We start from the raw sequence: 288358 nt of genomic DNA, 5'->3' as shown, positions 1-288358 counted from the left end.
ACATGGACAGCCTTTCAGCTTAACAAGAAGTCCGAATAAACTGAAGAGATTAAATAATACATTGGAATATTTAAGCCCATTTATCACCTACTATTACCAACTTACTTCCTTAAGCACCCCTCTTCCGGAATAAAGGTTGTTTCTATTTGACTTTCCAGTTCTAAATCACATTCCGGTGTAGTCCCTCTCTCCCTGAGAGGAACAGTGGGGAGTGAAGGCTATCACTTGTTCCCTTCTATGGCAAACCTGGGCTAAACTGGAGTAATGGGAATATTTTTATCACACATCTCTGCTTTGTGTAGTTCAAGAGAGATTATACCAAAACATGTATTTTTCACACCTGACTCAGGCATTTACACTCACTTCATGTTCAGAAACAACTAGGTTAAACAAATCATTATGTAAACATACCTAGTTCTCCACCTGAGTGGTTAACTCAGGCACAAATGTCTACCTTTTAGACTCCTAATTGGTTCAGATGAATGTCAGCAAAATATTTAAGAAAGCATTCTGAGGGATCCTGAAGATGTCCCACACTTCCCGAGGCCTGAGCATAGAACTGCAGAAGAACACGGCTGCCACGAGCAAGGGAAAGCAGCAGCAATGGCTCCGTACAGTGGACACTGTCCAGATTTTCTCAGCTCCTACATTTGAGATTCAGCCCATGCAACTCTTTTGTCCGTTAAGAAAGATGAAATCAGCTAAGTGAACTAATTGCAGAAAGGAATTGCTGTGTTAATGTCTAAAGTAACCTTTCCTCCCTTTCCCAGTTAGACATAGTAAAAATACTTCACATTTCCAAGGAATTAACACAATTTGTTTCCAAACTGTTTACAGAATGTTATTATTCTCAAGAGGTTATATTTAATGAGCAAGGCTATGTCGAAAAGGAAAGGGAATACAGATAAAGGAAAGCAAGCTCTTCTCTAGATTCTGAAGGTACTTGACAGTGCAGCTCTCTAGCAATCAAGCATATGAAAAGCTTTAATAGCCATGAAAAGCTGGAGGTCAGTGAATACCAGAGAAGGCATTTTTCTTCAGTGAAATCATAACAGCGCAGCATAAGAGTAACTTGATTGGGATTCATGTAGCTTATTTAGTAATTTTTACCACACAAATGCTTTATTTGCTCAGGAGATTACCAAATTAGGTACTTCAACTCTAAAGGAGTCTAACGTTCATCCAGTAACTCAGGTGATTCAATTTTGAAACCTCCTCCAGAGCTACTACAACTAATTGTTAACTGCAACACCATGTCAAGAACAACATTTTAAGGAACAGGAGTTAGAGGCTTTGTCTAGCTACTCTGAAATGGTCTACTTTTATTCTTGTCTTTTCTGTGTCATACTAATTGTACTATGCTGAGGCTGTTGCATACTGTCACTGTTTGTTTAACTACTGGATAACTGCCAGTAAAAAGAAAAATGGGAAATTGTTTTAATGAAGTGGCATTCTGAACAATCTTGGAGGAAAATTCTCTTTCCATATGACTCTTGAGCAGCACCTCTATCTAACACTTCATCTCTATACTTCTGCAGTCTCTTAGATCTAAGAATCTTAGAGGTTTTTGCCAGTGTTTATTATACTTCATCGTGGTAATCTTGTAAGGAAAGAAAAACAACCGTATCGCTCTATGTTAGACAAACAATGCAAATGATGGAAAATAAGACACCATTACCACAAATTTTAAAATACTCCAGTAAAGGAAAAAAAAAAAAAATCTAGGTTGGGTGCTGTTAAGGTTTTCCTTTTCCCCCCATATATTTTAGCCAAATACGCCAGGACCAGAGACAGAGATTTTCAGTGATACAGAACATAGTTAACTCTTAAGTACAATGAACCACAAGTTCTATTTTAGCTTACTGCAACAGCAAAACAAAGCAATAAGAGGACCACTAGGACATGTACTTGAAAAAGATTTTGTGAGCAAAAATGCCATAGTAATAGTCTGATCTGTTGTATAATGCATGTTACAAACAATCATCTGTAACTCTTGCATGAGATCTAATAACTTGTGACAACACTAAAATACAGCTTTTATGAAATAGGCCATCTTGGTTAAAGCCATTCTAAGAGCAAATAACCCTCATCTTTGGAAAATATTTTTTACTGTATTTTTACGGCCAGGTGTATTTGCTAGACCATGAAATACTTCCACAATGAGCTCTGTGCCTGTTGTGCAAATAGCAGAGAAATGGCAAACCATCAGCCTTTTCATTTCTTTTGCCTTTGGATACATGTGAAAGAACTAAACAAACCAGACACATGATTTTCTAATAAAATTAACATTCATTATTTCATGATAGATAAATTAATTTGGAGACTTCTTACATGGGTATATGTTACAGAAGTAGCACATCATCCAGTACACACCTTTCATGTTATCACAGAAAAACATATCACCTCCACAGCAAGTGCTCCTGCCTACAAGTTACTCCAAAACAAATGTCCCAGCTCTCGTACTCATTTAAGGTCTTGGAAAACCATGGTGCAATTACATCTATCTCCTTCTAATAGCCATTATATACTTTCATTTCTGAACAACCTCCCTAATTCTTTATGTTTAACTTCTGAAATTATTCAGGCCACAAACACAATGTTAATACTTCAAAATTAATCATAATGTTCAAAAGCAACGACCAAGAGACAACCAAAGAACGTGAGCAAAATGTGCAGTACTTACATCACTCATGTCATAGAAAGTAAAGCATTAACTAACCCACTATCAGTAAATATTTAGACAAGCCATAATTTCAACAAGTACCTATGTGAAAAATTAATTGAAAGGCAATATAATCAGTCAAAATTGGAGAGACACCTGCCAGCTGATCAATGAACATTTATATATGCAAGGAGTTTTAAAATTTTGGAATACACAGGGGAATCATTTTAAAATAAGTTTAAAAACCAAAAGTAACATGTTACACAGAAGTTAAGACTTCTATTCACTTTTTTTTTCCCCCCCTTACCCAAGCATTATTTATATAAGAATAAGCTTCTAGACAGTTGCAGGTCTTCAGCAATAATTATGGCTATTATTTCTGTGGGAAATTTTACTAGCATGTACTAAAATTAATTACTATGTTGAAACAAATACCAATACACTTGATCTTCTGCTTCTTGGTAATTTTTCCATTGCTGTGCATAATACCAATCTGAACAGCCATTCATTATGAGAAAAAATAAAACTGTTAAGATGCAGAACATTTCTAATTTGGGTGAGACAGGATTATTCAGTTATGAGCAGCAGGAATCAATCCCACTAACAAGAAAAAATTACTCACCTGTGCACCATCTGGGTGGTACTACTATCAAGATTAGCACACTGCTCTAGAGGCTAATCCGTCTATAACTAAAATAGAGAGCAACTTCCAAACCAGAATGTCTCACTGTTTCTACTGACGTTAGTTAACAGTCTGCTATCCGGTCATTAGATAGCCACGCGGAAATCTAGCCATCTGCACTAGGTGGAGCTATTTCACACTTGTCGTAAAAGTCCCTTCAGATCAAGTGCAACCATTAACCTAGCACTGCCAAGTCCACCAATAAACCATGTTCCTAAGCATCATATCAACATGTCACTTAAATACCTCTAGGGATGGTGGCTCAACCACTACCCCGGGAATCCTGTTCAAATGCTTGATAAACCCTTTCACTTCAGACATTTTTCCTAATATCCTGTCTAAACCTCCCCTAGCACATCTTGAGGCCATTTGCTTTTGTCCTATTGCTTTTAACTTAGGAAAAGAGACTAACACCAGCCCATTACAACCCCCTTTCAGGTACCTGTAGTGAGCAATAAGGTCTCCCTCCTTTCCAATTTGCAAAACTCTACAGGTTACTCTGCTTTCATGTCTGTATCTTTTGTAAAAAACAGATTTGAGTTCAAGTTACACTGCAAAAGGCATTTTTACAAACAGAGAAAAATCTGTCTTTTTAAATCACATTTTATTACTTTTGAGAAAATAATTCACATTGCCCCTGTATTTCCTTGGGCTTAACCTTCAACACCTAGTAATTAACCAAGAAAATGTCAGATAAATTCTGTGACATTTGATTAACATCACATGAATACACACTCACACACTTCCTTAACAGTGCCCATTAAATGATTTAACTTTCATAATAACATTATGATTACTTCTATTTAAGTAATAATTACATTTCAACACACAACACATTGCATTACTTCTCCAGTCATGGAAATCCTAAGGCTTTTTCATTTAATAGATTTAAAGAGTATTAAATACCACTAATCGATTCTCTTTAGTTGAAGGAATAGAACCACATTTCAAGAGGCTTAGAAAAACCTTAAATTGTATTAAATCAACACAATCATTAGTCATGTTCACCTACCTATCTCTTACTCCTTTTTTTTTGTGTGTCTCATATGATGTAATTTCTGACTGACTATTCACTTCCAAAAGAAACACAAATTACACTTTTGTGGGCACATTAAGTGATTAAAATATTTACTTTGTACATGCCGCTTTATTAGTAAGCACTCAGCTGTACGCTTATATGGAGCCAAAATTAAATCATTTTTGCAGCTGTCAATGTGTCACACAATTCTATAGTACCAGACAAATTCATAATCACGTTGCTGATTGTCAGCAAAACTACAATGAACAGTATTATCACTGCTGGCAAACAAATGTTAAAGTCCTCCAAGAGTCATGCTGTGCCATGACCGCTGCATGCAACACACTGGCAAATTATATTTCTAGAAGGGTTAACTACTGCTCCCATGCCTGTCATTCCATAAAGTATCCTCCTAAAGACTGAAGGCCACATTAAAAAAATGAGATAATTGGCAATTAAAGTCTTGGGAGATTCAGTCATTACTGGGCTTGATCTGAGCCTGAAAGAAATCACTTAAAGACTCCTCATGATGATGCAAGCTGTAAATAAAGCTCTTAAAATAAATCTTATACAAGTATAGGCCTGAAGGTGTGTTCTATATTTTACACAATTACAACTACTAAGAATGGTGAATTGCTACCACGTCTCAGTTTTATTTTTAGCACATATCCCTTTGTAACACTGAATTAGGTAATCTGATGTTCCACTTGACTATGACATTTAGCTCTGCAGAGACACAAATGGGTACGCAAATTAAACTGACTGCAAGACTAAAGTATTTTATGACACTTCTTCTCAATTCAAAAGACACAATAAATATCAACCAGTACACAGTATAACCAAACACTGAGACTGCAACAATAAACCAGGGCATTTAATACAATTGGTGATAAAATTAATGGGAACCAATCCACCAAAAATGTCCATCACTCCTGTCTGTGTTGTTTCTTATCCTCTTTGTCTTTTCCATCCTTTTTTATCTCTTCTTCCACTATCTCTTGCGAGCAAATAGCTTACTTGATGGGTCATCAGGGATTCTCCATGAACACACCTGGTGTTTTACATATTTTAAATGCTAGGGCATTCATTTACAATAAATTACACTCTGGAACAACTTCTCTGGACAATGCAGTATTTTCTTCTTTAGTAGCAGTTCCATTAGGCCTTACTGAGTAGTCTTTGTTCAAACATAAGCTTCAAGGTCACCACTTTAGAAAATCTATTTACCCTAAGAAAGTGGAAAAGTTAGAGTGACCTATTTTACAATACTTGCATGCTGACACTGCTTTCAAATGAACACCTAATTCTTAAGATTAATGACATGCCTGAATAGTTTAATAGGATATGGGAATTATTTACCCTGAACTGAATGGGAAGGAAAAAAAAACAAACCAACCAACCCATCCTACACTCTATAAATAGACAAAAGAGATGCGTTTTACTGAGTAAGGGAAGTGAGGCATACTTGAACTAATGACAAAGCCTGGAACTCTGTTATTCCAAAATGTTAATTTCTAACTGTATTTTTTCTTAGACTGCAGATTAAAGGACTTACCTCCTCCTTACTATCAGTGTATGCCACCAGGATCCCTATGTGGCCCTGTCCAGGTTACTATAACTCTGACCATGAACTGAAGATGAAGACAAAACAAAATCAATCTTGTTTTGGCAGAAAGACACCCTTTTGTAACAAACCAATGCTTTGATTTTTTTGCTACCACTTCTAAACTACTTATGTGATTTATGCAAAATTAACATTGTGGCATATTTACACTACATAGGTGCAGTGTGTTTTAAGGAGTTAGGCTGTTAAATCAGGATGTTTGTCTCAACATGGTCCCATGAAGATAGCAACCAAAGCAACTGAACACAATATAGAATCATAGAATGGTCCAGGCAAGAAGGCACCTCCTAAGATCATCTAGTCTGGCCTCCCTGCAGTCAGCAGGGACATCCTCAACTAGATCAGGCTGCTCAGGGCCTCATTGAGCCTTACACCTTGAGTATCTCCAGGGAAGGGGCCTCAACTACCTCCGTGGACAACTTGCTCCAGCTTTCCACGACCATCATAGTAAAGAACTTCTTCCTGATACCCAATCTAAATCTGCCCTTCTCTAATTTGAAGCCATTACCCCTCATCCTGTCACTGCAGGCCTTTGCAAACAGTCTCCCCCCCATCCTTCCTGTAGGCCCCCTTCAGGTACTGGATGGCTGCTATTAGATTTCCCCGGAGCCTCCTCTTCTCCAGCCTGAATAATCCCAGCTCCCTCAGCCTGTCCTTGTAGCAGAGGTGGTCCAACCCCTGTGATCATTTTCGTGGCCCTCCTCTGGACCCACTCCATCAGGTCCATGTCTTGTCCTAAACAGCTCTGCGACTGCAGCAACTGATAACCAGACAAAACCCCAAGTTAGCACTGCTATGCAAGCTGGAACTCACAAACCACAAGTTCTGTGTCCAAGAGTTGTGATGCAGGCTGGAGCTTACTGTGCAAACGCACCCAATGGTCAGAGAATGGGTCAACAGTTTTGAGAGTCTTCAGAGAGAGAGCCCCCCACAGATGACTGACATGTGGGCAGTCTGAAGACAAACAGCATGCAACTACTATGGGATGGTGCTAACACAAGTGAAACATGCTATAACTATGGCAACTGAATGAGGAACTGAGATCACATACGAGGCTGAACAGGGTATAAAATCTCAAAGGTAACAGGAAAGTTTGAAGCTTCCCCCCTGACTGAGGACATGGTGGTGACTATCTTTGCTTTTGCTATCTCTTGCTTTTCCTGCTTTTCTATATTCCTAACTTTTCCCCTTGCACACATAAACAAAATAAAATTCAAGTGCTCTTCTTAACCAACTCTCAGTTCCTTCTCAGTCACATTTGGGGGGTCCATAAAAGAACCTTCTCTTCTGCAGAAACAGATCGACAGAAGTGTTGACAGTAACATCAGTGTGGCAACATAGGAGAAACTCTTGGTTAATCGCTCAAGAATTTGCCCAGAAGCCTAGGCACACTTTGCAGCTATTGTTGAGCCCCATTCTCCTAGACTGCCTTCTTAGCAATTAACCCAATTAAGTTTAAAGTTAGCTCATGCATGTTAACAAATGCTAATAATGTTTCTGATGGTGGAATTATGCACTTATATTGTATCAAGTTTCTGTGGGATTTATTTTACTTTTCATTTTTCCCTCCCAAAACCAGGGTGACAACTTCCTAAATCAACAAGATCACCACTTGTCGCTCTCTATAAGCTATACATTTCCAAAACAGTAAGCCCCAAGCAACAAATGACCAACTTTGAAATGAATTATCAACTTGAAGAACCAGGTGGTGGAAAAAACAAACACACACACACACACACACAAATACCCGCAAGAAGCTGAAGTAGAATTAAACGACCAAACACAATCCCATGTCATCCACAAACGTATGCATAAATCTTATGATCAGCAAGTGAGCTATGCTGTTTTGGCTGGAGAATATCAAGGATGCTAGATGCAGGCTAGGACTGTGCTGAGAAGAGAGAAGCGCTCCATTACAGATTAGGAGGCAGACATTCCTTTTTTCCTTATAGATTGGGATGTGCCATTTTGCCTTCATTACAAACATGAGGCTTATGTTTGGCCATCAATCTCACTGAATCTAAACACTAAAACTAATGTGATCAGTATAGTTTTATCTACTTACATATATTATGCTCCTCTGCCTTTGAATACAGTCTCTTAAATCAACTACCACTTCACTGTGTCATGTAAATCAGTTTGACAATGTCGCTGAGTAATTAAAAACATGGTCAGGTCAGAAGCACAGGTACAACTCAAAGACTTCTTCCTCTTGAATCAGAAACTGAGTGCTGCTATTCAGAGGAGGATTTGCTTTGGGAAAAATGAAGTGCTGGCCTAGAGTCAATCTACAGCAAGCCACTACAACTCTCTTCAGCTTCAGGATGAAGTTCCAAACAGAAACATGATTAGCTGGTTGTTGGCACAGATGAATTTGCACTCACCTGGGCTCAGCATTTTGTCTGGAGTCAGATAAAAGTAATGCTCTGCACCAACCCATAACTTGGAGCAGTCACAGTTTTGCAAGACAATGAACCCAAATGAATGCCTTCTGTAAAATAATGCAGAATTCAACTACTGTTTTTGTCTCCGGACACACTTTTCTTGATGCACCCAGGATACCATTGGCTTTCTTGGCCACAAGGGCAAATTGTTGTCCCATGGAGAACTTGCTGTCCACTTGGGACTCCGAGGTCTTTCTCTTGGAAGCTGCTTTCCAGCAGGGCAGCCGCTAACCTGTACTGGTGCCTGCTGTTATTCCTCCCCAGACATAGGACCCTGAACTTGTCCTTATTAAACTTCATGAGGTTTGCCTGCACCCAGCTCTCCAGCCTGTCCAGGTCATGTTGGATGGCGGCACAGCCTGATGGGCTATCAGCCAATCCCCCCAGCAATCCCCCCAGTTTTGTATCACCAGTGAACTTGCTGAAGGTACTCTCAATGCCCTCATCCAGGCCATTGATAAAGATATTGAACAAAACCAGACCCAATACCAATCCCTGGGGAATACCACCAGCCACAGCCCTCCAAGTTGACCTCCAATTAGTGAAAATTAGGGGCTTTTTTCCATTTAAAAACATCTTTCTTTGGTTACTCAGATCTTTGTTTAATCTCATTGACAATATTTGAATACTACTCTTGCTGTTTTCAGAAGAAGGGTACATAAATTTTCAGATTCACAACAAGTGGAACTACACATAAGGGCTGGCAAGTCCAGTGAAGAAAATGCAATCTTCAATGTAAATCCAGAAAGCATTTTTGTTTTTGTTCAGCTATAAAACAAAACCTACATATGGCAAAAAAGTAAATTTGTGGGTTTACATAATTTTTAATTTTATTGTAAATTTACTTTGCTATTGAACAAAGTGAAAAAGTGTGCATCAGATGACATCAGAACCTTGTTCTACACAGAATTTAATCAAAGTATCTTTAGAAGGTGACATTGCATGTTAGTTAATCCACAGAAACATGGAAAATCATTGAAAAGATGGTATTATGTTGCTAATGCCATGAAGTTACTTCATATTAAATCTTTTTAAAATAAAAATAATAGTAAAATATATGCTTTTATGGATAAACCAGTTGACAGTCAGTAATTTAACAGGGCATTTTTCCATAAATGTTTAATTCTCTCCTGGGGAGGAATATGACATTCCAACACTGCACTGTGACTCATATTCCCGACCAGAATGCACCAGAACAGTTTGCTTCCATTTATAACAAGAAGAATATTGATGCAATTACAATCAATTTAGCTGTCTTACAGGTCTTCTGGAATATTATTGAGCAGTCATTTTTACTAGAAATGCCACAGGGGCAATGAGAGCGGAAAATAGTAGTAATATTCCCTCAATATTTGTCCACATTTGAAGCACTGAATGCATGAAATTAAACTACAAAGTGCATCTTATACAATAACAGAGAAACAAAAAAAAAATCTTGGAACAGCCAGAAGACCTTTATGAAACTGAACATTTAACTATAGAACTATTTTTCTACATTACAATTTGGCCAAAATCTTAGCTATAATGGAGCTGAAAGCACTAATGGCCCAATGGTTACAGAATCAATGTTCCTCCTAAATGATAACACAGAGAAGTTTGCAGAACATTTACAGGCAACTGAGATATTAATCTATATAACCACTCAGTTCTCTATTTCCATGAAAACCATTAAAGAAGAGTTTCCACCCTGACAGAATTTTTCTTTCAGAATATTGCTGAAAAGCTGCCACTGGAACAGCACTGGTTATTTCTTGCCCAGAGCACAGGAAATTTGACCAGAGGTATAACAACACTCTAACCTCAAGACGGTCCAAGCCCACAAGGACCAGAGGGTTAAGGATTTTAGTCATAAAAAGGGTTGTCAAGCGCTGGAACAGGCAGCCCAGGGAAGTGGTAGAGTCACCATCCATGGAGGTATTTAAAACACTTGTAGATGTGGTGCTTAGGGACATGGCTACCTGGTATTCTGGGTTAACTGTTGGACTTGATAGTCTTAAAGGTCTATTCCAAACAAAACAACTGTATGTTCATCTACAAACTTAGTACGTGAAAGTATATTTGCCAAATACTCTTCTGCTCATCCTTTTCCTTACACCTTTGTCTTACCACATGAACGTGAAATACCAAATTATCACTGTGACTAAGATTTAAATTACTAATTTTTTCAGTCAACTAATTTTTCTGAATGTTTTATTTGATAATTTCGAGGTGTTTCTTCCTAAATCCCACAGGAACCCACAAACAATGTATGTAAACAGAATTTCATTTCTCAGCACTAGGTAGGACACAAATAAATTTCTAAGCCACTGAAATAACATTAAAGCTATTGCCTTTCCTCTTATTAAAAAAATAAGATTTGAATATATTTCAAAATCTTCCACATAAATACTTAAAAGGAATGTAAAATTTTAAGTAAAATATTTTAATAGCACTGTTATGCATCCATTTGGATTCAATGGGAGGCTTTCATGCCCCACAACTCATAGACTCTTGGTTGTTCAAATGGCTGATTGAAACATATTTGTAGCAACTATAGTAATTCAAGCATTCTGAGAAGGGCTTTTTGTTATAAGAGATATCTATCTGGAAAGAAAAAGGATGCTTTTGATTAAAAGATGTAATAAGTGACAGGTTTCTTATTCCTAATGCTTTCTTCCTAAAATTTGCCAAGCCACTAAAAAGGAGATCTCTTTAAAAAAAAAAAAAAACATTCTTCAGAGGCAAATAAACAAAAATCAATTCCACATTACAAAGAACTAAAAATCAATGGCAAACCCCACTTCTGTTGGACCAGAATCATATACAAATTCAAGATGAAACATCATTACCGCTTTTCCTGTGAAATCCCCTCATGCAAATATTTAATCATGGACCTGTCAAAATCTACCTCATGACAGTATCAGCACCAGCAAATGATGCCCTGAGGTTTCAATATGTATTGACTTTTCTTTTACTCCATTTTGTTATAAACTCGAACACAGAACATAAACCATGACCTACTTCTTCCATCTTACCGTTTTCGTTTACTGCCTCTAGTGATAACCACACCAGTCCCCTGGGCCCACATCAGAATCTGAATCAGAGCGGGAAAATGAACATAATCCCCAACTCCCAACAGTCAAAGCTGAAATTCAGTCCCTGAGAAAAGAACATCCTTGCACATACTGTACAGGACCACCATCTTTCCAAATATGTTGATAGAGAATGCTCTTGTTTGAACAGCCACCAAAATCCCAAAAGAGAGCACAAAACTTATTCAAAATTAAACACAGTCAGTAATTTAAAACCATTCAACCTAAACAAGCAAACAAACAAAAACCCAACCATATTCATTTAAAATTGAGGAGATCTTGTCATCAAGCAATGAAATTCAGTAGTTATTCCTCCTTCTAATCTATGATAATTATTCAAACTTTGTTCTCTTTTGTTTTTTTTTTTTACTGTGCTTGCACCTTTCAATAGCTCTAAGTACTGGGGAACAAAAAGGAAAAAAAGTAGGACTAACATACAGCACATCAACAAAAACAGCATGCTCACAATCCTTCATTCAAACATCTAAGGGAGTTACTTGGTGTATCATTCATGCAAGGACCAGAAACCCGTATCGAATGGGTTCACAAGAGAGGAAACACTGTGCCCAGGAAGATAACAAATACAAGCACTATCTTTTGGGGATTATCTGGTCAGGCTCTATGCATATCTGTGAGCTAAACTAAGCTGCAGAGGCAGCTCAAAGGAGATAAGTGACACTGGCAAATAGTTTTAAAGAAGTTGCTTTTGAAGGACGACTGAGACTTGCACTCTTCGGGGCAGTAGTTGTAGAGTCAGTGTGTTCTTCCAAATTCTGGTCTATTCCACTCTGAAATACGATTTCCCTGGATGTGTGGATTTTCAGTCCTTTAGAGAAGCGTGGATGCAGTAGGAAGAGGCCAGGACTGACCACACGGAAGAATCAGGAGACTGGCTGCAACTGTTGGTCCTCTCGAGCAGGCAAGACAGAGGAAAGAGCACAAATGGCATCAGCGCCCTCCTTTTTATAGGCTTGCTGGACAGGAAGGGTGAGTGGAATAGACCACCTTTGACCTGGGGGAACCCCCTCCTGGGAGGGGGAAACCAAGTTCCTCTCTGTTCACCTGCAACAGGTTTCTTTTGTCCCCTGGGGGAAGCAGGGCTCTTGCAACCCTCCCCTCAGGATGGGTGTAACCCAGCACAGCAACCAATTCCTGTGTCTCTCCACCCTCATAGTAAAGAACTTAATATCTGATCTAAATCTAGCCTGCTCTAGCTTCTAACCATTGCCCCTTGTCCTGTCACCACAGGCCCTTACAAATAGTCCCTCTCCAGCTTTCCTGTAGGGCCCTTTCAGGTACTGGAAGGTTGTTTGCTATAAGGTCTCTGCAGCGCCTTCTCTTCTCCAAGCTGAACAGACCCAACTCCCTCAGCCTGTCTTCATATGAGAGATGCTCCAGCCCTCTTACCATCCTTGTGACCCTCCTCTGGAACCTCTCCAAAGATCCATGTCTTTCTTGTGTTGGGGCCTCCAGAGCTGTACACAGTACTCCAGGTGAGGTGTCACAAAAGCAGAGCAGAAGGGCAGAACCACCTCCCTTGGCTATCTATCTTTTGATGCAGCCCAAGATATGGTTGGCTTTTGGGACTGGTGGCACATGTCAAGGGCCTCATCAACCAACACCTCCAAGTCCTCTGCAGGGCTGCTCTCAATCCACTTGTCACCCAGCCTGTACTTGTGCTTGAGATTGCTTCTCCTTATGTGCAGGACCTTGCACTTCACCTTGTTGAACATCTTGAGTTTGGCATGGGCCCACCTCTCCAGCCTATCAAGATGCCTCTGGATGGCATCCCTTTCCTCTGATATGTTGACCCACAGCACAGCTTGGTATCGACATCACTACATTGTTTTATAAAATCATATTCATCATTTGTGACAGCAAAAAATCAGAACAAAAATTTCAAGATTAATAACTCATATGTAAGGAGTTGGAAGAAATGAGAATGACTACAGTAAAGAATTACATTATCAGCAACTGAAGCTTAAAAATAACACAAAACTGCACAAAAATTAAATGTTGCAAAAAAACCCTCTCTTCTATCTCCACACCCAAATATTCACCACTATGTTTACACATCAGTCAGTAAAGTTTTGAGGAACACAACATACTCTCTCACAACTGACAGTCAAAGTTTTTCTCTTTGAGTCATTAAACAGTAATTATATAAAATAGTTGAAATATTTAAAGCTTGGATTTTATTTTAAAAATCAATCTTAATATTAACTACTTGGTGATCCAAAAATGGTCACATACAAAGTAGATGTCAAAATATAACAGCCTTTTTTATTACTATTACATTAATGTTAAGCACAGGTGGCCTATAAAATAGTAAGTTTGAACTTCTACTTAGCATAAGCTGAAGTATTCAAACATTTATATATCAATGTTAGCAGTGGTGACAAATACAAATTGTTTAGTTGCATGGAAACAAAAGAAGATAGAGACAGATTAATTTCCTTTGAGAATACTGATTTTAGTTAACTTTAATTACAAGCAATTGTCTAATTTACTTGCAGGATCTTAGAAAATTATCTCAAGACTCAGAACAAAAATAGAAATATGCTATTTAAAAATACAGCTCATTTTTAAACTAAAAGAACATCATTATTTATTTTTTTAAAGAATAAAAGGGGTTTACAATTTACTGCAGTTACAAAGTATGGAATGCCTCCATAATTACTGAGCTATTAATCACATAAAATTGACAACCCCATATAGTGAAACCATCAAGTCAATGCTCCACAGCCAATATGCTCGAAGGTACATATCAGAGCCAAATGAAATGTTCAGGTAATTAAGTGTCTTGCAATTAAATTAAGACATTGTTCTGTGTTACAATCTGTATCTAAAGGATATATGAAATGTTAAGCACCCAGACACCAAAAAGCAGAGAAATAGCCTTACCTGACTTACACAGTGGTAAATCAAACTAGTTTGATGTCTAAAGACAACACTAGGAAGTGATAAAATTTTTGTTCAGATATGAAAAGCACAATTTATATTTATCTTAATTCTGAAGCATTTGACTTTAGCAAGAATCAGAAATCAAACTTATCAGATCAGATGCGGCATTTAAAAATTCCCCTTCAAATATATTGTTGCCCATTTGCAGCCAAATCAGCATATGAAACAGTGCTAGTGAAATGGCTTTGGCAAAGAGATAAACCTCTTCATTTCATTCTTCTTCTACATATCTATCCATGGAAAGCAACAGGGTACTACATGAGAAAACTCAGCAAGCATCAGATAGGCTATGGATCTCTGTAATTTAATGCAAACACCACCTAAGAATCTACGTAGGTATAAAGTGACCTTCAAGCAGCTAGGACAGTACATCAAAAGGGAGCTCTCTTAGCAGAGGGTTCAGATATTGTTCAGGTACATAGAAATATATTAAAATAATTTTATGCAGTAAATGTAGTCAATAGAACAATATTGAATAGCACTGACAGAACAGTGATTGTAGCACTCTCACATTTTTAGGTCAGATCTTTTCATCTAACTTGCAGTGAACAAATAGTACTTTGAGAGCTGTCCAATTAATAGAAGCTAAAAAATTAATCTACTCTTTTGTGGACAAAATAATGCTATGTAAATTATGTCTCATCTTCGAAGTTGTCTGCCAATAAAGCTCATTAAAATCAGTTTCCTGTCAGTGCCACTCCCTTGACGTCAGCTAAATTATTCCCAGTGCATACTTCCACATGTGTGATTAATGTCAGATCTAATAACAATCTAATCACACTGGAAATCCATAATGCCGTCTCCTATTTCTTTCTAAGAACTGCAAGACCTGCAGAGGATGCCAGCCACCTTAATGTTATGGTAAACCACTAGATTTAACATCTTTCCATTTTCAGCATCAGCTGGATGGTTTCACAGCAACACAAGCTTAAAGGGCCAAATTCTGAATTCTACAAGTTTGGTAAAATGGGACGGGAGTTATTAATAATGGAGAAATGGGAAGGACAATCTTGAAATAAAGATGACTACTTCTGTAGAAATAGTTCACTCCATTATAATAAATATATTTGCCATTGGAATTTCATAAAATAAGTTAGAGAAAATTGTCATTTCATGTAACATTTCTCATTAATATTTTCTTAAGAATTGGAAAATGGGACTGAAATTGGTCCCATTGGAACAAATGAAAAAATCCTCCACAGAAGTATATTAGAATACAAAAAGAAAATTTAAAATTCAAACTGATTACAGTTCAATTCCAAATGTAAAACTAAGGTACTGCAAGCTGAAATACCAGTTGTCCAAGAGTTGTTTTGTCATAAAAACTCTGGAGTTTCTGTAAATGGACTCTACAGGTTTGGATGTGTAACAGTTACCAGAAAACAGCAGGTGAGATAGAGCATACACGCATGCCAAGCTAACAAGCTCTGGAGATTTGTCATACTGTTGTACATTCAAGACATGAAAGAAGGACCAGAATCTGCCAAGCACATGTAAGGCCACTAGACCATGCGACTGCCATCCAAGGGCTGTGCAACTCAGATCACACTTTAGGTTGCAGCAGCAGCAATGCACCATCAGAGGCATCAGCACTGTATGCACTGCTGAGGAAGCAAAGGACCTGGTGAGGGACTCCCTCTGCACACCCGTCCAGAAGCAATAACTTGCAATAGAACGCTGTGTAACTGCAAACTGACAGTGTATTTTTATTTTGTACAGGATTATCTTTGGCCACTCATTTCACACAGGTACCCCTAATATTTTTTCCCCCTGGCACCTGCTTTAACTCTCAAACATTGTCAGACTGGTTTTCAAAAATATTGGTGAGACTGAGCTGTCAACTCATCTGGTTCAGCAAACAGATGCCGTTCTCAGGGTAAGGACTTCTCCCTCATGCTTCCTACATGTATGCATGCTTTCTTTGAGAAAACTGAATAATGGCTGATTTGCCCTGGAAAGGAAAAGAGTCTATCTTTAAAAGACTGTATTGTAACACAAGAGAAGGAAGCAATTTCCTTACCCCACTTCTATGCCAATTACCAAGCTGTGCAGCTCACAACTCCCGCTTATTGGAAGCTAGCACCTGCCAACTGTCAGTAGACCAGCAGGCAAAAAAAGAGACACAGAAATGTTGATATATACTTCTGCAGTCAGAATTAACAACAACAAAGGGGGGAAAAAAAAAAAAAAGAAAAACATGGAAACACCAAAAAACAGACACTGTTTGCAACTGTCTGTAAAACCATAAAGATAATACTCCTAAAAGTGTGCAACAAATCTTTCTGCTTTTATATCATGCTGAACTGAGGAAACATTTAACCTCAAAGGTCTGGATGAACAATTTAAGAAACTGATACATAAAAGATCCCTTCATTGCCTTCAGCTGCCTGACTCTCAGGAAACCTTCCAGGTATGACTAGCTTAAAAACAGGAACGCAAACATTTCTACTTATCTATATGCAACAAAGCAAAATTGCACCGAAAAGGTTCCTCTTTTTTTTTTTTTCAAGTCTCCCTATCTTCCAATGAACTAAATTAAATAGAAATTAATTTATAGACTATCATTCTTCCCTCAAAAGTGTTTCAGTTATATACAGTGAGCAATGAATACATGCAAGAATGTATGTAGCATGTCAAATACAAAAAATAATCTTCATTTGAAAACATAATGTAGAAGAAGTATAGGAAGAGCACCAAGATTGTTTAAAATACAAAATTAACAAAATAACTACAAATATTTAGAAATCAGGACATTTTATCATGCAATAGTCAAAGGTTAAAAAAACCAAACCAAATAAAACAGTCTGTGGTGGGTTGAAATTTCCCCCCAATGTTAACTTTTCCAGACTAAGTCAGTTGGAAGCAAATGGAAGCTGTATTTACAGGCAAAACTACAATCTACAATGGAATGCAATTAATATGAACAAAATATACAATATTTACAGATATTTACCATTAACACAAGAATCCTCCTGCTTAGAGACCAGGAAAGCTGTCCCTCTGCCCCCCAATCCCCAGTCCAAAAGGGAGAAAGGAGCATAAAGTAGTGGTTAGACTTAACCAAAACAATGCAGCCAAGATCAAGCAGAAGCAGGTTAGTATCCTTTCAGAACAACGAAGCAAGCAGAGAAGAGATGAGATAAGAGTAAATTGTTTTGGTACAACCAGTCTTATATCAGGTATCTCTCCATGAAATTGTTTTGAATTATCTCTTATTTCCTTTTTTCACACCCAATTGTGATTTATTTACAGTCCTTTACTTTTCTGCTCAAAAGCTGTAACAAAATTTTAAAGTCATAGCCTAAACTATCACACAGTCTATAGTTTCAATATATTCAGTCATCATCATTTCTTGAATTCCTTGGCTTGAATTCAAGTTTCAGATTTTTTTCCCATCAAAACTTCACAGAATCACAGAATTAACCAGGTTGGAAAAGACCTTCGAGATCATCAAGTCCAAACTATCACACTACACCATCTAATCAACTAAACTATGGCACCATATGAGGCACACTACATCACCTCACTGGGCAACCCATTCCAATGGCCAATCACTCTTTCTATGAAGAACTTCTTCCTAACATCCAGCCTAAACCTCCCCTGGCACAATTTGAGATTGTGTCACCTCGTACTGTCATTGCACTGCATGACCTCCAGAGTTTTTTCCTAAATGTTCAACATTAAGAGGGTTATTATGAAGCCCAGAAATCTTTGGAGAGACTGAGCACAGATCCAAGAGCTCCATACGCCTGGATAGACCAGGTAAAAGAAGGGTCATAATAATTAAAAATAATTAAATATAATATAATAATTTAAAATAATCCTACTATATTAATTTCATTTGTTGATTTGATTATATTCTCCAGTAACTAAAATGGGAAAATCTGTCCTTCTGTGGTATCAGAGTTGTCTTCATCTTTTTTTTTTTTTTTAGGAATTTTGAGAGATGTCAGGCTCAGCATCAAATTACAAAGTTCAAATTATGAATTAGGTATCAGGCGTCCATATTATGTCCTGGGATTGGTAGAAGCCCATAATCGTGGCCAGGCGAGCCTTCTGAGATGCTGCTGTTCTGCAGTTAACCATTCAATTAACATCAAACATGTCCACAGATCAAGTCAGAACTTGAAATTATTTGGTGCCTTCCATGAAAACTAAGTCTGAAAGACAAATGTGTATAGCAGACAGATAATTTCACAGGTAGCTGTTCCAAACTGGAGGAATCTTTAAGAGCCTATCATGACAACTGCAGGAAGAATTGGCTGCATTTCCCACTACTTCCTGAAATCTGTCTAGGATGACTGTGGTTGAGACAGTCACATAAATTTCTGAGTCTTAATCCAGATGAGCAAAATCAGGCTATTTATTTTAAAACATTGATGTGACTTTCAGTTCAAGCAGACAACTTTAGACTGAAGTCCAGAACAGGCTAGGGAAGTGTTCTCACTATTACTTCCTCTGACCCAGCTTCTCATCACACTCTACCCCTACAGGTAAGATCCAAAAGGGATTCTCCCCAGGCCATCAAGAGACCCTTCAAGGGAAAATGAGAGAAACACCCAGGATGAAAACCAAGTTTTCAAGTTTTACTTGGTCATAAACTCAGAGACAACCATGAGCACAAACAATACCAATATATCCAGCAACAGAAAATGTTGCTATTTGCCAGTAAGATTAAGAACATTTTACAGTATTACACAAATACACACACTGGCATTTTTTTTCAGGTGTACAAACAACTATAGCTTAAGAGACACAGAGCCAAAACCGTAAGTTCTTAGCAACACTATGAAAGACTGTGTAGAAGCACAAGTGTCTGTGCTCTGTGAGGTTACTCCAAACATCTAAATATTGGTATTCTATACTAAGGTAAGTAGTTTTAGACAGAACATACCCTGTCTAGCCCAAAACTTGTGTCTCAATGATAATGATTAAAGGCTTAATGATAACAGCTAATAAGAAATCCTCACATTTAATTCTATCCATATTTAACTCTGAAAAGCCCTTACTGAATTTTGTGTTCTGACAAAACAAAAAGTACTATTGGGAATGTGTATTTAACAACTGAGTCTCACAGAGCAGGCAAAAATTAACTGCTGGACTCTAGAATGATGATCTGTGTTTTATGAAGCTGAATTGGAATTACTCTGCTGGTAAGACAAAATGCCCAAAATGTATTTATTAGCTATACGGAAATTCATATTTCCCTTTGAATAATTTTGTCATCTTAGATTACAGTATCTCCAAGTCAAGCTATCAAATAACTGCTCTTTGGCTGCCTGCAAACCTCAGTAAACAGCACAGTATCTAGCTAGTACCCACACAATACATGGTGGTGGGTTTGGGTTTTTTTCAAGATATTTGGAATCTATGAAAGTATATTAATACCCCACTGACCATGAAAATCTTATGTTAATCCACCAGTTTTTCTTCAAGATGATCTGAAATCTGAGGAGGTCTGTTACATGAAACACTGTAGGTACTTCAATAGTATTACACAATAACACAACAGCGAATTGTGATCTGTTCTCATTGGTTTATGTGGTATATTTGAATGTTTTTGACAGTGTCCTAAAAGGCACATACTTTTTTTCCACATTTCGCTTTCTTCTCTTGTCACACCAGTACCTGTAAACATTAGCATAGATGTGGAAAAAGTGCTTGGTATTTAAAAAACAAACCCAAAAATATCACATACATAGGAAACCTTAGTGACTATCTGCAGGCTTTAGCTAATCACTGACAGTTTACATACTCAGCAACATTGCCAAGGATAAGATCAGCTAAAAAATAATCAGTAGGCCACCAAAGCTTGCTACAGGAATGTAAATAAAATTGAGGTAATACATAAGCATATGGTAATAGGCTATAGTATGGTTCTTTCATAGTTCAAAACAAATAAAATCCTAAAGATCTATGCTTCTTTCCAGTATACATATAGACAAGGTCTGAATTACATGACGCTGCTGTAACTTTGGATACAACACACTGAAGTGGAGTTAATTGCTCTGACACAAAAAAAAAGTCTTTGTATCCTTTGAATGCTTCAAATAAGACCTCATAGAAATGAGACAAAACAGGTTTTTTGGTTCAGCCACATTTAAGACTGGGTCAGCTGGTCTGTAGAGAACCCACAGAGCATACTACAATAAAATAGTGTAAGCGGAAATGGGAACAGCTGTGCTCTATTACAAACCTGGGGCTGTTTTAGCTACAAAACTTTCTTTATGCCTTTAAGCTTTTGTAGGACTCTGCCACTCTGAGTAGCAGGTTCAAAATTCCCATTTCAATAATGGAAGACTTGGCTTAGTCAGACTTCCCCCCTGCCCCCCATATCACACCTATACAGATAAGTGTAAATTAAGCTTTCTTCTCAGGCATACCACTTTTCCTCAAGCCCCACAATCAAGTTTTGTAAGTACATAGCCTAATAATAAATGAATTGGCAAATTGCTGGTAATGAAAATGCAATCAAGTATTTTTCATTCAAAACCCTTTAGTCATCTCAAGTATCCATAGCTAATAAAACACAAATCAGCATCACAATAAAGACAAAAGGCTATTTAATATTTTTAAAACAATTACCCACTCTACTATCCCAGAGGGAGAGCTAACACTGGTTTTACTCCTGATTCATATTCAGTATGATTTCTTCAAGAAGAGACCTGGGAGAAATACTTCAGTTCAAGAAAATCCCTCAAGTAATGACTCATTTAATACGCATATTGGCAGAAGGTCCCCTGAAGAACCAAAAGCATCCATTACCAAGCGTACTTTCTTGTTCTTGTTAATTTCCATAACACAATGTAAGTACCCCAAAATACTGTTTACATTTTAACATTACATTTTTAGTTTTACATTTTAATAGTGCAATTGGTAACTTCTAAACTATTTTGTTTTTAAATCATCCTGCTTGAGATTATTGGGTTCTCCTTTATTATTTTGTGGCATTTATTAAGGAGAACTTTCTTCTTCAGTCTATTATCTTCAGACAAATTGCACACTAACAGAACAACAAAAAAAAGACAACTAACAAACAAAACCCACAAACAACTATGCATGTTTGCATATATATATAAATATACATCAACATAATGGTGGCTGAATGAGGCCAGATCAGCATATCAGATGAGACAGTTATGCATTTTTCCATTATGCAATCTAAAACCAACACTAATTAGGTTTTGTCAATGATTTCCAGGTTCTCATTTTGTGAATATCAGCTGCTTAAAATGAAATTAATTATCTAAATTGGTAATACTATGTTTACACAAATAAACCATTTATAAAACCATGACAATTTTTAAATAAATTGGTTGTGATAGAAGTTATCCACCATAGACTGTAATTTTTCAGTTAATGCATAAGCAAATGTTGCAAAAATCTCCTTTTCAACAACACAAATCAACAACAAGAAATACAAAAGGCAATGAACCATGATGATGAGCCAAAGAACTTATTCAGCATTCTCTCAATGATTCTGAGATAAGCCTTTTCTTTTTCACACAGACTTAAAAAAATACAACAATCCCCCCCAAAACTACAACAAACCCCAAAACTCAGTATGCATTTGATGAGACCTAATGCAAAACTGAAATGGAAGATGTTTAAACAAAATATAACTGACCTATCACTCTATTTGTTTAGAAAAGCAGTCAGCACTGGCACGATTCCACTAGTTATTCCTTAGTGTGGTTTTTTTTTGCAGAGGCTGGCACAGTTCTTGGGTGTTACATAAAGAGTCGAGCAAGACATGAAAGAAACTAAAAAGAAGTTCATACATATTTTTCTATGCTAGGATAATGCTGAACTTTCACATTTAGCAGTCTCTAGTTGAAAACAACATATTACAGTCCAGCTGTAGACTAATTTTGCCATTGTGATTGGCCTGACAATGCCTTTTCCAGGAATACCATTGCTACACCTAGTGAAACTGACAGAACTGTCTACTTTTTCAAAACACCAGCATGCTAGAATACTTTGAAAAATTACAGGGCCAGGAAACTCAGGAGGAAAAGGTATAATAAAAAATCAAAAGTAAAGAGAGTTCAGGAAGTGACAAGGGAGAAAAAGGAGTATTTCAGAATGCCTGGCTTCCCAGGAACTATTTCATCAGCCATCAACTCTGAAGTGTACCTTAGAGTTCCTCTATAATGAAAATCTAAGTGGAAACTGTTCAATATTCCAACATTTTATAAAAGAACTAAACTGTAGACAGCTGATGAAAAGGGGAGCTGGGTTTCTAGCAATAGTACAAAAAAGTAATAGCCTAATTCTTTACAGGAAGAAATATAGAAAATTTAAAATGTGTATTTCTAGCTGCTCTTTCTCATTTATCTTAATTATTGTCATTTTCTTTCATCCTTGCTCAAAAACATTCATAGTGAAAAAAAGCAATACTGTGTTTTTTAAAAGTACTACTAGCAACAGCAGTGAGTCTTCTAACTTCTATAAATGACAAGCCTTATCAGAAGGCAAGCTATTCTACCAGACATTTTTAAAAGCTCACTAATAATGACTGGTAAATGAATATAGAATATAATAGAATAGAGAATAGAACACAGAACAGAACAGAATTGAATTAACCAGGTTGGAAAAGACCTCTAAGACAGAGTCCACCCTATCATCCAACACTATCTAATCAACTAAACAATGGCACCAAGTGCCCCATCCAGTCTCTTCCTAAACACCTCCAGTGATGGTGACTCCACCACCTCCCTGGGCTGCTTCTCAAAACACTGAGACATTTAATTTCTTTTCAACTTTATTTTAGGTTTACCAGTGAGTATTTGACAAAACATCTGACTGTCTCTATCAAAGCAAAGTCAGCTTTATTGCAAGTTTCAAAGAAAGCACGCTAGTTAGCAATTATCTAGAAGGAAGTCTTCATTAAGAAATATTTAGGGTATAAGGCTGTGTCTCTTTTCCCACACAAGAAAGTAAAGACATTGTTTTGAAATTAGCTTGAATATGAAAAGCCTGAAGAACAGCCAAAATGAAAAACAAAAATAGACTTGAAAGGGGAATTTATGACAATAATAAAATCAAGATAGCTTTCAAAAAAAGTTATGTATTTAATACAGCATCATGTATAAAAAATGTATTTAATACAGTATCATGTATTAGCTGAATTATAAGCAGGCACTCGAAAATTTATCAGTTGAGTTTACAGAAGTTTAAAATTGCATGGCCTTCTTTCTGAGTTGCAGTAAATCTTACATTCACTGCAGCTGATGTGTTAGAACCAGTCACTCTCTCTGATTGTCCCATCCCTCTGGCTGAAGCAGAATACCAAGTTCTTGCCCTCATTCAGCAAGCACTGATCATTCCCAAAAAGATTAGCCCATTAACTAGGTACTAGGTTTATGACAACATTAACAGCCACTTATCAACATCTGGTCTTTGTTTTAATTAATTTCATTCAGATTGTGTGAGATTTCCTTTCAAAAATAAAAGTTGTGTAATATAAACCAGCTGTATTAATAAAATGGACTCTTTCTTCCAATGAAACTCATGAAGTATCTTTATTCAAATACTACAGCTCATTACAACAGATCACATTCTGTGATTCTGTGATCCTGTGCATGTTAACTGACTGTCCTGAAAGGTCAAACCCCAAAACATGCCCTAGCCCAGCCAATGGGTTAAGCACCTGTGAAGGTGCTAACCTGGACAGTTCCTGGGGTCCAGATAAACACATAGCACGTGTAATTAGCTTTGCAACACAGCTGTGAACTGTGTGCGTCCCTGGCCATGTTTGGGTATGCCCCATCCTATAGTTCCAGTTATCAGCAGTTGAAGGGTCTGCTCCAGCAGACCAACTACACCCAGGCTTTGTTCTTACCAGAAAGAAACAAGAGCCAAATGCTGCCTAAGTAGCAGCTGAAGAACCCTCTCTAGCAGACCAACAACTTCACCCAGGACCAAGGCAGAAAGGCAAGAAGCTCCAAGGGAATTGAATCCCAGAAGAGTCTATAGTACACAAGAGAGAGGACCCTAGCCCTCTCCAAGTCGAGGACTGCTGGAATTATAGCCACAGCACCTGGGAAGATACCAGACAGAGGAGCAAGTCATGAGTACCCAGCTAATCAGCCACAGGATCCCATATGTGGGAAAACCACAGATCACAGAACCTGTATTTCCAATTTGAATCGCTGCATTGGAAATGTTAGATCTGTGCTTGAACCATTTAACTGTCTGCATATGTGGAATGTAATACCCACAACCAAATAAAACCTGTAAATACTCTATGCAAATAACTTACAGTGGTGTTTGGAGATACCACCACCCAAGATATTAAATTATAAAATATATAAAAATATACATTTTATTACATTGGCCAAGCTCCTGAATCCTGTTATCTCCTGTAAAACATCAAGCCTACTTAATGCACACAGCAAATCCAGCAGTGCATTTAAATGCCATTACCAATGGAAAAATAAAAACCAGGATTCTGTTTGTAACATTACATTTTGTACATTAACCATTTGCCTGTTGGCATACCTCTCCCTTCCCTACCACAAAGTACTTCTCAGAACATATATTGACGTTTGCCCCTTATAGAGACTGACTGCCATAGGATAATGCATGTTTTAAGTGATGTCAGGTTTCTAGCCCAAACTCCTGCTCAAAGCAGAGTCCGCTAAGATACCAGATCAGACTGCTGGGGGATTTATCCAAGTCTTGAAAACTTCAAAGGAGGGCAAATGTCTCCCCAAGTAATCTGTTCCAATGCTTGACATACTGTATCAACATCTTTCTTTGATTTTTGTAAGTAAAGTAAATTTAGCTCTTGTTAAGATGAAGCACATTACTCAGATTAATGAAGAAACTAACACAGCAGTACATTCAAGTACATGCCTAACAACTTTGAGTACTGGCTAGAGCAGGAATCAACAGCAAATTACTTACGTTTGTATTCAAATGATTTGCTAAACTGGGAAAAAAGTGAACTATTTATGATAAAGCAGAAATTTTCCAATAAACCTATAAAAAGAACACTCATCTCATGACTAAATCATGGCCTCTATGCTACAAGCTAACTCCTTTGCATGGAAACAACACAATCTGACCACTGTATGTCAATTACAAAAGTATTACATAAAGGCAAGCAAGGGACTTGTCAAATATGTGCATTTATGTCTTCAACACTGCACTGCTCATAGGAACTCCTAAGAAAATTCAACAGATATGAAAATGGTTCTACATATTGTTTCACATTAATTATAATAATCAGTCTGTGGTACAAACAATAACACACCCATGCCCCTCATTTCAGACATGAGAGCTGCTAAATTATTTCAAATAGTATTTTCATCTCATCAAATGGACAACCTTATGTCAGCAAAATACTGTAGTGCAGTGGTAACTTCACCAGTCAAGTTTTACTCAGATCTCAGTTCAGTGTGACACTTAAATCTTCTTTTTGAAAATATTTCCCTGAAGTAGCTGTAAAATAAATTTTTAAGTGAAAAAAAACCAACCAAACAACCACCAATGATTATAGACAAACCAAAACCATTAGTTAGTTCTGAAGCCCAGAAAGGACAAAATTAACTACAGTATATGCTCCAGTCAGAACAGCTGATTTCTTCTCATAATTAAGACTACTTAAGTTGTTAAGTACTTCTAATGTTTACTACTACTTACAACTTTGGCAAAATAAGCATCCTGTCTGTCTCTGCTTTCTGCCTATGCATGTACAGAAACATGTACTTGCATAACTCACTGAAATATTAATTCAAGAGGTCAATTTTTAAAAGGAACAATGGAGGAAATACAGATCATCACTTTTTTCTTTCAGCAAGTGCCTTTTACTTCAAAAAATGCTAGTGACTATATTTTGAAGCCATCAGCATAGGGAAGCTTTGAGTCAATCCTATGATATTCCCTGTATCTCAAAAAATGTACCAAAACATGTAAGAAAGTACTGTGTTGTTTCAGTGCAGAACAAAAGTCACTTTATGGTCTATGAAAAAGAGTAAAAATTGAGACCAATGTTTAGTAAAAGCAGAGAAAATGTCACTGGAAACTGAGAAGATAAGGACACTAGATTGGACTGCTGCAGAAGCTCTGGGGAATAAAGAAAATTTACAGAATGCTAAAAGGGAAAAGACAAGAGAGACAGGAATGACTGCAAAAAACAGAAGACAAATTTTGAATTGTCAGGACAAGAAATGCCTAAAAAATAAAGACTGAGACTGGCTACAGGTGGATAACAAGACTGTCATTAGGAGACGTATAAAGGACAAAGTGAAAAGGATTGTACTTGCAGAAGACTGGCGGAAAGAGCCCTCATCCACCATGACACATCCTCTCTAAAGCCTAGAACAGTAAGGACTTGAGTCTTTCATCACTTTCAAAATATGCCATCCTGCTTTACCACTGGGACAGCACTCCCATAATGCAATTCTTAACACTAAAAGTTCAGCAGCTTTTTCAAAGGATTCAATCTGTTGACAACCATTGCGAGTCCAACATGAGCTTTTTTTTTCCGCTTTGTTTTTTATCTTTTTTTAGGGTTTTTTTAATTCCCTTAATTTTCTAGGTTTTCAGGCAGTTTATGGGATATGCATGCACATTTTACCCGAGAACAGCATGACAGAATATTATTAAGGGTACTAAGTCAACCACTCAAAAGCCAGAAAATAAAGAACACTATTGTCTGTGCAACCATAATTCACGTTTAGTGTGTACCTTTCTATACAGTATTTAAATAAACATTTATTTCTTCTTCAAAGTTACCTTGCCTCATTCAGTACCAAAGATGAACATGCACCAAAGGTGATACATAATGCAGGCAGGACTCCTGTCTTACCTACTGAAGAACATGTGTGGTGAATGAGGCAGAAAGAAAAAGGAATAGGTGTTCTGTAATATGCCACAATGGCTTCACAGGCTGAAATCCTGCCTTTTGCAATTTCCTGCCTTTCTCTTACTGTCATACACTCCATTTTGCCCAATATTTCCATAGTTTGTAATTCATTGCAAATTCCTCTTTTTCAATACACTTTGCTGATACATTCAGAGATGCCCTACAAGGAGAGGCTGAGGGAGCTGGGGTTGCTTAGCCTGGAGAAGAGGAGACTCAGGGGTGACCTTATTACTCTCTACAACTACCTGAAGGGAGGTTGTAGACAGACGGATGTTGGTCTCTTCTCCCAGGCAGCCAGTACCAGGACAAGAGGACACAGTCTCAGGCTGCGCCAGGGGAGGTTCAGGCTAGATGTTAGGAAAAAGTTCTATACAGAAAGAGTGATTGCCCATTGGAATGGGCTGCCTGGGGAGGTGGTGGAGTCGCCATCATTGGAGGTTCTCAGGAGAAGACTTGATGGGGTGCTTGGTGCCATGGGTTAGTTGTTTAGGTGGTGTTGGATTGGTTGATGGGTTGGACGTGATGATCTTGAAGGTCTCTTCCAACCTGGTTTATTCTATGTATTCTATGTATGTGTGGACCACCGTTACCAAAAGCAGCAGCAGCTGTAGCTTGAGCAAACATATTTACAAAAATTGTAGCAACTTCAAACTGGACACCAAAAAAGAGTCAATACTTTCTACCTAACCCTCTTTCTGTTTGTGTTCACCATCTGTAAAAGTCTTGTTTCTTCTCAGGTAGTATTTGATATACTAACAATTATTTGTGAGGCATTCTGAATGTGTAGTGATAAGCATTTCAGCAAAGCCCATATATAGGCTATCAGTGGTCTTCAAAGCTGATCTGAGTAATGTGGTCTATGTAAGTGTCTAAATAAAATCATGGCTTTGCATAGTGATCAATGAAAAACAACGAATTATGTTAAGTAAGCTCCATCCATCCTGTGCAGTACCTGAGACAGGGTCCCCACAGAGAAAAAGGTAACATGCAGTTATGACTGTATCAGAAAGACATGCTCAAAACCACATTTATATATTCTTTGCTCCATAACCTTTAATGTGGGATTACATCTACATATGGTGTTTAAGATACCTGATTTAAGATTCTATGAAATCGGTTATGTTTTTGCCTTATCATACAACTATGTGGAGAGTGCACTATTTTTTGGTGTCTGTCAGACATAGAACTAGAAATCTCTTGTTCATTTAGAACAGCACTGTAGGTAACTCCAACATGGACAAGAACATAAGTATTTTACATTTTGTCAAGTTTAGGGATAGATAAAGATTATTTTTATGGAATGACAACTATCACTAAACAAAAATGCAAGACTAAGCAACTGATGCTGATTCAGAGGTAAGCAAACAAATAAAAGCAACAGGCTCCTGCAACATTAAGGAAAGCTGTTATTAAAGAGATTTTGGTCTATTTTTATTGTTTTTACAGCACGCAACAAAGATCATCCTTTTATAGGGATCTGTACAGTATCTGTACTGCAAGAAAGGAATTTAAAAGTTGCTAATAACAGAAGAGAAAATTGAGAATTTTTATAACCTGAGTTCCATTCAGTTCTGTGTTCATTATTTTCACTGGTTCACAAGTAATTTTATTCATGCACTGATATAGACTGATACTAAGTAAAGTGTTACCTGCAGAGCTGGCTTCATTTTTAGGCAATTCTTTGCCTAAGTTGTACACACCAGTAATTACATAATGGCTTATTTTTAAAACTTTAAAAACCCCTTTAAATATTTTGTTATGGGCTTTAATTTAATAACCACTGAAAACATTCTGAGCTCACAGGTCAAAGTTTACTTTCATTACTAAATGGAGCATGGCTGATTAACTGCATAGATAATCTCCAGTAGGTTTTATAAGCAGAATTAAATAGTGCTTCACAGAGCAGATGGAATTTCTAAAGAGCTCCTCAGTCTGCAGCTCACCCTCTCCAGGTGACTTAAAGCAGAGCTCAGCAATGGCAATGTCCGCAAGTGGTGTTTCCATTCTCACCAGCAGGTGTTACTACAGTCAATCTGAATTACTGCCATTTACGGGAAAAGTGACACAGGAAAAGCAGCATCATTAGCATTTTACAAGGGGAAAATCAAGTGAAACACTATTATTTTTACTGCAAGAAGGTGGAATATATAAAAAAATAAAATTAATTAACTACTATTAAATACACCCAAAACGCAAACAAGCAAATGAGATGGAGCAAGACTGCCTGTGGATATGCGGACTGTTCTGGTAGACAGTCCGCACAGCAGCAGCACCGGTGCTGAAACGATGCACTGTGAGAACACAGCACGGACGCGTTTTGCCACACGCTGCCAAAATCCCTACGCACGCCGGCAAGCGCTAGAGACGACACCGAGAATTGGGTTTTCTCTGCGGCACCCTCCCCCAGCCTCTCCGGCGAGCTGCACGGCACCCAGAGCACGGACACACGGCAGCTCGCCTCTCCCCGCGCCAAGCCCGCGAAGGGACAGCATTGGCGACAAGATTACGCAGAGAAGGCGTCCCACTTTCAGCAGCCCGGGGGTCCGAGTAATCCCATCCCCATCTGCAATGCCCTGGGAGGGGGCGTCTCCGCCTGTCCCACTCACCCCCCCCGCCCTTGCTTCCCGCGCTGCGTTACGGCTGCCGCCCCCAGCCGCCTCACAGGAGCGGGCCCCGCCGCCCAGGCCCGGGCTCCAGTACCCTCCGCAGACCCTGGGAGTGCTCGAGGCTCTCCTGCCGCTCAGTCACGGGGCTAAAGGCCGCGGCCGGCCGCTACCTCACACCTGCTCCAGCTCCCCCGGCCCCTCTGGCCACGTCAGGAAAGTTGACACCCCGCCGCGGCAGCGCACCCACCCGTGCAACCCACCCGCCGCAGTGCCCCTCCCCAGGACCACCCGCTGCTGCTTCACAGGAGGGACCGCCGCGGCGACGGCGCTTACTCGCGCCTCTACAGCGGGACACCGGTACGCAAAGCGGGCGGCACCCGATCCAGAGCAAGCCGTGCCCTACCTGTTCTGTGCAGTCGCGCAGCCGGGCTGTCACCCCGCGGCGTCCCGTCTCAGCTGCGCTCACCTGGGACGGGATGGTTTGCCTTGGCTTTGCTTTGGCACGGCACGGCACGGCTCGGCACGGCCCGCCGCCCGCGCGCCCGCCTGACAGCCGCCCACGCGCCCCCCCGCCGCCGCAATCGGGGCTGCCGGGGCCGAGCGGGGCGCGGGGAGCGGCGGCGGCTGATTGGACAAGGGTGATGTCACTCGTGCGCGCGCGTGAGCGAGCGCGATGGTGAGGGGAGAACGCGGAGCTGAGGGGAGAGGTGAGGGGCGAGCAAGGTGGAGAGAGCAGGGAGCGGCGAGGGAGGAAGGATGGGGATGGCAGGGAGATGGGGAGAGGAGATAGGTGAAGGCGGAGTGATGCGATGAGAGCGAGGAGAGCCTTGGGGAGTGGGAAGGGAGGAGTGGAGTGGGGAAAAAGCAGAGTGAGGAGGCCTGTGGAGAGGAGGTGAGGCGGACCAAGAGCGTAGCAGCCCGCAGCCCTGGCTGTGATGGGTGCGTGGTCTCGGAGGGTGGCGGAGCGGGGTGAGAGGCAGCGGGAGGGTCGCCCCGTCGGACTAGGAGGGGCGAGGGTGAGCAATGCCTGGAACGCGGAGGGTTCCCAGCGTCCCTCTGTTCCCGCTTGTCCCGCTTGCTGTGACACCCGGCTGCAGGTGAAGCAGCATTCCGCGCTGTCCAGTGAGCATGTGCAGCACCCGCTGTCTCACACACACATTCGCGCCCACCCGCGAGCATAGGCGTACGCTTTGCTCATGCCCGAAGAAAGGGTGAAGCTCACACGAAGCTTGTGCCCACAGTCGGGCCGTGTGTCTTATCTGCTTCCATATGAGCTGAGGGCAGAAAGAGGCAAGGGATGAGATGGGCCTCGAGGCCGCAACTGAACAAGAGGTGTGATGCCTGGAATTCCTGAGAGATGTGATGCCTGGAATTCCTGAGAGATGTGCCCAACAGAGCCAGGGTCAAATTTTGTCATAACGTACCCTCACATTTTGGAATGGCAGGATTTTTCATAAGCTTCTCTTTATTTCCTGGACTTTATATATTCTATGCAAGATCACATTTCTTAATTACTATTCTTGACCACAGGGGCAAGACCATTATTTTTAAAGTGTCAGCCTCTCCCATGAGCCCAAGTCCTGAGGATTTGCAAAGGTGGGGTTTTTTGCTGCAGAATTCAACACTCCTGGAGGGGAAAAAAGACAAAAGGGCTGTATGATTGCACAGGGAGGAAGGTGCACTCTCCTAAAATAAGTGGGGGGCTTGCTGCATACTGTTTATCTGCTTGGAGGAGAGCAAAGTGTGGAGAAGTGAGCCACTGAGGAGTCGCAAGCTTCCAAACTTCTGACAGCTGCACCAGGAAGAACTTGTGAGGAATATGGAACCTGTAAAATGATGAGACATCGCTTCTCACTGTATGTGAAACACACCTTTGGGGAGGAGCAGGGCCTACAACCATGGCACTTCATATTTACAGAGTGACAGATAACGCACAGTCACTACCTGGCAGAGCACAGGTTACACTTGAATAAGTTATGCTGTGTACAAGTCAGTAAGGACCAGAACAGAAAACTTCAGTTAGGTTAAGGCCCTCAGCCTCATGGCCTGAACTCCCTCATTGCTCTATAATGAAACCTTTCTGTTCAGACTAACACCAAAGTGGATGCGTTTCATCTTGGGAGAAAGTAGGTCTTTGCCATAGAGAGATACCTGGAGTATCACACAGTCTCAAGCTGTGCCAGGGGAAGTTTAGGCTCGAGGTGAGGAGAAAATTCTTCAGAGAGTTATTAGCAATTGGAATGGGCTGCCCAGGGAGGTGGTGGAGTCGCCATCCCTGGAGGTGTTCAAGAGGGGATTGGATGTGGCACTTGGTGCCATGGGCTAGTAGGCATGAGGTCTGTGGTGACAGGTTTGACTTGATGATCTTTGAGGTCTTTTCCAAACTTGTTGATTCTATGATTCTACTTTTTCACAATAACTTGAGGTTAGGAGAGGAAGGAGGAAATGTCAGGACTCCCTTCACTTGTAGCCATCATGTTGGGTGGTTCTTGCACATCTGAAAGTTTTTTAACTGCCTCCTATAGTTAAATAGAGGATACAACCAACCTTCTGGCTTTACAGTCTGCAGGTCACAGCAAATTCCGTTATATCAGTTACAGGGAGATGATACTCCTGCAGCCATATGGGTCAGAAGCTTGTTGTTCAAGGGTAAAAAAGATAGTTCATAAAAAAATGCAACCTAGCAGATTCTCATTTAATCATTCCAGAGTCAGAGATTTAGTCTTGGGTCTAATTCCTGTGTCTTAATCCAATACTGAGCATTGTATATGTACACAAACATGGAGAAGAGAAAAGCTGTCACTGTGGGTGTGCTTTCAAAGCAACAGGGAGAGAAGTTACATGCCAGAGAGAAAACTGGATGCAGAAAGGTGGAAAAAAAAAAACAACAACAAAAAAAAACCAAGAGGGGTGGGGAGGGAATAAAGAGTGGATAGCAAGGGCTACATTATACAGACTGGAAAACAGCATATAGGAACAGAACAGAAGGCATTTAAAATACTAGTGAGGTCTGACAATCTGGCAGACCTCACCTGAGCTGCAGGTTTTAGACAGCTGCATTCTTAGAAGGAGGACCATAAAACCATTCCAGCTCCCAAATGGTGTTTGATTCCAAAATTGCCTTAGGGTGCCTTTTGCAGCTAGAAGCACTGAATTGCAAAGGTTAGTTTTAAGATGATTTGCTGAAGCAAGTGGTAGGGTGCTTGGTGTGCCCTCAGATGTGCAGTACAGGCAGCTACATAGTTCCACAGCATATTTAATGTTCAGGATGCTCTCTGAAGGATGTTATTCTCTAATGTTCAGTAAATTCAGTTTCCAGTTTTATTGACAGAAGTTAAGATGGCTGTCATACACATTTTGAGGCAGGGTAATTTTTTTTCTTTAAATATACCAGTGGGTGTCTCTGCACTGCACAGAACAGCCCTGTCTCTCCCTTTGGTTGATTCAAACATCTTCACTGGATCCGGGGACTTAGCAAAACAAAACAGGAGCAGAAAACGTGCAAAAAGCAGAAACAAAATGCATTCAGCACCCTGCGTGTTTGTAATCATCAGCTGTTATACTGGAAAACTTGCACTGTCTGTTGGTGTGTGTAGCTCATGCACCTATTAACATCCCTGGGTCCTTGATTCCTGTTAGGATTTTGCTGCCTGTAAAGAAGCACAAGTCATTTAGGATCCAGCCACAAGGATGAAAGAGGCATAGCTGCAGCCTGCAGCACTTGTAGAGGAACAGCAACCACTGACCTCACTTTGTATTTCCTGCAACAAACACTCATTGCATCCACATGGAAGGAAGGGGGGGGTAGGGGAATATGGATCAGGGGCAACAGCCTTCTGTTATTATAATAAAATGGAGACACAGGCCAGCATGAGCTTTATGTACCCCTGCCCAGTCTCCGCAATCTTTTAGAGGATTAATAAGATTAGAAGCCCCTATTGTTTTGCTAATGGCTGTTTATTTGAAAAATGGTTTTTCTTGTAAACATACAGAAATGACCATATGTTACTTCATGCTCCAAGTGCTGCCTTAGAATAAAGCAAACAATGAAACTCGCATTCCAACAACAAATTTTACCAAAAAAAGGAACAATTCATTTGCCCTCCAGCTCTGCTGCTGTGGAAGCTTACCTGGTTGAGGGTAATGCATTAAAATAGCTTAAGAGTACTCTTCCTTTGAAAAATCTTGCTGCAGCTGTGCTGCTGTAAGAAGGCTAGCAGTGCTAACAATCCATCTAAAAATCCAGGGTTATTTGGATTCTGCATGTATATTTGCATAGGTAATTTTAACTCTGACTACATCCAAGCCTATCGCCCATGAAGCTGATGCATGCAAGATCCTTTTCATTGCTCCCAAATGATGCAAATCATTTCCCACAATACTGACTTTTTTTTTCCAATGAAAGTAAGACTTTTAGAGTCATACACCATCAAGCTGAAAGGTGCTTTCGTTGAATTCCAAACTCTCCAAAGTGAATGAAACACATTGGGAAAGTAATTTTAATTACAGAGCTTAAAATAGAGCATATTGCAAGACTCAAGGTGGAAATTCTGTGTCTTACAAGTGTATTTTCAATATCTTGTAGTTTGGTCATTGAGGCTATTTTCTATGCCTGATCTCTTTCACGATTCCAATATTTTGGGGAAATTATTCAGACATTTTTGCAAATGCCAAAGTACCAAATTAGGTGCTTCTCATGAGCTCAGACAGATTTTTCCCTAGAAACAAAAATACTAATTTCTGACAACTGTAGCAGGAGAGAAGTCAAGAGTATTTTACAGTCTGGTACTGTGAGCTCTTGATACCACTCCTCAGCTTGTAATTTAGGACATTGGATTACCCTAAATTACACTAGGATTTTTAAGAAGCAGTTGCATCAGATCATGGATTGGGTGAATACAAAATTAGCTGTTCCTCTGAGGAAGCAGATCTCAAATTTCCTGTGAATCTAGTTCCCAAAATTAAAATGTTTAACTTTCCTATGAAATTTTTTACTCTATAAGCTGTTACAAGGATATAAGGTCTATACTACAAGACAGATGACATTAGTGTCACTTCAAATGAAGCTGAAAGTTGCCCAGATTCTCTCCCGATTCAAAATTGCAGTTTCTCACCAGCCCAGTCCATATTCCATGGATGCATATAGGCAAATCCATATAGTTACTTAAACTCATGAAGCCACAATCTTCTCATAACAAAATGAAGGAGAAACCCTAAATACATAGTGTCTGTAGAAAGCAATTTGTGTAGTTCTATATTGGCAGTTCCTCATACATCATAATAGCTGTTGATGCCCACAGTTACTCATTTTGTCCAGGTGAGAGACAATCATGTCACAAAACCACAACATTCTTCAGTTCACTGACAGTTCTATTCCTTGGGAAGACAAATTTCAGTTTTCCATAAGTGTATATGAAAATCTGCATAAGTACTATGCATCAAGAATACTAAGCCACAGTTGCAAGTCTTTCAGAATTATCATTACCTTAGTTTTGTTACCCTACTCTGGTATTATGTGAAACTTTACATGAGCTCACTGGAGTTTTTGTGTGAATTCCTGTCTCATTCAGTATAAAAGGTGAATATATCTGCTACACCATCTCTGCTGTGTTTCCTTGTGTTCTTACCAATCCATCAGTTCAGGTGTAATTTACAGGTAAGTGATATTAAATAAAAGCTCATGTTCTGTTTTCATTGTGCCAGTGAGCACAGTTCCCAAGGGTTCCTCAAGATTTCTGGCTTTGAACACTTTCTTCAAAAAACATAAGTAGGAAAAGATTGTAGTCTCTTCAGTATATGCAGCTAAAACACAAAATGATGTGGAAATTCCTAAATAAACTGCAAATATTTCAGCAACTAGATGTCCATCTCAAAAGAGCCTGGTTTTGGTTTTTGTTGTTTTTTTCCAGGAATACTAAATATTTTCCCTATTCTTTACAGGGAAGTGCAAAGATGGAAAAGATTTCCCAAAATCAGGCCTGAGGCTGAGACTTCAAACATTGAATAGAAAATAAGGAACACATCTGCTGTCTTAGGGTAGGAAAAAAAAAGACTGAAGTGGCTTGCACAGTAACACACAATCTTTGAAAGGTACGGAGCTTAGTTGTTCTGTCTTGCTAACTTTCTGCTGTTTGAAATCATACAGCATAAGGATTTCATAAGAAAGAAAATGCACAGATATCAAAGTCATTCAAACTTCAGTAACAATGCATACACAATCTTTACTTTGGCTTTTGGATTTTGCTGTGTTTCAAGCATATCTTTTGAAGGGAACTGTATACAATACATATTTGTCACTTTTTGTTTGCATTTTAAAGTAAAAAGTTCATCATGTTTGAAAAGAAAGCATTTACTTCAAAGGAGAATTAGTGTGCAATATGGTTCAGCATCTCTGTGGAAGCTACAATATGCGCCGGCTTTCTGGAGATTATTGAACTATTCTTTGGTGATATTTTCAGAAGCTGTTTGAGAAGGAGAATTTCTGATCAAAGACTCTCAGTCACAGCAGGTATTTTGGTATAAGGTATTTAGCTATTAGGTACTTAGCATTAGCTATTGGATGGTTTCCACTAACGCGTGACAGATGTTTTGGGCTTTTAGCACATTTATTTTTACTCTTACTAGCCTGCTAGTCATCACTAGCAGCGTGGGATTATCTTTATTGTTTCCTATATCTTACCTGAAATCAGCCTGACATTCTGTGATGTTCTGTCTTAGATGGCCTAACACCAGCTTTATCAGGCTCATCAATTGTACTATATCTTGTACAGATCTCTTTCCTTCTGTTCTCATAAGACTGTATTGTGTGAATGTATCAAGCTTTTGTGAGCAGTGCATATTCTCCAAAGGATGCTTGTATCGTACAGATACAATGTAAGTGACAAGGAAAATTGTCTTGTACTTACTGATACTAGTGCTAATGTTAAGGCTAACACTGAAACCTCCATTGCTGAAATGTTTGTGCACCTTGCCTTGACTGTGTGTGCATATAGGTAGATAAAGATATAGACAAAAATAGATCGAGATACTTACATGTGTGCATGCCCCTGTGTACAAATGACTTTAGAATAGTTTTCATCAGGAAGAAAATCATGAAAATTGCTGTCCTAATTTTCTTCCAGGGCAGTCTTTTCTTTTAGACCTCAAAAATGTTTTTAATCTTCTCAGCAATACATGGCTAAACTTAATTTAAAGAATTCTCATAGGACTGACAAAATGGTTGCTCAGCAGTCAAGATCTTCTAATAAAAAGCTAATCTTTAAACTACAAAGACCAGGAACTTAAACTTCAAAAGATTATACTTTTTTCACTCAGGCTTTTTCAAGCAAGGCATTTTCCTTCTAAAAAGATAAAAAAAATAAAGAAATAACGAAAGGGAGATGTAACAAAATGGATGCTTTAAAATGTTTATCTGTTTTAAAGTTATTTTTAATGCATTTCACAACTAATTTCACCAAATTTATTTTAATTAATGTTAGCTTTGAATTAGAGAAGATTACCAAAGAGAAAGATACTGAAAAAAACCCCCAACCATTAAAACTTTGATTATGTGAAAGTTTAATTTGCATTCATAAGGTTCTTTGGAAAACTACAGTCATAACTATTGTAGTTTATTTTGCATAATGTATTCCAAATTTTCAAGTTTCAAATATACTGATCTTAAGAAATGTGTTAAAATATTATCCCATTTCCAGCAGTAAAGGATGAAACTGTCAGGATTTTTCATCAGGAAACCTGTCACAACTGTCAGCAGCCACCAGTGCACCCTTGCATCAAAGATGGCTAAGAGCATCCAGGGTTATGTTAGGAAAAGTATTGCCAGCAGATTCAGCTGAAGTGCTGGGTCCAGTGAGGGGCTCTCCAGGACAAGAGAGGTGCAGACACACTGGAGCAAGTCTAGTGAAGGACCACAGAGTTGACTTAGGGACCAAACCTGCCCTAAGAAAGGGCTCCTTCTCTCTGCCTCTGAGGACTAAGATGTTTTATACTGGAGAAGAGAAAGCTTAGGTCTTACAAATACATAAAATTTTCTGATGGGGGCTGAGTAAGGAAGACAGAGCAAGGCTCATCTCCATTGCGTGCAGATACATTCATGCACACAACCACACACACTGTTTCAAGTGCCTAGGCATTAGTCATGTTCTTGATCTTCCTCTTTTTCCAGAGTACATGATGCTTGAAGCTTTTCCTCGTTCACCAAATGTACATATTAGGAACTGTTTTGTGGTTTGCTTCATATGGTGGTGCAATTGAATGCTATATGGACCATTTGAAAGTAGACAAACTGTCTAGTTTTCTGCTATTGGGAGTGGAGCTGATCCATGTGCTCTCTTACAGTCTCATATTCCTTTTAGAAGTCTTTAATTTCGGCTAACATGGTATTTGCTAAATGTAAAAACTATATGAATCTCATATTCTGAGTAAAAAAACATTAACACGGGTTCATGATCTCATCAAGTTAGAAAACATGGATTGTAGGAATATCAGGTTTTCAGTGTGGTGGTTTCTTACTCTCAATCTTTAGGATTCTGAATAAAAGTCAGTATTACAATTTTAGACGAGCAGAATTTCTTTCCTCAAAATAAATCCTTCCAGGGTTTGTGGGAATGACAGTGTCAGCCTTGTTTATCTACCTTTCAACTTTATTGCTATTTGTGATATAACTGGTAGTTTATACTTCGACTCTGTTTCTGTCACACTGTCCATGCCACCATTGGAAGAGCTCTACACCTGTCGGCTAGATTTGAAGTACTGGAAGAGTTAAATTCTTAACACATTGAGTCAAGGCAGGGCACTGTAGAAATACTTTGCAGTTGGCTTTGTTTAAGGAAAAGCTGTGTTCCATTACAAATCAAAATCTGCATGAGACAGGGCATGCCAGCAGAAGTCTCAAATTCAACATGAACTGCTCTGATGATAATGCATCAAACTTATCCACAAGAAAAATGTATCACCAGCACTGTAGGATTGGTGCAGTACTAATTCAAAACTGACTTTTTCATAGAGTAAGACACAGGGAAACAACCTAGTTTTAGATGATACAGTCTATTTCTTACATAGGAATTAGTGTCTGACATGTGCACCACCGTTGCCTCATTTTGTGCTTACACTTTGGTGCTTGCAAAGCTTTTCTTCTTGGTTAACAGTTAACTGTGACAGATGAAAGCCTATAAACACAACAGGGATAAAAATTCTAAGAGAAATGCAGTATTATATATATAACATTTCATTTAATGTCAACAAGGCTATAAAAATAAGGGAAGTCAGAAATTACAGCTCCAGTCAGGTTAGCATTTCTTTCTTGGTGGCTTGGTGCTTTGTGTGTTTAGCAGATGCTGTACCTCAAGGGGAAAAAAAACCAACCAAACAAAATTACAGTTTACGATTAATGCCTCTGTAGTTCCTAATGTTTTAGTGACTAATCACAACAAGCTGCATCATTACACTGCTGTACACTCAATTCCTCTCTTAAAAGGGTAGTTTAGAAAGAGGAATACAAGTTCAGTCTGAGATCCATCTGTTCTTTTCATCCAGTGACATTCTAATGGAAAATACAGACACTGAACAGCAACTAAAGCTTTGAAGGTCTCTGTCCTGAATGAAAGATACAATTTCTTCTTCTTCATATCTCTCCAATTAAATCTTATTTTCTGCATAACTTCAGTTTGAGACTCTTAATCCTGCTGGGTGCAGATGGCATTTGGAAAAAACCCCACACTTCCTAGAAGAAACATCAAAGCCAGGGAGCTTAGATTTTTTAGTAGCTATGAGTTATGAGGCTGTGAGTCTTGGATATCGGTAATGACAGTTAGGTAGCACTTAAGACCTTTTGTTAACCTACCTGTCTACTTCTCTGTAGATATGTCAAGACCAAGTTGTATCAGATCAGTCTAATCTCCTCAAACAACAGCCTAACCAATCTTGTGGACAGATGAAAGGTGATAGTTGTCAAATACTAGGTATTTTTTAAGGTTTCTCATAAAAGACACTGAGCAAACTGGGGAAGATGGTTTAGATAAAAATGCTATTTCCCTGGCTACAAAACCAGTTGGTAAAGCATATTCAGGGTGATTGGAACTCAGAGTCAAAAATGATGTGTGCTGAAAGATGTTTGTCAAGGGCTTATCCTGGCATTGTATTATTTAATATTTGCATTGTTGAAAGGAGTGACAGAAGAGTCTACATTACTTCATAATTTCAAAGATGGTGTAGATGGAAGGGAGCTGGCTTGCCAGAAGACAAGTTTGAGTTCAAAGAGGAATCTTGACAAGTGGAGATTCAACCTGAAAAAAGTAGTGCACTGTAGGAAAGGATTTGGGGGTTATCTGAAATAATGCCAGAACACAGGCAGAAAGTGTCATGCTGCTGCAAGAAAAATCTAACATCAGACTTGGACTTACAAACAGCAGCATGAAGCTGCAGAACATGAGACAGCTCTTCTACCTCACACTCATGTCTGACAGTATAATGTCCAGTTTTGTATGCAACAGCAAGTGGATCTGGAGCAGCTGACAGAACTGAGACATCCTGAGAAGAGTCACCATGCTGTATAGAAAAATCAGACAGAAGAAGATTGTTTAGCCTAGAGAACAGGGAACTAGGTGGTGCCATGGCAGCAGTCTGTTAAGTAAAAGGTGGAAGAGAAGGAAGGCCACCTGTTTTTCAAGCCCATAGTAAAGAGAACATAAGCACCTGTAGACTACAAGGCAGCATTAGCTTAGGTACTAGTCTGCAATTTGGGAGCTTTATAAAAGCAAGAATAATCTCACTAGAGATTATTTTGCTCAGGAATTTGGGTGTACAAGGGGTTCTCTTTAAAGCTCTTCAACCCTGTGATTGATTGTCTTATTGGTGTCTAAATCTCAACTAGACCATTTTCTTGTAGCAAAAGCCTCAAAGCAGAGTAAAACTGAGTCCTGGATACCTCTAGTACCTTTGTGAGGTTACCCAGACCGTAGCAATGCTGTATTCTGAAGATGTAAAAGATTCTTTTGCCTGCATTACTCTGCATTAACTGAATGATGATGGAAACACCTGCTGTTTCTTAAAAGAAGATGATATAATGTAGGCAGTGGTTGCTTCATTTATTGCCCTGCCTAGGGCCTGCTTGGCCATAGTATAGCTTGTCAATTATGGAACAGAGAATTACTGAAAATGCCCAGATTAATCTCACCTACCTACCCATGTCTGCAGTATAAATGCCTAAAACTGCACCACTTACTCTAATCTCCATTCTAGGGGAACAGAGAAAACTAGGCAATCTTAGGATGCAATTTCTTTAGCTTATTTTAGATGGCTATACTAAGGTGAGATGAACAGAAGTACCTCTTTCACTCCATTGACTAGATACAACCTAGATGAGCAGCTCAGGGAATTCTGCATGGCAAATATCCACATTTTCTAAGATAAATTCTGTCTGTTGTGTCAGTTTCAGAGGCCCAACAATATCCACATAGCAGTATCAGATAAACAGCAGTGCTGACTAGCGGACATTTGAAAGAGAAGGTAGTAGAGAGTAGACCTCACTCCTCCTCTCCTACAGCTGTTAACAGCAGCTAAAACTAGGAGGTAGATATAAATAAAGTTGAAACGATTGACTCTGTAAGAAAGGAGTACAATCATGCACATTATGTTAAAGCCAGAGAATTAATATGTAAAATATCTTTCAGCTGAAGAGTCAGTTCATTAAAACTGCCGTGTGCACAACTGCAGTGCATCGGTGTTTATTTTGAATTAAAATCACCACGTATATTGTAATGTATAGTATTTCTTTCCTTAGGCCCTCCTGTCAAAATGCTAAGGTCTGGTTCATTCTGTCTGGAGTTATATATTCATCACAAGATTATCTTTTCAATCATTAAAAAAAAATAATAATCATTTAAAAGGGAGGAGCACTTCACCTTCCTCACTTCTAGCCCTGAGATTTTGCTGGAAAATAGCTGCCTTTCCTATTTCAGTATTTCCAGTAAAACACTGTTTTGTAATTGAGAAAAGAGCAGTGTACTGTTTAGCCTCAAGTTTTGAGTGTTTAACCCTGCTTTTCTCTACAAGATCAGATTTCTTTGTCTCTGGAGTCAGCAACTGTGTCAAATAGAATTTTTACCCTTGAAGGGTGAGGCATCCTGACTCCATAATTCCTGGTTCTTCCACCTCACCCCTCTTCAGCATTTGCCCCCCACTGTATTTCCCTGCCTGTGACAGTCAGATCACATGCTAACAGCCACAGCCTACGTACCCAATTAGGATGAGCATTCAATTGCCAAGTTCCATTCTCATTATTGCTTTGCACAGTGCTGAAGTCACTTTCAGGTGGTCACTTGCAGGAGAAAAAGCAGAAGAAAACTCTAGCTCTGTGGCTACCAGAGACATTTTCTCAAGTGCATAGGGGATTTAATTGTTTGATTGCTTGAAGATCCTGAATACAGAAGCCAAGCAAGATGGCCAGAGGTCATACTCTAGACATTTACCCCACAGAATGCTGAATATCTACACAGCATCTGGCTGTGTTTCTTTACGTTACAAAAAGGGGGGGGGGAAATAACTCCATCAAGCTTTGCAGGAAATATTTTGCATATAAAACAGAATAAGTGTCCTGATTGAGTAACTAAAGATAACAAGAATACAGAATAAACCAGGTTGGAAGAGACCTTCAAGATCATTGTGTCCAACCCATCAACCAATCCAACCCACCTAATCAACTAAACCATGTCAAAGAAGATTTCTGATAATTCAGTAAATATTACTCATAAATTGGAGCCCTGGAAAATCAGGCTGAAGAACCTTTTTCTGAACAACAGGGGATTATGCAGCAGTCCCTAGAGTTTCATTACAAACATTGTTTTGAGACAGCTACAAAACTTTTCTATTTTCAACCGTGACATTTGAATCCCAAACAAGTTTCCATGGATATTCTTCCCATTTAAAAATCCCATAATCTTGCTCAAGAGGGAAAATAAAACCCCTAACCCTTCCAAAAAATAGAAAATGTTTTGATGCACTGTGGTGTGTAAACGTGGCATGCAACACTGCTGCACTGTAACTGAATCATTACATGTCTGTCAGAGTGGCTGGAGAGCAGCCAGGCAGAGAGGGACCTGGGGGTGCTGGTTGATAGTAGGCTGAACATGAGCCTGCAGTGTGCCCAGGCAGCCAGGAGGGCCAATGGCATCCTGGCCTGCATCAGGAACAGTGTGGCCAGTAGGAGCAGGGAGGTCATTGTGCCCCTGTACACTGCACTGGTTAGTCCGCACCTCGAGTACTGTGTCCAGTTCTGGGCCCCTCAGTTTAGGAAAGATGTTGACTTGTTGGAGCGTGTCAAGAGAAGGGCAACAAAGTTGGTGAGGGGTTTGGAACATAAGCCCTACGAGGAGAGACTGAGGGAGCTGGGGTTGCTTAGCCTGGAGAAGAGGAAGCTCAGGGGAGACCTTATCGCTGTCTACAACTACCTGAAGGGAGGTTGTAGACAGACAGATGTTGGTCTCTTCTCCCAGGCAACGACTACCAGAACAAGAGGACACAGTCTCAGGCTGCACCAGGGATGGTTTAGGCTGGAGGTTAGGAAGAGTTCTATACAGAGAGAGTGATTGCCCATTGGAATGGGCTGCCCGGGGAGGTGGTGGAGTCGCTATCACTGGAGGTGTACAGGAGGAGACTTGATGGGGTGCTTGGTTGCATGGTTTAGTTGATGAGGTGGTGTTGGATGATAGGTTGGACACAATGATCTTGAAGGTCTCTTCCAACCTGGTCTGGTCTAGTCTAAAAAACCCAAATTCATCAGCTTAAATAGTAATGCAGTGAATGTGACTTCACTGAAATGCATCACAAATAAAACAATATTTCCCTAAAGTAAACTTCTATGCACTGACACTCAGAGATTCCTAGAGAAATTCATTCATTTCTAAATCACTTTCATATCGCGGTCACGCACAAAGATTGAGAAAGCCAATGGCAGACCTTCGTGTGCGAGAGTTAAGTTCAACGAAGCTACCGACATCGTGAAGTTTGATGGCTTGAGCTGATAATCTCCTGCTTAGCATTTTAAATACCATAGGAAGAGTGATTTATCAATTTTTTATGTGCATATTTATTTTTCAGTGACCTCCAGATAACCGGTGTGTTCCAGACTGCAGTCACTGGAATTGCATTATAAATAAGCAATACAGACATGAAAAGCCAAATACACAAGTGGGTAAATAAGCAGGTTCTAAAATGCCAGGGGGTGATTGTTCTTTTGAGTTAACACTGAGAATGATGATGATTTGAATTGTCATCTAAATTTAAAAAAAAGGGGGGGGGGGGAAAAAGAGGCAGGTGCTCCAAGCTAGAGGACCCAAATACCGGTGAGATCTTTCATAGCACAGTACAAATACAAACCAAATAAAAGATTAGAGAACATACTGAGTGCAAAAAGCACTGCTTAGCCACCCCGTGTCTGACATAAGTTAGAGCAACAGATGAATTGTTTGTGTGTGGGTAAGCAAGAACTGCCTCAGAAGCAGATGCTGAAGATCACGTCTGGCTGAAGCCAGGCTGCTCCTGGTCTGGAATTTGGCAGGAGTACTGGTGATGGAAAACCCTAACACACCATGGAACTGGCATGAAAGCAGCCACAGATCAGGGCCACAGCTGATAAGCAAGATCACTTGTTATTTTCTCATCCAATTTTTGTTTTCAAGTAGAATTTGAAAATCAGCTCTTGAGCAAAGTCCAACTGCATTAAGAGCTTTTAAATGCATGAGGATGGGCTTCCTGCATCAGCAGTGGTTCTGTCATGCTGTTAAATGATACTTTCCAACAGATTCAGTAATCTCTGCAAAATGCTGCAGCTATACACCAGAAAGGCTCATTCCATGTACAAACCTGACATCAGTAAAGCATAAAAGATGGAATAGCCAGTAATGACTGCCTGTCAGTTGAGAATTTTAATGCCATACATAAAGAAAGCACAAAGTCAAGACTAGGTAAAGCTACCACTAGGTAATAAGAAAATATTTAAAGAAATCCAACAAGCTAGCAATCTGTTAGCACTCTTTTGAGCTCTATACCAATTTTCAACTCATAGCTGCTAAACCCCAGCTGTGCACCCCTTATGTGGCAGCCCACATTCTATGGCTGGAAAGAGGCCACACTCCGTAAGCTGACCTTTAAGAGAGAGATACTGGAGAAAAAGTGCAATGTTTCCTGCTTGACCAAGAGAAAAGTGAAACCACTGGAAATTTTTCAAGGCTTCAGTAGAAATTACTAGCCAGCAGTCTGCTAGGGAGGACACTCTGATTGCACCACAGGTTAAACTTTACTAAAGCTGGTGAGCTTTTTACTGCTCTGCTAGTAAAACTCAAGAGAAGGAAATCTAATGTCTGCACTGTCACTGCTCTTTAGGCAGGGGAACCCTTTACAGGTGTTGCTAATGGAGTGACTTTATTATCAGTGTCACCTTAAACATTGCATTAGGAAATCTTGTTCACCTGGCATGTAGATTTCCTGAACTAGTTTTTTTGCAGGCATATGACTTGATATTTTCTATGCCCAAGCACACAGAGCATAGTCTTTTGTGAATTCCTAAAATACTGATGTTTCTCTTCAGGAAACCCCTGGATTTTATCCTTAGAACAAGGACTTGTTATTTGGTTGGGAAGCAGTCTTTGTACTGATTGTTCTGTAATTTGGGCTCAAACTCAGGCACACTGACTGCCCAGGTGAGGGAAGATTGTGCTTTTTTTATTAATTTTTACAGGTTCAAGGTTTGATGAGTCAGGATGAAATAAGCATAACATTCTCAAAGTACATTCAGGCATAAAAAATTAAGTGTGCCTGATCTCTGTACAGACACCAGCTGGCCTGGCATTGACCATGGCATCATTATATTATCTTTCTCCCTACAACAGGCAGACTTCATTGCCCACTGGGAAAAATTCCTGGCTGTGGTAGTTTCCAAATGGTGCCAGCAAACTGTTTGTTGGAGTGCTTGCTGGCCCAGGCCTAAACTGTGCTAGCACTTAAGAATACAGATAGGTGAGGGTCAGTGCCCTGAGGATGTTTTATTCACTCGTACAGCTTTGACCTCAGAGCTGCTGGTCTCATATGCTGCCTTCATATACAAACTTGCTTCTTGCTCTCCCTGTTCCTAAATAAGTTTGAGTTGCATGAGTAGCATGCAGAGCACCTATTTTGGCAAGGTAACACTGCACCAGACAGGGCAAAGTAAGACAGTAGAGAACTACCACTTACAACTGCTAGAAAGATTGGGAGTGCCTGGGCCAGGGCAACAGCATCAGGTGGACACAAGTGGTTGAGGCCCTGTGAGCAGCATTCCTCTTAGAGTGCCAACCCCTCCCCAGACCAGCTCCATGATGCTACTCTGCATAAGCTTGCTACAACACTCTTGGAGAAAATAACAAGTAGTCATATTGTCAAGGATTATAATCTGTGTATAAAAGATAAATTAGCCTTGAGCAGAAAAGCTTGATTCTACCACCTTGTAGCTTTTTAGTGTCTATCTTTCCAACATCAAGACTGATCTTTAAAACCAGGTTATCTGATTTGTCATTCCAGATAGAATTGTATATCCTTTCTCTGTACAGGGATGCCACAAGCATCCTGGGTACTGCCACTAAACCAAAACACTTTAGGAAATGCTGTTTAAAAACAAACAAAAAAATAGCTAATTATATTTGCAGTTAAATAATTTAAGCACTTTTGCTTGTTTCAGGTTAAATTCCCATAGAACATCCTTCAAGTAGAACTCTGGGAGGATGGCACATGTGCAGTTGTATTGCTTGGTACCTGCAAATATTAGTGATTTGTAGCTCTAGAATGAGCTGAACAGCATATTGCTTTCATACTGGAAAAATGAGTTTAGAACAAAGGCAGGCTATAGTTAATTACAAACATAGCCAATGCTCACATCTGAAAGATCTCCAGTAGGCATCAAAGCAGATATTCTACATTTAGTACCAAGCATAATGGAGGAATTTGTCTGATAAATTTAAGGACTCATTTGATTCTAGTTCATGCTAAGATTTGTAATGAATTGTGTTCAGATATATCACTTGAAGTCTTGTGTTGGCTTATGTATCAGCATCTGTGCTCATTCAAACCTGAGAAAGTCACTTTTGGTTTTATCCACAAAGGAGATCATCTTCCAGAATTCTTACGTGCCTTTTTTTTGTAGGGAAGCTCTGCCAAGTTAGTTCAAATTTTCACAAAGTTTTATATATGAAAAATACAAGTGATGACCTCTAATGTGCTCAGAAAATACCAGTCAGATTTGGACCTCTTAAATATCAAATCAGATGTACTCTGAACTAATTAATGCAGTCTAGCCTTTGCTTTGCAGTAGTAACATATGAGATATTCACAGATAATAGATCAGATGAGAAGAATTAAAAAGAGATAACCTTTTAATACGGAGCTTACATTAAATTTTATTTATTCATCAGATCCCTTATTGCAGTGATGGGATTTGGAGACACAATATGCACTCATTCTGTCACGACAGGATAAAAGCCTCTGATTGTTTAGCATCGTTTGTAAGCATATATTAAATACAAGCTAACACAAGATTAAAAATGGGGTCAAAATCATCCTGATCACATTTTTTGTCACATCTGGCATTCAGTAATTACTTCAATGTCTTAAAATGAAAGTGACCAATTCCATAAGAAATGGATTATCCATGCAACATATCACAAGGCAAATACAAACGCTTCCCTCATAATAAAAACCACATTTCCTTATCTCCCAAGAACACACTCTAGATGCTCCATGACTCCACATACTTGTTGATGTATTGAAAGAGTCAGATGCAGTGATGAAATCACAGCGCCACTGTGAGGCCATCCTCTCCTGACCTTTAATTTCTTGGAACCATTTTGAACCCTTAGTTAGCATGCAATTGAAATAGCAGGCTAATGTAAGTTGGGCTGACAGCCACACGGTGTAATGCTTGGATCATACCCTGCAAGAACCGAGCTTGGGAAGAATTTGATTGGGAAAAAAATGGTCACAATTAATATTAAAATCAGTAAGGAACTGTGACCATGTGCTTAAGGGACCAATTAGACAAGCTGTCTGGTTTTGCATGACTGTTTAATCGTGAGAAATGCTCAGAGATAGCAATACAGCAGATAACCAGTCCAACAAATTATAGCTAATTTTAAAAAATGCTATTTTTTTTTTCCTTCAAAATGTGTGTCCACTTACATTTAGCCTGTATCTGGAACTAAATTCTACCAGTTACTCTATGACTCAGTGACCCCTCCTCTGCAAAGAAGGGGAAGCAGGAAAAGGGGAGAAGACCCACAGGTCAAAATAAAAGCAGATGTAATGAGATAGCCAAATTAATACCACTCTCAAGAGAAGATATACAAAGATATACTCAGCCCAGCAAAATCACAGCAGTCATAATACTCAGGAAGGCAGTCCTCAGGAGCAGGAAGCAGATTAAAGCTGAACCTAAACAGGAAGCTGTAGCAAAAGACTCCCCTCTCCTTAGCAGCCTTTCTCCTTTATAGTGTGATGCTGATTGCATGGAATACACCTGTGAGCCAACTCAAGTCATCTGTCTTGGCTGAGCCAAGACTACTAATGGCCTGCAGCCCAGTGGCTGGTCCCTGATTCTGTCCCAGCAAAACCAGAACACTGTGCAGCTCTCCATGTCCTCTTTGATGTGGCCTGGGCCATATACAACTGTTTATGTGCATTGCTAAGCACTTTAGTGCCTCTTCTGGGACCTAAACTCTATTTCTGTATGTCTATTCTTTTTTGCCAAAATGAGTGTGGGCAGTCTCTGCAGGTACAGAGTGATGGCAAATCAGAGGGTCAATACACACTGCACATTCTTGCTTTTTCAGGGATGGGGAGAAACTGCATCTCTGTTTTCAGGTTGCCTACAAGGACAAGCTGAGTGTGCATGATGGCATCTTGGAGACAGTCCAGACTCCAAGCCCTGTTGAGACCAGATAGATGAGCTAAACATAGAAAGGATGATGAGGTCACAGTGAATTCACAGCTTTTAGGACAGGAAACAGATATTCTCAGCAACAGGCTCTGTCTCTCACCATCTTCACTATTGTATAATGCTGCAATATTTTAAAGTCCAAAAAGAGTAATCTTAAGCTGTAGTTTTCTTCTGTTTTCACACAAAGAGACAAAACCAAATAACTATCTGGAAATCAAGTGGTTCTAAACATTGTCTTTGGTTGTTTTTGAAGTTGTATAGGAAGGTCAATAGCCATCAAGTATTTATTAACATCTCTGCAGGTCAGTAAAAGGAAAACTGGCTCAAAGACAGGTCAAGAAAGGTGATTGCACATAGAACTGTATCCCTTGTAATTAGGGGATCTGGTGAGTGTTTTCCAGATTTTCCTAGGAGAGAAATCTTCTATTAGAGTAATATTTTGTCCAGCACAACACATTCACATTATCTAGGGAGCTGGCAGGGGGAGAGGGCAGAAGCTCTTCAGGCTGTGGAAGTTGAATTTAATAGGATTCACAGAAGAGATTTAAGGAATTAATCATCCTTACTGCTGCTCAAGTCCAAGTTTTATCCCCTAAAGCTACTACATTTTTAAGCATGTATTTTTGGCAGCACTCTTCAGCAAATATTTCGCCTTGGATCATACAGAATTGTATAGGCTCTGTGACATAAATGAGCTTCTTTACCATGTCTCTGACCCCTAAATGCCAGTTAGATGTGTAACTAGGTATTCCCTTATCTCACCAGACTGAGTGAGTCTTAGCTCTCTACTTAGCTCTCAGAATAGGGCTTGGGATATGGTGGCACCCAATGCTATCATGCTTAGATGCCAGGATTCAGAATCAGAACTAACTATACTGGGTGCCCAAAAAGTCCTGTCCAGAAATGAGGAAAGCTCAGGTGCCTACAACAGGATTCAAAGCAATTAGCACTTCCACCCTCTGACAGCTGAAGGAAATAGTGTATATTTGATATTCCATATATGTATCTCTCTATATAGGTATTTCCATCAGAGAAGAAAAGATATGGAAATATAAACCAAGCCAATGGTTCATTTGCATTGTGCTTATTCCTGTCTGGGTTGCCCCTATCATGGTGGCACTTAAGAGTCCGTGAGTGTCCATGGTTCAGAAGAACATGTTTAGGCACCACTTGTGTACCCCTTATGTCCCCTAGACTCTTCATTGTCTGGCACAATGCTTGTCAAGAGGCCTGCCAAGTGCTTTTAATGGGCACTAAACAGGTATGAAAGTGAAATAACTGTGGGGTTTGAGTGTTTTATTAGCTCGCTTTAGATGAGATACATGGTTCTGCTTTCCTTGAGCTCCCCAAATTCCTCTCTTCTTTAAAGAAATACTCATCTCATGCAAAGCTACCATCTCCAAAACATCCTTCTTAAAACATGAGGACATTGTCCTAGCCTACCAAATGCAAGGACACCTGGTTTGATTACTGTTCTTTCTAAGAAACAGTGAATGTCTCACTTCACAGCAGTGTCTTGCACCTATATGGCAGAAGAGGTTCATTCATTTGTGGCTGGGCTCACAGCTCTGTACTGGGAGATGGCCAAGACATGCTGCTTGAGGAAGGCAGGCTCACTGAGATTTTCTCATAATTTGATATTTACTGTGGTGCACTAGAAAAAAGATTATGCCAGAAATTAAGCAAGTCTAGAAGGGTAGAGCTGCCATCACTGTTTTCATCAACTCCAGCAAAGCTGAGGGCAGCCTGCAACAAGAGGACACAATCTCAAGCTGCACTACAGGAAGTTTAGGCTCGAGGTGAGGAGAAAGTTCTTCACAGAGAGAGAGAGTTATTGGCCATTGGAATGTGCTGCCCAGGGAGGTGATGGAGTTACTGTCCCTGGAGGTGTTCAAGAAAGGATTGGATTTGGCACTTGAAGCCACATGGTTTAGTTAGTCATGCGCTGTTGGGTGATAGATTGGACTTGATGATCTTTGAGGTCTTTTCCAACCTTATTGATTCTATGATTCCAGATGTTAGGTTCCTTCCCTCTGCTCTGCTTCTGTCTCCAGGGGTCCCAGAGGCAAAGCTCCCTAGTGGCTACTGAGCATAGAAGCCACTGAAAGCACCTGAAAGGAAATGAAGTCCTACTGACCTCAAGCCCAGACTTAGGCATCTGCATAGAGAACTTAAATACCACAGGTTTGACTACTTCATTTTTCAGAATTAGCAGACAATGCATACAACAAGCCTCCCCCAAAAAAGTATCACATTCTTCTACCTTCCTATGGGTATTTACAATTTTACAGCCATCAAGAGCTTGGCAACACTGCCAACCATTTCTTCTATTCATTGGCTGGAAGCAGTTTGAGTCTTGCAGGTAAGTGCTGGGTCAGGGCTGTCAAAATTGATAAGGCTGTCAAAATTGGTAAGGACTATGAAGACACAGTGGAAAGACCTGGAAGGTTTGGAGATGCAATACAAGAATTTGAGTGATTTTGGAAAGGCCAACATTAAAGAGATATTTGGAGGAAGAGAAGTGTTAATGAAGACAACAGCTATGTGAGTTTTCCACCTATCCAACATCCTCTGTATAACAACTGTGTCTGTGTTGAGTCAGGCAGCAAGAGCCAGAAATCTCATCAGATGAATAAAGATTGTGAATCTTTACTGCAGAGAGTACCTGGATCTTCTTTGGAAGTACTTTAATCATCTAATTAGTCCCAACACTGAAAAGTGCACAAGCATACTTCAACTACTATCTAGTTTCTGCCTCAGTAGAGAAGTCACCCCTTCACCTCAAGAGAAGTTCATTGCCAGTGTAGATCACTCACACTATCTAAAAATAACATATCTCTTGTTTCTGGGGAATCTTTCATCCTGAAACCCTTATCCTTACATTTGAAGGGAAAGATGCTTAAACTGAGATTGCCAAGGCTGTCTATGGATTTGGATGATAAAATTATGCTCATTCCTATAGAACTGAGGAACTGAGATATTTCACAGCAATTTTGAATTGGGTTCTTTTAAAGGGGTTGGGGTTTGATTTTTTTTCTTTGAAGTGCCATGAAAGATATCACATACAATAACAACAGAAAAAATAAGTACACTGGTAGACTAATAAAGGCTAATTCATCACATTTTTATGACACTAAGATGCTAGACTGGAATATCTGATGGTTTGCCAGATAAAGGCTGAAACCCAGTAATCACACAGTCACTGGAGCTACTTTTGCACTCCCACAAAAGCTGCACTCATTTACTTTCAAACTTGTGGCTGTGAGCCAGCGTAAATGGGCAGCTTAAAATTATTAAACAAGGAACTGCTTCTTCAGTTGTGAGAATCTCTCTGGCTACAAACCTTCAGTTGCTCCTGGTGCCATTCAGTCAAAAGTCTAATCCAATTCCTAGCTTTGTGTGGGAACTTGCTCAGACTTGCTTAATTTCTCACTTCACCAAGGCTGAGTTTTTAAACCTGCACGACTTCTGCAGTATGTGTAAACTGATGATGGTACAGAACTGCATTCCTCAAATACAGTTTTACATTCTGATAAGAAAAATAATTAGCATAAGCATATTGCTATAATTGCACTAAAAATCTTTGCTTTCTCATGGTGCTAAACCACTCTGGAATCACAAGCCGAATTCATTTTATGTAACTGCTTTGGATTCTGTAGTTCAGCTGTTAAAAATCTTTATCCTGGCTGGCCCCTAGCAGTCCTCCCCTACGTCTGACCAACCAGTCCTGAATACAGACACACGTGAAAGGCTGCCTCGTGCTCCAGGGCATGATGGAAGTATGGGAAGCTATGAGTAGCCAGCTCAGGCTAATGAAAGCTCAACTCTGCAGGGGCTGAGCACGTTGATGATTGGCTGTTAATTATATGGGGCAAGTTCAATTGCATTTCCCTGTAATGGATGATGTCTGTTTGAACATGATATCTACTCAGTTTATATACCCATTTACCCATTTGCAGCCTTCATACCTGCAAAATGTAGAAACTCTTTAGTGAATAACTGAGAAATGTATTAATTATCTTGTTTTAAAATGTTTCTTTGCTAGTCCTATCATATAAACCCCTAAAGAATTTCCATTGTATATGTAGGTAATACAAACACCAAAGTCTAGGTACCACTTTGGTATTTAATTCTCCATTCCAAAAGAGCAGTTCTCAGCCTGCTCCATGTTGCTCTTTTCACCCTTACCTTTATATATCTAACAAATGAACCATCTATGGCTGTTGTGTAGAGTCCCTCTGCCTAGCTCTTTCCTTGCTTCTACTGAGATTGATTCAGCCTCCCTTTTGAAATGTCTCAGCACAGAGCTTTTACCGCATTTTTGGAGGAAGAAAATTGTGCTCCTTAACTCAAAGTCTCTTCTGCTTTCAGCAAAGCAGCCAACATAGTTTCACATAGTACCCATCCTTTGTGAATTCTTGTCTGAATCCTCTTTAAGATCTTCTTCTCTGTTGTGACTCATCCACCTTTCTCATACACTTCAGCTCTGTTTTAATTCTGTGCCTACTCAGTTTATCTATCTAGCTGGAGTCAGCCTGAGCTTCCAGCCTGACACCTTCCTGATCTGATCCTTTGCTTGTTGCTTCTCTTTGTTCAGACTTGTGTCTCAGTCAGTCTCTCTCCCTTGTCTGGGACAGATCGAGCTACAGACCTTCCAGCATCTCTGTCATATTTCTAAACTCTCCCCATGATCTCCTTTTCTTGGAACAACTTAAAACTTTATTCTGTCCTCGCCATCTTTTCCATTATTTGACTGACACATTTCATTTTCCTTCATGTTTTTGTCTTTATCCACATATTAGTAGTTCTTCTGTCAAATCTCTCTGATCGTTTGTGTCTGTCTCTTGGGAAAGGAAAGCTCTTTGTTAGAGTAACTGGAATTTTTCTGAGGTGTTTTGCTCATATATTTCACACACTTGGTAACGCAGAGCCCATGAAATGGAAAAGTGACTATTTTGGACCAGTAAGGACATTAAAGGATCCTTTGCCACTGCAGAGCCCAGACTTGCTTTGTTTCCAAAGCAAAGGAAAATAGTGTCAGTGCTGGAGTGAGGGGTATCTGCATGCTTTGAAGTTACACTCATGGGAAGTACCTTTGCCCATGAGACATGGGCTGAAGGCAGCCACTCCATAAACAGTGATAAATGGTTCAGCAGAAGGTCTCTCTTCCCAGAAATTTTTGTATATATTGCTGTGAAAACATTCCAGTTAAGCAGTCAGCCATTTTGTCGTAGCACCAAGCCACATAACCCTTGGGGTTATGTAGGATCTGCTCAGAACCAGATTCTCAACAACTTTTTTTTTCTTTTTTCTTTTCCCCTTGTTCTTCTCAGACTTTTATACAGCTTCCAAATGTGAATCACAGTAGCTGTATTCAGTGCCTGGAAGAACAGTTCCTATTCATTATCATCCCTCCTCGGTCTCTCCAGTACTCCTCAGGTTGCCAAATTGCCATCAGTGCTTTTACTCTTCGTTTGCATTTATCTTTGTGTCCCACTGGCTCAGTTTCTTTTTGTGTTCATGTTTTTGTTTGGCTTAGGAGTGATAATTTAAAAATGTGTCATGCATTTGTCTGACATAATACCTTTTTTTCAGTGGCATGTCCACCTGCAGGTTAGGGTGCTTGCTTACTCATGTTCTACAGTCATGGATCAAGTCCAATGTCACAAAATCATTATGACTAATAGTGTAGTCCCAATGTGGGAGAGGGCTTTGGGACCTCACCTCTTAGAGACACTGATAGACAACAGAACTCAGCTCTGAAGGAGCCAAAGGATCAGAATTCAGCTTTTTGTTCTGCAGTTATGTGGGCAAAACTGTTAAGTTGTATGTTGTTTGTTGCCCATAACCCACTGATTTTGGATGGGACCTACAGGTTGACACTCTGTAACTGAACTACTAGGTGATGGAATATCACCATCAATAGAACCTTTAAAATGTTTGTAATATACTCAGGTGTTTTTGTAGCCATTTTATCTTCTTTGATGTACTTTCAGCCTATTTTTCAGGTATGTAAGATTTATGCCCCTTCTCTTAGAGTGAAACTTATTTCACTGGAGTTATCATGGTTTCCAGTCTATCTTTTATCAATGACATAACTCACTCACTGGTCTAATGCTCCATTATCCCAGGAACATCACATTGTTGTGGTATTACCTTTCCCTGGAGGAGGCTGAATTGCTTTTATTACTTCCTGCTTGAACAGCCACTAATCACTTTTCTGGAGTTCTTCCAACAGGATGACTTCTGTACTTCTGACATGACTGATTCAAATTGCCCTTGCCAGGATTTAACAGACTGAAATATCCATCTCACTTTCTTCAAGGACAAAGATCGGATTTCCTATAGAATCTGTGATTTAAAATGTGTCAGGTTTTGTACAGTTTCTCATTTATCCTCCTGTTTTGATGAACTTGCCCACATTCTGAGTTTCCTGATGCCAAATTGCTAATTACTGATACCTAGAGCCAAGCTTCATGAGGGTTTCAACCTGTAAATCCTACTGATTTCTGTTCCTATTCAGAAACTCAACTACTCAGAATTTGTTTAAATTCTTGTTTTCCTGCATTAGTTTTCTGGACTGTGACTCCTTAGTTTGCTAACCTGAGCTGCTAAATCATCTGCTTACTTTAATGTTATGTAGAGAATAAGTTTTGTTAAACCAACTTTGTTGATAAACAATGAAGTTAGATCTTCTAGGGCCAAGAGCTTAACAGCGGCCCTGGGACAATTACACACAATACCAAACCTTCACCAAGTGAATACTGTGACTGTAAGCTCAAAATACACTGAAGGGATGCTTCTATTGCTAAACTAACAAACTGAAGTCCCCTGAGATTAACAAAACTGCAGCAGTGGACTAATATTCAAAAAACCTTCAGATGTACCATCAATCCCTAAAACAGGGCACAGGACTTCCTGGGGTTGGGCAAGGAGAGGTTTGAGAATGGTGGCAGGAGAAAATGAGTGCCTTTCCCATGGCCACCAAAAGCGTCCCCTTCACCACCCTGCCACAGCCCCACAAGTGTATCCTGCAGGTGGCAACTTTACAGTGATTCAGCTTGCTCAGGGGTCTGTAACAGTATTATTGAGGCAACATCCTTTCAGTTCTTGGGGAAGTGTAGGAAAGAGTAAAACTGGTTCCTTCTGCTGACAGGGGCAGATCAGAATCAACATCTCAAATAAGTAAGTGGGTAGTTGCAAGTCACACAGGTCCTGATATCTCTCCATTTCTTCTCCTGGCCTGTAATATGTCATTTAACTTTTGGCAGAAGGATTTAAGAGATGGGTCTGAGTCTAATGGCTGTCTGCCACTCAAGAGAATTTGCAAAAATAAGGGGAATGGTTCATCAGTTTGTCTTGTGGGAGGATAAAGATGAATTTAAAGACAATATCCAAGTTGTTTTTTTAAAGCTATTTAAATTAGATGGGATGGACCTGATGTAATTTTTAGTGCCACTCAACACATTAAGATCTCAAAAAGCCTCCTTGTGCTGTTGAAACATGAATAACAACAACCACCAGAACTGATTCCTTCTGATGATGGATCTGATCTCATGGAAGAAAATCACAGATGTAAAAGACTAGGAAAAAGAGAAGAATTAATTATCTGGAGACCTCTTTTCCAAGTTATCTTCATTTTGACAGTCCAGGCTTTTAGTTTTAACTGAGTATTTAGATTTGGCTCTTTCAAACCAGTTTAGTCTGACTCAGCTCAGTGGGGGGAGATCAATATGGGCTAGCTGCAGATGTACTCCATTCTCTTTCACTACTGGAAGGGTACAGACACCACAATAGAAAGATGAACCCCCTGAAAAAAAAACAAACACAAAAAACCAAACTAGTGAAGTATATAGCAAGAACAGGGAAATTCTGATCTCATTTCCATTTATGTCATTGCTACATAAATTTCTATTTACTGTTAAGATTATGAGTCACAGGAAGTTAATCATTTTGAAGCTGACAGCATACATGTCTATAGTCTACCACCTGTAGTTTGACTATCCAAAGCAGAAGCACAATTTTCTCAGTTTCTTTGGTGCTCAGAGTTGTTTTCAGAGTGGTGTGGGTCCCCGAGGGACTGTGTTTTTAACTGCACCCATTCAGTGCAGTGGATTCAGTGACGAAAGTGTGCACTCAGACACTAGGTCCATTAGCAATGCCCACAGTTTCAAGTGGAGAGTGTCTGACGATTATCCATTTAGTTAGAACATGATTGTTGAATACCCTTTAGAATAAAGTATTTGGATCAACCCAATTCTCCCCGGATGTCTTATTAGCTGCTATTGAATAAAAGAGTAGAAATTACTTGGCTCTAAAGTTGTTGGTTTTTTTTTTCCCTTCCAACAAAAACATTTTAAGGCATCACACAAATGCACATGAGGCAGTGGGCAGGAAATCTCCTTTTAGGTTTGGGCAATCAGCCATTCATCTCTGCTTTTTGTTTCCTCAAGGTTAATCCTTCTCTCATTATGTTTTAGTGGCAATAAAGTTTTTCATAGAAACTCAATGAGAAGATCATACAGATTAATTTCTTTCAAAGCTTTAGAGGTAAATACATACGTGGTATAAAAGTCTTGTCTCAGTCACTTACACTTTTTATACCTCTGCCTTTTTTGTCCAATCTCTTGCCTAACTACTCACTCACTGCTCTTGTGCATAGAATTAAAGAACTGTTTCAGTTGGAAAAGACCTTTAAGATCATCAAGTTCAATGAGTATCTAAGATCTCTACCAAGTCTGGTTCAAAACCATATCCCTTAGCACCACATCTCTCTGCCTTTTAAACACCTCCAGCAATGGGTATCCTATTCTACTGTTTGGTAACACTTTCAGTAGTTTCTTCTTCTATCCAGTCTAAACCTTCCTTGGTGCAACTTGAGGCCATTTCCTTTCCTCCTATCACCTGTTACTAGGGAGAAGAGACCAATACCCATCTTGTTACAATCTCCTTTTGGGTTACTGTAGAGAGCAATATGGTCTCCCCTCAGCCTCCTCTTCTCCAAACTAAACAGTTCCTCACAAGACCTGTTCTCCAGACTCTTCTCCAGCTTTGCTGCCCTTCTCTGGACATGCTCCCACACCTGAGTGTCTTTCTTGTAATGAGGAACCCAAAACTGAACACAGTACTCAAGCTGTGGTCTCACCAGTGCTGAGTACAGGGTGGGGCATAATCACTTTCCTTGTCCTCTTTGTCACCCTGTTCCCGACGTGGGCCAGGATGCTGCTGGCCTTCATGGCCACCTGGGCACACCGCTAGCTGGCTGTCGATCAACACCCTTGTATGCCTTCTCGTTTGGCCCTTACTCCTGAATTCTGCTTAGATGTCAGTGCTTGAATAACTGTGTACATGAAACATACCTTCCATCTGCTACACCTACACCATATATGTCAACCACTCTGTATGTGTCCCATACATTGTGTCCTCGGACCTATGCACTTTTCCTGTTCATTGCTGCTGTCAGTCATTGTCTTTGCAATTAAAATGTTTTGTTTACCTGGAATATTAATTCTCAGCATCGTTGCACAGATGTTCATGACTGTTCTGAAAAACACAGTTTAAATGTATACATTTACTAGTGTCCATTTCTTGTGTCTCAGTCAAGTAAAGGAATTCCATTGCATATTATCTTGAATAGATCATTCCATACAAGAGGGAGCAGTCTCTGGCAAGCTAATCCGAAGTAAAATTCATTTGTGAGCACAGAGCAAAAGATGAGCACAGTGCAACACACCAGTCTCATGAGAGCAATTACTGTGGCTAGGACCTCCTCATGTCCTGTCTTTAATTAGGGAGAGTCTCCAATACCTCAGAGAACAGTGGAATATTCACCACTTTGGATTTTATCTCACACTAGTCTCATCTGGAAATACGACCAGAAAATATGATTGGGTCATCTTAGGCTATTTTATTTAATTATTGTCTGAGGGGTTCCTCTTCTTCCCCCCTCTTTGTTCAGGGTAGCACAGCTGTCATAGACTGTCAATGAATGGGATCACAGCAGTGCAGCTGTATCATGCCCTTAAATAGGGATGAGTTGGTGGCCTTGGGGAGCACAGACTTGTTTGTGACCTCTCTACATAGACCCCACTCTGCAGATGATGAGCTGCACCCACCAAGGCTTCACCTCACCCTTCTCCCTCCCCAGGTGTAAAGCTGCTGCAGTGGTATGAGAGCCGTCTCTCCCTGTGGCATAGCAGAGGTGTGTCCTGGCTGTTTGGTATATGACTCATGCCGAGATGGTGCTGAAGGGAGCCACAGCGGACACATGGCCTTTTGGGAGCAGGTACCTCCAAGGCTTCACAGAGCCCTTCAAAACAGAGCCCAGTAATGAGCAGAGTGATGCTGTAGGGCTGGTTGGGTCTCCAGTGATCAGCCTGGCCTGAGGATGCCTCTAATTAACAGCAAAGACAAATCTGCTGAGACCAGAGTAGAGTCAACAACGCTCCAAACCCATGATTAGACTCAGCTTCAGTTGTTTGCCCAAGTGCAAAGTTACACTGAGCCTTTGACAGGAACCATGGAAAGGCTTCATTACTTGTTTGAGCATTCTGAGACACTGTAACTGAAAATACCTGGGCATATGCACAGTACAGCAGACCTGTGGACATTCTGGATGTTAGCTGAGCACACCTGTTGGGAAGGTAGAGGTGCAGTTGGTAATTACAATATCACATTACTGTCACTTGGTGACATGCAGCAAGGCTATGTGCTGTTTATTTTAATCAGTTTATATTTCAATTTTATCTATGGGTTTGTTCCAGAACACAGCTCCTCAAATGCAATTTGAGCTATCACTTCAAGGTCAGGCATGTGTGCAGCTTACTAGGAGCTCAGAAGGTGAAAAAAAAATCAGTAGTGCACAGATAATGAAATTGACAAACCTTCCTGCAAGGATGATGCATGGACCTGGAGCAAGACTGAAGCAGCATGCCTGGGGCTGTTCATTCTGGACAATAACCTTTCAATGTACTTGTTTATTCAGCCAAACTGTATGAAATCATCTCAGTTTTCAAAGAGTTAGGCCAATGCATTTTCAGTTTGTTGCCTGTTGCTATTAGGCATGATGAAACAGAGATTTGCAGATCACTCCTGACCTGCACTGTGTGATTCACAGCAGGTGGCTGTGGCCAGCCTTCAGTATCTCAGCGATAGACTTCTTCGATATGAAGCAAGCTTTCTCAGGATTTAGCTCTACTAGCATTTTATGCAGCAAGGATAAAATCATCACATGCTTTTTGTATCTCATGTAACTTAACGGTCTGCTCATTTCTGAAGGGTGTTTTGCAGATGAAGATACACTGTAACGTTGACTCCACAGAATCACACAGAATGTTAGGGGTTGGAAGGTCATCTAGTCCAAGCTGCTGCCACAGCAGGATTCTTAAGAAATTTGTGCTGATATCTAAATTCCTGCTCCTTCACATATGTCTCATGTGCCTCTGTCAGAACTGAAAAAGCCAAAAGTCAACAGAATAGTTATGTGTGCTGTTGACCAGCATGTAAGGTAACAGCACAAGGTATCAGGCACAGATTCAGTATCTGTGTGGTTTTATATGAATTCAAGTCTCACATGGAAAGCTTATTTGAAATGAAAGTCTAAGTTACAGGGAAAGACTATTGCTCATAAGCATGCAGTGTGACCAAGCAGCCAAGAAGGCCAATGGCATCCTGGCCTGGATCAGGAATAGTGTGGCCAGCAGGAGCAGGGAGCTCATTCTGCCCCTATACTCAGCACTGGTTAGGCCACACCTGTGTCCAGTTCTGGGCCCCTCAGTTTAGGAAGGATGTTGACTTGCTGGAACGTGTCCAGAGAAGGGCAACAAAGTTGGTGAGGGGTTTGGAGCACAAGCCCTATGAGGAGAGGCTGAGGGAGCTGAGGTTGCTTAGCCTGGAGAGGAGACTCAGAGGTGACCTTACTGCTCTCTACAACTACCTGAAGGGAAGTTGTAGCCAGGCGGGGGCTGGTCTCTTCTCCCAGGAAACCAGCACCAGAACAAGAGGACACAGTCTCAAGCTGTGCCAGGGGAGGTTTAGACTGGATGTTAGGAAGAAATTCTTCATAGAGAGAGTGATTGCTCACTGGAATGGGCTGCCTGGGGAGATGGTGGAGTCACCATCATTGGAGGTGTTTAGGAGGAGACTTGATGGGGTGGTTGGTTGCATGGTTTAGTTGATTAGATGGTGTTGGATGATAGGTTGGACTCGATGATCTTGAAGGTCTCTTCCAACCTGGTCTATTCTATTCTATTCTAAATGCAGGACAATGCAGGACTAAGCTGCACTGATTATCACATCTCATTTTTGATAGACTAGTTTTACGGTCTCTGACTATCTTACTGAAAACATCATCATCCAGTGATGAAAGGATGTAAATAACTCTTGAAACCCATTTTAGTCAATATATTTCTAAAAAAGAAGCCTGTTAGGGCAACAAAAGCCAGAACCAAACCTTCAGAAAAACCTTGAGATGAATGACAGAAATTCATGCTCTCTCTTCTGTTCTCTTTTACATGAAACATCAAATCCCAGCCATTAGAACCAGAAAATGTTACCTGCAGTGAAGAACAATGTTGTAATGAGTGTCTCCAAGCTTTTGCATGTAGTTAGAATGTACAGTCAGAGAGGGAGCCTCTTAGAAACATGGACTTGGCTGTGATCCTGTAAAATTATTACTATTGCCAATCTAGTGAACCACTGATGAGAAATAATCTCACCAAAATTAGCTACATACTTGTTTTGTTTTGTGTTTTTCCCTTTTACTATTCATAGTAGAATGTTTTCCAGTTGCAGTCTGAAATAGATGATTTAGCAGAGAAAGATTGTGGATCTGCCGTGCAGCTGTCTCCAGCATGCGAACCGGCTATGGCTGCAATGTCCCTGCTGGAGGCTGCTGTCATTAGCAGAGAAACCTTAACACTCTATTAGACAGTTATTCACTGAAAAAATATTCATTATTCAAACCCCTGCCCAAAGACCTGCCTGAAGTGCCACAAGCAGAAGTCTCAGCTGGTATAAACGAACAAAGCTTCAATGGCTTTGGCAAGGTGGTGGCTGCCTGTCTGAATCATCTGCCCTGGGTTGCAGTTCTCAGCATCTCTGTTCTCACCATCAGCAAAAAGAAAAAGAATTGCCAATTTTTTCTCTGTTGTTAATCGTTAAGCTGTGGCTGCATTCCCATCTTTACCCTCAAACAGCTTGCACCCATGAATATTGTGTGGTGCTGATGTGTGACAGCTTATCTATAAGCAGCATTTTGAAAACATCTGTTATTTCCTTAATACCTTAGGCTCTCCTATTTTATTCTACTGCCTCAGCCCATGCAACAAGTCTCCTGCTACAAACCCATGCACACCCTGTAAATACCTTTCTCTTCCACCCCTTGTTGCTGCTGCAGAGATGAGATGTCAGTCCCAAAGGGCAGAGCTTCTGTCCTCCTCACATGAATGGGCTCTGACATGCTGAGATGGTTCCTGCAGGCAGTGTCCCTCTGAAGATGATGCTGCCTGACAATGCGAATCAATTCAGTGTTTCTTCATCTCATTGCAGACCAGCGGGGCTTCTGCTGGTTTGATACTGAAAATGTGTTTTGTGTTGCCTGTCCCCATCAAAAGGGTTAATAGTGGTCACCATCCCAGACACACTTTAAAATGAGTCACTTAAAGAGTGTCAGAGCAAGGGGGCAGGCACAGCGGGCACTGTGCTGATCTTTGCTCCCTCTGCTACTACACCAGCCCTGCCTGAGAGCAATCTGCTGTGTGACAGCTATTCCCCTCTTCATACGTCAAGACCTTAAGCCTTTCTTCCTTGACACAGAGATTAAGGGCAGTCCTGACAAATTCAAAACCAGATCAAGTACAGTACTTCAGCGAGATGAACTACTGGCCTACAAATTACCTGGTGCAGGCTGGACTTCTGGCTTCTCAGGGAAACCTGTGCCCTCCAGTTTGGTAGGTTCGGCCCTGGGCAGCATGTTGCCCTTCTGTACCCATCCTGAGCCTTTATGTGAATCACAAAATCTGAGATTATTGGCTGCAAACCAACTGAATAACCACTCTTCTTTTTAGCTTTTAATTATTTTTTTTTTTAAATATAGCTGCCAAGCATGGGAACCTACAAACACTGATTTGGGGACCCATAACCTAGCAAGGCATTTGGCCTTCTGGGTTCCAATTCTGTCTCCAAAAAGAACCATTTCCTTGCACTTTTATCATAGAATCATAGAATGGTCCAGGCTGGAAGGGATCTCCAAAGGGCATCTAGTTCAACCCCCTCTGCAGTCAGCAGGGACATCCTCAACTAGGTCAGGTTGCCCAGAGCCCTGTCAAGCCTCACCTTGAATATCTCCAGGGATGGGGCCCCAACCACCTCCCCAGGCAACCTGCTCCAGTGTTCCACCACCCTCATAGTAAAGAACGTGTTGCTAACATCCAATCTAAATCTGCTCTTCTCTAGTTTGAAGCTATTGCCTCTCATCCTATCACCACAAGCCTTTGTAAACAGTCTCTCTCCATTCTTATTGTGGCCTTCCAGTATCTGAAGGGGGCCTACAAGAAGGCTGGGGAGGGACTTCTCAGGATGTCAGGTAGTGATAGGACTAGGGGGAATGGAATGAAGCTGGAGGTGGGGAGGTTCAGACTGAACGTGAGGAGGAAGTTCTTCACCATGAGAGTGGTGAAACCCTGGAATGGGTTGTCCAGGGAGGTGGTTGAGGCCCCATCCCAGGAGGTGTTTAAGCCCAGGCTGGATGAGGCTCTGGCCAGCCTGATCTAGTGTGAGGTGTCCCTGCCCATGGCAGGGGGGTTGGAACTAGATGATCCTTGTGGTCCCTTCCAAACCTGACTGATTCTATGATTCTTCTTGCAGGCCCCCTTCAGGTACTGGGGGCCTACAAGGCTCCTCTGGGAGAGAGCTAGCTGCTGATTTTCAGCCCTAGCATCCCTGTCCCCTAGTTCTTACTGATTTACTCTTCAGACAGCAATTCTGCCTAAAATATCTCTAATTTATGATTGCAATAACAAAAATAGGTCAGTTAGAAAAAGGACATTAATGTTATTGCTTACAGACACAGCATGACTGCTTCTGCAAAACAAGCAAATCCTCATGAACTTGTGCCTTGTGAATCATGATTGTATAACAGCTTTATATACGTTTGCGTTCACGTGGGATGTGAACTCCGATGCATTGCTTTGGGTAGCAGTTTCCCTTAGGTTTCTGTGAACCAACAACTGTGACTTCCCTCTAGTGGTCAGTTGTTATGTTTAAACGCTAATGATTGAAGATTGGGCTCCTCACATGCACAAAAATCAGTTTGTTTTAGAAATATATATATATATATATAAGCTTCCATGCTGCTAAAGTTTATTGCCATTGCTAATTTTAATAGAAGGGCTGTTTTCGTATTGAAGCAAAACTTTGGAACCAAGTATCTGTTGGGAATGTGTAAGAAAAAAAATAATCTCAGGTAAATTAAAGTTCTTGCTAGCTAATTGGCTCATTAATTCTTCAAGTTACATAATTACACCTAAAGCCTATGGCTTGTGGGCCATGACAAAATTAAAGCTCTAGTACTCACTTACGGGCAGTGAAAGCAGTTTTGCAGTGCTTCCTCAGGTGGTGTTTGTGTATAGAGACCATCAGATGGCATAGGAAAGGACACCTTTTCTCTCTTTACTGGAAATCAAACTATTCTAGTCCAGGCCAGCTCTTTTCCATTCATCTGTCCTTCTGCTTGGTCAGAAACCTTTGATTAGCAGCCTCTTTTCTTTCCTCTATTCATTTTTTTTCCTCCCTGAAGAAGCTCTTTGAAAAAACATTGATTTTGGTAGTTCAGGTTTGGAGTTCCCATCATGCAGGTTTTTAATTTACCAAAGACTCTGAATGGCTCCTTTGTACCTTCCTTATCTCAACAGCTTGGAAAATGCCTGTTTTCCTCAAATTGCTGGAACAACCTTAGTCAAATTCCCAAGCAAAGCAAAAAGGGTCTCTTCATCTGGCCTTACTCTGTGCTTCCAGAAAGCAGTTGCTTCCCAGGAGATAGCTTTAGCTTGCTTCAAAAAGCAAGGAAATTAAAGCAACTGCTTTGTGTTTATTCCTCCTTCTGAGTATTTCCTCTACCCCAAACTTACTGCCAGTTTTCAATTATGCTTGACAGAAACTTCTAAGATTAGCAAGTCCTTACAAGCCTCTTGAAACGACAGCTGGAAGGACAATGACAAACCATTAATATATTATGTCCCACACCTAGCAGGTTGTGCTACTCTAAATTAGCAATAGCTCCTAATGCCTCTCCCCTGTAGGTCCAGTAGCCTTTCCCTGCTTTTCTCCTTTCCCCCTTCAGGCCTTACTGTCTTGTCCTTTACAAGAAACCTCAAATTTACCTTCATGCTTTCACTTTCTCTGCCCCAACAGTTTAATTTTCACCTCTTCTTATTACCATGCAGGACAAGGTAACTTTTCATGGCAGCATGCCCTCAAGGCCTCTTGCTATGTCACATATATTGCAGACCATCCACTTGGAATATATCCTGAAGACAACCATTTGGGAAACTTAATTTGTCCTTTTAGTCCCATGAAGTCCCAAAGCCCTCCACCTCATTGCAAACACAAGGCAGAGCAATGCATGAAGTGGGCTGCTAGCTTCTGCCAGATAAGATGCTGGGTTTCAAGACCGAACCATCTCTCTTCTGAGGTCTTTGGATTGGAAAATAGGGCAGCACTCTCTGGAAGATACATATGAAGCACAGTTAATAATCAGAGGTAAATGTAGTTCATTCCTTAATGCAGCAATTTTTAAGAACTTAGACACCAAAATTAAGACTATCTAAGCTTTCTCCATTTAAAGGGAACATGGCAGGCTGTGAAACAGCCTCTTCAGTTACAGTCCAGTGTCTGAGAACCCTTTCTGTGAAGAAGTTTCTTCTAATATCCAATCTAAAGCTCCTCTAGTGCAATTTCAGGCCATTTCCTCTTGTCCAGTCTCTTGTTACTAGGGAGAAGAGACCAAAAAAGCCAGTGCTGCCAAATTCACAGCAGGGCAACCTTTTTCAGCCACAAATGAAAGATCCATCTCTTGGACATCAAACATGACCTGATTTTTTTTTCCCCTTTTAATCAGCTCATCTACATATGAACACAGCAGGGAACTTTGTATTTTTATTACTTTGAAATCACAAGGATCATCATTTTCCTCCCTGCTTACAGTCACGACGGATCACATCTACTGTCTGACAAAGTCCTGTTGACATGTATTTATGTAGACAGTTTCATCTGAAGTTTCCACCTCACGTGTACAAAGAGCAGCAAGAGTTCCCTTCAGACATTAAAACATTATGGCCAGTTGGATTTATTTGCACCCCAGGGGGCATCATCTGGGGGTACATTCCTACAAGTAGCACATTCAGTTATTTCCATCTCCCCGTGATACCAGTTGCTGCTTCTGCCAGCTCCCTGAAATATTCTTTCCTGAGATAGTAGGAGAGGGAAAAATGAGAGAGGGAGAGGGAACAGAAACACAACAAGGACAATTTTCAGAAATCACTGAAATCTCCTCCTCATCCTGCTTTCCTCCCTGACTCTTCTTTCAGAGAAGGAGACACTTCCATCTTGTAGATGGTTATTTCTTTATATATATGTTAGTTCTGTAGGTTTTGCCTTTAAAATGGGCCAGACAGCATATGAAGAGAATTTAGTCCCCAAATCTTCTGCCTCTGCTATGTGGAGCTACAAGGAAATTGTATTATCCGAGAAACCAAGTGAGAATAGAAGATTACAAGAAAAATTACTATTGGGGTATCCTCTTTAATTCCCTCTGGATTTATACAATCACTTCAGTGAGAAGAAAACCAAAAGCAAATGTGTATCACTGAAAGGAAAATATGTATTAGTACACTGCAGGGAACATGCACACAGAACATACAGCTGTCTCCAGAAAGGGTTAGCAAATGAAACCTTTTGTCCCAACAAAGCCCAGGGAACTTGGCCCTTTTTTCAGGAATTATTTTAAAATCAAAACAGAAAGAGTTGTGCTTCACACCTCCCAGTCAATGCACACTGCTGGAAAAATAGAGACCTGTACAGAAAAACAGGTGGCCCAGTATCAGTGCCAGAAGTGAGGCTATGATGCAGATGACAGCAGCTGCAATAACCAGAGGTTTCCAATTACACATAGGAGGGTTGACAGAATGGCATCTGATTCAGTGATAAAATCCCTCTTTCAAGCATCCTGGCCAAACATCAGCTTTCTGATGTATCTCCTGAAGCATCTGTGCCTCTTGGAATCCATGGCTCTCCTGCAGTCTTGTCTGCAGAGCAGCTGCCCTTTTGCCCAGCCTGTTTCCATTCATACATAGAATAGACAACATATAAAAAGAGCATTGCAATGGATTTTGTGTACTTTAAAGATGTGATTCAGAATTTCCCAATTTCATCTACTGTTTAACAACAGACATTCAGAACTGTATATATCAGGCAATTCTTTTAAGGTACAAAATGCTGATCTGAAATCCTCTCAGAGGGCTCTTAATTTTGAATAAACATGCTTATTTCTCTTACTCACTTTTGCAGGTATAGAACACGACTGGCATGATTTTTTTCTTTGCAGAAACAGGACTAAAGAAAGCATCCATGGAAGAAAAACGTAAACAGCAGGAGATTTCAATGTGAAACGGTCAGACTAATTCACACGTAGAAGATAGGCAACTTTCTGTAAGTATCTTGGCTGCAGTATGTAAAGCCCTGTAACATCAATGGAACAACTTCTGCCAGAGTTGTTCCATCTTTTTTGTTTTGTGCCACTTGGAATTCTTAATGACAGAGTGAATCAGATGTGATTTCTACTGCTAGTGTAAACAGAACAAACAGGGAAATTTTAAAACCACATTTATTTTTCAATACAAAATCTGTTGCACTATTACAGAAGTGACCCTGTATGTTTACCCCCACATGCACAGATAATTCAGCATCTACAATTAAATAAGAGTAAAATTGTATTTCTCTTTTACCAAAACCATTGGCAAATTTCAAATGTTCCCTTTGTGCTTTGTAATCAGTGTTTGAGTAACTCATTTCTGGGGTTTTTTGGACTCCCATTAAGAAAACGGATCAGTGGAAAGCTCAAAGGCGCAAAAGAAGCTTCTCACAGGTAGCGCACGTTTGTGATTTCCTCCCGTTGTGCTTCACCTACCTATATACATGAAAGCTGTGAGGTGTGCTCTGGTCTAATGTGTGATGCACTGGCAAAAGCTCTGGATGGTTCAATTAGGAATCTGCAGTAAATAAGCACAACAGTTCACTATTTTGTTGTCACAGCAAAATGATAATAATACTTCAGTAGATGCTTTAAAATACCATGCACACCGTTGGCCATTGTACTTCTCACACAGTACAACATGAGCTTCCTTCTTTCATTTGTCTGTAACACCTAGAAGCATATAGCATCTACCCTTTAAGTGTATTTACAAATTCAACAGAATATCTACATATAAAAAGCTTACTTAAAATTAAACTTGATGCAAGTTATGAAAAACCAATTTATTGGCAAATGAAACTGAGCATTCCTTCAACCATAGGTTGTTATAAAAATTTATATTTGGAGGTAAACATTTGATTGATATAGTGTCCAAGAAAGTAATTTTGTCACCGATAAGGGTAATCCTTTACCACTAAGCCATGTGAGTGAGCACTTGTCAGATTGAATTCCATGGTTCCACAAGGGGTAACCCCCACACTGCTCCAGGCTGTTGATAATGACAAATCTGCCACACTAATCAGGCCAGGACATGGAGGGAGATGCACTCTTGCTGGTGCAGTCAGCTGGTTTGGCTTTTAAACCGTTTATCTTACAAGAGTTTATACCTTGCTGTGTTAGTAAATAATTGAATTTTGGTTTGGGTTGGGATTGTTTTTGTTTGTTTTGGTTTTGTTTTTAATCTTCTAAGGCCATGAAAACATGTTGTGCTGTAACCATCTAGAAAGCATTTTTTTTAAAGGGAAAAAAAAGAATCATACTCTTCTTTCTGTCGTTTACAATATTTAAAGCCTCCCAATTTTAGCACAACAGTTTCATAACACTTTGTTTTTTTTCTTCACATTTTTACTTTATTTGGCAATGACAGTAGTCCACTAATCACAGTTTTACTGCACCAACTGATTGAGGAGTACAGAGCATTATGGAATGCATATTGTATAAAGGCACTGAATGTATTTTGCCCTGTGTGTTCTGGAACATTTTCTCTCATTTTTAAAGTTTTTTCTCTCAGCGACCGTACAAATGCCAAAATGCATTGCAATGCGTTATCTTTTACACCCTAAAATCAATTCAACCTGTTTTGATGTAAAAATAGAACACTGTGCTGCTGTAATACTTGATAGATTAAAAAGGCTATAAAGTAATAGGAGCAAAGAGCAGATAATAGGGTCTTCATTAAGCATCAGCAAATGCAAGTGTCATACTTAAATCGTTTAGCAATTATATACTGTACATACTGTTCCTAACCGTCTTGCAAAAAGACATATGATAGCTAGACATTAAGTCACCAGTTTCACAACAATGTCCACAAAGACATTGAAGTTCTATAGAATACTACTATAACACTCTGACGATGAAAACGGAATTCAGATCCCGGGATTCAGCTGAGGACCGCATAACAAATTGTCAAACCGTGGTTTCGTAAAGTGTACGCAAAATTACCTGTGAATTGTGTAGCTTTGTTTTCTTTCCCCCCATGCATTATACTGTATTTTCAACAGGAAATAAAATTACAAGTTGATGTTATTGTTTGTGTCAGTTCCTTTAAAAGAAAAAAAACAAACCGCCAGAAATAAAAGGAAAAATACGCAAGTCTGGAAGAAAACTTGGGTTTTGTATTTTGATCCATACTAACATACCACTTAATGAGTCATTAGGCTGTAGGACTGTATTGACCTGCATATTCTCATAGCATTAACATCTCGTGGTGAGGAGCTCCATTACCTGCATGTTCTTAGTATGAGAAGCAGGATGTACAAGTGCTTTAAACAAACTGAAGATACAAGAGGATCGAGTTCTTGGTTACACAAATGAATTCATGGCATTTACAGGAGAAGGAGCCTCAGAGCTTTCATTTCCTTCTGCAGGTTCTTTCTCTTTTTTACCACTGTATTGTCCAATGAAGGAGCCATCCTCATTGAACTGACCGTTTACACCTTCTCCATAGTCAACTAAACTGTCATCACTGTCTTCTTTTTTCACAGTCCTGTCCGAAGGTGTCCGGCTTCCTTTTTTTAGAGGTTTATGGTCCTCTGCATCACTGGAGACACAAACAAACAACAAAAGGAATTAACTGATGTGTTATGTATTAAGAGAAAAATCAGCCATGCATGCAGAGTTGATAAAAAGCATGTGTGCAGCCCTGTACTCCTTTAGTAAAACCACATCACATTGTAAAGACTGGTCAATATGATGCAGCTGACATGGATACATGATGTAGGAATGGTTTAAACTGAGAATGCCTTCAGTGGAGGGAGGAGGGGTTGTGGGTTCTTTTTTTTTTCCCCCCATCGTGCATGACTTTTCAATGACAAGACTTGAGTCCTTGGCTTGGAAGCAATTTAGATGCAACTGCAAGCATTAAGAAGTGGGTTGTATAGTTATAAAAAAAAATATTTCTTTTGTTCTTCAAAGTAACAAGCTTATGATGTGCTGCAAAGTTAGTCTGTTAAACTTCTTAATTTCTTTGACTCCTTGAACATGAATGAAGAATGAATTTGGTTAAATGAAATATACTGATTTTCTTTACTAGTATAAAGAAAATAAAAGTGCTGCATTTCAAATAATTTGTTACATAATGCAGGCCAGACTTGAGACTTTTGACCTTACCTTTCAAGAGACCTACATATTCCATTAAAAGGGTGCAGAAGAAACAAATGAAAATAGCCTAAGAAGAAAAGCAAAGTCCATATCCTGATAGTGATCAGTATTTTATCAATAGTAATTTGATCTTAAAATTGCTAAGACATTTACTATATACAGGTAAAGCAACAATTTAGCTTACAGTAGCTACAGATGAACAGTTAAGAACATGCTTAGTTTTATTACTAATCAAGGAGGCTGATAAGTATCAATTTACCAACCTCCTTATCCTAATCCGTAAGCGCTGTCCATGGTCTGACAATGATGAGGGTGACTTTGAGGACAACAGGAAAAGGAAAGGAAAAGAAAGGAAGGAGGGATCTCTCTGGCAAAATACTGTGGTCTTTCCCTTGTCAGTGCAAAAGCTACGGTACTGTCAGCATCCTCAAATAAATCTGCAGCTGTCTAAGTTTGTGTTTCATGGAGCAGATGTAGTTGGGCTCTTTTTTGGCAATACTTTACACTGCACTTCAGTTGAAAGATTTTTAGCAGCTCTAAAGCACTTCCCATTAGAAAACCCACTATCACCAGCTGTATTTTTGGTGCAATAATTTGTGGCACTGTGTTACAGGCTCAAAAGTGATTAACTCTTTTTCTTCAGTCCCCACAGCTATTTGCCTTGTCTTAAACAGAACACGTGACTTTATTTACATGTAGGATACAAAAGTGTAAGTGATATTTGGTTGCATGTGTGTGTGTGGGTTTTTTTTGGTTGGGTTGGTTTTTTTGTGGTTGTTGTTGTTTGGTTGTTTTTGTTTTTAAATGTTAAGATTCCCAGCTTATGAAAATTAGAAAAAAAAGTGGAATATCAAGGAAATAAAAATACAATACCCACAATATTAGGCTGAATATATATCCAGCAAATTATTTTAACTGTGATTCCTAACCCCAAATACATTAGCTTTTCCAGGATTTTTTTCTCTGAAAACCAGAGAAACCACAGATTTATATAACATATAAAGTGACACAGGTTATATTATAAGCTTAAATGCTCTGTTGAGGAACATTTCCCTATTAATAGAAAACCATTATACCAATTTTCCATCATGTTGTTTTTCCTCATTTAATCACCATTTTTGGTAGACCCCCAAGTGGTCACATGCTAAAATCACAGAATCACAGAATGCCAGATTGGGAGGGACCTCAAGGATCACCTGGTCTAACTTTTCTAGGTGGTAGTGTAGTTGAAATGAGATGGCCCAGCACCCTGTCAAGCTGAGTCTTAAAACTGCCCAATGTAGGGGACTCCATTGCTTCTCTTGGGAGATTATTCCAATGTCTCTCTGTTCTTATGGTGAAACATTTTCTTCTGGATTCCAGTCATATTCTCCCCAGCAGTAAGTTGTACCCATTGCCCCTTGTCTTTTCCATGTGACTCCTTGTGAAAAGGGAGTCTCTCACGTCCTGGTAAGCCACCCCTTATGTACTGGTATGTGGTAACAAGGTCTCCTCTAAGACCAAAACCAGTTCTATCACCCTTTCTTTCTCAGCACACCTGCTTACACTTCTAACATGCTTAGAGAAAAAGCATACCAGGGATTTCACTATTCTATGCATACACAAGAAGCAAGTGTAGGAGTGTGTCTTATTAACACTTAAGAAAACATTCATGTTTCATTTACACAAAGGCAAAAACTCTAACCCAAACTCTGTCATTTGACTTTGTTTTTAGTCATTGTTCTGTACATGGCATGAGGACAAAGTTGCATTGCTGATCTCCTGTGCTCACTGATATTGCAATGATAGAGGCTAGTAACATTTAAAAGTGTGCTACTCCAAAATGTCAAGCATCCAGCAGCAAAGTGCAAATATTTGTCCCACTGCACAGACAAGCAGATTATAGAGACACTGCTGAAGAGAGTTCATCCTGGAAGGACCCTATAGTTAACAAGCTGAAGACAGAACTGAGTATTTAAAAATCAAAGGCAGTGCAGTTCCTCAGTTACCCTCACCAGAAGGCATTAAAGTCATGCTAACCAAGAGGAGACCAGACCCTCACTCTGAAGTAGTACCAAGGTCCTGCTCCCAAAGAACAATGACCTGCAGTGTTCAGTGCTTTCTGGGTAAGAGCATACAGTACAGAACACTGCACATACACTTTGCTGTTTAATTTTAGACAAGCACCTTCATAACTGCTTACAAGGTAATAGGTAGGAATGAACACAAATTAAAATATTCTTATGTCGTGATCCAACAAGTCAAGAAAACGCAAATATCCTAAAGTGTGATCCTGTCCAGTCCAATTTTCTAGGCTGGAATATACACTAAATAAACAATACACCATCACTGTATTTTAAAAACCCACCTTTTTGTGTTTAACCCAATACAAAGCTTGATTTTTATTTAAACAAATAAATCTGGGTGTGGCAACTTCTGCTCTTAGGGGTTTTGTGTTTGCAGTTGTGAAAACAACACTTATTCATAAGCCAAACAAAGAAGCAATACTTAAGGGCTGCATTGTCTGTGATTTTTCTACATTATAGTAAGGATGCAGATTCTACTGCCTGTATGATTAAAACCAAACAGAACTACAGATTCACCAGGACTGTACTGCACAGAGGTGAGCACTAGGCTAAGAACACCGTTACAGTAGATGCAAAAATACAATCTGGATCTGGGGATTCCCTTCCAGTCCAGAAAGAAGTTCTTCCAAGACTCTGGCAGTGGAAAAAGATGTTGGGATTAGCCAGGGTGCTTTCCACACCTTGTTCAGGAAAAGGAACATGCCATGGTACCACTTTATCAAACTGGATTATGACTCTTGCATTAAATGAAGATAACTTTTTGGGTGAAAGGGAAAGAATCCGAGGCATAAAAAGCAAAACAACAAGTAGGAGAGAGAAGAAAAGTGAACACATCAATGTTTTGGACGGCACTTTTGCAACCCTGGGGTGCAAACGAGAGAAGGGCCCCTGGTGCTCTGGGGAAACAGATCTCTTTCCTGTTTGCCACCAAAAAGCACACTGCAAAAGCTGTTGAACTTCATTAGGAATATGGATACCCAAAGACCTATAGAACACGTTAGGCTGTAGACTATACAAACAGAGAATATACTGCAAAAACATGCTAAAGCCATACATTTTGATACTGTGTCTGCAAGACTTGCTGCTAACCCTGCTTACAAGTGTTCATAAAACTATTCCAGTATGCAACCAGGTCAGAGCATAATTTCTTTTTTGTTTTTGTTTGACTACTGACTTTTATACTTACCTACTGCAGTATCATGAAATACAAAGTAAAAATTATCTTGATTAAATGGAGAACTTTTTTACAAGTGTCACGTATGCAGTGGGTACAATTAGTAGTGAGAAAACAAGTACAGAGAAGCAACAAAACAGAGGTGAGAGTAAGTATGAATTCTGCATTTAGATCAGACAGCTATGAAAGTTAAGTGTTAATGTACTTTCATCATTTCTCGCCTTATAGAGAAATACCATACCAGCAGTTGGAAGTTTCTCACTGAAGACTGACAGTTACCAGTCAATTTGGTAAGTACTGATATGTACCACACACACATCTTGCCCTTTTAGTAAGAATAGTATTTAATATTAAAGCATGGTTTAAAGTGTTTTTCATGAGTGCCTGCTAGTGTATGAATACACCTTTCTCCTTTGCTTAATGAAACACACATCAAACTTGCAGATTAAGAGATGTGAGAAGTATGGAGATGACAATAATGTGTAAGTGCAAAGTAAAAACTTTTTTTAAAGCACTTCCATTTCACAAGCTATTCAGTTATTGAAAGAAATATGTACCTTGAAATCTCCTTTCTTCTTTCAACTTTTCAATTTTTCTTCCTTAGATATGGGCACATGCAGCAACCAGTCAGAATGGGGGAGACAGTTTTACGATGCCTCTGCAGTCCAGCAGGCAACTAGTTCCCACTAAACTTTGCCACATTCATGGACATGCAAAAAGACTCAATATATGGTTAGCAATATACTACTTTTCCTTATAACACAACTGTCAGATGAAAGGCAACATAAAACAAACAAAATGGGTAAAGCATTCTGGGCTATTGGACTCGGAAATGGTGAGATGCTGTCGGGAGTATATTCCTTTCTCTGTGCCCTCAGGGTGACAGCCCAGAAGTGTTTAAGGATAAGCAATCACACAAAGCCACAGAAGTACCTTGCATTATGGCATTCCTCCATGCTCCAGGAGAACACCTGTCCCACTCATGCTGCTAAATTGATGGGAGTGTGCTGATGAAAAATGCTTTCCCTATACACTTATGCACCTGTAGCAATCCAGACTTCAAAATACTATACTATTTCTAATCTAGCTAAGACATAGGCACATCTGTATTAGTGTTTTGAGTAGTATTAGCTTTAACATCCCTGTAATGCTCAATCCTAGCAGAAAGTGGAAAGCCTGGGAGATTAAGCTCTGCCTTTAAATGGCAGTGGGTTGGAAGAACTGGTTTTATTCAAGGAACATGACTCTATCCTTGTGAAAATCTTAAAAAACAAAAAAATCTTGAGAGAAATTCAACCAGCTTTCTACTGGTGGAAAATTGTAAAAAGGGAAATCAAAGCTGTGATGCAAAAAAGTGCTGACACAGATGTTCAAGAACCATCAATGAAAGCACACGTGTGTGAATGAGGACACAGTAAGATCACTGCCAAATCCAATAGGACTATTCAGAGACAAGAACTTTTCAGGCAGTCCAGTGACATTGTCTCTTGCACTAGAAGGAACCAAGCTTGGAACTATGGTGCTAAGGCATAAAACATTGCTAGGTTCCCCTGCAAACACTCCTAAGCTACAGTAAAACTTGAGTAACTACAAAAGAAAAAAATACTACTATTATGTCATAAATGATATTCTTACTGTTAATCAATCCAGCACAAGAAGGAAGATTAATATCTAGCAATCTCAGCACTCTCCAGCAATTTCCAGAAAGTCTCTCATAGCATCTCTAAGAATTTCTTGGGCAAGTTGTGTGTATCAACATGCTGAAGAGGCAAAATAATTCATCAAAATGTGCAAACATCCTGCATTACCAGACTAGCAGCCCTACTGCTGTAGTTGCCCTGTGGGATCTTCTTACACTTTGCAGACTGCAATGAGATGCTGGACTTCCATTATTTCTGTGAGGATAACTAAGAAATGTATGCTTACAGTCTCTCCCTATCCATGAATCCACAGCTCTGTAGGTGCCATTACTTCTGAATTTCTCAGGTTAGGGCCCATGATGGAAATTTAGGCTAATCTATAAACCTACACTGACCTGGAGTTCCAGATAGAGATCTCTGATTGTATTTTAAGTAAGCATACATGTGTGGTACTTCTTGTATTTCCTGCAGTTTCTTGGTGCATGCATTCCACACTGTCCACAATTTACTACCTCGGTCTTCTACAACTCGGGAAAACAGTGTTGCTGCAGCAGCACTGCTTTCCCCTGTGATGTGGAAGTGCAGGTATTCCTCCTGCCACAGGAACATAGTGTGCCAGGTCATTCTGGGGGTCCTGAAGTACCTGCACTTCCTGAAGCATTACTGCATTCGTGAGACTGACAGGGCAGGAAAATCCAGTGTTGGCTGGTTCTGCACAAAGTATGCTCCTAGATGAAGCTGAAGAGTGCAAAACTTCAAACATCCCAGGAGCCATCCCAAGAGTACTGGGAAGCCTAGAAATTGAATGCAATAAAATCTCCCCTCAAACTGGGAGCTATGACTTCTCTAGAATATCTTAATTAGTCATTAAGATTTAAAGAATTCAATTATTTAAATCTTCTTGTGAAGCAACTAATTTTCTAAGCTGTGGACTTAGTTGAAGACCAGAAATACTGAAGTCTATTCAAGTATAAATTCCCAACTCTTTCACTCCTGGCAGTTCCTGAGAAAGGAGGAAGCAAACTTGTGATCTTAGAAAGTTGCTCTTGATGGTCTGGCGTCTCTCTGAAAGTGAGATGTCCTTTCGTACTTGGCATGAAATGACTGTGAGACCTTGTACTTGCCCTTCCCTCCTTTAAACCTGGGAGGAGAACGATATGAGCTGAGGCACTTGTGGGGATAAGGAAATGAGGAGCTTCCAACAGACCTCTTTTTTTTCAGCCGATGTAAGGAGTGTTTGTATTCTGAGAAATCCTTCATGATCTGGACCAAGGGTTCACCAAACAGCTTGCCACCCGTGTATGGCAGAGACAGCAGTTTACATTTTAGATCAAGTGATGAGGTCCAAGGACGCAGCCATACAGCTCTCCAGGCTACAGTGAGGCATGCCATGCTTTTAACAGTGAGTCTAAGAGAATCCTCAGCTGCATCATGGATAAAATTAGCTGCAGTTTTACATAGCCTGCGCTTCCTCTGCGTGGCACCAGATGGGACCCACTTCTTTTTGCATCTGGCTCGTTCCTCCTTCAACCATATTAGTAACGCTCTGGAAGCGTAAGTGCAGTAGATAGATACCCCAAGCTGGGCTGCAGCTAGCTTGAAACATCTTTTAATTGCTTCCTCAACCTTTCTATCAGTAGGATCTTTAAGGAGAGCATCCATATTAGCAGGCACTGATAGAACAGAATCACCAGTAACCAATGCTCTGTCTACCTGTGGCAAGGTCCCCCACAAAGCAGCTTTATCCACTGGAAAAGGATAAAGCTTACGCAGGACTGCTGGGGCTTCGTGCTTTGCCTCCGGATTATCCCAAATCCTGCACACAAGATCTTCTACTGCTGAATCAATAGGAAGTGCATTATCTACCTCGTCTTCTTCAGAGGGGAGAAGCAGTTCTTCTGAAGCACATTCCAGTTTGGAAGATTTCAGCATTAACACTCTCTTTATGTGCTTGAACAGGTAATTCTGATTCTTGATGTCAAATTTACGCAGAGGATTTGGTCCTTCTTGGTCTTCTGTAGGGGACTCAGATGACACCTCCCAATCTTCAGGGGATGACTCAACATCCAAGGCCCTATAAGGCTTAGATTTCTCCTTCCTAGAGGCTGTTTGATCTTTTAAACTGTTCATATGGTCAGACTCAAAAGTTTGGGAACTGCTCACAGTTGCTTCCAGAGGAACCACTGGTACTTCTGTAATTGGTACCCTGGGACGCCTTACTGAAAGGGACCTAGCCTGTGCCACAGAGGTTATACTTTGCCTGGCTGCCGTCAACGCATCCTTTAGGACAGTAGCTAGCTCAGGCAAAATTACAGATTTCATTAATGAATTCTTTTCAGATTCAGAGAAGTGAGTAGCAGTAGAAGGTCTTACCTTCTGGTGGTAGGAGGTCTGAGTGTCTTCTGAATCTGAGCTGTAGTCTGGGGTCCGTCTGAACCAGTGCTGGAGAGAGGAATGCTGCCTTGCCAGTGAGCCATGAATTGAGTTGGAGCTGAGAGGTTGCTGGAAAGGGGATGGCTGTCCTGCCTGAGAATCTGAGCCCTCCTCCGACCCCATTAGCTGTTGCTCAGAAGCGTGACGTCTACAGCCATGCCTGTACTTCCGTGAGTCTGACCTCTTTTCCTCTTGGCAGAGGGAAGCAGAGACAGAACTAACCCTTGCAAGCTCTGGTGACTGCCTAGCCCTCCTCCTGCTGTAGGAGGTCTCTGATCTGGTGCTGGAGTATTGATCCCCTGACCTTCTGAAGAAGTTGGATCTGTCAGATCTCAAAGACTTTGCTTTGGTAAAGACAGGGTCTGCTTCGGGAGAATTGGCACAGCTACCTTTTCTTTTCTTTTCCTTGTCCAGTTTCTTTCCTGTCCAAGCAGACATGGACCTGAAGTGATGAAAAAAGTTCAAAATACGCAAATTCCTAGAGTTTTCAATTGTTTGTTTTGGGGTTTGTTGTGGGTTTTTTTCCCCCCAATGAAAACCTATACCCTTTTTTTCTTAAAGAAGCACTGCATCATAACCAGGGCCATGTGGGACAGACAAACTGGGAACTGAGTGACTGCAGTGATGCTGGGCTGCAGAGGGTGCCAGGATATCTTCTGTAATCTGACTGGTTGCTGCTGCTGCCCTGTCTCTAAGGAAAAAAGAGGAAAGCCCAATATAGACTAATTACACAGAAATACATTTTAGAAAGGAGCTTTTGCATGGTGAATAGGATGAGTTCTTTCCTGTGAACAAGTCTGAAAGTGTGGCATGCATGTGGCTGTATTCGCCTGACACTGAGGTGGATAAATGCATAATGAAATGATATAATCAAGCACTAGAGATTAATTCAAGCCACTTAAATATGGAGACATAAATTGAAATCTTGCTACAGGTCACACATGAAAGCAGCCTTGAATAGTCTTATTTTAAGCCTGAGAAAACATCTATGGAGGCCATGCAATTTGTACTACTCTGTACAAGGCAAATTCCTACTGCTGGAAGTTCCAAGTGTCAAAAAAAAGAGGAACAAAAAGGAGAATGCAAACTGGACTGCCTGTCAGAACTTCTATAGGACTTTTTTACCTCTGTTCCAAACATTGCTTCACACTCTCCTTTTTATAAGCTGAATGCAATTAATCCATACACACTTACTGCTGCCATAAAAAAATACTGTTCTGAACTAATTAGACTGAGAACAGAGTATCACAATTTTCTAAAATCAAGGAAGAATAAACAGAAACTGCTCTTTGGCATTGAGAACTGTAAAGCTCTTCCAGTCAGATCAAGATGCAGATTTCCCCTGTATGAAAAAGCTATAGCAATGCAGTAGATCCCTCTAGAAAAGAATGGGTTTTCTGTGCACATCTGTAAATGTCACATCTTCAAAATAATAAAGGGCCTGTACAATGCTTTAGACACAGGATTAAACAACTACCTAAATTAGAATGGTAATGGCACACGTAGAAAATACTGTCCTAATAAAACCCCAACAAATAAAATGCTACACATTTAACAAACTATACTCATAATTGTTACATGAGCAGACATGCAAAGGCACACTTTTTGTGATGCCTGGAGATTCAGCTAGACTACATTTACAGTAAAGAGCTCTGTTGCACACTTTGCAGACACTTGCTGTGTATCATGTACTGAAATACAGGAAAGGGAGATTTGTTTTTCCTTGCAGGACATTCATCAACCTGTGCATATAACATCGCTTCCTAGTTGCTGGATTAGGTATTAGCACTTGCAGCTCTTTGAAATGCATGTGTTTCCAGTCAATGCAACAGAAGATTGTCTCTATTAGGCTTCAATTAGAAATGCATTTTCAAACCTCATAATCCCAAATGTGCCCTGACAGGAAGGACACTGTATCTGGTGTTTAATTCTCTCAAAGATGGGCTTGTAAATAAAGACTCCTCACTTCAAGACAATCGTGTTTGAACCCAGATTTCACCTCGGGCAAGTGAATGGCTTTATTTTACACTTGGATGTTTCATTATTTTTGTCTAATGGTGTAGTTGCAATGCTATCTATAGTTCTGTGCAACACTAGATACAGAATCTTTGGCAACATGGCATAAAAAGTTAGCTTTGAATTATTGTGATATCATATACAATGCATGTGTGATATGAACCACATGAACCCACATCAGTTGCTCACCTGTATTCCCCGAATGTTCCATCATCTTCCTTCATAGGCTGTATTTCTGGATCAGCATGTGCATCCTCCTTTTCTTTCACTAAAATATTTGAAACAGTAATTTTTACCATGAAACTGCAAGATGAGAAACCTTAAGCTCTCAAACTTACTACATTTGGCAGGAATGTGGTTTGAATACAACTAATTTTCTGAACTGGGATCCCAGGCTGTTAGTTTGGTTTGTGAAGGGAAAGATTTGTTAATTAGTTATAGAGAGAGACCTGTAAGTTAAGACTGTTGACAGAATACAGTGATAGACAGACTTGCACAACTAGCTTTATGAGTCTTCTCTAATTTCCATTTTTATGGCTACTACTCAAAGCTTTCCCTGGCTTAGCAGATAGTTATATAATCCAATATACAATCTCTTACTTTGGTGGTTTCCACACTTAACTTGTACATCATTAGTGTATATACTGTTATTTAAGATGATATGAATCACTCCTGACGGTATTTTCTATGTCTGTAATTACAATAACACACCTTGAAATGTACCTGGCTGCTACATCTCACACTGAAATGACTCACTACTTTTTCCAAAGAGTAAGCAATCTCAAGCTGATGTGCTAAACCTATGGTGAAAAAGAGTTAACAACGTTGTGCTTTGCATTTATCACTAGCTGTGGAACAGTACATATGCAGTGTCCTAAGAAACATAATTAGCTCTAGTCATTGCTAGAATTAATGATACATACTGAATCTGAATCGTCTATAAAGACAGACCTTGACTGTATATCTATCTGTATGTGTGCATATGCACATGTATGCACACAGAAAAGAACACCTGACATCAAGTAATTCTGCAGATGCAGAGAAAAGGGCAGAGCAGGGACCTCCACAAAGTAATGACCACCTCAGCATTCAACTGTTTTCTACACGTCTACTCAAGTTATATTTTACTCTCTTCTACAAGGTGGCTCACTCCAACTTCTCCCTACTTCTCTCAGTTTCATCACTTCACTTGTTTCTTTCTCCTAATTTTCCTTCTATTTTTCTCATTCTTTCATTAAGAGGAACTTTTCCTATATCCTCTGTAGTCTCATTTTCCCTTTAAAAACCCCAAATATTAGGAAAAAAAAAATGAGATGATGGCTTCAGCCTGTCACTGAACTCTGTGTAGCACTATGTTTCATAATCATCTTTCTGTTTTAAGCCTCTCTTAGTTGTTTTTTTTCTGTCACTACAAATTTTTGCTCTTCATAAAACATTTAAACAGATTGGGCAGAGTAAGATTCTTGTACTTAATAAGGTGATTGTGCCTTCTTACCTGCCATGCTAACTTCAGCTATAAAAGATTTGCCAATGAAGAGGCAAGGTTCTTAGTGTTCACTGACACTAGCTTTCAGAAGTGCACTGGTCAAAACAAGTAGGAGAAGTTAAAATACAGTATGGATTCTTTTTTCTTCTTGCACACTTTTAAGTCCTTTTTCATATTCAAATTCAGAATACAAACTTCAAAATCTCTGAGTTGACTTTAAATAAGCATTCTAGAGTCTAGATATAATCTGCAATAATAATGATAATAATATAATTTCCAAACCTTCAGAGACCTTATTGCTGTCTACAACTATCTGAAGGGAGGTTATAGCCAGGTGGGGGTTAGTCTCTTCTCCCAGGCAACCACCAACACAAGAGGACACAGTCTCAAGCTGTGCAAGGGGAGGTTTAGGCTGGATGTTAGGAAGAAGTTCTTCCCAGAAAGAGAGATTTGCCATCGGAATGGGCTGCCCAGGGAGGTGGAGTCACCATCACTGGAGGTGTTTAAGAAGAGACTGGATGAGGCACTTAGTGCCATGGTTTAGTTGATTAGATAGTGTTGGATGATAGGTTGGACTTGATGATCTCAAAGGTCTTTTCCAACCTGGTTTAATTCTATTCTAGTCTAGTCTAGTCTACTCTAGTCTAGTCTAGTCTAGTCTACAGCTTTTTGTCACGAAATCAAGATTTAACATGAAACTTAGCAACTGTACTTTTTTTTGGGAGAGGAAAAAGAAAAATCAAATTACCCTTTGATGCCCACTTAAAGTTCATTCATATGTACTCACACCTCAACAGCTGCTGTGAGATCCTATCAGGCAATACTATGGAAACTGATTGTCACTATCCTTTTCAAGAAACCTTTAGTCTATAAATCTACTACCTAAACAGAAATGTAAGACTGGGGAAGGAGATCTCTCTCTCTCTCTCTCTCTATATATATATATATAAAAAAGACACATACATGCACATGTTTATGACTTTTGTAATATGCACTCCCAGAAGAATGAGAGTTTTGATAGGAGACATATGCTGTATAATTTCACTTTTTATTTACAAAATGACAAAATATACTTGGCCATTCCTGTCCCTAATACTAAGCAAAAAAATAAACCAACAAATTGTTAAAAACTCTTACAAAGAAAAAATTGAAAGGAAAACCAGCCTAGCTAAAAGATGGTGACTTCAAATTTAGCTGCAAAAATGCAGAGGCTGAAGATGATGCAGATTCTAAAGTGGGTAATGTATTTGAGACAAAATAACACATGAAGGGATTTGTCCTATGAAATGCATTCCCAGTAGTTTAAGTAAAATGGTGGCTACGATTTGTTTCCAGACTTTCTAACCACATAAATTCAAACCCAGCTCATTTTAGTAGGTTAAACCTATCTGCATTACACTTCAACTTGAAGTACTGGGTGGTAGAATGTTGTAAGGTAAGGGAAATTATGAGTGAATTGGTATAACCATACATAGAAGTCCTCCAGAGGCTAGAGAGTCCCCGAGGGACAGGCAGGATGTTGTAATCTGTTATTCTGTTCCATTTTCCTGTATGTCTCTACTTAAGGAAGCATACAGCCAATTTGTCTCTCTTCTCTCTCGTCTTCTGTTTACATGAATACCTTTTGTGTATATTTGTAAATAGAATTTCCATTTTAAATTCCAATCCAGTGGAGCATTTTTGTTTTACTCCTTGGAAACAGGTAAAGTGTCTTTTCTGCCCTTTTGCCCTGGCTCAAAACTAGGACACAAGACCAAGTGTCTCAAACAAAGTTCTAACAGGCAGACTGGTCCTGAGAAGGCTACCAAATGGTAAGCCTGATTTCCCATACACACAAAGCAGCAAACCTGAGATATGTCATAACAGAATTTTTTACTTCCGTTGTCATATGCCGTACCTGGGTATTTGCCACCTTTATTCCTCCTTATGAAGCAAACAATCAGTAAAATCAAGATGAGAAGAGCAACAGCACACATAAGACCAATGAACCATCCTTGAGTAGCGATGTCTACCTGCCGACTTGCCATTGCTGGAGAAGACAAAAGAAGAAAAATGAGATGCTTTGCTGCCTTTAAACGCTGCACTAGTTCAGAAAAATAGTACCTGGAATACAGTATTCATTAACTAAGGAACAGCATTCACTGTGACAATCAGTACTCAGAAGAACAGTGGTGCTGAGTTTTAGTTACATTTTCATTATTCAAAAGGTTTCCAAGACCATGTGGATAGAACTTACTTTGGAGCTCATAAGAACTCTGCCAGCATTTGAGCTCAGCGACTACTTTGCGCAATCTGTGCACGTACTACAGTGCTTTCCACAAACCTCAGAACTGTTCTCAAACATTTTACGTTAATTAAACTACTGAAATGAAATTGCAAATTATGATTCAAACAAAGATGTTGATTGCATTCTCAAAATGAATTAAAAGCCAATACTCATTAGCTAATGCACTTCCATCAGTCTGAAATAGGGAAACAGATGGGTCATTCAAAGCCCTAACGTTCAATTTCAGCAAAAAAATCAACAATGAAGCATCCTTTAAAGCCTTATGAAGCATCATCTTTTCTTCCTCCCCTCAAACCTGAAACTCATCCTACAATTTCTCATGATTGCAATGATTTAACATTAGTGAGGACTTAACCCAATGCAGCTGGGAAGCCTTTCCCTGGCACTGTTTCTTTCCAAATTATTACTCCAGTTGGAAGATAATGTTAATAAACAAATGACACAAGAAACACTGCAGTCACTAATAAGGACAGGAATTATCTGTGCAGCCTAAGGGCTAGATCACTCCTACTGGTCTCCAACAGAGTAAGAGGATTTTTCTGATGAAGTTATTTTCTGCTCCCCAGTTGGAAACACACTACAGGCAACTGGCCTTAGGATTCCTGTTGGGAGAAAGTAGGACGGGTGAGACAAGTTCAGAATGCGTGCTACAGACAGAAGGAGACATGAAGTGGAGGAAGATGGACATCCATCCAAATCTGTCTAGTTCATTCTTCACCTGCTTCTCCAGCCCTCAACCCAAAGAGTCTGAAACTCCATGAAGAGTTGCCCAAAAGATCTCTCAGTGTAAAGAAAGGGACATGCAAAACACTTTGTACACACAACTCATTTTGGTTCAGTAGTTTTTGGTTTTTTTCTGACTTCATGAGTTAAGCTATCAGGTCATTAGCTAGGATTTTAGTAAGGCTCAACAGTACTCAGCTTAGCAGACACTCTGCATTAGGACCAGATGATATTTGAGACCTGTCAGCCTCTGGCTGCTGTGAGCACAGCAAGTCTCATGGTACGGGATGTTTCATCCATGTCTGCTAAGGAAGATCTGTAGACTTGGTCCACTGAAGTGGAGGACACAATGTACAAACAGCTTTACACAGAGAACTGTGAAAGTCCTAGAGCCTCATGAAGATTTCCACCTCTCCTTAGAGAAGATATGCTTTTAAGGGAAGGCTCATAAAAACACATCACAGAGAATCTATTTTCAATGGATTGTTTTCTAGGTGATAAAGAAGATAAAGCTCTCTCCTTACAAAACGTCTTGGAAGGAAACTGGGAACAGTCCTGTGCTGGTGGTGTTCCTTGAACAATGCCTGAGCCTTGCTTGGCTGACAGCTAGCTGACAAGACACTGTTCTGAGCTGCCAAACATACTAATAAAATATAAGAATATATGATTACAGGACAGAATTGAAGTCTATGTTTCAGTATTATTTACTTGTTGAAGGAGGTGATTCTCCCCCTCCACTCTAGTGAGACCCCACCTTGAGTACTGCATCCAGTTCTGGAGCCTCTATTATGGAAGGGATATAGACATGCAGGAGCATGTCCAAAGAAAGACCATGAGGATGATCAGAGGGCTGGAGCACCTCTCCTATGGAGACAGACTGAGAGAGTTGGGCTTATTCAGTCTGGAGAGGAGAAGGCTCCAAGGAGACTTTATATTCCAGTATCTGAAGGGGGCCTACAAGAAAGCTGGTGAGGGACTTATTAAAGCCTCAGGTAGTGATTGGACTAGGAGGAATGGAGCAAAACTGTTAAGTGGGTAGATTCAGATTGGGTGTTAAGAAGTTCTTCACCATGAGGGTAGTGAGACACTGGAACAGGTTGTCCAGGGAAGGACTACAAGCCCCATCCCTGTAAGTTTTTAAGGCCAGGATGGATGTGGTTCTGAGCAACCTGATCTAGTGGAAAGTGTGTCTGCCCATAGCAGGGGAGTTGGAACTGGATGAACTTTGAGATCCCCTCCAACCCTGCCTGTAGTTAAGATAGAAGCTGAGACAGCCAGCTTGGAAACATCATCTCTCTGGCTTCAGATTACTGATGTTTTTCTGTGGACTGTAAGAAAACAACTTGTCTGGAGACAGTATCTACCCTCCATTGAATACAGAAGTACTAGGCTAAAATTAAGTCTTTATTTTGCTGCCTATTTTTGGTCTTAATGGGCAAAACTATGACTTGATTTTCATTTAAACAAAACACTGGATTAATATGCCTGGTTACTGTGGAGTTACAATTAGGAGATTTGCCAGTCTTTGCATAAGAATATGCTTTTTGATACTTTAGAAAATGACTCTTCCTTGTATGCACATTAATTAAAACAATTTTTTTGGAGGAAAAAAAAAAATCTACATGTTATATAAGTGTATAGCTTATATACACACATTGTATATCTCATATATATATATTTGTATTCATGTATTTATATATATCTCAAGTGGCAGTCTTATGAAACAAAATCACAAAGGCAGTCTTCCTCTGAATTACAAACACAATGAAAACAAAATCTTGTTTCCACATTAAGGTTACCATTGTTTTTGAGTTTTGCACTTATGCATTCGAACTAAGGCATTAAAGGTTGTATAATACATACTGTGACAAAATGCAAATGCACAATTAACATTCAAATGCAGTGAGAAATAACATCAAGCAAAATAACTCATGGATAAAAATATGCAGGATAGATGGGAAAGAGGATAGATGTGAAAACTTACTTATGCAGCTTCCTACATTCTTTAACTTATTGCATAGCCAGTAGCAAAGGATTTCTAGATCTCAGTGCAACTTTAAACATGGCACAACATGCTTGTGCTAAGCAAACCACCTGTGTCAGACAGCAACATTGACTCTTGGTGACCTGCTAGTGCAGGAATCAATGCCCTGTGCTGCACTGGTATGCTCCAAAGGTTAAACCTGCATGCTATGGAGATGCTCTATAGCAATGTTTGTCAAATAAAAATACATGGCAAAAGCTTCATAGCTGAGGTACTGCAGTTTAAGGACATACTCCAGACACCAGTATTTTCCACTTTGCCCACTTTTTTTCAGCATTTAAAAGCTCTGATCTATGCTGAAGACAGTGTGACACAACATTTTCCTGTAAGAAATATGTTCTGTATATAATTTAATAATGGACACTGAACCTTTCCATTCCATTATCAAAAGCAGAAAAGAGCATCTTTACATTTCCTTCTTCCTTAACTACTCAAAGACATGAGCCAACATGATTGAGTACATACAGGACTCCTTATATACTGGCTCAGTAATTTTTTTGTGCAGAAAGATGCTTTTAGGAAAGGTTTTCATTCAGCTTGTTTTGATTTATACTATGATCTTGATTCTTGCTCTCCTGCTGCTTTGGATGTGTATTTGTATAACATTTGGCAAATCTGCTTCTATACCACTAGTGGTCACTGGCATAAATAGCCTCTGTTTAGCCCATACATGTTTGGTTGGCACTGTTATGCAGCACCACGATCACAAAACTTTCCAGCAACACACTAAACTGTGAACAGAAATTGAACAAAACAAAGGGTGGGGGGGAGAGATTTTTAGCAAGTATCTGCTTTCTAATTGGTCTATTTGTTATTTAATTTGTTGACTTAGAATGATTACATATTTTTCAAGCATATATTCACATTGAACCTACTTTCTTAAATCATAACATTCTGAAGTTGGGGAGGCTATTAATCAACAACTATGCACTGACTGAAATGCTTGGAATGTGCAGAAATGGCTGACAAATGCACAACAAATAACATCAGCTGATCAAGAGCATGCTGTGATGGGAATGGCACAGTCAGCATAACTTCAAAGAACTTCCAATAAATCCCATTCTCTGAGTTAAATGAACAAGAGTTAGTAATTTGCTTATAAAGAAATATGACTGAAATATGTATGTGAGGAACTTCAACAACCTTACTGACTCACAGGATATAGTTGTGACATCCAAATCCATATAAAACCAGTATATGACAGGAAAAGAAACATTTACACTGGTATAAATACATTACATGGGACAACCAATTGAATCTGCACTTCTGATTATGCAAGCAGTTTAGCTCAGATTCTTTATATTAAAACTGAACATACAGAGACTGTTAACTTTAAAAGGATATACCTGGCCTGTTATGTAAATACATCCACCTAATTATATTAATTACAAATAAATAGGTCATCTTCAGTGCACAGTACACAGAGGGAGTGTGAGCAGCAACTGTCTTGCCCCTAATATGAATATCAAACAAGTAGAGTGAATTGAAAGAATTAAAACATTCATCATCTCCATAATAAATGTGCTGGTATTATTCAGGAGTTTATAAAGTAATTCAACATTGCTCTATGAAATGAACATGCAAAGATACTAGCTACAACATCTCATAGAAGCAGTTCGATGTTTCAGCACTTGGTCCACCACAATGCTGACTACAATACAGAACTGGTATGGTGTGCCTCACCTGGACCTGTCTCAAACACATCCTCTGAACTCCTAAAACCAGACAGGCCCTCAGCACCAACCCGGACTTTATATGCTGTTCCTGGTGTTAAACCCTTTAAGACAAAGAAGCTTCGAGAACCATTTACAATTTCTTTTTTCCAATCTTCTTTGCCTACAAAAATTTTAGGAAAACAACATATTGGAGTTTTAATTTTCTCTGTATGACTGGAAGTTTCTAGACAGAATGCTACATAAACAATTACTCGACTAAAGCATTGGTTGGCTGAAAAAAAAAACCCCAAAAACCCTATTCTTTCCAAAAAATCATAAAAGAATCGAAAACTGTGACTTCAAATAATATACTGCATGCAATAGACTGAGGACGACACGGTACACAAACTACGTTAAACATAGTTAACATCTGTTAAACATTTGTTCCGTTGTAGTAGAGCAATGCTGGTTTAATTTGCTTTTAAAAGCCTTATTGAACTTGCAATTATAAAAGGCATTAAAACACTTTAATCATTTCCACCAATTATAATTCTGTAGCTTAAGTTAACAGTTCATTTAGGCGAGGAGTCCTACTTTGAAATCTTAATCTCCCTCTCATTTGTTTTTTTCTAGTATAGTCTCAGCTGAGATTTTTTTGATTGATATCCAGAAAAATGCATTTATATCTCAATTTTCAGACTGTATTTATATTCAAATTTTCAAACTGTATTTACATTCCAATTTTCAGATTGTATTTATATCCCAATTTTCAGACTGTGTTTATACCCCAATTTTCAGATTGTGTTTACATTCCAATTTTCAGATTGTGTTTATATCCCAATTTTCAGACTGTGTTTATATCCCATTTTTCAGACTGTATTTATATCACAATTTTCAGACTGTATTTATATTCCAATTTTCAGACTGTATTTATATCCCAATTTCAGACTGTATTTATATCCCAATTTTCAGACTGTATTTATATCCCAATTTCAGACTGTATTTATATCCCAATTTCAGACTGTATTTATATCCCAATTTTCAGACTGTATTTATATCCCAATTTCAGACTGTATTTATATCCCAATTTTCAGACTGTATTTATATCCCAATTTCAGACTGTATTTATATCCCAATTTTCAGACTGTATTTCTATTCCAATTTTCAGATTGTATTTATATCCCAATTTTCAGATTGTATTTATATCCCAATTTTCAGATTGTATTTATATTCCAACTTTCAGCTTTTATGCATTTATATTCCAATTTTTTAATATTTATTTCTATTCCAATTTTATTTATACTCCAATTTTCAGCTTTAGTCATAACTTTAGAAGGACTGAGCCTTTGAGGGGAAGTGGTTTTATTAGCTATGTTTTAATTATTACTGGTATTATCGAAGATTAAAACATGGATTTATGCCACTAGAAGTGTGGAAGTTGGTTGATATTTTAAGATTTAATTGAACAAACACTATTGGTTTGATTGGGTTTCTTACTTATTTTTTTTTCCCCCTGACTTGGGAATAATTTAGGAAAACTGTTCTTGCCTATTTTAATGCAAGCAATCAGATTTTTAGACATACAATCACTGCATACTAAACTGTATTTTTACATTCAGATTCAGAAGAGTACAAAGGAACAAAGGCATCAGACACCTGCTACAACACTGATGTTTATTAAAATGAAAATTGTTTGATCTTACTGATCAAATTAAAAGGAAAATTCTTCTAGACATTTCAGAGCTATCATTAATACTGGGTCAATTTAGGACCATATTTACTAAATAAATCAAAAAAAAAGAAAAAAAATCACTGAAAAGATATGTGAATGCTTTAGCAAAATTTAATGAAAGGACTTCTTACTGCCTGCTACACCATATTCAACATAAAAGTTCGCATGATCTGGTCCCTCATACTCCCAACTGATATTGGCATAGGTCTCAGCGGCAGCTGTGGTAACATTTCTGATCCTTGGGTAAAGTGGTTGCACTGAATACACAATAGAAAAACAAAGCAGAATACAAAGTTGTGACTTCATACATTAATAAATACGTTAACTAAACAAATATAAGATTTAAGGCATTACTGTGACAATTTAGACCATATACAGGAAAAAATAGAGTGTATTTGTCATTGTTTCCAGTACTGGAAATTGGTGATTAAAGCAGTATGTTTGGTAATTGAATCCTAGGCAGCAACTACACTAAAAAATCATAAAGTGAAAGACAAATGCTCGACTGAGCATGCCCTGTATCACAAAACCTGCCAGATACTTAAAAATCTCTAATTGCCAACATTCAGGAAAACATTGTTTCCTTTCATCTAGAAGTAAACTGCAAACAGCTGGAAAGTGAGAACATTATCAGGGCAATGGGAAATGGTAGGAGAGAATGGAGTTACAAAGGTGGCACACACCTCCCCGTAAGCCACGGGTCACTGAATGGACTGCAAATGCTTCAACTGCAAACGCTTAATGGGATTTTGTCTCTATTGCAATGATAATGATAAAAAACAGAAGACAATACCCTTATAGAATGTTGGACGGACAGAGTGCATGACTGGGGAGGTTGCAAAAAGGATTTCTGAATATCCTTCACCACCAGAGATAGTAGGAAAGAAAAAATAAAGAGTAAAACCACTTTGCATCAAAGAGCAACATTAGAATCATACAGTAAAACCTTACCTGTGAAATAATGCATGCACACTCTAAGTTCATGCAGGACTCAGTAAGTTTTACTTACTAAACATGTGATAAACATGTATTTGAAAGCAAACTGAAGCATGTGTGTAGTGGCACCTTCACAGAACATTTTGAAATCAGCTTCATTAGCATTATGGGTTTGTGGCACCTTTAGACATTGGAACATTAAATGCCAGATACTGGAAAACCAGTATCAAAATGCTCTGGTGTGAAGGACACAAACCACTGGAAAGCAAGAAGCAGCTCATTTTAGGTACTGTGTCTTACTGCTGAGATACTAATTAGATTTAAAGTCCTTTTCACAGGTAAGGGCAATGTCCACATCTATCAAAAGAAGTGCTTCTCCTATCAGCATCCTGTAATTAGCCACGTCTTTTCTCGTATCTTAATTCTTTGTTCTCCAATTATACTTGTTACACATGGACATATATTTCAGTATTTTTGTTTGCATAATAATGAAAAACAGATTGTAATCTATTCTAGTAGTGTAATAGTGCAGATACAGAGGATGCTCCTCAAAAGCAGGAAATTTTTAATGGAAATGCTTCACTTGGTTTGCCACTGACTTTTTTATCCTGATGAAAACGTATTTTGTTATAAACAGCATCAAAAATACTTCCCACAGGACATGAAGCATCAGAGGTAAAGATCTAGTCTCAGTACAGACAGAATTCCAGTGGTTTCGTCACCACCAGAAAATGAAATGGGTAAAGGCGTGTTCTCACGTCAAGAGGTGCTGCACAGATTTTATGTTATTGTCTCCTTACAACAGGCTGGCTTTGCCCAGAAGGCTGATTGGGAAAAGTTCCAAATCAGACTCAAAAGAGAAAATGGCTTACTTTGGCATAGCAAAATTAATAAAGCTGTAGATGAGCCCCTAGCACTGACTAATTAATATGAGTACCATGTACAGAAAGCCGTAATTTCTGAGTATTTTTTAAAAATACCTAAATTCCCCCAATTTTTCTGCAAATGTATTCTCATCAGTGTACATTTCACAACATCAGACTTTTTATCCCCATACCTGCGTCACATTTTTCTTAACTGTACTCCACCAGCACTCATTCAACTGTTCAATCTGTTTTTAACTAATTACTCCCACATTTGATGTCTTTGTAGGCAAGTTCTGCTTATATATTTTATAAGTAATTTCCTTCAGCAACAAAAAAATAACATGGAAAACAGTATTTCAATAATAAAGAATGTATTTAGTGCTTGGCTAAAGCAACTTGAACAAAACCAAACAGAAAATACTAGATTTACAAACAGCCATTTAGGTTACTAAGCCAACAACAAAGCCCTTAAGAAATACTGAAGTCAGAGGTGTCTATGGGACATCTAAGGATGTAACCATATACACTATGGTAATGCAAGGGGATTAGATTCTGCTTCTCTGTGCCACTTGAAGGTAGCAAAGGGAAAGAATAGCAGGCTCTAAATTTAGAAAGGTGCAGAGTCTGAGACTGCAAACAGGATGGATAAATTTCCTTCCTCGTTTGTACATGGGAACAGGTGCTTGTTACAATCAACATCTAACCATTTGTTCTGTGCCAGGAAAACAACTGGTTTGTATTGCAGATATGATTCTGTTGTTGTATTAAATCGTATTTTCTCAACCTCTCATTTTCCTGTGTTTTGCCGTTCCATGAAAGATGTCTAACTAGCAGCAAAACTGCATGACTGATACTGGTCACTAAAGTCAAAGACAGAAGAAACTATGAACAATAAACTCTTGCAAGCAGATGCCACAGACTTACACTTAACTTCTTTCCACCTCCAATTTCCAGTTTCTGGTCTGATTAAAGAGTTCCCTGCTAGATTAAAGACTTGGTATCTGAGAAATGTCTTTCTGTTCATATGAATGTATAGCACAAGTTGGCTTTGAAAATTACTTCAATTTCCTTGGTGTCTTAGTTTCTAAATCCTCCAAGTGACTGATTTATCAGATGTGCTCTTATCTGACTCCTACCAGCAGCTGTTTGTATAAATTTATCCACATGCAGCCTTTGGTCAGATCTAAGTGCCCTTTTTCCCCCCTACCAAATACAGTGCACCAAGACATTGGCTGAGTGATACATATATTTTCAAAACAATTAATTTTGTAATTCTTCCTCTTTCCCACTACTACTCAATCCAATTTCCCAGCAGGCCTGGGAAGTTGTAGTTAAATCTGTTAAATGTGCCATATTATCAACATGAATATACACATCAGAAAATAAAAAAGGGCTGCTGGATCCTGAGGTGATGAAAGCCTAGAACTGAAGTGGTTACAACATTTAAAGCTCATCTCCAATCTACCCAGACTCTTGTCTTCTTAATCAGCACACCTCTAGTTATAATTAACCTCTTAGTTCTTCAATATGGTTCCCAGGACTGTTCACAAATGCATGAAGTGTAATTGTCAGTTGGCAGAAACCCTCGGTGTGTGCAAGCACCGGTTGGTAAAAGGGAAGGGCAGAAAGCTTTGTCTCAGGGAGCAGGAGTTTTCCGCAGTGGAGCACTGTACTCTCTTGATCTGTAACCATGCATGATGCTGTGCAGGGGCACTAACAAAAGCATCTCTCTACAGCTGATGGGAATGCATTGTTAATAAGTTCCAAATTTGATACAGACTGATTCTTATTCAGCTACTTCCAGTAAATGAAGCTCTTCTATTCATGCTATGATGCAATGCAAAGTTTAGCTGGCACTTCTGAGTGTGGTTTCATTCCTGCAGTGAGCTATGGCATGACAGCATTTTCCAGTTGTTGAGAAAGAGGCCTGGGCTCAAAATAAAATTTTGGTTTCAAATTAATTTCCCTGCTTTCTTAGGGGAGGGTTTTGCAGAGTTGGATCTAGTCTTGAGCCTTTCAGGAAACAGTTCCTCCAAATAACACTTGGAGTGCAGATTCAACAGAATTTAGTAAGCCATGAAATGAGCTATGAATGGCTTTTAATAAAATAGGTACTCTCTCTCAAGACTCATTTCAGCAGAACAATAAATGAAATAATCCCCTAAGTGACTAAACTTCAGCTGTTTTCATGGGATTCACATAATCACCAGGAATAAACAGCACGTAAGTGATGAATACACATTTAAACATTGGTGTCAAGTGGAAGAAAAGAATTCATTGGATAACAGTATATCATAGACAACTAACTGAAAGGCGTAAGTAAAGTGAAAAATAAATTCAAAGGAAAAAATCCCACACCCATACACAAAAAAAAGTCAGAAAAAAAGGTAATAGAATCTGACAGAGCTGTAAGGTGCACAGAAAGGTTTGACTTTTGTTTGCTTTTTAACCTACAGCTTTTACAGTATGAAATTCAAGCCTCAATGTAACAGTAGGAGTCAATTCCACTTCTGGCAGTGAGAGAGGGGCAATAGTCACTTCTAAGATTATTTAGGCTATTGCAAGAGCATTCCTGTAGTGCAAGAAATACAGAAGCCAAATGCAAGAAATACTTCCACTGATATGCATTTAGCCTGGCATGGATTTTGTGAGATGTCTATGAAGTAAAAGATATTTGCAGGCAGGTTTCATTGCAACAATCATAATTTTCTCTAGCCTGGCATGCAAAGCATTGTCATTGTTCCCAGTAGACTTAAAAGAGGACAAAACACTGTTTCTGTGTAGCAGGTTGCACTGAAAGAATCACAAAGATATATCATGGGGAAGTCTACAAGGAGAGAGTGGCTGAAGGAGTAGTACAAAAATACCAACTTGAAACAAAAATAATCAATTTGAAAAGTAAAAGCAACTTAAAAAGTAAAAGCAGTTTGAACTTGTTAGCAAAAAATATGGAGACATGTGAAATGATTCGAAGAGGGAGGGAAAACAGATGGTGGGCAGGGAAAATGATTTAAAGAACAGCATTTTGTATGGAACAAAGAAAATGGAGATGATTCTGTCTTCTGTGAAGAGATCAGAGTCATGAACTCAGATGAGAATAACTTCAAGCCTACAGTGAAGAGCTACGTATCAGACACTCCATCAGAAAAAAGAGAATAATTGGTTCAAACCAGGAGGCTTAGACTACTTGCGTTACTCTCTCGCAACAAATCTATTCCTGTCAATACTTGATATGTGAAGTCCACATAGTCAGGCCAGACTGGGTACTGGATTGACAGGTAACTGCGATCTCACAACTTTAATTGCACTTCAGGACAGCTAGTGACCAGTAACCGCTACATGCTGACTACAAAGACCGCACTTTGAAATAAATACACTGACTAATAAAGAGAAATTGAAAAGTGAAACAAGACAGCTTGTGAAATGGGACTGACTTACCATGCCATGAGTCCCAACACTTCACTTTCCAACAAAGACGATAATGACCTCCTGTGACTGTTTAGTTTAATAAAAAACTTTCTGTTCTGGTCAAATTTATATTCTTTTCCTTCCTCTACAGACCACTTATTTTAAAAGTCTAATGGAAAAGGGTAGAAAAGACTGGACTCCAGTGATGACCTAAGTCACTTTCCAGCTGCTACTATAGTAATTTAATATATGATGAGATTCTTATTCTTCATTTTTTCTCATACCTCTGTTACGTCTGTCATCAGTTGTCAATCCATAAATGGCAGTATCAATGCAAACACTGCTTATCTAATACAGGGCACCATACATTATGTTTTCACACACATTTAGAATACAAGTTGCTAAGAACAAAAAGAATTAAAGTGCCAGAATTTGATCAAACTTAAGTAATTCATTAGAAAGGCAGGGGGGAAGCTAATGCAAGTCAAATAGGAGGATCAAATACATCAGGATAGCTTGCTCAGCTAGTAAAGTGAAGTGCCTCATTTACTCCTATGGGCTTGAGAGAATGACATGGACCTTCTCTGTTCAATTTCTTAGGAAAAAAAATATCAAATCTTGTAATATGCAGTTTTGCTATTTGATGCAATGGCACTTTTTGTCTAAAGACCACTTTTTAGCCTGGTGTCCATCTTAGAGGTAGACAAGTTCCTCCTTATACTGGCCCCCACCTGAGGGGAGCCACCAGAGAGTCTAAGTTCTATTCAAATCATGGAAAAAAAATTTTTCCCTTATCTATGGGATTTCCCTTAGCCTTGACACCATATTGTGTGTTTTCAACTAAAATAGTTATTTTACCTTACAGGGAAAAAAAATATCCACAAATCTTGCTTCTCTACTTATTGGTGACAAATATACTGTATGTCTTTACATCAGTTCAGTCATTATAATCGACAATCTCAGTTGGGACAACTATAAAAAGCACCAAGTGCATCAGTATGCAGCCTGTGGTTACTTTCACTCTTTCTGAAGTAATAAAAAGACAATGAAGGGCTCACATCTGCCTAAAAAGGTGGTAAAAGACACATGGTGCCAAGAGACAGGGAATGTATTTCAGAACTACAATATTGAAACATTCTAAGATCCTTAGATTTATCATATCAATATTTCTGTCTGTACTTTAATACATAGTTTTACTCTGAGAACTGAAATATGTCCCAGTTTGCGAAGGTTGCCTAGGTTCAGATGATTTAAATTACTCCAGAACTTTGTGTCTATGTTTCTGTCTGGCCAAGCCACATATGTTCAGGGTCAGGTAACCAGGACAAAACACCAAGTGCAGGAATTTCAGTGCAGTTTAGACTGGCTCAATCTGGGACCTACTGTCTTAACTTCCAAGATGAAAGCGTTCAAAATTGAAAATGAAAGGATAATTATGTTTTTCTGGTAACTTCTGCCCTTCAAAACAAAACAAAAAACCAAGATTTTTTGATAGACTACAACAAAGTTGTGGATCTGTAAATTTCACCTTCTCATTGGCTTGGCTTTGGTCCACATCAGAAAGAATTATATAGAATATAGGCCCTCCTGGACTGAACAGTGTAGTGAAAATTCACTGCTGGGTATCACTTTTGAGTGGGCAGAATATTTCTGTTTTCCAAATCTGCCTGCTCCCGAGACCAAATAATCTGGCACTTGATCTTGGGAATACAATCTTCCTTTTCCTTTCTCATAGTTCCTGAACAGTAGTGAAACAGTTAATCACAATAATGTAAGTAACCATTGAGAACATTCATCTCGGACCTGCAGCAACTCAGATGTCCTAACAGATGTCAGGGCTTTAGTTCCACCCTGTTAGCAGTTCCAAAGCTTTCTTTGCCATTGTAAGAGCTAGATGCTACAAGAATATATGAAACTTTGAAACCATAAACGGCATGGAATCAAACGAAGACATCTGCTTAGTTTTCAGAGAATATGAGATGACAGCTCTGAAATGTGAGCTGCTCCAGCTGATCTTACAAATAAGATGCTTTCTGCTAGCCACAGACTGTGATACAGCTATAATTAGATCTGTTTCACACAGTGAATCCAGTTTTCCTTGCATGAGTTTTTATAGCCAGCTATAAATAATGAGAACTTAATTTACATTTCTGCTGTCAATGTCCAGGATCACAAGCCAGTCTGATTGTTCCAGTCTGTGCTAACTTCTTTAGATTGGACATCAGGATAAATTTATTTACTGAAAGAGTGGTCAGGCATTGGAATAGGCTGCCCAGGGAGCTGGGAGAGTCACTGTCCTTGGAAGTGTGCAAGAAATGTGACTTTGAGACATGGTCTAATGGCCATGTTGGTGTTGGGTTGACAGTTGAACTTGATGATCTTAGAACTCTTTTCCAAACCAAGTAATTCTATGATTCTATGATTCCCAGTTACAATTAGACTGAAAACTAGTATGGAAGACTTGTCATTAAAGTAAGTCCACAACTCCATACAATTACTAGAAATGCATCTGATACTACATACACTGCATATATGTATATATATGAAGTATGTGTGTGTATATGTATGTATGTGTGTATATATATAAATTATATGCACAAATGAATGCATACATAAATATATATAGTTTGATTTATACCAAACTGCATGAATAATGTTCCTTTTTAATGCCTATTATTATTCAAAACACTTCTCATTGAGTAGAAAGAAAATAGATGTGAACCAGTTTATGCTGTCTTCTCCATGTAAAAATGTAAAAAAAGGTATTTCATGTACAGATTTTGATTTGGGATGCTTATGGTCTAAGAGTCTGAAGCACAGATGTTCACTATTGTTAATGACACACATATAGAGACACCTTCCTGACCTACAGCTACCCGAATGACCCCAGGACAATCTTTGTTTCTGACAGTGGAGGTATTAAAACTAATAAGAGCTATGTGCAAAAATGTGCAGTTTGACAGAACTGTTTGACAGAAGAACTGCATCATAAAGAACTAAGTATTACTGAATTGAAGAATAAGGATGATAATAGGTTCCACTCACTGAAATATCCTCAAGTACTCACTAAAAAGATCTGTGAACCTAAGACAGCAGGAAGCCATTTGCCTGTATATTCAATCTGATACTCAAACTGAGAAGTACACAAGGGTATTGTCAGTCATCTGTCTCCTATGCACAGTTGGCTTGAAAATGAAATAAATATGATCAAATGGGTAGCACTAAGAAACAGTGAGATAAAAAAAAGCATCTACTTTTTAAAAGAATAAAAAAAATGCATATAGCACAGGCAGCAAAAAAATCTCCTTTGCTGGATTTAATAGTCCAGCTAATCAGTCCTAGTGCACCTGGATCCTGAATATTTATGACAGTGACATACATCTCTTAAATGTTCAGAAATAATTAGACTTTGCTGAAGCAAAGCTAATGAATTCCCCTGGAAGTCTGTGGCAAAATAAACAGATGAAAGGTATTAATAAGCATCCTGGATTCCTTTTAAAAAATAGAAAATAAACCCACAAAAAAAAAAAAAAAAACAAACAAAATAAACTGAAACAGCAAAACACAAAAATGTTTTCTTCTAGCACTGATTAATACTTTGTGTTAATGTGTAGTCCAAGATTTTCTGTCCTTACCACTGCAATTTCCCCATTTGTAACACTGCAAAATCCACCCATTAACAAATCATGCAGTTTTACCTTTGCCTGCACCTACAGCAGGACGGAGAATACCAGCTTTAATGGAGGAAAACAAGAATAGGAACACTAGATAATTAGATACAACACCAAAGGGAACATACATATGTAATTGCATTATAAACAAGAAAAGCATGCAGACTAGATAAAAGGCATTCATTCAAATAGATTACAAACAATCCACATGTGCTGAATGCTGACAGACTATTACGAGACAAAAATTAGTATGCATGCATTTACAGAACTTTATTGTTCATGCTTTTGAAGATTCAGGGTTTAAAATAAAGGTAGCTCATATGCAACCTTAATACACTATTAGAGAAACTGCATAGCAGACCCACTCATGTATGTCAATTCCAGTAAACTAAATTTACTAAGCATAAAAATATATTAAAAGAGGGTATCGAGACAGACTTTCCCCCTCAAATTTGCCTTTTGCTTTAAATTACTCTTATTTTATTAAGTGTTCATATTTAAATAAATATAATTTTCAACCAAAGACTTGCTATAATCAGAAATGTAGAACAGCTATAAAGATAAAAATCAATAGTGACAGGACTGAACAATATACTTAAAAGTTTCTAAATACTACACAATGTCACCAGTTACTTGGGGGCACAGATGATGATGAATTTACTTCTGCACTTTTTCTCCAAGTTACAGTTTTTGCCAGCAGTGTGAAAAAACAGTTTAGACCACACAGAAGCTCTGTTGCATACTTCAAAAGAGAAATAAATTTGCTCTAGCCATAAAGCTGCCTCATTTCACCATTGTTCTCTGTGACCAGTGCAGCTCAATGAAGCAGAAATGGTGAAGGGAGGAAAATCACTTCAAATGCAAAGTTATACACAACTCTGAAGCCCAGAAAAGCCAAAGTCTTAGAACTTGTAAGTTTGTATCAAAAAGGGGGGCTTTGCTATTTCACTGCAACAGAAAACCTTCATGCACATTTGGGAGTTACTTCCTTAATGGAAGGTAGTAGTAGTAGTTTAAATAAAATTTGTAGTGGTTTTTAAGCTCAACGGGTTTTCTTTATACATACCCATCTTACCTTCATCCATAATTGTTATTGCTTCCTCAGTAATCTGACTTCCTGATCCAACTGAGGTTTGTGCATTAAAGTAAAACTTATACCGTGTGCTGTAATTTAAATTTTTCAGTATCAAGCTGCTCTCGTTGGCAGGGATTCTTATCTCCACCAAGGGACCCAATTCATGTGTGTTGTTAACTGTTGGTACAAGAAAGAAAAAAAAGGAAAGAAATTCAGGAAAATTGCCTACATTCTCCTGGTGCTAAACCAGGCTTTTTTAGTTCGTATTCCTTTGTTTGTTTGGCCTGCTGCATTGTTCCAGGTTATATGAATGATAATCTACTGTTTCAGAAGAAAGTCACCTTTGTGTAAAAAGGATCTATGCAAGGGGGCAAAATTCAGCAGGGAAATAGGAACCACTTACAGATGTAGGTGTTTTGAATTCCAAGCTCCATTCCTGCAAATAGCTGAATCCAAGGCAACTGAGTGCACATCAAATCATCTGATTTTACACACGTTTGAAATACTGACCATTAAAAAACTCTGAAACTCTTAACTAATTCCCTCATAATAAATTCAGTATGCTCAGGGGGAGCAGGCTGCCCAGGAGGGTTGTGGAGTCTTCCTCTCTGGAGATATTCAAAACCTGCCTGGATGCTTTCCTGTGTGATCTGGTATAGGTGATCCTGCTCTGGCAGGGCGTGTAGACTAGATGAGCTTTCGAGATCCCTTCCAGCCCTTACCATTCTGTGAAAAATACGTAAGTGATTTTTCTCTAATACCAAGACAAGTGGAAGTTGGGAGGTGGAAGAAAACAAACTTTCTTAATCTGTTCTAAACACATGAAAGTCTTAAATTTCCAGTGACTGCTGACAAATTTCTGGGTAAGTAAGCAGTGGCATAGGGATTCTAAGGAAGTGATTTATAGCTCTGAGTAAATGGCATGTTTATGAATTTTAATACCATGAAAACTGAAGAAGCAGCCAACAATATATTTTGATGTATTTTGATCCACTTCTAATGACATTTCCTCTTCAGTTAGAATATAGAATTTTGAAGTGGTAGCATCTTGCTTCTAACTTGGCTGTCAATTATGTGTAGGACTTCACCTCCATTTCTTTACTTCCCCTTTACTCTGGTCTTGTGAGATCCCACGTTGAATAGTGCGTCCAGTTCTGGTGTATGCATCGTAAGAAGGACACAGAGCTGTTGGAGCGAGTCCAGAGGAGGGCCACAAGGATGATCCAAGGGATGGAACAACTCTGCTGTGAGGATAGGCTGAGGCAGCAGGGGTTGTTCAGCTTAGGAAAGACTCCAGGGGGACCTTATAGCTGTCTTCCAATATCTGAAGGGATCCTACAGGAAGGCTGGAGAGGGACTAGTCATAAGGGTGTCTAGCAACAGGACAAGGGGGAATGGTTCTAAGCTGAGGAAGAGAAGCTTTAGACTGGATTTTAGGAAGAGGTTCTTCAGTATGAGGGTGGTGAAACTTTGAAGTGGGCTGCCCAAGGACATCGTGGATGCCTTCTCACTGAGGGGATAGATGAGGCCTGGAGCAGCTAAGTCTAGTTGAGAGCCATCCCTGCCCATGCCAGGGAGGTTGGAGTAGATGATCTCTAAGGTCCCTTCCAATCTAGGCCATTTTATGATTCTGAGAAGAATGGTTTGAAGAAAAAGAATGGAAAGATGCTAACCTTGTCCTTGAGCAAGGGAAGTTTTCCAGACAGAGTCATCTGTATTGTCAAAGGGCATTAGTGGTTTTCAAACTTGACATCTATCATCTCTTCTGGACATTATGAATTTAACATATTTTTTTCTTAATAAATGGATTGCTCTATTGTAAGCATACAGTATAAATTAGAGCTATATATTCATATTTAACTTACTTGGCTGAAACTTCAGTATATACGATGTCAAAACACCATTTGGATGGGTCGGTGAACCCCACTCCAGAGTCAGAGAGTCCAGCGTTGGGTTTGTAATTCTCAAAAATGAGGGTGAGCTAGGAACTTTGAAGAATATAAAGTAAATACAAAATAAATTAACTTAAAACAGCTCATGAATTCTCAATTCTTAAAAATGTTACTGTCTTGAGACAGATTATTATTCTATGATGTCCATGATGCAAACTCAGCAACTCGACACTTAATGTTCTATTTCTGAATACACCACATTTAAGTTTATTCTCTAGCTTTCTCATTTCATACCTCCTTCAGGGGTCTTAAATAGTTTGTCTGGGCTTGCTGGTCCTTCTCCTTTACCATTAACAACTCTAACATTCAGCTTGTAAGAACTATAGGGCTCCAGCCCTGGCAACATTCCAAATGTCTTGTTTCCCCTGAAAGTCAAGATCTTTTTTTCTACATGCCGCCTACTCCTTCTGGACAGACTCTGTACTTTCCAGTAGTAAACCTAAAGACAAAAGAAAATCTACAGTGAGTACTTAGGTGTTCTGATTTGACAATCTCTAAGCTTTTTCGTGAATATCCATGAATTATAGGTTGCAATAACAACAATTTTAATAAGCTCAGGTGAGACACAGCATGGAGCTTTCTTGCTTCAGAAACAGTAATGTCTACACAACTGGGTGAAGACTATGACCTGCCAGCTCTCTCAAGACTAGTTTGAATCAAAGTTCTGGTTTGGAGCTGCATTAGCATGTTGGTAGTTAGCAAGTCCATCTGAAAGGCTGGACTCATTCATACCACCCATTCCCTCAGTAAGATGTCTACACAGGTTCCAAAGTAGACCTGCACTTGGCCACCTTGTTGCATCACACACCTGCCCATCTTCCTTCTCTATGATGTGGAAGCCAAATAGATATTTTCTAACAGTAAAGAGACCAGAAGACAGGAAGACTATTCCTCCCTTCATGTGACAATTAGATCAGACTACCAAACTGATTTTGGTGTCCATTCTGCTGATTGTGTTTCTGCGAAACTACAGATGAATGTCAGAACCTTGACTGCACTCTCTTTACTGCACAGTCACTCTACCATTATATCTGGAAAAACATTAACACTTGGTTCTACAAAGAGTTATATTACTTCTAGGGTTGTCACCTTCAAATACACGTACTGTTTTTTTGGTTCCCAGCATAATTTTCATGCATGTATGATCACACAGTAAAACTGGTAAAGCAAGGTAAATGGGTAAAATTTTGCTTCCATTAGGCCAACTGCAAACCACTTCTAAAATTAAGGAGGCTGGGATTTCACATATAAATGCAAAAAAGGGAACTCTTAAGACTCTACTTGGTACTGGTGAGATCGTGTCTTGAATACCGTGTTCAATTTTTGGCCCCTTAATACAAGAAAGACATTAAGGTCTAGTTCTCATTCTAGCAGCTGCTGTAGAAAGACATTTATAAGGTAACAAAAGCTTGAGGTTTTAGTAGTACTAGTATTGAATCTCAGAAGGTACAGTTCATTGTGCTTCAAGAACTGATAGCCAGTAATGTTTCACAAAGCCCATTATTATAGCTGGGTCATCACTTGTTGCTAGCCAGGCTGAAATTCAAAGAGAGCTTTAATAAGGTGGGTTTGACAAGCAGTGATTCAGAAAAGACTAAGAGGAAAAGAGACTATCACATTTTCCACATACTGTATGAAAAACCACTGAGTCCCTAAGAGTGCAAGGAAAAAATGGCAACAGTAATAGCAAAAATCATTATTTTCAATTTTTTTCTTAGGTTTGAAATGCTTTATAGTACCCCAGTGTATCAAGTAATAGCTGGATTAATACAAAAGCAAAGTATGAGTGATGTGCTGTAGTCTGCTGCTAGTTAGATGTCTTCCTGCTTTGTACATACATTTATCTTCATGACAGGAGTCTTTAGAGAAAAAACCCCTCCCTTTATTAAGAAGTGTGCCTCTAATGCAATGCTGCACATTGAGCAGCTGTCTGAAGCTATTTTATTCATTAGGAAAGCCTGAGTTTGCTAGTAGGGTTTTGCTGATGTGTTTTTAACAGACAGTCATGTGCTTTGCAAGCTGTATCAGTAACAAGACACTTAAAGCATACTCTGCATCCATTAAAAGTTCAGCTTGTATTCAGAGGAATATTTACAATAATAACTATCTTGGGACTTCTTACACCTTGTCTAGCTTTTAAAGTATTTCAGCTTGATTTAGCTGTATCAAAAAAAAAAAAAAGCCCAACCAAAATAAATTACCAAACCACAAACCACTTAAGAAACTTCTGCTGCACCTGTGCCTTATTAAAGGATATAGCATTGTCACGTTTGTCCTAGCCATAACGGCAGAGCCAGTCAGTGGTCAGGTCTGCTGTCAGTCCTGTGATCTTGAGCTTGTTTACTGATGACTATTGACTAACTCATTTTAGTTTCAGTTTTCTTAAGCTTTGTGTAACTGTGTAGTTCTATTCCCCACAGAAACAAAGAAGTCATACTCCATACATAGATAGACTAACACACTGAAGAGAAGTAATCATGGCATGACTAACTCCTTAGACCAAGTGGAAAGTATGCAACCCAAGGAAAAAGAAATCTTCATTGCAACATGCAGGAATGCCATTGAAGGGTAAGAACTTAGCACCTGATACACGGGCAGACATTTGTGACTATGTATTTGTGTATTCATGATCTTTAACAGAAATTTTGTGATTTGGATTCTGACCATGAGTGCTGCTGTAATTCAATTAATAATAAACACTAAGTTCACTAAATTCTACCTCTTTAATCCTCACATAATGTTATCTTTTGGTTGTCCATTTGTGTATGAAATACCAGGCTGATATGAGACTGTCATTAACAGATACACATTTAACTACTAAGTTCTGTTCCTCAGCTGAGTTTATTTTCTAGGGCAAAGCACCACAGTAATTACAAATACTTATGCTAGCTCATACAGAACTAACTTAAGTCTCTCTGGATGGTGGTGTTTTGTGCCAAGTAAGTGATGGTCACATACCAGAAGCTCACATCCACGTGGTAACCAGCTGTAATGCAGTGATGTACCTTTATGCTACTCCAAATATTCCATACACTCTTCATTTTTCAAATATTTCTTTTTCCTTCTTTTATTTAAACAGAAGGAGTTTAAATCAGTCTCTCTTATGAAGTAACCCAATCTGGGCTGTGTAACTACTCTGTTCTGTTAGAACATATTTCTTAGTACACTTGCAGGGGAACAAAGAAGTATTTTTTTATGTTCTCCTGTTGTTGCATAGGAACTCAGTGTATCCTCTAAATCTATTCTTCCCTCCACAACCAACCCACCATGCTTCGGCAGTTTTCATTTGAGTGTTTTCTAGTGGGTTTCTAGTGCAGTGCAACCTCTGAAGCAATTTGTCATCTGATTTTCCCTGTCCTCCAGGGACATCAGTTCCCCCAGTTTCAAACCATGAAGTCCCATTTTCTCTTAATTGCAATCTTTTGTCTACAACACAGACTTCTCAGTTATCAGCAAAGCCCACTTCCTTCAAATACACGAAGACTCCAAATCTTCTGCCATTTCCTATCTCCTCGAGTTTTTAAACCCAGCTTTTTCCTGGTCTCCAAGAAGACACAGCACCTAGCATGAGCTAGCAAGTGGCCAGTTACTCAGAATTAAAGATGTGCTTAATCATATTATGCCAGAAGATAAGCAATCTTAGCATTAAACCTAGAAGAGACTCCTACAGAAACTATTTCTCCTCATCCTCTTAATATCCTTTGGGAATGAGATCTGTAAAACTACTTTCTTTTTTATTTTTATTCCTAATTTGTGCCATGTGTACAAACTGAATTGCACAGGCATCCCATTTGCTTTCAAGGACAATGTCAGAAGGGGCTAGTGCTACAGGGCTGGAACTTTGTTGAACTTTAAATGAACTGGATGAATGCTGTTGCTCGTCAGGAAACCTTCTGAGCTTCCTGAACAGCAAGAGCCCTTTTTTATGTCAGTTACTTCAATCCAGATACAATCTCACATAGGAGGAGTGATCTGCTTTAATAAATGAGAAACAGAGTGCTTTTGACTGTACTTACTTTGTACCCTTGAAGGTGTCCTCGGACAGTTTTTAGTGGAACTGTGTCCCAATGCACCTTTGCTAACGTGCTGTTAATGACATGAACTTGTACATTGCCTGGAGCAACCATTGGCACTGTGTGGAAAGGATGCAACAAACACCTGGTTAGAATCAGAAATCACACAAACATACCTTTTCAGGATGAGTCTTTGCATTGCACTCATGGAATAAGTCAAATTGTTCCCAAAGCTCACCTCAGCTGCAAAGCTGGCCACAAGATTAATACTACAGAGTATTACAAAACCTTATTATCTCCAAATTGCTTTATTTTAATAAAATAAATACCCTACTGCCCCCCCCCCCTTCAGTATTTTAAACAACCATTGTGTTTACACATTTAGTTGCTTTTAATTAGCATGATTGAGTCAAACTACAAAACTTACAGTCTTCCCCTGAATGTCCAATCACCTCTGATGGCTCTGGTGCATATCCAAGGTCATTTAAAGCTTGTACTTTTATTTCATAGGGAACAAAAGTTGGTGTACCAGACACAATATATTTAGATACATTTGCAACTATAACAGATGTCCACTCATCATCAACATCCTTCTGACGCCAGCTGACTTTGTACTGAAGCCCTGGTCCATTAGACTGAAAACCTTTCAAAGACTGAAAAGAAAATACAGCATGTTTTACAACACTACAAAGCATCTGAAAAAATCCAAAGTCACAAAGCAAATATATTGATCCTTCCTTAGAATTTCACTCAAAATGTTCCCTGTGTTCTGTGACAGGGAAGCACTGCTTGTATTTCCAAGCTGTGCAGTTTAGATTTGACAAGGCAGTTCAGTTGCTTTTCATTCGTTAGGAAAAATCACATTGAATGGTGATCCTGGCTAATGCTTACACAACCACACTCTCTGATTTCTGTATACTTCGTTTGTTTTCAAAGATTTCTTGAGAACTAGAAGAGGGAGAGCCAGACTTACACCAACCCCACAGACACAAAGTTCTCTAGACAATGTTTCTTGCCTGGGATGGGAGCTCTCCTTGAGCTCCCACCATGCTGGTAAGGGTGTGACAGAACAAACTTCTCCACAAAGGTTTTTTTATGGAAGAGTGCACAATGATCTCTTATCACAAAAACTGAAGGTGGAATAATGAGTAACATCAGAATTCAGTCTAAAAATAAGAGCCTACTTGAGATAAACCTCAATTTACATATTTAAGTTTTCCTAAATTGGCAGCAAAACATCCTGTATGAACAGCTTATCTCAAGAAATCACTCAAGGGAAATTCAGCAGCATAAAACACTTTCTTGTTTTATTTCCCCCAAAAGGCACACAGAATTTCTCTGAAAATGAAGGTGGAAGAAATGTCTTGAGTCTTCTTTCTTAAGACTGTTTTCAGCAAGCAATGCAGTGTGTTCATAGCATGTTCAGTTAGAACATTACTATCCCTCATTAGAAATGCTAATCACAGACGTGAAATCAAATAAATGAAGCCTTGAAAAAACAAACTTACCTCCCATGTTATTACCAAGTTATCAGGTTCTGAGCCTATCCCTTGTACATTAGAAGGATTTTCATCAGGGTCTAAAAATAAAATATTTACACATGAACAAGAATGGCTGCTGTTTGCATTCCAGGCAAACTCAATGCCATTCACAGTATACATCAATCACTGGTGAGCAGGAAGAGTTATTTACTTGCAGATTTTGTCAGGTACTGCTCAGATGGTTCACTCGGCTGACTTCTGCCAATCTCATTGACAGCTATCACACGGAATGAGTAGTTGACATACGGAGACAACTTCAATTGTACTGTTGTCTGAGTTCCAGGAACTTCCGTCTGGTAATGCCATACCCCTGGTTCATGCAGCCCATCTTCATATTCAATCACAAAGTCTGTAAAGAGAAATTGAATCCAACTTTATGTCAAAATTTGCGACACCCTCCTAGATCAGTGTAGGCATTTCTGAATCACAGAATGTTAGGGGCTGGAAGAGATTGCAGAAGATCACCCAGTCCAACCCCCCTGCTGCAGCAGGATCACCTATACCACATCACACTGGAACACATCCAGGTGGGACTTGAGTATCTCTGGAGAGGGAGACTCCACAACCCCCCTGTGCAGCCTGTTCCTGTGTTCCATCACCCTCACAGTGAAAAAAATTTTCACACAATCACAGAATAACCAAGGTTGGAAGAGACCTCAAAGATCATCAAGTCCAACCTGTCACCACAGACCTCATGACTAAACCATGGCACCAAGTGCCACGTCCAACCCCTCTTGAACACCTCCAGGGCTGGTGACTCCACCACCTCCCTGAGCAGCCCATTCCAATGACTAACGACTCAGTGAAGAACTTTCTCCTCACCTCAAGCCTAAACTTCCCCTGGTGCAGCTTGAGACTGTGTCCTCTTGTTCTAGTGCTGGTTGCCTGGGAGAAGAGACTAACCCCTCCTGGCTACAAACAACCTTCAGGTAATTGTAGACAGCAACTCATGGAACTTCTTATGCCTCAGCTTCCACCCATTGCCCCTTGTCCTGTCATTGGGCATCACTGAGAAGAGCCTGGCTCCATCCTCTTGGCAGACTTATAAACATTAATGAGGTCACCCCTTAGTCTCCTCCAAACTAGAGAGCCCCAGCTCTCTCAATCTCTCCTCATAAGGAAGATATTCCACTCCTTTAATCATTTTGTGGCTCTGCACTGGACTCTTTGAAGCAGTTCCCTGTCCTTCTTGAATCGAGGGGCCCAGAACTGGACACAATGTTGAATAAGCTAATCAGGAGGGACTGATCCAGTCAACATCTTTAAAAATAAAGGAAAATAAAATAGAAGTATATAAACTTGAACACAGATCTCAAAAATAACAGCTAGGTAGAAATATAATAGAAACACTCTTATATTATTTTTTTAGTCTCAGTAATGGAGCTGCTTGTCAGGTAATGTGTTACTATAAGAGCGAGCTCTCAGGTACCGGATTTTTACGTAACAGGAACCCTTGAACTATCACAGCCATCAAGTGAGATGAGATTAGAATTTTGATGTAAGAGATTGTATTTGGCTGACAAATTTATTGGTTTTAGTTGTGTCAAGATGACAGTAAGCAGCACATGCACAATATTAAAAGTTGCTGAGTATTCCATTCTCCCAAGTGAGAATGGAATGGTTTAGAAAACTATTTAAAGTCAAGAACCAATACTTGAGGAAGTTTTTGAGAGCACTTTTCACAATAGAATAGAATAGAATAGAATAGAATACAACAGAATATAAAAAACCAGGTTGGAAGACACCTTTGAGATCATCGCGTCCAACCTATCATCCAGCACCACCTAATCAAGTAAACCATGGCACCAAGCACCCCATCAAGTCTCCTCCTAAACACCTCCAATGACGGTGACTCCACCACCTCCCCGGGCAGCCTATTCCAATGGGCAATCACTCTCTTTGTGTAGAATTTCTTCCTAACCTCCAGCCTAAACCTCCCCTGGTGCAGCTTGAGACTGTGTCTTCTTGTTCTGGTGCTGGTTGCCTGGGAGAAGAGACCAGCCCCCACCTGGCTACAACCTCCCTTCAGGTAGTTGTAGAGAGCAAAACATCTATCTTCAAAAAAGTCAAGGAATGTACGTTCAGAAGCTAAATTACTTGAGAGTTCTCTGTGTGACCACTACAATGATTACTGTTAAGACTCTACAGAATATATAACCCCAGGGATAAATAGGTTTGTAGAAGTCAAAAATAATACTCATCATCAAACACAAAATGGCATTTTTTTAACAGCTGTGAAACAGCCAAACACATTTGCTGCTTGTAGGTACAAGATGTAAATTGTGAAACGTGTGAGAGGAATTGTTAGGAGGAGGAGTGAAGAAGAATGTGAGTACATTTCACAGAACCTTATGTTTAGATATATGAAATTCACGTAAGATTGAAATGTTTGTGTGTTGTATTACAAAAATTTCCCCTATCTCATGTGTAGGTAGAGACAGGATGCCAAAATCTGACTCAGAGCACATCCTATTTGCACTCGTAAAGAAATTTTGAAGGGTATCTAGAAATTGCTTTTAGAAGACTACTTAGAGTATCACATAGAAATAATGCACAATAGTTTGAGAAATCAGGATGTCCAAGGTAAATAATCCTAATCTTACTCTTCTGGACTTAAAAGCTTGCAGATCTCATCCTGACCATAGAATAGAATAGAATAGAATAGAATAGAATAGAATAGAATAGAATAGAATAGAATAGAATAGAATAGAATAGAATAGAATAGAATAGAATAGAATAGAATTAACCAGGTTGGAAGAGACCTTCGAGATCATCATGTCCAACCTATCATCCAACACTACCCGACCTGGGCAGTAAGAATTCAAGGAAAAAATATTTGCAAATATTTGAACTTTCTGAAAAGTTCTAGAATATCCATAATATTATTTGTGTAAAGGGATCACTCATAATGAAGTGATAAGGTCCTTGAGTCCCCATCTGCACTTTGAAATAATAGCAGCAGCAGGACCAATAATAGGATCACTTATCACAGTATCACAGTAACTAAGGTTGGAAGAGACCCCAAGGATCATCAAGTCCAACCTGTCCCAACAGACCCAGCTTCCATATCATCAGTGATGGGTAATCTCTACTGATATTAGCACTCATACTATTTCAAATTAGTGAGAATTACAAAAGAGTTAATGTAAGATGTTAGTAGGTCTCTCCTTCAGAAGCATACAACTGATGATCTCTATGCATTCGTAAGGCTGGACAGAACTCACATTAGTATCAACTTGTGTGTTAACTAGTTCAGTCTTCTGCTCAGCTCCTCAGGCCAGTAAATAAGACTTTCTGCTTGCAGTGCAGCAGAGGACATTCAGTGAATTTTTATGGCATCTGTAGCAACTTAGTTTACCATTCTTTACTGATGAACTCTACATTTATCTCAGAATGGTGGAATCTCAGGAAAGTTAAGGTAATGCTGTTAAGATAATGCAATAGACACAAACAAACATACTTGTAATGGGACTGTTATTTTCATCTCCTGGTATCCATGAGAGTTCAACGCTTCTTTCTAGCTGACCTGTCAATTCCAAGTCAAAGGGTGGATTTGGTCGAGCTGTAAATCGAATGAACACAAAGTAAATAATCATTCTAAAATAGGTTGTTTCATCTTTGAAAAAATCCTATGTTACAACCAAAAGGGTTCCATAAACACAGCAGGGACAGTCTACTCACATAAGGGTGACATAACGACCATTAGCATGCAATTGTTACAAAACAGAGATAAAATGGAGGACTGATATATTGGAAAACCTCTACACACTAATAAATATCTAGATGGGATTTTATCTACATCTGATCACACTGTGAAAAAATGTGATGTAATGAAATGTAAAGCATTAGGAAATACACATTTTGCTGATTAAGGTTGGTTATCTATTTTAAGTAGAAATATTTACATGGAAAATAAAGAAGCATTCACAACAAAGAAGCTTTCTAGAATCACTACAAATATTTTGCGTGTGAATTCAGAACAGATATAGTTCCAGTTCAAACTTATTCAGGTTACTAAGTCATTTACTTTTTGCTGTACTTCAAAACTTCCTGAAATACATGCAAGCTGTTAACACACATTCTTCATAAGGCATAAAGATGTAATTGGCTATTCCAAATTGCTGAAAATAATTAGTTATATAATTGGTTACACAAAAGAAATCAAGATTAATGAGTAGGCTCATTTAAGGATAGAAAAGCATTTTCACTGAATGCAATAGGATTTACAGAAAAGTCCTTAAGACTGTCACATTTAGAAATGGTTCAGGCATATTCCATTGTTTTTTAAGACCAAAATTCAGAAAGCATGTTAAAGGCTGTATACTGTGTACTGTAATTTTAAATTCCTTATTATCCATTTGATCAATCACAACCCAAACTAGTCAATATGGTACTATACATCTATGAGTGAAGCAAAATGAAGGCGAAACATGGAAAAATAAAGTACACCACGGTTACAAAGCTGTCATCAAAAACTGTGCAGAAACATAACATAATTTGGTTGGTGCATGTTCTTTGATAGCAAAAGAGCTTTCAGTGAACAGGTAGATTTACTTTTTTTAGGTATTTAATTTATGTTATATAACTCATTTTCATTACAGTGAGAAAAACATTATCGCACTGTAATCAACCTTAGCTAAAGTAATTTAACTCTGAAAATCATTTCTTTGTTAAAATACAAAGCAGTCAGCACTGTAAAATTCCAAAGTCCAGTACACCAATAACGAAGTAGCTGATGAAATTGTATGAAACCACACACACTGGACAAACACAGGAAAAAGGGAAATAAAAGAAAGCATGTTGCACTTTTGTGACAGGCAAATGAGAAATAGATTTGTCAGATGATGTAGAAGGAGAACTTCATATTAGTTTACCGTAAATGATAGCTGGAGTTGGGGGAGCAGCTGAAAAGAACATTAATATAGAGGATTTAATCAGTTAGTAGCCAAAGAAACAGAATACTGTAGGTCACTTAAGACTATAATTATTAGAGACAAAGAAGAGATAACTATTTTTGACTAAATGGTTGATTTTAAATAAGACATTGACAATTTTTCACTGAGAAGTTATACAAGTACTCTTGAGTATGTTACCCATTTTTAAAATGAGGATAGATCAAGAAAATATTTTAAATAAAGTAAGCAATCTTATAAAAGCTTTTAAATAAGTACTAGGTGATTGGCATATGTGATTCTTGGATAGGCATAAGATGACAACACAGTTTTAAAATCTGAATCTCAGGACATTTACTTACAATTTTGTTGCAAACCAGAAGAAGGGACAATAATGTATTTTGTGGCAGTAATAGATCTTACAATGATTTGCAATTGTGAAAACTTAATAGAGAAACTTAACTAATTTAAAAAGAAAATCCTTGCAAAATCAGACAACTAGCCATGCCAAGTTTTCTGAAGCATAATTTAGCTGTAAATGAGATTCTGATATAGCATGTTACATTTAAATATTCTGCAATATGTAATCTACTCTGTCAGCTCAGTTGTGATCCAAAATCTATACAGCATGAAATTGAATGTGTCCTGTAGCTGCTGAGCCCTTTTGTAAGTAGCTGACTTTAAGACTGTAAGACTGTATTAAAAAAACCCCTGAAACACATTTACAAACAGGTGACACTTCCTCTGTCCTGTCCAAGAAACCAACATGTTTGTGCTTTTCATTTTAAATATAATGCTGTTTTCATAATTAACAGTAACTTACCACAATTCTGCTATCATAAATTTTGAGAGTATTCTTACCAACAACAGTAAGCACAGCACTTGCTGAAACACTGTCCAGAGTAGTATTAACTATGCAAGTGTATGTTCCATCATCTTTATCAGTTACATTCATAATGGTCAAGTTGTCTTTACCAACTAGAAACCTGTAAACACAACAGATTCAGCCACTGATTCTTCAATAACTGGTAGTTACAAGAAACTTGCATAAGACATTACCAAATCCCATATGCTTGTCTATTTCAGCAAGTACCTAGACAGCAATGTAAGCTATGGGACTGTGTCAGGGGAGGTTTAGGCTGGAGGTTAGGAGGAAGTTTTACACAGAGAGAGTGATTGCCCATTGGAATGGGCTGCCTGAGGAGGTGGTAGGGTCGCCATCGCTGGGGGTGTTCAGGGCGAGGCTTGACAGGATGCTTGGTTGCATGGTTTAGTTGATTGGGTAGTGTTGGATGATAGGTTGGACATGATGATCTTGAAAGTCTCTTCCAACCTGGTCTATTCTATTCTATTCTATTCTATTCTATTCTATTCTATTCTATTCTATTCTATTCTATTCTATTCTATTCCTACCTTGCTCTTGTCCATGCTCTCTCAGTAACTGTCTATCCTAATGTGCTTTTATCTCTAAATATCCTCAAACAACTTTTAATCATCTGTGACCCAGAGCAAAATAGTCTTCCATTATCTGCTTGGCTTCTTATGCCAATTATCTTCTCCCTACAGCTGATATACATGGTCAATGGGAACAAGTAAAAATGTTTGCATCTTTTCTTTTTTCTTAAAAAAATTTTGACTTAATATTTTCATCACTAAGTCATTTAGTCACCAAATATGGGACAGTGATGACATTCATGAGTCTTCTTTGGAAAACGTCAATAGGTCAGTATGTTCCTTTCAAAAATCAGGAAAGGGAGCAGACAAAACAAACTAGAAAACTATAAATAAAGGGAAAACTATTTTGTCCATACCTTTCATCATCTGGCAGCTCAGCGTTGTCCTTTAACCATATTATTGTTGGCAATAAGGTAGAATCATGTTTTATTACACACTCAAATGAAGCTTGGCCGTACCGCTGAATCACTTTGTATTCTGGCTGTTTAATTATCATTGTGGGATCTGAAATTTAAAATGACTATTAGATATTTAGAAAATCTGAAATTCCATACTGACCTGTGATGAAAGAATTATTAATTTCTTACCTTTAACTTCCAGATGCACCTCATTTTGTATCTTTCCTAATTCATTCCTTGCTACACATGTGTATGTACCAGTACTATCCTTTTGAGCCACTGGAATCTCCAAGGTTCCATTATCATGGAAAACATATTCATTTCCACGCAAGATGCTGCCTTTCACTCCTTTAAACCTTTACATGAAAAGCAATATAATTATCCAACTTCACAGTTAAATTCTGTTGTATTTTATTATCAGAAAATACAAGATTGGGATTGCCACATTAGAAACGTGGAGCATGTCCAGAGAAGGGCAACAAAGTTGGTGAGGGGTTTGGAACAAAAGCCCTATGAGGAGAGACTGAGGGAACTGGGGTTGCTTAGCCTGGAGAAGAGGAGAATCAGGGGTGACCTTACTGCTCTCTACAACTACCTTAAGGGAGGTTGTAGACAGGCAGAGGTTGGTATCTTCTCCCAGGCAACCAGCACCAGAAGAGGACATAGTCTCAAGCTGCACCACAGGAGGTTTAGGCTGGATGTTAGGAAGAAATTCTTCATAGAGAGAGTGATTGGCCACTGGAATGGGCTGCCTGGGGAGGTGGTGGAATTGCCATCACTGAATGTGTTTAGGAAGAGACTTGATGAGGCACTTGGTGCCATGATTTAGTTGATTAGATGGTGTTGGATGATAGATTGGACATGATGATCTTGAAGGTCTCTTCCAACCTGGTCTATTCTATTCTATGCTATTCTATGCTATTCCATTCTATTCTGTTCTGTTCTATTCTAAACTACAGATAGAATCACATAATGATATTTAAGCCTGATTCTGTAGGGATAACCTAACTGTGGTTATGTTAAGGATATGTGATACTGTATTAGCATATGGCAGTTAACACGTATTTAAAAATACACTACTTAAACATTGTACCTAGAGTAAAAATAGTTTTGAAACTTTAGATATAACTGTCTCTTTTTACATAAAAACAACTATAGCTTACCATTCAATTTCAGGTTTAGGTGAACCGAAATAAGCACAGTCTAGCAACGCAGGACTATCTGCGATGACTTGATACAGTTTATTAGCAGGAGTTAGAATTCGTGGTGGCTCAGCTGAAAAGACAAAGACATCTGAATATAGATACAAAGATGCAAATACAAAACACCAAGACATCAAAAATGGCCTAAAGAACTATACATCAACATCCTTCTCTGGAGTGATTTCTGGTGTCAATCTAGGTCCAAATATATCCTGCTGCCAATAGCCCAAGGAAACAGAAGTATAGGAGAACTATCTTGTGAAAAACAAATGTTTCTCCCTGGTTTACTAGTTACAGGCATGGGCACCAAAGGCAATGATTTTAATTGGAAAATTTAAATCAGAATGTGCTTGAAGAAGAGAAGCTCCTGGGAACACACTGAACTATGTAATTCTGAACAAATCTGTAGGCAGAAAGAAGCTACGATGCATTACTGGTGAAACATATATATATTCTATATTCTTTCATTTAAAAGACAGTGTCTCTCAATCAAAAGATGTGCCAGTTCCTGCAGGAGTCTTCACAGGCCATTCTGTCTAGAATTTTGCTACTGGAGTTTATCAGTTCAGTGAGAAGAGTTAGAGAGGCCACAATATCATGTAGTTAAAAAAGACATTCTTGGGAAGCCTTCAAGAGAAATGCATAATCACATCCCCTTGCAACAGCAATTAAGATAACTTCTATTTAACTAATCCAAAACATCCATAATCAATCATGGTTTACTGAAACATACTAACTTAAGGAATATAATTCCTGCCTTATTCCTTATACTTCCATTTGCTTGAAATAAGCTGCCCAAGGAAGTGGTGAGGTCACCATCCCTGGAGGTGTTCAAAAACCCTTGTAGCCATGGCACTTCAGCACATGATTTAATGTTCATAGTAGGGTTGACAGTTGGACTTCCAACCTTAATGGTTCTATGATTCTATGATTTACATAAACAAACAAAAGAGAGAAAATTTCTTCCAAGTTTTCTCCAGCTTTCACAAGTATCCTTACATAGGAATAGTGAAAGTGAAATTCAGGAATATTCTACAAAAGACAAGGTATGCCTTGTGCCTTTTTTGCCTTGCCTTTTGCAGGGCTCAGGAAATACATCCACTGAAGACCTTCAGCAAGGCTTGAGCATGCAAGTGTAGTAGGAGGAGATAACTGAAGACAATGTAAAAATACAAAATCTGTTTGTTACCTAGAACATTCACAAATGCATTTGCTAGCAGGTATCCATATTCATTAGAAGCATTGCATTGATATACAGCACTCGACCTTTCTTGCACATGTGAGAAGATAATGGTATCACCATCTACCTTTCTGCTAGGATCTTCTGGAGCAACTGAAAAAGCAAACAAACAAACAAAAACACATGAAACCCCCAAACATTTTCCAAACTGCTTTTGGATGATATGCTTCATGCTTCTGAAAAGCAAATTTTTTTTTGAATGACCACTATGTCCTCGAGTTTAATGTCTTGGATGAGTATTCATTGATGCAGATTTATTCCCATATGATTGAGGAAGTTCTTCCAGTTCTACAAATATTTAGCTAATGATGGTAGAGTTCTCATTTTTTGAAACGTGTTTTGGTTTGTTTTAAAAAAGTAAAGCTGAGACCATATTTTGCATGCAGTAGGGAGGAAAGCTACTTATATGACTAGATGCAGGCAGTGTAAGAAAAATAAGGAAATATTTCTGAATATCAGAAGAAAATGCTGTTAAAAATCATACACTACCCTGCAACTTAAATGCTTCAGCTTTTCGAATCAATTGCTATCCTCCAGACACAGAAACAGCTTTGCTCAATAAAGCATAAGCAATTCTTGTTAACACAAAATCAAGTCCCCACAAGAGCAGTGTAAGTAATTCAGTAGGTGGCACTCTTTCCCTTATCTAAGAATTATACAATGCCACTTCCTCAACTGCTCGGTAGTAGCCTGAGCTGTAACAGCTCTTGCATCCCAGAGTAATCAACAAACAAAATTCTAAGATGTTACTGAATAATGATAGCTGTTGGCTATGAGACAACTGGATGTAGTTAGAGAGGTACAACAGACAAGAAACTTTGCTTGTAACAGTGCACTGCATAAGATGCATAAATTATGTTTTAATATTGTCAGAAAATATTAAATAAAACCAGACAAATACATTACTAATAAAGAAACTCCATGGCAAAATTATTGCTATACTGATATGACTGACACCCTGACAATTTATTGGAGCATAAGTAAAATATGTTTGTGGAAGGCACTTCCATATCAAACAATTTCTTGGTTTATTTGGATTCATAGAAGAGACTGATTAACTAAATTAACATCAATTTTCTGTAAGTGACAAAACCTCAGCACTCATCTGTAAAGGAAATCAAGAAATTTCTCCTACATTTTCTCCAATCTGCTGAAATAAGCATGAATTAACTAGAAGAGAAGAAACCAGATGAAGGAGACCACAGTTCTGTGCTGCTGCGTACAGGTATTTCCATCCTGGGTGCACTCTAAAGCAATTCTGCATATAAAGTAATTATATCAATTTCCAAACAGATACCTTGAGAACAGTTTTCAACTTCACTTTTAACTCTGATTTTCCATCACTGCAAATTGAAATCAGTATCACAAATGAAGAAATGTGGAAAAAGAAGGAGGTGCTACTAGAATTAAAAAATTTATTCTGTGGATTGCTGGCACTTTTTTCTCTTCTTTTGCTTACATCCTATTGTGTTCCATATTTCACATTATTTTCTATTCTATGTAAATGCCTTTCTCATTAAAAGACTCATGGGCTGAAAATAGATGGAGCAGGTGAGTAGCCCAGCAGGCAGGCCAGCCAGCTGTGAGAAGCAGTCTGTTTCTCCATGCAAATCATTGTTAAATGGAAAATATGGACAATTGCCATCCCAGGAGGTAGGAGATCTGCCCACAGCCATTCCAATTATGGCTGTTTCCTGCCCATGCTCTGGGCTTCGCTCCCATGGCCTCTGACTCCTGCAGCAGACAGATCTTTAACGGGTGAACACACTCCCACTCCACCATTCACACACACAACTGGATCCTAGAGAATGCCCTAACTATTAACTTATCATGTAAAATGAAGATTAGCATCTACCCTTCCCACTGCTGTATTTAAGGAAAAAAACAGATAGTCCTCTTCAGTTATTTGGAAGAAAGGAGGTAGATGCCTGTTCTCAGAAAAGGGCTTCAAGCTGTTGGTCCCATGAGGAAACAAAACCAAAACCAACCACCAACAAAAGCCAACCAACCAAAGAACCTGAGGAAAATGTCCAGTTAGTGCTTTCATTTGACTGGTGTAGCCACAGGCATGCTGAAGGGCACCAGTTTTAGAAAGTTGCCTGTTGACACTGGCATCTATTCAACAGTCTGTCTTCTGACATGCCTCATCCTTCCACACTACACCAACTGCTGCCCAGAGAGATTGTGGAGTCTCCTTCTCCAGCAATATTCAAAACCCACCTGGACACGTTCCTGTGTGACCTACTCTTAGGTGATTCTGCTCTGGCAGAGTTGGACTGGATGATCTTTCAAGGTCCATCCCAACCCCTAACATTCTGTGATTCTGTGAGAATCAACACATCTTTGCCCATGTGCCATGCGTTTTGCAGGGGCCAGCTCTAAAAGTTAGATGCTGTATCATCCATCTGTTTTAATGATCTTTAGCATGCACTGCTGCACTCATAGTATTGTTGAGGCTGGAAGAGATCTCTGGAGATCATCTAGTCCAACCTGCTACTTAAATAGGGTGCATGGGGCTGCTCCTCCTTCTTATTGAACTCCACAAGGCTCTTGTCAGCCCATTTTTTTAGCTGTGGAGCTCCTTCTGGATAGCAGCGTGAGCCTCTGCTGTATCGGCCACTGCTTCCAGTTTCATGCCATCATCAACCTCGCTCAGGATACGCTTTGCCTCATCATTCAGATCATTGAAGAAGATGTTAAACAGGACTGACCCCAGGGGTACATTGCTTGTTACTGGTCTCCAGCCAGGCTTCATGCCACTGATCACCACCCTTTGGGCCTCGCTGTTCATCCATTTCTCTATCCACTTCACTTATCAAGCCCATACATCAATCATCTTGTTGCTCTTGAAAATAGGAGTTACATTTGCCTTCCTCTCGTCTTCAAGCACTTCTCCCAGGTAACATGACCAATTAATGATTATCAAGAGTAGCCCTGCAATGACATCTGCCAGCTCTCTCAGCACTTGTGAGTGCATCTCATCAGGACTTACATACATCTAGTTCGCAAAAGTATTCCCTGACCTGATCCTTTCCCACCAAGGGTACATCACATTTCAGATATTCCCCCTGGTCTCTGGGATCAGGAATTGCTGAAGGTAAGTCCTGCTAGTAAAGACTGGTGCAAAGAAGGCATGCAGTACTTCAGTCTCTCTCTTTCCCTGAATGAAAAGAGCAATGGCAGGCCCACTCAAGCACTGCCCATTTGTCTTTACAGGGATTCCAGTTACATTACAGGATAGTGGCATGAAAAGGAAAAATTGCTTCTGATATGTGTGCCAAATTTTCATTTACACTGATAGGCAAAATAGCAAAGGATTGCATATTATTTGAAATGACTTTGTACAATCAAGATAATGAATGATGAGGTTTTGCTATAGAATTTCTGTTGCTGTAACAGACAGTTGAACAGGTACCCTGTAACAGCCAACATTTACTGCAAAAAACATTGAGACTCTGTTTATGAACATGTTTATGTCCTTTCTAGATAAAGGCCTGATTGTCTATTTTCATGTCCTTTTTCCATTACTTTGTATAATAAGACAGCTTCTTGACTACACTGCTCTACACTGCTCTTGTGAGACCCCCACCTGGAGTACTGTGTCCAGTTCTGGTATCCCTGTGCTGGAATGTGTCCAGAGAAGGGCCACAAGGATGATCAGAGGGCTGGAGCTCCTCTCCTATGAGGACAGGCTGAGAGAGTTGGGGTCATTCAGTATAGAGATGAGAAGACTCCAAGGACACCTTATTGTGGCCTTCCAGTATCTGAAGGGGGCCTACAAGAACGCTGGTGAGGGACTTTTTCACCTATTGGGTGGTGACAGAACCAGGGGGGAATGGATCGAAGCTAGAGGAGGGGAGATTTAGATGTTAGGAAGAAGTTCTTCACCATAAAGATGGTGAAGCGCTGGAACAGGTTGCCCAGGGAGGTGGTGGAAGCCCCATCCCCGAATGTTTTTAAGGCCAGGCTGGATGTGACTCTGGGCAACCTGATCTAGTGGAGGATGTCCCTGCACTACCTGCACTAGTAATGACTGTCCTTAATTATCTTGTGCCAAACAAAAGAACCTGATCATCAAAGGTTTTAAGACCTGTTGCATTGTCTAGGCCAGATGCACAGTTCCAACTGTCCAATGGCAGCAGCAGCAGTGGATAAATGTCTGCCCTAACAATCCTCTCCTCTCTGAGACTAAACTGCTTGAGACATCGGAGTCCAGCACATTTCTGGGTGTGGTGAACAGCTTGTGTGTGTACTAACAGAGAACATGATGGATGACAAATTTTCAACCCAGGGATTATCAAGGCCTTTCATGAATGAAATCTAAGGGCTGTTGTCTCGCCCTTAAATTCACTATAATTACTAATGGAGACTAACTAAAACCTAGGATTCAATGTGAAATGTGATATAAACAAGCGAAGAACATGTTGAAAGAAGACAAACAGCACCTTTCAGTGCCTACTTTGTATAAACCTGTGTAATATTTAATAGCTCATCATGGACTATAAACCACTGAACCAATAAATTAGTCTTTTGTGCAGTATTTGCAATGCTTTTTTGAAGTCCACTTATGAAAGTGCTTCCCCTTCCCAATTAATCTGGGTTGTTACTTTCTTAAAAGTTGAGATACTTCATGCATGGTTTCCCTTTTGTAAAACCATGCTGAATATCTAAGCAGCAGAACACAACGGATTATGCAGCAGTATAAATAATGCAGATCTTGAGTGTTAATTGAGTACAAGGCAAGGCAGAGTCATGGACTGAGCTTTCAATTGCTACTTGCCAAAGTAATTCTAATTGACCTCTACGGGACTGGCTATGTGAGTTCAAATTACTCCTGTGAGTAAACATTAGGAGGCTCCTTATCACTCTAGCATGTCTTTAGCAGCGTTCTTTTCACCCATGCTGGAGTTTCTCTTTTAAGCATTATTGTTTAAGGAAATCAATTACAATATTTCAAAGAAACCTAAAACCTTCCTTTAAAAACATCTTTTCACTCTGATTAATGTAATCTGGAACAAAATTTACACCACTAGGTTTTTGTTTGGGTTGGGTTTTTCTCCACAGGAGTTTAAGGCACACTACATTTTTCTTCATTATTCCCTTCTCCCTACCGGCATTTAAGCCTCACCCTCTGACTGAGATAGGGACGAACGCTTCTTTCCTCGGCATCCCCCACCCCTTGTCTGACTCTATTCTTGCAACACAAAACCAGAAGAATTCAGCATCTCCCAGTTGTGCTTTCCAATAGAAAATTAAAGTATTGCAAACAGATTACTGGCCCACAGGAGGCACACTGTGGGCTATAGATGACAGCAGGGCTTTGAAATTCAAATGTATCTCTTTTTCTTTGAAATCCTGCCATGGGTGTATCTCTCTCAGCGCTGCCCTGAAGCTAAAACAGCTGCTTTAGTTTCTTTTTACAGTGATTTACTAATCACTGAAGCAGAGGGGCTCAGTTCTGTAATTTAGTAACAAGTAAACAAAAGGGCCCACTGTACTTGGTAGTTTCCACACCAGCTTTTGATAACTCAGCTTTATACCAAATCACAAGAATCTGAAGAACTGCATTGCCTGTGATTGCAGTGCTTCTCTTTCTTAGATGCCCTGACAGACTCAATGCACTGCAGCATCCAGTTGAGGCTTTTTTTGCTACTGAGGTTGAGTGGGTAATTAAAGTCATCAAATGCTGCCCTTGTATTCAGGAAACTCAGTGGCATCTTGCAGCTGTTTCTGAAAACTCTGTTTCTTAGTGTTTTACTCCTGTCCTGCAAGAATGCAGCACACATTGCTCTTCTGGAAAATGTGCTTGTCATTTGAACAGAATGTCCTACAACTCTGGCAAGGAAGCTGCACAGCAGGATAAAACAAGCAAAAAGGTGTTAACGGTAACTGTACAGAAAATAGTAAGGAAGATGAGAATGATGAAAATCCAGAAAGGAAAGAGCAGGACAAGCACCAGACTTCGATTATGTGGTGTGCACTGATGTATTTACATACAATACAAAATTACACTGATGTTTTCTGTCATACCATTGTTTGATGAGGTGGTCAATGCCACCTTACATAACTTATTTAACCCATGGAAATTCTCATTTTAAATATCAGGCTAGATCTGGAAAAATGATGGAGCGGGTCATTCTGGGGGTCATCTCTAGGCACTTGGAAGAGAAGATGATGATCAGGAGGAGTCAGCATGGATTTACCAAGGGGAAATCATGCTTGACTAATCTTACAGAATTCTATGATGTTGGAACTGAATGGGTAGATGCAGGGAGACCAGTGGATGTAGTCTACCTTGACCTTAGAGAGGCTTTTGACACTGTCTCCCATAATGTCATTGTGAGCAAGCTCAGGAAGTGTGGGACAAAAGAACAGTGAGATGGATTAGGAACTGGTTACAATATAGAGTCCAAAGAGTGGTGGCCAATGGTGCCAGGTCCAGCTACAGAGCTGTGACTAGTGGAGTCCTCCAGGGATCAGTGCCAGGTCCGGTCCTGTTCAACATCTTCATCAATGACACTGATGAGGGGACAGTGTCTGCTCAGCAAGTTTGCTGATGATACCAAACTGGGAGGCTTGGCTGATAGGCCTGAAGGCTATTCAGTGAGACCTGGACAGACTGGAGAGCTGGGCAGAGTAGAAACTAATGAGGTTCAACAAGGATAAGTTCAGAGTCCTGCATCTGGGAAGGAATAATAAACTGCACCGGTACAGGTTAGGAGGCAATCTGCTAGAGAGCAGCCCTGTGGAGAAAGACCTGGGAGTCCTGGTGCACAAGTTATCCATGGGTCAGCAATGTGCCCTTGTGGCCAAGAGGGCTAATGATATCCCAGAGTGTATTAAAAGGAGCGTGTCCAGCAGGTCAAGGGAGGCTCTTCTCCCTCTCTACTCTGCCCTGGTCAGACCTCACCTGGAATATTGCATCCAGTTTTCAGTTCCTCAGTTCAAGAGGGGCAGGGATCTACTTGAGAAAGTCCAATGGAGAGCTACAAGGATGATTAAGGGACTGGAACATGTGCCCTATGAGGAGAGGCTGTTTAGTCTAGAGAAGAGAAGACTGAGAGGGGATTTAGTAAATGTTTATAAATATCTGACTGTCAAGAGGGAGGAGACAGGCTAAGATTCCTGAAATAGGTTCTTCCTAATATTTCTGTTTCAAGATATACCCTCACTTTTCCCCTCAAAGTTGCATATTTTTCTCTCCAGTTCAATGTCTTGTATTCCAAACATTTTAAATACATCTAATGAGGGTTCTCATTTGCCTGTTGCTATTTCCTAGGTTCTCATTGCAGAGAATCTCCCTCCATGCCCAAACTCCGTGACAGTTACTTCATCAAGAGACTTAAACATCTGAAGCTCCTGAAAGGCACATTGTCATACTTTCAATAGGTCAGCACAGAACAATGTTTTAGAACACATTATCTCTCCTGAGTTACCAGGGTAGATTGTCTGTTTTTATAGCAGCACTTTATGAAAGACAAAGAATAAAGATAGAAGGACCACTTGTGATTTTGCGATATGGGCTATGCCAAGTGCAAACCCAACTGACACCACACCCCTGCAAGATCCTCCCCAGTACAGTTGTGTTATACATCTTGTGTCTGTCATTCATCATTGCCAGTCATAATACTGCAACAATTAAGTGACTCAATCACTAATTCAGAGTTGCTTTTCTTACCCATACACACAGAAACAGGTGCTTCGCTGCCTTAGGGGTTCCTTTTCTCTGACACCTACTTGGCACAAGCTGTTGGCCAGGCATTTGCTGATGCATTCAATCAGTTTTGCTGCTGCTGCTTTGTAGTGCTGCAGTCTGGAAGGCTAAAACATACTCTTAAGCTGCAAATACTGTAAAAGTGCTCTGATCAGCCATGGATGTGAGCACTTGACTTTTTATATCACCTTTAGGGTTCCTAGACTGTAATGGGTTGGGGCAGGTCCCCTCCCCACCACAGGCAGAAATAACGACTCAGACAAACTGATTGCAAAAGTAGTGGAGAGTTTAAATAGAGAACAGTGAGTGTGTACAAAAGGAAACATGGTGACAAGAAAGAAACCAAAGTAAACCCAGAAAGACTCCAAACCCCACCTGAGGGTGCATCCAAAACCCCCAGGGCTCCTTCTTCCCCCTCCCTCTGCTGGGCTAGTCTCAGCTGGCCAGGCCTGAGACTGCCCATCCCCCTGTGGCCTTGGGCCCAATCAGGCCCATGGCCGGGAGATCTCTCCCCCAGTTACCAAGTCTCGGAGAGGGAAGGAAAGAGGAAGTGCCAGACCCCACCGCAAAATTTATAGTGGTGCAAGGGATTATGGTAGAAATACCTAATTTCCTGAGTCCACCCACTGGGATGGACTTCTGGACACAGGAAACACCCCTGTAGCAGAGGGCACCCAGCCCAAACTACGTACTAGCACTGCATTGGGGCATCAAAGGAGAAATCCAGGAAACATGACTGCCATAGTAAAGCAATGGTAAAAATTACACCCCAGCAGTATCTCTGTAAAATAGGGACAGGACAGCACTGTTGCTAAGGCCTCAGTTCTACAAGAATACTGCCAGAAGAACACCAGACAGAATAATCAGTAGTATGGTCACAGATTTCAGTGTTTTCAAGCACAAGAGGCACATTTTGCTCTACTTTTGTAAACTGCAGTATTTTCATCATCTCATTCAGAATTTATTATTACCTGTCAGGCAAAAACTACTCAGATACATAGTGGTCTTTCATAGTTGAAAAAACCCCAACAACCAACCCACAAAACCAACAATCCACCCTGATATTCCTCATATTCTCTTAGTCATTACTCTGTAAGGTAGTTAAAAATCTTACTTGCTATGGGGACGCCATTTGCTAACCAGCTTATATCAGGCTTTGGGTTGCCATTAGCTCTGCAGATCAATGTCCCATCTTCTCCAGGAGACAAGACCAAGTTTCTGGGTGCTGTTATCCAGTATGGGGCAGCTGGGGTTAGAAAGAGAAACACTCCAATTGTTTTCAAGAATTATGTCCAGAAAATCAGAAGGCACAGACATGGTTACCAGAAAATATTTCAAACATAGAGTTACAACATCAGTAAAACAGACAAAAAAATCTCTGTATGTGATACTCAAATGATTAACTGGTAGGTTATACTTTGGTTAAACTGAGCCACCAGCTACCCACTAAAATACTGAGAAAATACCCATTGAAATACTGAGATAAGCAACCAGAGGTTCTTTGTTTCATTTAGGGTTGCCTGCTTTGAATTTAACCTGCCCTTCCTAAAGAAAGCAAATTTTATCTGAGGATGGCATCTGCAGAGACTAGAATCATGTGCTGATTAATTTCAGATATCCATGCTCACAGCAGTCAGGCTATTAGGAATGAATTTAGGTTTGATTACATAAAAAGGATGAAATTTACAAATGGGAAAATGCTTGGCCTCCCTGTATTCAATTGGTGACTGCAGTGGGGCCAGCTGTTTACCTGAGACAGCTGAAAACAGAGAGCAAGCAAAAGAGATGGAACACTGTCCTTACCAAAAGATACTAATTTATGTTTCCACCTCTTTTGCAGTGAATAACCAGAAACAACATATCTTATTACAAATTGCAATTAAATTTTGTATTTTGGATTGATGGACAGATGCAAACAGAAAATTTAACTGCTGCTCTTAAAAAGGACATTGGATGTGATCACAAAATGATGCTGGTCTACAAGAAAATAAATGGCTATTTAGCATGTAAAGTAAGCACTACAGTTGATTATTTCAATGACTAATTAGCTGTCATTCCAGGGTTTTTTGTATTGTATGGTATTCAAAACATACTTATGATTCCTATTTGGGCAGAAACCCAGAAATGTAAATTAAGAGAGAAAACGAAGCAAGAATATGAGACCATAAGACAATAGTAAGGGAAGAGGAAGAATTTGGGCTATGTGAATGTAAAGCAAAAAAGATGGAAAAAAAATACAGAGATTAAGAAGAGAGATGGTAAAAAAGATAGAAACACAATGGAAAGAGGCAGTTTAATGACAGATAATCAAAGGATCTAAATTAAGTGTAGCACTGGTACAAGCTAAGAAATCATCTTACTACTGTTATAGTACAATCCCAAATTAGCCTGATACTTCACAAAATAACATATTAAAAAGAAAAAAAAAAGAGAGGGAGATTAGAGATAATAAAGTCCTTCCACTGGCAGAATTCAGATGGTTCCATGACCAGGGAATTTTTACCATTATCATTCCTCCTTTCAGCTATATCTTATCCAAGAAATCTTAGTTCATTCTCGCATTCTGGACACTAACAATATTACATTAAAGATTCTTTTAGCATTACCTTTCACAGTCACTGAAATGACATGATGAGCAGAACCTAATCTGTTTCTTGCTATACATTTATAGTTCCCAGAGTCAGCTTCAGAAACATCTATAATCTTGAGAGTTTTCTTAAAGTTTTCAAAAAAGGTCCTGTTGGCTGGCAGTTCCCCACCTTCTTTAATCCAGCGAATTACCGGTGTGGGTCTGGAGAAGCAAAAGCATAAACTGAATTTAGGAACTACAGAAAAGGAAGATGAGAGTTCATTAAACTATTTTTTTTTTTAAATGTATATGTTACAAATAATTATTTCAAGAGCCCTTACCCAGATTCTGGGGCATGGCCAGCAAATGTGCAAAATATGCCAGCATTTGTTTCTAGGAGGTGACAAGCCTCACTAACACTGCCATCTGTTTGTAGGCTTAATAATTATAGAATGCATTTGTCTGCTGATTAATCTCAAAACTCTGATGGTTAATAAATGAATACAAGTGTATTTCGAATCTTGTTGAAAACTGATGCTCATGGTGCTCTAAAAGGTAGCTTCTAGCTATTGACAAGTTTACTGTTGTCCTTTGTGCAAGCAATATCCTAAGACTTGATGAATGTCATCAATTTTACAGCAAAGATGCTAATGAGCAGAAATATTTTCCATGAGAAAACAAGAAGAAATTCAGTGCTGAGTCACTGCACCATGTCTAAATCTTGGCTATGCCCCATACTGTCCACTGAAGGTGAAAGCTGTCCACAACACATGGAGATACACTTTCTAAATTAAGAGAAATGACAAGGTGTTGTTTACTGAGTAGAATGTCCTCTTTCAAATAGCAATGACTCAAGGTAAATAGTCCCTTAGCAGTCTAACATGACATATTTTATAACAGAGACACCTAGCAAAGTTGAATTTTAATTAAGGTATCAGTAATTAGAAAAAGTTGTTTTAAACAAAATCTGAATGTGGCCATTTGTGGACCACTATGTAAGCTTCCCTCGCTGAATTACTTTGTTAAAAAATGACATTATGGCTAAAGACACAAAGCCATATAACGTATTTCATTTTCCCCCTGTTTTCATCCAGCAATTTTAATGGATTGATCAATGCTTTTGTTGCAGCATTCTGAAAACCCATGCACACATATTATAGATGAGGAATACCTGAGCTGATGCTACTCCCACTCACAGGTGTGGTTTTGCTAGTGGTGATGATGCAGAGAGGTGATCAAACCACAGCCTAGACAGAAGCACTGCACTGATGCTTGTATCAAATTTGTGCAAAGCTGTGCACGAGCGTGGCCTGTAGAGCTCATGCAAGTGAACTCATATGCATGATGCTGTGCTGCATCATTTGCAATAGAATAGAATAGAATAGAATAGAATAGAATAGAATAGAATAGAATTAACCAGGTTGGAAGAGACCTTCAAGATCATCATGTCCAACCTATCATCCGACACCACCTAATCAACTAAACTATACAACCAAGCATCCTGTCAAGCCTCACCCTGAACACCCCCAGCGTCGGCGACCCCACCACCTCCTCAGGCAGCCCATTCCAGTGGGCAATCACTCTCTCTGTGTAAAACTTCCTCCTAACCTCCAGCCTAAACCTCCCCTGACGCAGCCTGAGACTGTGTCCTCTTGTTCTGGTACTGGTTGCCTGGGAGAAGAGACCAACCTCTGCCTGTCTACAACCCCCCTTCAGGTAGTTATAGAGAGCTGGCTGTCCTCATGGCTACCTCAGAACAGTCTGCATTATATGCTTTCTAACATTGTAAACATGTTTCTAGTTCCTGAAATAGGTCCTGAAATAGGATTTTCCACTAAATCTATTCTCAGATTTCTTCCTGAGAATGAAACCAATTCATGAAGCTAAATTCTGTTTAGTAATTTTCTACTAGAACAATAACCAGCAGAGGCAAACTTGCATTACATTGAAGAAGCAAGTACCAATTAAACTCAATAACAATGAGAAGCTGATGTAAGGAGCTGAAATTATGTTCTAACAGCTCCCACCTAGCTGATCTATGAAGTTATTATTAGCATATGTAAGCAGCCTTTTCAGATTAGACCAGCTGATTTGTATCTATTTTTATATAATTTGAGAGCCTAATGATGGTAAATTCAGGAAACAATCAGAGGCTTGATTCCTTAGTGTAATTTTGCAGCTGTGTGTCTGAGGTTACCCCATGGCATTTCTTCTTGTGTCCTTTAACAAAGCAATGGTTACAACCTAAATCCTGTGTATAGGGTTTGGGGATATGAGAAGGCAGACCCCATGCATCATGTTCATAACCAATGTTAATATCTGCTGATGCCCAAGCAAATGGTGAACTTCCTTAGAAAAGCTCTTTTCACTTTACATTTCTCTTTCTTTGAAATACCCAAGCTTATACAGTGGTAATACTTTAAGCAGCTCGGAATAGTTTCCTTCTCTTTCTGTATTTTTATCTAGAAAAACACTGCCTAAAGAGCAACTCACAATCCTGCTGCAATGCACTCCAACAAAAGCACATTTCCTCTGAGTTCCACTTTGGTACTTGTGCTACCTGTTGGTGTTAGAAGAACTGGCTGTCTCTCTGTCACTGGCTTTGCTGCAACAAGAGAAAAATAAAAGAATTAATTAGGAAACTTTGTTTTTAGCACCGATCAAATGCATACATCTACTCTCACGTTTTGGACAGAGATGTGGCTCCATGCTGGCCATTTAATTAAAAATCATTGCGTTACACCATTGCACAGCTCAATGAATTAGGTTTTAGGTAGACAAAACACATCTCAACCTGTTAAACACTCTAATTTTGAACACATACATGAAAAATGTTATTATTAAAGATGGGAGCAATCAATTCATAGTTTTTACATAGGCAACTATGCAGCCTGATGGATGGATGTTGAGCCTTAATCCCAAGCAGCCTCTATTCACTTCAGCAGAACTATTACAGACAGTAAGAGGTCACTGATATGAGTCAGAGTGCAAGACTGAAAGTTAGTAAGTTTTTGGGCTTCTATCAAACACAAATAAAGCAAAGCTATTGCATTCAGAGATATAAATCAAGAGGGTAAGAAGTACTCTCCACTTTGCTTCATTAACTATTTTCGAGACAACATGAGGCATCTTTTCAGAAGTTAAGCCTTGTGTTCTCCTCTTACTATGTATTTAATTCTAATACAAGCTGTTCCCAAGTCTGGCAATAAAGAACCACTGATTAACCTGCAAGAAATAACCATGGTAAACAGACAGCTATAAGACCCACTTTTGACATTTGTTGGCTTTCGAAGTATTATGGCATTTCATATGCCCTCATAGAAGTCAGAAGGGAGTGCTTTCTGTAATAACACAGCACCTTCTGTAAATACTCTACTGTTCTTTCATAGGAATTTTAAAATAGAGGATGAGATTGCTCTAAAGTGCAGTAGCAGTTTGAGTCATTACAGTAAATAATTGCATTTTTTAATATAAGAAGAAACATAATAAACTCTTGTTTATTAGGGCACAGGATTTATTGATATATTAATAGAACACTTAATTCAAATACTATTTGTGCTATGAATTCCATAAAAACTAGTACAGAAACAACTTAGGTTGTCTGAAAAGGGCAGTCTAGAGTCAAAAGGACAGCTGATAGTCACGGACAATAACTACCCTATCTATCCAGTTTCTGCATTCCTAAGGAGTGCTGACTCATGAAGCTGGAGCACCTCTCTTATGGAGACTGACAGAGAGTTGGGGCTATTCAGTCTGGAGAAGAGAAGGTTCCAAGGAGACCTCACTGTGACCTGTCAGTATCTTAAGGGGGCCTACCAGAAAGCTGGTGAGGGACTTTTTAGGGTGTCAGGTAGTGATAGGATTAGGGGGAATGGAGCAAAACTAGAAATGGGTAGATTCAGATTGGATGTTAGGAAGAAGCTCTTCACCATGAGGGTGGTGAGACACTGGAACAGGTTGCCCAGATAGGTGGTAGAAGCCCCGTCTCTGGAAGTTTTTAAGGCCAGGCTGGATGGGTCTCTGAGAAACACAATCTGGCGTGAGGTGTTCCTTGGCCATGGTAGAGGGGTTGTAACTGGATGATCCTTGAGGTCACTTCCAACCCTGACAAACTGTATGATTCTATGATTTTGCAAGACTGCAAATTCAGGAGAATTAGCTCTGGTATTTCTGAGTTATTTTCCTAGCTAATGGTACCTAATAAATCATTCTGTGCTCAGGTACATATTTTGTATTTGTTCTTGAATATTTGTTCTTAGTTTTATGCTGAGAATTCAAACTTTGTGTATCCCTGTTCTATTTTATATTCCCATAAATTATGGTTTAAGATGTATAAAACATAATTTGACAAAGAAAAATATGACAATAGAATAAACATAATGTATTTTATATCTATCTCCCACAATGTCAAATGGAGAGTCTAGAACCTCAAGTGATACAGTATCAATGTTGCTCCAAAATCAGCCTTGCTAAACACAGCTATTTAGAAGGATTTAACCCACATTGTACAAAAGACTATTCAACACAGATCAATGTGAAGATCAGCTTAAACACCAGACAAACACAACTCATCTTTCCCCTAAAATGTTATTTATACAGATAGTATTAAAATGTTTAGATTTTAATTAATTCCAGTTTTACAACTAGGAAGCATGTTAAAAATGAATGGTACATTCAGTAAGTTATTAAACGTGAAGGGCACCTGTTCAGTGCTTAATTGCTGTTATTTATTATGCAGCATATGATACTAAATAGTCCTAGTGATAATGAACATATCAAACTGCTAGGTAAATTGGAAGAAAAATATTTTAAAAGCAGCACAGTTTGGAAGTAACCAAATAAGACTTTTTTTTTTTTAATCTCTCCAGTGTGAAAAACCTGATTAATTATAAAAGTTTCTATTTTTATGAGCCATGTGCTGCAGTAACATTGAAACATTAAATATTTGAAAGGATCACACTGTGCAGTCCCTTTCTAAAGTATGGATTATCACCAGCACTAAAAGATACCTTTATTAGAAACTGAAAAGGGAGCCAAAGGTTAAGTAGCCATGGAGGTGGAGTTAGTTAACTAAATGCTACTGTAAAACAACGAGTATCAGTGGGGACCAGTGTAACTCACCACCAAAAATATCAGTGTCACTCAAATTAGCAGCTATAGTGTCATTCAATGAATCCACTGAAATAAACAGAATATCATGAAGAATGCATACAGGAGGGATAAATCAAAGTACTGGGAATCAAAAAGGTGATGATATGACCACGGCACGTTAATTACATGATTGATTAATTTGTTTCAATAGTTACAATAATCATAATAACTTGGGTTTGTTGGAGATGAAAAACATCTAAAAATGATCATTTCTTTACACTGCATTTTTTCAACATTTCAAGTCTTCCAAAACAGTTCTTCAAAAGACAAAAAAAGGACAGCTTTTAAAGTTAATGATGTGTCAAGGAATCTGGAGACTACATATTAAGTTTCTTATTCTTTTCTTACATATTAAGTTTCTTAATTTCTTATTCAGAATCAGAATTACAAAATTCCCTAGTGTAACAATACTTAGCTTTGGCAAATAACTTGAGAATTCTGGATAAACACTATGTAAATATGTAACCAGGCAATGCAATACCTACTTGAAAAGACTTTTACAGAAATGGGCTGTTTCTGCTGTATAGTTTGTGTATGATTAAATCTTGCATAGCAGATGTAGTCCTCCCGGGTGTCTTCTGGTTGTACATTAGAAAAATATAGGTCTCCATTTAGACCTTGGGAAACTCTTTCACTTTGAGGCAGCCTTTGGAAAGCTAAGGGAAAACAAGAATATTTATCTCAGTTAGAATACACAGTCCATTATTATGAACTTCAGACTCCACATTTGCCAATTATATCGACCTTTCTAAAGTTTTCTCTCAAACTCCTTTGTCTTTCTAGTCTTCCCCAGTGGTTTAATCTACAACTTACATTAAGATCTCCAGCTGCCTTTGGCTTCATGCTTTTGGGCTGCATGTCTGCTTGTTTCTTCGTTTCTACAGAAATGAAAATTCTTTGAATTTTAACTTAGAGGGAAACTCCACCACCTGTGATTTTTGGTAAGCAATCAGCAACTATGTAGAAAAACTGCAAAAAGTAAACTAGTTCTGCATAAAAAATCCAAACTCACCATTATCCATCCAAAATATTATAGGTGGTGGTAAGCCAACGGGAGGTCTGCAGTGTAGTACTAGCGAATCACCTTCTCGGACATGGTTAGGCTCTAGTTTTTCTTTTGTCCACAATGGGGATCCTACAGGAAATAATGTTAACACACAAGCAAACTATGGATTGACAAGACTTCTAGAATTTAAGGAAGAAATGCACATAATATTCCAGGAAAAAAAGAAAACAACATGCATCAGAATGTAAAGTCCTCTCATGTTTACTAAAGATTTAGTTTTTATTCTTTTTTATTTTTGCTGAGCATAAAAGAAGTTATGTTGGAAAGTTTTAACTACAAAAATGGGAAAAAACCCCACTCCAAAAGCATACACTAAATAAAAATAAAGGGTAGACGCTCCTACAACAGTATTGTATACACACAGTTTTATTAAAACATTAGAATAGCACATGTTATACTAGAAGCTTGAAAAAATTATCTGAGAAAAATTACATTAAAAGCTAGAGAAACAGTCTACCATTAATCAAAAATTTTCAGCTGTACCTTCAGTTCTTTATCAAAGCTATTACAAAAACTACAGGATGCATGCATCAGAAAGAGAATAAAAACTGCCCTCAGCAGTACTGTACATTAGGGATTCAAACATTTTATTCTGATTGTAGTGTCACACATACAACTCTATTTTAAACATGGGAGGTCATCTCAGTGTACCCCCAAAAAATCAGGGAAGTATTTTGGTTATAGATTTCCTACGCAATACTGGAGAGAATATGAAATATGTTATTACATATGAATATCAGAAACTATGTATTACCTTCTGCTATGATCACTTGATGATTAGCTTTTTAAGACAGAAAAAGTGTGAAGCCTTCAGAAGAAAATAAGTAAACCAAAGAGTTTCACGTTTTATAGACAGTAAGATTTTCACTTACTAGAAGGCCTTATAACGATATTGTTGGAAACGGCTGCTCCTCGTTCATTCCTTGCTGTACACTGGTATACTCCCTCATATGCTTCTGCCTTCCCACCATTCATAATATTTATGACAAGAGTGCCTGAATTTGGTTTCATTGTTACCTGTGCATCTTTATCTATATCAAAATGAGTTCCATTGCGTGTCCAGGAGAAGCTAAAATGATAAAAAGAAAAAGAAGAATTTCTTCTTCATTATCCATTTGTAGACTGCATGAAGAAGAAAAATGTAGTTTTCAATAATACATGGTATTTTTTTCTTTATTAGTTAAGATTTGTTCCCAAGTTAAATTGACTAATATAATAATAGAGCACTTTTTAACATAAAAACTCTGGGGATGCTTTGAGATGAAACGCTTGGCTGAATCTGTTAACAGCAGCCCTTTCAAAGTCAGTATTTTAATTGTTTTTAAATGACATTAAAAGATTCTGAAGTTAATCATATATGGAACTGATTTTCTTTCTACTAAAGATGATACAGCAGCATCTGTGAGAACTGATATTGCTAAAGCTGCATTAGCATTTCCATTATAAAAACCTGTTGTTGAAAGGGTTTCTAAACCTGCCTTTAAAAACGTGCTGAAATGTATCATCTCTGGTCTCCACAGGAGACCATTTCTTTTTAATTGGTTTGGCCACTTTTAAGTCATGCAAGTGAATTAAAGACTGTGTGGCAAGTTTGATTTCACTATGCAAACAACCATGATTCTTTGAATTGCATTTTGCAGTCTGATAAGCCCATTAATTATTCTAGACCATTTATACTGGTGTTACAGTAAAGTAACTGGTGTTACCTTAAAGGAAAAGGTGTTTTGAAAAGTAGTTACTAAAAATTAAGACTATTAGAACTCATTTAAAAATATGTAAAAATGCAGAGATTCATAGTCTGCAACCTATAGTACCATACACACCAATTTCTTATGCCTTGGCAATAGTCAAAAGTATAGGCACAGACAACTAGACCAATGCCTCTGAAGTACTGAGCACTCATGGGTACAAGTGCCCTGTGTGAACAGCAGTTTGCATCCTTGTTACAGTTAAGCTTCATAATCTTAAACACAAGCTTACTGGTTAGAATGGTTCCTGAAAATATAAACTTACATGGTATTGAAAAAGCTCAAATTCTAAGTGATTCAAACTGTCTGTTGACATTCTACAGCAGGAGGATAGGACTGGACACATTGTTTGCACTTTGTGGTGGGAAAGAACAGAAGAAAACCTGACCCGCAGCACTGCACCACACTGCAGCGTTTCTGGGAGGATTAGTATGCACAGTGAACCAATAGTGAATCTGTTTCTTATGTCCTTGCAGGTAAAGCTGTAGAATCTCTGTACAGAGATTTTGTGGACAGCTCATTTCTGGAAGTGTTTAAGGTCAGGCTAGAGGAGGCTTTGAACAACCTGGTCTAGCGGGAAGCGTCCCTGGCCACGGGTTAGTGGCCACCCACTGAAAGTAGGTGATCTTTAAGGTCCCTTCCAACTCAAGCCATTCTAGGATTCTATGGTTCTGTAATCCTCTGCTATGTGAATGATACAGGGAACTGTAATGTTGCTTCAAATGAGAGGAGTGGTACAAACTCTGAATTTGAGCTATATGAAAGTCAGAGTCTTTGCTGCCCAAGCTACAGGTAGCAGCACATCCATAAAGCTTTATGCCAGCTGCTCTCAACAATATGAAGTTATCCTGTTGTAACAAACCATTCATACTCTGGGCTGAGAAAATTAACCTTCAGAGCTTTGAGGCAGCTCAAGTTCCTGCATTTGCAGGTTATCAAAGCTGGTGGACCAAATTATTAAAATAAATTATTTGGATGTCATGTCTTTTATAATAAGCAAAACTAAGCACAAGCTTATGAAAGTCATTTCTTCTGTAGCAGGAAAACAAAGTGAGACAGGGTTTGATGGGGAAGATGAGACAGTACAGCAGAGAGCCCTGGCCCATGGCTCACATATGTCAGTTCCATGGATCGTGCTCTCATTGTCTCAGGTAAATCCAATTCAAAAAAGGACATTCAAGAGAAACATTTTCAGAAACAGTGTAGTTGTCCCAAAGTGCACAATAACCATATGAATCTCCAGGTCACTCCCCAGATTCTTGAGAATGGCATTGTGCCTGCTGAATCAAAATGCCAGTAAACACAGTGGGTTTATGGCACTCCTACCGTTAACAGGACCCTAGAAAGGGTGACAGTATCACAGATAATCTCCATCTTCTCCATTCTGTTGCCCAGCATGATAATGACAATAATCCCAAGGCAACCAGAAGGCACAATGTAGAAAAAAGCTTGGTTATTCAGCAGAAGCACATTTAATGAGCACCGTGTGTGTCTGAATAGACAATTATAGACTAACGCTAGTAAGAGCATGCAGTTACTGCCAATGCCAGAATGCATTACGGCTGCTGCTGTTTCCACTGCAGGTACTCAACATCTTGAATGAGTAGTTTTCAAATATTTCAAGATACTGAAACAAGGTTTAAAACAGAAGATGATCAAGGGTTACCATTCTGCCAAACCCCAAATTAAAGCATTTAAATATACTTGGTGAAGTAAGGCTACAGATCATTCAAACTGACACACAGCACACAACTCCCAAGAAAATTCCACTATCTAGTAGCTGTTTAAATTACAACAGCAGGAATGAGTGTGTCTTTCTGTATGTGCATATGCACATGTTACTTAGTTTACAAAAGTTACATCATTTTCTCCCAGTTTTCCTATGCTGTTAAGCCAACAAGAGCAAAACAAAAAGATACTAACCTAGGAGGTGGCTTTCCTTTTGCTTCACACTGTATTACAATATTCTCTCGGGGGTCAACAATGTAATCTTTTGGAGATTGCTGAGTTATCGTAGGAGGTTGTGACACTTCATTATGGAATATAAGAAACAGAGAATTTAACAATATTTTCAAACTATCAGTGAGACAGTTTTGTAAGCAGAGAAAGCAGAACTGCAATTAGCAAGCACATAATTGACAGAAGAGTGGGATTAAAGCGTCATTTGTATTAGGAGGATGAAGCCCTTTATTCTTGTAAATCACTGTAGCCATACTAACTTCCAGCTGGGCTATGCTCACACACAGATGAAGATCTCGGCCAAAAAGCTTCGTAGTGTTTCTACATGCCAAATTTCAACAGGTTTTGGCAAAACCAATGTATCCTGAATGCAAAGTTGTGATATGTAAACCCACACAAAATGGTTTCTACCACATGGAAGCAAAAAAAGTACAAAGCTGTGTAATATCTAAATATTTTATGTGTTTTGAAATTCTCTATGGGAGTAAATTTTTCACACATTTATTGTGTTCAACATTTTCAAGTAACCTACAAAGCGTGCTTTAGGAACTACTTTTCAGGAGTAAAACATACATGATAAATTAAAAGACTGCAAAACAAAGGACCAAAATAGTCACTAGTTTCCAAATAGATGAAACATGTAGGAAAAGTCTAATACTCGTTCTCCTTAAAAAATCCAAGGACAATAAAGTCTTGTCAATCTCCCCAGTGTCATGGATTGAACTGAACTTGGTGCTGTTATTGATACCATGCTGCAGTCATGCCAGCTTCAAAAATGAAAGTGCTAACTGGAGTCAAGTATTACAGGGCTTGAAGTTCAGATTGCAACATGGGAGGCTTCCTGTTCTGGTTTCTGCTGCTGGGTTCTTCAGTGTTGGCTCTTTTCTGCAGGGATGGCAGTGAGGCAAATGGGAGTGCGGTAGAGTTGCTTGTTTTGGTTTTGTGTTTTAAGCTGGGTTTTTTGTCTCCCTGTATTTCATGGCACTTCTTCTGCAAATAGGCTAAGCATTGTATTATTAGATCAATTAGATTATTAGCTAAGGTAATTATTGTATCTCATGTATCTCATGTTATATTAAACTCTTAACTGCTTAAAAGAGGAAGGCAACATTTTTACATGATGATTACTTCTTGAGTATTTCTTTTGAGAGACGTCAAAGACAGTCCTTTTCACCCCTCTCAGAGGCAGTTCTTGAAGTAAGCATGTCAGATACTTACTTGGAAAAAACAAGTACGCTCTGAAAAGAGACACGACATGAACACTGCCCAACATCCAGGATATTCCACCTGATGGACATCAAAGACCTGAAGTCTCTACTCCTGTGCTATCCTGAGAGCAGAGCTCAGTTAGGAGATGGCATAAATGATGCAGGCTATTTAAAAAAAAAGTATCCACTGTTTTTCAATGATATAAAGGTACCTCCAACTCAAGACATTTAAAACAGTATATAAGTGCACATACTGCAAATTAATTTAGTTTGTATCCAATATGTTTACTCCTGAAAGTAGCAATAAAACATTGCTCGTGCTGATATTGAGTAAAGATTTTAATGCTCAGGTAGCACACAATCGAAACTCACGCCATTAATTTGTGATTTGTGTACAGTAGTATTTTGTGAACACTGCATGCACAAAACATCCAGCTACAGCAAACCAAGTAATCAACAAAATGTCAGAACCACACATTTTTGGACTGCAAATTCAGTTTGCAACACAACTGCTATTAATTTTCAGCAGCACACAGCCTAGTTTTTGTGGACAGGAACTTACATTCTTCTAGGAGTTTTGCTTTTATTCCCCCATCAGAATCAGCAGTTGAATGGACAAATGGAGATTAAAGAGAAAAATTTGTTAGTTAAAAGAAAATCAGCATTTTTGAGAGGGAGGATAAGCATCTCTGAAAAGTACATTGGTCACCATTAAAAAGAAAATATTTTAAACATGTAATGCAGTAACTCATGCAGTAGTGCTTGAAATTCCAGCCACAATTTCCATTGTGTCAAGGATTACTACATTTATCCATAGTTCATGTTATAAGAAATGTTTCTGAAGTGTTGACTTTTTAAGGGCAACCATGGTATGTGATTTTGGTCTTGCAAGGACACAAACCACTGATACTGAGGAGACAGCAAATTAGAATTAAATGGAGTGCACTGCCCTTGTGCTGCAGTCAAAATCAATCCACCCATACAATCATATGGAAGAACAAGGAGAATGCTTCAGGCTAGAATTACTTTTACAAAGATGAAAGCACCTAATTCTACTCAACAAACGTGCAAACCCTTGTGGTTTGAAAAATAAGCAAACAGCAAAAAAGCATCTTGGTTGAAACATCTTTATTGCTTGCTTCAAATATTTTGCATACGTGTCTCCTCATCAATAATATTTTAAAGCCAGTCAAAATGCTTTTGGTTAGCTACACTGTCAGTCATCTTTTACCTACTCTGAGACACTGACAAGTAGAGGAACAGCTAACCAGAATAAAAACTAGAGGTTCAACTAATCAAGTATGTTCTCACTACCAGGTGTCTGTGGTGGGTATATGGAGAAGATCCACAGAAAATACAAGTTCTTCCCTTGTGCTGCTCTCTCAGAGTCCTTTGTAATAATTATTGATGAAAGCAGTAGCATGTAGTTTTGGTTAATATGTTTTTGGCTAAAAATTCCTGCATGTGACTTCATCAGACCCAGTAAAGTTTAGTAACATTATGTAGTAGGGAACATGATACATCTAAAAGGGCTACTTGTTTTTGTCTATTGATGTATTTATGGTTAATTTAACCTGAAATGTTGCTCTATACAAAAAAATTAGAATGGTGCACAATTTATATAGTCCCTAAGCTACAAGATGACTTTAAATCACAACTTTTAGTGTTCAAAATATATAGGGAGAAAAAAATAAGTTTAGAAAAGAAGACATTCATTCTTCAAATGTTTAAAGCCCTCCTTAAGCCACAGTTTATCGCTCTAAACACATTCATAGAACAACAAGTCTGATGTGATTCAGATATATTGATCTTGTTACAGAAATACGGGTCATTGGTTTGCAAACATGTATGGGGAAAAACCACCAAAGCACTTGCAATTTATGTCAATGATTAATAAAGGAAAACATGCATTTATGGAAGGTAAGAAGGTACAAAAAACATGGGGTAAAGAAAGCCAGGCAGATTAGAATTAGAGGCCATTTTACTGATGTATTAATCCATTAATTTAGCACCACCCCTAACGTTCTCTTTTCTGGTAATTAGTTTAACAAATGAATAGTCACTGTGAGGTGAAACATGGTTCAGTGAATTCTGAAAATGTGATCCTACTTATCTTAAGAAGAAAATAACAACCTGACACATGAATAATTTCATAAAATTAGCTATTAGGGCTCTAAAATGCAGCAGCCACCATTGCTTCCTTTGCAGCATGGAGTGCTACCTTCAAGGCTCCCCACCAACAGTTCGTTCTTAGACAAAAATTTCTGATCTTGTGATTTTATTCCCTTTTCTACAAGTTTCATCACTAGTTAATGCCAGAGCAGAGCACACATGCTTTTAACTTCAGGTCAGGTACTTAAATATCTTCAGGCAGTGCTTTGGAAATCCAAGACTCTAACTTACTCCTCTGAATCAGAAAGTAAAATGCTTCAAAGTGTCTGAAGTTTAGATATTGGAGCATCTTATTAGATCTCGTATCAGCTCCTGAAAATCTCTTAAATGAAGATAAGGGTGGATTGTTCATAGCAACCAGGAATTACCCTTGGGTTTTCAGCAAATTTTCTATATGATCTTCATTTCACAATTAATCTTTAAGTGGGCTTCTCTGCCCTTCTTTAATGTAACAAAATAAAAGTGTTCAATAAACACACATCCAAGTGTGAATCTATGTTAACCTTTCTAAAATGAACAATGTAAGTAATTTTATATGCACATTTTCTGAAGTCCTTCAGAAAATTAGTGTACATATTCATAATGTCCTGACTGAAGTGAGCAAACTCACTCCATATTTAGCTCCCTATTGGAGTTATCTTCATCTTCCTATACAGAAATTATTTAACTAATCTTCCATTATAGTACACTTACGTAGCAAGTCAATACTTACAGTCAAGAGGTACATCCAATGCAGAAATCATTTGGCACAAAAAGAGGACCAAGGAAGCTTTTCTTGCAGATACGCTCTTCTTTTTCATCATGATTTCAGGTATTGAGTAAATCACACTTGAAGAATGATGTCCAACTTCATCAGACTAGGTAGCCTAGGATAGTGCTGCAAATATAAACAATAAATCTAGTAAATACAATTAAAATAATATGAACATACTATGGGAGTTGAATGATCACATCTTAGTATTATGAAATACCAACAATCTACATGCAATTATTATACAGAGAGAATATTCACATTACACACACTAATGAAATCCAAGCAGAGATCCAGAAGTTCTTAGGATAACTAGATTAACACTTTCCTAGAAATCCAGTGAACAACTTCTATAACTTTGTTGAATGGAAATACAAATGCCTTTCCCACAGAGGATAAAGCATCAGTCCAGCTAGTTAAAAACCAGTATATACTGAAGATCATAGTCCTCTGAAGTAGATTTAGAAGATTAAAGTTCTCAATGTCCACCTAGTCTCTCTTTGAAACATCCTGCAAAATTCTAAGCACAATTTTGCTAAGTACTGTGGGATCTTCCTGCAGCTTTGTGCTAGGTATCTTAGTTTCTCCCAGCTCTGCCATGCTGCAGTGCTCATTCACATACTATATAGGAGCCTATGTTCCTATTCCTGAATTTTTGATTTCACTCTAAAGTTGAAATACTTTGCCATTTCTAGCTGTAAACCAAAATCTAATTAACTGGTAGCACACTATCAAATTCTCTCCTCCTCCTTTCCTGTGTGAAGAGATATAGAAATGAAACTTCAGGAAAATTTATTCTGTGAAATATGCTCAATTTTCTCCCCCAGCCAAGCATGAGAGGTCATATTAAGCACAGCAGAGTGACTCTGTCTCCCTCCTTATTTTTATGGCATTCAGGATCCAGTTCTAATTCAGAAGACTGTTGAAGGAGTAAAAACTAGCTGCCTGCAAGTCCCATCATCAGCACCAATGACCTATAAAGAGCTTTGAGAATGCAGATTAGAAATCCAAAGGGCGCTTTCTCAATAAATGGACACTAGCTTAAAAGGTATTTCCCAGATGCCAAACTGGTAAGAAAGTTCACAACAGTAAGCATTAATTTACCTTGAAAAGAGCACTTGCTCAGCTATGCCTGCAAATGTGAAACACAATGTTAGTAAGTCCACAAGGAGCTAAAGTTGCAATGAAGCAGTTGCCTTACAAATGTTACAGTAATTTGTGCTTCCTTAAGTTACTTCAAAAAGTGCATGCTAAGAATTTCCCTCAACCTTTAGGTCACACAAGAAATGATGTCTCTTAACTCCTGCTGTAGATGGTATTCGTCTTTGTAGAAGGCTTCTGAATACAGACTTGAATTGGAAACCAGAATTGCAGCTCAAGCTCTCATCCTGATTTAGCACATCACACTCCCTGAATCTTACTGTACTATCTACAACACAAATGTTTGTTTCAAATTCAAAACATCCCAGCAGGTTAAATTAGAGAGGTAGTGCTCCTTAGAGCTCTTGGGTACTGCTCACTGGGGCACAACACAAGAGGGCAAATTGCATAGTCACATTTAAAGCTATCTACAGTACTGCAGAACAGATTAAAACAACCGAGTGTTTGTCACAGCAGATTAGAAACACAAAATGCATCAGAAGAGAGAAGCAGATGAGGTGGTAAGCCTAACTCCAAAATACCCAGAAACTGGTTAAGGTGTGCTGTAGAGAAGCATAGCAAGTACTCAGACTTCCCTAGAAAAATAAACTGAAATTGTCTATATTTTAAATGGGCACCCTAAAGCACTGGGGGTTTAGCTGGGGAAGAGAAGTGTCTCTTCCATCCCACTTTCAGCATGTACAGTTTCTTGTGCTCCTGCAGTTAGTAATGGGAAGGAGAAAGGTTTCTCCTGAGAGTGCAGGAGAGCACTACAGCATGTTTCCTGAGGCAGTGCTTTCCACAAAAGCTGATTTTGTTCCATCCACTACAATTCTTGGCTCTTCTCCAGTTGAACTGTATTCTCACACATTGTTCTCTTGATCTTTAAGCCATCTCCTCATTTACAGCATCACTGTAATTAGCTAGGTGCTGTCTGTGCAATGTATTTGACCCAGAATTTACAGAATACTCTTTGGAGTTTTCTGCAAGTGAACCTTGACTTGTTTCTTCTATTGTTTCTTCTCCAGCAGATTTTCAGCTCTCCTTATAAAACCCTGAGAACCTGATTATCCACTTTATTGTCTTGGTCTTTCACTGTGTAAAATGAGCATTGCTGGGATTTGGGAGTATTTTAAAATTAAATTACATTCCCTTTGAACAAGTACAAATGAATATGCAGGCATGGTGAATCAGGGAGGTGCGATTAAAATGACTGTGAAAGTAATACCCTTGAGAAAATGCCCCACATTGCCTACCTCTGCTACTGAAATGTTCAGGTAGGGTACCTACTGAGTCTGCTGCTGGGATATTTGTATGCAATACAGAGTTCAACAGCCAGTGGGAATTACTGTGCTGAGCTTGCACACTGATTTTTGTCATTCTTCAGACAGGCAATGTGCCCAAACACTTTGTGATAGAACATATTTAACTGAAAATTATTTTAGGTTTGTCAGCACAACTGGGTGCTCATGTTGAATATAATCAAGACTAAATCTGACATAATTTAGTATGAATACAACAGCTGCTGAGTACAACTAAACATTGCTTTGACATAATATCTGCTACAAAATAAGGCCAGGCCTCTAAGTGCAGATCAGTGCAAAGGCTTCAATTTGAAAACCTGAAATATTTATACAGCAGATTGCCTTTTCCTCCAGCTAATTTGTTTAAGATCTATTGTAACACTGACATTTTGTCCCACCCTTTTCATAGGAAAACATATATTTTGACAGTTTATTTGGGAGTCTATTCACTGGTTTCTAACAAAATAAGATTCTCTGTACCTCCATACCTCTTACACACAACAAAATATCACATCTGTACTTCTGGCTGAGATGCTTATTGTGAGGAAAAACCAGGGACAAAAGGTTGAAGCCATGGTGCATTAAACAGCAGTTAATGAAAACATGAATGCATTAAACAAAGTATAAGAATATTTTATATATTATACATAAACAGATTTCAAAGGGAGGACTTTATGACAAAAGAACAAGGATTGTGTGAAAGAAATCCACCTTTTTTTGTTTTTAAGGTATTATTACTTTTTACAGATGAGCTACAGGAAGACTCAACTTGAAAAAAATGAAAGCACCAATGAATCTGAGGCAGACCATCTGGCAGAAGCACACAACACAGTTTGGTGTCAGTGATGTTTTGCTGTGACTCACATGTATGGACACTTTTGGCCACAACCAGCAAAGTCAAAAACGCTGAAGGAGCTAAGAAAACCAGAATGCATATAGAAGGGATCATTTAGGAAGCAGAATCAAAGATTCCTTATCATACTACAAATCAAATGGGACAGGGACCTTTTGTTTGGTTGTAAGAGGTTAAGAGCAAGTACATCACAGAATCATAGAACTGTCTAGGTTGGAAGAGACTTTCAAGATCCAGTCCAACTGTTAACCTAGCATTGCCAAGTTCAGCAATAAACCACGTCCCTACTTGCCATGACTACACATCTTTTAAATACCTCCAGGGATAGTGACTCATACATTTCCCTGGGCAGCCTGTTCCAACCCTTTTGCCTGTTGCCTGTTGACAACCCTTTTGGTGAAGAAATTTTTCCTAATATCCAATCTACACTTTCCCTGGTGCAACTTAAGGCTGTTTCCTCTTTTCCTATAATTTGCTACTTAAGACAAAAAAACCTGACACATCACAGCTTACATCCTTTCCCTCTGAAGGAAGTTTCCACATCATACATTGAATCATGTACAGACGAATTATGTTTGTCAAAGGTCAAAATCTGCCATGAAGAGGTAACAATATACATGATTGCTGAACACAGGCAGTATAGCAGTATAGCATACTTGACTACACTAGACTAGCACTAAGTACTACCAATTCCTCAGCAGGATATTAATAGAGGCAGACACACTCTTCAATGGGCATTTGAGAGTTTAATCAAGACACCAGTTGACAGAAGAAACATGCTTTTCCTCTAGCTATCTTCAACATAAGCACATAGCATCTTTGATTTCCTTGTAAGTACAGCTGCAAGAGGTATGAGGGAGTGTCTTGACTGGAACTCAGCCTAGTGAAAAGTTAAAGAAAGAATACTGTTCTGCAGAGTCCTATAGAATTCTAGAAAACACCACACTGCCCTCATCCAAATTATTCCTTTGTCAGTCCGTAACAATCTGTTACAGATATATCATACAAAGTCAGCATGGAGTACTTAATTGTCTTCTCTGACTTCCTGTTTATGAAGCTTAAGCCCATTGCTTTGGTTTTGGCTACATCTTACGGGCTCTGGAGACACCTACATAAAAAAGACTGGATCAAGAATAAACTAGTTTGACAGAACTCCTGAATTCAACAAAACTCCTAAGGACTAATTCAGATGCTGCAGGTACTTGCTACTGTTAGATGCTTACATGTCTTTAGCCATTTTTAAGCTTTTTTGACAAAGGCAGATGGCAAAGCTGTGTGTTGCACTCTAAATGTTCTTGGCAGTTCTATATACAGCAAAAAAATTATCAGCCTGGTCACGCTCCTGAACTCCCCCTACACAGAGAATTAGTCTTTTGGCTCCAAGACCGTATTTCAGCATTCACACTGGTCTCCTTCCCACTACCCAGACACAGTTTTCACTCTCTCAACTTTCATTCTCTATTTTCCACTATGGAAAACCATTAAGTCCTTGAAACTCCTTTATTGACAGTCGTGTATTAATACCTGTTAGCTGGTTGGTTACTCATTAAAGTCTACTCTGTTTCATTATATAGTTTGATTTATGTTTTTATTGATTAGTTTGACATGGCTATAAATCAAATGGTTTTCAAGTCTATTATGTTGACAGCACCACCTAATCAAATTTGTAATTTTATCAAGTATTAAAAAATGAAAATACTTTTTTTGTCAATCATTTGTTTTACAAGCCCTACTTTCCATAAAACTGTCTTGAGTGGAATTAATTTTGCTCACGGCCTTTAATTCCCTATCAGCTGAATCCCCAATCAGCTTTTTCCATATGTTCACTGTGATTTATATCAGGCTATATTTACCCTGCTCAATCTGCTTGTCTACTCTGAAACTGGGCAGAATACCAGCCTTCTTCCAGTCTTAAGAAACTTATTAAAATGAAAGCCGTGAGCCAGAAATCTCCCCACTGGTTCCTCTAGAACTCACAAGTGGAGCCATTGCACCTAGACCTTCCAGCTGAAAACATGCATCTTCAATACATATTATTTAATATCCATTAATCTATTATTAAAAAAGCTCTCCATCCTAACATGATGCATCTTACTTTTTCTTTCATCATGCTATTTGCACGATTGCAAAATCCCCCTCAAAATATTGTGAAGTAGCTTACAAGACAGGGCTAACCCTGTTTCTGTTCTTAAGAATTGGTCCTATAAAAATAAATCAAATATTTGTCTGCTCATTTCTTCCACGGCAATAGCCAACACATCTGCCTTAAGAACAGAAGCTCTTTCACACAGATCATAGTACTGATCACATCTGCATGGCCCCAGCACAATAAGATCCAGTTGCTTCTAGAGTAACTTGAGCATTGGCGACGGCTGAGGAAATAGCTTCATCGTCCATGAATTCTGTGCCGCTACTGAACTGCTCTTGTACCAGGTCATCTGACACCCACCCAGCTGATGAAGCCTTGCACAAGTTTGACTCCTCAGCCAGGACTGAATACAGGCATGAATACTCAGTGCCTACCTAAGCACAGTCAGCATCAAATCCGTCCTTTAACAGCGCTTTACTAGGCGTTGTGGTTTAACCTGGCAGGCAGCTAAACACCATAAAGCCATTTGCTCACTCCTCACCACCCAGTGGGATGGAGAAAATAACTGGAAAAAAAGTAAAATTTGTGGGTTGAGACAGAGACAGTTTAATAGCACAGAAAAGAAACCATTGGGGTGGGGGGTGGCTGAGTAGGCATACTAATAAAAGAATCAGAGTATACATATACAAAACAAGTGATGCACAATGCAGTTGCTCACTGCCTGCTGACCTGTGCCCAGATAGTTCACAGTATCACAGTATAACTAAGGTTGGAAGAGACCCCAAGGATCATCAAGTCCAACCTGTCTCGACAGACCTCACGACTAGACCATGGCACCAAGTGCCACGTCCAATCTCCTCTTGAATACCTCCAGGGACGGTGACTCCACCACCTCCCGGAGCAGCCCATTCCAATGACGAATGACTCGCTCAGTGAAGAACCTTCTCCTCACCTCAAGCCTAAACCTCCCCTGGCGCAGCCAGGCACTGGCCTCTGATCAGCTTTTCTGCTAGTTTATACACTAGGCATGATGTCATATGGTATGGAATATCCCTTTGGCCAATTTGGGTCGTCTTTTCTGGCTGTGTCTCCTCCCAACTTTTGGTGACCCCAGCCTCCTCACTGGCAGGGCAGAATGAGAAATTGAAGAGTCCTTGATCGCTGCTTAGCAACAACTAAAACGTCAGTGCATTATCAACATTATCCTCATCCAAAACCCAAACCACAGAACTATACCAGCTACTGGGAAGAACATTAACTCTGTTTCAGCCAAACCCAGGACATTAGGATAGGGGTATAAATGAAGATACAGCTGGTCAGGTAATTTCATAAGACATCACTCCAGCAGCCAGTAGTTCCCACTGAATGGGAGACAGGAAGAAACCCCGGGGCTTCAGGTCAGCTGTGACATGTTCCACACTGATAAGTCACAAGCAACCTGAATCTTGCCTTGTTGACTTGTTTCTGAGAGTCTGGGTTTTGTTTTGGGTTTCGGTTTGGTTTGAATTTCTTCTCTCTATATATTTTTCCATTTTGTGACTTCCTCCCTGCTGCTACCTGCAGCTCATTGATAATTCACTACAAACACTGAGATACAGTTGAAAAAAGGATATAGGTCCTTAAAAGCCTTATTTCATCTTTCTGCACTAAAAGTACAAGTGCCACATCCTAGGAGTGCCCAAAAGTGCAGAGTAGAAGAAATAACTAAGAAGAGAGTTCAAATGCCTAATTAATGGCCGCAGGTGAGCCTGTACATTCAGTCATGATCCACAGACTTGAATAGCCTTGTGAGAGAAGCCACTTTAGTGTTGATTTTTAGAAGACTGGCACATGGCTGATCTGTCCTTTTACAGCTGTCTTATGTATTCCCTGAGGACCTATTCTGGATTTGGCCCTTCTGAGGATTTAAACAGAGGAGCACTTATTTTCTAGATCCTGCAGAGATTAAATCATAAGCTGCTTTGGCTGGGGCGATTACATACATGGCAGAGCAAAGCTGTGGATAGCCCTCAAACAGGGAGGTAAGCTTGTAAGCCTGGCAAGTTCAGAGTGAAATCAGCAGCTGAACTGCTTTTTCTGATTGCAAATTTAAACTCAGATGTCTCATCCTGCTCGGGTGCTACCTAGTGTCCTAAATTCTTCACTGGATTCAGTCTTTCCCCCTCCTGTTTTTTTTTTTACCTCCTCATTTACAACAGATGGAACAGAACATAAAAATAATGTTTTAGCACCATTTATTTCAGTAGCCCAAATTAGAGTCACTACAGCCTGAACAAACATGCGTCATCTTTAATGCATACTTTGCTCTCTTTCACAGGCTTGGTTGAAGTGCTTGAATTTAGCACACCTCGAATTTGCTGAAGACTTTGGGTTTACACAGGTGAGAGTAGAAACACAACTTGCATAGGCTTCGGCAGACATGGTTTGGCTTGAAGTCAATATGCTGATCAAGCAAAGTAAAGAATTCAGTTTGATTATTAAATTTCTCAGAGTTTGAAATCATTCTGCAGGAATGAGAAAAAACAAATTAAGAGAACACATTTTACAGCACTTGGATGTTAAAAACAGGTACCCACATGAAATTAGTGAGGGACCATCCCAGTGGGCTGTGGAAGAGCTTCTGTCTTGTGGCCTCTGAAATGATCATTTCTGCTAAATGCAAGCCAACCCATTCGGCTTCCCCTTCTGGGCTGGCAAACTCCTGGTATTTATTGCAGATGGCCTCTCTCCTGGACGGTTAATTGGGATTCATAGCAGGATCCTGGTGTGCCAGCCGCAGCAGCGTGGTTTGCTTCAAATCCATCCCCAGCTTTGAGCACGCACTGGCCTTTGGACTTTTGAGGATGCAGAAGTCAAAGCCTGGGTATCACTAGGACAGCTCTTCAGGCTCTGACATTTTTATCAGTATGTAAATGATACAGCTGCTCATAAAGTCCTCTTTCAGAAGATCTAATTCAGACTGAACTTCAACAAGAGAAAGGTTTTCAAGTAGGCCAGCTTTTTCCCTCTAAAAGGTTTTGCAACAGAGCAAAAGAGAACTAATGGGAAAAAATATCTCTGAATCATCAGACTGTTATGACAGCTATACTGTACTGTGCAAACAGAACCAGAAGGAAAACTGCAGAGTGGGCAGAAGGAAAATGCACTATCATCCTGAATGAAGACTCCCAACTCAATGACTACAGTTAGTTCCTTATAAATATGCAAAAATGATGCTCAGCTGAATTACCCCCTGAAATGTTAATTTATTTACCCAGGAGATATGATGAAAGGGCTTTTTTGCCTTTTCTTCCCCCCCAACTTCTATTTCTTAACCCACCAGAATTCAGAGCAGGGGCTTCTAGAGCTCACTTAGGAGAAAGTAATATATTCTGTATTACTCTTCTTTTTAATTACTTTCCTTGCATCCCTACAGCTAACCCCCAAAGCACTATCTGTCCAGAAATATTCCTGCAATCCTGAGATATTCTTGTGAAAGGCAGACTGTGCAAAAGAGCAGAATCTGATTCAGACAGGGAAACTCCTCCCTGTGGGAAGTAGAGCAGAAACCACTAATATTACCATGAAATGCCAGAATAGTTATGCTAAGGAGGAGGTTGCTCAGAATAGGGACAGTGCCAGAAGCTGAGGACTGAGACATTCTGTCAGATATAAAACCCTAACAAGTACATGAACAAAGGAGGCTAAACAGCACGAGAGAACAAACTGTACAAACTCCAGCTAGCTGCCTTGAGTAGATTTTTTGGAGATGGGGGTTGGGGACCGTCCATATATGTGCAACATCTATTTAACAGGCAAAAGTTAGCATGTTTGCTGGTTTAGTTTTAATTAATTCTGTTTTAAAAGTTAAATCTGTTAGCTCTCTGCCTACCACCAAAAAATGAAATTACCTCAGAGCTCAGATACAAACTCATCTACACTTCAGAAATATCCCTCCTATTTTTTAAAGTGCTGATGATGTTCAGGATGATTGTACCTGTGCAAATCAGGTCTGGCCCTGCTTTATACAACCTAACTCATGCAGCCACTGTTCCAAACAGAATGATGTAAGACTTCAACAAATGAATCAACTCCTTAAAATTTGTTTGCAGGTATCACTGCATTTCATAACCAGGTCACCATGCCCAGGTACACAATTGAGGACCATACATTCAGAGATGACTTGTGCCCTAACAATGGTCAGAAAGGACTTGGCAATTTTAAGATTATCTAACTTTATCACTTCTCTATATGAGCATCCCTCACTCTCAAATAACTCATAACTACACATGCAGTGCTTTGTCACTGTCATAACACTTGTCTGCTGCAGCTGGCCACCTCAATTCTATAGATAAAGCAAAGCAGGGAAGGTGGGCATTCAAGTTTCCTTTTCTCTCACTGCCTTTTTTTTTTGCCCACAAATATTAACAATAACGTCAGTCCTCCATTAGGTGGCACATTGACCCAGATATAGGGCAGGGCAGGTGGTTCTCTAAGCTTGGAAGGGGAAAGAGTGAGGCAGACAACTGTAGAAGCAAATCACTGTGATGGGATCAAAAAGATAAAAAGGAAATAATACCTTTTGGATTTTGCTAGATGGAGGGGAAAGGCAAGAAGTAAAGAAAGTGTGCATATATTTAAAGGCATTAAGGTTGGAATTACTTTAAAATTGTACATACATAAACTAAGATGCAGAGAAATTGGAAGTATTCACCATGATATTAACATGAAATCAGAAAAATAATTTTCCAGCAGCACTGACAGCCATTGTCTGGAAGATGATGGGGAAAAAAAAACCTGTAAAAGCCTAGTGATTTGCACATGAATATTTGCTGCAGTTCTGCCCCCTTCTACAGGGGATTCACAGTGATGGATTATTTCAGCATAGATTTCACCTTTTATTCAAGGGCTACCAGAGCATTATAAATATTTCACTGAAAGAAATAACAGAATGGTGAAAAAACAGTGTTGTGGTAGCTAGGGAATATTTGAAAGCGCTAGGGTCTGAAGGCTTCAGATACTCCATGGATCCACTGTGGATCCATTATAAAGCAAACTCCAGAAAAATCTGTAATATACACAGATTTCAGCAGACTGCTGTGCCTCTTTCACTACCCTGACCTTTCAGTCTGAAGCACAAATCATGGGTTTGTACTCCCCACAAAGCTTTTCCTTTAGTCAGTTGGGGTTTTTTTTTGCCAGCCAGACATTAAAGTCAACATTTTTAGTTCAGAGTAGGAAAAGCGCCTTGGATGAAACCATCAGAAGCAAAAATGGTATTTTGGATGAACCAGCATTTCACCTGTTATTACCTCCCTCAGAGTGTACTGTTATCCAAAACTACTAAGGTTCATTCCATCTATTACTATGTTTTCTTTCATATTTATACAGATTTTAGCCAGTTTTACTGCTACTGACTGATAAGCTCCATCTGTCTAAACAGACAAATGTATAGACCCAGTGCTGTTCTGTTACATTAGTGGGCCAACCTCAAACAAGAGATATAATACACTAAACCTCATATTTTTAGGATTAATCCCTTATTTTGCTGGTGTTATTCTGCCAAATCTGCCATTGGCTTCATCAAAACTCTAAAGAGTTGTTCTATAATCTTTATTGCAGCTGATTCTGTTAAATCTGTGCTCCCCAGCCATTTCCTTGTATCTGCACAACCAAAGACCTCCAAAAAACAGTAATTCAAAAACAGAAATGAAAGGCTTATTTTTATGTGTTTCACCTTTATGTAAATGCAGAAAATTTCCCTGCCTTTATGATGTCAAAAGACTAATATGTCTTTTTAATTGAATGTACTGTTTTTAATGTATCAAACGCTGCAATTCAACTCTCACAATAAATCTTGCACTTCTAACAGTCTTGAAATACCATTACCAAATTGAAACCTTCTAAATGAGATGTTCTAACCTACATTCCCATATTGTTGTCCTTTCATTCAAAATGTATTTTATGTTAAGAATATTTTCAATTTTCCATTTGAAAGATCCAGAGAGGGCACTTAACACCCTTAACATAATTTTAGGTGCAATTTAAGAAAGCAGCAATAGGACAAAGCCAATAACTGGAGCCTGAGTGAGCTTTTTTATACAAATCATTAATTCAAACCTTTAGGGTAAAAAAAAACCTCATTTATTCTTCAAGAAGTTAATCCAATTTGTTCCCTAACTGGGAAATAGCTTTCCCTGCAGTTATCATATATATGTTCACTATTCATTAATGAAACAAATAAAAAAATAATAAAAATAATAAAATCTTACCCAGGATATTGTAACTATTATGTAAGTAAATACTACACTATGATGTGAAAACCTACATTGTTCACACATTCATTTGAATTTTACATTCACATTACCACTGAGGAAACAGAAGAAATTTCTTTCATATTGCCCTATCACAGAATCACAGAATATATCTGGTTGGAAGAGACCTCAAAGATCATTCAGCCCAACTCTCGACCCAGTACTGAAGGGTCAACACTAAACCATGTCCCTAAGAGCCAGGTCCACACACCATGTTTACTCCTGTTTTCTTTGGCTTGTTACAGCTAATTTATCCTTTAACTCAAGATTGCATAAGCAAACAGCCCTCATTGCAAAAACAGTTTGGGCTTTATTTTTTTTTGCTGTTAAACTAAGCTCTGTGTATAGAATAGAGTACAATAGAATAGAATAGAATAGAACAGAACTGAACCGAACCAGATTGGAAAAGATCTTCGAGATCATCAAGGCCAACCTATCACCCAACACTATCTAATCAACTAAACCATGGCATCAAGCACCCCATCTAGTCTCTTCCTAAACACCTCCAGTGATGGTGACTCCACCACCTCCCTGGGCAGCCCATTCCAATGGGAAATCACTCTTTCTGTGAAGAATTTCTTCTTAACATCCAGCCTAAACTTCCCCTGGCACAGCTTGAGACTGTGTCCTCTTGCTGGTTGCCTGGGAGAAGAGACCAACCCCCACCTGGCTACAACTTCCCTTCAGGCAGCTGTAGACAGCAATAAGGTCTGCCCTGAGCCTCCTCTTCTCCAGGCTAAGCAACCCCAGCTGCCTCAGCCTCTCTTCATAGGGCTTGTGCTCCAAACTCCTCACCAGCTTTGCTGCCCTTCTCTGGAAACATTCTGCACACTTACACGTTTGGATGAGGAAAAGACTTTTTTCCATTCAATGCACTGTTTAAAGTTTGTTTTGTCATTATATAACAGGCACATATGACATCCTCCCACAGAAGTAATGGAGAATATTGAATTGAAGCTTCCTCAAGGTAAATGAAAAAATAGCAATGCAAGAGGACAACATATTACAAAATCCTCCCTCCTCAAAACTAAAAGCAATGAAACTTCCTGAAAGTCTGCTGTTAGTACCACAAAAGCACTTTATTGCATAACTTGCAATCCAGGCTGCATGTTGGTACTAGCAGAGTGATAAGCATATTACTTTATCCACACTGCAGAATGACTACATTTAATAATTGAAAAAGAAAAACAGATTAACAACACATACACATATATAAAAGTTGTACCCCACAACAGGGCACCCAAAGAAAGGTCTGCTTTTTATGATAATATATCTGGGCACAGAAACAAGGCAGCATGATTTCACCCCACAGCTGAATTTATTTGAAAAGACACTGGGTTTATAATTATGCAACCATAACTATAGTTTTTTTGTTTTCTTAAGCTATTTATTAAATTTCTAGACATGCACAGAAAATGAATACCAAATTTATCTTCAATAATATGGGTACACTAAACACTAACTCTCACAGTACAATTATTGAAAGTTATTTCAGAACATTCTGCCAGTTCTAATTTTTGCACAGTTGTAATATCTAATGTGTGTGTTTCATGCAAATGAAGTACAAAAAAATAAAAATGCACATTTCAGAAGGAAAAGCTTCAAGAAACTGTAAAACTGAAGGCAAGACATTTAAAACGTCAAACCAAGTAACATTCCTAATTAGCTTTGATTACTTCAAACATTTGGCTATGCTTTATAGTTTTTATAAATTATCTTACTCTTTGAGGCAATGTTCAGTCAATCCAGTCATAGTTAGAATAACAGTGCATCAAGGCAGCTTGTCAGTCAGACCCCTCTCCTTTGCACATCTTGAAATATTGATCCTTCAATGAAAATACAAAGGGACTGCCCACTCGCCTCTCAAGCAACACCTGCAGGTGATACAGCCATATTAGCATAATAATGTTCTGGTTTGCAACATGGAAAGAATGTAAATTGCTATAAATCAACATTAAAGGCTAAAATTATTTTCTCAGCCAAGCTAATTTGGCTTTAGAGAGATGCTGTTGTCCGAAGATTTTTAATTTTACATTAAATTGCTTTACTGCTCATACTCTAGAGAAACCTTAATATAACTAAGACCAGAAAGTATTCTTTAATCTTTAATCTAAAATTAAGTTTTGCTGGTTTTTCAATTTATCCAGAGATTTAACACCACTTAAAACTGTGCTTTGGTTCTATTCATTTTAGTCAAATGTTATTTTAATTGGGCCTGTAAGGACACATAGAAATTACTGCACCACTTGGAAGAAACTAATTTTTTATCTCCTGTTCTTACATCTCTGAAACCGGCCTGGTTGTCAGTCTCGCCTTCAGGCATTATTCCCAAGGGCTCCACAGCTTGAATTCGTAACTCAGATTTGCTCAAAAGAATAATGTATCTCAAAGCAGTACTTCTGGAAAGCAAGACACCAAATTTTCCATAAAGTCTGTGGGAAAAAGTTAAAGCCTAAAGCAGGGCTCAGGATGAAAGCTTCACCAGGCACATGATGTGGTGAAAGCACAAGGCAATGCTACCCAGCATGTAGTTTCCTGATGTTTACAAGGGTTGACACTATGTATGTACACTACAGAATTAAAGGGCCTCCTCACAAAAACCAAGGTAGAACCTTAGAAAACCAGCTTTGAATGTTGTTAAGTTCTCTCCCTCCCCCATCCTCATCTCTCCCAAGCACGCTTCCTTTTCATAGACAGACAGATGCTGCCTTTTCTTCCTTCCTAAAACCTGTAAGTTAGCCAGGCATCACTGGACTGGTAGAAGAGCTGTTCTCTATACTGCTGAGACTTGCTGTCCATAAAAAAGGAGAGTGACAGGAAATAAAGTTCATCACAGGAAAAAAGACCCTCAGACTTTAAATAAGAAAAACCTACTTCATACTGAAGTAGTAGCTTTGCCATGGATTTTCTTATTGTCAGAACAATAAACCACTAAATTAATAATATCCTCTCACAGAGGGCTGTTACAATAGCTGAGACTGATAAAACCAGTCATCAAAACAAGGGCAGCCCTCTCTGCCTTGATTCCTTCCTTCCTCAACAGAAGCCTGACTCAAGCTGTTTCACTTTAAGGATTTGGAAGTATGTCACCATATTCTAACCTAAACAACAAGATAAATTATTAACTACATTCCACAATTAAGTTTGGTTCAATTTGTCCAGACAATATTTAAACTAAAACAGCTTCATTCCCCATCAGAACAAAATTTAAAGTATCAAATCAAGTTTCATCTCTAAGTGCATGAACAGAATGGTTTTCATATCAAGACAGATATTAGAAGCCACAAGTATGGTTTGTTGTTTTTTTTTTTTTTCTGTTGTTTCTTTAGGGGTTTTAATAATTTTTTGTGAGTTTCTACATTCAGACTCCTGTATCTTTTCTAACTCCATAATTCATTCTGTAACAGAACATGAGTGCTGTAAAAAGGAGTTGTCTGGAAGTATTTTTCATCAAACCGTGGAAGAGGCAAAGATGAACACAGACCTTTTCTCACTCTTCTCTAATCTTGCTAGTAGGTTCCCAGCACTAGACTGAGTCCAACAAATTATATGCATTTTGATATATAATGCTTGTTGCTGGGCAGTTGCCAGGTAAGATAGTAAAATTTCTGCTTAATTAAACCACATTCCTTTTTTCCACAGCAGCCAACAATCTTGGGTATTTTTAATATCACAAGATATATTCACACCAGTATATGCCAGGAAAAGCGTGATATACCTTTTGTTTAGTATTGAAAACCAGAATTTCCAGACATAAAGCCAACAGATGGCATGACTAAGATGCTCTGAACTTCACACATAAGCTTTCTCACATGTTTAATCTGAGAAAGTTTACCTAAGCCACTGAAGTGGTTTAGCAGAGACACTGAATGTCAGTGGGAAAACAGAAAGAGGAAGGAAAGATTCAAAGGAGATAAATATAGTTAAAACATTGTCTTAAACAAAATGAACGACCTCTGATGTATTTGGGCCAAGGCACTTGCACCACAAAAAAAAATGTACTGAGTGAAATTTGAGTCGAAAAAACAAATACAATTAAACCTGAACTGACTTGACAGCTGAGTAGAAATGAAGTTAGCCATAAAATTCCCTTTGCTACTGTAGTTTCCTCCTTTTTCCCAGCAATCTCTGTGGTCCCTTGATTGAAGTACTTTCTAGTAAAGTACATTTCAGTGCTTAATCTTCCCCAACTGCATGTATGAAAAAGGTGTGTAGAGACTAGGACAACCACTTTTCTTCTTTGTTTTTCTGGGAAGTCACAGAACCATGCAGCTAACTAATTTCCACAAATTAAAATAGAATCTGGCTAAGGGGGGAATATGGAGGAGTGGAATTGACTTGCTACACTCCCTCTTTTGCAAGACTGGTGCTTACACTTATATTTAACATTGCCTTTCACTTGAATGAAAAAGTTGCTTCTTTATTTAGGGGTGATTTTCACACCAGGCTTTCTCAGATTTAACGACAAGTAGCTGTCAAGAAGATATGGAGAGGTCCTGAGCTCTTCTTCTGTTCCTCGCTGCAAGTTCCTGCCCTCTCTTCTTGCATTAAAGAATTGTAGCTACATCAGTTCGTTGATTCAAGAGAAAAGAAATCTACAGAAGAAAAGATTAGGTTCTGACATGGCAAATTTCCCCAAATGAACTACCTCTTTCATACAACAGCCTGAAATTAAACAAGTAAGGAAACCTGTGAAACTGCACCCCCGGCCTACATCTTCATGGATCTCAGCTGGGTGAATGTTATAATCAAGTATTCCCATCACAATAAGTTGACTCTGTTCCTCCCTACTGCAGCACTGGAGAGGAATACTCTGCAATGCCAAGGAAAACTACTTCAGAGCAAAATCAAGCATCTGAAAATAGGAACTGATACACAATTGCCTCTCTTAAAAATGCTTTCAAAATCCCAGAGACCCTAATATCTCTGAGTTACTCCATTTGACTCAATGAATAGAAAGTCAACAACATCCATTGTGAATGTTCAAATTTCTACGAAGTCCATAAAAGGCTAAAATAAGTTATTCAAAGATGGTCTCCCAAACAGGCTTTCTTTTCAGAACTGCAGACTTACTCAATTTCCCAAGGAATTCTGTCATGCTGCTGTCACAGTTTTCACTTTGCTTTTTCATTCAGATTATTCAATTGCTCAATATAAGCATTCTTTCACTTGGCCTTCAGCAAGGACCCTGTTTCTTCATGTCCCTGTGATTCACAGCCATACCTTCTTTTTAAACTGCTTTTCACTTTAGCATCCCATTTGCTGACTTTAGTAGAATCTTATAACATTTGATCATTTACTGCCTATAATCATGGAAAAACTAAGATGCACTTCAAGTTAACTTGTTCAAACCCTTATTCTCATATTCAGTCTCATATTCAGCAACTTCAAAACCCACAGAGTCTTTAAAACTTTTTCACATGTTCAGGACAAGATGTTGGATAAAACATGACATAAGGTTGGACTGTAAGCATTAACTTAACAATGGGAAGGGATGCTAAACTTCTCCCTAGGAGGCATTTAAATAGAATCATAGAATTGTTTCAGTTGGAAAAGGCCTCTAAGATTGAGTCCAGCCATCAACCTAACACCACCATGATGAGCAATCCATGCCCCAAAGTGCCATGTCCACATTTCTTAAACATCTCCAGGGATGGCAACTTCACTACCTCCCTGGAAAACCTATTCCAATGCCTGACCACTCTTTACATAAAGATTTTTTTTTCCTAATATCCAATTTAAACCTCCCTTGGCATAGTTTAATGTCATTTTCTCTAGTCCTATCACCTCATTACAACCTCCTTTTGGGCAGTTATTGAGAGCAATGAGGTTTTTACTTTTCTACGTCATCTTAAATCTAATCTTGTCTTTGAACTTCTCTTTTTTTCATTAACAGAACTAGAGACTTTCAAAGGCTTGGGGACTTTTCTCCATGTTCCTTCCAAAATGGAAGCTTTTTGAATCTGTTTCCCTCTACACTGTAAGACTTTCAAGTCTTGTCCTAGTTTTGAGCCACGAACTGCCCAGGGCAAAAGGACAGAAAAGATACTTGATCCCTTTTTCCAAGGAGTAAAATAAAAATGCTCCACACTGGATCAGAATTTTAAATGGAAATTATATTTACAAATATACACAGGTATATTCAGGCAGAAGGAATATATTTGGGCCTACCAGGTCAAAATCTTCCAGAAACCTCAGCAACTGCATCCTCAGCAAGCTGTGTGGTGCAGCAGACACGCTGGAGGGAAGGAATCCATCCAGAGGGACCTTGACAGGCTGGAGAGGTGAGCCCATGACAACCTCATGAAGTTCAACAAGACCAAGTGCAAGGTCCTGCATCTGGGTTGGGGCAACCCAAGCACCCATAAAGGCTGGGCAGCAACTGGCTTGAGAGCAGCCCTGAAGAAAAGGGCTTGAGGGTGCTTGTGGATGAGAAGCTCAACATGAGTCAGCAGTGTGCACTTGCAGCCCTCAAAGCCAATCACATCCTGGGCCGCATCAAGAGAAGCACAGCCAGCAAGTCAAGGGGGGTGATTCTTCCCCTCTACTCTGCTCTGGTGAGACCCCACCTGGAGATTGCATCCAGTTCTGGAGCCCCTGTTACAGGCAGGATCTGGATGTGCTGGAACATGTCCAGAGAAGGGCCACAAGGATGACTGGAGGGCTGGAGCACCTCTCCTATGAGGACAGACTGAGGGAGTTGGGGCTATTCAGTCTGGAGAAGAGAAGGCTCTGAGGAGACCTTATTGTGGGCTTCCAGAATCCAAAGGGGGCCTACAAGAAAGCTGGTGAGGGACTTTTTAGGGTGTCAGGTAGTGATAGGACTAGGGGGAATGGAAAAACAATAGAAATGTGTAGATTCAGACTGGATGTTAGGAAGTTCTTCCCCATGAGGGTGGTGAGGCACTGGAACAGGTTGCCCAGAGAAGTGGTGGAAGCCTCATTCCTGGAGGTTTTTAAGGCGAGGCTGGATGTGGCTCTGAGCAACCTGGTATAGTGTGAGGTGTCCCTGCCCCTGGCAGGGGGGTTGGAACTAGATGATCCTTGAGGTCCCTTCCAACCCTAACAATTCAAAACCAAAACACAAAACCAACCCCAAACAAAAACCCCAACAACAACCAAAAAAACCCCAAAACTAACCACAAACAAACAAACAAAACCTCCACCTCACTCAGCCTTAGCAGGCTCAAGAGCAGCCAACTGCCCCCTCCCCCACCCCCAGACTCAGGCCTACCACAGGCTTCAACAGGCCCAGTTGCATAGCTGGAAATTCACTGCCAACCAAGGCCAAGAGAATCACAGTCACAGAATCACTAAGGCTGGAAAAGACCTCAAAGATCACCAAGTCCAACCTGTCACCACAGACCTCATGACTAAACCACGGCACCAAATGCTACATCCAATCCCCTCTTGAACACCTCCAGGGATGGTGACTCCACCAGCTCCCTGGGCAGCCCATTCCAATGGCGAATGACTCTCTCAGTGAAGAACCTTCTCCTCACCTCAAGCCTAAACTTCCCCTGGCTCAGCTCACCCCTGAGCCTCTTCTTCTCCAGGCTAAACAATCCCAGCTCCTTCAGCCTCTCCTCATAGGGCTTGTGCTCAAGGCCTCTCACCAGCCTCACTGCCCTTCTCTGGACACCTTCAAGTGTCTCAATGTCCTTCTTAAACTGCAGGGCCCAGAACTGGACACAGAACTCAAGGTGTGGCCTAACCAGCGCAGCGTACAGGGGCACAATGACTTCCCTGCTCCTGCTGGCCACACTATTCTTGATCTCCCCCACAAACTTTAAGACAAGAGTATGTGCATCTTGACCGGAGAGAAGAAAAAGTGAGCTTTAGCTGTACACTCTCTTAAACAGAGAAATACAGGAAAATGGATCAGACAGATTACAGTATCCTGGGATGAATTGCCCATCCCCATGGGATTCTCTACCTTCTGGAGGACTTTTCTTTATGGCTATATCAATTAACTCTTGAATTCCCTTAACCTACAACAGGTCTAAATACATACTACTGCAGGAAAAATCCTATAGTCCTCTTACTAAAAATCCTGCACTGAAAGTTCTACCTCACAGAAAATTTACTTCAGATATAACAATCTAACAAGAAGTAACTAACAAGAGCACCATGTTGGACCAAACTCTATTTACATCACTTCACATGCACAGAGGTGCACTAACCTCAGTGGAATTACACCTAATGCACATAAGGAAGAAGACAAAAAAAAGGATCTCCGGCTTTCATGTGCTTCCCTGTGACAAGTCTGTATCACAACAACACGGAAGCCTGTAAAGCCCATATTGATTCTTCTTTCACCATGTCTGAGACACATTTCACAAGCTGACAGATGAATTCATAAATTTCACTGCATATTTCATTAAAAAAAATGGTGTTGCCATTCCATTTTTACTACTTTTATGATTCAAAACATGTCCCTCTATTTCTTGATGAGTTGCAGCACTGTTCCTAGTGTAGTTGGTTAGATGTGTGAATTTTTAGTTCTGAAGTGCTATATTCTGCAAACTCCCTAAATCATGAAAAGGAATGCCAAACCTTTATTATTTATAATAAAGAGATATATTTTATATATACATATATATTTAATTTCCTCTTATATCCACCAGCCTTTTACATTAATTTATTCAAATAGGACTTGTTTGGTTTAGTGGGAATACAATAGTTCAGAAAGGTGTAGACAACTACCACATATCAATGTTTGTGATCCTCTGCAAAATAATTCTAGCATAGGACAATCCTTCACATATATTTTACAGAGTGTACTTCGTAAATAGAATCATAGAATCAGTCAGGGTTGGAAGGGACCACAAGGATCATCTAGTTCCAACCCCCCTGTCATGGGCAGGGTCACCTCACACTAGATCAGGCTGGCCAGAGCCAGTCTAAACTATACATTTGAAGACTCATTTTTCCTGAGACAGGAAAATTAATCATATATGTTATGTAATTACTTTAATCAGAGTTATATAGCTATATACACACACATATTTTGCTGATTATTATATATGCAGACATACACATATAAAAACAGTATTTAGTCTGCTCTGAAAAATCAGAACATGTTGCTTTGATGAGCACTCTCCTTCAAAAATAAAGTACCTCAACTGTGCAGCTTCTGTGCTCACTTGCATCTCAAATGCAAGTTTGGCACAACAGATGTTTTTCATTAGCACACCAGTTTGCAAATTATATGGAATTCATAAAGTTATCTAAAAGTCAAAGCAGCTTTTAAAAAGGAAACTGAAAAATCCATATTTAAGGTGTTTATGTAAAAGGAGTGCAGAAAAAGACAGGTAGGTAACAGAAAAATTGTTAGGTTATTGTGATACTCTAGAATGTCACATATCAGGAGAATTAACCCAAGATCCATCAGAACTCACCAATTTGTATCAAAGAATCACAGAATTATGTAACAGGGGGGGGTTGGAAGGGACCTCTGGAAATCGAGTGCAGCTCCCCACCAAGGCAGGTTCGCCTAAAGAAGGTCACACAAGCACACATCCAGGCAAGTTTCAAATGCCACCAGAGATGGAGACTCCACTACCTCTCCAGGAAGCTTATTTTAGTGCTCCATCACCCCTAAATCAAAAAAGCTCTTCCTCACATTTAAATGGAAACTTATGTTCAAGTTTGTGACCATTTACCCCTTGTCCAGTCCCTGGGTGCCACTGAAAACAGACTGGTCCCATCCTCCTGACATTCCCCCTTTAAGTATTTATAAGCATTTATAAAATCCTCCCCTCGGTCTTCTCTTTCCCAGACCAAGAAGACCCTATTCTCTCAGTCTTTCCTCATAAGGAAGATGTTCTAGTCAACTAATCATCTCTGTAGCTCTTTTCTGTACCCTCTCCAGCAAGTTCTTGTCCTTCCTGGACTGGGGAGCCTAGAACTGGACACAATATTCCAGATATGGCCTCACCAGGGCAGAGTAGAGGGGGAGGAGAACCTCCCTCAACCTGCTTGCCAGTCTTTTCTAGATGCACCCTATGATGTCATTGGCCTTCTTGGCCACAAGGGTACATTGCTGTCTCATGGTCATTCTGTTATCCACCAGGACTCCCAGGTGCTCTTCCCTAGAGCTGCTCTCCAATAGATCAGCCCCCAGCCTGCACTGACACACGGGCTTGTTCTTTACACCTGCCCGCATTGAATTTTATTAGATTCCTCCATGCTCAGCTCTCTAGCCTGTCTCAGACACACTGGATGGCAGCACAGCCTTCCGGCATGTCAGCCACTCCTCCCAGTTTTGTACCATCAGAAAGCTTGCTGAGGGTACACTCTATCCCTTCATCCAGATAATCAATGAATATATGGAATAGGGCTGGAGCCAGTACCAGCCCAAGTGACACCACTAGCTACAGGCCTCCAACTAGACTCTGCCCCAGTGACCACAACTCTTGAGACCAGCCTTTCAACAAGGTCCCAATCCATCTCACCATCCATCATCCAATTCACAATTCTTAATCTTGACTGTGAGGATGCCAGAATTCTAAATCTATTTTTGCTTATTTTTGTTAAAATTGTGTGCCACGTTAAGGAAAAGCTCATAGGAGAATAAAGAATTGTGAGAATTTATGGCTACAAATTTCATCTCAATTGTTGGTATACTTTCAGGGAAAAAAACAAGCAGAAATTCTCAAAGCTCTGTCAATACAGCAAGGTAAGAGAAAAACCACTTTCAGCATGAATGTGGCCAAGAGGCATCTCAGTGTGAGCTTTTGAAAATGCACTTGATTCATCTGTGAGTCTAACATGGCATTCCTTCAAAAAGAAATTGGATGCTTTTTTCGCACTCAAAACTTCAGAGCCTTTTCAGGAAGCGTCCTGACCACACAGCTCACTGCCTCCATTTTGGCCCTGGCCACGAAGTGACACTTTTTAGGCTATCAAAGCTTCTCCCTTGTCTTCAGCGTGCTGTTGCCTGCAGCATATTTCACACTCACCTGTGTGAGGGAGCACACGCGTGCAAACTTTCCATTTTACAAATCTGTAGAACACCCCAAACAAAAGGTTCCCAAGTACAAAGATGTTTTTGAGCAGAAAGGCATTTAGTTTAGTTTAGCTTTCTCAGAACAAACAGTGGTAACTAGGCTTATCAGCATAAAGATGCCTTCTCTAATGGCAACAAAACCCTACTCCAACGGTAGTCAGGTATGTTAAATATAAAAGAAGTACCAACTGTGTCACTAATAATTGTAGGGGGATGTCGGTAGGCACAAGAACTTTTGCAGCAAGTTTTCTGCTAAACTAGCTGTAATTCTAAAGATGCTTTACTCAGAAATCCATAATAAATTTACACATCAAATCACACAGTTGTTTTAGTTGGAAAAGACCTTTATGATCAAGTCCAACAATTACATAACTCTGTCAAGTCTGGTGCTGAACTATGTCCCTTATCACCACATCTATGTGCCTTTAAACACCTCCAGGACTGGGGATTGAACCACCTCCCTGGAGCCTACTCCCTTGAGAACTCTTTCAGTGGAGAATTTTCATCTACTATCCAATCTAAACCTTCCCTGATGCAACTTGAGGCCATTTTCTCTTGTCCTATTACTTGCTACTAAGGACAAGAGGCCAACATCGATCTTGCCACAACCTCCTTTCAGGTAGTTGTAGAGAGTGAGAAATCTCCCCTCAGATTCCTTTCCTCCAGACTAAACAATCCCCGAACAACCTCATTGAGTACAGTATGCAATTAAAAGTACATTAACCTTTCTCCATGAAAGAAAGCATACTTTTTGAACAGAGGTGAATGCATTCCCCTGGTAGTGAGAGTAGGTAAGTCCTTCCTTTTTCTACTTGACTGAGACCAAGTGCTGTAGTAGGCAGACACAAAGGTACTACTTTCTACCGTTCCCACAGAATCTGTCCATGCCTTTTCCAGGCTGTCATGACTTGCTTTAAATGAATTACAGAACAAGACAGGGATAAAAGCCTTTGTGAATAATCCACAGATTCAATTCTTATTGCATTTTGCCAGGCAGAATATTTAATTTCTTCTGTCACTTTGATTAGGTTAGTCATTTACTTACAAAACTCTAGTATAAATTTTAAGATGAGAAGGATATATCCTCTTTCAAAACAACCTTTCCCTTTTAAATTCATGGCTGCTTCGGTGGCATTTCAAAAACTAATTAATATACTGACAGATGACTGGATGACAAGTTTCAAAGAAATGTGTTTTTTTTTTCTTTCTATGGCTAAACATTTGACAGAAATGTGTTTTCTGAGTAACACTTTGCAGAAATGCAATGAAAAGTATTTATACTCCTAACTTGTAAAAGCCAAAACCACATGAACTGTAATTATTTTAAAAACTAAGTGGCCATCAACATGTGTATATCCAGTCTTTGTTATTTTGTTCTAGCACTCTACACTGTCATTATCTGTTCTTTCAGCAGTATTAAAAGGCTTTACAAACTGCTGATACTCAGTCATTTACTCTTCAGTGAAGCCAGGGAGCTTTACAACATTACCGGACCACAACAAGTATCAAAAGATACTTAGCTACTGCAAAAGAGAGCTTCTGATGCCAGACAGATGACATTATTGAGCTATTACAGCACTCACATCTGCTAATTTTTGGAAGACCCATGAGTGCTCATGAATCCCAGAACAAAACCCAAAGCCCCTGTGGAATAAATAAGAGATTATGTATTCTTCAGCATGCATTATTCAACAATGTTTTTGCTTTGGATTCTACTAATCTTGTATAGATTAATCATTTAAAGCTTGAAAATGTTGATACTCCATAGATATTTCTACAAATGTAGTTCCTTTGTGAACTAGAAAAAGTCTTACGAGGGTTGCAATAAAAGCATCACTAGAGAGTTTTTGTGATCACAAAATTTAGATTTCCCCTTTTGTGACAGAGGGAATGCCATCCTTGGTGTTTAATTAGAAGTCTGAAATCATGTGCTACATTTTACTGTTCTAATGCTGATCCTAACTGAACGGAAAGTGATACTGTAAGATTTTTCACTTCTGATGACACTGTCCACATTGTCCAATCTAGTATTTTATTGATCACATTACAGGGCCACTTTTGGCTCAGATCTTTTCAAAACTGAGGTTATTCTTCGTGCCTCTGCCTAATAAGTTTCAGGAAAAACTTTTAGCTCTGTATCTTTAGACTTATGCATGCTAGGCTAGGTTCCACAAAACCACCTGACAAAACTAGAACTATAGTCTAACTCTTCATCAAATTAAACTGGCTTCTAGTCCACCACTATAGGTCTGTGTCCAATTAATTTCTTCACTAGCATACAGTATCACAGTATCACCAAGGTTGCACATTCCAATGGCAAATCACTCTCTCAGTGAAGACCTTTCTCCTCACCTTGAGCCAAAATTTCCCCTGGTGCAGCTTGAGACTATGGGCTCTGTAAGGTTATAGACAAACGCAGTGCTAGAGGCTGGGGTCAGAGCAGCTGAATAACAGCCAGGCAGAAAGGGACCTGGGGGTACTGGTGGATAGTAGGCTGAACATGAGCCAGCAGTGTGCCCAGGTGGCCAAGAAGGCCAATGGCATCCTGGCCTGGATCAGGAATAGTGTGGCCAGCAGGAGCAGGGAGGTCATTTTGTGCCCCTGTACTCAGCACTGGTTAGGCCACACCTTGAGCCCTGTGTCCAGTTCTGGGGCCCTCAGTTTAGGAAAGATGTTGACTTGCTGGAACATGTCAACAAAGCTGGTGAGGGGTTTGGAGCACAAGCCCTATGAGGAGAGGCTGAGGGAGCTGGGGTTGCTTAGCCTGGAGAAGAGAAGGCTCAGGGGAGACCTTATTGCTCTCTACAACTACCTGAAGGGAGGTTGTAGCCAGGTGGGGGCTGGTCTCTTCTCCCAGGCAACCAGCACCAGAACAAGAGGACACAGTCTCAAGCTGCACCAGGAGAGGTTTAGACTGGATGTTAGGAAGAAGTTCTTCATAGAAAGAGTGATTGCCTATTGGAATGGGCTGCTTGGGGAGGTGGTGGAGTCACCATCACTGGAGGTGTTTAGGAAGAGACTTGATGGGGTGCTTCGTGCCATGGTTTAGTTGATTAGATAGTGTTGGATGATCCCAAAGGTCTCTTCCAACCTGGTTAATTCTATTCTATTCCATTCTAAATGTCCTCTTTCAGCTGGCTCAATTAAGAATAGAATTAACAAGATTCCAACAATTAACGCTCATAGGAGGGCAATACCCATCAGCAGGGAGAAAGTCAGGCAGGCCGATAGACTGTAGGATATTTGGCTGACATGGTCCTTGAATCCTTCTCTAGCTGAAAACAAGTACCAAAGGAGCCACATCCTCATACAAGGTGGGTGCCTCCCAGAAACGAAATGGAGGTTACACTGAACTAATATGCTTTACATTTGGGAGGGAAGTACAGGTCAAATAATCTGATTTCCTGAGGCTTATAAGGACAGGTTGCAACAGAGTGCCTGAGAGCAAAGGTGCTTTGCAAACCACATCCCACAGGCTCCACAGAGAAGCTCATGTCAGACAACATGTCACTGACAGTTACTGTACTAAACAGACAAGGAAGGTAACTGCGTGCATAACAGCGATAAGTCCTGACATCTGTCAAGGTATAAATGCACATGCTACATATTGCCCTTATAGTTTATTTGTCTCCCAAGTCTGTGCTCTCTGTTACCTTTCTCTGACATGCTCACTTCTGTGCAACATCTTTTCTTGAAGGTTACTTGCAACCCTGAAGGCATGATCTATACCTCACAGCAGAGACCTCCACTGAACAACAGGTGTAGGAAAAGAGCTGAAGCTCTGGGAAAAGAGGAGCTGCAAGAAAAATCATGGGTTCAGGAAACATTTGCTGTCACAATCTGCAACTCAGTGTTTGGAGTATTTGGGTTTTTTTCCTAGGGGAAGAAAACTTTGCTGTTGACCAGTTCAGTGATTTACTGCTGGACGCTACACAACTCAGGGATATTCTATAGCCTGACAAAGAAACATGAGAATATCAAATACTGTTTGCACAAGCCAAAGGATCCTCCTTGAACACATTGGACCAAACCCAGATGAAAAACAAACAGATACAGGCTTCCCAGTACTGAACACCATAGTGTTCCAGTCTGGAACGCTAAGCCCCTAGTTCCAGAAAAGTATTCACATTGTTGCTTTGGGCATCTACACTCCTTATTACATCAAACACAGAAAGAGACACTTTTGTGCACAGTATTAAGGACAACTAGCAATCACAGTGAGAAGATGCCTATCACAGCCAATAGAAACTACTGGAAAACTTCAAATTTTGTCTTTCTCCTGAGAGTTCATAGTACTGTTAAATCAGCATGAAACCAGAAATTAGAGCCTGTTCAATATATGGTTCTACCTCATGAATTTTACAACTGCTTATAAGTCATGAACAGGAGGAAGCATGCAATACTCTATAGTTTGCTGTTCTAGATGTGAAGCAGATTCAACACCTTCAAAACTTGTGTGGTGTGAGAGCTCCAGAGGATTGGAGAAACATGTCTGAGCAATCTCAAACTAGAAGGAAGATAAGACAGTTGGTAACAGGTTATTTTAAAAATGCTTACAGGGCTTAAATCTTCCTTGCAAGATTTTTCTCTTTTCTCTGGCTGGAAAACATCTATTGCTGCCAGCCAAACATCCATTTTCCCTTGAAGTACTCCCTGAGAATTTAATTGCCCAGTAAATTGCCAACAAAACTTTCAAGCTGTAGACCAGCCCTGAGAGACTCCAGAGGGAACAGTCTGTATACTTAATTTATCTTTCCACAGTCGGTAAGGAGTGCAGAGTTGCTGTTCAGGCCTCCAGCCATAACAAAACAAAAATCAATTTTTGACTGGACCAAGCTGACTGAGCTAAATGCAGCCATATGCAGGAGGTAGCAGTTCCTACAAAACACAACCTTAAGTTTTGTTGGAACAATGCTCTTGAGAACTGGGATCGTTATTCAGGTAATTAGTGGCACAAGCACTAGAACTCAAATCAATTTCAAATCAGTTTGAAAATGTGTTTCTTAGACAACTGAAATTTCTACTTATTCTTCCATTCTTGGCAGGTCCTCCAAATTGACTATGTTCCACATATTTCAAGTTGATGAGGTTCAAATGATGACACAAGAAATACAGCGAAGAAGAACATGAAGTTAGTAAAATAGTTTTGCAGTAGCTGAAACAATTTTCGATTCTCAGTTTCAAATCTCAGAAGAAATACATTTCCATAGTAAGACAAAATTCTTGCATGACAGGAAATGCAAGGCTTAAAAGAGGAATTTCTTTGTAAAGATAATGCTAAATAACTATAAGAGAAACGATGACATTTCACAACACTGCAAACTATGCACTTCATGCAGTTCTGCAAACTGTTATCTGTCAGAAAAACATAAATTGAGCTAACACTGAGTCACGCTCGTGTAGCATGGTATAAATAATCCACTTGTTGTTTGGGAACAACTGTTTTAATAAAAAACAACTGTTGGTGATAGAATATAGGCTGCTAATCACTCATGACACATTTTATTATGAATATTTTAGTGAATACTGTTAAAATGGTCAATCAAGAACAAACAAGATTTGTAAACACCAGATACTCAGGCCTGTTAAGGGTGTTGGAATACATTATCACAAGGGTCTAACCTTAACTGTATTATTTAATTTTTAATTAAAGATAGGCTTTTTGCATACAAATTCATACTGAGGACATGTAGAGGATATTCCCTCTACGCTGCTCTCCTAAGACCCCACCTGGAGCACTGTGTCCAGTTCTGGAGTCCCTATTACAAGAAAGACATGGACATGCTAGAACATGGCCAGAGAAGGGCCAGGAGGGTGATGAGAGGACTGGAGTTCCTCTCCTATGAGGACAGGCTGAGAGAGTTAGGGTTGTTCAGTTTGGAGAAAAGAGGGCTCCAAGGAGACCTTATTGTGGCCTTCCAGTATCTGAAGGGGGCCTACAGGAAAGCTGGTGAGGGACTTTTAGGGTGTCAGGTAGTGATAAGGACTAGGAGGAATGGATGCAAGCTAGAGGAGGGGAGATTTAGAGGAGACATTAGGAAGAAGTTCTTCACCATAAGGGCAGTAAGACACTGGAACAGGTTGACCAAAGAGGTAATGGAAGCCTCATCCCCCTAAGTCTTTAAGGCCAGGCTGGATATGGCTCTGAGCAACCTGATCTAGTGGAACGGGTCCCTGCCTGTGGCAGGGAAGTTGGAACTAGATGATCTTTGAGGGCACTTCCAACCCTGATGATTCTACGATTACTTCAACAGACCAACTATTATTTCTTATATATTATTTATTTAAATTTATTTTCTACTGCTTTTCCCATTACTTGAATTGTATTGGTCTTCATATATGGTTTCAGTATTTTAACCTCAGTTCATATCTCTGAAAAAAAAGGAAACCCATTATTTGTATACAAATATATTGCCTCTTCCTTCATTATCATCATTGGTGTTCCCTGTGTTGTCTACATTTATCTCTGCACCTCTCATGACAACTTCCTGACACAGCATTTATTTTTTGGCTTTTTTTTAAGGCACTACTTATGGTGTGAAATTACTGAGATTTTGAAATATATATCCAAGGTCAAACAGCATTAAAAAAATGGCTCAGAAATGGTCTCAGTTTGGGAGTTTGGGACTGACATCCACTGAGAATACCAAACATGTGCACAGCACCTGCTAATCTAAAGGGCACTTTTCAGGAGTACAAAAGTAAGAAGCACCTCTTATGCCTGCTAGAATAGAATAGAATAGAACAGAACAGAATAGATAAATACAGTCAGGAAAGATAGATACAGGAGGAAAAACACAGAAAGAAACCTTGTGATGTCTGCAGACACCACCAAGCTCAGTGAAAGTGTTGATCTGCTTGAGGGTAGGGAGGCTCTGCAGAGGGATCAGACAGACTAGATTGATGTGCCAAAGCCAACTGTATGAGTTTCAGTGAGGACAAATGCCAGGTTCTGCACTTTGGCTACAACTACCCCCAGCAGCACTACAGGCTTGGGGAGGAGTGGCTGTTCAGGAGAGAGAGCTGAAACTACTTTGGTTTAAAACTCTTTTTTTGTAAGCTGATGTGTTTCATAAATTCATTTTAATTATCAATAAATAAAAGCTTTGGGAGGTATTTTTAGCATAAACAAGCTCAGGCTTTTCCACTAGCAGTGTTCCCCTTCTGTTTTCCAAATCATTAAAAATGCCTCTGATTTCTAGAAAGAATTTGTCACTTAAAAATACTTCTATTTACCTTCTTGATTAAGAAACCCCTTACACCCTCTCATTGCTGATGCTAAGAAACTTTATATTACTGAAATATGTTTCTCTTCTCCTGTCAAGTTTCCTAAATTCAACTAGATGATATCCCTGTCCTGTTAGAGGACATTTTTCGCAAGTGAAGTTTTACAAGGAACAATGTGAAAAATGCCATTTCTGTTACTCTCATTATTATAAATAATTCCTGTGATTCCTACCAATTAAAAGTTTCCTTTCTTGAGTATGTTTACCGTAAAACAAACAGCTCTACAGCACTGTGTCAAACTTCTCTTTGTATTTCACCTCTTTAAGCAGGTCTTTTTATTAGTAAGGCCAAGGTAAAAACATAAATGGCTGCTATCTAAACATTGTTGACAATAGCTACATTGCTGACTTAACACCACTTAGAATACATTTAAACCTGACATAGTTTAAATGACTGCTCTTCACACTTTTACATATACACAGTTTAAAAAGCATTCTTTTAGAAACATACATGCAAGTCAGCCAAAGCAAAACTGACAATATTGTTTTAAACAACCCTTGAACTGGGAAGAGACTGATTTCATGGAGCAACCCTGCCAGAGGCACCTGCTGGACTGAGACACTCCGAGCAGAACATACCAGTTAATGGCTGGCTCAGTGGATGACAGGAGAACAGCAGATGTTGTTTATCTTGACTTTTTCAAGGCTTTTGACACTCTCACATAAAATCCCCATAGACAAACTGATGAAGTACAGACTAGACAAACAGACAGTGATATGGGGCTGAAGTCTTGTTGAACTGCTGGGCTCATAAGGTTGTGATCAGCATGAAGTCCAGCTGGAGGAAAGCCATTGCTGGTGTACCCCACTGAACAACACTACAGCCAGTGCCTTTCAACCACTTTATTCATGACCTGGGCAATGGGACAGAGTGCACTCTCAAAGTTTCCTGATGACACAAACTGGGAGGAGTGATTCATACACCAGCTGGTTGCACTGACATTCAGTCAGAGGGACTTTGAAAAGCTGAGTAATAAGCCTAGAGGAATTTAATGAAGTTCAACAAAAGGAAATAAAAGGTCCTGCATCCTGGAGGAGGAATAACATCAGTATAAATAGGGGATGACCAGACAGAAAGTAGCTCTGCAGAAAAGCAGAGCTGGAAGTCCTAGTGGACTCAAAGTAGACCATGAGCCAGCAGTGCACCATTACAGCAAGGAAGGCCAATAGCATCTTGGTTTGCATTAGGAAAAATGTTGCCAGTGGGTCAAGGAAGATGATCCTTCCCCTCTACCCTGCACTGGTGAGACATGTCTGGAATGCTTGCACGTATTCATGGGCTTCCCACTACAAGCGAAACATAAGCATCCTTGAGTCAGTCCAGTGAAGGGGCTGCAAAGATGATTAAGGGATTGGAGCATCTGACATATGTGGTGATACTGAAAAAGACAAGACTCCAGCCTGGAGAAGAGAAGGCTCAGGAAGATCTTACCAATGGGTTTAAATGTGTAATGGGGGCAGGGGTAAACAACACTTCTCAGTGGTGCCCTCCGATAGGGCAAGAGGCAATGGGCACATATATAAAACATTTTCATCTGAACAGAAGAAACCACTTTTCTACTGTAAGGCTGGTTAACCTCTTGAATCAGTTGTCCAAACAGCAAGCAGCTCGAGTTGACTGTGCTTTGAGCAAGAGGTGTGTTGATCTAGACTACCTCCAGACACCCCTTCCAAGCCCAGGTATTCTACGGTTCTTTGTGGAAGAGATGAAAGAAAAGCAACTGCATTGAGTAATACAGACTACGAGTTTACTGTCAGTTGTTTTCTCTGCACAGATCAAGCCTTCAATGAGATAAAACAGTTCCAGTGCACATCAGCTGTCTGCATCCAACTGCATTCTAAGGTGGCAAGTTGTTTATTAGACTTAGGAAAAGCCTTATTGTGCAGATACAAGACAATGATTCCTTTTTCTCTCCCATACATTTGCTGATACCCAAGCCTCTACATCTAACTAGTATGCAAATACCTAACAGAGAATAAGACAATGTATTTGTTTTCACCAGTCAAATAAAACACTTTATCTCTTACAATGTTCATTTGTCTCAGTAAACATCCATCACTTTAATGCATTTCTTTGCCTCCCCTCCAGCACTAAACCTAGTTTAACCAAAACAGATTAATGGGAAATCATCCTTCTTTCTAATGCCTGTTCTCTCACATCAATGTATCAACAGTTTTGTTTTACAACTGTAGAAAAATGAGAGGAACCAAGAGAATGCTACACAAAAAACTTAGAACATCTCACTCATGAGGAGCAGGCACCTGTGCACTGACCCAATTAGACATTCAAACACTTGTCATTTTGGAGCTGTCTGGTTGTCACTCATCCAAGTAGCCCCAGGGGATACATTGTGTGGTGGCATTCTCTGACAGGAGAGCTGGAGCTATGGAGGCAATGAGGGCACAGTGATAGGGTGCCAGGATCTTGGTGAGTGAGAGCAGTCAGTAGCAAAGCCAAAGAACCCCAGAGCTTCCTTAACTTGGTTACCATCCAAAGAGTCTTTCAGAGCCTTCAATGGTTATCTTTTTTTTTCCCCCTTTTCTTTTCAGAGGAGTCCTGTTTAAAAACCTTACAGTAACAGTGCTCTTCATCCAAAGCTACATTTAACTCTTAAGTGACTAAGACGAGAACCATTTCAGAACAGATCTCTGAAAGATTAAAAAACAGAAACAATCTTTGTAGGGGAGGATGCACTAAATGTTATTTTAGTTATACCACCAGTATACAGTTCAGAAGTCAAAACGTTCCAGAGCCCATCTCCTCCCTTCTCTGTTTTAAACATATTATTGATGCTTTCAGATGCTCCTCCTGCTTGAACACATAAATGACAGATAAAACAGTGTTCAGCTATCCACACCCACGCACGATAAAAGATAGAAATGGCTTGTTCCAGTAGCCTGTATACAGCACTGTATTCAAGACCCCCAAATCAGATTTTTCATGGGGAAAAAAAAAGCAGATATTAAAACACAGATGACTATTCAGCAGCTGCTTCTGACCTCACGTAAGGCTAACTCTATGCTTCAAGTTCTTATGCTGCAAGTTTTATGCAGTTCAAATATAATAGCAGGGAGGGGTTGAAGAAGGAATGAAAAAAAAAAAAAAAAGAAAAATCAAAACTTACTTCAAAACTTAGAAAAGAGGCATTTTAACCTTAGGACCTAAACCATGAGAGAGAAGAATTCAGAATGTCCCCATCACCATCTGTGATCTATGCCAGAAGAAAAAACTGAGTTTTTCAGTCCAAAAACATCACAAGTTCCTTCTAAGTCCACTTTTTCACTAGTTGACTTGTCCCCCTGTTCTCTTCAACAAGGGACATAAGAGATGATTAAGCCTCCCTTCAATTATGTGAACCTATGAAGTACTTTTAGCTGATTTCCTAATTAACGTATTTGATATAAGTTCTTTAGTTAAAAGCCAAGTGGGTACTTTAAAAATGGTATTAATCCCAAAGTGTAAAACAAACAGGAAAATGTAGGTAAATGCAGAACACATTATATGACTATCTTGACAGTACTTACTAAAAACTGAATAGCAGGATAGAAACTTGACAGAGACTTCATACCAGTAGCATTTTTTTCTTCCTCAGCTACACAGAAAATGTAAATTTAGAGAGAAGAAAACTATCTTACCTTTGTACAAAAATCTTCAAAGCAGGATGGTTTCTCTTTTTACTTTTCCTTCTTTCTTATCCTCTGTATGACAGGATGTTACTGCCTTGCCTGAAAAGATATTACACAGGCTGAAATATTTATAAAGATCAATAACTACGCTCACTCTTAAAACTATAACAAATATATCAGATACGTCTTAAAATAGCTGTAATACTAAATCCAGTTTAGTGGAATGATACCTTAACAGCAACTAATGTATATATGTTGCACTGAGAAAAAAATAAAGAAGCACTGGAAACAAAAGAAGCTCCTCAGGTTTCATAATCATGATTTGCATTTAGCTCTCCAAAACAAATACCTGTTCACATCAGATCAGATCGCCTATTCAGAGATCCAGGTTTGCTGTATCATCAGCACTTCACAAAGCTTGAACAAGAATACATAGAATACATAGAATAAACCAGGTTGGAAGAGACCTTCAAGATCATCGCGTCCAACCCATCAACCAATCCAACACCACCCAAACAACTAACCCACGGCACCAAGACAACAGGAAAGCCTTACCACACCTTCTAGCATTCAGTAACCTAACTTGAGGCGCACCTAGTACCTCTGTCTCCTCAGGACCAAACACTTCAGTGCTCTTAGGGATAAAGATACTCAGGATTCTAAAAAAAAGATCTGCTGGAAGAGGTCACAGCAGCTGGCAGCAAGCAGGAAAAGCTGCTGGTCACAAGAGAGAGATCTGGGTTTACAGGCATTTTGTTAATGCTCTATCTAGGAGAAGATCCTAAATTCTAGTTCAGGGATGGGACAGACAGTCCCCTCCCTCCACATAACATACACACATATACAGACAGCCCAAACTGAAAGCAAAATACAAAGAAAGAGGAAACATCAGGAGAGGTTTTGAATACAGCTGCTACCTTCTTTGTTTATTCACCAGAATTATGCACCTAGTTCCTCCCTCTTCTCTAAATCTTTGCTGCTTGAAATCCCTATTTTAAATAGATCTAAGGTTTTGCTGAGAAGAAGGCTGCTTTTATTTTTCCATGGTAATGCATGTATGGATTTGAACTTTCAAGCAAGCAAAGTTCAAGCAGGATCATGAATGTTGAAAGTGAGCTTCACAAAGTGTCTGAAGATCTCCCTTACAGTCTTTTAATTTTACAGCACACTTTCTCATCTGCAAACTTAGCAATGCCTGCTACTATATGTAGTCTTTATTTCACTAAACTGGTGATGAAGTGAAGCTAATAACAGATTAAAATCACAGCACCATTATTTTATATACTCAAAAATATAGCTTTATCTGTAGAAAAGCAATTAAAAGTTCACTGTTTATGGGTGCAGTAAGACAGAAGAGACTGTAAAATCTCAACTCACAACAGTAGAATGAGCTTGATTTTAAACTAAGGCAATTGTACTATTTATTCCAGTATACTTTAAAAAGCTTTTTCAGTCTTAAATTGTTCTGTCAATTGGCAAGACCCTAACTGTTGATCAGAACTTTCTTGTAGCTGTTTCTTCCAGTAACAGAAAGCACTCCTCATAAATTGCTCTTCTTGATGTTCTAACAAAACAACTTGTTGCTCTTACATAATAAAGCACTGGAAAGAATACACCATCTTTGTAACTTTGGGAGTTTGGCCTATGTAATTAATTTCACTGGGGTGAAATTCACTTTGGTAATTTGCTCTGCTGCCTTCATTCAAGCACTCAATTCACTTCACTGTCTTCATTCAGGCACTCAACCTCCTTCCTATGTCCCGCCTCTATATAAAGCTGGAACAGCTGGTTGCAAACCAGCAAGACTTTGATGAGCCAAAGTCAATACAGAACTTGCATTCAGAACTACTACATGCATTCAACTCCTAATTGACCAAAACACTTGAGTACAACGATCACACATATTCTATTATATAAATGCAATGCCTACCCTGCCATTCATGCTGCTTCCTGGCTGGTTTAGTCCACCAACTCACTGTCTCCAACACAAAACCAGAACACAGTTCGGGGAACACTCCAGTGCAAGAGACTCTTCCAAAAAGCAGTATAGGCCAAACTTTGTAAGTTTTGATTCTCCACTCCAGACAGTCCTGCAATTCTCCCATGCATGGCACTGCATCCTCAGCTGCATGCTCAATCTGCCTCCATGCAACACTCCAGAGTATACACCATGGACTTGCAGTATTAAGTTGCAAAATCATCACTCTGGGCTGCAGCACAGCTCTCATGATTTTGGATAAGTGGAACTAAACCTCCTACCTAGCAGCCAAATAGGAAAATCACAGTACAGAGATGAAATTTAGATTAAGTTGGGTATGGCACGTCTATATTATAAAAGATGAACTTTCCATAACATTAAAATGTAGGAGGAGACCACCCCATGCCAATTAAATAGGAACAAATTCCTGTCATCAAGGTAGCTATCTATTATTACCAGTAAAGTATGTCTGAAAGTTTGGCATGATGTTAAACCCAGACATGACTTGTAAGACGTAACACATATCAGAAAACCATAGGTCTGTTGACACTGTGGGTAACCTTTCTCACACTTCTAATGCTCATTAAAAGAGGGGGTGAAAATTATGACTTGCTTATACAGTAATATATATGGTTTGAGACATACTACAACGTATTAGGAGTTTTCATGTTTATTGGGAGGAAAGAAATGGTGCTACAGTCATACTGTTTTCAGTTGCTGGGGAAGAAACAGTCAGACTATCAGTCTCTTTGGATGCCTGGACTACACAGATGCTGCTCCAAAAACAAATATTTGCTATAGTTCTTCTTGACATCTGCAGCTTTAACCTATTTACAGTCCATGATCAAATTCTTCTACCCTGACATTGTTTATTTTCTCTGACAGTCTCTTAGGAAGGAGTTTAACAAAAGCTCAAAACTCCAAGGAAGTTATACCCACAGAAGAGTACCTAAACATCCAAAAATCAACTCAGAAACAATGAAGAAGTAAAAATGAAATCTCAGTCTTTTTACAGTTTGCATTCTTCTTCACAATGCAAAGTGCTTTAAGAGGATACTTTCAATGGACTGGTTGCAGGTGAACAGGTAAAGTCCTATATATTTCATTATAACCAGGAAACCCATGCCCAAAAATATAAATTGATACCCAGATGTCTGGTTTTCAAAGTGAGTGAGATAGCATGAATTCAACTTTAAAGAAAAATATTAATAATGTAAATTCTGATTTTCTGTGCATGAGTTTGGCCACCAGCATGCTCTGGAAATGTAAAGCATGTTTTACTGTTCTGCACCTGACATTATGCTTACTGTGTACTTAGCGATTACAAAATTGGTGAAAGAACTAAAATGTCCAATTCACACTTTACAAACATTCCTACTAATAAGTGCTTGCTTCAGGCAAGTAAGATTTAGAATGAGGAAAAACAACAAAACAAAAACCAGATTATAATACATAACCGTAAGTGTAAAGAGTGTCACATATTTTGTATTCTGGCCAAAATGAATCCAAAATATTCATTCAAATCTTAAAGACACTTCAATGTAACCATAAAAAGAAACAAAAGAGACAATATATGGCTTTCTCCTAGAATTAACAATACATCTGTGTATACACACATATATAATTCCATTTCATTTTACTTAACGATAGTGCAGAAAGTTATTTAATACAAAATATTTCCATGGGACCTTAAAATATATTTGCTTTGTGACACATAGAATTTATTTAGTGTTTTTAAGCATAGTTTTATGCAATCCAGTACTGCAGAGCTCCATTATTCACCCCTGTGTCATTTCTTCTTTCAGATGATGAGTGATGAGGAGCCTTCTGAAAAGGAAGAACTACTCTGCTGATCCATCTTTTTGTCATATCTATGTTATTTCTGCTAAGGCTCAACCCCCAATTATTCTGACAAAGCAATAACAGAAAAGAACATCCTGGAAATATACCAAAAAATTACTTTTTGGGTTTCTATGTCTCATACACACATCCTCATGAAGTCAATCTCTAGGGCAAGTGGGGCAGCCTAGATGATATTAACATCTGTAAGAACAATGTGTTAATTTCACACATATAATAATCAAGACAGAATATAAATTTCACCTGATCTTTAATATGTTGCAAAGTCATGCCCTTCCTCCATGGATACAAATTATAACTGCATTGATTTCAGTTCCTACACTGTTAAATTAAAGATTTTAGTAAGTTACACAGAATAGGTTTATTGTCCTCTTTAGAAACATAAGCTCCATTTCCTCATGTTGTCTCATTCCAATAAATCAAGCTAAGATACACAATTCTCAACTATGTAATTGAGAAGAATCAAAACAGAAAAGGGAAAATCTGCTCTACCTTGTGCATACAGCTGTAGTCCTCTTAGTCCTCTTCCCTGTTTTTGTTGTTTTGTTTTGTTTTTTTCTTTTCTTTCTGTTAGTGAGAGTTAAGAATTTGTGCCATGGTCCCCCTCATGTTGTAATCTTGACAAAACTCTGCTGTTCAGGCTTGCTGTTGCTGGACTGTGTGCAGAAGCACACACAAGAGGAGCCGTTTCCAGCAGCCCATTGCTTTGTCCTCAGCCCTCCCAAGCTTCTGTGTGATCAGCACGGGCTTTGTGGCCATACAATAGGGGTTAAACATTTCCCTGTATTTATTTAAAAGCAGAGCTAAATCTGCTTAGCTGCACAAACTTTTTAGTAAAAGGATGCTCACTGTATTGGGGTATTTTTCTATTTGTTTAAGAATAATTGGCTTCTACCAACAACAAAAAACCCAACCTAGCTCCTTTTCAGTATACACGGTGCATAAACAATGCAGCTAGTAAAATCAAAAGCTTTTTATCCAGATCTTGCCATATGTAGAATTTCCCCATTTCCCCCTAAGCAACTACCTGTGACCTGTCTCTCTAAGTAGAGCTCCAGTTTCATTTTTCCTTTTTGTCCATTCTACTTGATAACTTGCCAATGGGGCAGCCCTCTGATCTCCACTGACACTGTCTCAGAGGGAGGTTGTTGCAAAAGCTACTCTTTGTGCTGAGTGGTGAAATTCCAGCATATGCAAGAAAATTTAAAACATACTGAGAAATAAATGAAAACATTTTAGAACGGTCAAATATGCTTCCCCACAGCATTAAAGTCACCAATTTCACACAGCACATGAACCTCTGGACCACCTTTGCTTTCCAAGGAGATACCTTGAAGCAACGCTGGTACACAAGAGTGGCTGTTTTCCAACTCCTAAAGAAAACAAAACAAAACAAAGAAACAACAAACAAACCCACCCAACAAAACATTCAACACTTTTCATTTCTGTTCTGCTACAAATCCAGGCTTTTTTTTTTTTTTTTGGTAACTACACTTTAAGCATTCTTAACTTTAGGGGGTTTGTAGCTTTTTATAGATAGCAGTCTACGAATTCTGCCAGCATTTATTAGCACCAGCATCAGTTCAGAACAATGACTTCATCTGCTCCTTTGAAGCCTATTCTGTTCTCCAGGCTTATTAGAATAATGCTTTTCTTCACAAAAGCACAATCTCAACTTAATCTGCTTCAAAGCAGATTGCAAGTAAGGTTCAATAATGCTTGCATCTACCTGACCTCTTAAACTCACTGAAACAGAAGCAGAGTATCTTGACATGCTTCTAGAGCTGCAAAAGACTGAGCTGAGAAAGCCAGAAATCTCAGGAAAACCCAGAGGTTACAACTTCAGCATTTTTTTTTTTTTTCTGGTGAAGATTTAGTATGAAATAATAATGTTAATTAGGCAAAACCTCTGCCATTCAAAGTTACTGCTCTTTAGTCACATATTTACAATTGTAGATTCTAATGACAACAGCTGACATGCAACCGTAAGAAGCTACTTATCATGCCACAAATGAGGTACAATATTAAACTACTATTTGTATTTACTAACATTTAATTTTTGTTAAAAGCTCAATTCTCAATCCCACTATTTTCATGGGTTTGATCATTCCTTCCAAAATTCAGACCCAGATGGAAAAGGCAATATTGCCAGTACAGTAGCTTTGCTCCCCTCTGCCTTTGGCAGCACATTATATTAAGAAATTAGCTAAAAATATAGCTAGTGGAAAACATTTTTTGTGTTTGACTGGGTTTAAGGAGAAATTGTTCTCTGACTTTTAGAGCTGAATGATGGAAGAGCAGGGTTCATTTTGTCATCTGATTGACCAAGCCTAATCAGAATTATTTCTGCATACTGCTTCACTACAGCTGTAGATCCATTAAACACTAAATGCTTCAGAGCCTGGTTCCCCTTCAGCTTCCCACTGTGACTCCTACTTTTCAGCCAGTAGCTACTCAGTGGGTTACTCAAAACATTCAAAAAATGGAGGTGCTATATTTAATGGACAGCTCAAAAACCATAGCTCGATTTGTCACTTGACTGTCAGGACAGCAGCTATCATAATAAAGCAAACTCTTTGTGATGGAGACTTAAAAAGAAGCCTTTGAACTGATTCTTTTACCCGCCAATACATTTTTTCTTGGAGAAGGTTTTTAGTCATAGCAGCTATGTTTTTTTCAACAGAAATAATCATGCCTACCACTGAAAATGTTCATTGAAATACAGACCTTTTATTCTTTTTTTTTTTCATAATCATATTACTCGTGGCATCTTGTTGTACTTCTTACTACCATATTAGCCTCAGGAAGCCTTGCAACTGAAATAACCATTACTAATGTCATAATACAATTCACATATTCAGGAAGAGTCACAAACTCTTTATGCTTTCTAAGGTCAAAGTCCTACTTCCATCAAGAAGTAGCATAATACTGAACTGAAATCTTCAAGCAGCTCAACAGCTAACCTTGTTGTAGAGTTCAGCCTCAGACTATGGCAGGTCAGACAGGACAAATAGGTATGGGATCCATAACACTAGAAAGACAGCACTGTTCACGAGCAGTTCACTTGCAGTAACAGGATGAGAAGGAATGGATTGAAGCTTGAGGAGGGCAAGTTTAGACTGGATATCAGAAATAAATTCTTTAGAGGGAGGGTGGTGAGACCCTGGAATAGGTTGCCCAGGGAGGTTGTGGATGCCCTCTTCCCTGGCAGTGTTGAAGGCCAGGCTGAATGAGGCCTTCAGCCATCTGGTCTAGTGGAAGGTGACCCTGTCGCTGGCAGGGTGGTGGGACCTGGATGATCTTTAGGGTCCCTTCCAACCCAAACCATTCTATGAATCTATGAAGATATTCAAGATAACTATTCCCTGCAACCTCTGTATCCTCCTCCCAAAAAGTCATTCCCAATATTTGGGCTGAGAAGTGAATTTGGAAAAGACTGGCTACTAAATTAAGTGCTATTATGAAGTGAAAGTTGTGACAATTAAGATTCTTTGAGGATTTTTTTTTTAGTTACTTCAAAACATCATCATAACCACTTTTACTTATTTTAACTGTTAGCACTGTAGTTTCATTGACTCCTCTGAAATAAACCCCAGAAGTGATTTATTCTTTTTGTTCCCCCCCCCCCCCCGACTTACATAAGGATGTTCTATACCAGAACATAGCCACTTACTCCTTACTACAGTCACCAACAGTTTATGGCAGACACAGCAGGTTAAGTAACTTTAAACTAGACCAGAAGAACCTATTATTTTTGTTCCAAAACTGCTGTAGCACGTATGTCCTGATTATCACTCTTGAGACTTCTCTATGTCCTTTCTACGTTTTCCAGATGTGCACTGTACCAGCCACAGGTAGGTATCTGCCAGCTACAGAAGGACCCCTTCTCAAACATTGTGGAGATGCAGATTCCTACTGGTTCAGCTTCTCTGAATCTCTTAAAAGGAGAAACTTTGTTCCCACACATAAGGTGTATAATCTATTTATCATACAGAAGCTATCAAGGAGAGAGAGTTGAGGTCTCCCAGAAGTGACTCCAGCACAGCAGACTGAGAAGATTCTTCTTCAAATACCTCAAGGTTCACTCACTTACTATTTTACCAGCTGTAGTACATACAGCTTAGTATTGCCACAGATTCAAGTGCATGGACTTTCTGCTTTTGTGTTACTTCTTGATGACTATGTTCTGCAATCGGATTCACAGCATTAACTTTTAATTATACTAAGATTTTCTCTATTTCTGTTCCTCATCCTGTTCATAAAGGAACAAATGCTGTGCCCTTCCACTGTATGCATAATGACTGCTCTTGACCGTTAGATACCTAAAGCAGTTTTAATACATGGATCAAAGAGACACAGTGTAAACATAGACAAATACACACTTCCTAACCCCGGGATGAGAAGATTTAGCAGCTTCAGGAACAAAACAGATTTGCTAGTGCTGCAACTGCCTGTAGATATTAGTTACTGAAAACTAAAAAACTGAGCACATCTAGTGCATAGCCTAAAAAAAAAAAAAGAGACTGACAGAATAAAACCTGAGGGAGAAAGGATGACAGCTACAGCTACAAAGGGAAGTCAGAATCTTGATTCTGGTTAAAAGACCTAAAACCAATCAAATCAAGAAAATAAAACAAACAAAACCCAAAACAAAACCCCACAAACAATCACAACCACAAAACAACCAACGATCCATACGTGAACAAAAAAATCCCAAAGCCACAAAAATAAAGATTCTGGCACATGTAGTTTTTAATCCATGCTCAAGGAAAGAAAAAAACATATTACAATTAGTCTTCTTCACAGAAACCTGGAAATCAGCTGCCCAAGAGTTTTCTTCTTCTTGGTAAGGCATATGTTGTGATATATGCACTGTACCAGGGGCTGCAGTACCCAAAGAGGATCAGTTTGCAACAGGGCCTTATTCCACTCCTGATGTTCCTCAGTCCAACATCATCTGTCATCACACCTAGAAGCACCCAAATTCACTGGTGTCATGAACTTTACTGAAGGCTATTATCTCTTATTCTTTCACTGTCACAGTTTGAACCATCAAGCTCCCTGCTTGCATTGTGGAAGCATCTTGACCAACAACTTCAAATCAACCTCATCCACCCGAAATTCCATACACCATGCCTAGCACATAAGGGGACCAGGCTCCCCAAAACACAGGCACATCTGTGATTTTCTTTAAAAAGACAGCCAGAGAAAGTGCTGTATGGCAGCCATTTCTCATTTACAGAGAACAGAACTGGCTGTGTCTCACTACAGTGTTCTGCTGTCAGTGGCACACCTTCTGTAGAGAGTGATACTCTTCCCCCTACAGAGCACATCAGAGGAACATATTAAATAAAAAAAATAACCTCTTTTCTGCCCCTTTGTGCTTGCTGGCCAAAGATCCTAAAACATGATTAATAGAGATTTTCCTCAGAGATAAAGGATGTGGGCTTGCATCTACTTTGAAAAAAAATTATTTTCCTTCAAGTCATTCCACCAAGAAGTATTGCAATGTCATGGCAGGTTGTCAGAAAAGGCACAAATCAGCAATAATCCTCCCAGTAAGTTTCAAGCTGAAGAGCTTCACTCAAAAAACCTGCATGCATTAGTAAAGCAGAACCTGAATAGAAAAACGGATGGTGAAACCTCCTGATTTTGTCTCACTGTTCCTATGCCCCAACTCTTCAAAGCTACAAGCTGTAGGCCCCGGAGTAGGACCCTCAAGGACCTGGTGCAGCAAAAAGTAGGAAAGGAGAATGTTACGACGTGAGCATAATACCTATGTGTGCACATGCATAGAATCACAGTATCACTAAGGTTGGAAGAGACCCCAAGGATCATCAAGTCCAACCTGTTCCAACAGACCTCATGACTAGACCATGGCACCAAGTGCCACGTCCAATCTCCCCTTGAACACCTCCAGGGACGGCGACTCCACCACCTCCCTGGGCAGCCCATTCCAATGACGAATGACTCGCTCAGTGAAGAACTTCTTCCTCACTTTGAGTCTAAACCTCCCCTGGCACAGCTTGAGACTGTGTCCCCTTGTTTTGGTGCTGGTTGCCTAGGCGAAGAGACCAACCCCTTCCTGTCTACAACCACCTTTCAGGTAGTTGTAGAGGGCAATCAGGTCACCCCTGATCCTTCTCTTCTCCAGGCTAAACAATCCCAGCTCCCTCAGCCTCTCCTCATAGAGCTTGTGCTCAAGGCCTCTCACCAGCCTTGTTGCCCTTCTCTGGACACATTCAAGTGTTTCAATGTCCTTCTTAAACTGAGGGGCCCAGAACTGGACACAATAAGGTTGGAAAAGACCTCAAGGATCATCAAGTCCAACCTATCACCCAACACCTCACGACTACTAAACCATGGCATGCCAAGATGTATTTTGGTGTTTTGATATATTTATTCATTTTTAAAAGGGGAAAAGTTGCACATTGCACATAAATGCATTTTTGGACATTACCATCCCTGAACTGGTTTCTATTTTTGAGGCTAAACCATGAACATCTATGCTCATCACATAGAGAATTACCCTCAAGTTTAAATTCTTAAAAGACTTCAAGATTTCCACTATGACAGAATCCTTTTACAATGTAAAATTAAGAATTTGAAGTCTTAATTTTAAAAATAATTTGTTCATCAATGTACTGATCAAGAAGGATTTTCAACTGTTGACCTGGAGATGAAAAAAAAACATTTAAACGCTTTAAAACCTTCATTTCTGCAATCTAGTTAGAGCTGCATTTTATTTGAAATACATTTTTATAGTTTTATATTACTTAGGGAAAGAGGCCACTTAGTATTTTCTTTGTAGTTACACTCCCAATTTCAAAGCATTTTCTTTCAATGTGCCATTCATATCTGCCCAAAGAATACATGTTCCTAATATTTTTTAAGTTGTCAAATGCCTTCGAGTGGTAACTAACTTGTCTGAACCTCCATTGCATGAATTCACACACATACAAAAATGGAATTTATCACTGTTTAAAAATAATAAAAAGTTCTTCTCTTTATGGGATTTCTCCTTATTTCATACATTTGTGAAATGCTTTCCTATAGGCCTTTAAAAAAAAAAGGATCTGACCCAATGAGCAGATGCATGTCTCTTTCTCTGCAGCTTGAGAAGAAAGAAAACAGCATAGCCATATCTCTGTGGCACCAACAGGCACAGCTTGCTGGATTAACTCCTGAGGTGAAGCAGTCTCTCTGCAGTATGTCTCCTCCTTTCATTAGAAGAATATGACATAAGGCCAAAGGTATTATTGTTGGAGATTCAAATTAGAATGGAATAGAATAGAATAGACCAGACCAAGTTGGAAGAGACCTTCAAGATCATTGTGTCCAACCTATCATCGAATGCTATCTAATCAACTAAACCATGGCACCAAGCACCCCATCAAGTCTCCTCCTAAACACCTCCAGTGATGGCGACTCCACCACCTCCCCAGGCAGCCCATTCCAATGGGCAATCACTCTATTTTACTTTTCAATTGGAAGAAGAGTATTTTTTTGCTTACCATATTATATGTCACATATAGAATTGTACAATACCTACCTGTTTCAGAAACTTGGTGGAGAACTCCACCCCTAAGACAGGTTTTACTTGTACAAGACCCTGCAGTGCTGGCTTCCAAATGGCTGTGGTCAGGAAATTAATACATTTCTAGCAGGTGGCTGAGTAACAGAAATGTGTTGTGTTCCCCTCCAAAAGTACAGATAACATATGCACACAACAAATGCAACAAGACTAAAAGTTCCCTGAGTTTACAACATATATATAGTAAACAAATGTGATCTTAGAAAGCAAGGGGTTTGCCTTTGAGGGAATTTGAAGGACATCACTGAAATTGATCTTGTTTTATCCAGTATCCTAGTATCAGTCATTGTTCTGAAATACAAAGAAAACCATGGTATAGAAGGGATCTGTGAATGCCCCATTAAAGCTTTAACATCCATAGTCTCCTAATTCACTTTTCTGTCTATACTGAACACAGTAAGAAATCTTCCAGTTAAAACAAGTTACATTTATCTTCCCAACCACCTTCACATCTTTCTCTAATTTCATTATTTACTGGAAAAGTCAGACTTGGAAATTTATTTGAAGCATACCCTGACAGACAGAGGTGTAACCAGGAATACTCTGATTCAGGAGCTGTGATATGTGAGACATCAATGATGACAATTCTATTCCTTACTGGAAATCTGCAAAACTTACCTGGAAAGTACTTCAGCAAATACATCATGTTACATATAATGAATTAGAACGATTAAAAAAAGGGCATTACTTAGGGCATCATTCTTGACTTGGCAAATAAGCTTTTAGTAGTTCTTTCCTGAAAGTACAGAAATTAAGATCTGTTTTCACTTTGTTAACCTTTAAAGGGTTTTGTTTGAAAAAAAACCAACTTTAACTGCTTTAAATATTAATTTTAGGTATTATTTAACTTTTTTTTTTTTTTTAAGTACAGTTTATTATGAAAAACATAAAAGTAATAAACACTTAAAGGATGATTATATAAAAGCATAAGACTGGGGACCTGAAGATATGCTATGGTAATCCAGTAAATAAAATCAAAAATACATTTCATTCCAGTGCTGCTCTGGAACTGTTTTTCAAGTGCAAATCAGATTACATTTTTTTCTGCTGTTGCCACGGTGTTGTAGTCTGTCTAAGATAATCCATCAGCACTGACAGTGTTGGTAAGCATGCAGAGTTCTCCCTTATGACAACAATAATGATATTCAGGCAAAGACCACAATCAGCAAACAATTTAAAAACACATTTTTACTCTCAATATGCTACAAACAGCAGAAGATTAAGCATGTACTTTTGACAAAGCTAACTATGGGAACTGGCATTCAAACAAGTTATAGAAAGAAAAATGGAAGTGTAAGGGGAAAAAAAATATCCAGTGCAGGCTCCCTGAACAGATTTATGGGCATGTATCAACTGGTAGTACTTGGTGTTAACCTCACCCCATTTTGAAATACTATGATAGCTTTTGAAACACACAGCAAGTTAAAGCTGTGACATTATTAATGTTTAATCTTATTTTTATTTCAAATACTAGCAAAAAAAAAAAATCCATATCTGAACTTTGAGAGATTCCATTTGAAAGCACTCAGAGTAAAATTTCCAACTTCCAGTTCCTGAGGACATTTGAAGAATTAGACCTTTACAATGGGTACAGCGCTACCAACTCAGTGTATCTGGAATATCTGCATTAAAAAAACATGTAAGCCAAAAATCAAAACCTATTTTGTAAAATAAAATCTTAAGAAAATAATGACCTTTTTTGATAACTTAAGAAGAGTGTTCTGCTTTCATGTCTAAAATGAACAAGAACTGAGGCACTGAAGCCTCAAGCTGAGGGCAGTTCTATTAAAACAGCTCACACTATTCTGCTGGCCTTACAAAGGCTTGACCTCCTCAACGAGGCAAGATAAATGATGCTGAATCTGGATCAACTTAGGTGGCATCAAACAGTAGAGTAGCACTATCTGTCAGTTGAAGAAAGTGTATGTTCCCTCATCCCTCTTACGTTTATAGTCAAGTTAGTAAAACGCAGATGTGTACATCTAAAGTGAAGCCTAAATATCTTCATTTTAAAACCTGAATTTAAATTTCTTTCAATATAGGTTAAAATGTAAGACTATTTTATAGACCATTCTACAAGCTTAACATGGCACAGTGAAATGGCAGCTCTTACTTTACAAATCCTGTTGAGAGCTGTAATGACTTAGGGTTACAGAGCAGCGGCAGATGGTATACTCCAGCATGACAATTACACAAACTTCAAAAGACTAAAAACTTAGGTAATGACAAGATACTAGTCCTTCACTGTTAAGGCTTACCTGGTTCTGTCTTCTGTCTTACTCTGCAGCTACCAGGACTCCACACTGTCTCCCCATACTGATTCTTCTGACGCCAGTTCCCAATCCACTATTCAAACTACACAGTTACTTTTTAAGTATCATCAGTGACCAGAATCTCCACACATAGGTCATGCCCCTTTTAAGCAACACTGCAAGGTACCTGTGTACCTTCTGCTAAGCATACCTGACAGTCAGCCTCCCATTCAAATAAACTCAAATATATCCTCCTTTTCAAAGGCCACAAAAAAGTGCATCTGGATTTATGCAGCCACGTACTGAAACACTGGAAAAGAGCTAGACTGACTAACTGATAACACAGGCTGCAGTACTGTCTGTGTAAAATAAACAGTAAGATATTTTCATTTTGCAGCAAGTACACATATTGAGAACATCTGTCAAAGCTACAGGGCACCAAATTAATTTTCACCACCTGTTGGGAAGGTAAGCAATCCACAGAAACCACCTGGCTTCTCTAATAAGCAGTAAAACAAAGTAATGACAAAGATAAAACCCATATTCCTGCCCTCACAATGTCTAGATATGGCTTTTGCCCTGTGAGGAGGGGCAAGGAACATTAACAAAACCAGACTTCCAATAGAGATGATTTTGATCTTGGCTACAAGATTGGAAAACACAGTGTGGTTTTGTGAGCTGGCAGGTGTTAAAAGCTGCCAAGGTCTGTGCTCTCCCAAAGGGCAGTGGGAACAGGGTTTTGTGTGCTGCAAACTCCCACTGGCAGGCAGGAAAAGAGCTGACAGCACCACAATGATAATGCTGTTCATAAGCCTGCAAGCTAGGGATTCAGCAAGGCCTCAAACACTAACTCTGGGACATGAGAGTGAAGAAGAGACCCATAAGACTATCAGTAGGTATCTGACAATACATGAGTCAAGTCATCCATGCCAGAAGCATTAAAAAATTCAGTCCTCAGGGCAAAGGGAGTTTCTCCAGAAGACTTTGATATTTAACACACTGGGAGTGCCTGTTGATTCCTTCTATGCACAGTTCCCCCACCATCCAATTCCATATTAATTTCATAAATGTCGTATGGAAGGAAGAACTATTACCTTTAAGCTGCTCTTTACACACATATCAATAACTAAATCAACATTTCCAGCAGTGATTCTATCCCTGCCCCTCATACAAGCAAATGATTTATTACATCAACTGCAGCATGCCTTATCATGTAATGATTATAATGCATATGCATTATATAAGACTAAAGCTCTATCACACTTGCAAATTTATTCTAGTGTTTCTATTGAGTGCTTGATTTTGAAGATTTTCTGAGAATTTTTTTGAGATAAAGTCTATCAGTTGGCATCATTATAAATAATTACATAACTTTAAAAGAGTTGGGAACGTTAGGTCTCTTGCAAGTGATCTAAACAACACCTTAGTTCTGTATAAGTGATCTAAAGAGACGAAGAAACATCAGTAAGTGAACTTCTCTCACAACCTAGCTTTTGCAGTAGATTACACAGCAGGAGAAAGAAGACCCCAAAGGTTTGGGGTCAGCTTTTGAAGCTGTTTAAGAGATACTGTTCAGAAACACATTTGAGCCTAAATGAATTTACTGTACATTTGCAGTGTGTATCTTTTCACACTGTTGCACCTTAATCTTGTCTCAAGCTCTCTGCTAGTCAAGCTTCAGCTTTTCTAGTTCCTTAGGGTTTCTTCTGATATCTCCTTTCTCCCCAGATCCTTACTCTTATCTACTCCACTTATTCTTTCTGTCCTCCAAATCTGTGAGCATTAATGAGCTTCCACTCCTTTAAGCCAATCCTTTTCTCCCCATCCCCCAACTTCACAGGCCTAATCTCTTTGCCAAATCAGTCACGTCAAACACACGACTGCTCACAGAAGGGATCTGCAGGAGCTTAGGCACTGAGCCTCTTGACCATCTATAGAGTCTGGTCCCTCCAGCTAGCTGTCTAAAATATTACCTCACTTGGGGGCTGTCGGCAATGGACAGCATTCATAAGACAGCATGAATGTTATTTCATTCAACAGAGCTCCAACACCAGCACAGGCATCTCCTGTCACACGTATGCACCTACGTTCCCCAGGACAGACAGTCCACAACTATACATAACCAAATCCATGCTATAAAAAAGTAACATCCTACTGAACTGCACCAGAGTCCTGATGTTACACCAACCACTTCAAACTGAACCTTCCAAAACCATCAACTGATGGTTTTAACAGAATTACCATGCAGGACTTAGAGGAGATGCAGCAGCAAATGTCACGTAATGTGAAAATGGTCAGGCTACAAGAAAATGCAGGTTCTACAAGTGCTGAGTCAGACACTTCACTCTGATTGCCTTTTGGGCAATGATCCCCTTTTTGCCTAGAAAGTCCCTCCTTACAGCTCCTTTCCTGTCTCTAACATAACAATGTCAGTAAGAAGAGCTTTTAATTCAAAAGCAGCACACTGGAAGTAAAATTAGCTCTAAGTGCTAAATCGTGACTTGGCATCTAATCACTGTACCACCCTGTGTGACTCACCAAATCAAGAACTCCCAAGTGGCTGACCTTAACAAAAGCAAACCTCCACTATATACCCTCAGTATGATATTTTTAAGGATAAAGAACTCTGCAATACACACTGTTCAGCACAGCTGTACAAGTCAGACTGTTGTGCACATACTGCGTGAGCTCATTTCACATTAAATGAAATAGACTAATACTTAGAAACAGAAGTATATGACTCTTTCATTTATGTAATAAGCCTTTAAAAAAGGCACTGGGATTTCTGATGGCTTAAGGATGGTGGGCAGAGATGTGACTTTTAAATAAACGTTGCTAAATTCCTTCCCTTCCTCAAGCCCCCACATTGGGAATTTCCTAAGAACCCACTTTAGATAAAGAAGCATCTCAATCCAAACAAGGATGATTTTCTAATTTGAAAACATGAACCCCTAAAAGAGGACATTGTGACCTTTAAAACTGATGCCTTAGCTTTCCTGTAGAGCACACAGAAGTTTGTCTTTTTACATTAAGAAGCAAAAAAAAAACCAAAAAAACCCAAAACAAACAAACCTATTATAAGAGCTCTGGATGCACAGGCAAGACTCACTGCCAACTCATGTTCTCATTTAGATGTTCCAAAAGTCACACATCCAGTCCAGCACAGATCCTCCAAAACTGTTTTCTTGGTTCATTTTGCTTTATTATCTTTCTGCCATCTTGCCTTCTTTGCAGAGATACCTTTCTGCACCTGTTAAGGGACCACAATGTCACCAACAACTTGTGTAAAAGGCTGGATTCAAACCAAAAGACTGGGGGAAGAATATTCTCCAGGGAATGTGTGGGGGTAGTCTCCCCCATCAGTCACTTACGAAGTGCACACCAGGATCGACACTACGTGACAGAGTTTGAGTAATTCATACAAAGTGAGTTGCCACATATGCCAAGTGTGTTCCATATAATGCATTCTTATAATTGTTTAATCAGGGTAATAAGAACACAGGAATTACATATTCCTAATGTTAACCCTTTTAAAAGGCAAGTACACAGACCATTTCCAGTAAGTTTAGAGCTGGGGTTAGTAAGTAATATTTTGTAGCTTTCAAATACGACTGACAGATGCTAAACTTGTAAATGCATAAAAACTATATTAAAGTAAGCATTTGATCATGTTTATTTTTTAAATAGCCTGTGAAGGGATATTATGAACACCTCTAGTACACTGGAAAAAAAAAATAGTGAACTCCTTTTGATTAGCTTATGGTGATGACAGGCACACTGTTGACAGCTCAAAAGTAGTAAGGAAGATACCCCTCAAAATGAACGGCATTAGAAGAAGAAAGCCATATAGGTCTCAAATCCAAAAGACAAATACTGTTGGGAAGTATCTTAAAACATTAAATACAGAAATCAGTCAAGATTTTAGAGGTTGTTATGGCCTATTTAAATACCGTTGGGTGAATCTTTAGATTGAACTACCCAGTTTCACAAATCATCTGAGACAAAGCTATTTTCTTTTAAGAACTTTAAAGAATTCTTAAATACAAAACCATTTATTTATTGACACTTGGAACAACCAAACCAAAAAGAAGTATGGATCTGTGGAGAAAAGGCAACACTGACCTGCTCTCCTTTAGGATCTGCACTCTAGAAGCATTAACTATTGTATTTCACATGATGCTCATCTCAGAAACCAACAATTCATGGTTTGAACGGGAAGATGGTCTTTAATTAATAGTTTTTATTAATTATACTTCTTTAAAATTATTCTCTACATCACTATTTGCATTTTCCACTTTCCTGTATTATCATTTTCCAGTGACATTGAAGAACACCGGTATCACTCAAAGTAAATTCATCCTGAGAACAATGTGAAAAAGCAAAATATTTTTTCCACTAAAAAAAAAAGTACAAATATTCTGTTTAAAAAAAAAAATATAGATATATATATTGATCAAACTTCTCCTTAAACCTTGACTGGCTCTTTTCACTGCTCAAACTATTTCTAGGTCCACCGTTGGAAGGCAACGCAGCTTCGAAGCTCCTGGGGTCACCTGGGGAAATTTACTTCAGTAAACATTATCTGACAACGCTAGCAGTGGTTGCTAGAAAGTGTAATGAACTGAATTATAGTTCTGTTGCAGGAAAAAAATATTATAATTAAAGTTACAGACCGCTAATGAGGAGAAAGAGGCCTTCCAAATGAAGACACGCTACCAGGGCAAAGAGAGATCAAGTCAAAATTAACAGCTATTACATCAATAGAAAATGATGTCAGGAAAGCATAGAAATTTTAATATAGCATGTTCTTACATAAAATGATTAACTGGAAATCATTATCTGAACTGGAAGTTACTATCATAATTTTTCCTTCACATGAAGAAATGCTGAAACCAGTATTCAGGGGCTGTAGGGGCTTTACTTCCCTGTCTTGAGAAAGGAAAAAACCCAAATTACAGCATTTCACATGACATCATTCAGCAGAGTAGATGGATTAAAAAAATAAACCAAATAAACATATACCAACTTCAGCCTTCAATAGTGATGCAAATCTACTGAAATCCTGCCAGTTAAAAATATCAACCTTTACGTTCAAGTTTCACTGAGACAGACACTAAAGATGTTCCCAAGGCTGTATTTGTGCTTTGCATCATTTGTCTGGTGGCACACAAAAGTCTTTGCGAGGTCTTTATTGTTAGGGCCAGGAAGTTAAATGAGGCAATACGAAGAGTACAGAAAGCAGAGACGCTCAAGAACTGTCTCATGTTAGTTTAATTCTTTAAACATACAACAAATATTTCATTTATTCTCACAACAGTGTTTGTACTTGCAGAAAACATTTGTCTGCATTCTGAAATCAAACTTAGAAAAGCTTCTCATCAGCCCATTTCAGTACTCTATGGATCTCCTCACATGCACCCTTGCTCTTTACAGCCCACTCACTGCTGTACCACACTGACGTGCTATCCACAGGATTACAAAGGATGCTCAAACAAAGAGATCACCCGCTGTTTTCTATAAATCATCTTGATCCTAATTGATTATCTTAACAAAGGTAGCTCAGATGCATATGCATCTGTGGCTGTCTTGTGCAGAAAAGAGAAAGAATACAAAACAATGACAATATTACACTCTGGAATTCAATACTGACAATTTATTTTTATAATGTGAAAACACAACACTATTTAGCTTTCTCCAGCAAGCAGCATATGAAATGCAGCAGGAAAAAAAAACAAAAAATTAATTTTGCTTTAGCCACTCATTATTTACTGAAAAAATTAGGATGCCCAGAACATTGATGTTATACAGAAGTGTAACAATGTATTTCTCCTCATTTAGGGGAAATTAAAGGGGAAAGAAACGTGAAAGTCCAAAGAATCCCTGCTCTGCCCTAAACCCTAGTTCTGCTTTCCATGTCTTCACTTCAACATGAAATAAGACTTCTACATTTCTGTAAGGCAAACAGCCCACCCTGAAACACACCTTTTTCCTCTTAATTTGAAAATATCCCACTGTTCAATCTTCAGCTACAAATACCTGTTTTGAAGTTTTCTACTACATATTCCAACCGCTTTTCTCCATCTAAAGAAAGCCTTTCCATGTTGGAAAGATTCTTATATCTGGTAGCCTGAATTACATTGCAACTACTGAACTTAAAACTAAGTAGAACAGGTAAATCCAGACAAACTTACCCTCTAGTTTGAACTACAAAGAACAGCTGAGCTTCTTCTCTCTGCCTATCTCATCTAGGCAAACATTTAACCAAGCATTTAACTGGGAGTTCTGACTTGACTGAAATTTAAACCCCTAAATTCCTAAAAGCAGTCCAGAGAAAAAGCTTCTGGTTTAGATTTTAGATGACTACTTCCCTACAAGAAGGGGCTTCCTGTACACACCTAGTGAGGTGATCATTTTAGTTGGAGTTGGTGGTGGACAACAGGATGGAAAGTTATCATCTGGGATCTAAATATTGTGGAGACTGCAATTACCTTAGGCATATTAACACCACCACATTCCTGGTTCAACACCCTCTCCCCCATGACAGAGCACAAGCACTCCTGCGGTAGGAAGTTGGATCACTGCATGCTCTAGCACATAAACATTCATTAGGACAGAAAGTGTGAAATATTCCTCCTTCTCGGCATTCAGAACATCCAGAATGTGTCTTTTATTCCTGCCTATGAGATTGAAGTGGGCTAAGATATTTATCTGGCAGGATAGACCACACAATATAGCCCAAATCATTTTTATCAAGCTACTCTCAACAAGAGACACACAGAAACAGTCTAGGGTTCAAACTGGAAAACCTCATTACTCCCATCCTCCTCTCTCTCACCAGAGACACCTCTCTCTCTCATAAGCAAAGAAAGCAATGTTAAAAGCATGTCTTTGTCTCTTTTTTCTTGTCCCCTTCCCCCATTCATTACAAGCTATTTGTACTCACTTTTGTTAATAATACTAAAACTGAGGCACTATTCAGCCTCAGACTGTCTCAGATATCTGCTTTATTTCTGTCTGATCATGTGTCTCCATAGACAGCATGGCACAGCATAGCTACATCTGAAGAAACTCAGGTGCTAGAAACCTCCTCCAGGGCACCATGGGACCAGGCACTGACTCCCACAGATAATAAAGATAAGTTGGTCTCTTCTGAGATCTGTGATGATGCTGCTCCTCCTGGTATTGGTGTACATGGTACAGGTGTGCCCAGCATCATCACAGTCAAGGAAAGCATCTCTGTATGAAAATGTATGTTTCACCAGCCTTTTGGATAACCTGTGAGGAACAGCATGCCTATTCACATTCTGTGCTGGCCCTAGGCTTGTAAATCCCTAAAGGCCTGGGCTGTAAGCAGTTGCAGCAGGTCTCTGAACCTCATGCTGGGATCTTGAGCTGTTTACCTGGGAACAGTTTAAACACACCCAGCACCCTGAACCCCAAAAGTGCTTGTTAGCCTGCACATTTAATGCATGAATGCAAAAGGCTGGCTTGTATCTAATACTGCACCTAAACTAAACTACTCCCAGCACTTGATGAGAGCTGCAGAGCAGAAACATCCCATCTGGTGCCCTCAGAAGCCAGCTCAAGTCCAGGCAGGGCCAGTGCCAAGCCCTGCGTGGGAATCCTTTGCACTGCCACAGCCCCTCTGATTTAACTTGTCCAGTCTTCTGCCTTAGATGGGCATTTCAGCCTCTCCACTGTCCAGGCTAAAGGAGAGTAATTGCACAGGTACACAGTAGTAGCGACAGTAGATTAAAATCAACAGCACAGACGCTGGCACAATCTGAAGGGAGGGCCTGTGAGGAGTCAGAGCATGCTGCTATCTGAAACATGGGCTCTTCTGTGAGCACAGAGGGAGAGGCAGGCTTGATCAAACCACAGGTTCTGTGCCTATTTTTCCCAAGATTGAAGTTTTCCATCATGAAAAGATTGTTTTCAGTACCTTGAATCTAGTGTAAAGTCTTCTGGGGCTGGAAGACTTTACAGTTACCAGGACAGATTTCAAAATACACGAGTGCTTAAGTTCACATGGTCAGCTAGGTGTGCATGTATGCACAACAAAAACACTTGTCCACTCCAACAGAAATTTGCTGTGACGTGAGAAACAAACAAAAAATGGCAAGGTGTGAAAGGTTTTAGGCAGTAGCAAAACTGTAGTTATTACGTGGTGCTAAAATTTTACCATACAAGATGATAATTCAGTTTTGCTTTATGAATGACAGAACAGGTTTTCCCAGTAGAATACTAGGAGCAGCAGAATTATTTCCCAGCAATTAGCAACTTCCTAGGCAAAAACTTTTGCTGCTTTCCTAGATGAAGCTTTTCAGGGTTTGGGTGGATTTTAAACAAAACCAAAACCACAAATAAATAACCAACCAAGAACACAATGACCAAGCAAACAAAACCAACTCTAAATCATAAAGCTTCCAGGAGGAAAAATTGCTTGAGTGCATTCAAAGGATCATAGGATATTAGGGGTTGGAAGGGACCTCCAGAGATCATCCAGTCTGACACTCCTGCCAGAGCAGGACCACATAACCAAATAATCTAGTGCAGGTCACACAGAAATGCATCCAGATGGGTCTCAAAAGTCTCCAGAGAAGGAGATTCCACAACCTCTCCAGGGAGCCTGTGTTACATATCCTTTACAGCTCACACTCTCTCACACCATCAGACCCCAGAACAGTATGGTAGTGCAACCTTTGGTCTGATTCAGTATTCTGACTCTTACCTTACAATGGAAGGAGGACTGAATGCAGAGTGTAGGTACCTGCACTAGTGAAGAAAACCTTTGGCAGAGGGGTTTACCACCACATTCTTCCCAACTACAATGGGGAGAATTGGGAGATATCTGCAAAGAGATTTCTGCATCCATGCCCATCTTATGCATTCATGATTTTGGGGGATCTAACCCCTTTTTGATGAAGACAAGTCCTTTTCAGTCAGTCTACTATTGCAAGAGCACATGATTGACCCTTAAAGATAAACTACAGATTCAACATTATTCCTAGCTGCATCAAAGATGTCTCACTTCTGAAGATTAGCATTACACACAGTCTGACTTTTTTAAAACCATGAAACATTTGGGTTCTAACAAGTATAAGTCAACAACAAATAATAAGATTAAATCTTCCAAAATATAAGGTCTAAGAAAAAAACAACCCAATAAACTTATTTTAAGAAATCAAGACTCTTTTTAGAGCAGGTAATTATTCTCAAATGTAAATAAACTATAAATTATAATGACCATGTAACATCCAAGGGTCACATGAATTTAATAGTTCATTTTTAATCAAGTTTGTCTCATAAGTTTTGTTGCATTTCATTTTAGTCATACTTTAATGACATTTGCAATACAGGCTAGTAAGACTGAAATAGGTTACTGTGCTAAGAAGAACTGCCTCAGGCAAACTGGGGGAAAAAAAACCTGAGACAGAGTGCTCTTCAGCAGCACATCATGCTGCCTTCATCTGTCAGCTCTATTCTATACCAACATGCTTATGATCACAGAGATAGTGCTACTCCAGCCTGTTAGACATTTAATGAAACCACCCCAGAAGAAGAGTACAAGAGGACTTTCTGTTGTCTTTTAATTGCATATTTCTTTGATAAGAAAATGAGGGAAAAGCTCTTACACATGAGGCTATCGCCCTAGAGACAGTGTGGAATCTGCATTTCCTTTCAAAGTGTATAAACATGAGCCTAAGAGCAACAGTGCAACAGGGTGTGGAAAACGCCATAGGAACAACACTAGATAATTTCAAAGTAAATTAATATATAAATGTACATTAAACAGAACATTCTTCATCCACAGTAACTCATTTTTCTCCCAGCTTTATTGTAAGACAGCTTTATACATGCCTCCTGTTGTTATTAACTAGAATAAAAATCAGAAAACACAGCAATAACAGGCATGTTTTCTGTAAGGGAATGACTGACTAATCTAAAAGCTGGCCCACCACTAAGTGCAATGAAAAGATATTACAGATGCTAGCTTCTTAAAAATGGGAAAAGGAGCTAAACAAATCGGTCTGATACAGATAGAAGAGATGAGATAGCAGGAAACAACAGATAAAACAATTACATACATTAATTTGCAGTAGGGACAAATAAAATAAACATTTGCATACAGCTTTCTCCTCTCCATTCATCCACAATTTTACTTTAATAAAGCTAATTGACATTAAAGACTAATGCAAAAACTGTTGGAGCAGGTCCAGAGAAGGGCTGGAACACCTACCTTATGAGGACAGGATACAAGAATCGGGGCTGTTCATCCTGGAGGAAAGGTGGCACCAGCGAGACCTTATAGAGCCCTCCCAATACCTGAAAAGGGCTTACAAGAGAACTAGGAAGGGTCTTTTTACAAGGGCTTGTAGCAATAGGATGAGAGGAAACAGACTGAAGAGTGAGGAGGGTAGATTTAGACTGGATATTAGAAAGAAATTCTTTACAGTAAGGGTGGTGAGACACTAGAATGTGTTATACCCAGGAGGTCATGGATGTCCCCTCCCTGGAAGTGTTCAAGGCCAGGTGGTCTAGTGGAAGGTGGTGCTGCCCACAGCAGGTGGGGATTGCAATTAGATGATCTTTAAGGTCCCTTCCAGCCCAAACCATTCTATGAATCCATGAACAATGTGATTCCAATCTCTGTCAGACAAGAGACTTGGGACAACCATGTGCACACCAGAGATTTTAAGTACAGGCTGAAGTCTTCGACTTAACAGGGACAGTTAATATTTTAGGAGCAGCTGAGTGTGCCCATCTTGGCCTTTCACTGGAACCAGATTCTCTGCAGTAGTTTTGCTCACTGGATTCTTTTTAAGCTCTTCTCCATCACCTATACCAGAGGGGTAACCAAATTCATGCTCATTCAACTCCACAAAGTAACTAAGGGTGCAGGCACTGAGAAACCTGGCTGGATCTCTGAGGCCCCTGTTTCCATGGCAGCTCAGATCTCAAGCATGTCTAGAGGACTAACAGTGAAAACACTGGCTGCCCTGGTTAATAACAAAATTACAGTAATGGAAGGTTGAGAACAAGCAAGGCATCTATTGATCAGGTTTGATTAATTGAGATACAGTATTACACAAGAAGTCTTTCAGACAAAGTATGTTATTCAAAGCAATGTCCAACCCCTTAGCCCTACCCATCACAGTATCACAGTATAACTAAGGTTGGAAGAGACCCCAAGGATCATCAAGTCCAACCTTCAACACAATTTCTCAGCAATATGAAAACTCAGTGAAAACTTGCCTGATTCCAGTAGCTACACTCCCCCAGCCTTTTTCTACAGGATGCTGACATGGTCATTTTAACAAGCTTTGGAGAATATTCAACCATCTTTTCATGTCATTCAGATGCCTAAACACATTAAATCGGCTCCTTCATATTCTAAAGGTATCTCTTCTTAAAAATAAACTACCCTTTGCCTATCTAATCTTAACTCCAGATACAAAAAACCTGAAACTACCTTCACCTACTACACTTTGATTTGTTTGGATTTGTTTCTACTTCTAAATTCAGATATATGTTAGGCTGTAAGAAATAGAAGAACTGAAATTGCATTTGATCCTGTCTTCCTATAGAAATATAATCTACACATTCAAGGGTCCACTCAAACAAGGAGGAATATAACACTCTTACACACAACATGCTCTGTTTCCAGAGTAGATGGTCAATTACTTACATGAAAGGCTACATTATCATATAAATATATTGAAAATTGACAGTACAGGAGGTATTTTTGTGTGTGTTCATTTTCAATTTTGTTCCTAAGATAACCCAGTTCTCTCCATGTGGTTTTCCTCTCATTTTTTCCATGTTTTTTTCAGTATACAGACTGTTTCTTCTCTCAATACAGCTGAAAACATTTTTAGTTGTCTGCTTCTTCCACACCACTCTTTGAAAGAAATCTTTTGTTATCTTGCCATTACTAGTCATTTACCATCTCTTGAGAGCTCTGATGTTTCACTTTGATTGTCTCCAACTGTCCTTTCTTACTGTCCTGCACAGTGAAACCCTTACACTTACACTGACTAAGGAAAGGAGGAGGAAAATAAAGAACAAAGATGCCTATTTGCAACTTACTGGAAACTTGAATCCTAAGAGGGGAAAAAAAACCACCACAAACTCAAAAGACTACATCATAGCAAAGAATCACTGCCAGTCCAACTTAGCACGTAACAACCAACACACTGCAAAACCAGAAAGGCCTCTACACAGGCAGCTCTTTAAAAAGAAGTCTGAATCAGTCAGCATTCTCAACATGACTGCACAGAACAGCAATGTTGTCACACTGCCCTGAAGTTAAAGCTACTCTGATACAAGAAAAGGTTGGGGAGCACAGAGCCAAGCTATATTCTCCCTGGAAGGAAGTTCAGCCCCACATACTGAGCTGCCACTTTCCCCACCTCCACAGCCTGGCTTTGGGACCTGGTTGGAGCTCACACATCTGAAACAATACACCATGACTCCACAGACACTTTGTCATTTTGCAAATTTGACACATCTTAGGTTTTCTGCTTTTATGATGCAAAGGCAAGAAACATTTGATACAAGAATGAGCACAGAATGATCTCATCTTCATCAGCATATATTACATCAGAAACTTAAGTGGAACAAGTGTTTATAAAAAAATATACAAAAATGTAATTCACTAAATTAAGTCTGTGGGGAAAAGAAATCACATTGTTTTGAATCAGGTATTTATGCCCTCAGTAATTAAAACAGTAATTTTAAGACAGTCCAGGTATGCATTCCCATGTTATAAGAAGACTGTTTTAAAACTTGACTTGAGAATAAAAGATGCTTTTTTATTGAAGGCAGAAAAATCAGCTATCAGATTTCCAACTACTTATTGCAAAATAATTTTTAAATTCTAACATATAATATAGTATTAGACCTTGAAAAAAGACACTGATTTGTACACAGCTATGCATTTTCTCCCAACTATTTCCAACGAGCTGCTACACAGGACAGATTTCATCCATATCATTCCTTACACACTTTCTCTCTGTTTCCCATTCTGAGTTCCAGTAGGTTACAGTTACTGGTGTCTAACTGGTTTAGTCTGTATTTAAAGGCACCAAAAGAAGTTAAAACCACAGCAACCAAGAGACAGAGACAGCATCCGACAGCATCTGACTGAACACTGGCTGCTAAATGCAGACTAGGCATTAAGTAATGGAGAGGAAAAAGTACAAGGTGGGAGCCTTCATTACTGACTTTGGTTATGATGTGTAGCTTTAAAATTCTAAGAAAGTAATCAAGTCATTCAAGGAAGGAAAGCTGTTCTGAGTCTTGCAGGGATCCATGCTCAAGCTTATGCTGTTCAATGTACTTAGAAATGGCACAGAAAAGGAGCAAAATATGAGCCTACTACTGTTCCCAAAGCATTGGTTCTAAAAGACTGGCTGCAATTGTCAGGAGGGCAATTAAAGAAGGGCTTTGCAGTACAAAGTCAGAAGACAAAAACATAATGAAAGAAAATAAAACAAAAAGAAAACAAAAAGAATCAGCTATACAGTTAATTCTGAATGTACTGCTTAACAAAAAAACACCAACAAACAACAACCCACCAAACAAACAAACCCACCCCAAACAACAACCACCAACAACTAAATCGGGAATTAAATGCTGGGTTTATGATTACTGTTGTTAGGAATGCACAGGGCAACCCTCATCACCACTAGGTGAAAAAAACCACACAAATGAAGTATCAGGAAAGCAAGAGAGAAACAACATGATTTTCAATGTATACCGTATATACATTTGATATTTACAGTATAAATCCATGATACAGTTAAAACTGCATTTGGTGTGTAATTTTTGCCTCTTTTTCTTCAGAAACCTCTTTTATTCTTCAAATCTTAGAAAAACCCCTGCAGTCACACTGGAAAACATTTTAAAAGAATCATCTTGTCTTGTCTTTTCTCTCATGTATAGAAATTATCTCTTATTAGAGATAACACAGTATGATCTTAATAGATGGCTTTTATAATAGACAGAAGTATGCAAAACTAGGTTTACTTTACAGATACTTTCTCACTAAAACTCACCAAAAAACATGATGAACTACTAGAATCCAACTTCTGTTTTCTGAAAATGATTAGGAACAGATGTTAGTCAGTTAGAGGGTAGAAAGGCTCTGCAGAGGGACCTTGACCGACTGGACAGATGGGCAGAGTCCAATGGGATGGCTTTTAATAAGTCTAAGTGCCGGGTGCTGCACTTTGGCCACGGCAACCCCATGCAGAGCTACAGGCTGGGGTCAGAGTGGCTGGAGAGCTGCCAAACGGAGAGGGACCTGGGGGTGCTGATTGACACCCGCCTAAACATGAGCCAGCAGTGTGCCCAGGTGGCCAAGAAGGCCAATGGCATCCTGGCCTGTATTAGGAATAGTGTGGCCAGCAGGAGCAGGGAGGTCATTGTGCCCCTGTACTCTGCATTGGTTAGGCCACACCTTGAGTACTGTGTCCAGTTCTGGGCCCCTCAGTTTAGGAAGGACATCGAGACACTTGAACGTGTCCAGAAAAGGGCAACAAGGCTGGTGAGAGGCCTTGAGCACAAGCCCTATGAGGAGAGGCTGAGGGAGCTGGGATTGTTTAGCCTGGAGAAGAGAAGGATCAGAGGCGACCTCATTGCCCTCTACAACTACCTGAAGGGTGGTTGTAGCCAGGTGGGGGTTGGTCTCTTCTCCCAGGCAACCAGCACCAGAACAAGGGGACACAGTCTCAAGTTGTGTCAGGGGAGGTTTAGACTCGAGGTGAGGAAAAAGTTCTTCACTGAGCGAGTCATTCGTCATTGGAATGGGCTGCCCAGGGAGGTGGTGGAGTCGCCGTCCCTGGAGGTGTTCAAGGGGAGATTGGACGTGGCGCTTGGTGCTATGATCTAGTTGTGAGGTCTGTTGGAACAGGTTGGACTTGATGATCCTTGGGGTCTCTTCCAACCTTAGTTAGTTAGTTAGTTAGTTACTGTGACCCCATTATAGAAGAGATAGTAAAGACAGCACTTGCAGCTGAAATAAAAGGGGGGGGGAAAGGAAAGAAAAATCTGCTAAATATTCCCCCTCTTTCAACACATTTAGTACTTCTATTATGCAGATACTAGTTCTCCTTACATCTCTGACAAAGGGACTGGAGTAAGCAGTGATCTGCAAATTAATTTATAGTAGCTTGTTACTGACCATTAACAAGCTTGGACATAAAGACTGCTAAACATGCTTGTGCAGAGACTTCCTAAATGCAAGAGAGACCAACATCAGCTAGATGTACACTTACATTTCAGACTGACCGTGGCAGCAATAGCTCTACTAATCATGGAGATGAAAGGATATGCAGTCTATCAGAAAAGGGAACAAAGACTCATGGCTACAGGAGAAAAGCTCCCTGCTCACTGGGTTAGGATGCTTCATTTGCAGTATTTGAAGCAAAACAGCTCGTCAGGAGGTTTTTAACCACCCATTCTCTTTTGTTTCATGGTGGAATTAGGTGATATGATCTATAGCTAATTGTTTGAATTCTTAGAACAGGCTGATTAAGCAGTAACTTAGGCTGGGCCACACTGGTTTAATACAGCTTTGAAAAACAGAAGGCTAGATCATCACCATACTCACATCTGCAGCATAAAACAAACCCGTGACCTTTTGTTCTGAGGGAAACATCAGCCCCTTCAAGGAAAGGCTCCATCCAGACAGAAACAGGCTCGTTAGGGAAGACAAGCAGGGCAAATGAGATGGGGTTGTCACCCTCTATGGCCATGGCCAGCTGCAGTGCATGGAGTTCCACCTGGGAATGGATGAGTCCAAGAATTTATGGCTCTGGATTAAAGAGAGCGCAGGGACCTATGACATTAAAGCGCCGTGTTGCTACAGGCCACCCAATCAGGGAGACTGAGCAGGTAAAGCCCTCGATAGACAGACAGGAACAGAGAGTTCACAAGCCCTGGTCTTGATGAGGGGTTTCAACCACCCCGTATCTGTTGGAGGGGCAACACAGCAGGGTATAAGCAATCCAGGAGGTTCCCAGAATGCACTGATCCTTAGAGCAGTGAGAAAGGCACAGATCAAGCCCACTATGATGGTGGTAGGACACCTGAAAAGGTTGCCCTGAGAAGTTGCTCAGCCAGACCAAAACACAGCACAGAGAGTTATGAGGAGTCATAAAAGGGAACAAGACCAAAGCCAACAACCATACCTCAATAAGGAGGCAGCAATTGAGAAAAGGACACACTCTTCCCAGCACCCCAGGAAGTGCTCTTAGGTACATATGGAAAAGCCAAGATAAGGCCATGGTAGTGCAGACCTACATCAACTCAGATCTTTGGATTCATCGTGGTGTTCCGCTCATGGAGTCAAGAAGGGAAGAGACATACTTAGTTTTGGAGAAGGAAGAACTCATTACAAGTTCTGGACTGTCTTATGTCAACAGATCATTTATTTTAAAAAATTTATAAAATTATATGACTTACATGGGAAACAATAATCAACTCCAAAGTTACATTAATTTACTAGTAAATGCCAAATTTGATAATGCATGAAAGCACTGAAAACCAAGTCACATGTGCAGATAATCAAATATATCTTTGTACCAACTACCGTAGTCTTCACTATAAGAGCTAAAAAAACCTGTTTAGCCAAAAACCTCATTTGGATCCTATATGTCATAGGAAAAATTGAAGTTCTATACAGAGAGAGTGACTGCCCCTTGGAATGGGCTGCCCGGGGAGGTGGTGGAGTCACCATCATTGGAGGTGTTCAGGAGACTTGATGGGGTGCTTGGTGCCATGGTTTAGTTGATTATGTGGGTTGGATTGGTTGATGGGTTGGACATGATGATCTTGAAGGACTCTTCTAACCTGGTCTATTCTATTCTATTCCATTATTAATAGAAAAAAATTAGAGTTACAATTAGTTCATTAAGCGAGAGGTTACAAATGCACAAGAATATCAGTTTATATCTAATGAGAGAATAGAGGCAACAAGGCTGGTGAGAGGCCTCGAGCACAAGCCCTATGGGGAGAGGCTGAAGGAGCTGGGATTGTTTAGCCTGGAGAAGAGAAGGCTCAGGAGAGACCTTATTGCTGTCTACAACTACCTGAAGGGAGGTTGTAGCCAGGAGGGGGTTGGTCTCTTCTCCCAGGCAACCAGCACCAGAACAAGAGGACACAGTCTCAAGCTGCACCAGGGGAAGTTTAGGCTTGAGGTGAGGAGAAAGTACTTCCCAGAGAGAGTCATTAGCCATTGGAATGGGCTGCCCAGGGAGGTGATGGGAGTTATCATCTCTGGAGGTGTTCAAGAGGGGATTGGATGTGGCACTTGGTGCCATGGTTTAGTAGTCATGAGGTCTGTGGTGACAGGTTGGACTTGAAGATCCTTGAGATCTTTTCCAACCTTATTGATGCTATGATTAATACAGAAAACAAGGCAATTGGTAATTTTTGCTACCTTTATAGCAAAGCCTAAAATAATCCTAGACAAATTACATTTCCTAATTTAGAAGGCTGATGATGAATTTAAGTTTTACTTCAGCTGCAGTGAAAATGTTAATTTTGAACAAGTGCACATACAAGGGCAAGATTCATAGATCTCACTCTGAAAATGAGTTCAAAGGAAGTATCACAGAAGAGTGTAGTAAAGCGTTCTCACCGTGAGTCGTTGCTGGACATACAGTATTACAGAATGTTAGGGGATGGAAGAGACCTCAAAAGATCATCTAGTCCAACCCCCCTGACAGAGCAGGATCACCTACCAGATCATAGAGGAACATATCCAGGTGGGTTTGGAATATCTCCAGAGAGGGAGATGCCATAATCCCCCTGAGCAGCTTGTTCCAGTGTTCTGTCACCCTCACACTGAAAAAAAATATTTCCTCATGTTTCCATGGAATTTCCTATGCCTCATCTTTCACCCATTGCCACTTGTCCTGTCACTGGGCACCACCAAGAAGAGCCTTTTGTAGAAAATGAGAAGTCAGCTTTCATAGACTGACAAGTTTATGAAAGTGCCAAGTGTTATTTCCTCTCATCCTACTACCATTTTTTTATACCTCCATTCAAAAACAAAACAAAAGCACCTACACAGACTTAAATAATTCCCTGAAAGTCAAGGCCAGGGTAGATACCTGCATTGTGAGTCCACAAGCATTCAACATGTATCAGTTCATCTTTTGCAAATTGAGTAGGTTTGGCACAGAAACCATTTGGCAATGATCTGAATAAACCATTTCAGAAAGCTTTTTTTTTTTTTTCCTTTCTTTTTTTTTTTCTTCTGCCTATTCAGAGCCAGCTGAGGATGTAGTAGGGAGAGAGGAAAAACACACACTTCCTCCTACACATTATTTACCACAGAAAGCAACTTCACAGAGCATGTCCAGAGAAGGGCAACAAAGTTGGTGAGGGGCTTGGAACACAAGCCCTATGAGGAGAGACTGAGGGAGCTGGGGTTGCTTAGCCTGGAGAAGGGGAGACTCAGCGGTGACCTTATTGCTCTCTACAACTACCTGAAGGGAGGTTGTAGACAGGCAGGGGTTGGTCTCTTCTCCCAGGCAACCAGCACCAGAACAAGAGGACACAATCTCAGGCTGTGCCAGGGGAGGTTTAGGCTGGAGGTTAGGAGGAAGTTTTACACAGAGAGAGTGATTGCCCATTGGAATGGGCTGCCCAAGGAGGTGGTGGAGTCACCATCACTGGAGATGTTCAGAAGGAGACTTGATAGGGTGCTTGGTTGCATGGTTTAGTTGATTAGGTTGGATGATAGGTTGGACATGATGATCTTGAAGGTCTCTTCCAACCTGGTTTATTCTATTCTATTCTATTCTAACAAGTGTACTGATATTAATCTAGCAAAGAAAAGTTAGTGTCTATATCACAGAGCTCCCTCACTTTCAGTTTATTTTATAAAGCTTGCTTAAACATCATATACAGGTTTAAATCACACAGGTTAAAGAAATCGAACAGCTCCATCTTATCAGGAACTCATGGTCCATAAGTGTAGAAACAAAAACAGACACAGAGCTTGGTTAGCCTATAGTGCATGCATATCTTAGACATTTCAAAACTCTCTTTTGGAAATAGAAGTTTAACCATGTTAATAGCATTTGTCACATACAAAATAGGATGGTTTTAATTGCTCAAATACCTATAAAAGAGTGTGTGGAAGATGCCTACAGTTAGGATAGGAACAGAGGAGAGATAAGGAAGGAAAAAACCAACACACCCAAACAAAAAGAAACCAAACCCAAACAAAACTAAGTCCTCCTGAACAAAATAAACGTGGTTACCAAAGTATGTAAGTATCTTCAAGCACTACTGAATAACCCTGTTTCAATGGGAACACCTACACCTCATTTTTACCTAGAGGAAATTACTGCATCACGACTGCCTTGGAGTCAAGCTGTCAAATGACTTTTTACAGATTTTATTCTCCTCTTCTAAATGCAGTCTCTCCTCTGTTTCAGCACTTCAGAAGGCAGACCACAAGCACAACATGAAAGCTTTACCCCCACTAGTCCCTTATATTCAAGAGCAGAGATGTGAAAGCCATGCAAATCACAGGTACATCCTTGATCAGACTGTCTTTTAAGAGCCGAGTACATAATGTCTCCAGGACTAACTCCTACCTACTTGAAACTGAGGAGTACACGGAGAGAAGAGCTTAGCAGGAAGGCATGGGCTTTCTCAGCTGCTTCCTTGGTATTTGAGGAACACCAAACTTTATATGCCATTGAATTTTCCTCTTTTTGAACATAAATTGCATGCAATCATTTTAAAAGAGCTTCTCTTAGGGTGCCTTCCAGTCTTTTTTTCTTTATTTTATGAGAAACTATCACCATCAAAAAATGCTGAAAGTCAGCATCCCACTTCTCAGTTCTCTCAGAAATAATTACCACCCCCTTGCACAGCACCTCAGTACCCAACTGAATGCTACCTAAAAATGGCAGACTGTGAATACTCCAGAAATTTATCTTCTAAAAGGATAGGCTCCGATTACCTCCACAATATTCAAAGTTCTTAAGGCCTGCAGCATTTGGGAGCTATATTTTGGTAGTCACAGAACAGAGCTCTGAAGAAATGAAAACTAAGCCCATGCAAAAACTGTCTAGTTGCAGTAAGAGATATGAACACAAGTCAGAGAATACTAGAAAACCTTTACTCTCCAAAACTAGAAGAAACTAGCTGTGCAAGCCATAGGCTGGGGTTTTCTTTGCTTGCCTATTTATGTGCAATGCTAACATTTCACAAGTCCTTATTTTTTTTTTTTTGCTTTATTCTCTTAGGTTTCTATTATTCATTCATTGGTTTGCATGTATTAAATGTACCTTGTAATGCAGAAACACTGACAATGTTTCTGTTGGAAATTCCTTCTTTACTGTGAGGGAGAGAGAGCACTGGAACAGGTTGCAGAGAAAGGTTGTGGAGTCTCCTGTGGAGATTTTCAAAACCCACCTGGATGCATTTCTGTGTGGAGTGCCCTAGGTGATCCTGCCTTGGCAGGGGTTTGGACTCGATCTCTGGAGGCCCCCTCCAGTCCCTAACATTCTGTGATTCTGTAATAAATATTTGGAAAGAATATGGTACTCAGTAGAAGATATTAACATATTTGAATGAAACTGGGCATAAGCCACAGTGAAATACAAAAACTGAAACTAGTTTAGGGTGCCAAAAAAGTATCCTTTCAGTTAAGTGTATTTATAGGGAACCTTGGCTACTGAGTCCATCATTTTCACTTTCCAACAGGAAACACTACCTTTGTAAGAGACTTACTTTCTTGTGTTGATCTAATAGGGAGTGGTACATTTCAGCTCATTTAGAGCATAAAGCAAGGACAACAATGCAGAGCCACATGAAGCTGCTCTGTGCCAGCTGTGTAAGCCTCCTGAAATTTCATTCACAAAGAGGTGAATATTCTAGGTAGATAAACAATTCTCTTCCATGTAGCATTTGTGGTACTGTACATATGAGGCCTTTCAGAAATTATTTACATTTCAGCTGCCTATAAGGCTTTCCTTATGGGTCAGTACAAAAGTAACAGAATCACAGAATCACCAAGGTTGGAAGAGACCTCAAAGATCATCAAGTCCAACCTGTCACCCAAGACCTCATGACTACTAAACCATGGCACCAAGTGCCATGTCCAATCCACTCTTGAACACCTCCAGGGACGGTGACTCCACCACCTCCCTGGGCAGCCCATTCCAATGGCTAGCAACTCTCTCTGGGAAGAACTTTCTCCTCATCTCAAGCCTAAACTTCCCCTGGTGCAGGTTGAGACTGTGTCCTCTTGTTCTGGTGCTGGTTGCCTGGGAGAAGAGACTAAACCCCCTCCTGGCTACAACCTCCCTTCAGGTAGTTGTAGACAGCAATGAGGTCTCCCCTGAGCCTCCTCCTCTCCAGGCTAAACAATCCCAGCTCCTTCAGCCTCTCCTCACAGGGCTTGTGCTCAAGGCCTCTCACCAGCCTCACTGCCCTTCTCTGGACACATTCAAGAGTCTCCATGTCCTTCTTAAACTGAGGGGCCCAGAACTGGACACAGTACTCAAGATGTGGCCTAACCAGTGCTGAGTACAGGGGCACAATGACATTTCACTGATTTGATAGGCAATCTGACACGTGGCTCACACACATTCTGCCATGAGGGAAATGCATTTGGTCTTTTGTGTTGTTTTTGGAACCAAGAGTCTCTCTGCCTTAGGAAAAAAGTTATGGAGGGTGTGATGGGCAAGAGCAATTTCAGATTTTGCCTGCAGAAAATAAATTGTTTGTAATGTTCCTAAACAAAGGAGCTATCAACCTTGAAAGCCATTTTAAAACATAATCACAATTCAGATTTTAAATTAATCATTCTAAATACAAAAAAATGGCAAGTCATCTAACCTGAAAAAATCAAGGACTTGGAAAATGGTATTCTGCTGAGCCTAATCCTAATGTGCTCTGTTATAATCAAGCATACATAACCCAGCAAAATGTAGCCTCTGGCTTAAAAACAATCCTGTATTAAAGCCATAGGTAATCTGCCTTACATAACGCTATTTGCATTTTTTAATCCTGTTAAAAATACTTGTGACATCAAATCAATGTCTCCTATTCACAAATGCAACATCCAAACAAGGAGTTGCACTCATCTAGCAGAACTGTGTTTGGGCTTTTTCCATATTTTATGAGTAGCCCTTTTGCAAGAATTGTGGTATACATAAACAGCACAGTGGTATCAACAGAAGCTTAGTCCTTTAGTACAAACAAATCAGAGAGCTATCACCACCTGTCCTAGGAAATGAAACTAGAGACTGATGTTCCAGTTTGGTGAATTTTTCTCATCTGTGTAAGATGGGATAGTCACAAAATTATTTTGTCATTAATAAAAGAGATTATAACTTTAAGGTGGGAATTTCGTATTAAACCATATGCTAACTCTCCTCAGTCTGCTTAAATTCTAAACAGCGGCTCAGTTTGTAGCATCAAAAAGTCCCTATTAAGCTTTAGAATTTCCTAGAGAGTTGACTTTGTTCATCCCCCTGTGCACAAAAGCACACATTCTAGGTAGATAAACAATTCTCTTCCATGCAGCACTCTACGGAGATGTGATTAAGCATCTGAGGACTTCTCTAGAAGTGGAAAAGTCAGATGTGGTGGGTACCACAGCTACTTCTGAGAAGGAAAAATGCCCACTTTCTCACCTTCCAGGTGGTTAGAGCACATACCCAGTGATGGCAGATCCAAATTCAAGCCCATGTGAGAAGAGCTGGTTGAGCAGGACCGATGACAATTTATTACAGAACACAGGCTCATCAGAGAGCGGGATCTGGCATACCAACTCTCCCAGCCATTCCTTGCTGCACAGGGGCTCAGTTTTAAGCCTGATGTTCTATTTAAATTTGCAAATGAGTGCCCCACATCCTGCCAACTCTCGCATTCACTTAGAATAATAACAAAGATCCATCTAGCCCCAGGTCTCATCTCTGACAGCAGCTAAATGCAGATGCTCAAGGGAGAAGCGTACATTTGTGGCAATACTCTCCTAGCTTTCATTAACTGGAAGCTCAGAGGCTTGCTGCATTTTCCCAGGGCTCAACTCTAGTGCTGTACTGTCTTGACAAAGTACTAACATTTTCATACCACTGCTGTCATCAGAATAAAGACCTCCAATTTTGGAAGTGATATTATACTGTTTGAAACATTACATGTCGTTAGTGGCAATGGCAATAAAGTTATCAACAAGAGCTAGCAGAGAAACTACACTTGAGTATACTGTGCTTCCATAAAAAGGCAAAATACCATAAATATTTTTTCAAATTCCTGTCTAAAACACTCTAGACTGTGGCACAGTCTAAGTAATGTATAATTGTGGAGAAAACAAAACACAATTAACAACTGTGGCATATAATTATGGTCTTAGGCATCAGCACTGGTGCTGATGTGCAATACAGTCGTCACCTCACATAGTATCATTCCCACCTTCATTCCTCCCCCTTCCCTACCAGATTTGAATAGCACAGTTAATTTTCAATTATCCAAGGCAGTAAAGGGGTCAAATAATCAAGAAAAAAAAAGCCACAGCGATGTATAAAAGTTTAAGATTAAATTATAAAAGAACACTCAACAGTGTTAACTGATGCCAAAGAGGTCATTTATACTGTTAAATATGAATGGACACAAATCTCTTCACTAATCCCACAGCACTGCACAGAAGTAACTCTCCTGCTTCCTGACCTAAGCTTGCTCACAGGAAGCTAATTTGGGCCCTTTTACACTTACAGTACAGTTAATACACAACCTGAAACATAAATACAAATAAATTAACCTTAGCAGAAACCACAGTTTGGAGAACAAGCAGAAATACATATAATGGAAAAAATCTTTTATTTAAAAGCACTGTATGATGATACTTCTAATGACTACAAATTGCCAGTGTAACATTAAAACCATTATCAGTCAGCTGGATGTGTAAGGGAATCTCCACGTCCCCATCCTCCCCTTCAAATCATAATTGATGAAACAGTCTCAAAACTCATCATATTTCTGCTACCAAGGCTTGTACTTTTTAACAAAATTAATACCTGGATGACAAAAGAGTATCATCCATTCATGCTGAAGATCAAGTCAGTGAAGATAATCTGGCCATGCTGGTTCTCCAAACTCTAGAATGATGCCAACTCCCTCAGCCATCTGCAGGGTATTTTATGTTCTTTACAATACAGTTGTCAGCCTTCCAGTACTGAAGCACTATTCAGAATTAAACTGGCTGGATATAATTCCAAGTTTTCCTTTCCACATCCCCAATAAGATTAAGTGCCTCAAATCCAGCTTTGTTAATTGCAAAAAAAAATAATAATATAAAAATCCTTTGACAAGGGAGGTATGCTCTACGAAATGCTTCTGCAAGTAGAATACTTAAACACATCCTTTCACACACTGTTTTTAAACTCTAGTACTGAACAGTGTAGAATATTACTTTTTTCCTGAACGATATGAATATATTTAGTAGAGTTCTTTAAAAAACATTAAGTGCTACAAACCTACACTGACAGTACTGCATAATACTTATTAATTGTGTCCAGGAGCTGTAACCATAAATTATAATCTCATTAGGACTGCAAGTGTATGGACAGATAGCCACAGCCTCAAAGAATACACAGAAATTTGCAAAATAACTTTATGTGAAAACTCAGAAGTCATTATGCAGCAAACAAAGGTTTTAAGATACTTACTTCAAAGTCTGACTGTCTAATTATATTTAAGTATGTAAGCCTTCTTAAAAGGAACCTTTAAGTTTTGTTTTACAGTTCTGTCCCTACTATTACACAATTGTGCTGAAAGTAAGATTTACATACTAATTACTTGCCAGTGCCTGAATAGCAGGTATTTAAAAATCTATCATAGGATGACAGAAACAGCAATGAAGGGATAAAGAAGACAAGGGAATGGGAAAAAAAAATGTTGCTCTTCTGGGTCCTACTTATAGACTTGCAAGGGTTTCATTTTGGACTCCATGCAAGTCTTTGTTTGAGGATTAGTGTTCAGAAATTGAATTACATTAGGAAAGCTGAGTTACATTTTGTATTCTATCAGAAAAGTGATGAGCTCTATTTCCAGCAATATTTGACATTAAAAATTATCAGTAGCTCTATTTTTGACTGATTAATACATTTAATGTTGAATGACATTATTTACAAGAACATAAAATGTTTTAAATTCCAAGTTACATTCAAGCAAATGCTAACATGGTATCAGTGTAGTGCCTTTCTTTATGTTAATTATAAAACTAAATGAGCATTTCATCTGGAAAAAGTAATTTAATTATAATAAAGTAATTAATTATAAAATGAAAATTCTTAATTTCACTTGCTTGAATTCTATCTTTGAAGAGTATCAGATTAGGCAAAGTAACTAGTGCATTTGCTCACCATAGTGGATTATAAATTGTTTTCCACAACCACAGATAGAACATTCCACTAATGAAAGCAAATAGTCAACTGTTTTTATGGACACAAGTTCAGAAAGAGATGATGACTCACTCCATCCGTTACCACCCAGGGTACATCAGGCACTCAGCATCAGGGCATCAGCATTATTCTGCTTCTTCAGAGGAACATGTGCCTGCACTAGCCTGCACTGTCACTGCACTGCTTAGGCCACACCTCGAGTACTGTGTCCAGTTCTGGGCCCCTCAGCTTAGGAAGGATGTTGACTTGCTGGAACGAGTCCAGAGAAGGGCAATGAAGTTGGTGAGGGGCTTGGAACACAAGCCCTATGAGGAGAGGCTGAGGGAGCTGGGGGTGCTTAGCCTGGAGAAGGGGAGACTTCAGGGGTGACCTTATTGCTCTCTAAAACTACCTGAAGGGAGGTTGTAGACAGGCAGAGGTTGGTCTCTTCTCCCAGGCAACCAGCACCAGAACAAGAGGACACAGTCTCAGGCTGCGCCAGGGGAGGTTTAGGCTGGATGTTAGGAAGAAGTTCTATACAGAGAGAGTGACTGCCCCTTGGAATGGGCTGCCCAGGGAGGTGGTGGAGTTGCTATCACTGGAGGTGTACAGGAGGAGACTTGATGGGGTGCTTGGTGCCATGGTTTAGTTGATTAGGTGGTGCTGGGTTGGTTAATAGGTTGGACACGATGATGTTGAAGGTCTCTTCCAACCTAGTTTATTCTATTATATTTTTCTATTCTAATTCAGTTATATACATATATAGTGTGTAGAACAATTGCTGGAACCTAGATCAAGACACCATCATTGTGAGCAGCAACACAAGGAACAGATGAGCACTCTGAGAAGAATCTTACAACTGATTGTTTGCAATTTTTTAAACTTAATTCTTTGCCAGTTCAGGTAATACCTCATAATTATGAGTATCAATCACTAGAACAAAAGCTTGAGGTTATTTTAGGAAAAAAAGAAATTCTGTTACAACAAATTCTACTCTGTAAGTAGCTGTTTGTATGTAAATAAGGAGAGCTTTTCTTTCTGCTCTGGGTCCCCTCACTTTGTTACCTTCCAAACTTTCTTCTGTTTTTCACTTATTTCTTCCAATTAATGTCTTTTTAATATCAGCCAAACCAGGAACTTATCTTTTTAATTGGAAGTTTCCCTTCTAAAATAATAAAGACATTGGTATTTATTTACTTCAGCTTGCTGTGTGATACTCTTTTGTCATGAGTATGGTTAGTAACTCTGATGTGTCTTTCAGTATAATCTCAGTTAAAGTGAAGAACTTGAAGTCAAAGAAATCCTCTTTTGGGACAGCTTTAGAATAGGATAGAATAGACCAGACCAGGTTGGAAAAGACCTTCAAGATCATCAAGCCCAACCCAGTCCAGGATGAGTGGCCTCCTGAGCTGGGTAATAGGGTCGGGGAGCAGTGTAATGCCCCAGAAATCCATGAGGAATTAGTCCGGGACCTGCTGAGCCACTTGGACACCCATAAGTCCATGGGACCGGATGGGATCCATCCTAGGGTGCTGAGAGAGCTGGCAGATGAGCTGGCCAAGCCGCTCTCCATCATTTTCCTCCAGTCCTGGCTCACTGGGGAGGTCCCAGGTGACTGGAAACTGGCCAATGTGGTCCCCATCCACAAGAAGGGACGGATGGAGGAACCTGGAAACTACAGACCAGTCAGCCTGACCTCAGTGCCAGGGAAAGTGATGGAGCAGGTTATCCTGGCGGCAATAACTGCGCACCTGAAGGATGGCCAAGGGCTCAGGTCCAGCCAACATGGATTTAGGAAGGGCAGGTCCTGCCTCTCCAACCTGATCTCCTTCTATGATCAGGTGACCCGTCTGGTGGATGTGGGGAGGCCTGTGGATGTAGTCTATCTGGACTTCAGCAAGGCCTTTGACACCGTCCCCCACAGTAAACTGCTGGCTAAGCTGTCAGCTCGTGGTTTGGACCACAACACTCTGTGCTGGGTTAGGAACTGGCTGGAGGGCCGAGCCCAGAGAGTGGTGGTGAATGGTGCCACATCCGGCTGGCGGCCAGTCACCAGTGGCGTCCCCCAGGGATCAGTGCTGGGCCCCATCCTCTTTAACATCTTCATTGATGATCTGGATGAGGGGGTTGAGTCAGTCATCAGCAAGTTTGCAGATGACACCAAGTTGGGAACAGATGTTAGTCAGTTAGAGGGTAGAAAGGCTCTGCAGAGGGACCTTGACCGACTGGACAGATGGGCAGAGTCCAATGGGATGGCATTTAATAAGTCTAAGTGCCGGGTGCTGCACTTTGGCCACGGCAACCCCATGCAGAGCTACAGGCTGGGGTCAGAGTGGCTGGAGAGCTGCCAAACGGAGAGGGACCTGGGGGTGCTGATTGACACCCGCCTAAACATGAGCCAGCAGTGTGCCCAGGTGGCCAAGAAGGCCAATGGCATCCTGGCCTGTATTAGGAATAGTGTGGCCAGCAGGAGCAGGGAGGTCATTGTGCCCCTGTACTCTGCATTGGTTAGGCCACACCTTGAGTACTGTGTCCAGTTCTGGGCCCCTCAGTTTAGGAAGGACATCGAGACACTTGAACGTGTCCAGAGAAGGGCAACAAGGCTGGTGAGAGGCCTTGAGCACAAGCCCTATGAGGAGAGGCTGAGGGAGCTGGGATTGTTTAGCCTGGAGAAGAGAAGGATCAGAGGCGACCTCATTGCCCTCTACAACTACCTGAAGGGTGGTTGTAGCCAGGTGGGGGTTGGTCTCTTCTCCCAGGCAACCAGCACCAGAACAAGGGGACACAGTCTCAAGTTGTGTCAGGGGAGGTTTAGACTCGAGGTGAGGAAAAAGTTCTTCACTGAGCGAGTCATTCGTCATTGGAATGGGCTGCCCAGGGAGGTGGTGGAGTCGCCGTCCCTGGAGGTGTTCAAGGGGAGATTGGATGTGGCGCTTGGTGCTATGATCTAGTTGTGAGATCTGTTGGAACAGGTTGGACTTGATGATCCTTGGGGTCTCTTCCAACCTTAGTTACTGTGATACTGTGATACTGTGATATTACCCAACACCGTCTAATCAACTAAACCATGGAAGAGGAAAACATGTAAGCACAGTGGACTCACCTGAGGAAAGGGATGCCATCTTGACAGGCTTGAGAAGCAGGTCAGTGCAAACCACACGCGGTTCAACAAGTCAAAGTGCAGGGTCCTGCACCTGGCTCAGGCCAACCCCAGACACAAATATAGGCTGGGTGCAGAGTGGGTTGAGAGTAACCCTGAAGAAAAAGACCTGGGGATGCTGATTGGTGAGAAGCTCAACATGAGCCAGCAGTGTGCTCATTCGGCCCAGAATGCAAACCATATCCTGGGCTGTATCAAGAGGAGTGTGGCCAGCAGGTCTAGAGAGGTGACTCTTTGCTCTTGTGAGACTCCATCCAGTTCTGGTGTCTCCATCATAAGGACATAGGACTGTTGAGTGAGTCCAGAGGAGGGATGATCCAATGGCTGGAGCATCTATGATGTGAGAATAGGCTGAGGAAGCTGGGGTTGTGCAGCCTGCAGAAGACTCTGAGAGGACTGTATAGACACCTCCCAGTAGCTGAAGGGAGCCTACAGGAAGGCTGGAGAGGGTGTGTCTAGCAACAGGACCAGAGGGAATGGTTTTAAGCTGAGAGAGTGAAGGTTTAGACTTGATTTTAGGAAGAACTTCTTTGGTACAAGAGTGGTTAGCCTCTGGAATAGATTGCCCAGAGTGATTGTGGATGCCCCCTCCCTGAAGGTGTTTAAGATCAGACTGCATGAGGCCTTGGGCAACCAAATCTAATTGACAGGCATCACTGCCCACAGCAGAGGGGTTGGAGTTAGATGATCTCCAAGGTCCCTTCCAACCTACACCATTATATGATTCTATGATATGTAACAGAGTCTTTCCATGAATATTTTGTTTATTAAGTATTGCATTTGGCCTGGTATCCACTTCCAAAAGTTTACAGCTACTGCCTATGTTCTCAGCAACAGCATTTCTGATGCTGTACATTTAAGGGACAGAATTCAGCCCTTTAGAGAGCTGTCACACCTCATAACCAATTGAATTTAAAAAAACATTAAAATTTAAAAATCAACTGATTACTAACAGTAACTCAGGTTTATTTTTAGATGTTTCTGGGTTTCCAGACCAAAAAAAAAAAAGGAAGAAAAACCAAAGCTAGGACACAATAGCCAAGTGAACTATGAAGACACAAATCTTAATAAATCATTAATTCCTACGAGACTCAAGTGTCTGATGCTACTAATTATGCTTGTATACTTTCCTGGATGTGATGAGAAACCTACTGCTGTAGTTCCCTGCCCAAGACGATGAGAAGGTTGTGAAGAAGTACATGAAATGTTGAGAATAAATTGGAGAAATTCTGCCAGATAAAGTTTTGAGGATGATGTCTGCAAACCATCTTGAAAAGGACCTCTCCAGAAATCTTGCTGTCAAAGAAACTGTGCATCATGGAAATGAGAGTGGACAAAGTGGAAATATAGGACAGCATTTAAGGCTATTTCAATGATGCCTCACAACTGAGAGAACTGAGGCCCTCAAAGAGCAACCAAAGCTCTTCAGACTTGCATCTAAAGAACACTGCGGCTTTGAAAAAAATGAGGTAAAATATTGCTTTCCTTACAAAAGCTGTCTAGGTCTTAGAGAAAAATAATTCAAAGATACTACTGTAACTTCAGATGGTGCCTGAGCAGTAAAAGTGAACACAAGATATGCTTTAATTAAGCACCTACATTTTGGCAAGAAAGCAAAATATAAACTACTGAACATCATCTTTCACTAAAAGCTACAGTACAGGATTCCTCAAAAAGGTTACTTTGCTGAAGTATTTGATTTTAAGCCCATGATATTAAATATTTTCCATGACACTCTGAAAAGAAAGCTTACTCATTCTGAAGGGCAAAAATGTTAAAAAGGAAAAGAAGAATGTGAACATTCTGGGGCATCTTCATGAAAATGTGAACTTCAATTCAGACAGAATTGAATTAATCTTTAACCTCAAGGCAGACATTGTTGAGAAAGAGGTCTACTTTTCATTTCAAATGAAGATGGACACAGTCCTAGACATGAATGTTTCAATTACTGGACTCAATATGAGTAAATTAGTTAAGATTAACAACTCATTGTTTATAGGTCAAAAGACATGACCTGATGACCCGTTCTGACAATACAGGAATAGAAAGCCACAAGCGAGTTCTAAGCAGATGTATTTACTTTCATCTTACACTGACAATAATATAACACTATTTAATGTTTATGAAATTTTGTGCATCTATACTGTTATTTAGTCATTATCTCACTATTTTTACAGGTAATGGCAGCCTCCTTTCTAAGGATTTTGGTTTGGAGTCATTAAACAATGTGTCTGCCCTCTGGTGGTCACACTCACCTTCCTATTTTCACACATCTTTATCTTTTACAAGTTAAATATACACTTTATACAACTACCACCTACTAGGTCTAACAAATCATTTAGCTTTTAGTCACCCTGAGCTGGCTTGTTATATTCAACTTTATAATGCAATTAATAGCCTGCACAGGATTTAAGATGTTCCTCGCCCTGTCCACATCTAGAACTAAGTTTAGACAACAGTTTTTAAAGTTCAAACTACAATAAAGCAGAAAACTTGCAAGAATTGCCCAGAATTACACTTGAAATTTCAATTTATATTGAGATTGCTTGGTATTGTGTGGAAGCTGATGTTACACCCTGCAATACACTGAAATGGTCCATAAATAAATTAAATACTTCTGAAGGAAAAGACAGTAGTTAAAAAGACTATTGGCACACTAAATGTATCAAAGCTGTATTACAAAGAAATTTCTAAAATTTTTGTTTATCATTCAAAAGTGATATGGGCAAAAACATCCAGTAAAGGCAGACCAGAGCCTGTAGTCCAGTTATTAGCACTGCTCTTCTGACAGCCATGCGGGATCCCATGGCAGGGGAGCAGTCATGAAGCTTATTTACTTTTTATTCTACATCTAGAAAAAAAGTTAGAAGCTTTAAGCCTTCATTGTGAGAGAAGCAGTAGGTAGAGTCCTCTATCCCTCATTATTTGATGTTTTAAAAGGAATTAGATGATATAAAACCCACATGGACAAACTTCAGGAGGATTCAAAATACACTTGATATGTAGAACACTGGTAACAGATTTGTTAGTTGAGTAGCTCTTGAGGTAAGAGGAAGACAAAGTAGACATGTACAGCTCTAATATGAAAGGTGGGCTCTTTCATGTTCCCACAGATGTCCCAAACAGACTTGTAGTATTATTTGAACTGGGTTGCTGTAACAGTGATATTAGTTCTTATCTGTCCCCATATCCTAATCAAGCCTATGCCTAACAAGGAATAACAACAGCTGCAACCAAAAGCTCAGAAGTACATGCGTTCTTTCCAAGAGCCCCAAGAACATACGCTCCCCCTCTCATCTTCATTACCAATTTACTCCCTATCTTTCAATGGTTCTGAACTTCACTATAAATAATAAATGTGATGGTAAATGGAAATAGGAATCTTTTACATTTGGTGAAAAGACCCTATCCTGTCCAACATCTCCGGTCACATGAGCTCTTGTCCTCATGACTTAATGACTTGATCACTGCAAACTAAAATGATTTCTACATACTCCAGAGAGCAACCTCTTCAAAATGTGGCATGACTCTGCAACACATCACAAAAACTCTGGCTATTAGTGTTACTCAGATCTCAATTCATCATATGGAATATGAGTTACCATTATGTCCTGAACTGATTTAACAACAAAGCCTACTCACACTAAAACTCACACTAAAATTGCTCATAACTGAAAATGCTGAGCATCCATGGAGAAAACAAATCTTTACAGCAGCCAGATCCAGAGCACAAAGCTTACCACTCCAAGATTCAAGAATAACTAGAAACCTCAGGTTATCCAACACTGCATGCAAAACCTCCATTTTTATTATTTTCTCTTTCAATGCGGAGCTCCCCTGTTGTAAACTTCAAGTCCTGTACTGTTTTGAAAAGATGGGAAAGGAAAAGTAATATACCCCCCTCTCCTGAGCTTGGCTAAGGAATAGCTAGTCAGAACAGATTAAAAAACAGTAAATTGGCCAGCACAGCCTATTAACATTTCAACTCACTCAAGAGGAGCACCAGGTTTTGATTGTTTGTGGCCATGTAATGATTGCAACAAAATTACCAAATTCAGCTGAGCTGACAACCAGAAAACCCCTTTTGATTCTCAAGGGCAGCAACTCAAGGAGATTAAACTTTTCCTTGTATATTTCGTTTGTCTGGACACCACAGCACCATCTGCAGACTGGGGGACTTAGTGGAGGGACCCACAGACTCTTAGCTTACTCACAGTGGCATTAACCAAGCCACTAAACCAATTTATCCCACCAAATAGACATGGCCAAGCTTACTTCTTCTTAATACCACTTGGAAATTGTAAGAAGGAAGGCATCTCAAGCACCTCACTGCATTTTGATTCCCCTAGATATGCGTACAACAGCAGGGTAGGAAACCTCACTTTTTAGTCCTCCTAAAACCCAGAAGTAGAGGACAATTTATCCTGTTACAACGTGTAACTCTAGGCATACAAGCCTACAAATGAACAACAGTCAATTCTTAAATAGTCTTTTAAAGCCCTTTAAATTATAGGGAATATGTCACAAAGATAACTGGGATATATAATATTTTCCTTCAAAATGCTTGATTTGATAATTACTAGCAAACAAAACCAAAACACACCACCACTATCCTTCACCAACCAATAAATTCTTGGTTTTCTTCTTTTGCTCCCCTTCAAGTAATTCATTTCCCTGCTTTTGACATGTTCTTCAAAATTCTTCCCTCCCTCAGGATTGGTTGCACTTCCCACTTCACACTGAGGAGTTATCCCCTGCTTCATCCCACACACTTTTATACATGAGTTGTACATAAACTCCCTCTCAAGTCTTTTCTACTCAGATCTCCCAAGACTCTTTTAAGATTTCTAGTGAATGCTATTGCTGGAGGGTGTCCAGAGAAGGTCAACAAGGCTGGTGAGGTGTTTGGAGCACAGGCCCTATGAGGAGAGACTGAGGGAGCTTCGGTTGCTTAGCCTGGAGAAGAGGAGGCTCAGGGGAGACCTTATTGCTGTCTGCAAATAGCCAGGTGGGGGTGGGTCTCTTCTCCCAGGCAACCAGCAGCAGAACAAGAGGACACAGTCTCAAGCTGCACCAGGGGAGGTTTGGACTGGATGTTAGGAAGAAGTTCTTCACAGAAAGAGTGATTTGCCATTGGAATGGGCTGCCCAGGGAGGTGGTAGAGTCACCATCCCTGAAGGTGTTTAGGAGGAGAGTGGATGGGGCGCTTAGTGCCATGGTTTGGTTGCTTAGATGGTGTTGGATGATGGGTTGGACTTGATCTCGAAGGTCTTTTCCAACCTGGTTAATTCTATTCTATTCTATTCCAAATTCCCTCACTTCCTCAACCTTTTTTCTAATGCAGAAGTCAGTAATACACTTTGGGTTTCATCCTACTCACACAATGGTCCTCCTAATACAGTGGTCCTCTTCACGGAGGGCTTTTTCCCCATCATTCATTACCCTCAGCCTATTTCTTTGATTTCTTTTTATTTATTTATTTATTTTTAAATTTCTACTACCCTGCCCATGCTACAATATTCAATGGGAAGACTCCCTTTTGCCAGTGCTAATGCACTGTTAAGGCAACTCTGTGCTATTTTTCTCCACCAGCAAAATTGTTCCCTGACTATAAATTGTGTACAGAAGTTGCCTTTGCACTAATTGATTATATACAATGCTTTTGCATACACACACACATATATCTAGCACTACATCGCTGTGAGACTGTAAAGGCAACTCCTTTACATGAGCCCTCAGAATCAAGCTGGATAAATGCAACAACACTGAAAACGTAGAAAAAGGGAAGGCAGAAGTGACAGGCACAGTTCAGAAAAAGAAAATCTGTACTCATGGATAAACACTGTTAGATCCTGACTCAGGAAATGGTCTACAGGAAGATGGTATGTTCATATTTTGGGTGGCATCTGGAAAAGCCTCATCAACAACCAAAGATTAACTTACACAACCAGGAAGCTATGGATCAACTTTTGTTCTCCTCAAAGAAGCTATTAAATACTAACAATTACATACTTTAAACCAGAAGAAATTAAAATGTCACGTATACTTAACAAGGCAAGCAAAGTATTAGGACAACTGCATTCTCACTGGGATACATTCAGGTTCAGCAGTCTTACAAGAGTGTTTAGAGAAATTGGAAAGACGACATTCGCACTAATTCTGTCTGATTTGACTGACAATTTAAACAGAGAGTTCCTTTCTAATGTGGTTGCTTTTTAAAGTTATCACGTCCTCATAAGTTGAGCTGGTCTTTTTTTTCCCCCCCTCAACAGGCTATTTTTGTGCCTCTGAGATGCTCTGCATGAAATGCTGCTTTTTTTAATAAACTTGAGTTGCTCAAAGTAGAATGGGGGTACTGTGAGCTCTTACAGAAACATTTTATAATTCAAGCTGTTATGCTTCCATACTAAAAAGTTAACAAGGAGAAAGCTGTAATCACATTATGAATTGAGCCATTTCAAAACCAAAACAGTGTAGGAAAACAGTGTATTCACAAAATGAATACTAAGATACATTTATCCTGATTCAAACAGCAGAACAAAAAAATAAGTAAGAATTGAAAGCTTCTTACAACAGTTAATAGAGGATCCAGATGAACATTTCTGTACTTATTCAACATTTACTAGAAGGGAGAAGTGAAAAAGCAATCCAGGAGTATTTGCAATGCAATTAGGCTAGACAAGTAAGTCTGAATGTATGCCAGCTGCAGGGGCCTGCCCTTAATTCACACAATCAAATGTCTAGTGTGTCACACAGTGTCTAGCATCAGTATCTTCAGTATTAAATGTTTCATCAGATATGTAGTTGTTTACTGAGCATCTTAATCGGGGTCTGAACACATATCTAGCTGTACCTCCTAGCAGTCTATATGCCAGTCCATCACCATCTGTCAGTTAAAGCTTCCACAGACAGAAAAAAATATCAACTCAAACAAATGTGTTCGGCACTCAAACTAAGCTATCATTCACATTTCAGTATAAGAGTTGAATTCCTTTTCAGTGTTCTTCAACTTTGACCCAGCTCTACCCCCTCCTTCACTGAAAAGGGCAAAGACAACAGCCCAGCAAGTGGGACAGGCAAAACAGACCTCCTTTGTTCACTTTTTCCCTTTCAGTTTTCTATTGAGGTAAATAACTGAAAGCTCAGAGAGCCTCCAGTAGCTCAGAAGAAAGCAATATAGCAAGCTTGCAGATATCCTTTCCTGGTTAACAAACAGCAGGCAAAACTTATGGTGCATCATATTAATCTTATTATTGCAGATTAACTCTTTACAAACTTCCTCTCTGTTATGTATTTCCAAGACAATAGTTATAAATCCATAAGTTACAGTATCTTTAATACTAAACTAAATAAGGAACACACGTATTTACCAATTTAAAATCCAACAAATTATCACTGCAGAGAAAGCATAACTGAATTTTCTGAATACTATCAGCCCACTCAGGAAGGCAAAACTGAATTCATTGCATATTGCCCAGCAGACAACCTCCTACATTATTCCCTCAGCTTACATTACCAAGATATACTTTTCTGTATGGCTTCCCATTTTACCAACTATGTTCACAAAACATAACAAAATGCACATACCCAGTGAAAATTGAATAGAACAATTTTACTGTACTGTTCCAACATAATAGAAGGTAAGTAATCACAATTTAAGGTGAATTGAGACAAGTGAATTAAACTACAGACTTACAGCAATACCACAGCCACAGGCAAAACAGATTTAATTTTTAGGCTGATTGAGCTATTTAAGCTATGCATTAAGCTGTTAACAAAATCCCAAACCCTTTGTGTATTTAGGATGTTTTATGTTCAGGTACTATCGAGAGTCATTTCCCTGCAGCAGCATGAATGGGGAAAGTAGCATTACCTTTTCCTGACTTGAAATAAGAATCCTCAAACCAATACAATCTGTCAATTAAAGAGACATCTCATTAACCACAAGAATCTCTAACCCTGTTATTAAAGCTTCTGCCATCACCTTTTGAGAAACAGATAAACATCATCACAATGAACAAACAGGAGGTTTCAGTAGGTACCCACTCTATTTGTTATTTCATTCATTTCCTGAAAATAAAGATCATTTTAAAAAGATGAATTTTCTTACTACAACCCTTCTTATCAAAAAAAGTTATGGTACACATGACAAATATTATCATTTCTGCAAGAAGATAAGGAATGATAACCTAGCTCAGATCCTGGTGATCTCATTTACCTTGAACATTACTACTTCTGCACATTGTTACCATGGCCGGTAAAACTAATTACACAATTAATATACCAATATCAGTATGATTAATTGTGGATTTATACTGTGGGTTGTAAAGAGGGTTTTAGCTCCATCACTAACATCAACTGCTCCGTGCTTCCTTATCATCCAATGTGGTGACAGAGCTGTACAGTGTCCCTTTAGCTACATCACCTTCATAGGATCCAGAATGTGAATTCATTCAATGGATTCTGAGTTCCACCAATATCAAGCAGCTTATGTGCTTTACATTCAGTGTTTTCAGGATACATCACTTTCCCAATTATGTATTGACACAGTCTGACAGCTAATTTTACACTCCAAAAGAATTTCACAGTGCTTCGAAATTCAAATATGTAACTTTTACAGATTTTAGTATGAAACTCATCATCAGCTCTGGTCACCTGCATTGCAAATCCAATTCAAAACTAAGGACAATCTTTAATGAAATGCCTGAGGTCTATCCATACAAATGATAATATCAAACAGATTAAGCAAAAATGAAAAACAGGCAACAACTACAAGTCCGTGTTCTCATTTCTAGGTCCTCTGAGACAGTATGTAACACTACAGGCTCCCTCTTTCCAGCTTTTGCCAAAGACTGCCAGCAAGAGGCATGTCTTGGCATATATGCAGATCTCAAATTCAAGTCCAGACGCCTTCTGATGTTGCACGGTGACCTATTCTATGCACAGCCCCATATGTACCCTCCACAAATGATCACATCTATTACGTTAAATGGCAACAGAAGTTGAGACAATTAATAGTGCACCTGAAAGATGCCATGAAGTTTCCAGGTTTCATCTAACATTTCCATCATATACCTCATTAAAAATCAAAATGTATGTTAATACTCATAGGAAGACAGGGAACACAAGAAAAAAGAAACCCAGGGGGTTAATGCTGGCTTCTTGAACCTCAGCACAAGGTTGTTCTGAATAAATGGGGAAAAGCTAGACCTTTGTGGACAAGAGAAGGTCTTGTGATCTGTATGTTCCACTGCAGAGTAACATATCACATTTTCCATTGTTTTATCTAACTAAACAGACAACTAGGAAGTAGTACTCCTTTCAGAGAGTACTTGTCAATATGGAACAGCCTTATTGACTACGCTGAAGCACACTATGATCTTAAATATTTAAACAGCTTGGCATTATTAATCAGGTACTGTTTACACTTCCGACTCCAAAGCCTTGGTTTAAACACATTTCAGACTTCGAAACCAACACATCTATGCAGAAGAGTTCACCAGTAGCTGAAGGTTTAGTTAATCATTACTTTTTAACCAAAAAGCAAGCATATTTGCTGCTCGAATATATTTTTTTCTTTTTTTGCATTAATCACCATAAAAAGGGAGGAAAACAAACACGGGGAAATAGGAACAGCCACACACATTTTCGCAATTTTATATCTAAATAACACTGGCGTTGCTGCTCGTTACAAATGCAGAGAAAAAGAGTCAATAAATAAACGTGTAGAAGGCGGAACACAGATCCCGGCACTTCAGCACAGACAGCTCCTTCATCGGCACACGCCGCCCGCCCCCGCCAAGCCCTCGCCCCCGCCGGCCAGCGCACGAAATGGCGACCTACCCGACGAGGGATGCGGGCGCGTCGCAGCCGCGGAGCGTCTCCGCCCGGCTGAGCCTGGCCAAGGCGGAGACGCTCCGCGGCTGCGACGCGCCGTGGCCAGCCCACCCGCCCCCGGGAAGTCCCCACCGGCCGCCGCAGCACCGGGCGGGTGCACCAGGTGCCTCCTCACAGCCGCTACCGGCGTCCCCCGCAGTGAGCTCTCCGCGCCTGGGCAACTAGCCGCTGCCGCCCGAGGCTGGGGCCGCGCCGCGCGCCGCTCGCTCATCCCCTAAGAGGAGCTCCGGCACCTACGGTGGACCCGACCCAGGCGGTGTAGGGCAGCGCAGCGCGGACGGGTGTCTCCTCACCGTCGGGGCGGCAGGGCTCTTCACAGGGGGCTGCCACCGGCTACCGGTGCGACAGCGGACGCGACACGGTGACAGGGGCGGTCAGGCCGGTACTCACGGGAAGATGCAGCCCCTTCGCTTGGGAAGAGGGTCGAGGGATACCCGGGGCCGCGCTCTTCCTCCTCCTCCGCGCTCAGCAGCCCAGCGAGAAAAGCCGAGGCAGGCGCGCTCCCGCGCGTATCACCTCCCCGGCACCCCCGCCCCCGCCGTACCGCGGGGCGCGTTCCCGCGGGGGGCGGGGAAGGCGCGCGTCTGTGCGAGCTGCGCCGGGGCGCGCGCGGCAGGGGGCTGGGTGGCTGGGGCGGGGCGGGGCTGGCGGAGGCCTCCCTGCCGGTACTTCGCACCTGAGGTGGCGCGGGGCGGCTGGCTCCATCTTGGGCATCGCTCCACAGCTACCGCCAGGGGAAGGGAGTGAGCTCCAGCAGTTCTCCGCCGGCGGCCGGCTGGCTAAGCCCCTCCGTCACTCCCTCCGCCACCCGGGTGGAAATCGGGGTAAAATCGTGGTAAAATCGTCTTCGTGCTCTGCAAGCAGACCTGCGGGCGGTGCCGGTTCTCGACCTTCCCAGCGGCCGCCCCTTCTGACACCACTGAAAGGTAGCCGACCCGGCCTCCCGGCTCGGCGGGAGCCTCCTCAGCGCCTGTGTACGGCGACGGCAGCAGCTCCCCTGCCCTCCCCCGGCCAGGGAAAGCCAAACAGCCGTCGGGGCACCCCCACAGTCACCCCCCCACCAGTGGTGCGGGCCCTGGCAAAGGCGGCGTTTTAAATAGATGCATTATTTTAGCCTGGCAATGCCCCTCTAAATAGACGGTTTCATCTAGTTCCCAAACTGGAGATAAGGATATTGTTTTACTCTCGAGAATAGTGCTATTGAACTCTGTAGTGCAGCTCATGTGTGTATTTCAACACGGGTATTGGCAGGATTGGAGCCAATAATTTCAGCCGTTGTGGGTACAACAATACAGTAAATTAAACTGAGTTCGGAAAGACAGAGGCTTGCATTGCCGGCTTCTGGGGGGGCGGTGGAATCCTCCACGGCATGCTGGTTGTCCTGGGGACTGCCACAAATAGCGGAGCCAGTGGCCTGCCCACAGCCCGTACCAGCACGTTCTTCACCAGTCAGAGCAAAATTGAATTAGGTTAAATTTCCAGTTCACAAGTTCAGGAAGTCAGGCATTTTGATGCAATCAGTGAAAGAGCAGCTCTGGATGAGACCGTTTGCATGAGTCTCAGATGAGGGTTATTTCAAATAAACCTTTCTGCTGAACACACTTCTCAATCGAGAAGCACTCAGTTTTCACCTTCCCTTTCACATCTTGCAGTTCATTTAATACACAATGTCAGAAAGCATTTCAATATCGTTTTGACACTTATATGGGCTACACTCAATATTGCTCAAAATTAATCCAAGTCTACATTTAACATGCAGCAAATGTGATTATCTGCCATTGCTAAACTTGCTTTTGCATCAGCCATTTTATGCATTGCAAGGTGACAACTTTTATAGTCATTAACTATTTATTATACATTTCAGGAAACAGCTCTCAAGGTGAACTTTAGTGTGATAACTTCATAGTGCGAAATGCAATGCTCAAGATAAGCAAAAAGCCCTTAGCAGAAGGCTTTTGTATCTCTGCAGAAGCCCCATTAGGACTCTGGCAAGTTAAATCTGAACAGCTGATCTACTGAAAAACAACACTCTAGATGAATAACAGATTCTGTAAATGATACAGCACATGCATATAAATATCCAAGGGTTAAACAATAAGTCAGGCACTACTGCTGCAGACTTTGGATCTCCTATCAATCTGAGGCCAGGATATTATTGTTTGAGACATGAACATGCAAAGATTAGATGGATGGGAAAAAAATCCATTTAGTTTTGTTTGTTTACTTACCTCTTTTTGCTGTTATACAACTCCCACATTCCCAACTGATTTATTTGATCTTAAATACAAAACCCCTCCTATCTTCCTAAACATTCAGCAAACAGGGGGCCTCAAATAATAGGATCTTGCGTGACTTTGATTCCAAGATACTGTGTTCCATTAGGAGAATATGCAGCCATTCTTGGCTTTGAAAATATATGGGTATAGAATGTTAAGAGGGCAGTCAGCCTTTGAAGTAGGTTGCCTGGGGCAGGGGGGGATGTGACACAGACACACAACATGGCACTTTGGGACATGGTTTTAATGGCCATGGTGGTCTTAGGCTGATGGCTGGACTCTATGATCTTAGAGGTCTTTTTTAACCAAGCTGATTCTATGGTTCTGTGTTTTTTCCACATAGCTAACTCTTCAAAACCTTGCCACATTCCCAGAGGAAGATGATGAGCCCAGCCTTCAGGAGGTGGACTGAAGAACTGCAGGTCGCTTCACAGGAAAGACTTGGGTTGAAAGTTGTAACTGTCTTAAAATGTATCAGCAAATATCTGCTTAGTATTTGGGTGGCAAATGTACCAATTCTTAAAAGCATGAATCAGCGGGGTGTGACAGTTCATTGGAGGCAAGTTAGACCACAGAAACCAAATAAATTAGGAGATTTCACTGTTCCAGGGAGGGTACAACTATATTGATCCATGATTAGGAAATGCTGCACCTGGTATGATTATATCCATGTGAATTTAAACTGTGTAATTTTTATACTACTGAGATAAACACATTCAATAGCACAAAGCACAACTTCCCAAAGCATTGCTGTAATTATCAGTAAAGAAGTAAAAAAGGTTTATGCAGCCTATTAAAGAGCTAGGAGCCACTTCTGCTGTTGATGGTATCCAATATTGTGGGCAAGTGCGATCCATACTGGCAGGATGGTGGCACCAGGTAAAAACAGGTAGGCTTGTTGGCATAAACAGCAGCAGCCATTATGATAAGCAGAAGTTTTGTGGTTGAAGGAATATTAACTTTCAAAGTTCTTTTCTGCTACTTTGAATCTTTTATGTAGTCATTCATAACATTTATTGCCACTTCGCTTGCTGCAATTACATCCATGGATGGCCAGTTCCAAATGTAGTGGTTCAGTCTTTATGTTGCCTTTATATCAGCCTTGATTCATGTGGTATCTACCATCCTCTTCTATATTAATCTGTTAAGGTTTTTTTGTACTCATGGGAAGCATTCATCAGGTACACAACACATTCCTTTTAGTCAAAATGTATGCATGTACACATGATCACAATGTTGTGACACAGGAAAAGCTATCAAAAACTTGTCTGTGATTGGTATAAGACATGATTTGGATATTTGGAAAAGGTTTTTAGCAAGAGGCTACCAAATAAAATACTCAGAGGGCTGATACATTGCAAGAGGCTAGTGTTAACTGAAAAGAATTCTTTGACATTTTGTTCCTAGCCCAGATGTTTATAAGGGATGTGGCAAGACATCTTGGTTTGTTCATCTCACCTAACTTTAGATGTCTACTATGTCAATGTCTGCATTTGAGCTAGTCACTCTCTCCACTGAGTATAAAGTATACCAGGAATAGGCACTTTTAGTGTATGATTCATCTAACCTATTTTAGATGTCTATGTTAGGATAAGCTGAGTTGCATCCTAGAAATGTCTGTTTCCCTCCATTGACTGTAACAGGACCAATGGGTGTCTTGTTCAGCTGTAAATGTCTGCATTGTAAGAGTCTGCATTTGCTCAGCTGAATGCCACCCATGTGATTTTAGCTTGAGTTATCCTGCTGTCCCATGTTCCCCTTGTTTCGAGGTGTTACAAGGGTGAACGGAGCAGGGTATAGCACACAAAGTACTTTATACGAAGTACAATGGTGAGGAATGCCCCCCAGAATACATTGAAAGTCAATGAAATTTAGACTAATTGTATTCAGTAGATTATTAGGTGCTTCCAAACAAAAAATGAACAACTTTTAAGATTGATTTTAATATAATTTCCCAGAAATTCCCAGAGCTGGAACTCCCTTCAGGAATTAGATGCTTGAATTAAAAATGGAAGGAAAGAATCCTGTTCTTTGGGGAGCAGATAGAAAGCAGGAGTGGTTGGTGCGATCACCTGTCCCATCTCCCATTAGCTTGATCATTAGAGTACTGTGAAAGAAAGTAGGAGATCTGAATTCACTTGTTTCCTTTGCTTAAAGAACTAAGGGTACAAATCTATAAGAGTATCTAGGAGAATCTGAGGAGGCAGACAGAGTTTTCAGTCCACCCCTATTGATGATCTCATGCTCTTCTAACTTGTACAGGGTAGTTAAACACTGAGAGAAAGTAAAGTTACATGCATAAACTACATCTCACATATACAGAAACTCTGTAATTGATATATTTGCCTGTGTATGGGGAAACTAGACTTACAGCCCTATGTTTGCACAATTTCACTGGGGTTTTTTGTGTCTTTTTTTTTTCCCCCAATTAGATACATAACTGGCCTCCCTTCTGAACAGCTTGACTATCTAGACTAAAGAGTAGAGCATTAGGCTGAAAAAGGAGCTAAATGTACGTCTCACACACCCTGAAAATTTCTAATCGCAGGAAGATATTGCCATCAGCATGGTTTTGTGGCAAATGTAATCAATCAGATGGATGTGCTCTGAGAATGCTTAAAGGATCAAGTTTTTCAGGTAAGAGGTGAACTTCCATAGATACCAAAGCATGCAGACCACAGTACTTTTAGCTATGGTCATAAGGTGATCACAAGCAACATAAAGGGTCATATGAACTTGCCATAAACTTGTGCTTAATGTGATCTGTGGCATATTACAAAAGCTAAGTCTATTTTTGACAGCTTCATTCAATATAGTGCAATGGCTCAAGTCAATGAAAATTTGATATTGATTTCAACAGGACCAGTGGTTTATCTGGTATATAAATAATGGAAGGCAGTCCTTCACACAGAAGACTAAACTGTCTGCAAACACCTAAGATACTCTGTGTGCGTGATTAGAGTTCAAATTTTTCCATTAGGAGAGATTGGCTGAGACAGTTAAAAATCTTTTAGAAGCCTAATTCATGGTTCAAGGCTTTTGAGAAACTGCTCCACAAAGATCAAAAGTCTACAGACACCAGGAGGTTTATCCAAGGGACTTTAAAGCCCTGAATACTAAGCAGCTCTATTTTCAAAACCAGGAGTTTAAAGTCAAGTCTGACCTTATGATTTAACCTGTTTAACATCTTTCAGCTAAATGTCTCACAGGTTAAGAGAATTCATCTTCAGTGGGGAGTTTTCCATTATGGAAATGAGCTAGTAAGCAACTCAAAATATTCTGGAAAATGCCTAATAATAACTATTACAGCTATAACTCTTGCTTTAGTGAAACTTTGTTCCACCATTGTGCATATACCTAATGTGAATGAACTTAATGATTCACACACAAAAGAATTATGTACTTCAGTAATTCCAGATGACAGAGAACAACAGTGTACTTGGTGAAAGAGTAAGGTCTGCTCCCTTTCCCAATGCATGGATATGAATTTTGATCACATGTAAGGCTTAGAATGAAGGAAAGCTTTTGCCTGGGAAACTGAGAGAGAAGTAAAGGAAAACTTTGGTGAAAAATTACATCAGTTAAGTCTTTCTGAAGTAGTTCTTTGGTCTTGAAGTAGAAAAATGCCCAAAGGGCAAGACTAGAAGTCTGCTTGTGTAAGATGCACCTTATTCTCTGAGTTTGTTGTACCTTAGAAGGATGAGATCAGTTTTAAATTACAAGCATGCCATTGCTGTAATGGCTTATGTTTGAATTTCTTGAAGTTGTTCAAGTGAGAGAATCTCTGGATCAAATGACTAGCTCTATTAGGTTCCCTGAGGAGAGATGTCAGTTCATGGTCCTTGTAGCCTTCTGAAGCAGGTAACAGTGAAAAATCAGCTTGGTTTGGTTTGGTTTGGTTTTTCTTCTCATAATCAAACTTATTTCCAAGACTCTTATGTTTTGCTCACATTATCATGGTAATAATTATGTATTTTAAAAGGTCCAGAAAAATGATAATTAAGTGAAAGGTTTCACACTTGATGTTTTTATTTTGGTTCATTCAAAATCCCAAACACAAAGACCAAATGCCCAGTATAGGAGGAAAAGCAATACCTGCACAGCCCATCACTTCAATAACAACGTGGGGTGTGAGTATTCTAAGCTTTAAGTGAAGTTAATTAATAATCCCAGCCCTTTGGGAAGCCTGGAAGACAAGCTGAGTTCCTCTGAGAATGTTCTAGTTGTGATGACCTCTAGGCATGAACTGCGAATTCAGAAGAGTTCAAGAAATGTACCCTAGGTGAATCAAATACTTCTCAGAACTCAGGAAAAAATACAACAAAAAACATTTCATGTGGAACATAACAAACAAATTAAAACCAGTACATTTGTGCTTCACAAGAAATGCAACATAGACACATTTAACCAAAGAAAGGTATTTTAAAATGAAAAGATGCTGAGATATTCCAGATCTTGGCAGGTGACATCCTGCAGGAAGTAATTTTCCCTATGCTTCTGAGATTAAATTGAAGTGCAGCAAATTTGCAAGGGTCCTGTTGCATGTGCAGGTGAGAGCCTCAGCACAAACAGAACAAATGCCCTTCTTTTATGCACTCATTCCTAATACAGAATCACACTGATACACAAACAGCAAGAAGGTTTAGTTTTACCATTCTGTCTCTAGCAGATGAGCTTCTTCCTGTATTTTTGTATTTTGCTTGATAATTTTCAAACCACTTCTTAGTAAAGCAACCCAGTGCTTCACTGTGTCCTCTTCTGCTTGATCTCCTCTAACTACCCCCCCCCCCAACTTTAGTTGCATGATCCTGAGCTTCAAGATTTTTCTGTTCTCTTCTGGCAAGAGCATGTAATTTTCCTTTCATAAAACTGAAGAAAAGTGACAGAATTTCTGAGACAAATACTGGAAATGAGTGTTCTCTGCCTTACTACTTACACTGTGCTGGAAGAGCTAGTATCACACACAACAATTATTTCGAGGTTTGGTTATCTTTCATCTGTGTGCTGTATGTTACTCAAATACATGAAAAACCTTAGTTACTGATGGTTCCTGGTGCTCACACTTTTCTCTCGCTGCAAATGAGTCCTTTTCCAGTTAGCATTCCTAAGACTCAGGTTTTCATTCCAAAACTGCCATTGCTCCTTACAAAGTCTCAGGCAGGGCTCATGTTTAAAGGATAATACATAGAATACATAGAATACATAGAATAAACCAGGTTGGAAGAGACCTTCAAGATCATCGCGTCCAACCCATCAACCAATCCAACACCACCTAAACAACTAACCCACGGCACCAAGCACCCCATCAAGTCTCCTCCTGAAAACCTCCAGTGATGGCGACTCCACCACCTCCCCAGGCAGCCCATTCCAATGGGCAATCACTCTTTCTGTATAGAACTTTTTCCTAACATCCAGCCTGAACCTCCCCTGGCGCAGCCTGAGACTGTGTCCTCTTGTTCTGGTACTGGCCGTCTGGGAGAAGAGACCAACATCCGTCTGTCTACAACCTCCCTTCAGGTAGTTGTAATCACTCCTTTCCTCTTGTTCTGGAACCTGCTTCCCTGAATGCTGTGGTGCTGACTGCTGCAAGACTCCAGCAGTTTCTTCAGCTCAAGAGTTCCCTTGAATATTCTGAATACCTGCAGAAGCAGATTACCGGCTGCACACCCTCAAATCAGATGGCTGAAGTGGCACAGCACAGACATGCAGTATTTCATCACCAACACTGGTGCAGAAAAGTTTTCCTGGTTTACCCAAACTGACTAATACCAACTAAATTTTTCACTTATTTAATAATAAAGGCAGAGTAGAAGCAAGGCTCAAAAGGTAAAGCATGCAGTTTTCTTGCTCCTGGGTGCTGTAAATCCCAAGTGGTGACAAACGATGTGTTTTGCAGGCTGGTGCTAGCTCTTGCAGGTGTAGCTGACAGACTGATTCCCACATCTGGATGTGAGATGGATCAACTGACCCTAGGACAGGTGGAAACCTCTGGATCTACGGGACTGATTTCCTGACTTTTAATCTACTACTATGGTCCCTAAAGTGGAGCAGGAGAATGCCTGTGCCTTTTTACAGGGAACTTTCAACTGGGTGTGGATAAGCCCAGGGGTTTTTTGTATGCATGCATGCATGCGTTCACAGTTTCCCACTACCATGGGTAAGAAACCCAACTTTAAGTCTGAATTTCCTCACATATTTAAATATGCCTAAATAACCATTTAATTTAGCACATTCAATAGTATTTTACATATTTAATATATTAATATGTGCAATCAATACACACATGAAGTTGTGTGTTATTGTTTCAGTCTGTGCCTTCAAGCCAAGCATCTGCCATCTAGATTTCTCTTCAGGAACATGGTATGTATATTACCTTTGACATCAAACTATGTTTTTATCTGCTAACCCTCCATTTGTGTGCTATTTTTTGTTGTTGTGATTAAGGAGGAACCTTCTACCGTACCCCAAATCAATATCTAGTCACTGTGTATGATCTTGTGTTGTTTTAGCTATGTAATAATTAGTTCTCATTTCCCCAATCATCTGTTGTTCTGGGAAACATTTGTCCTTTGCTCAAAGGTTTAGAAATGCTGTAACTGACATTTTCCAGCAGGAGAGACAAGGCTATTACTCTTTTGCTGTAACACTTTTATCATTCTTTGTTCTTTGGCACAAATTCAAGAAGTAACATGAAAAGAGCTACCTTAGACAAATGCACACTTGTCCAGAAACAAACAGAAAAACAGATGAGCACAAAGGCTGCTCTGTAAACCACCTGACAATTGTTTGTAACAGCAGCATTAGGTTTGAAAATTAGGCATGTGATATTAAAAATAGCATTAGAAATACAGGGATATCAGAAGTCAAACCAGGTGTAGACAAGTCCACAGGGCAGAGGTAAAACCCAATAAAAGTTCTCCAGAGTGTGAAACAATTACACTGGGGAGGGAAGGGTTAGGGGGGAATTGGGGAGTGAGGTGGGGAAAGGACCTTTTCTGGTAAAGAAGAAATGGAAGATCTTGAGCCAGTATCAGGCAGGGACTCATACAGATATGCTATCATACCTTTTGTCCCTAGGGAAGTAGGGATCTTGATCTTGATTCACAGTAGCTATTGTTGTAGACTTTGAAAGCAAGATGAGAATAAGGCAAGATGACTTGTCTGAGCAAAACTTAGGAAACCTAGACTTCTTCACAGAGACATGGAAGAGTAGATGCAACTGAATGCACATCTGACTACTTGCCACCATCTACTTTGATGTCTTGTTTTAGTAACAATAAAGACATGCACAGATATTAGAGATACATAGCTCTGACACATATACCTGAATAAAAGCTCAAAGATATAAGATACTAACACTGATCCTTCTCTGAACTGATTGACCTTCACAGTAGGTGACTGCAGACAAGAGGCTAGCACTTAAACACAGTCTAGTTGTAGCAGGTATTGTTTAATTCAGGCTAAATGAAGGCTGCAGAGCTATATCTCTATAAAGCTATTTCAGTATGTCTGCATCAGATTAGAAAATCAACTGCATTCAATCATTTTCTAATCTGCTGTCTGCTGTTGTGGAGGAAAGTTTTATGAGATGCAATGTGTTTGTTTTTACAAATACAGTCTGACAGGGTGACTTAACTTCTGAAGAAGCTCTTTATTCTTCTTCCTTTTTGGGTAACTAGGGAAGAAAAGCTGTCCAGGAACTGTCATGATAAGCAAAGCACATAGTTCTGAGCACCTAATTAGAAGTTCTGTTTGCTATTCTGTACAGGCTTTGGGTCTCCTTTGCACAGTTTCATATTTGTTCATTGTCTTCCCCTAGCATGCCTCTGGTAGCACGCATGCTTTGGGGCTCTGGAAAAAGTCCAAGCTGATGTTTGGGAGCCAGGTTACTCAAGGAGCAGTATCTTACACTATTGTTCAGACAACTTCCTCCTTTGGTCTGCAGTGATTTGAGACTGCTAGCACATAGTCCATGCCACCTCTGTGATGCATACTTCTGTCTGCACAGATAGCACATCTCTGCAAAAGCATAGCAGCACAGGTGCATATTGGGACCAGTTATGCTATTCCACCACCACTAGGAAAGTCCTTGCATGATAGAAAACTTCACATTTGGAATAGTAGTCTGCCTATCCTCATGTTACCCCACAACAACAACCAGAAGCCACTCAAGTGCCATGTCATGTTAGCAGAGTAGCACCCATGCTTGTTCTTTGGCTTGCTCAGAAAACACATTTGAAAACCTCATCCCAACACTGAATCCGGCTTGGGAACTTTGTTGTCCCATTGTACAGTACATTTCTCTGGGACAGAAGGTTGGCATGGGACTCTTCTTTTGAGGAACTGTCCTGGGCAGAAAGGAGAAGGCTTGGTACAACCACCCTGCTAAGAACAACTCTCTGCCTATCTTGCAAACATTCCTATATGTTAGCTGGACACTTGATAACAGGTCAGTCAGAGACAGTCTTGATAGAAAAGTTTACCAGAACAAGGTACCTACTGTCAGCTGGAGTTTATTCGTTCCTAGGACCCCATACCTCTGAAGTGCTTTTTCAATGGGAAACTTACCATGGGGACCTTCTGCAAAAGGACCTCTTAACACTGCCAGTCTTTCACAATGCCTTTACAGTTTGGCATTCCAAGCCCACCTCAAAATCAGACATTTCAAAGTATTTTAGGGACCTGAAAATAGTCTTTTCTAGTGCTGTTAGTGCCTCTGAGCTAGCTGTTGGCTGTTGTGACCTTGGAGCATTGTTTTCTAAGGCCTGGCTCCAAAAGCGTCTTCTTTACAAGTAGCTATTGTGAGGGTTGAAAGCAAAGGCATTGTCTCCTGGACAGTAATAATGAGCTAAGTCTTCTTCCTCATTATCTCCAGAGGAAAGAGAAGTAATTTTTTCTCTTTGATTTTGTAAAGGGCTGACTGGTCAGAGTGACTACTAATATGAAGTGGCTGCAGCTCTAATGTGGAGGAAGAGAATAACCGACTGCTGCCTGTGTACAGCTGCTGCAGTCTCCCATGCCAGCAGGGGTCATTTGCAGAGTAATCAAGTGGCCATGCACCAGAAACTTCATGGAAGTATGTTGATTTCTGGGTGTGCCACAGTGACAGTAGTTTCCAACCAACTCATACCAGTTGCTGACAAAAACTGGCAGAAACTCCTCAGTTTTGAACTAACACATTGTGCTGCCTTGGGCTAGAATAGAGTTAGTTTTCTTCCTAGTAGCCTGTATGGGGCTATGCTTTACATGTATGATTTAAAAAGTGTTGCTAATACAGAAGTGTTTTAGCTGCTGCTGAGCAAGGCTTACACTGAGTCAAGGCTTTTTCTGTCTCTCACCCATGCCACCAGTGAGTAGTCAGGGTGTGAGCAAGAAGTTGGGAAGGGACAGAGCTAGGACAGCTGACCCCAACTGAGCATATGATATCATGATCACCAATATAAAGCTGGGGAAAGAAGGAGGAAGGTAGGGATGTTTGGATGACAGCTTTTTGTCTTCCCAAGTGATGGAGCCCTGCTTCTCTGGAGATGACTGAACACCTGCCTGCTGATGGGAAGTGGTGAATGAATTCCTTATTTCGCTTTGGTTGTGCACATGGCTTTTGCTTTACCTATTGAACTGTCCTTATTTCATCTCATGAGTTTCTCACTTTTACTGTTCCCATTCACTCTCCCATCCCCCAGCAGGGAGAGAGAGTGAGTGGCTGTGTGAGGCTTAGTTGCTGGCTGAGGTTAAACCACAACACACAAGCTGGATATATTTTGTTCTGGAAACTACTCTTTTGTTTTTTTAAGAGTATTTGTTTTCAGTTGAATTATGATGCACCTGCTGTAAATGTATTCGTTTGAAAAGAGATTGTGCTTACCCGAGAGGTTGCAGCGTGCTGAGCCCAGCATAAGAGATGAGGAAAAGCCTTCATTTCCTTAAAGAAAATCTGAAATGAACACACTTTGCAGACTAGACAAACATTATATATATAGGAACAGCATCATGCTGGAAGTATTTTGTCTTTTTTCCCCCTTTACTATCTCTGACATACACAACCATTTATTTTTGTATTAATCCACACAATAAACAAGAGCACACTTGCTTCTTGACAATCTCATCTAAGCTTTCCTTACTGATCTGTAGCTCTTCCCAAGGATTTATGACATATCTAGTGCAAATTATTTAAAACTCAGTCTGCCATAGAAATATTATTGTCTTTTCTGGTGTATTCATGCCCAGATTTGTCTAAGTATTGTTCATCTAATATTTAGCAAGAAAGAAACCAGGTAGAATGGACACAGTTTTGAAGTTATGACATGCTTATGTCTTAGTAGACTGTAAAGTAATGCTTTGAAGTCAGATTTAGTAGGGCACAGGTTTTTTTCCTTTGATTCCACATTTTCAGCAGTGCCTGAGATATCTGCCTTTCCTTGTAGGAAGATAGAATTATTCCCTACTCAGCTTTTAAACTCTTCAATGTTGTTGCTTCTTTTCTTTACAATATAGGTCTTGCCATTTCTTGGAAAGAAAATCCTTAGTACTATTTGTATACAAGTGGATACAGAAGCTTTGAGCTACACTATCTTAAAAGCTCTTCACTCTAGCTGACATAAGCAAGTGCAAAATGCAGATTCTAATTGGCCTTGTAATGACAACTGATTTATGTGTGTATAGTGTTTATACATATATGTGTATGTAAGAAAAAATAGGTAGAGGATAGGCCTTTGAAAACACAGCTTCTGTATGCATCTTCAAACATAGCCATAATAGACAAAGGAAATCTGTCAGCAAACACATTTTCCATTTAGCTGGTAACTTTCCAGAAAGCTGTGTTCATACCAAATCTAATGGAAACTCTTGCCCCACCAGATATGTTTTGTGGGGAGTGTATGAGTCATGTATGGTCTCATCTTCCATTTTTTGGGAAAAACAGTAAATGAAGGAGAAGAAATCTGGCTTTAAATTTCTCTTGAGTATTCTCTGCATGGTTTCAGTACAGTAACATCAGGTGTAACTTTGCCTAGGAAAAAAGGTCATAATAGCATGGTGTAGTAGGTATTATCTTACTTTAGATTATGGTGGGGTTTTGTTCTCTTTTCACTTGGCACCAGAGAGCCTGTACCTCAAATACTGTGTTCAGTTTTAGGCCCCTAACTACAAAAAAGGCATTGAAGTGCTAGAGTGGGTCCAAGAAGGACAACAAATCTTGTGAAGAGTCTGGAGAACAAGTCTTTTGAGGCGCAGCTGAGGGAACTGGGATTTAGGGTCTCCTTGTGCATAGATCATTAGAATCAAAGAGGTGACCCTAGAGTCTTCTTCTCTTTCTTTGTAATTTTTATGGACTCTTTCTTTATGCCTTTCAAAATAGGAGCAAGGACATGATATCAATTTTACAAAGATTTGGTGTTTTCTAAACTATAGCATGAACTTCCTGATTTTCTTTCCAAGATACAAATCTGGTACTTTTTCAATTGGGAACACTCATCTCGGCAGACAAATCTTCTTGTCTTCTGTGAATGAGTAAGTTACCTGGAATGCTTTTCTACTATCTTCTCATGATTTCTTTTTCCAGATTCAAAATTCACATTGATTTTTTTTTTTCCAGATTTGTTCACATTTTCCTGGTCAAGGAATTCTCTGGTGCACTGATCTGACATAGTAACTTTCGTAGCTGTGACTGCTGACTCGATTTCAGTTTAACTGGATAACTGCGTGGCATGCCCAAGGGTACTTCTTCAAAGCAGGATTTCTTCAACACGATGATCTGCATTAGAGTATTCCTTCTCCCATTGTTAATTTTGTATTTTGAGTCTTCAGAAGCACTTTTTCTTTTTTCATTCTAGACCATTTTCTTCTCAAACCCAACTTGCACTGAAATCCCATTGTTCAAAACATTCATGAGCCTTCCTAGAGTCACCTGTGAATTCTCCTGTTCCTCAATCCAGTCAGATTGTTAGCTGAAATATGCTGGTATGTGGCCCAGCACTAATCCCCCTGCTCCCTATGAATAAACCTGCTTAACTTAAAATTATTTTTCTTTATTTAGCCAGTTGTGTCCTCTTCAGTTCCCCTTATTCCTTTTTCCCTGTTGAAGTGTCACATCTAATACCTTAATAAACTTTTGAAAATCATTTTACTTTTATATACAGTGCTGCAGGAACACATCCACAGTGGTTAGGATTTCTTGCAAACTGCTACTATCTTTTTTTCTTTTAAGTAGCTGAAACCTAATTACAGCTAGAGTGATAAAACTGTTGCACCTACACATTTTAAAGTGGTTTAGAGTGAGAACAAACTCCTAATTAATGCCTGATAGACAGTGCAGCACTTGCAACGCTGAGGATCAAAGAGTTTAGTTTGAAAGGATTCAATACATGCAACTTGCCAATTTATATGCAGTGGCCTAAAACAGTCTGAATTAATTACTCTGTAGCTCAACTCAATTCCATGTGCACTTCTAAAAGCCACACCTAACAACAACAACAACAAAAGTGTTACAGCAAAAATAAAAGAGGAAAAAGTGTGAATGAAGGTAGTAGCTTCTGGCAAAGAAAGTGTAACAACAAATTCTAGATCTTGTCCTAACTGAAATAAACTCCTCCCTCATTCTCCTGAAGACAGCAATATAAAAAAGTAGCAATAGAATTAAACCAAATCAGAATCATTTTGCAGAATGAATCTGATTTAAATACAGTCTTTTCTTCTTGCTCTTTGTGTGTAGTTTTGACCTCATTGGTTTAGGAGCTGCAGTATTTTTACCCTCTCTAGGCACAAGAGTGAATTTGTGTTTCACAAGAGGTTTACCTAATGTTGTTGCTACATCTTTCCATGCATGTGCTCTGTCTCAAATATAATACATATGCAGCACAGAACCAGACTTCATTTAGCACAAACCAAAGATTAAAGTCAAGTTCGACAGAGGTCCAGCATGAAGCCCATGCACTTCTCATGTCCTGCTGAAGCTACGCACACTGGGATTTTGCAGAGAGAAAGCAACCAGCTGCAAGTATCCTTTTGAAGGCAAAACTGTACTTGCCTCCCCTCCTGAGCTGATTAAATGCATTGATATAAATCCACTAACAAAAGCCATGTCAAGAAACATGGGTTCAGCTGAACTTGCTGATAGGTATTCAATACCATGCTGACATCATGGCAGCCTTAAACTGGAAGTGCTGGCCAGAGCAAAGTGATAGGGGGCTGGATGTTCAGATTGTAACATGAGGGGCTTACCATTTCTTACTCCTGCTTCTGATTTTGGGGCTGGAGCACTGGATTTTTCTGCCAGGCTGACTATGGGCTTGCAGGGGGTTGTTTTATGGCTGGCTTACTGATGCTGCTTTTCTGTGGAACAGGCTAATGTAATGGTACACTACATTATTTCTATTAAACTTACCTCAACCTGGGGCTTTTTGTGTCCCCTCTGCATGTCGGGGAGCTTGCTTGTGAGAGCAGGCTGCATAAAAACAGGCCAACAGTGTAGGTATCTTCACAAGTATACTGTTAACTTCTTAAATATGGGATCTCAACACTCAGCCATAACTGCTGCATCTAGCAGCCTAGAATATGTTCAATGTAGTCTTCTGGAAGGCAGATTAAGACAAAAACCAAGGCTCTACATGAAATGACCATTTTTTCAAAAGAGCTGTAGTGGAAGCTATGAAGGGAGCTCATAAAGAACTAGATATTTAAATAAAGCTCATGTGAGATATTCTGTACTCATTTAAGAGATGAGTACCTTTAATTAACAACATTAATCAACATTAGTATATTACATTAATCAACTCCTAGTATAATTCCTGAGAAGATTAATGAGTATATGGAGAACTTTTTGATGAAGAAAAATCTTTGCATTACAACAAGAAACATTCCACCTGCAAAACCTAGCTCAGTATAAACACTTAGCCCACTGTCTAGACATTTATTTTTGTAATAATTGAATTAAAATGCTGGAACTTTGTCCACTACAGGAAAGCATTTTTAAAAATGAATACTTATGCCAAAAACTGGAAACTTATGAATCCAGAATAATGCCTTTGATAGCCTTACAGATGATGCTGAGACTCTGCACAGTCACAGAATACTACAGATAACAAAGGATCTCAGCTGTCCTTCAGTTTCCTTCTTAAAGGCTGCCCAATCACATTTTCATTGTTTTTAGCCAAGAAACACTGAAGATGACTACCAAACAAAATGTTTTTTAAGCAAAGCAATAGCAGGTGATGAGTGCCAAAAGGCAAAGTGACAAATGCATTGTTTTTTGGTGAAACTGCACATTTGATATCCTGCATAAACCAGACATTTTATGGAGCAAATATATTGATGTACCACAGTTGTCTACCAAGAGGCAAAAATTCACCCAGAAACGTGTCAGGCTGTTATTAATGGGTACACATCCAATATGTAACAGCAACTGTATCTAACTCGCATTTCACTGCAGTCACACCATTTTGAAGAACAGAGGTGTACCTTTCTGTTGTTGGAAATGTTGTTTCATTGACATACTACATTGTCATAGCTTATCACAATACCCTTCTTGGCATCAGCAGAAAGTTGTGAATGAAAGAGCAGTAAGATCATAGTGGGCGCTAACTGTTAGCTTTAGAAGTTTAAGGTAATTTCAAGAGGATGCACATACAGAATACAAAGGGAAATGCATAATTCATCATCTCATGTATTAATGGTTAGTTTTCTTCTTGACTAGAGTCACCTGAAGTTTGACATCCAAAACAGAAGCTTCTGTTGTAAGCTTCTCACTTACATGAACTATTTCATGATTTTATTTCCTTTGTTGTGTGGCAGGAATAGCTTCAAGTGAAGTTTTGAGACGGGAATTATTCTCAAGTAAGAAATGAACCATCTGAAGTTATCCTGGTAAAAGACCAATAATCAACAAGTCCTAAAAACATCAGTTAACTTTGATAATTTAATATGCCATTTATAGTCATCCAAACATCTTATTCAATAGTACTATGTACAAACCCCACCAAAAATAAAAAAACCAGAATTTAAACGTTATCTTTCAAATGTAAAAGTGCAATTAACACAGGCAAAGGTTTTGTAACGATATTACACTTCTGTTAAATTCACAGGCTGCATGGGAACCTCACAGGGACAACTGCTTACACTGAAGTGAAGGAGGATTTGGTTTTCTGGTTTTAATTTTGAGTAAGCCTGCTAGTCGATAAATAAAGTTTTACTTCCACCATAATCATGGTACATACATCCAAAAATGCAGAGCACAATTGTTCTCATAATTTTTAGTTTAACAGACTTTCAGAAACGTTAAGGAGAACAACATTAAGATCCATTAAGTTCAAAAAATCATGAACACCATTAAAACGTTGTATCAAAAGTGTGTGCACCTAAGAGCCATCCTGAATTGCTTTCTGCAGACCTCTGCTAGCTTCCCAAAGATGTTATTTACCCCCAACAGACACTCTTCCCTTACAGCACTGAATGGATTTTCTGGAACAACAAGATTTACATTTATGGTCTTTCATGCAATACATGTTCACAATTTGGAAAAAAAGGGAAGGCCTTCATACATGTCAGCCTTTAGTCTCATCCAGTCCTGAAGTTTCTGCAAAGCTGTTTTTTCTTGCGTTAGTATTTTTGCCGCTTTTTTCAGTTTTTCTTCATTTCGCTCTAAATAACGAATTCCATCTGTCTGCAGCTGATTGAGTTTCTCTTTACGACTTTCATCCAGAGCTATGTCTTCATTCATAAGAGGGTTAAATCTGAAATAAGTATCTGAAGGTAACAGTGCATCCAGCATGGTGTGAACTTCTGTATTAGAAACAAACAAAGGAAACAGTTATATTTACATGAGACAGTCTCTGAACATCAAGTGCTCTGGAGTGACAGTGTCAACACATGCTGCTTTGCTAAGGAAGGGCTTTTGCACCACAGCCTTATCAACAACTCTTCCTTGTTAAAAGATTAGCAAATGACCCTGTAAGCTCTGTTTACTCTGGAAAACCCTCATCCTTTATTCTAAGATAACTTGACTGGTATGACAATTAAGAGGGCTTTGCAGCTATCCAGATTTTTAATTAGATGCACATTCCATTCCTTAACAATGAGAGTGCATTCTGATGAGAATGAATTCAACATGCACATTCCCATTCAAGACACTCATGATTTGTGACACTCACTACTACGCGAAGTAGGTATTACGACAACTGTGTACTCTTCTCTGATCTCAAGGAGTGCAGTAAACAATATATAGGTTTAAGCTTTCTTCTGTTAGCCAGTAATTACATTTTTATACATTACTACAGATTTTGAGTTTAACATTCATTTACTTTTAACTAGTACAATAATGAACTGACTATTTATGTTCCGCTCTTCCTTTTTTCCTCCTTTATAGCCTAATTCCTCCTTTTAGTTCTCTCTCTTCTTCATTGGCTCCCTTAAAACTCCATTTCCATGACTTCTTTCATCTTTCTCTTTTATTTTCATCTTTGCATTCTTACTATAATTCTCCATGCTTTTAAATATCTACTGTTACATAACAATTTTAAAGTGAAAAAAGTAATATGGGTATAACTACAGCAGGAAATTCTCATTAAGATGAAATAATCTTTGCTTGGTCTCTCTTCCTGTAAATTACTGAGCTGTGTTCCTGTTGTCCCACCACAGCCAGTACTTTTGTGCCCTATTTAAGTCTCCCCTTTTTCCTTCATAATGCAACTTCTTATTTGCTCACATATACTCTCTCCTCTCTTTCCACTTCCTCTCCTTCTCTCCTCTTCACAAGTTTCTTGATATTTCAGCTGCAATGAAACTTTTTCTTGCCTTCATAGAAAGTGGACAGCACGTCTGTTCTTCCCCAAATTCCTACTGCCTTTCCATGATTGTGGATAAAATAAAGGCTGACCGAAATCTAGCTTTTTCTTACTAGTGACAGTTTGTTCACAGAGATCATGAAGCAAAGGATCTGGACTGAGAGGATTTCTTGTTCCCTAGCCTTTCACAGCATCAGTTTCCTTTGCTGGGGGGCAGAGCACCTGCATATCAGTATTTTCTCTTTATAGAAACAAAAGAAGTGCAAACTGCTGGTGATAGAGTTCCAGTGTGCTCCCATAAGAGGAACAAAATTGATTTTGGAAAACACATGCTTGGCTCCCCCTGACATCAGTGGTGGATACAGTCTAGTCGTTGAAGAGGAACATATGTAGAAGTGAACAGAACTGAAATACTTTCTGAAGATGATGGAAACCAGTCAGTGTTCTATATTAACTATTAAGCAAATATAAGAAAATTTTTCTATTGAAATAAATTTCTGAGTATGCTTTTATTCTGAAGCACAAGTAAAAACAGATCACTGTGTAAGTCCTGTTGGATTACCACTGTAATTCCCATAAATCTTAAGGTATCTTTTATCTTTAGTATACCTGTCATGAACTTCATGTTAACAGTTGAAAGCTCAAAGAGCTCAAAGAGCTTTCAACTGCAGCAACATAATCAGGATGAAGATTCAGAGAGACAAGGCTAAGAAACACTTTCACATTATCATCTCCAGAAAAGCTCTAATACTGGTACTGGATCGCCAACTATATACAATGAGTTAAAGAGACACATTTGCAGTAGTTTCAGTGGGGCTGGTAGAAAGAAAGGGAAAGACAGAAGGTTGCAAGATTGCTCTCCAAGTTGGAACTATAATTCTGAGTAATGTAAAAAAGCCCTGAAAACAGTAACAATACAAGTATATCTTAAGACACCAACCTTCTGTATCAGTTGCACTGCTGATCACATTTGTGAGCTTGGCTTTCAAACTGGTGTATGTGACATTGGTCTTCCCCTCGCTTTCATATCGGCCAGTGCCCAGCGATATTAGACACTGCAATGGAACATTTGGCCAAAGACACTTGCACTCGTGGACTGCCAGTGCAGAAGGATTATTTAGAAGCAGACCTCCATCCTGTAAATGGAAAATAAATATAAATTTTAGTACTTTGCATAACATAGGGTCAAAAAAGAACTGCAACTATAAGCAGTAATTTACAAAATCAATTAAAGAACCAATTTTCATCTTCTGTGCAATTGTTCTGCTTATCCTATACAGCAGCTGTGCAGCTAGGCTTCCTGAACTTATGGGCACTGCCAGAGCAGCTCTTGGGTCTGTGGCCAGTTCTGTTCCTGTCAGTATGGTGTAGAAGAGGTAGGCTGAAAGAGTAGCATTCACTGGAATATCTGAAGAAGTTATGACTATCTTCTGAAGACCTTTCAGGTAACACAGATATGCATACGGGCAATTTCTTAATGAAAACGTCTGCATCACAAAATGTTTGGTATTATGAGGAGGACATATCCTCTAACACAGTACAAATTACTACCTGTAGATTGTGAAACAAAAGAATTTTAAGAGCTAAACTTGGTCAAAGCTATTTTATAAGCACAGTCATTACCTAAGATGCTATAGCCTAGAGTTAAAGACTTGAGAAATCACATGAATGGTTTAGGTTGGAAGAGCTCATCTGGTCCAAATCTCTGCTCAAGCATGCTGCCTAAGGCCATGTCCAGTCAGGTTCCGTGTATCTCCAAAAATGGAGACTCTCTGGGCAACCTGTTCCAACATCTGACCACCCTGACAGTAAAAACTTTTCTTATGTTCAGATAGAATTTCACATGTTTTCATTAGTGCCATTGCCTTTTGTTCTGTCAGTGGGCATTACTGGGAAGAGTAAGGCTCTCACCTCTTCATTCCCTCCCAGTCTTTATTAGTAAACATGAGGTCACCCCTGTGCCTTCTCCACTGTCTCTCCTGACAGGAGAGATGCTCCAGTCCTTTACTTTGTGGCCCTGCACTGGACTGGCTCCAGTATGCTCATCTCTCTTGTACTGGAGAACTGGATACAGTACTCCAGATGTGGCCTTAGCAGTGCAGAGGAAAGATCACCTCTCTCAGTCTGCTGGTCTTGTTAATGCAACCCAGGATGCTGTTGGCCTTTTTTGCCACAAGGGTGCATTGCTGGCTCATGTTCAGCTTGTCCACCAGGAAGACCCCCAAGGTCACTCTCTGTCAAGCTGCTCTACAACCAGTCAGTCCCCAGTTGGTGCATCAGGTTATTCCTCCCCAGAAGCAAGACTCTGCCTTTCCCTTGAACTTCATGAGAATTCTCCAGCCTGTTGAGGTGGCCCAGCCATCCATTCCTTCCAAGTTTGTACCATCTGTAAACTTCCTGCAAGTGCACTCTGTCCCATCATCCTGGTAACTAATGAAGATACTATTGGGATTGGTATTGGTCTCAGGATTGACCCATGGGGTACACTACTAATGACACACTTCCAATTGGACTTTGTGACACTTATTTCAACCCTCTAGGCCTGGTCATTCAGTTATTTTGCAACCCACCTTGCTAACTACTTATCTAACCCACCCTTAGTCAGCTTGTCTGTAATGTTATGCGAGACATCAAAGGCTCTACTAAAGCTGAGGTAATACCTACTGCTCTTCACTTGTCCACCAAGCTAATCACCTCATGGTAGCATGTTAGCCAGTCATGAATTCTCCTTTTTAAATCCATGTTCACTACTTGTGATCACTTAATTGTCCTTCATGACTTTGGAAATCCTTTCCAGAAGGATTTCCTGCATCACCTCCCAAAGGATTTGGCTGAGATCAACTAGCCTATAGTTCCCCAGAACTTTTGTCTTGCCCTCCCTGAAGACAGGAATGATATTTATGCTCCCAAACCTCTCCCAGTCACCACAATTATTTCAAGATAATCAAGAGTCAGCTTGAAATGCCATCAGCAAGCTCCATCAGCACTCATGGGTGCAACCCATCAGGGCCTATAACTTCAGAGATGTCCAGTTTACCTGCTAACTAACCTGGTTCTCCTCCACTAAAGTGTAAGTTCTCCTTGCACTAGACTTTCCTTCTAGCTTCAGAGGCCTAGTATTCCTGAAAGCTGCTTTTACTGGTAAAGACTGAGGAAAATGCAGCATTAAGCATCTTGCCCCTTTCTATAACATCTGTCACTAGCTCACTTGCCCCATTCAGTAGTGGGTGCATGCTTTCTCTGGTCTTCTTTTTGCTGGTTAAGAACTTGTTAATTTCTTTGTTGTTGCCCTTCAGCTCTCACCACCATGGTCATACCTCCTTCTAAATTCAACTCCAAGACAGCTTTTGCTTTCCTAAGCCCATCTCTGCAAGACTGGGTTCTCCATTGCTTTCACCTTTTGTACATTCCCTGTTTATGTCTGAGTTCAGTTAGGACATTCTCATTCATCTATGCCTGCAACCTTTGCTGGATTTTCTACTTGTTGGCATGATCCTGTTGTGAGTTTGGAGGAAGTGATCACCAAGTATCAGCCAGCTCTCCTGGCCCCTCATCTCTTCAAAGTCACAACCTGACCAGAGCTCTGAGGATGATGAAACCTGCTCTCCTAAAATCCAGGGCTGCAGTCCTGTTTTTTCCCCCTGCTACCTTCTCTTAAATCTTGAACTCTGTAACTTCATCATCTCACAGTCCCTGCAGCCAAGGCTTTCTCTGACTTTCATGTCCTGACCAGTTCTTTCCTCTTCCTAAGCACCAGGTCAGCAAAGCACCTTTCCTTATTTGACTTTGGCATTGGTTGTGCCAGGGAATTGTCATGAATGCACTTGAGAAATCTTCTAGGGTGCTCAAGCTCTTCTGTATTGTCCTTTCATCAGATATCAGCATGATTCTAGTCCCCTCTGAGGACCAAAACCTGGGAACATGATGCTTCTCTAAGTTGTCTGAAGACCAGAATGTAGCCCAAGGCTAACAGGAGGAAAGGCCACTCTTAAAAGTCTGGAAATGAGAAGAAACATCTTTTGCTTTAAGTCAAAAGCACAATTCCTTGTGTCCCACACCTGACCAATCACATTACAAGGACAACTTAAAAAACAGCAACTCTACTCAGGAACAGCTTAGAATAAAGAAAGTGGTTTTCAGTTGATAAACATTTTACAGAAGCCCCTTTTAAGTACAGCTGTGCTAGATAAGTAAAACCAGCATTACTGAGCTGAGGTTTTTTATGACTTGTTTTTTAATTAGGCTTTCATTTCAACCTACAAAAAGCTCTTTGAACTCCTTCTGGATACAGTCTGCTTTGCTCCTAACGCTGCAAAGATGAATGGTCTCTCCGTGCTAACTACCCTTTGCTTATGCTTACATTAGTTTCTACACAGAAAACTAAATACAAGGATGTTTTTGTTTCCCCATGACTCTTACTCTAAAAAGGAAGTAGTTAGAGATCTCCTTAGCCGCTTAGATCCCCACAAGTCCATGGGACTGGATGGGATCCATCCTAGGGTGCTGAGAGAGCTGGCAGATGAGCTGGCCAAGCCCCTCTCCATCATTTTTCAGCAGTCCTGGCTCACTGGAGAGGTCCCAGATGACTGGAAGCTGGCCAATGTGATGCCCATCCACAAGAAGGGCTGGTTGGATGAGCCAGGGAATTACAGGCCTGTCACTTTGACCTCAGTGCCAGGCAAGATTATGGAACAGGTCATCTTGAGTGCAATCACACAGCACTTACAGGATGGCCAAGGGATCAGGCCCAGCCAGCATGGATTTAGGAAGGGCAGGTCCTGCAAGGTAAGGACCTTTAACTAGGAGTTTACTACTTCACTACTTACCTTCATGGGGATAACTTTTTTCTTTAAATCCTAGACTAAAACCAAATAATTTCCACCCATCTTATCAATATAATTTAAGTAAATACGATTGCTTCCCTATGGGAATTTTTAAATGAAAATCTAGGGGTATGCAACACTGGAATATTGTATGTTTTGTAATATTGTCAAATAAAAGATCAAAAGGTAGTGAAATACACATACCAAATATGTACTGGGACAATAGCTAACAGCTTTGATGTGCAGCAATGACATCCATATTTAAACATTCTCCCAGTTTATGTTTATTGAAATGGCAGTAAATACACATTCTTAATAATTTTTAAGATTTCAAAGCCAGATTGGATGGATCCTTGAACAGTCTGGTCTAGTAGGAAGTGTCCCTGCCCATGGCAAGGGGCTTGGGAACAACAGGTCCCTTCCAATCCAAACCACTGTATGATTCTGTAACTTCTAGCATTTATACGAGACCCATGTCAGTTTTGGAAAGTAAGAAATAGGACTCAATAAGGAAGTGCTGCTTTTTCCTCCCCCCTGCTTCTCTCCAAACAGATAATGGTTGATAATGACCCCATCTTGATCAATATTGTACTTCAAACCAGCTTACTCTGTTAAACTGAGATGTTCATCACGTTGCTCTTTTGCTTACAATGGTCTGCTACTGAAGCAGTAAATAATGTTATTAGAGTATTAAAGACTGAATGAAAGACTACAACAAGTTGTTTAAATCTGCAGCTCCAGAAGCCTTAGAATTAAGTCAAAGGCTGAAATTCTTGTGGAAAAATGTCAGGAGTTTTAAAATGAATTTCAATGATTTCAGATGTATGTGAATTCTAAAGAAACTGTAAGCAAAGAATTTTCCAGTTTTAAGATTAACCCTTCTGATCCCAAATAATTCCTTTATATAAAAGTGGGTGTATTGGGTTGGACTGAGCTGGAGTTAATTCTCCTCACAGCATCTTGCTAGTGCTGTGTTTTTGCAGCAGTAGTGGATAACATAGCAGTGTTTTGGCTACTGTTGAACAAGTATCCAGGCTGTGTCCTTTCAACATTTCCCTGCCCCAAGAGTACATTGAGGGGTGGGCAAGATCTTGGGAGGGGACATGGCTGAGCCAGGTGACTCAGACTGGCCACGGAGGTATTCCATACCATATGACATCAGCCCAGGTATAAGAATGAAGTGAAAGAAGGAAGTGTGGGGATTCATCCATGGGGTCTATGCTCTCAAGTAACCACCAAGCTAAGCGAGCCCTGCTTCCTGAGACCGACCATCGTCCTGCTGATGGGCAGTAGAGACTAACATCTCTCTCTCTGCTTTTTGCTTCCATGCAGTCTATTGCTGTTTGCTTATTAGTGTCATTAAAATTGCTCCTATCCTATCACTGGCTTCTGTTGTATTTTTTTTCCCCCCTCTTCCCCTGTCCACTTGAGAGGGGGAGTGATAGAGCGGCTTTGGTGGGCATCTGGCCTTCAGGCCAGGGCCAAACCACCACACTGGGCAAGAAGCCCTCCCCTAGAAATATATTAAGCAAGCAATATAGAAATATGAAAGCCAGACTGAAATTTTACAAAAGTCATCTGAAGAAGTAACATTCTTCTTCATGCTTGTCCTTGAGACACTGCAATATGATTCCCAGTGGTCAACCCTGGAGTTTCATACATAAACTATGCTCAGATCACAGGAATCTTCACTGATCCTTGCTCTAAATTCCTAGGTATTTAGACTGCCAATCTGTTTCTTTTGGAGAGCTACCAGATTTGCTAATTTTCTCCCCTCCGATTCTGTTGAAGTTATTCTATAGTAATGTTACAAAAAGTAATCTGTATTGTTTATAATTTAATAATTAGAAGTGTTTTTATTGTAAGCAGTGAGGTTTTAAAGTATGTTTATAAAAATGTGCTAGCCAAAATGCAAACTAACCATAAGACTGAATGTTGCTAGCAGCATGAAATGTCTTGGTGACTAACAAAAATAGCTTCTTCTATATTAGTTTCTCTGGACTTTCATCTCTTTGAAGTTTCATGCAGTTAAACAACTTGCAGTAAACAAGACCAGTTTATCTGATCTATGATTACAGATATATCTGTTGGCCAAAATCTGAATGTCTCTTTCCAGAAGGAAGTCATTCACTTTATAAGCTTATTCAATTTCCTGGTATGATCTCATCTTTGATCCACCTATCTCTCAATCTCACAATTAAAGTTTTCAGCCAGTATGATGGCAGAATTATCTTCCCAGCAGGCTTCTGCAGGGAAGAATGACAAGCTACAAACAGTAGTCCGGAAGCAAAAAGTTTAAGCCAAACAATTAAATGTATTGATTCAGGCCATGGACTGAAAGAACTTCATGGCTGGGGAACAAACAAAACCAAACACTAGCAAAGTACTTTTTAGAAATACAGCAAAGCGGATAGTTGTGAAGTGTTGTGGAGAAAAATACACCAGTCACTGACAAGTAAGGAAGCTAGGTACAGTAATGAAAAGCTGCACTGAGGACTCTGAAGAATAACTGTGGGGAATTTTCATGTCCCTACTGTTCCCATGAATAAGATTGTATTTACACTATGCTGCATTCTAGAATGATGTAAGCACAGTGATCAGTAGCTGCCAACATTAGCAAACCGTGCTGACAGAATGCAACCTGCAAAGTGTAGGAACGCTGGTGCATTATCTGTGCCCATTTTCAAAATGCTACATTTTATGGAATACATTTGCAGAATATAATTTATAATTGAAAAGCATATATAGCACAGACCCACACCAGCACAGCACATTCTGATCTCCTGAAGCCTTCATATAAACAAAATAATGCACACAAAAAAGAACCTTTATAGCGCATACAATAGCATAAAATCTTATTAAGTGGTATTTTAAAGATCTAGATGCAATTTAAATTCTACAAACTCATGTAGCCTTAAACCTTTTCAATTCCTCAAAGTTCTCTGTTCCTTTTTGACAGACTGGAATCTCTTCAAGTGTTCCTCCTTTCATCTATACTATTAGATGTATTGCTACTGCATGGTACTGTCCTGTACACTCAGAAGAAGAGAGACAATATGAATAGTATATTAGATAAGCTACCAGATCAAAAACATGCACTTGGGCTAAAAGCAAAATAAAACAACCAAACAACCATAAGGGAAAGGGAAGTTCCCTGTGCAACTGTAACTGTTTTGTTGGTTTTTTTAGGGCTTGATGGTCATTAGCTGCAAGTCTAAAGCTGTAGCTAATATTTTTTGCATGTTTTTTGATGGATACAAAATAGTTAGGATAGTCTCATGCATGATTTATCTTCCAGATAGTGTTTTCTTTAAAGCAGGAAAGAGGCACCTTTTGTAGGCATACACTCCAATAAAAGCTCTCTGATGAAGATAGCCTGCTTGCTCATTTCTAAGGATAAAGACCTCATTACACATTATGGAAATGGGGGCAGATTCTGAAGGAAGGTATGTCAGGAAATCTCAAATAAATTGCTCCAGACCACTTGGGAACCTGGTAGCCTAATACCTGCTGCAAATCTTGTCCCATTCAGGTAATTATGGTGAACGTGCACAGATCATCACTGACATATTTAAGTCATTACTTTGGAAACAGTTAAGATATTAAAATAAAAATGTAAGTTTAAACCATACCTTGCCATGGGCAGGTGCTTCTAACAAGTTCAGAATACATTCATAGGTTATCATTACATTTCCTAATTTTGTAGACTCAAATTGTGCCTTGTAATTATTCTGTGTGCCACCCTGTGTGTGCTGCAGTTTCAATTAAGTGATGCTAAACTTTGTAAAGAAAATAATCTAGCACAGGATGAAGGACATCACTTAAAGCCAAGCCTGATACTTGGAAGCTGAGTTTCTTGGCTCCATAGTAACCACTTCACCTCACGGCCTGCGCAGACATGCTTTGCATTTTAGTTCACTTTTACAGACTTGATCTGTTTACTTTCACTGCCGTGAAGAAGTGGAGATGGAATTAGTACAGAACTATCAGAGGCTGGGGCAAGACAGGCTAAGATTCTGACTGGATTTATGGCAAGTATTTTGTGTTTAAAGTCAAATAAAGATGCAGATTAAGGACAAGGCTTATTGCTTCAAATGAGGAGTGTGAAGAGCTGGTGCACTGTAACAAAGGATTACTTCTTAGAAAAAATAAAGTAACTCCAAACCCCATCTGATCTAGTTTCCATTAGTAAAGCAGGCACACCTTGCCAAATCATTCTGTAAAATCACAGAATCACAGAAACATTCAGGCTGGAAAACACCCTTGGGATCTCCAAGTCCAACCGATAACCCTTCTCTACAAGGTTCACCTCTAAACCGCATCCTAATGACCTTTAAACACATCCTGGGCTGGTGACTCAACTGCCTCCCTGGGCAGCACATTTCAATGTCTGACCAGTCTTTCTGTGAACAGATTTTTCCTAATGGTCCAGTCTAAACCTGCCCTGGTGCAGCCTCAGGCTGTTCCCTCTTGTTCTATCACTAATTACCTGTGAGAAGAGACCAGCACAGCCTCTCCACAATGTCCTTTCAGGCAGTTGCAGAGTGATGAGGTCTCCCCTCAGCCTCCTTTTTTTCCAAACTAAACAGCCCCAATTCCTTCAGTTGTTCTTCATCAGATTTATTCCCCAGGCCCTTCCCCGGCTTTATTGCCCTCTTCTACACTTGCTCCAGTACCTCAACATGTCTCTTGTATTGAGGTGCCCAAAACTGAACACAATACTCGAGGTGTAACCTCACCAGAGCCGAATACAGCAGATTTAAGTGGCAGCAAATGTCTTCAGAGCAGAAGATAGGAATGGGGAACAGAGAGAGTTCTTTCACTACCTGTAACATCTATTCATACAAGCAATTTCAAGATTCACATCCCAACCTACTGCTCTCATTGCACTGGGCACCCAGGGTCATTATGAGAATTGTTAGTATGTTCACACTCAAGGCTTTAAGTCTCTTTCAGTCAAGCATCACTGGGCTACCAAATGAAAGGTTTTAATACATGCTTTTTGCAATAATGATCTATACCTTCAGATTAACCTTACAACAAACCAGTCCCTATAGTACACAGCACAAATACATTCTCTTCAATATGAAGGTTATATGACAATCCTCTTCTTTTAAATGTATTTTAAATTGTTTGAAATGTACATTAGTTATAGCTCTTATGAGTAATGGGTCAGTCTGGTCACAGTGCTATGGAGAATGAAACTGCTGAAGAGGAGCTCCCAGCAAGCATTGGAAGTCTTTGTGGTTGCTACCCAAACGATTTTGACCCTATAAACTAGATAATGTTTTATAGACATGAAACAGTACAGAAGTAGAATTGTTTCCTCTACCCTGGTCACACACAACAGATGGTGGTACCAATATTCCTGACAAATCTCTTCCTGAAACAGACAGTGCCCTTGAACAATTCAGTTTAGCTTCATTCTAATAGTTAAATCTGATCCCCTTTACTGCATAAGAGATGAGAAAATATTTTTAATGCTGGTTAGACAATTCTGTATAAAGCATATGACCACCTAGAGGTATTTTTTAATACAAATATTTAATGCAACTAATTTAGAAATAGTCACTCTTGCTTCATAATCATGCTAAAATGCTGTTGGCTCAATTACATACAATTTATTTTGCACTATGCTGATTACCAGAGGCACTAATTGGTGGCAGTTATTAATGCAATCCTCCTGAATTTCTAATAATTTCAGAATGAATTGATTCCCTTACTCAAGGAGAGGCAGAGATGCTCCTTTAAATTCCTGAAACAAACACCTTGTGCTCATTACTCTGTAAGGCTATCTCAAAACTATGATTTTTCTCAATCCACCACAAAATCAAGCATTTGAAAACTGCGGCAAGTAACCGCTCAGGTTGGCACTGACAAAGGGATTCCCCTCAAACTGGGTAACAAAAAAATACAACAGTCTGTACAGCAAATGAAAATGCATTTATACTTATGTTATTGAATGACACTAACATTAGAATTTATACTACTGCTGTCTTTCACAGCTTGAAGAAAATCGGGTGTATTAGTTACATTTGTACTTCTGCTTCAGCTGCAATAAGAGAACACTATAGATATCGCCTTACATGAAGTAAAAACAAACAAAGATTTGAAGCTTACCAAAAAGGTTCCTTTTCAGTACAATGTTTCCCAAACAGTTCTCCTAATTTTTTTGGTAAAAATTAGCAACGCTGTAACATACTGTTTGCATACACACAAATATGCTAAATGCTTCTGACAGCTACCAGTACCAATGATATTATAAGCTAAACAATAATATATTTTACATTGTTTTACCCTACATCAGCCATGCTCGCTCTTGACATTTCTCCAGAATAAATGGCAGGCTAAGGTAGACAGCCAGATGATTACCTTAAATTATTAACTCATCCCAGTGAGTCACTAATTGACAGAAAATAATCAGCTGCTCTGAAGACATTACTGAACTCATGGGTTTATGTCAGGTATGGAAAATGCACTCTTACACCGTGCTGATGAAGATTTGCTAAATATTAGCTTGTATCATAAAAGAAGTAATTATTCTGCAATAAAATGTATTGGCAGGTATTTCATTGAAGACATAACCCGTGCAGCATAGATTTCATTCCATGAATTGTGTAGTGAGCAACACGACACATCACCAAAACAGTTTAACTGTGCTTCCCAAATGACAAAATGCCCATAATATTACAAGTGAGGATCATGGTGTGCAGCCAAAGGAAAACACGTGACCTCTGGTTGAAGCTACACTGGCCCCTAACACATGCCCAAACTCAGATTCTCCATATGATGTTTGCAAAGCACAGGCAAGGCTCAAGGGTACAGCTAATAAATAAATAAAACCACCACCACAACAAAAGACTCCAACACGTGGATTTGAATACAATCCTTCCAGATTTAGATGGCACCAGGGTATTCAAGTCTAGAATATTTGTAGTTTCTGACACCAGTTAACAAAGGAAGACTATAAAAATTCCATTTGCTATGACAGGGTGTATCTGACTAAGGAGAAAGCTCTAGTATTCACACACAATAATCACATCTATATAAAACTTCCACAAGGGAGCAAGAAATCACAGATTCAGAGACATTCCAATCCCAGTTTTAAAGCTGATAAAGACTCAAAACATTTTAATGTCAATAACGTGATTAATGTGATTACACATTGAAAGTAATTTTGTTAATGAACTGACCTATACTTTTAGTTGCCAGTTTATTGAGTAAAATGTCAGGAAATTCAAAGTGCTTTGAGAAAAATACAGGAAGAGTATGAAAACTAGGAGTGATTCATAGTGAATCCAAGTGACTCACTGATAAAAGCTACTCAAAACCTGCTGGCCTTTACTCTCTTTAAAACTGTATAGAATCATAGAATCATAGAATCAATAAGGTTGGAAAAGACCTCAGAGATCATCAAGTCCAACCTGTCACCCAACACCTCAGGACTAACTAAACCATGGCACCAAGTGCCACATCCAATCCCTTTTTGATGAATCTTGTAAACTAGCTTTACAGACAACTTATAAAGCTAAACCCATTGCAGACTCCACAAATTTATTCTTATCTTTCATACTGTGATTTCAGACAGAAAAGGGATTTACCATAAACTCTCTTTATTTCTGAAACTATTCAAGCCAATTGTATTTCTTAATACAAAAATGTATTGTATACATGTTGAATCAAACATTAGATTTCACTGAAATGGAAACACAGCGGGTTCATAACTAAAAGGTTTGGTCTCTATTTCTTAATTTTTTTTTTTTTCAATTTTAATCACTTATTGAAGGTAATTGATGTGAAGGGTTCAGGTTTTGGATATGAACTACCTAATAGTTACATCCACAGTATGGGGGGGGCGGGTAGGGGAAAAGGCAGAAAGAACTGAAGGAAAATGTCAGTATATAAATTTAGGACTCATGAAATAAGCACATGTGTAGAAGAAACAAAAAATACAAGATTGGTTTATCAAAGACAGATAGGAACAAATATTTAGATTAAGAAAATCTGGATTTATAGACCACCTTACATGCCAGACCACTGAAAGTGATAAAGAGACTGCAGTGGAGAAAGAACTGGCTAATGAGATGGGACAGTACTCTATGCACTGAATGGGGAACTCTTTGGCTGGGACTTTTTTCTATCAGAGCTGCTCAACAGTTGGTTTGAAGCTCACCTCTTTATTATTTTCTCCAAAGCATGCAACTACTAAAGGAATCTGTTACTATAAAGTTAGAGGCTTTGCAAATATGAAGGCCTTACTGCAAATACTTAAAGAAAACTCAAATGAGACAACATACAGACGAGGAAAATGCTCATAAACACAAAGCTATGCTCTTCAGGCTAAGTTGGAATCAAACCAACCATGAGAAAGAGTAGAGCACCACCACTGAATGATTTAAACCACCTATATATGAAGTAGTTATTGAAAAGGTAACTGCAATTTTAAGCTGCCCTTTCCTCTTAAAAGGAAATAGCACAGTTAAGACATCATCTGGAATGCAGTATTACAGCCTGATCAAATTCTTCTGAATTTTGCTTCTAACTTAGAAATGCTAGTTATAAATCTTGCATATCATTCAACTTTGGTCATGCCAAACCATACTGAATAGTCTAGGTTCAAGAAAAGATTACTCAAAATGCAGCAGGTGCAAATACAGACTTCTAGGATGATCCAGACAACACAAAATCTATTTTGCAAGACTAAGACTGGCATATTTAGACCAATGAAATAAAAAAGGATATGAGTGCTTTCTAGGTACACATTGGAAGGGTAAACACTGCAAGACTGGAAATTAAAGTAGGGAACAGTACTAGCACAAGAAGAATTTGTACCCATCACCTAGGAATAGATTTAAGAATGAAAACTAAATATTTTCTGATCATGAGAAAAAAGAAATCTTTTCTTGAAATAACCTTTTGTAAGGGTAGCAACAGCAAAGACAGCTTTACATGTTTAGAAACTACAGACTATGATGCACTTGGTGACCGTGACAGAGGACTGAATTTGACCTGAAGGAAATAATTTCATTCTATACCCTCTTACTTTTTTTCTCTCTAGGGAAACATCAGCTGAAATGATTATCAATTCTGTAGCAAAAGATCTAATACACATCTGCAACTAAAAACAGCAGTATAAAGACATCCCCTGTAAAGGAACACTGTAAAGTATCTTTGCAGACACTAACAACTGATTGGAGATCTGCAAAACTAACATTATAGAATAATCCTTTTATTGGAAAAGAAGCCAAGTACAGTTAGCAGGGCTTAGATACTGTGTCCCATTCAACTACTGCATATTGAACTAACTGAGTTTATGCACATTTTGTGACGGGAATAATTTTCACCACATGTACAGTCCTAAGACCACTATCCATGACAAGAGGGCAGTGTCCTAAATTACAACAGCAAAGGCAAATTAGAAGCTGGATGGTAGCAAACAAAGCGTGAAGTCATTGTTCATATTAAGTCCCAGACCCCTACCTATCATACACAAGCTTTCCTTAAGCAAAGAGGTAAAAACCTATCAATAGTCCCACCCACAGTCTTTGACTTTTCACTCTAATGAGTATTGTAAGGCTATTTCCTATGGGAATATGGCCCTATTCAAGTCAGTATTAGACAGATAAACAACCTAGGAAAATAAAAATTTCAAGCTACCAAATAAATTGCTCTTTTTAATCTAGGAAATGATGGCTGATAACACCTGAACTTGAGAGCAGCAACCTAGATTGTCTGTACAGAGATGAATGAGTTCATTCAGCTCACCATTTTTCATTATGCCAGCCTCCTGATTTTGCAAGATTTGTTTTATAGCAAACATTAGCTGGTATACAGTGTCACTGAAAGTACCTGAACTCAGAAGTCTAAGCAAAAATATAGCTACTTGTAATATAGCTCATCTGAGAGTGAGGTGTGTTTGGTTGGGTTTTTTTTGTGTGTGGTTTTTTTCCTAAATAACCACTCCAAAATTACATTAGAAAAGCATAATCCTGAATTATTGGAGATAAAAATGTTTCCAAGTTAAATGCCTAAACAAAATAGACTCTCAATTTCACTTCACTAAACACATCTTGCAGTAACACCTCACTTAGCAAGTTGCTGCAGGGAATCTTATGAGCTCTGCAAAATACCAGAGCAGTTTGACAAAGGCTGGTAAACTGAATCATGCACGCCTACCCTAAGAGCTGCTAACCAAACCTCTAGAATCCAGAGAAGAAAAAGAAATGCACATATCCATGTAGCTAATATGTTCCAGTAGACTTCCTCTTCCTTAAATAGTAGGCGACATTGCCTTGAAGGCTGTAGGAAAATGTGTATGGCAACAAGTAGACAGAGAAACAAAGAAATATTTGTTTCTATCATTGTGAGAACAAGATACACCTACTAAACCACAGTCTGCATAAGCTCTGGTGCATACTGATCACCATGGCATATCCTAAGAATGAAAAGAACTTCAATGTGACCTATATTCTATGTCTTCTTAGAGCCTGGGAAGCACCCTTGAATCTAATTTTAAAAGCTACCGTGTAAAACCAATTAGGGTAGGATCCACTAAGAGAATCACTTTTGAAGGCCTCTCCTGTAACAAGCCACAAAGATGAAATGGCTTTACAGATGTACTGCCTAATAGAAGAAACAGAAAGATTTGAAAAATATGAAGAAACTGTGTAATAGATATGTCTTTTTGTATAATGAAGCTGAGAACTGAAATTTTAGTTGCATGTTATTGTACAACACACATTTTGATTTCTAGGCTGCATTGTCACCATGCTTCCTGTTAATACCTATCTGCCCCCGCTAACGGATTAGCTGCCAATTTAACTGCTTTACTATCTGCTCTTGCTCAAAGAAAATATGATTACTTGAACACTACTATAAGTCAACATCAGTATTTTAATAAATGAAACTGTAATGCAGGAATGAAATCGTGGGAAGCTATCAAGAGAGCAATGATCTAGTCCCCTGTATTAAATTGAGTGCATTTTACTTTGAGAAAAAAAATCTGTGGCTTTGTTAAACCTGCCACCATACATACACACAATTCCTGCTTCTCTTTTAATTAATTCTGTGGTACCATTTTATCCACTGTAAAACTTAGTAAATTAATTATGCATAATGATTTTGTTAAATTGCTCTTTTAAGTAACTGGTAATTTCCTCAGCCTATTTACTCTCTGCTTAAGTGACAGTGAGTATCCCAAATGCATTTCACACAATAGAGAGAAAAAAAAAAGAAAAGGAATCCAAACCCTCCATGGGAAGTAGGGGGAAAAAAATAATAATAAAAAAAAAAAATCACTGATTGTAACAGGACTGGGGAGAGGTTGAGTCCTCAGTGCTTCATAAATAGGTTTTAAAATAAAGAAACTGACATGTGGCAATACAGCTTCTATATTGTAACATCATGACTTGGTCTCTCTCGACTTGCACAGTTCCTGGAGAAGCATGTCACAGGGATTAAATCCCTTTGAATGTTAATGTGTTCCTCTTTTGAACCACAAAGAATATTAATCCTCCTCCCCTCATCTACCAACAGCTGCACTGTTTTTTTCCTACTTAACAGACTGGAACTAGATAGTGTAGCATGATTGACCTGAAAGTAAATATTGCTGGTTTTGAACTGCTTATTTTTTGCTGAAATTTAACAAACCTGGCATCAGTTTACACTAATAACAAGAAGCGTTCAGGCATCCAGAAGCCTCTAAACAATTACACTGGAAGAACTGCAAACAATGTATTAACATTGTTCAAAAAATTCAATGCACTTTAAAATCCCCTCCAATATTTACAGAGACTTGTACAGGAAGTCAGGCTGGAATGCTCCCAAGGAAAGGCCATGGATGTGTGTACACAAATACACATATGTATGTTAATATACAGATTCTGGAAAAGAGAGTTTTATAGCAAACAGCTACAGTTCAGGCACAATTCTAGCATATATGTCTAGAGTCATACACAACATCTTTAGAAATTAATCTCAATCTTACACATAACTCTTACTCAAATACTTCACACAGCTTGTGTAAGGACTCCATTTCAGAAAAAAAGCTAGATAATGTAAGATGAAAATGTGCAGGCTGACCATAAACCAAATCCACTAAATCTCCATTATCAACACATCTGAGGAGTCCTGAGTCAGATCAACTACCAGAATGTTTTTCCTTCAGATTGAATGTACAACTGACTGATAAGCTAATATAAAACCTGGTCTTTATATATAAAAACTTCAAAGCCAGGAAAACAAATCTCATTATATTTACTGTTCTGGATGTTCACAGGCATCTTACAATCATTTGCATCTCTGGGTTGTCTCTATTCTTTGAATTATTTAGAAATATCAACACTGCAGAGCAGGTGATGCATAAATTGGTAAGAAAGTAGCATAGTTTTGTTCACAGAAGAGATTATACTGATTACTAAATGGAAGTTTCCTCTCTCCAAAAAAATCCTCAGAAGTCCATCATCGCTCTCTGACACTGTACTTCAATATCAAAGCATTTGGCATAAATTGTTATTTACAATTTTAAGATTTATGGTACCATCAAGAACAGCTAAAAATATTTCACTTCACTGATTTCTGTAGTTTGCAAGCAGCACAACCTGTTATACAGCTTGCAGGCCTAAAGGGTAAGACAGAAAAGAGCAAGTATTTTCACATATGCTACAAATGTTATTATCACACATAACCTGGATGAGGAACTTAACATGAAAATTACAGTACACTTTCAGAGCAAAACTCTCTCTCATATGCACATGTATTCTTTTCAGTTCATCTTGAATACTTCAATAGAGATTTTCCACTGTGGTACCATTACACCCAAGAACATAAGGGTAACGATGTGCTACATGAATGGAGGCTCTTACTCCCAGCGTTAAAACAAGGTAAAGCAAGGTAGCTTGAATGGGCAGTGGTGAATTTATAATCCACATAGAAATCTGCATGAAAACAGTTACGTAGCATTTGCCATGTAGCACCTTGCTAGCTGGGTGTCCACAAAACCCCAAGCATGTCCCACATAAACCAGGTAATTATGGAAATACAGATGTGGTAAGATAATCTGGGGAAAGAAAAGCATCAAAGTCCTTACAGATGACAATCTTTGGATTCTAAAAGGATTCAGAAGTGTTTAAACATCATGCCTGGGTGGAAGACAGATTTTTAAGTTACATGAAAGTTTAGCAACTAGTTCTACCACAACAAATAGTTTCAGTACTGAAAACATATTCAGTTCCTTATGGCTCAAAAAGGAGAACCACATCCTAGGCCCTTGCACACTAGTAATTAAAATACATCAGAGAAAAGAATGACGACTTTGTGAAGGGGTTGTTAAGATCATATGCAAGGGCATTGTCCAAAGACTGTGGAATAAGGAAAAATGAACTAGACTTTATTCTAGCTCTGTGAAACCAAGAACATTTGATCTGATCTCTGACACTAATCATACATCCTCTAGTCCGGTATATTGGACCTAGAAGTGAACATAGATGACGTGAATAACCACCTACTGCATTTCACACAAGTCTGGCAATTCAGAAATGATGTTAAGACAAATAATTATCTAAGCACTGCATGGAAATTAAACCCCATGCTGTTTATTTAGCTATTCTTCATACAGAGGCACAGACAGATTTTGACGTACTCTCAATTCAAGGAAAGAGGGGGTGGAAAGGTGAGAAGAGGAAAAAAAGTGCTTTACATATCTTAACACTGACCCATTCAAGCAGTTAAGGAGCAGCTTGGAAGAGTTCCAAAGCCTAAAGCAGCTCCCTTTCCAGTTTTGCTTGGCCAGATGGAAGATAAAGGCATTTCAGGATTTCAAGTGGTGCTTAAGACTGCAATGTCTCAGATTTTAGCTTTAAAAAAAAATCCAAACCCTCATTTGTTTATTTCAGGTAGAACTTGATTAAAATATTTTGTGAATAACAAGGTGTAACATAATGGACAAGTTGTGAGGTAAGGAAGGGAGGGGAAAAAAAGACAAAACAGGATAAAGTGGAAAAAACTCAGAATCAGGTATGTAGTTGCACCATTCTGCCCTCCACAGAAACCCTTCCCCTTCCTCCTCTAACTTATATAGAGCTTCTGTACCCTGAACATAATTGTTTCGTGTCATTATAAATGTTAATTCAGAATGTGGAAGTATGCTGTTGCTTTCCAGGTAAAATTCTAGCTGGTTTTCTCTATCAGTGCTTTTGTTTATTATCTCTTAAGCTAATGATTTTTTTTCCACTATTTCACCTTGTACTCCTTTAAAACTTCAGTATTACTCATGCACATGACAATGCACAGTCTTTCCATGGATGCCATGAGAAATTCTGTATGTGATTCAGGTACAACATATTACTTAAAATATGCAGTTATTGCTTGCTAGTAATTAAGGCTAATACCATGACATAAATTAATGTAAGTAGTATAACAGATGCTTTCTTTAAATGTAAATGACAGTATCCTACACTGTCTTTGATGAAGGTCTGTGGTTCAGTCACTCTTTCAAATCTTTTCCACCACAGATCACCATAAGACCTTTTTAAAAATAAATACTGACAGTTTGAAATTACTGTAAAAAGGATTCCTTTAAAGCTCAGAACTGCAGAACAATAAAAGAACACTGGAAAACAGCAACTCAATAGTTTAAAAACTACTGAAGAAATTTGCCTTGCTCTTTACTAATCAGGGTCACCAACAGAACCTATAACACAAAAAAATAGCAATACATTGATAGGACACATTGCTTTATACTCAAGGTATTTTCTTGGGCTGCTGTCCTCTTGAGTTAATCTTACTGCCGTAGCATCTAATATTCTTATTAGCTCAGCACCAGGGTAGAACTTAATAAGCTATCAATGGAAAGACTTAAAAGTAGATCATAAAGTGAAATTATATATTAATAAAGGGAACACTGAAACTCAGAACTTGATTTTTCCACACACTACAGTATTGTTAGTCTTTAAGTCATACCATCTGTTAAGTGCAATAATGCTCAAGGATATACCAGTTGTAAGCATGAAGCCAGATGCAATTTACAACTCTTAAAGTTTCCTTCCAGGCAAGAGAAGAAATGAACAGCAATAGATCTTAAGTCTGTGTTGAGAAGACTAAGATTTTTAAGCCTATGCCCTTTTCTGTTCTTGAAGTGCTACACAAGCTAAAAATACCCTTTCTTATCCCCACCCATCCTAGATTTCCCTTCTGCTAACTTAAAGTTTTTATTCAGAAATTTAGACAACTTTTTGTTTCAGGTAGAATATTGGAAACTATTTACTATAGAAGATTTCAACTCACCTGATGAAGATCATTGCCCAAAACATATTCCTGAAAGTAACCTGGTGCAGCAGATGACGCTCTAATGGCTTGCCACAGTTTGTACTGACAGCCTCCAATATAATGAGACTTAACACCAGGAAAGTGATTGTAGTTTCTAAAAACAAATGCTTTCAGTGGTGTTCCTCTGTTTACAATGGTGCTTACTGCAGCTACCTAAGGAATTGGGAGAAACAAAAATAGTTTTGTGATGATAATAAAAACAATAGTATGAGAATGTCAGCTTCCCACAGTACAAAATTCTATTTATACATTAAATGTGCCTCTGGAATCTTACTTGGTTCATTATTAATTTTTATAATGCCTATCTAAACTTTAGAAAGTGAAAAACCCCAAAACTCCCTAAAGAAAATGCTGGTTTTAACCTGAAATTAATTGTTTCCACTGGTTATTCTGATTCTGCCAATATCTATCCATTGACAATTAAACAAAATCCAGTGCTGTCTACAAGATTTTAAAATGTTTTGCCTCCATATATGAATAGTAGTTCACTTTTAAAAGTCTGTAACCAGCAATTCAACAATGCCACTAAATACAAATGTTACATAGAATACATATACATAGAATACATATACATAGAATAAACCAGGTTGGAAGAGACCTTCAAGATCATCGCATCCAACCCATCAACCAATCCAACACCGCCCAAACAACTAACCCATGGCACCAAGCACCCTGTCAAGTCTTCTCCTAAAAACCTCCAGTGATGGTGACTCCACCACCTCCCCAGGCAGCCCATTCCAATGTGCAATCACTCTTTCTGTATAGAACTTTTTTCTAACATGTTAGGAAAGTCAAATGATTTCTTAGGAAAAAAAGGCAGGAAAAAACCCACAGCCACCAAACAATAAAACCTTGAAGGTTTTTTGTAAGGACACTGAAGTGTCACTAGTTAAAAATCACATATGTAGATCTATATGAAAAGTAGTATTGATATAAATGAAAACATATGACAGCAAAATCTACATCTTACACATGCAACCACGAGGTGAGAACATCTATGGTTAAGGATGATCGTTAGAATGTGCAATAGTGCACCCAGCCTGCCTGGCACTGCCAGAACAATACTCTTCAGCAGCTAAGCAGAGGAGGATGTTTCTGTGAAACGTTACTCAACAGCACCGGCAGCTGATGCTGTGATATCACTGTATTAATTTCCATTCTTCAGCTAAGTTAAATGGTTACATTCACAGTAAGCCCATCCTTATAGAGAACAAGAGTATAATTTCTACACAACAATGCAGATGGAAAATGCATTCATGATTCTTATCTTCCTCACTGTTTTCTTTCCAAAAGGTTGGTTTAGTACTAAGCACTACTGGAAGGAGTAAGTAAAAAAGCTTTGGAAATTTTCACAGAAGGCTCATCACGCTAATGCTTGATATTTTTGGCAATGCCCATATGCACTTTCACTTCATGATGCAGTCAAAGTTGTAAAGTGCTGAGCATCTTCTGGAAAAATCCACTGCGTCATGAATTTAACATCAGCAGAGCAAACAACCACACGTTTTATTTCCATTTTGCTGTGCGCCGTGAAGAGTGCCATCACTGCCAGAACTACAAAGCTACTGCTGGGAATAGCTAGTTTCAACTCTATTTATATTCACGTTTTACCACGGAAGAACATGGAAGGAAGCCAAAGATCCTGGTTCAAAGATAACTTTCAAGTCAATGTAGGATAGCTTCTCTCTCAGAAAGCAACATACCATTCCAGCCTTTTCATGTCCTTGTTTTAGACATGGACTAGGAATGCAGTCAGTCAAACATGTTTCTATCTTTAGAAAAATGTGAATATCTTCCATTTAACAGTAAAGCATTGAATATAGTACTATGACACCAAAACACCTGTTAATTACAGATTGTTCTCAAATATGTGCTATTATATTTCTCTTCTTTCTTCACACCCTATCATTCACCAAAAATAAAATACTTGTGCTTTCTCGTCTTTCACTCTTGTCCTGCTGCTGTATATAACTCCCCTCCAATTAATTGATGTCCTTCATATAATACAGGAAAAGCAGAGATCTCAGGGCCTGTGTATGTGACTGGAGAAAACCTAGTAATCTAGATGAAAGTCAGGAGAAGCCCTGTTCCCTCATGACAATAACACAGACTACAGCGACACGATGGGATCTCCAGGTACTAGAATTCTCATACGAAAAAAGAGACTTTGCACAACTTCAAGTAGCCAACCCAGTGCTTCTCTGGGTATTTGGCATTTAACAAGTCCAAGTGCCGGGTGCTGCACTTTGGCCACGGCAACCCCATGCAGAGCTACAGGCTGGAGTACTCCCAGACAGAGAGGGACCTGGGGGTACTGATTGACAGCCACCTAAACATGAGCCAGCAGTGTGCCCAGGTGGCCAAGAAGGCCAGTGGCATCCTGGCCTGCATTAGGAATAGTGTGGCCAGCAGGAGCAGGGAAGTCATTGTGCCCCTGTACTCTGCATTGGTTAGGCCGCACCTTGAGTACTGTGTCCAGTTCTGGGCCCCTCAGTTTAAGAAGGACATCAAGACACTTGAACATGTCCAGAGAAGGGCAACAAGGCTGGTGAGAGGCCTTGAGCACAAGCCCTATGAGGAGAGGCTGAGGGAGCTGGGATTATTTAGCCTGGAGAAGGCTCAGGGGTGTCCTCATTGCCCTCTACAACCACCTGAAAGGTGGTTGTAGCCAGGAAGGGGTTGGTCTCTTCTCCCAGGCAACCAGCACCAGAACATGGGGACACAGTCTCAAGCTGTGCCAGGGGAGGTTTAGACTCGAAGTGAGGAAAAAGTTCTTCACTGAGCGAGTCATTCGTCATTGGAATGTGCTGCCCAGGGAGATGGTGGAGTCACCGTCCCTGGAAGTGTTCAAGAGGAGACTGGACGCGGCACTTGGTGCCATGGTCTAGTTGTGAGGTCTGTGGTGACAGGTTGGACTCGATGATCCTTGGGGTCTCTTCCAACCTTAGTTATACCGTGATAAGCCTCTTAACATCTCTGAAATATATTCTAACTTGAAGTATTAAATGAAAATGTGAGAAACTGCTCCAGAAGTTTAAGAATCTAATTTTTATCCTTTAAAAACACAGCTTACTTCACATGGAAGCTTGGAGAGCCTATCAATACTCATGCCATTTATCCAGTATTTTTCTATGGAGAGTACTCTTACTGAGAATTCTTGAATGTACTTGTGAAACACACAATTAGTATTTACCTTAGAAACCTATACTTACCTTTGGACATGTGGAATTTCTAGCAGTTTCAATCATAAGATTTGACCCCATTTTTTCTCTAAAAATAAGTGAAAAAAAATGAAAAGTGCTCCATTAGTTCAACATGAACAGAAAAGAAACATTTCCATCATCCTTACTTCTGAGAACATTGCATTTAACAGAAGCAACACTTGGATTTCACTTTAATAATCTGCTTTCTAAGGCTGACTTCTATGGACCAGTATTTCAAACCCTTTTCACTGTCAGAAATAAGTCTGAAGAGTGATTGAGATCTTAATTCAGTAACTCACTTCACCACATACTTATCCCAAAATTATCAGGATTACCCAATGACTTTCCAAGAAGTAATTAAGTTCTTTGCTACATTTAAGAATCAAAAAATCATCGTCTTTATTAAGCAGCTTTACAGCAATAAAAACTAATATAGTGAACTGTTGTAAAAACAAAAGCTAAGGAAGAAAGATGCCATTCTACATTATTTAGAAGTTAAAACTCACAAATTAAATCTTCCATAACAATAATTCAGTATGCACTTAACATTCCTTTTTGAGGTGGAATTTTTTCTTATGCATACATGGTTATAGATTTGACAGTGAAATCCTGCAAATGGAGCCAATTATCAGTAGAAATCTCAGATGCTGGCACAAAATTATTGGCTCATCATTATCTTTCTGTGTTGATTTGCTTGTAATAAAGATATAAAGCTCTACAGAGTGGGTGCTCCATTCTACAGAGTGAGCTTTCATTTAAACCAGCAAGTTTTATTCCTTCACTTGGTCACAGCCTACACAAAGGTAGTGCATCCACCTTATTCTGCAGACAGTTTTCAGCATTGCCACTTTTTAAGGTGATTGCATGTGTCATTAAGAGATCATCTGTGACAGTAAGGAGCAACACTTCCACTGTTAAAAACAACATCTTTAGCAATCTAATAAGATCAGAAGCTAAAGGAACCTTTAAATGCTGTAATAGCAGCAGTCCTCAAGACAGACAGTAAACTATGAAAGTAGGACAATTTACTGTTCAACTGTTGGTTATCCATGCTTGAAGGATCGCTGTGTACACGTCCTTGAGAGGGAGGAAGGAAGGGAGATAGCTTCTAGTCCTATGATTGAAGACTGCTGCTGACAGTTCTTACATCAATAGTGCTGCTTTATTTTTTCCCCAAAATGCATTAATTATAGTCTCAGTTATCAACCAGAAGGGGAAGAGTGCCATCTGCACTCACTAATTGGTTACAGAAGGAGATGAAGGCACACAGAACTATGAAGTAGGAATATGCAGAAATAAAAGATGGGACTGACAGAAATGATATGTAAAAGACATCACTTGTATCTACTTCTTCATATCTGTATTAGACATTTTTTTCCCCAAACTCTGAAGGCAAAACTTTTAAAAAATGCACAAATAGCCACTGTTTAATTATAGGAACTGGATAAATTTTTTTCTATGTTGTTTCTTACAAAAGCCGGAACTGATGCATCAGAGTAGATACAAGAAACCCCTTAAAACACAATGCAACTTAGACAATAAAGTCTAAAGATAAAGTTCCATACCAACCCCAAATTTATTTTAGCGTTGTGCTAGCATTAATAATGTAATAATGTATTATAGAAATGTCTTTGTGAAGCCTCACAGCCTTCTTATGTTCCTTACCAAAGTCACAACACAATTAATTTCATTTTTTTCCTCATGCTATGTTGAAAGAGAAAGTCTCCAGTTTTAATTTTATTGAACACTCTGTTGTTCTCGAAGAAAAGGTGCAAACGGTAGCTCTCAACATACCTTGCTATTTCATAGTATCCTAGTATCAGTCAGGGTTGGAAGGGACCACAAGGATCATCTAGTTCCAACCCCCCTGCCATGGGCAGGGACACCTCACACTAGATCAGGCTGGCCAGAGCCTCATCCAGCCTGGTCTCAACCACCTCCAGGGATGGGGCCTCAACCACCTCCCTGGACAACCCATTCCAGGGCTTCACCACTCTCATGGTGAAGAACTTTCTCCTCACCTCCAGCCTAAATCTCCCCACCTCCAGCTTCATTCAATTCCCCCTAGTCCTATCACTACCTGATATCCTGAGAAGTCCCTCCCCAGCCTTCTTGTAGGCCCCCTTCAGATGCTGGAAGGCCACAATAAGGTCACTTCGGAGCCTTCTCTTCTCCAGACTGAACAGCCCCAACTCTTTCAGTCATTTCACAGTATCACACACAATTTCAAATGACTGCTCTAATTTGTACACTTGTGTGAGTTCCCTTTCAGTCACTGGCTATTTTTCACTAATCCTGCATCAGCAGCATTCTTTAAAGCGAGGTAACCGAGACTTCAAACAGTACCTTGAATGAAACTGTAACAGAATTTCCCTATTTTCAGTTCCAACCATCACACACAGAATCGTCTCATCTGACCACAAGTATACTGATGTTTCATTAAATCATCCATGACAACACTCAAATCACTTCTGATATTAAAGTTACTTTAAATCCTGTAAGCATTTTACATTATGCCACTCATGGGTTATTACTTTATGTATAATTTCATTTCGCATCCTAGGTTTCTATTTATCTGCTTTGTTTGTGTCTGTCTGCATCCTATGTCCTCTAGACATGACCTACTTAAGCAAGTCTCCTTTACAAACACTGCTAGTTCATTGCTTCGAGTTACTAATATTGCAACACTTACTGAAATATGCCATGATGAACAGATTGCTAACCATATGCTTAAAGAAACAATCTACTGGGCTACAGCCAGGGTCAAATCAAACAGTCTGGAGAAAGAGCATTCAATTGAAAAGGCAAAATTGTAACTTTCAAACACTTCTAACAGCCATAAAAGTACCAGCAAACTATGACACCTTTACCAAACCTACAGGAGACTCTTCTATTGCGTGTGCCATAAGGATACAGAACATCGCACCGACAACACTGAAAAGTTCAAGTGTGTCTGGAGTGACTAGCTGGTACAGAATTTGCTGCCCATCTAGATACTGCAGAGCAGTTTGTTTACACTTCTATTTGCATAACAAACACTGGTTTGAAGTGTTATTACTTGGAACCCCAAACACACACATTAACCCATTTTCCTAGCTTTTACCCTATCCTCCATATAGTGCCTGATTGCTTCAAGATAACTAAAATCCCATAGTGGGAATTTGTAATCTTGTGATGTTCACCAAGTTTCTCAAGACAGTATGAAAGAAGAAAACTGTACACGTAAGCAAAAGTTGAAACAAGAAATTTTGAACTGTAAGTCAGACCTGCAATTCAATACAGTGTTAGAGCAATGCATGGTAAGTATAAGAAAGTAACTCATTAAAAGCAGTCTTCAAACTGCAGTTTAAGGAATATATAGGAAGAAGTAAAATACACATATATGTAAGACGGCACTCAGAATAATGTGCCAGTTGACCAAAATTAGTTGCCATTTGCTGAAATGGAATTCATGATAAGCCTCATGACTGCATGCAACATTAGCCTAATGCAACATTAGCTTAATTATTTGGAGCAAGAATACGTTCTGACAGAAAAGAATACAATCAATATAATGGTAGGGCTAAATGTGTATTGCATATTTCAAGCAAGGCTGACAAGCCTACTGCCATTTAAACAACAAAAACCCATCCAACACAAGTAAGACTTTTAAATCCAAAACAAAACATAAACCTCTTTTCCCAGGCAATGACTGAACATCAGACCAGACCTTCTTACTGCCATAAAGAGATGCTACACAACCTGTCAATTCCTTTAGTTCTAGACTTCCACATCACACAGAAGCCTGAAGGAATCCCTACCGTTTCAATGAAATGTTGTGCAGGCATAGCATCTTCCTTCAACACTGCAGAATTAGGTCAACAAAAAGCACTTGTTAATTGCTAAATTTAATTTTTCATTTAGTCTATGGATAGAATAACAGTGGCCTGACTTCTGTCCACTGCACAGAAATAGAGCACTTTACCTCCCTTGTGTTACATTTAGCTGCAAAGGATAATCGCATTTAAATTAAAGACATGTAAAATACTTTCACATGAGGTAAATCTGATCTTCACAGGACTTTTTTTAGTTAGACAGGAGAGGAAAAGGGGAAAGGCAGAAAAATAACAACGCTCCTTTCTAAAACAAAAACCCCATGAACTCTAAATAGCTGAGAAGAGCAACTCATGATATCCACTTGCTAAGCACATTTATTCCCCCAAACAGGCAAAAATAGAGAGAAGTACTTGAAAGCCTCTCTGTTTCAGCAAAGAAGTGAGATGCTTAGAACTCAGGAAGTACAAGTATTTCCACTATAATTTCCTGGAAAAATCTCTTTCAACCCCATAGAACACATTAATCATATTCTCAAATTGTCATTACTTATCCAAATAACCTTTTTACCATTTTACATTTGCCCTCAGAGAAGGTTGTTTCAGTTCTTTCAGTAGCATTGCCAGCTGCTATTTGGGAGGCTATGATATTAGTTTGCTAAAAATGATAAACAATAGAAATATGAATACAAACATATGAAGAGCACTAAGTAATAAAACTTGTAACATTTTTTCTTCCAGTAACTTAGCCTGAATATCCATTAATGCATTTGCATACCTATCTATGAATAAATACCATTTCATTGGCAGCTCTGACAGTGGGTATTTTTTATTGCAATCTCTACAGCTCATTTCCCCTTTCAAAGAAAGGGACAATGGGCAAAACCCCACAATATAACAGCTAAGATTAAAAATCCCTACTGCAGCACATTATTTCATTTCTCAGCATGTCTCCTATAAGGAAAAAGACACAGCAGGTGGCTAGTAAAATTTGTAGCAGATCTATAATGAGTCAGATCAGGCAGAGCTGGCAAGCACACAGGAATATAATCAGAAATCAGTGCACTAAAGCTTACTCTATTCCCCAGAAGCAGAAATCATTACATTAAAGGCTTTCAATGTTTTGGTAAATATGGAAACAGATATTTCAAAAGACTGAAAGTGTATGCAAATCCTTTCCAGCTTTCTAAGCATTTGCTCACCAGTGAAACAGTACCAAAAGCAAAGGCTCTCAGACGTGACACTAATTATTTTTCCACCTGATCATTTTTTACTTACTTGAGCATTTTTTCCCATATGTCACTGTCATAAAAGGCATGGCTCCAACCCATTTTGACTGTTCCAACAATGACATTCTGCTTAAAAACATCCGATCCTAACTTGCGATACAGTTCTTCACAGTCATCCAGAGGAATATGGAACAGCCCCAACATAAAAGCTAATATAGCTCCTGAAAGAGAAATATTTAAAAATGTAAAATATAGCCTGCAGCAAGACCATAAAGATGGATTACCGTTCAGTTTCGTTCATAGGTTAGCAGAATACCTATCTTTAAAAGATCAGCTGAGATTTATGTCACTATATTCCTGTTCAGAGAGCACAGACTGTATTTTAAAGGACATATATATGAAAGGAAGAGTCTACTTTCAAAAACTATGAGAAGTTGAAAAATGGCATTAATTCATTTTGCAGATTTCATCCCTGCAAAGCAAATACATGGCACAGAGCAAACCCACTGCTCTACGTGGAAACAGAAATGAGCAAGCTGTGGTATTAAAAATACAGTTGGGAGGATTACGTGTTATCTGGCAAATGCTGAGTCAGGAAAGAAAAAACTATAGGAAAACTGTGTATGGAAGAGAGTTTTGACTAGTCAGAAACACGTTTGGTTGCAACCATTTGCAATCGGTCATTTATACACACTGCCACCTAGCGTGTGTTTGAAAAAATGATGATGTACCTTTGAAGGAACAAAAATCACCAGATCCAAAAATCCTGGGTGCAGAACATCATGAAAAAGATTCTAGAAAAATACAATTCATGCACCCCTGCAATTTGTGGATATATTAAACTAAAAGGGACATACACAGCCTTTAAATGCAATTGTGCAATACTGTGAGGATAGGCAATTAAGCATTAGAAATAATTAGGACACGAGGTTTTTCCAAACTGGAGATTAATGCAATAGGTCTTAATAAAATTAACTTAAAAGGAGTAAATTCTTGAAACAGAGCAAGAATAAAACACATATTCTGAAAGATGTACATAAAGTTAAAGATGGCTTTAAAGGAAACAGAGCTTTGAAGCTTCTTTTGCTTTCTCAAACCTCACCACCATGGCAGCTGTCAGTGAATACATGCGCTCTTTTTTGGTTTTTAAACAGTTCCTAACATAACCTGGGCCTACTTGACACAAGGTTTCATCAAGAGAAACTTACTGTCAAATCACCACACGCTTCTATTCACACAGACTAAACATTAGCAGCAGAGAAACAATCTTTCCGAGTCATGCTTCCTCTGATACCTTCTTTTCCTCTTAACTCTCTGTTTTACATCATCACGCATTTGCTGTTTTAGTGAACAGTTTCAAAGAGCTGAAATTCATAACAAACACACTGCCATTTCACGTCCTGAGAAACAGCACCAAATGCAGTTTTTATCAGCACACAAGTGGCAAAAAATAGTTACCAAAGACACAGTACACATTAAAGAGCTTTGCTGAAACCTGCTGGATGATAACCATACATTCAAAGGAGAGCAAGGTCAAAATCAAAGCTAAAGTTCAGTGAAAGAAGTTCCTGATGCTTATAGATGCATCCTGCTCTGTATCACAGACTCCAGCCACCACCTCAGCCTTGATGGCCAACACTTCAGGGGGAAAAAATACTTAAGAACTGGGAGGCTGGGGAGTGTATCTAGAAGAACACAGGGATATAGTTGACTAATAGGACACAAGACAGGGAAGAATATATTCTGACAGAAAAGTATTCCTTCTTTATTCAGCATTAGTAAGACTTCTGCTGATGTGCTATATCTGGACCTGAATAGTATTACTCAAAAGAGATGTGGACTAATTGAAAAAAATGCACAAAAATTTCCCCCCAAAACGGCAGGTCAACAAAATCAGTCTGTAAGGAAAGTCTGAGTAAGCAGGCTATGACAAAAGCCTCTAAATGCACAGAAGGCTGCTGCAAAGATAAAAGAACGAATCTGTTATCCATGTTCCTGGGCAGTCAAGACAAGATGAAAAAAACCTGACCTGCAATAAGATCCACATTAGAAATTTAGATTGGTTTTCCCACAGCAGAGAACTAGCACAGATTTTCAGAAGAGCTTTAAAAGTGTTAGAAAATTGTCAATAGTGAAACACACACAGCTGATCCCTCCCTTGGGGAACAAGATAATCTCCTATGGATGCTTGCAGCTTTACATGTAATACCATGACTCAACTTGATTCATGTGTTCTGAGAAGAATACTTCTACCACTGGAAAGGTTTTCAAAATGCACTACGAAACTGGAAAGACATGATGGGGGGAGGGGTAAAAATCAACACAGAGAATGCCAGCTTTATTTAAGGAGGTCTCTCCCTCAACTGCAAATCACTGAAGGCTGGAAGAATACATGGAGGCACTAGCCCTAGGCAGTTCTCAGCAACTTAGGAGGAATATTTTGGGAGAACATCCCTATGTGAAGATGGGAAGTTCTTATGCAAACTTCACATACATTCGAAACAACTACAATTCAGAGGGCTTTGTAGGAAAATGCACTGGAAACCAATATGCTTTGAGAACCTTTAATCACAGTATGCCAATGACTGAATCCCTCAGACAATCCATCTCAATGTCACTAATTATTAGCTCAATATAGAAACCTAGGAAAGAAGTGTATTCTTTAAATTCTTGGGAGGAGGCCAGCACATTTGAATCTATTTTGAGCCTATTAAGCAAATGCCTGGAAATGCAAACATTTTCTAGTCACGGTGATCTGCATTTAATTTTATTTATGAATTAAACCATATGGAAAATATGTATAGTGCAAGAAAATTCAAGAATGTGGATTTATATTAGCAACTGAACTACACCATATCTCTTATCTTTGAAATCAGCACTATGCTGCTACAGGTCTGGTATTTCTGAAAGACATGACTATGCCTTGGAGCTTTCTACTTCCTAGGGAGGAGCAAATCAATACATCACAAGAGTGATAAAGGCTGAGATCGACTTAGCGAGGTTGTCTAGTCCAACCTCATTTTCAATCAGGTTCAATTATAACAGGTTACTCAGGACTTGTTCAGCTGAATTTTGAGCATCTCAAGGGCTGGGGATTCCAGAACCCATACAGACAACTCCTTCCAGTGTCTAACCATCCTTGCAAGGAAAACATGATTCCTTGCAGCTAGTTTTAACTTCCAGATTGTCTGTTGGCTTTTCCCCTATCACTGTACACCTCTGGGAAGAGTCTAGCTCCATCTCCTATGTATTTTCCTATTAGCTGAAGCAGTAATAAGGCTTCCCATTTGCCTTCTTATCCTTAAGTTGAGTAAGCCCAGATTTGTGCTCTCTCCCTATGTATCATGACCTCCAGTCCATTGACTGTCTGCCAGCTCACTCGGTACATATAAGAACACAGCCAACAGACTGAGGGGCTACTGGGGAACCAAAACTGAGACATACAGTGGCCAGAGACTCTTCATCTCTTTGGTATGATCTTGCACATACAAGCCAGTATGTGGTCAGCCTTCTTTGCTGCAAGGGCACACTGATGATTCACGTTCAACTTGCTCCCACACGATCAGGTTGTCTTCTGCAAAGCTGGTTTCTAACCCGTCAGCCCACCTCAAATGGATGGCTTTGTATTTGGCTTTACTGAACCTTAAGCAGGTCCTGTCAAGCATCACTGTACTGACCGCTTCCTCTAATTTAAATCATCCAAGATGTTGCTACACACCCACTGTGTCCAGCTGTGCATGTCATTAAAGACAGGAAAAACTGCTGGCTCAGTATCAATCCCTGGAGGGCATTACCTTAGTTGCCTGTAAAGATATTTGTATCTGTGCACAAAATGAAGGTCTCATTGATTAAATGACAAATCAGTTTACAGTTACAAGTGTATCATGAACCACCTAAAGTTATTATTTACAAGTCACACCTGTACTTTCCCAGCTTACAAAGTCAGAAACTAAAAGTTCTGCAAAAATCTATATTTATTGTCAGAAATTCTTTTACTGTATTAACAGGAAAAATTTCAGCTTGTGGCTTAAAAGTTACCTGTGCTTACACCACAAATGTAGTCAAAAAGTTGATGAACCGGCTTTCCAGTTAGTTCTTCTAGTTTCCGTAGAGTCTGAAGTGCAACTAAACCCCTGAAAAACAAAAATCCTTCACATGCAATGGTAGCTTTATTTTACGTTGCTTTAATTAAGCCCACCTTTCCTTAATGACAATTAATGAAATAATTAAAAATAGCTACAACATTAAGAACCATGAATATTTCACGGAGTGAAAGAGTAGCAGAACACAACTAAAATGTAACGATGAATGCTATATATAAATTACATACTCAGGCATACCAAAAATAGCACTCCACAGCTCAAGCCATACTGTCTTGCAGCAAAGGCTAAGAGATGATAATCTTCTGTGCATGTACACTCAGGATAGATTTTAGCTCCATCTATACCATACAGTGCCTGAGGCTCAGTTCTAATATATTGGCCCTTAGGGGACAGTGGTTTTGTCTGTGCATTTTTTTCTGCCTCAATTCAATGTATCTGAAATAATGGAAGAGATTAATTCCAGACCGTCGGACACGTGCTTCTGCAGCACAAGGCTGAGTATCTGGCATGCAAGTTGCTAAGTCTGCTGGGCTACAGCTAGAGAACTGTGTATGGCAAAAGGAATATTAAAGTACTTTCTTGCCAACACATTCTGCTGAGAATGGCACCTCTTCTGTACTGTCCCCTAAATCACTCCTGGCTTGTGCTGAAGAGCAGTAGCCAACCTAGTCCAAAACTATAACCAGCTGAAAGCCACCTATTAAGTGGCACAACAGCCAGTCACCAGTCAGTACTCGGGCTCACTTCATTCAGTGTTACAGATGTAGATACTGCCTCTTAAAGATAAGAAATCTTACAATGTCACTCCTCTAGAAATCCAACAGAAAAAATAACACACTTTATTTATACCATGTAGGCATGGTGTACTTTTATAGAATGAATATTTGGAAACACAAATGTTAAGTTTTGACATACAGTTACTCCTTTTTGAAGGCAACTGATTTTGATGTGTTTGGGGAAACAAAAAGACTGCAAAAACACAGCTTTACAAAGACTTCACACTTCCCTTTTCTACCAACACAGATTCGTGAACCAGTAAATATTTGCCACTAAGATTTCTTCAAATACGCCTGAAAATAGTTTTCAGCAAACATCAGAATTCCTATTTCATCAACAGGCTTCTGCTACTACTCTTTACAAACTGTAATAGGTACATAAATTCACACAGAACTAGAGCACACATAACTAACATCATGTGGTGCATAAATTAAAGGAAGTAAAAAGCATTAGTTGATGTAGAAGAAATATAAATTAACAGGATGGACAGACTAGCTTTCACCACTAACATCTTTGTATGAGATCACTCCAGCTAAGGCAGGTCACCTTCCATAAAAGTGCAAGACAACAGAATAGTCACAGCACAAAGTACCTGTAGCATTTTGCACCGGTTTTGTATTTCTGAGGTTAAACTTTCGAGCATGCTAACTCAAATATCCAATTCATTTATCTCCAAAAGGAGAAAACCAACCCAAGTTTGTAGCCAGCTTTAATGGATAGGTAATTTCAGCGTCATAGAACTATGAATTCATGGAAATTTAAGCATAAATGGATGGAAAAATAATACCCATCACTTGGATAATCAAATATAACACAAATCTAAATTGCATCGCTGGGCACCAACTTATTAAAGAGAAAGTTAAATTTCATTTCCAGTATGTAAAAGGAGCTTTTACCTTGTTCCTCCTCCATCAATAGTAAGGACTCGAATTCCCCAGCCTTTCACAGGGTCTGTATATCCAATCACAGCTAAAGTCTCTCTAACAGCAGCCTGAAGACTTTCGTCATTTGCCTGTCTGAGTCGCAGTAGGCATGGGATTAATTTTTCCTATTGATAAATACAAAGATAATTCATTCTAATTTTATGTTTATATCAAAGGAATCCATGTTTAAATTTACTAGCTGGGTAAAGTAGTAATATATTCATAGAATGGCCTGGGATGGAAGACACTTTAGAGATCATCTAATCCAACCTCCCAGCCCTGGGCAGGGACACCTCTCAACTAGTTCAGGTTACTCAAGGCCCCATCCAGCCTCACCTTGAACATCTCCAAGGAAGTTTCCCCCTGAACTGAAATATGTATTTATCCATCTCTCTTTCTAGCAAGGGAGAAAAATATGTCACACATGCCTCATTGCTGAAGTAACTATCATAATTAAAGTAAAATAGAAATCTTCCAAGTATGTCAATATTAAAACAAAACAAACATTAAAATCCTTCTCACACCAATTAATTGTTAAATGCAGAATTATTATCACAAAGATATAGAATATTGTAATAAAAATGGGAGTAGTGAATGTACTTTCATAGTGCAGTAATTCACATCTATTTAAGTGGACAACTGACCTGTACCCTGTCTGGATGATTAATCCAGCCCCCTCCAGTCCCAAAAGATCTCTTTTCCAGCAGTTCTACAATCTATGCCATAAATCCATTACAGCTTGTGGAAAAAGGCATGAGACTGACAAATGCTGTGATTTGGCTAGTACTGCTAGAATAGTCTAGCACCCACCTCCTGTCCTCTCACTGCAGGAAAGAATGAGTAGGACTAGATTATGTGAACTTAATTGACGGTTATACTCCACTCTTGACATCTCTTCAAAGGAAGCATGCAAACAAGCATAAAAACTGTTGTGCATATACAGATCAACTGTACCATACATTCCCGTCTGGTGAGTTGCAACAGAGGACACAGTGTACAACCTTTATCTAACCACTAGAATCAGCTATATCTACCCACATGACAATGCTGTATGCTTCTAAATTAAACACTGGCATTTTAAGAGCCTTTAGCTAAACTGCTGGTAGTTCACATATGAATCTGCTTGAACCACCTGAAAAAAACAGCTATGAAGAGAGATAGTCACACTGTCAATTTTACAAATAGAAAATACCACCATCCCAAAAACACAGAAGAAAGTTTTATGCTATTCTGTGCCAATTGTCTGGCAGATATTTGTGTCTCTTTGCATAAAGATTGTTTGCACCTTAATTGCAACTCCTCTGCTCTCTGGAAATTCTAGAAGATGATAGGTCAGTTCTTCAACCCGGCTGATACAGACTCTTCGATTAGAGGATCTTCGTAGGGCTTGAACTAAAGCTCGAGTCCTGTTATCAATACTCACTCTTGCAATAATCTAAAAAAAGATAAAAGTTACACAAGTAACGTAAAACTGCTTTAAGAAAGGTGCAAAACTTATTTTAAGGCTTCTGAGAAGTAACAGACAGCATGCTGTACGAGAAATCGGCTACAGGCTGCAAGTAATAAGCACTGCTCCAATGTAAACAAGTGACCTTTGATTCTGTTTACTAGAAAAATAAAGGCAGCTCACAGCAACTATACACCAAATACACACGTCAGCACGTACTCAGGTATTTTCAGGACAATTCTGAAGGTATAGACTTTGAACCACAAAGGAGTGCAAGATTACTTTAACAACAACAAAATCATCTATATCTATCTAGATATTCTCTCTCTCTAAATATATATGAGCTAAACATATGTATATACTACACCTGTACACTCTATAAATGAGCTTACATATACTTACATAAAAAGCATACACACGTAAGTACATATATATTTAAGTTTCTATAACTGAAGTAGGTATACACAAGTTTATCCATTTCATGTATGTGTGTAAATATATATGAATTTTTATGTACATGCACAACTATGTATACATGTACTTCTACATAAGTACATATTTATGTATCTATCTACATGCAACTTTACACGTAGATGTATACATGTATACAGAGTGTGTATATATACTTGTATAAAATACACATAGAAGTAACATATAAAGAAACACTAAACAAAGACTTGCCTTTTCTCTCTGAAGAGACAGATGCTTTTCTCTTTCTTCTGCAGTCTTAGCCTCTTTTGCTTTGTCCTCCTCAATCTTCTCAGGGACTTCTTGCTCTGGTTGTTTACTCTTTTCTTGTGAAACAACTTTAGCATCAGATCTTAATTTGGGAACCAACCCACCAATGTAACTATCTACAAAAGCTTGGACGCTGTTACTGGGATATGAAAGAAAGTTTGCAATACTTTTTTTAGTGGAAACTGGAAGAGCAGTATTTGCCTTTTCAGCACCCAGAGTCTCTGCCTCAGGAGTGAAAGCAGCTGCTGAATCCACAGTCTTCTCTTCAGTCATTAGAGTATTTTCTGCTGAATCAAGCTTAGTCTTCCCTTCACTTTTAGAGTCCTGTAATAAATCATCCTTTTTTTCCTCTTGATCCATAACGGAATTATTATTGAAGTACCAGTTGATATGATCAGCTATGAAGTTATAAGTCTCTCCAAAATGTGTAGAAAAGTTGCTTACATGAAAAAGGTGGTTTTCACTAAATGCTGAATCTTGTAGACTCTCTTGATTAGTGCTACTTGAGCTTACTAACATAGACTCTGAGGTTTCAGTTGCACAAGTGGACTTCTTTGCAGCTAGGCCTCTGTTGCAATCCTGTGTTCTGGCATCTGCGACTTGTTTATCATTTTCTGAATTTGCATTGATGCTACTTGCATTTGCATTACTTTTATTTGCCTTTCCCAGAGTACCTGAGTGTGACTTTAACCGAGCTATCCGTGAAACCAGTTCACTGTGAGTGCCAGACACTGCCTTTGAAACAGATTCTATAGTACTCTTAATTCGTGACATGCGATTGCTCACTTTTGTAAGTCCTTTGGAAGAGGAAGTTAAAAGTTTAGAAACTCTGTAGTATAAAAATTCATGGCTGTAAATGTATTTGCTATACCAAAATGTTCTGCTTCTGGCCCATTTACACCGGGGCTCACTTGTATGAAAAACTCTTGGGTGAATGGCATGATTTATCCTCCAGCAGACTTTAGGTCTATACAAATAGAAGCATTTGTTTCTCTGCTTCCACCAAAGACTTTTTGGATTAATCACAAAAAACAAGTATGTGTCTAAAGATAAATGAACTGTCATAACTTATAAATAATTGCACCTCTTCTACCTTGCTGTCTACTTCGTTCCAGAAAACATTATCTCAATAAATAAGTCTTCTAACACGGTGTTATCTGGAAAAGAAAATAAGACAACAAACCAAAACAGCAAACAATGAAAGCCCCGAACTAGTATGTTAAACTAAAATTACAGGTTGCTTAATAGATTCAGCTTATTTCTTAGTTCAGTAAAGTCTGATAAATATTCCAATCAAGTAATCTCACAGAGATACTGCTCAGGCCATTCCAACATTTTAATTCCATCACATTATTGCTTAAGGGCCCATTTATGTTAACAGCTGTTGTGACACAGAAAAATGCTTGCTGGTGTTTCCAATAAAGAGAAATAGCTCTCTCTTGAGTAACTTATCTTGTGCAAAGACCAAATTTCAAATGAAACTGTCATTATATTACCACCCCTTTGCAGAATTCCTCCCAGGGAAGAAGTATATCAATTCTTTGAGCAAAACTCCAGTAGCAAGCCACAGGTTCAACAAAATGTCCTATCTTAAAAACTAAAGTTAGTATAGAAACCTTGCTGTACAAAGAGTTTCTGGGGCAGATCATACATTTACACAGTATGTAAGAACTGTGTTGAAATCGTTCGCTGAAGCAAGTCCCTTATTTGCCTAAATGGCAAGCCCAGACTTCTCTCACTCTTGTCACAAGTGCCTGACGCGACAGGTAAACTAAAGACGGCAGAGGCCGATGGCAAAGTAACAGCCGAGGCGATACAGCCACAGGTAACAGCATCGTTACTTACTGTTTCCTCAGCAGCTGCCTGAACCTACGCTGTGCCTGTCCCACAACTGCTGGGTCACTGCCGCCGCCGTGCAGCCGGCTCCAGGCTACGGCCGCGGGCGGGGGTGCTATATAGACGCAAGGACGCCTCCTGCCCCAGGAGGGGGAGAGCGTTCTGTTCCTGTCTTGCACCATTTCGCAGAAAAGGCTTCGAGAGCGACCCGTAAACAAGCAGCAAGTCCTGTACTGTACCGCCTTGTGCTTTCCTGTCCCGTCCTGTCCTTTCCCGTCCCCGTATGCCCCTGGCCCTGTCCGGCCGTCCCACGTTACACGCCCACACGCACCCCTGCGTCAATCACGCCAGTCCCGCGTGCCTGGCACGCGCTCGTCGTGCACCCCCCTCCATGTTCCACATCCCCCCACCCCCACCCCCCCCCTCCAATATGTCCTCCCTCTTTACCGGGGCGACGCGGCCCACCCCGGTGGCGGCAGGTACCTGCTGGGCAACGGCTCCCGACTCCCACCTCCCCCTGCTCCCCAGGCCGCCGCAGAGCGCCAGGCAGAGCCTGCCGCCCTCGGGGCCACGGGCCGCGCGGTACCACCCCAGCAGAGCCGGCAGAAGGGCAGCGCTAGCAATAACAACAGCTGCACGAAACACCCAGCTGGGAGACGCTACTGCGCCTGTGCCGCGTCCTGCGCGCCGGAAACAGCTGAGACACGCGCCCTCTCACCGGCCGCCGCGGCGGGGCGGGGGCTAGCGGCGGGGACCGGACGGTGTGACGCAGCGGTCGCGCGGCTCGTGGGGCGGAGCTTGGCGGGCCAAGGTCAAGGCCCAGGCAGCGGCGGCTAGGGTGTGGCCAGCGCGGGCGAGGCGGCGACGTGCGGAGCGGCACGCACTGGGTGGGCCGAGGGGCGGTTCGGGTGTGACTCGCCTCGGCGGGGTGTGCGGCGGGCGGGCGCGCCCGCGCGCTGTTGTGCTTCTGGTGGGTGACGGTGGGGCTCCTCATGCCACTCCCTTGGAGGCGCTGGGAGCGGGAGGAGGAGGTTCCCTACCCGGCCTGGCTCCTCTCCACTGCTTGGTGCTGGTGGTGCTGCCCTATCCCCGTGCGTTTCCCGCTTCATACTGGAAGAAGGGTCACAAATACTGGGTTTTCAATAGATGGGATAGGATGAAAGGACACACTGGTATTGCCCGACCAGGATTAAGAGTAGTAGCCGGCCTGTGAGATTCCTGCCTTTATGGCCTGTGTGAAATGGGATTTTCACGAGGTTTCCTAAATGTACTGTGAAGATGGCAGTAGACAATGCACTGCCTGCACCTGCTGACTGATGGATGCCTGGCCTTGAAGGTTAGGAGGATACTGTACTGTTTGAAGTTTCAAATTCCAGTGATCAGATTCTGTTCCTTCTCAAAAATGAAAAAGCAGAATCCATTTCTTCATTGTATTTTTGTAAAAATCGAGCAGATTGAACTTTCTGCATTTCACAACCCAAGGCGTTCTTAAGCTCTTCAATAAATAATTAACTGAATATTTTGTAGTTTCTCATTTGCCTCCTGTTAATGTGGTGTGTTGATGCCAGCTGGTTGCCAGGTGCACACGGAAGCTTCTCATTCCCCCTCCATCAATAGGACATACAGAGAAAATAAAAGCTGAAATAAGGAAAGGGAGATCACATCCCAAGTACCATCATGGGCCAAAAAACCCCTCAATGCAGAGAAAATTTGCTGCGAATTAATAACAGAGTAGGATAGTGAGTAATGAAAACAAATTTTAATCCACTTTTTCTACATTCCTCCCTTCCCAGGCTTTACTTCCAGTTTTCTGTCTCCTGCTGAGCAGGGCAGGGAATAGGGAATTGGTATTGCAGTCAGTTCATCCCACATACTTTCTGCTACTCCATTTTTGGGGGGAGGAGTCCTCACCCTGTTTCCTGGCTTTAGCATGCAGTCCTTTCCACAAGAGACAGTCTTTCGTCAGCTTTGCAACGTCATTCTTTCCCATAGGCTTCAATTCTTTGCAGACTACTCCAGTGTGGGCTCCTTCCATGGACTGTAGTCCTTCAGGAGCAGACTGCTGCAGCGTAGGTCCCCCCATGGAGTCATGAGTCCTACCAGTGAACCTGCTCCAGTGATCCCACAGGATCACAGGTCCTAGCAGGAGTCTACTGCAGCACAGGCTTCCCACAGGGCCAGATCCTTCTTCAGGCAGCCACCTGCTCAGGCATGGGGTCTTCCATGGACTGCAGGTGATTATCTGTTCCACTGTTAACCTCCATGGGCTGCAGGCACTCAGCCTGCCTCACCATGGTCTTCACTACGGGCTGCAAGGGAATCTCTAGTCTGGCACCTGGAGTACCTTGTCCTCCATCTTCACTGTCTTGAGTGTCTGTAAAATTGTTTCTCTCACATACTCTTAATCCTCTCTCCAGCTGCTGTTGCATAGTAGTTTTTGCCCTTGCTTAAACATACAACCACAGAGGCACTACCAATGCCACTGATGGGCTCAGCTTTGGCCTGCAGCAGGTTCATTTGGAAGTGGTTCCTTCCAACTCAAGGGCATTTTCTTGTATCTTTTCACAGAGGCCTCCCACTACCAAAACCTTGTTATGTAAACCCAATGCAATGGAATTTTAACATGCTTAAAAGATTATGAAGGTAATACTTAAAAGGCAATATTCCAATATCACTTCCTCAGTGGCCACCAATGGCTCATGAGCTGCTTACTATGTAGGATGCTTCTGCACAGGACAGTGGTTCACACTAAGATGCTCATCTGTTTCCTCCTAAATGCTGTCAGGGTTACTGTATTCTGGCTTAATGGTGGCCTGTTTTGCAGGCATGGTCTGCCTACCTTGTCTGTAGATGACTACACATCTGGTTGTATTTTCTAGTGATGGTTTACTCTGAGCAACTGCTCTTAAGTCCTATATGCTATTCATTAATTTATCATGGGATTTCATTACATATGGTTGAGCTCATGTTTAACCTAAATAGCTCAAACAATAGTGGTGTCTGCTCTAAGTGCCAGATGTAGCTGAGCAAGGGAGTTTTGCTGCCTGTTGTTTTTTGAGTTTCTTCAGGTAAAGGCCACTTACTGAGACCAAGACATTTCTGATATGTTTTAGACTGTGGCAGCAGTGTTAGCTTAAGCAGCTTCCTCAGCTGTGTCTATCCTTGTGCAAGCCCCAGGACTCTTGTTTGCTTGCCAGTGGGGTGAACTGAATTGGACCTCATCAGGTGACAAAAGAAGCAGTGTCCTGTCTGAAACCACAGTCTGAGCTGGCTTTGAACAGGCTAACTTGCATTCTTATGACAACAAAGGGCTAGGCAAAACAGGACCTACAACTTCATTAACAAGAAAGTTTGGCCATGTTAAGCGTCATGCTGACAGGGTACATCCTGCCTCTCTGACTGGCAAATAAGGTACTTGTGGTAGGTGGCAATTCTCTTCTGCACCTGCTCAGGTGTTCATCTGAGATATATACAATGGTATCACAGTATCACAGTAACTAAGGTTGGAAGAGACCCCAAGGATCATCAAGTCCAACCTGTTCCAACAGACCTCACAACTAGATCATGGCACCAAGTGCCACGTCCAATCTCCCCTTGAACACCTCCAGGGACGGCGACTCCACCACCTCCCTGGGCAGCCCATTCCAATGACGAATGACTTGCTCAGTGAAGAACTTTTTCCTCACCTCGAGTCTAAACCTCCCCTGGCACAACTTGAGACTGTGTCCCCTTGTTCTGGTGCTGGTTGCCTGGGAGAAGAGACCAACCCCCTCCTGTCTACAACCACCTTTCAGGTAGTTGTAGAGGGCAATGAGGTCACCTCTGATCCTTCTCTTCTCCAGGCTAAACAATCCCAGCTCCCTCAGCCTCTCCTCATAGGGCTTGTGCTCAAGGCCTCTCACCAGCCTTGTTGCCCTTCTCTGGACACGTTCAAGTGTCTCGATGTCCTTCCTAAACTGAGGGGCCCAGAACTGGACACAGTACTCAAGGTGTGGCCTAACCAATGCAGAGTACAGGGGCACAATGACCTCCCTGCTCCTGCTGGCTACACTATTCCTAATACAGGTCAGGATGCCATTGGCCTTCTTGGCCACCTGGGCACACTGCTGGCTCATGTTTAGGCGGGTGTCAATCAGCACCCCCAGGTCCCTCTCCGTTTGGCAGCTCTCCAGCCACTCTGACCCCAGCCTGTAGCTCTGCACGGGGTTGCCGTGGCCAAAGTGCAGCACCTGGCACTTGGACTTATTAAATGCCATCCCATTGGACTCTGCCCATCTGTCCAGTCGGTCGAGGTCCCTCTGCAGAGCCTTTCTACCCTCTAACTGACTAATATCTGT

General features: G+C 39.6%; 2 protein-coding genes across 40 annotated transcripts; both read right to left on the bottom strand.

Annotated features, from left to right (window-relative positions):
- Positions 1-69714: 69714 nt before the first annotated feature.
- Positions 69715-227322, bottom strand: NRCAM (neuronal cell adhesion molecule). 37 transcript variants are annotated; one of them, XM_054178316.1, is made up of 34 exons: positions 227146-227321; positions 174606-174695; positions 154394-154546; positions 140955-141119; positions 138633-138650; positions 136827-136932; positions 134028-134224; positions 133102-133224; positions 132575-132745; positions 132060-132116; positions 129432-129543; positions 126976-127160; positions 125484-125615; positions 116605-116748; positions 115377-115488; positions 114403-114569; positions 114172-114319; positions 113222-113346; positions 112343-112372; positions 110929-111030; positions 107620-107817; positions 107436-107506; positions 106355-106580; positions 105931-106046; positions 102149-102353; positions 101828-101950; positions 99963-100139; positions 98915-98950; positions 90800-90865; positions 90138-90263; positions 88303-88455; positions 83463-83594; positions 80269-80347; positions 76285-78505 (listed from the first exon to the last, which is right to left on the bottom strand). In XM_054178316.1, the coding sequence occupies exons 4-34, from the start codon at positions 141043-141045 to the stop codon at positions 76663-76665; spliced, it is 5571 nt and encodes a 1856-aa protein (XP_054034291.1). In that variant the 5' UTR covers positions 141046-141119; positions 154394-154546; positions 174606-174695; positions 227146-227321; the 3' UTR covers positions 76285-76662. The 37 variants fall into 37 exon arrangements, with proteins under 37 accessions (XP_054034308.1, XP_054034309.1, XP_054034326.1 ...); XM_054178333.1 differs by lacking the exons at positions 76285-78505; positions 154394-154546 and adding an exon at positions 69715-70190 and having other exon boundaries at positions 227146-227304; XM_054178315.1 differs by lacking the exon at positions 154394-154546.
- Positions 227323-243691: 16369 nt separating this feature from the next.
- PNPLA8 (patatin like phospholipase domain containing 8) lies at positions 243692-284661 on the bottom strand. Of its 3 annotated transcripts, none has more exons than XM_054178928.1 (10): positions 284505-284661; positions 282129-283342; positions 281286-281435; positions 279974-280125; positions 278236-278330; positions 274247-274418; positions 269166-269223; positions 265912-266106; positions 246747-246942; positions 243692-244805 (listed from the first exon to the last, which is right to left on the bottom strand). In XM_054178928.1, the coding sequence occupies exons 2-10, from the start codon at positions 283248-283250 to the stop codon at positions 244531-244533; spliced, it is 2415 nt and encodes an 804-aa protein (XP_054034903.1). In that variant the 5' UTR covers positions 283251-283342; positions 284505-284661; the 3' UTR covers positions 243692-244530. The 3 variants fall into 3 exon arrangements, with proteins under 3 accessions (XP_054034903.1, XP_054034904.1, XP_009901945.1); XM_054178929.1 differs by lacking the exon at positions 284505-284661 and adding an exon at positions 284031-284328; XM_009903643.2 differs by lacking the exon at positions 284505-284661 and having other exon boundaries at positions 282129-283411.
- Between the last annotated feature and the right edge of the window lie 3697 nt (positions 284662-288358).

This window comes from Dryobates pubescens, chromosome Z, assembly GCF_014839835.1.
Source record: "Dryobates pubescens isolate bDryPub1 chromosome Z, bDryPub1.pri, whole genome shotgun sequence".
NCBI classification, from domain to species: Eukaryota; Metazoa; Chordata; class Aves; order Piciformes; family Picidae; genus Dryobates; species Dryobates pubescens.
This window is presented reverse-complemented; position numbering and strand designations above follow the sequence as displayed.

What these genes read in the sequence shown, in the direction of transcription:
- NRCAM (XM_054178316.1), bottom strand. Translation starts at nt 141,045, where the DNA reads ATGATGAAAAAGAAGAGCGTATCTGCAAGAAAAGCTTCCTTGGTCCTC. An exon ending in TGCATTTGTGAATGTTCTAG is followed by an intron (nt 115,489 to 116,604) that starts GTAACAAACAGA and finishes TTGTCTTTTCAG; the next exon opens with CTGAGCCACCACGAATTCTA. An exon ending in TGAATATGGTGTAGCAGGCA is followed by an intron (nt 88,456 to 90,137) that starts GTAAGAAGTCCT and finishes AAATTTTTGTAG; the next exon opens with GCAAAGAAGATTGGAAAAAA.
- PNPLA8 (XM_054178928.1), bottom strand. Translation starts at nt 283,250, where the DNA reads ATGACAGTTCATTTATCTTTAGACACATACTTGTTTTTTGTGATTAAT. An exon ending in TGTCTCTTCAGAGAGAAAAG is followed by an intron (nt 281,436 to 282,128) that starts GCAAGTCTTTGT and finishes ATCTTTTTTTAG; the next exon opens with ATTATTGCAAGAGTGAGTAT. An exon ending in ATATGGGAAAAAATGCTCAA is followed by an intron (nt 269,224 to 274,246) that starts GTAAGTAAAAAA and finishes ACTTATTTTTAG; the next exon opens with AGAAAAAATGGGGTCAAATC.